Source organism: Dermacentor silvarum, chromosome 3 (genome assembly GCF_013339745.2).
Source record: "Dermacentor silvarum isolate Dsil-2018 chromosome 3, BIME_Dsil_1.4, whole genome shotgun sequence".
In the NCBI taxonomy this organism is placed as follows: Eukaryota; Metazoa; Arthropoda; class Arachnida; order Ixodida; family Ixodidae; genus Dermacentor; species Dermacentor silvarum.
In genome coordinates this window covers 22,438,035-22,718,097 of record NC_051156.1, presented here as the reverse complement: position 1 = coordinate 22,718,097, position 280,063 = coordinate 22,438,035, and the positions used below count along the sequence as shown (strand labels likewise).

Below are 280,063 nucleotides of genomic sequence, written 5' to 3'. Positions count from 1 at the left end.
GTGCGTCAAACACCACTGACGAAACACCGCATTATTACGGAGGAAACAGCAATACCGATCCGGCAGCATCCGTATCGCGTGGCTGAGAAAGAGCGTGAAGCAATACAGCAGCAAGTCAAGAAAATGCTAGAAGATGATGTCATCCAGCCGTCAAAAAGTCCTTGGGCGTCACCCGTGGTACTCGTTAAGAAGAAGGATGGTAGCCTGCGGTTTTGTATCGATTATCGCAAGCTCAATCGGATTACGAAAAAAGACGTGTATCCCTTAACACGCATCGACGATTCCCTCGACAGGCTACGGCATGCTCGGTACTTCTCGTCAATGGACTTAAAGAGTGGGTACTGGCAAATAGAGGTCGATGAACGGGATCGCGAAAAGACTGCTTTTGTGATGCCTGATGGGCTCTATGAATTCAAAGTTCTCCCTTTTGGTTTGTGCTCCGCCCCAGCCACGTTCCAAAGGCTAATGGATACCGTTCTCTCTGACCTTAAGTGGAAGACTTGCTTAGTGTACCTAGACGATGTGATTGTTTATTCTGCCACATTTGATGAACATCTCAGACGGCTACGGTTAGTTCTTCAAGCCATACGGTCCGCTGGGCTTACTTTAAAACCTGAAAAGTGTCACTTTGGCTATGAAGAACTGCAGTTTTCGGGCCACGTTGTAAGCCACACAGGTGTCAGACCTGATCCTGAGAAAATCGCAGCTGTCGCAAAGTTTTCAAGGCCTACGGACAAGAAGGCAGTCAGACGCTTTCTGGGCCTATGCGCATATTACCGGCGATTTATTGCGGGTTTTGCACGCATCGCCTCACTGCTGACTTGCCTAACCAGAGAAGATGTCGCGTTTGTGTGGGGCGAGGAGCAGGAGGCGGCATTTAACGAGTTGCAGCACCGTCTACAAACTCCACCTGTTCTTGCCCACTTTGACGTCACCTGTTCTTGCCCACTTTGACGTGGATGCGCCCACAATGATCCACACCGACGCCAGCAACGTGGGTCTAGGTGCCGTCCTTGTTCAGCGGCAAGACGGCGCTGAGCGAGTCATCGCTTACGCGAGTAGAACACTGTCACGTGCCGAATCGAACTACTCCACCACAGAGAAGGAATGCTTGGCTGTAGTATGGGCAGTTACCAAGTTCTGCCCGTACATATACGGCCGCCAATTTCAAGTCATAAGTGACCACCATTCTCTCTGTTGGTTGACCAACATGAAAGATCCATCTGCACGTTTGGCACGCTGGGCCCTACGGCTTCAAGAGTACGACATGACAGTGGTCTATAAATCGGGAAGGCAGCACTTAGATGCTGACTGCCTTTCCAGATCGCCGATCGAGTCGTCAGGCGGAAATGATGACGACTCCACAGGCTTTTAGGAGTTGTTGATGCGGCCACCATCTCTCAACAACAAGAAGAGGACCAGGAGCTCGCTTCTGTAATTGATTTCTTAGAAGGCCGCACCACAAACAAGCCTGGATTGTTCTCAAGGGACCTGTCATCATTCTGCATATGCAACAGTGTTCTTTTTAGAAAGAACTTTTCTTCAACAGGGAACAGATATCTACTAGTCGTCCCTAAAACTCTCCGCAATGAAATATTGCAGGCCTGTCACGATGAAGCTACCTCAGGCCACCTAGGGTGCACAAGAACATTAGCGCGGATCAAGGAGAAGTACTACTGGCTACGGCTTGCAGCACAGGTGAAGCACTACGTTCGAACGTGCCTTGACTGCCAGCGACGAAAAGTACCACCTGCGAAACCTGCCGGACTATTACATCCTGTTCCAGTGCCAGAAACGCCGTTTGCACAAATTGGGATGGACCTTTTGGGCCCATTCCCAATATCTGCCGCCGGAAATAAGTGGATCATAGTTGCGACAGACTACCTTACGCGATATGCAGAAACCAAGGCACTTCCGAGCAGCACAGCAGCCGAGGCCACACAGTTCTTCATTGAAAACGTCGTCCTGAGGCACGGTGCTCCAGCGGTCATCGTAACCGACTGGGGAACCACGTTCACGGCTGAACTTTTGCGAACTGTACTAACGCTCAGTGGCACGGCACATAGAAGGACGACAGCCTATCACCCGCAAAGCAATGGACATGCGGAGCGCCTCAACAAGACTCTCGCAGACATGCTGTGCATGTATGTCAATGTGGACCACAAGAACTGGGACCAAATATTACCCTACGTCACGTTTGCTTATAATACAGCTCGGCAAGAAACAACAAAAATGACACCATTCAGTCTCCTCCACGGTCGAGAAGTGACTACAATGCTGGATGCTATGCTGCCTCATGATTCCAGCGGTTCCGAGACTGACGCCGCAGATTTTACAGCGCGCGCCGAAGAAGCAAGACAGCTCGCACGCGTTCGCATAACTGGCCAGCAAGAGCGAGATGCCCGACGTTACAATCAACACCATCGATGCGTCGTCTACCATCCCGGCCAAAGAGTCTGGGTTTGGACTCCAGTACGCTGCCGGGGCCTCGCGGAGAAACTTCTACGCCGATACTTCGGACCATACAAGGTTCTACAATGCCTTAGCGACGTCAACTATGAAGTTGTTCCTGACAGCCCATCCTGCTCGAGGCGCCGTATGAACCTGCCTGAGACTGTGCACGTGGTGCGCATGAAACCTTATTTTTCTGAATGACATGGGTACTCTCTGGTTTGCTGATCACCGGGTGCTACCCGCCGAGCATCGGGTCAATGCTCCTTATGGATTGGGCAAATGCTGCGACGCTATCTGTGCCCAACCACGCTGACGACAAAGACGACGACCTCGAGCTTGCAAGCGAGGTGCTAGAGAAGAAGAAGTTTCAACTGAGCGCTTTGTCCTCATTGCCTCAATTAAATACCGCTCTTCGCTTTTGTCTCCAGTGAGCTGTGACAATATACATTAGGTTATATTGACTGTGTACTGCTGGCGCTGGCCGACCTTGCATATACAGAATCTTGCCGCGTCCCCTTGTTGGGCTCCGTGGTGGGCGGCTTGCACAGTTGTCGAAATTTATATGCTTTTATGGCTTTAAGCTCATTCCCAAAACTGCCTGATCGCCCTCCTTTGAAAAGAGGGCACAACGATGAATCTTTCACCTTTTTCACCAAGAGCAAGGAAATGTTTCCACGGTTCCATGTGATCCATACTGAAATCCCCTAAAAGGCTGTAAGAACGCTATCTCCTTTTATTGTCGCGAAGTGCCTCACCGACACTCTGGGCCCCAGATACGAAATCACGAAAATGGCCAGTGGCGACCTTGTCCTTGAAGTTCGTGACAAAGTACATATGAGAAGCTGACAAATCTCGTTTCATTTGGTGACATCCAAATTTCAGTAACCCCACATTGTTCCCCCAACAGCATACGAGGTGTAGTTTCAGAACAAGACCTCCTTGAATTGACTGAGACCTAGAGGGCTGGAAGGAACAACATGTCACGAATGTGCAGCGAATTAAGATCCAACGAGACGACAAAGAAATTCTGACGAAACCCCTCATTCTCACTTTTTGCACCAGCACACTCCCCGAACAGATCGAAACGGGCGACATGAAAATCAATGTCAGACCGTACATACCAAACCCACGACGCTGTTTTAAGTGCCAAAGATTCGGTCACGGCTCTCAGAGCTGTTGAGGCTGTACCACCTGTGCCCGTCGCATGACCACCCCGCAGACAACTGCAACGACCCACTCCACTGCGCAAACTGCTCTGGTGAACATCCTACTTATTCTCGCTCCTGTCCTTCATGGAAAAAGGAAAAAGAAATCATCACTCTAAATATCAAAGCAACCATTTCGTTCAAAGAAGCCCACAAACGCCTATCTGTTGTACAGGGACCGACATTCTCCTAAGTGGCACGGCAGGGGGCAGTGCCACAACGGTTCTCGGCAGCTATTGGGACCATGCAAAGTTGACCGGCGGTAGCGCCACCCGCCTCCACTGCAGGGTTAGCTAGTGCTGTTCCGCCACCCAGCAAGAAGAGTCAGCAGCCCTCCGGGCCTGCGGCATCTAGGACTTCTAGGGCCTCTGCTCGTGCAGAGAAGCCCGAATCACCCGCGAGCGTACACCGCGAGCGGGCATCCATCGCCGAGGCGCTGGATTGGCGTCTCAGACGCTGAAGGATCGGTGCAGCTCTCAGGAGCGCGCCAAAAAAAGACAAACCCCGCATCACGGGGCCCCGAAAGGGCCCTGTGGGCTAACATGGCTTTCCTCTCTTAATCACACAGCACAAAACACTTTCATTATGGATACACAAATACTACAGTGGAATGTTAGAGGACTTCTTCATAACCTCGACGATATTTATTTATTTATTTATTTATTTAGTACATACTGTAGACCTTTCGGTCCAAGCAGAGGGGCAAAGAATACATACAAAAAAGAGAACAAATTAGGAACGAGCAAGTACACAATTATACAATATTTAGTCACGCTGTGTCTGTAAACTGTCGTTCCAGTCTGATATTGTTCTGGGAAAAAAAGAAAATTTTAATGTATCAGTTCGAGCATAATAGGGTGTTAGTGAGTCCGGATGATGCTGTCTAGTGTGCCGTGTTATTGCAGGCGTTATGCAAGTCGATGGTTTCATTTGAAGCCTGTTGTTAAGAAGGAGGGAAAGGAATTGAAACCTTAGCTGCTTTCGGCGTGATTCAAGAGTGGGTATGGAATTTTCTATCATAATTTTAGAGGGAGAGTCCAGTCTTACGAATTTATGAAATATAAACCTAACTGCCTTTCTTTGTATTTTTTCAAGACGCGCAATGTTTGACTTAGTGTAAGGATCCCATGCTATACATGCATACTCTAACTTTGGTCTAATAAATGAAAAATAACACAGTACCGTAAAAACCGGACTATAGGTCGAACCGGAATATAGGTCGACCCCCCAACTAACCAATTCTAAAAATGAAAAAAATATTTTTTTTTTCAAAAAAAAAAGTACCGAAAAGCAAAAGTACCGAAAGACACCCTTAACTTTAAACAAATGCGACTCAGCCAGTTGCACAATGGTGACATTATTTATTTAAATGCTGCTCCGTGCCATGATGATAAGGTACCTGACAAACACGCGGGTCGATGGTAGCATGATACGAAGCACACGGCAACCTGGCGGGTTGCAGTGGGCTTCCGCGTACTCAATCACCTTTTTCTTGAAGGCGACGGTGAATTGCCGTCGGCTTCCGCTCATTTTGAAACAAAATGTGAAAAATCAGCCTGAATGCGATGGCGAAGGCGGCTGTTTACTTCACCTGCCCATTGTTGCAAGACTTCCGTAATTTTTCCGTCAATGTCCGGTATATAAGACGAGGGTCGACTTTTCGCAATGGTTTTTAAAAAAAAAGTTCGACCTATATTCCGGTTTTTATGGTAATTTTACATTAGGAGGGGAATTTTTCAGCTTGTGTCTTAGGAAACAGAGTTTGCGGAAAGCAGAAGAACAAATATCATTAATGTGCACGTTCCACGACAATGTGGAAGTCAAAGTAACACCTAAGTATTTGTAGTTGTTAGTCTCGTGCAGAGCTGAGGAACCTAGCGTATAAGAAAAAGTTAGTGGCTTTTTTTTACGAGTAATACAAAGAAATACGGATTTATCAGCGTTAATAAACATACCCCATTCATTACACCACTTCAATATGTTTTCTAAATTCTTTTTGAGGACAATCTGATCATTCTGACAAGTTATATCACTGTACAAAATACAATCATCGGCATACAGTCTAATTTGCACACCGGAAGTTATGGTTTTAACGATATCGTTTATATACACTAGGAACAGTAAGGGCCCCAAGACACTCCCTTGGGGCACCCCTGATGTGACTGGAAGAGTGGCCGAGCTATGTTCACCAATTTTAACGTACTGGGTGCGTTTTGTCAGGTAAGAAATAATCCAGTTTATGAAAATGCCAGGTATGCCAATAATTCTAAGTTTGAAGATTAATTTGTTGTGCGGAACCTTATCGAAGGCTTTTGTGAAATCTAAAAATATTGCATCCCTTTGACCATTATTGTAGAGTGATAAAGCAAACGAGTGAATCACTGATACCAATTGGGTTACAGTCGAATAACCCTTCCTGAAGCCGTGCTGAAACTCCGTGAGCACATTGTTTTCAGCTAAGAATTCCTTTACATATATAGTTTGCCACAATGTGCTCCAAGAGCTTGCAACATGTGAAATCAGAGAAATGGGACGATAATTTTGTAATCTTAATCGATCCCCCTTTTTAAATATTGGAACAACTCTGGCCACCCTCCATTCATCGGGAAGTTGTCCCGACAGCAGAGAAGCAGAAAAAGTTTTGACAAGAAAGCCGGCATTAAGTTCAGGATAGCGTTTTAAAAAGATGTTTGGGATTTTGTCAGGGCCACAAGAAGCTTTGGTTTTCAAGTTTACCAACATGTTGACAATTCCAGCATAAGAAATAGAATACACATCAAATCCCTGTTTCACTGGAAGCATAGTAATGCACACATCTGACAATGCAAAGACACTTTGAAAGTACTCATTAAAATGCTGTGCTATGTCTTCATTATTAGTTATTGATGTGCCCTCAATTATTATCTGTGAAATCGGTTTCTTTTTTTCCTTCATATGGTTCCAGAATTTAGTGGGATCATTTTTAATAAAGTTAGGCAGAGAGGTGTTATAATAGTAATTCTTTGCAGCAGTTACCTTCTGTTCGAGAGAGTTTTGCGCCTCTTCTATTTTAACTGGATTCCCATCTTTTTTCTTTAACCTTTTTACCTTGCGTTTAATGCGAATAACATCGCGTGTCATCCAAGGTTTGCGAACTTTCTTATTTTTAATAGGGATGAATCTGTTTATGCAGTAGTGGCATATAACATTGAAGCGATTCCACAGGGAGCAGGCATCAGTGATGGTAAAATCAACAAGACAGTTTTCCATGTGCTCTATGATGGACACATCATCGGAATGAGAATAATCTTTGTAGCTAAGCACTGAGGAATAGTTTTGTGCCATCTGGTAAGCTAATGCTCACCAGGCGGTGGTCGGAAAGTCCTTCTTCAAAACAAACATTCCCAAAAATCCTGGCTAAGAAATACCAAGTCGAGAATTGAACTGCAAGTGCCCTGCACGCGTGTCGGCTCGCCTTAGGTTATAAGATATTAGAGAGCTCCTACGTAAACATAATCCAAAGTTGCTGTGTGTTCAAGAGACACATCTGAAGCCCACACACACAAACTTTCTTTGTCAATACACCATCTACCGTAAAGACCGTGGCGTGGCAAACGCCTCTTCTGGCGGTGTAGCAATAGTTGCTGACGAGTCTGTAGCTTGTCAATATGTCGCCCTTCAGACGCCCCTTGAGGCAGTGTCAGTTCGGGCAATTCTTTTCAGTAAGTTGGTAACTGTATGCTCCCTTTATATACCTCCGTATCATCATCTCGAGAAAACAGACTTCTATAACCTCATTGATCAGCTTCCCAAGCCCTACATATTCGTGGGAGATTTTAACGCTCATAACACGATGTGGGAAGATTCACGAAGCGACGCGAGAGGTAGATTCATAGAAAACTTCCTCGTAAACTCCAGTGCATGCCTCTTCAATAAAAAGGAGCCAACCTATTATAATCTTCATCATAATTCATATTCATCAATAGACTTGGTGATTGGCTCTGCTTCCCTTTTTTCCGACTTAGAATGGAGTGTAGTCAAAAACCCATTCGGAAGTGACCACTTTGCAGTAGCACTAAACCTAGTAACCCAACATAACTCCCCTCCGCATGTGCCTAGGTTAGGTGGAAACTAGCCTCCGCTGATTGGAAACGTTTTAAAGAATCGACATTTATATCACAAGATTTTATCAGTGAATTTAGTATAGATGGCACAGTAGCGTATTTTACCGCTTTTATTACTGACGCAGCAGAGAAATTCATTCCACAAACAAGTGGCAGCTCATTCAAAAGACGAGTGCCTTGGTGGAATGAAGACTGCAAGCAGGCACGCAAAAAACAAAATAAAGTATGGGGCATACTTCGTCGATCGCCAACAGCTGAAAACCTGATCAAGTTCAAACACTATAAATCACAGGGAAGGCGTACGTGACGGCAAGCTAAGAGGGTAAGCTGGGAAAGGTTCCTTTCAGGCATTCCTATAACCAAGAGGCAAAAGTATGGAACGGGATACGAAGTCTTAAGGGGCAACAAAGCCATCCATTACCCCTGGTAAATGACGAAGGGAACAGCCTAGAAGACTAAACTGATGCTCTTGGGGAATACTTGAAACGTGTGCATTATTCCCAATCATTCATCAATTACAAAGAAATAGAAGAACATAAGGCACTTGACCGCAGATACAGACAAAACGAACCATACAACAGTCTCTTGGACATCGCTGTACTGAAAGCAGCTTTGAACGCATGCAAAAGCTACGCGCCGGGAGCTGACAGGATCATGTACGACATGCTCAAGTACTTACACACTGACATGCAAATTACGCTCCTCGCACTTTTCAACACAATTTGGGCTGCCGGATACCTTCCAGCTAGGTGGAAGGAAGCTATCGTTGTCCCAATTTCAAAGCAGGGCAAAGACCCATCCTTGGTTACCGCCCAATAGCACTGACCAGCTGCCTATGTAAACTGTTTGAAAAGATGATCAATCGCCGTCTATTGCACTTTCTTGAATCCAAAAAGTTGCTCGATCCACATGGTTTCAGTGAAGGGTGGTCGACAACAGACCGCCTCGAGGCTAACATTCGTGACGCATTTTCCCAGTACCTTTTCTCGGTATTCCTTGACATGGAAAAAGCATACGTGGCGCTACGGGATCAGTCAGGAATGGGTATTCGGGGGAACACGTCATTGAAAGTTATTTAACCAATTCCGTGTAATGCTTTGTCCAGGCCATTTATCCTGGAAACTGGGGCGCCACAGGGTGTTGTAATCAGTTGTACCCTTTTTATTATAAATATGAACTCCTTGCGTTCATCATATGTCAATGATGTGCAAATAGGATTTAAGTTGTGTAACCTCACTGTCTGCGAACGACATGCTCAGCTTTGCCTAAACAAAGTGTCCAAATGGGCTAACGAAAATGAATTTAAGTTAAATCCCTAGAAAAGCTCCTGTGTGCTCTTTACAATAAAGAGAGGCCTCGTGCCAGAGCCCACTATCAAACTCCTTCGCCAACGCCTACCTCTAAACCCAGAGCACAAGTTTTTAGGTGTGATACTGGACACTAAACTATCCTTCCTTCCCCACACTAGGACCACAAAGTGAAATGCCTAAAAACAATCAACATTCTCAAAATACTGTCGCACACAACATGGGGCAGCGACAGAAAGTGCTTGTTGAACGAGAGCCTAGTACGGTCACGCTTAGATTACAGTGCCGTGGTGTATCACTCTGCTGTGCCAACCGCGTTAAGAATACTGGATCCGATCCATCATTTAGGCATCCGATTGGCCACGGGCGCCTTCAGGACAAGTCCTGTACAAAGTCTCTATGTGGAATTGAATGAATGGTCTCTTAATTTGCAGAGGTCATACTCTAGTTTCACTTATTTTCTGAAAGTGCATTCGAACCCTGAACACCTCTGTTACACGACCATAAACAATACCACATCTGCCACACTGTCTCGCGATCGACTTACAGCAAGAGAGCCCTTTTCACTGCGTGTCAAAAAGCTAAGTAGTGAAATGGGGGGCCCATTGCTCGAACATCGTCTAATGCCACCAGCAAAGCTGCTACCTCCGTGGCAGTGGCGGGTGGTAGAATGTGACACATCGTTTATCGAGGTCACAAAACATGCTCCACAGACACACATTCACGTGCACTTTTCTGTCAAAGTAGTGTTGCCCTGAATTTTACACGGATGTGTCAAAGTCAGATGCCGGCGTATCTTACGCAGCTTTGGGTCCTTCCTTCTCTGAGTCCGGTATTCTGCACCCTCAGAGAAGTATTTTTACAGCAGAAACCTATGCAGTATTAAGGAATCCAAACGACAAAGGACAGTAATGTTCACAGATTCCTTAAGTGTTGCAGTGATTCCACTCCTGCTCCAACTGCACCAAATGGGATTTACTGCGCCATCCTGATACAATATACGAAAATTGCGCCTAACTGCGCCAAACAGTCTCGGATTTGACGGCGCCTATCACCAATTGCACCACCGGGTAGTTAAAACGTTCAACCTTAGTTGCAAACAGGAGACGAAAAAGCACTAGCGCATGCATCACTGGAACCTGGAAAGTACCGCAGCCCTTTTCTCTTCGCCGCTGCACTGCCGATTGGTCAGTTGCCGTCAGGTGATCACTTTCCACCATAGATGGTGGATCCACGCTGCGCCAGAGCGGATACGCAGACAGACATCGCACGCTGCGCGTACGAGTCATCGACGAAGTCGGATTTTGCATTTGATGTAATTTAGGGTATATGTAACTTTCGTAGGCTTAAAACAAAACGAAAGGGCTGCACTTTCGGGTGCAGCAACCGCCAGGAGAAAGCGCTTTTCGCGATACCAATTAAGCGGAAAGAGCGACAGCAAGCGCCATGCTATCTGGCTGCACCGGATAAAGAGCGACAAGTTCACTCCCACTTCGTGAACTTGCTGATATCGCAAAGCTAAGAACCTCTTTGCGGTATATCATCGAACTCCCTAAATGCCATAATGTGATGGAAAAGCTTCTTCACGCGGTTTGCCTTGAGTAAACAAAGCTCAGAAATCCTGCATATGTGGCTTGAATGTGCACATGCAAAATGTGGCTCGAAGAGTGGCGGAATACGGGCAGCTGTGTCAAAAATAACAAAATGTAGTGAGAAAACCACTGCAATAAAGATCTATTGACCTGTCAATGTTGAAAATTAACATATAGATTTTCTCGTGTGTTGTTTATTACTGCTTAAAACAGCACGAACATGACCTGGATAATTCTGTTGATGATAATTCTACAAGTGCTTGCACAGAAACACCTTCGATATTCACGGTTATTTCGTTCGCAGGTAGAAATCGAGGCCTTGAAGTTGTCGACACGAGCGCAGTTCTTGCCTCCGGAACTGCGAGGGCTAGTTTTCCGCTTGGACTGGTGGGGGGCGATGAACCATTGGGGAAAGTGAACGGCGACGTGGTGAGAGCGACCGACGTGGGCCATAGTCACGTCGATTCGGTGAGCAGCTGTTCATCGTTGAGTGGGAGGAGATCGGGTGTGGTGGCTCAGAAGGAAAGGAGCCTTGATTTACTTCACCCGCACTAGTACGGATGTCACGACGACGACATAAACGTGCGACATGGCCAGATAGACAGCAGAAATAGCACATAGGCCTGTTGTCCTGGGTGCGCCAAGGATTAGTGGACGGCGGTGCGGGACGGCGAAAAGGAGGCGGGTTCGGGTGGACAGGCGCACGCGCAGCGTAGAAGGTATTTGCTGGTCGAACAGGATCCGTGCTGAGTGGCATTGCTGGTGACTGGCGGCGTGCGACCTCGGCATAGGTGAGAGGAGCGGAAACAGGCGGACGCTGGTAGGTGGTTGGGAGAGCCTCACAAATTTGCTCCTCTATGACCTGTCGTAGCATCGGACCAAGCGCCTGCGCAGAGCCTGGGACGCAGGAAACAAGGGACAATTGTCGCGCCACTTCTTCTCGGACAAACTGCTGTATCTGCCGCATGAGCATTGTGGTGTCAGTAGAAACGGAGCCTACAGTTAACGCTGACATGTTGGCTGTGTCAGAGCTCGGGGGGTGTGTAGCAATGCGCTGTTTCCGCAACTCGTCGTAGCTCTGACAGTACTGGACCACGTCCGTGACAGTTAGGGGATTTTTGGCAATGAGCATGTGGAAGGCGTCGTCCTCGATCCCCTTCATGATGTGTCTGATTTTATCGGCTTCGGACATCGCAGGGTTGATGCGACGGCAGAGGCCCACAATATCCTCGATGTAGGACCTGAAGTTCTCGCCGGATTGTTGGGCGCGACCGCGTAAGCGCTGTTCTGCGCGGAGCTTGCGAACAGCGGGTCGGCCGAAGACTTCCGCGAAGCTCGCTTTAAAGGCAGACCAGTTGGCAATATCAGCTTTGTGGTTGTGGAACCACAGCTGTGCTACGCCCGCCAGGTAGAAGTTGACGTTGCTGAGCTTGTCGCCGTCATTCCATTTATTGTGGGCGCTTACCCACTCATACAAAGTGAGCCAGTCCTCGACGTCGTGCTCGTCGGTGCCGTTGAAAATGACAGGGTCGCGCTGTCGTGGTACGCCGAAGCAGGCGACCGCCGGTGTTGCGGGAGCACCCTGCTGTGGCGCGTCGTCAGGCATTGCCGAGGCGGGGGGTAGAGTCCGGGTACGGAGTTCCAGGATGAAGAGGGAACCAGCACGCTCCACCAATTGATAGGACGCGTTCAAGGTTAGATGCGCTTGGCGTTTTTTTGTGAATGCCAGAAACAGGCAACGGCCAAGCGGAGTGAGTGCGAGCACCAACAACAAGAAACGTCTTCTTCTTCGTCTTCTGCTGGCGCCGGTATTTGTCACTACACTGTTTTATCATCTCTTTTCTTGTAGTGCAGTCAGGGACCATTTTCGTAAAAGTTGATCTGTATGAAACATTTCGTGTGCGGTTAAATCAGTAGCCACGTTAGAAAGCGATAATATTCACGCTTATAAAGATTCATGGCAGCGCTTGATAACTTGTCATCCTAAAAAAAAATCCTGTGTGACACACGAGCGTCGGGTTCGCTTTGCATTTAGAACGGGTGGCGCACAGTTAAATGGCTTCACTTTCCGAGTACTTGTACTTTATATCGTATCTAGCTAAGCGAAATACGGTTTTGTTTGTGGATTTCACAGGGCCCACTGCGGCAACCATTGTGCCGTTCTTCACTGTAGCAAGCCTAGAAAACCCGAGGAAGAGCTGCTCGATTGTGTTTTTTGCAACGCGTCGAATAGCGACGAGTTAGCTACGAGGGTAAAACAGTCAACAAAACAGGCCTGCGACGCATAAAGTGCTTAAAACACGAGAAATGTTGCTTAATTATGCACGTTGTTAAGCAATTTAGTATACTTCTTGGGTAGCTTTCCAACGAAACTTATTGGGAAGGAGAACAAACAAAAGAATCCCCTCTCGAGTGCCCGTCCTGTCGCTGGTCTTGCTTTGGCGCCTGTAATATGATCGTAATATTTTTATATTACGATCATACTTCCCTGTACTGCTTCGCACGCACAGTAGATGCACCATCTCATCTTTTAATTATTTATTTATTCATTTATTTATTAATACTGCGGTCTAGTTAGACCATAGCAGAGTGGTACATTTTATAGGAAACATACATTTGGGAAAAAAAAAGAACAGACAATAACAAGTCAGTATTAGAAGGACACGGCACATTTAAAATAAACGCTCTTCAAAGGACACCAAAGATTTTTGGGTTACAGCTTCGTTGGAGAGGTTATTCCAATCGTTTGTTGTACGAGGAAAAAAAGAATATTTGAAAGAATTTACTCTTTGTTTTAAAGGCATAATTGCTTGCGAATGTCGGTTTCTAGTTGTGTATCCTGTAGATGGAATCAGTATATGTGATGTGTTAATTCTGTAATAACTGTTTACCAATTGATAAAGGAACTTGAGTCTACAGGCCCTGTTTCTATCAGTCTCTGGTGGGAAAATATCCTTTTTTATTAATTCACTAATAGAGCTGCGACCATATGAGTTGTAAATGAATCTTAGAGCCTTTTTCTGTATTCTTTCTAATTTTTCAATGTTGGATTTAGTGAAAGGTTCCCAAATTACTACGGCATACTCTAAAATAGGACGGATAATGGATTTGTAGGCAAGAATGCGCACTTGAGGGGTAGCTAACTTGAGCGTACACCTTAAAAAGAACAATTTCCTTAAGGCATTGGCTGCAACATTATCTATGTGTGTATTCCAGGAAAGTTTGTTAGTAACCAGCAATCCTAAGTATTTATATTGCTCAACCTCAGAAAGTACTTGATCAAGTAGAATAAGTAAAGAGCAAGGGTCTCTTATTGTGAGTAATTCGCATGAAAACAGTTTTTTCAAAATTGATGGGCATTTGCCACTGCTCACACCACAAAATAATCTTCGCAAAATCGTCATTTAACTCCACCTGATCACGCACAGAACTTACTAATTTATACAGAACGCAATCATCAGCGTACAACCTAATATTCGTAGAAATGTCTTTAACAATGTCATTTATGAATACAAGAAAAAGCAAAGGCCCGAGAAAGGACCCAGAATTAATTGTCACCCCCTCGGAGGAAACCCTATTGAACGCCACATGTTGGCATTGATTTGAAAGATAAGCTCTGATTCAATTTGATATATCATTGTTTTTAATTATGTAGCTTAATTTGTACACTAATTTTTTGTGCGACACTTTATCAAAAGCTTTTTTTTAAATTCAGGAAGATTACGTCCACCTGCTTCCCTTTATTTAAAGCCTCTGCAAAGTCATGTATAATGCTAACTAATTGGGTAGTGGTAGAATATCCCCGCCGAAAACCATGTTGAGCGTTTGTCAATATGTTATGCTCATCAAAAAAATTGGCTATGTGTTTATGTACTATATGTTCTAGAATTTTGCAAGCTGTTGATGTTAAGGATATCGGACGGTAATTTGTAATACATTTTTTATCTCCAGATTTATGAATGGGCTTGATTCTGGCTGTTCTCCATTCGTCCGGTATGACACCCTCCCTCAATGGCCTCGTGAACAGTACATGAAGAAACTTAGAGCACCATTCCGCGTACTGCTTCAAAAAAGCGTTTGGTACTCCATCAGGTCCTGGGGACTTTTTAACATTCAAGTTTCCAATAAGTTAAGGATACCCTGTTCCGAAATTTGTATATCTGGCATCTGGGGTACTGTGTGGGGGAGCACACGCTGCCACCTTCTCCCGCGGGCGCTCGCCCGTCGCCGGCGCACGGAGCGCCCGCGACAGCAGCCGGGTGGACATCTCGTGCGCGCACACCGCGCGCTGCGGGAGCCGGGCGAACACGGGAGAAATGCACTTTGCCCTCTCCCGGTTCTCGCTCGCCTCTCGCGACGCGCGTGCCGCGCGGGAAGAGGGAAAGTATCCGGCGGGCGAGGAGGACACTCCCCTCGCGGAAAGGCAAAAAGGCATAAAAGAGCGCGACCGAGAGACCCCCGCTCTCTCTGACCTCGCTTGACCTACTGCCTGGACGGATTTTTACCTGCTGAAAGCCGTGAGTGACCTCGTTCGCGTGACTACCACACGCGACGAGGCAAGCCTATTTTATTAGTTGTTATACAGAGCGGACTTCCCTCTACAAGTGTGTTTTATTGCTGACAGCAATAAACGTTGTTGAGTTGACTCGCTGGTTGCCTTATTCGCCCGAACCCTACGTAGCTGCGATTACACGCGCTACGGGTTGGGGAAGACCCCCACATTTGGCGCTACCAACGTGGTTCGAATTCGGCAACACGGCGAGTTTTCTTTTCTGTTTTTTGGAGCTGGGACTACTGAAGTTGCAGTAAACAATGGCGACGGGCTTGTCTGACTTTCCAGATTTGTTCATGTTGTCGGAGGTCGCGGCAGATAATCAGAGGCCTAGTGCTAACGCGGCGGCAGCTTCCGAACAAACCGGTAGCTTTGATTTTGAGTGTTTCACGCGGAACAGTCGGGATCGCGGAAACGCCACGTTGGCAGGGTTTAGGCCTGAAAGTAGGCCTAACACGCCTAACACCTCGCCGCGTCATCCCGCGGACTCAGAGCCACCTATGCCTCTAAATAGTTCGACGCAAGCTGCGGATGCGTCCGAACCTTCGGGCGGTAGTATTCCGTCAAGCGAAATAATGCTGCAGAATGCGCTGCAAGTCATGCAGAGCTTAGCCGGCGCCCTGCAGAACACCATGCGGGCCCCGTCGCAGAGCGAGCGACCACGAATTAAGGTAGACATGCCTACCTATAGTGGGTACCACGATCGCACTAGTGCAAACGAGTACCTCGACCGTCTGCAGTATTATCAGCAAGCAACAGGGCTTTCAGACGCCGAACTTCTCGCGCGCGTGGTCCCTGCTTCACTGACTGAACAGGCGGCTCGTTGGTTCCGACTGGCCGGACACAGAGCCCGCACAGTAGAAGAGTTCCGCGCGAAATTCCGCGAGGAATTTCTTCCGGCCAACTACGAGTGGCGTTTGAGGAGAGAGTTGGAGTTGCGTACCCAGCATCCGGACGAGTCCCTGCTGGAGTATGTTCGAGCGATGGACGAACTTTATCGTCTCGCAAGCCCTCTCGCCACCGACGCCGATAAAGTCGAGCGCGTCACACGGCAAGCGCACCCGACTTTCGCGGCCTACTTCAGGGGATGTAGGTACCGAGACTTAGACGAGCTCGCCACCGAAGCAAAGCGCATCCAAGGGGACATCCTCGCGGCGCGAGCATACCGTCCGCCTCCACCCGCTGCGCTGTCACTCGAGCCTCGTTGCGCGTGGAACGGCGGCGGGATCGCTTCACATTCCCCGAGGGTCGACGCATCGGCATCGTTCGCCGACGAGCAGCAGGTCCAGCGTGGTTGGGAATTATCAGACCGCGCCTTGGACCCGTACGCCTACGCGCTGAAAACAGCACAGCATAACGCGGCACGCAGTGCGCCGCGGCAGGAACTGGCGACTAATGCGAGAACAGAGGAGCGGCACATGCCGACCGCCGAGCGTGGAAGCTACGGCCCGCCGGATTGGAGCGACGGGCGCCCACGCCACCGAGGCTTCGGTGGCCGTTGCTACCAATGCGGCGGACTGGGGCACATCGCCCGTGACTGCGCAAGCACGCCGGGCCAAGGTCGAGCACGTGGTTCGGGAAACGGGCGAGGCCGCCGGTGATCCACCTTGGGTCCCGGGCGGCGATCTCGAACACAACTGGCGATTTCGATTTACTTGCGCCTTTGGCTTGTCGCGTAGGAGATGTCGCGGACTCACAGGCGCCGTTCATCGAGCTAACGATAGCCCGAAAGAAGTTTGCCGCATTATTGGATACTGGGGCAAGCGCTTCTTTATTTGGTGACGAGGTGTTGCAGCATCTCCGCGAGAACAATATCCGCTTAAGAGATAGTGACATCACTTTCCGCCTTGCTTCCGGCACAGCACAATCGAGCGGTGCAGCTAGACTAGTTATTCGTTGGGAGAGACGCGTCAGGCGACAACGCCTCGTACATCTTCCCGGTCTGTCAGTGCCTGTTATTTTAGGTCGAGACTTTCTCGCCAAGTCGGGTATTTTGATAGACATCGCCAGCGGAGGTTACCGAGAGAACGGAACGGGTGTTTTGAAGCGTTTCGCAAAAGCGCCCGTGCCTGCGGCGACACGCCAGTCTCCGGGGGCGGCGCGAGCGGGCCACACCCAGCCGCAGCCGAGCGAGCAAACCGTAATCGGTAAAGACGATCAAAGCAACGGAGAGACGGTAGCACAACATTGTGCCGCGACGTTGCAAGGGGCAGCGCACCCACTTTTGTCAGAGGTCAACAGCCTGCCGGAGAGAGAACGGGAACGACTGTCATCGCTGTTGTACGAATACGACGCGATTTTCACGGACCGGCCGGGCCTCACTACGTTAGTCAGGCACAGGATAGACACGGGTGACGCTGCGCCGTGGAAATGTAATCCTCGGCCGATAAGCTTGACTAAACGGAAAGCACTTGACAGCGCCTTAGACGAACTCATCGACACAGGCGTTGTGGAAAGGTCGAACAGCCCATGGGGCTTCCCGGTAGTTCTAGTCCCGAAGAAGGACGATACTTATCGCCTTTGTGTAGACTACCGCAGGCTGAATGAGGTTACGAAGAAGGATGCGTACCCTCTACCCTCCATTTCCTCTTTAGTATCTAACCTAGGCGGGGCGAAGTACTTTACGACGCTCGATGCTAGTCGGGGATATTTTCAGGTCGAAATGGACGAGCGTGACAAAGAGAAAACCGCTTTCACTTGTCACCGCGGGCTCTTTCAGTTCAAAAGAATGTCTTTTGGCTTAGTCGGAGCTCCCGCTACTTATCAGAGGTTGATGGACCGAGTTCTAGGAGATGCGAAGTGGCAACATGCTCTCGCATATCTCGACGACATAGTGGTTTATTCGAAAACATTCGACGAGCACTTGCGCCACTTGAGAGACGTCCTAGACAGGCTGAGGTCCGCGGGTATCACGTTGAACCCGAGTAAAGCTCAGATAGCTGCGAACAGAATAACGCTGTTGGGATTCACGTTGGACAACGGCCGCATTCTGCCGAGTGAGGATAAGCTCGAGGCTATACTGAGCTACCCTTCGCCGAAAGACATCGGCGAACTGAGACGCTTTCTGGGATTGGTGAACTTTTATCGCCAATTCATTCCAGACTGCGCGGCAGTGCAAGCGCCTTTAACGAAGCTCTTGAGGAAAGACGAGCGTTGGACTTGGGGTCCAGAGCAGGAGGCGGCACTGCGCGGCCTCACAAAGGTGCTCGCTGACACGGCAGAGTTGCAGCTGCCCGACTTGAACAGGGAGTTTGTGATTCAAACAGACGCAAGCGACCTGGGTCTAGGTGCAATTTTGCTTCAGGAGCACGGAGGCATTCTCCGACCGGTTGCGTTCGCGAGCCGTTCGTTGACGCCGGCGGAAAGGAACTACTCGGTGACAGAGAAGGAGTGTCTCGCGATAGTTTTCGCTCTGCGAAAGTTTGACTATTATGTCGACGGAGTGGCTTTCACGATTGAGACTGACCACATGGCTCTCACTTGGTTGAGGCGCTTGAGTGAGCCGAGTGGTCGCCTGGCGCGTTGGGCACTGCTGCTGCAGCGTTACGACTTCACCGTGCGCTACCGCAAAGGAAAAAGCAATGCCGCAGCGGACGCACTTTCGCGAGCGCCCGTCCGAGGCGAGGGAGAAACCCTGGCCGTAGCCCGAGTAAGGGACGCGGAACAACCGTCGGTCCTGGGCGAGAGCGTGAACCACGTAGATGATGTCGGTTCCGCAGGAGTTGTCTTCAGCAGAAAGGAGCTGTTCGAGGCTCAGCAGAAGGATCCGTTTTGTCGAAAAGTGCTCGACGGGCTCCGAGAGCCGGGCGGCGCGGCCGCCGCGCACATGGAGGCAGCTGGTATTGCTGTCGGTGCGGAGCGCTCAGGAACAGCTGGTAATGCTGTGAGCGCACTGGATTCCTATCTGCTGAATTCCGACGGCGTCTTGCTGAGGTATATTCCCTCCGAGAACGACGCAAGTGAGGCGTTTAAGGTGGTGATACCGAGCGCGTTGAGAGGAGCACTGCTACGCTACTTTCATGACTCGTGCATTGCTGGGCACGCGAGCGGCCCCAAGACTTACGTTAAGTTGTGTCGCTTCGCTACCTGGCCAGGCATGAAACGGGACGTGATTCGCTACGCCCGATCGTGTCATGTGTGCCAAAGCGTGAAGCCCCGAGGCGGACGACCGCCCGGCTTCATGCAGCCTATCGACAGCCAGACTCCCTGGCAAATCGCGGCATGTGACATCATGGGACCGTATCCCACAACACCGAGCAGGAACAAATTCTTGCTGGTGGTCACGGATCACTTCAGTAAATGGGTAGAACTTTTCCCCCTACGAAAACTGACGGCACGGGTGATCATGGATAAGTTGATGGAGGTTTTTACCAGGTTTGGTTTTCCGGAACAGTTGATAACGGACAATGCGTCCTACTTCACTGCAAAGGTGTTCGTTGACTCATGCGCCGCACTTGGCATTAAGCATAAGAAAACGACAACCTACCATGCCCAGTCGAACCCCACTGAACGAGTCAATCGCAACATCAAGCACATGCTTGTCGCGTTCTCTGAAAGGCATAAGGACTGGGATACCTACCTTCCAGAGATCGGGTTTGCATTGCGATCGACAGTGAACCGCTCGACTGGGTATGCGCCTTCTTCTCTCAACCTGGGGAGAGAGCTGCCGAATCCGATGGATAGGGTTCTCGCGGATCGCAGCGGAATGCCAGTCGCGCCGTCAGCACGAGCTGAATACGCGACGCATCTACGTGCCAAGATGACGGAAGCTTTACATAAAGCACGCTGTAATCTTCGCACTGCAAGGGCACAGCAGAAGGCGCAGTACGACCGCTCGCATCGGAACGTCCACTACGAAGTGGGCGATCTGGTGCTTCGACGCCAGCATGTTCTCAGCGATGCTACCAAACAGTTCGCTGCCTCGCTGGCGCCGAAGTGGACCGGGCCGTATCTAGTGAGAGAGAAGGTTTCCTCGCTTGTTTACCGGCTCGAGAACAAGAAAGGAAAGCCGATCGGCGGACCGGTACACGTATGCGACCTGAAACGCTACGTGCCGCGTGATGAGCAGTGGGATGACGATCAGGCCCTCCCTCAACCGCGATCGGTGAGAGAGAGCAGTCAGAACAGAACGGCGAGCCCGCAGCCGCGCTACAATTTGCGTAGCAGGCGAAGGTAATCTGACTGCTAGTTGCGTAACCCGACGACTGCGAGGAACATTCGTAAGTCCGGGTGGCGTTGCGTACCGCGTGAGCATACAGCCGCGCCGGGCTGGCACCTTGGTAGTTCCTGCCGGGGAAGCGAACGTCTAGTGACCATGGAGCGCCGAGTATGGACGACGAGTCGTCAAGGCCACGACGGGAATGTGGCGTGAACGCTCGACGCGTGGGTGTGCGGTTTCACCAAAGACTGCTGTGAGGGCCAGTGCGGTGATTATCCTGTGCTGCGACTCGAATTGGTGATGATGCTTGCGAACATTCCCTTCGCAACAGACGTCGATGGTGTCCCCGGATACGGCCAACTATGCTGCTGCATGATCACAGTGCCGTTCCGTGCAGTTTGCTATGCAGTTGCTGATAATAATTTCCAGGAGCAGAGCAAGACGAGATACGGCCGTGCGAATTGCCTGCAGTACGCGCTGGAACAACTGACGCCCTTGCAGTACTGACGGCGCTACGCCGGCCTTGGAGCCGCACGAACCGCAAGCCGGCGGCCGGCAGACGACCACCCCTCCAGCGCAGCCGACACCTAGGGCGCAGCACTGAGAGCCACCTTCGAGCCCCGACAACGATCCCGCCTCGCAAGCCCGAGCAGTGCAGCTGACCAGCCGCCTCCGAGTCGGCATCAAGTGTCCGCCAGCTGAGGGCTACATCACCACAACGCTTCCTCGGTCGCCAACCTCGGCGGGTACTCAGGCAAACGGACGTCCCTAGGTGCCAGCCTCAACGTACGGGGGCCTTCTTAAGGGGGGGAGGATGTGGGGGAGCACACGCTGCCACCTTCTCCCGCGGGCGCTCGCCCGTCGCCGGCGCACGGAGCGCCCGCGACAGCAGCCGGGTGGACATCTCGTGCGCGCACACCGCGCGCTGCGGGAGCCGGGCGAACACGGGAGAAATGCACTTTGCCCTCTCCCGGTTCTCGCTCGCCTCTCGCGACGCGCGTGCCGCGCGGGAAGAGGGAAAGTATCCGGCGGGCGAGGAGGACACTCCCCTCGCGGAAAGGCAAAAAGGCATAAAAGAGCGCGACCGAGAGACCCCCGCTCTCTCTGACCTCGCTTGACCTACTGCCTGGACGGATTTTTACCTGCTGAAAGCCGTGAGTGACCTCGTTCGCGTGACTACCACACGCGACGAGGCAAGCCTATTTTATTAGTTGTTATACAGAGCGGACTTCCCTCTACAAGTGTGTTTTATTGCTGACAGCAATAAACGTTGTTGAGTTGACTCGCTGGTTGCCTTATTCGCCCGAACCCTACGTAGCTGCGATTACACGCGCTACGGGTTGGGGAAGACCCCCACAACTGATGCACTGAATTCTGGCAAACATCCGTTGTCCTTGGTGAAAACACTTTTGAAATATCCATTGAAAGCGGAAGCAATTACCTCTTCGTCGCTGTCACATGTTCCATCTATGATAAATGTCTCACTAGGATTTGAATGCAGGGTGTCTACCAACCGGGAAAACAGGGAAAACAGGGAATTCTCAGGGATTTTGAATATTCTGTAAATACTGCGGGAAAACGCAGGGAATTTGTGCCTCTATCAGGGAATAATTAATAGGGATGGGCGAATATACGGTATTGTCAAATATTCAATCGACTAATTCTATATTCGTTATTCGCTTCGATTTGAATTCAAGTATTTGATATGTTCGAATTATTCGGCGCTCCCGAATAGGCAGCCAAAAGCCACGAACGGCCGGTACACAACTCGGAGGCTATACCACGTCATGGCTGCCATACATCAATCATAAATCTCGAAGGCTATACGTTTTTGCATTAAAGAGCCTGAAATGTGCGACGCAGAAGAGCAGAAACGGCGCTAGCGCACAACCGAAACGAAGCGGCGCAGTCCGCATCGCCATAGTCAGCAGCGGAAATCGTACGCGAATGACAGCAACGACGGAACGCTTCGTGCGTATTTGTGCCTTTATTGCGTTCACCGCCGCGCATAACAACGCGTTGGCCGTGGTATTTCATAGCCGCCACCCATGGTCGCGTCGATAGCTGCCGCGGTTTCTTTCGCAGCGGTGGCAGCAAAAGGTAGTTTCGTTTTGACTTGCACGTTGGCCGCGTGCCTAAAAAGCTGCGTAGTGGCCATCCATGATCGCATAGATAGCGACCGTGATTTTGCCTGCAGTTGTTGCAGCGAACAATAGTTTTGTTCTGACTCGCTGCCTGCCTCGGCCAAGTACGGCCACGCTAGCGGCAAACACGCGCGCGTCATGCCACGAGCGGCAAGTTGCCGCGCGTCAGCGCCTTGTCACGAAGTTCACCGCGGCAATCGCGTCTCGCCGCGAGGCAGCGCGATATGATCCCGCGCGCTCTCGGAACGCGGAATCACCGTGAGCGAAAAGGGTGCGATCAGACAGTGTCCAGAAATCCCTCCATAGAACCGCGAGAGATGACGATCGTCGATCGCGGAGCGGCGGAGTTCCGGTTGCCATTGGCTCCGTGACGTCAGCCTCGTCGCTCTCGGCACCCTCGGCAAACCCCCGATTCCTGCCGCTTTTGCCGCGCGCGGCATGACGCGCGCGTTTTTGCCGCTAGCGTGGCCGTACCCGTCGACGCGTTCATAATCGCGTCGATAGCGGCCACGATTGCGACAAACAGTCCGGATACATCGCGATGGACGTGCGATCTGTTGGCGGTCAGCTTACTGGCGAAAATATAATCGGGATGTGCGTGCGGTAGTGCAAAGCGTGTCCCAAATGCATGGCAAGCGCCGCGGCCGTTCTGCGAAGGAAGTCGCGAGGCCTCGATCACCGCTGCGAGAGCCAATCAGTCACACGAGATGACGAGAATCGCAGCCTCCGCACTGCTTTTGTGCAAAATAGTGAAAGAATTTGCTCATCCATTACACTAATAAAATCATGCTGACGTAGTAAGCATTTGCTTATTGTTTTCTGGATACCCCGATAATTCGGACATTTTCTTTTTTTCTATCCCGTGAAATTCAAATTAACTAGGTTTTACTGTAATATGTGATATATACTATTCGAACTATTCGATTCGAAATTATTCTACCAAATCAATATTCGCTTCAAATTCGCTTTGAACCTCAAGTCCACTTATCGCCCATCCCTAAAAATTCGCTGTAATTTTATTGAAAAGGAACGAAAGTTGCGGTAATGAAGGGAGGGGAGGCGACGTTTAGCTGCGGCACCAAATGCGTATTTATATAAAAAATTTGTGAGGCGAGAAGGTGGTAAAGACTTCGGATGCTGCTCGACGAGTGTCCCGTTCTGATCTCGTCGAAAACCTCCGAGCCGACCCAGAGGCACCGGCAACAGTCACCAACGCCGTGCGCGTTCGGTGCGAACGCGGGCAAAACGCCGACAGCGTCGACAACCGTTCTGCACGTTGCTGGTGCTGCTGTATGTCCAAGTTTATACAGCTGATAAAACTACTATCCATACTCCGTATAGCTCTCTACTAATTTGCTATCGCAATTGATGCTTCGGCTTTCGGGTGAAACTGCGACATTTTTTTAACATGCTTACTGAAGAGTGACAACATCAGGCAACATGGTGTCGGGCTGTCTTGATGTAAAAGAAAGTTCCGTTTCACTCAGGGAATTTAGCAAAATCACTCGGGGAAAACCTGGAAAACTCAGGGAATCTGAAAATGTCAACTTAGTAGACACCCTGTGAATGGTGTGTAATCGCTCTCCAAAAATTTCCGGGAGAAGTTCTTATGTAACTGAGAACAGTTTCACCAAAATATTTTTCTTTATCTTTTGCAGTTTGTATGTTTAACTGTTCTGATACCTCGTCTATGGTACTTTTAATTTCATGACAGTTTGGTTTTAAGGACCTTCGCTTTTTTAATCTTTTAAGTTTGCGCTTCAAATGTATAGTGTCTCGAGTAACCCAACGATTTTTGTGCACATATTTCTTAGTTATATTAGGTATAAAGCGCTCTATACAGTCTTGCATAATTTGTTTAAAAAGAATCCAAAGATCGTTCACACTACATGTATTATTTTGAAAACTGCTATATAGAAAGCTCAACTCATCAATGACAGACTCATTGTCTGCGCGAGCAAAGTTTGGAAACGTTTTACTTTCATTATTGTGACGTAATAACGTACCTTTTAATGTTAATACAACAGCAAGGTGGTCCGAGATGCCATTCATTACTTCAACCATAATATTGACACGTCAATTCAGGAACATTTCCGTGTGTTGTGCAGCTGTAGTTTGCTTGCGCTTTATTTTGCGCGCCGCGAAGGATTCGGGCAGGAGATACGAAGACGGCGAAGAAGACGTTCTGCTCGATCAGAGCTGTTCTGCTGTGTGACCGGTTGTTGCTTGTGCTGTTATTACCGTGACAAATTGGTGGAGGTGCTGGGTATCATCCTATGTCCTAATTTGACCTCCCGACGCTTCAAGTCCCTACCACCATTCCCGCGATTCCGGAGGAAAACCGGGCACTTCGCCACAGCCGCCGCTTGCAAGGACTACCTCCTGAATACGGCCCATTGAGCCCAGTAAGAATGTCAGCCACAGGGGCAAGTACGAGTCAGACGTGTCACCTTTACTTGGGAGTGCGGAGAGTTGTGAGCATGCGCTACTCTCGATGGAGGAGAGACACGACCGGCGGCACAGCAAACGAGGATTTAATATGTACAGGGATGGTGAACGTACGCGACACACAACACTAAAACCTAAAGTCAAAACTAAAGGCACGCGAAACTAAAATTGATTCAACAGAAGTCTTCACTGGAACTCAAACAGCAAACTCACATTAACTACAAACTACTTAAACAAAACTATCTCAGTTTCGGAGCCTCCCTCCGCCTTAAAGTCTCTCGGTCAGTCTTAGCGCGGATTCATCAGAGTCTAGCCACCCTGCCTTCAGCCTAACTGCGTCGCAAACAAAAACATGGGCTCTTACGGACCGCTGACTTGAAGTTCCTTACGTCGGGTCCAAGTCGTATTCCTTCGGGTGTCGATGCTGCCGTAGATGCTCACGACTCGCGTTGTCTCTTTTTCGGCGGTGAGCTCGTCGGTTCGTCAGTGATGAGCTCGTCAGCTCGTCAGCGATGATGCTCGGCGTTGCTTAGGCCCACCTGCCTAGGCCTAGCGTCGGGATGCGTCGCAACTTCTTCAGGAGTGCCGACGTGTCATCCCGAGGAGATTCGAACGTGCCGGTCTGCCGCAGAAGGGGGATCCTCTCTGGGGTGCCTGGTCCTGCCGTGAGAAGCTGCAGCCCATCGAGGAGCCTCGCCCGAACTTGTCGAGGTCGACGGCCACACCTTGGATGGCCAGCGTCGCGGACTCAACCAGACCCCCAAGTCTCCCGTCGCCAGAACATAGCTGGAGATGCGACCTTCCTGACCCGGTGCCACGTTGAAACTCAACGGACAGCGCCGTTCATCCCTCGACTATGCCTCGGTTCGTGCGCCTCGCGTGCTCGTGCCGTTCGGAACGCCGGGCATCGCGTGCACCTCTTCTTTTTCGTGCCACAGGTGGCCTCTTACATGTGACAAGACGCAAGAGAGCGGCACGGTCCAATCCACTTCTACCCCGAGTGTCGTCTATCCAGCGCACGTTCCGAAGTCATTTCATGGTGACGTGTTCGAGGACGTGGAGGATTGGCTTGAGCACTTCGACCGAGTCGCTGCAGTCAATGAATGGGACGACTCTAAGAAACTGCGCTACGTTTACTTTGCCCTTGAAGACTACGCTCGCACATGGTTCGAGAATCATGAGCGCTCCATCACTAGCTGGCAAGATTTCCGACGACAGCTTCGCGAGACGTACAGCAGCCCCGAAAGGAAAGAAAAGGCCGAACAGGCTCTGCAGAGTCGGTTTCAGAAGCCAAATGAAAGCGTGCCCGTGTTTGTCGAGGACATGTCCCGCTTGTTCCGACGTGCTGATCCAGGTATGGCCGAGACAAAGAAAGTTCGCCTCTTAATGCGAGGGGTGAAAGAGCAACTCTTCGCTGGGCTCATGCGCAACCCTCCAGCTACCGTCGCCGAGTTCATAACTGAAGCGACGACAATGGAGCGAGCGCTGCAGCAACGATTCCAACAGTACGATCGCCAAAGCACCGTCGCCGCCGTGTCATGTTTCACCTGCGGACATGATTTAGCAGCACTCCGAGAGCTTGTGTGAAGCGTTGTGCGCGAAGAGCTTGAGGAAGTTCGCAAAACTGCTTGTCAGCCGACTGTTACTGCGCTTGGTGACATCATTCGTGACGAAATCAGGACCGTGACCCAACCATTGGCACCAACGCGAGCGGAAGCTCCAGTCCTGACATATGCCGAAGCCTTACGGGGCCCTCAACCATCTACAGTACGACGTTTGCCTTCCCCTGTTTCAGCTCTGCCGCCACGTCAATTTCCCGCTACAAATGTAAACTCGTATGAGTACGTAGGCACGCGAAATATCACACGGAAATCAAACGTGTGGCGCACCTCGGATAATCGGCCACTTTGCTACCACTGCGGCGAAGCGGACCATCTGTATCGTCAGTGCCCTTATCTGAGGATGGGCCTTCAGGGATTTCACCCTAACGCGCGTCGACCAAGTAATGGTGAGCGCCCACGCGAGATTGAGCAGTTCCTGGCCTCTCAACAGCAATGTTCTCCCGCACAAAGACGCCAATCAGGTTCACCATCTCCTCGGCGCATCATCTCGCCTAGGCGTTACTCTACGTTTTCTGATGTTCGCAGCAGGTCCCCAAGTCCACGCCCACGCCAGGAAAACTGAGAACAGCGACCTCCGGGGGTGGGGCCGCTGCTGATCGTCCTGACAAACACCCTCCGACACGAAAAGTTCACGACGACGATTTATCTGCCACGCCATGTTCTGATAACGACGCAGTACTTTCCGCCGATATTGCAGTAACCGTCGACAATTACCAGGTCACCGCCCTCGTTGATACCGGCGCCGACTACTCCGTTATGAGTGGTGAATTGGTGGCTACTCTCCGAAAGGTGACCACACCATGGAATGGTCCCCAACTCCGTACTGCGGGTGGTCATCTCATGACGCCGGTTGGAAGGTGCACTGCCCGAGTGCATATCTGCGGCTCTGCCTTCATTGTATCCTTCGTCATATTGCGGGAATGCTCCAGGCAGCTCATCTTAGGAATGGACTTTCTTAGAGAATATGGGGCCATTATAAATCTTCGAGAGCTGTTGGTAACATTTTCTCGTAACGCAATCTCGCACGAATGCAAATTGCACAACATAGCTTTGCGTGTCTCTGATGATTCCGTGACCATACCACCTCGTTCCAGTGTACTGGTTACCGTAGTGAGCGACAAGGACTGAAATGCCCTTGGAGTTGTTGAAACCAATGTGCCCATCCTCTTCTCTCGTCAAGTATGCGTCGCCCGCGGCCTCCTCGAACTGACCAAACAGCCTGCTTAAATCCTAATCACTAACTTCAGTCGCGAATACCAGCACTTCACGAGGCACGCTGTTGTCGCTTACTTCGAAGAAATCGGCGACGCGAGAACCAGCCTATCACTCGCAGAACTTTCCTCCCTCCAACACGATGAGAAGCAGTTTACAATTCAACTCGATGTGAATTCTAAACTATTGGCTCAACAACAAGATAGTCTTCGCTCTCTTTTGCTTTCATTTAGCGACTGTTTTGCCACGACGTCAAAAATCAAGCAGACACCCGTTGCGAAGCACAGAATTATAACCGAACCCGCCGAAAGACCCATCCGACAGCATGCCTACCATGTGTCTCGAAGAGAACAAGACGCCATTCGTGAACAAGTCAAGCAAATGCTTGCTGACGACATCATTCAGCCATCTACAAGTCCATGGGCGTCACCAGTGGTGCTAGTTAAAAAAGTTGCAGTGGCTTAGCTCGGCTATGCCAGGATATACGTAGCGTTAGCAAAGGTTCAGCTGATTATTCTTAGCTTTCCTGGTTGTCTAGATTGTCAAGGATTAGCTTGATTGTCATGCTTACTGCTGCTCCAATGACACACACGCGGTATACGTATTATGTGGCACATGTATTCATTCTTCCTACGCTCAACCGCTAATTGCCAGGCAACTACTTCGGGATCCGATGAGTCAAGCTTCTCCGTTCTTCTGCGCTGTTGAGCAGCATTTGCGCTCTCCTTCTCCATGGCTATATCACACTGGCAAATGCCAGTCAGAAGCGCAGCGGCTCCAGCGCAGTGTCAGACGGCGACTGCACAGCAAGCGCGCCGGCGCCAGTGCGTCTACCACGGCTACGACGTCACTCCTCTGGAATGCGCAGACCGGCGGCGGTGAGTCGCGCGCGGCGGCGGCGGAGTGCACGAGAGGTGCCGGCTCCGGTGGCTCCGGTGTGCAAGCCGTGTGACATCACTGATCCTTGCGCATGCGCAGCACGGCTCTTGATGTGCCGCGCGAAACGGGCTTGGCTAGGCCAGTGTAGCTAACGCTGCAAAAGAAAGACGGCACGCTGCGTTTCTGTGTTGATTATCGCAAACTCAACAACGTTACAAAGAAAGACATCTATCCGCTACCTCGCATCGACGACTCGCTGGACCGACTTCGACACTCCAGATATTTTTCATCCATGGATCTGCGTAGTGGTTATTGGCAAATAGAGGTCGATGACCGTGACCGGGAAAAGACCGCATTTATTGCTCCTGACGGACTCTTTGAATTCAAGGTTCTTCCTTTTGGTCTGTGCTCTGCTCCTGCGACTTTTCAAAGAATGATGGACACTGTTTTATCCGGTCTTAAGTGGCAAACATGTCTTGTTTATTTGGACGACGTCGTCGTTTTTTCGGAGACTTTCGAGCAGCATCTTCAGCGTCTTCGTGCAGTGCTTGATGCACTCCGCACTGCAGGCCTGTCACTCAAGCCCGAAAAATGCCACTTCGGTTGAAATTCCTTGGTCATGTCATAAGCTGCGATGGAATTCGCCCGGATCCTGAAAAAACGCAAGCTGTCGCAGCCTTCCCAACGCCTACGAACAAACGCGAGGTTCGCCGTTTTTTGGGACTTTGCGCGTATTACCGTCGCTTCGTACCAAATTTTTCGAAAATAGCTGAGCCCTTGCATTACGTAACAAGAGACAATGTCGCTTTCATTTGGAACCCCGAGCAACATCGCACTTTTTGTGATCTACAACAACGACTTCAAACTCCTCCAATCCTAGGTCACTTCGACGAAGACGCCGACACTGAAGTACACACAGACGCGAGCAATGTCGGCCTCGGCGCCGTCCTTGTGCAGCGGCAAGAAGGTATAGAAAGAGTGATCGCCTACGCTAGTCGTGCCTTGTCATCGGCCGAATTGAACTACTCGACTACAGAAAAAGAATGTTGTGTGGGCGATATCCAAGTTCCGACCATATTTGTACGGAAGACCTTTCAAAGTAGTCAGTGACCACCATTCGTTGTGTTGGCTTGCCGGTCTCAAAGACCCCTCAGGCCGCCTTGCTCGATGGAGTCTTCGCCTTCAGGAGTTCGACGTTACTGTTGTCTATAAGTCGGGACGCAAGCGCACAGATGCCGACTGTCTGTCCCGCGCTCCTGTAGAAACGACTTCGCCTGAACTAGCTGAAGACGACAGTTTCCTCTGCGTCGTCACAGCGTCTGACTTGGCTCAGCAACAGCATGATGACCTGGAGCTTCGCCCCCTCATCGACTACCTTGAGGGCCAACTTACACAGCCACCACGTCCATTCCGACGCATAATTTCGTCGTTCTTTCTCCGCAACAACGTCTTGTACAAGCAAAGCTTTGACTCCAGCTCTCAAGCCGATCTTCTGGTGGTACCATCTGCGATGCGAGAAGAGATCCTGCATGCTTGTCACGACGAACCATCCTCTGGCCATTTGGGGTTCACGCGTACTCTTGGGCGTATCCGCCACAAGTACTACTGGCCTAAACTGTCCCGTACCGTTAAGCAATACGTGAAGACTTGCCGAGACTGCCAGCGGTGCAAGACGCCGCCTATAAAACCAGCTGGCTTGTTACAACCTGTCGAACCACCTCGGGCACCCTTTCAACAAGTCGGAATGGACTTGCTTGGACCATTTCCTAAATCTTCGGCTGGCAACCGATGGATAATAGTTGCGACAGATTATCTCACTTGTTACTGTGAAACAAGACCACTTCAACGAGCTACTGCTAACGACGTCGCCAATTTCTTCATGCATGATATCGTCCTCCGCCATGGCGCACCAGCAGTGGTTATTAGCGACAGAGGGACCGCTTTCACAGCCCAACTCCTGAAAGAAGTGATGACCCTCAGCGACACTGTTCATCGTCGGACGACTGCTCATCATCCACAGACGGACGGCCTAACCGAACGGCTCAACAAGACCATCGCTGACATGCTTTCAATGTATGTCGACGTGGATCACAAGAACTGGGACAGCGTCCTTCCTTTCGTAACCTTCGCCTATAATACCGCCGTTCAAGAAACCACAGGATTTACTCCTTTCCGCTTGCTTCACGGCCGCGAGGTTACCACAATGTTAGACGTAATGCTCCTGCCCGACGCCTTCGCATCTACCACAGTGAATGCTGCCCAATATGCTCAGTGTGCCGAGGAAGCTCGTCAGCTAGCTCCCCTGCGCATTCGCTCTCAGCAACACTACGATGCTCACAGGTACAACCTCCGACACAGAGAAGTTACCTACCACCCCGGAGACAAAGTATGGATCTGGAGTCCCGTCCGCCAGCGCGGGAGGTCGGAGAAACTTCTCCGGCGTTATTTCGGGCCTTACCGGGTTCTTCAATGCCTCAACGACGTCAACTACACAGTTGTTCCCACCACGCGAAGCTCCCGCCGTACACCACATCCGGACATCGTCCACGTGGCTAGGATGAAGCCATATTACGCACGCTGACCACCTACCTTCCCTACTTCGAAGGCATCGAGACGATGCTTTTCCAGGGGGGGGAATAATGACACGTCAATTCAGGAACATTTCCGTGTGTTGTGCAGCTGTAGTTTGCTTGCGCTTTATTTTGCGCGCCGCGAAGGATTCGGGCGGGAGAGACGAAGATGACGAAGAAGACGTTCTGCTCGATCAGAGCTGTTCTGCTGTGTGACCGGTTGTTGCTTGTGCTGTTATTACCGTGACAAATAACTCGTGATATAACAAATATCATTTGTTATATTACCGCTTACAAAGAATAAATCCAGCACTGACTTAGAGTTATTGTGTTTTCTCGTAGGCTCACAGACAACCTGTAGGAGATCAAAATCATAGGCAATGTCAAGTGCTTCAGATTCAGGAGATTTGGAGCATTGGGTCGTGAAGTTAACCCAGTTAATGTTCGGCAAGTTAAAGTCACCAGCAAGGATAAGCCTATCATCACTTTTAACGTGACATTGCATATAAGACTTTAATTGTTCAAGACGATAAGCTGAAGAGCCAGGGGGTCGATAGAAGGCTCCAAGTACGTACCTTACTTTATTCACATACGCTTTGCAAAACAAGACTTCTGCATCTGGTACATCGGGCATTCTATAAAGCTGAATAGAAGCTTTATATAATATGGCAACTCCCCCACCTCTTCTGTTACGATCTTTGCGAAATATTTTGTAATCACTTGGAGTTATTTCACTGTCGAATATATCTTCACACAACCAAGTTTCCGTAAGCACTACAAGTTCGGGATCATGCAAAGCCAAAAGGGTTTCAAACTGCACTACTTTATTAACTATACTTCTACAATTTATATTTAAAATTATTTCCGTTACCTTTTCCTGCTGCCGTCATTTCCCCTTTCTAGTGATTTTGTGGCGCTTGTTAGTGACTTCATCCCAAGCATACATAGTGTCACCTATGGCCAGTTTATCAAAATCTAGCTTTGCCTTAGCACCATTATTTCTTTCTTCAGATGAGCTGAGCCATAGCTTTTTCCTAATTTCTCTTACCCTCATTGAAAAATTCTCAGTGACTGAAATCACGGAACCCTTCAATTTGGAGCATGATTTCAATATCAATACTTTTTCACGGTAATCCAGAAGTTTGATAATGGCTGGCCGTCCTTGGCCATTCCTCTTTTTCCCTAGCCTATGGCATCTTTCAATGCCATTTATTATAATAGAGAGTTTTTTCTGGAACAGATCATCTTTTATTATACCTAGAAGGCCGTCCTTAGTTTCACCACTGGGCTCATCAATGCCAAAGATGACTAGATTATTTCTTCTGCTTCTATTTTCCTGCTCATCATGTATTCGCGTTAATTCGGAATTCTTATTATGAAGCAATAGTACCTCTGACTTGAGCCCCTCGACTTCGTTTTTCAACGTGCTAATAATGGGCGAAAGAGACTCAATACCACTGATCCGTTTAGTCAAATCTGCTAAATCTGTTTCCACCCTTGCCTGTTTGGTGAGAACGTTATTGAGTGTCGCAGTCATATTCTGCTGCCCCTGAAGTAGTTGAAGCAGTATTTCATGATCGGAGGGACCAGGGTTAGCCTCAACATCACTGCACATCAGAAGACACTTTTTAAAAGAACAAATATCTGAAAGAACATTTGCTACAACCAGTGGGCACGGCAGCAGCACTAAAAAACGATTGTCGCTTCTGTAACAATACACTGGCAAATATGCACTAACCTGCATGGCAAAACAAAAGGGGTTGCTCAGCATCGTGCCCGATGTGCTGCTGCGAGGCCCACTGAACGGGATCCGATAGCCGATGGTTCTTATAGTCTCCGGAAGTCGACGTAGTCTGATGTCACAGTGGTCAGCGCAGACGCAGTTGTCCACACTGTCGGTGCAAAGTCATTGAAGAAAGGACACCGGTCGACACGTGGCGTTGATTCCCAGAAGCCAGCACTTTCTCGTCCAGCGATGCTGCGCATAGTCTGAGAACAGCCAAAAGTGTAGAAAGTGTCCGTTTGCGCCAGCATCAAGGCGGCCAAAACCTGCACGGCAAAGCAAAAGGGGTTGCTCAGCATCGTGCCCGATGTGCTGCTGCGAGGCCCACTGACAATGTAAAGGACGATGAAATGTGTCGATTTGCGATAATATAAACAGCTGAAAGCGAAGCTACATAGCTGAGCTGCTGCCACTCGAGAGACGTGTTGGACCAAATCTGGCAACAAGAGCGCAGTGTTGCCTGCGCTCGCTCCGGCGGTTGCGGTACTTTCCAGGTTCCAGTGACTTTAATCCCGATGAAGCCACAGCGCCACGCACGGCGCCGACGCGGCGTCTGCCTTGCAAGGCGGCTCGACGGCAAAATGTCGTTTCTGCCGAGGCTCGCGGCTTCAAGGTCAATTGGCGATTCATCGGCGGTTGTTATCTACTCCGTAAACGCAGCTAGTAGCTTGTTTGAAGCGCAGCATGACTTGTGATTATAATAACTGCATGCCGCCAATGTGTCCATCATTTCTGTTTCTGGATATTACCGATGACATCTGGGAAAACTAGCAATAAATGAAACGATATCAATTTGTGTGTGTGTGTCGCATGCACACAAGAGCATTTTTTTCTCCACGAGATCTGCAATAGATGGAAATGTTTACGAAGCTTCTCGTGAGAACATACGAATTATTCAAGTCATTGAATGTAAATTGCAACTTGCTTTTTCAAAATACTTCGGGATGTGAAAAATCAGCTGCTCCAAGCTGCTCCCAAATGCCAAATTGCCTGCTCCAAAGTGCTCCAAAATGAAATTTCTGATGCTCCAAAAATTGCTCCAAATCAGAAGTCCGCAGTAGCATCACTGCTGTTGTAAAAACTTTACTGTCTTTAAAAAAGCACAAGAATCCTGTTTTTATTGAGCTTTATTCAATATTGCGCACTATTTATTCATCTAATAAACATGTGATAGCATTGAATTTGAATTGAATTTGATTGACATCAAACAATTTACAAAAATGAAATTGCAATAATGCATCTGAATCCCTAGCCAGGGACTAGTTGGGATTCATTCAAGTATAATTATGAAAAAAGAGCATGTCACATAACGAAACATTAATGATAGAAACAAAAATATTTTACTAACATTATAACACTTAAAAAGACTAACATAACATGATTATCACGCTGCAATACAATTTAAAACGTTTCCTGCATTTATATAAGTAAGTTTCACAACATTAGCATACATATCGTTAAAATTGTACAATCAACAGTTTCACGGATATAGTAAGCATAACACATTGTAAGAGGGTTTATACACAAATACATAACATACAACACAAGTATACATGGTGGTCAATTGAAAATGGTTACTTGTTCTGAAAAATAAAATGGGGGGGGGGGGTTTAGCAGGTAATTTATTAAGTGGCTATATATTACTTAGAAAGTGTCTTTTCAATGCTAAGGAGCAATTTTTACTGTTTTATTTCTAGTGGAAGGTTATTCCACACGGCAACTCCGTTAGCTGTAAGTTTTCTCTTACCGTAAACATTTTTGTTTGCTGAGTAGGGTAGTTGCCTTTTACTTTGTTATGGCTTTCGTAGTGAGAACATAAAAATTGTCATGAGCAGGCTGGATAGTTGGTGCTAATACTAGCTTGGACCATTAGTGCAGTTCTATAATCAATTAGAATGGTGAACGGCATGATGGCTTCGGAAGAGTGGTAGCGTATGTGCAGTATAGTCTGAATTTGTAATAAAGCGTATTGGGGGGGCTCTTTTCGGGAGCAACTGGTTCTAGGTCTGTGTCGTATGTGTGACCCCAGGTAACTAAACAGTAATGTAAATGGCTATGAAATATACTAAAATAAATTATTCGTAATGTCGGTATGTCAAATATGTTTCGGCATTTGTGCAAGAGAAAACAAGCTTTACTAAGTTTCTTGCAAACTTCATCGATATGAGGTTCCCAGTTTAAAAAATTCATCAAGCTTAACGCCTAGGTATTTTATTGAATTCACTTGTTCTAGCGCTGAATTATTTAGTGTAAGTGTACGTGAGTGTTCTTGCAGTATTTTGCGCGGTGAATTAAAAACAATATGCTTGGTTTTCTGTGTATTTAGTTTGTTTGAAGAGAACCATTTGTGGATATCGTTAAGCTCGGAATTCGCACAAATAAAGGTATAGTCCGGAGAGTTTTGGGCATATATGAGAGCTGTATCATCAGCATACATAAATATTGAAAAGTTTTTACTACGCAAGAAAGGTCGTTAATGTACAGTGAAAAAAATATTGGCCCAAGAACTGAGCCTTGGGGTATGCCTACAGTTGTTTCAAAGAACTCGGACCTGGTATCAGCAACTTGCACTGCCTGTTTACGATTTTCTAGAGAAATTTTAAAGAATTCTAGGCACATTCCACGAAAGCCATAGCAGGAACCCAGTATGCTGGCTTCTGGGCCCTGGGCAAAGGGAAATAGAGGGTAATATGCTTGCCGCCGAAATGGCTACATCAGTTGCATCGGAAGCTGTTAATTCTACCATGACTGTCCCTACCAAAGATCTTGTAGCGCGTTAGCATGCGCCGCCCGTCAAGAAAGAAGAAGTTGGCATTCGACCAGTACCACTTGCCGCCGTCAGTGGCCGGTCGTCGCATTTCCCGACCAGGAGCACGGGCGAGTGCACTTGCGTGCAGAGGCCCCAAATCGGCGGTGGTACCAGCACATGGTCGAGGACGAGTCGTCCCGTGGCGCGTCGGTTGTCTGAAGTCCCGGAGAGCGTGGAGACGTCGAGAAGCGACTGTGGAACTGGAACCTGGATGCCGATCGGCGATGCGCAGGTACGCAGTCATCGAGACGTCTGACAATGGCGTCCAAACGGTTGTCGATGCTCGCGAGCGCGGGGTCTGCAGCGGTGGCTGGTGGCGACGTGGTCATGGCGTTGAGGCTATGTGCCCGCGAGTAGTCTGCCACTCGATCAGCCATTTCAGCGAGCGTGTCTACTGGGACATCTCCTGCAGCGACGAGGACCGGGACCATGCTCTGCGGTAAGCGCTGAAGGAACAACTCACGCAAAAGCTTCTCCTCTTGAGAGGCGGAGGTCCCGCCAATGAGCCGGCGCATGTGTCGCAGGAGCTGGGATGGGCGACGGTCACCGAGCTCTGTGGCCGTGATGAGCTGTTGGAGTCTGCTGTGTTCAGACTCGGACTTGCGGGAAATGATAGCTTCCTTCAACGTGTCGTAGGGATGGCTCGGGTGCGGCGAAGCTAAAATATCTGTGAAGTCTTCGGCTACGTCCGGAGGTAAGGAGGACACCAGATGCCAGTACCTGGTCTGTTGGCTGGTGATTTGCCGTAGACGGAAGTACGCCTCGACCTGCAGTAACCATGTGCAGGGGTTGTTTGGCCAAAATGGTGGCAGGTTGACGTGTTGGATCGCAGCCACCGCAGCACTGTTAGGTCTGGCGTCTTCTTGGGCGTCAGGACCGGTAGGCTGGGTGGAAGAGCCGGCGGGATCCATGCGGGATGGTTGGGGTTGCGTGTTCATTATCGGGTCACCATTAACTGTCGGAGCTAGCACGAGAATCTTAAACCTTTTGTACGCAAGAAACTAAAAAACCATCGGCAACGTTTGTGGGAGGCTGAAACTAATAATAAGCCATACATAATAAAACCACAGTTAGGCATGTGTACCTCCACAACGAAAACACGGCACATCGATGTCCTATTCTGTCGACTCAGAATAGGGCACACGTATGGCACCCAAAATTATCTGCTGACTAATGATGAGCCTCCAACCTGTGGCAGATGTGGCTCACCGTCCTTCATGTTTTGCTTGAATGCCAGTGAGCAGAACTTCTGCGTAGAAAGTATTTCCCTTCAGCTTACAGAGAGCATATTCCTCGCCATCTGGCAATGTTCCTTGGACCAGAGCAGTTTTTCGATAGCAAATCAGTTGTAAACTCTTTAAATGATTTTGCTCTATTGAAAGTGATAGGCACTAGACATTCGTAGCGCATGCTTTTTCAAGAGGCTGCTGCTGCGATGGATCGCTTTGCAACGCAGATGCTTCCAGGCCCTTGCATTTTGAGGGCCTTGGAAATGCAGTAGTGCTTAAAAAAAATCACAAAGGACATATTGTAGTTCATTTTATCCCGCTTCTCAATGTATTTCTTTTAGAGTACATTCATTGGTCATTTCTATAATTTTATTACATATGCATTTTACGGACTTTACAGCCACTGTTTTTAGGCCCCTCTACAGCCAACTACATAATTCATTACTTCATTGTTAACACATTAACTGTGGCCTGGCACTCTTTGGCCATACTTGGCCCTTGCACCACAAAACACCAAATGCATCATCATCATCATCAAGAATAAAAGAATAGTTTGACAAAGAGCACTGACTTTCCTTCAACCTGATCTGATCTCCTAAATGTGCTTGGAAGATAGCTTATGATTGGTTGATTGCAATCGTGAATGATGCAGAGGAGAAATGAAAGGTTTGTCACGAGAGTGTGTTCAGTGCCCCGTTAAGTGCAGCTTGGAAGCTTAGCTTAAACATGTGTGCATGCAGGATCGGGAGCGGCTGTTCTGCTGCCACGTTCGACGGAGGAGGTGTCCGCAGTTCTGTCGCATTGTCATGGCCGCCGCTTGGCCATCTGCCCACAGGGCGGCAACACGGGCCTTGTGGGTGGCAGCGTGCCGGTCTTTGACGAGTTGGTCCTCTCGACAGCACGCATGGCCAAAGTGAACACCATCGACCCCTTGTCCGGTGAGTAGTAGAAATTGCAGACAGCTATGCACCGCCAGTGGGAGATATCGCGGTGGGTTTGCCTTCTACATTTTGCCGTGAATATACCATGCTGCTGCAGCAAAGTCTATAAGAAGAGCAGAGGTCTATAATGTTTCTTTTTATGTCCAAGTTTGCTGTTGTAAGACGTAGTGAAAACTAGAAAACATTCGCGCGGCAATTTTGCAAGTATTCGCGGGCTTGGAAAAACACCTTTATGTAGCACGTATTAAGCAACAGAAAGCTGTATTGGGAGTTTTTCATGTTGCTCTACAATTTTCTCATCGACACTTTTCATCTGATTATAATATGACAAGTTGAATAATTAAGTAAGACTCATTATGTAATTAGGCAGAATGCAAAAAAATAATTTGAGTATCTCCAAGCGACGGCAAACAACATTACCTTGGTTCTGTCCAGCTACGTGGCCTTTGGATATCTTTAAACGTTGGTGCATGATAGTTGGAACACCCTGTATCGGCAATAGCCGTGAAAGTGATGTGGATTACATGTAAAAAATTATCACATATTCACGAGCAATAACTGAATGCAAAAATCTCTTTGTTTGGTAGACCAGGGCTTGACCTGTATTCTTTCTCGTGTTTCGTTTGTTTGTGCAAGAATGGATGGATAGTTAGAATTTTCTACATTCCAAGAATGGATAGTTATGCAATGCAGATCCAAGAACAACTACTCTCCAAGATGTGTGAAGTGAGACTTCTCTGAGCACACATAGCTTCTGCAGTGTTGCCTGCTAAGTACAACAGGCAGTGATAGCAATGCACCACAAAAATAATAAGGCCGACACAAAAAAAAAAGCAAAAACGAAATTCTGTACCAGAATTGCATGTGCCCCTTGACTTGCACAGGCAAAATATTCTCAAAACTTGCACCATGACAATGTGCAGCTTTGTGTGTAAAATAATGCATTCAGAATGTGTTGAACCAGGAACTGCTGCCAGCTACTTTGGCGATACCAGGAGCTGGCACGGCTTAGGGGGTCAAGATTAGTGGGCAATTTCCAGATTATATTGTCTTGTTTAGCAATGTTGGGAACAACAAAACCAGCACAACCTGAAGAATAATATACGAGAAATAATATGCGAGAGAAGAAGGGGCTCGATATTGTTAATCTTGACCACATTAAGCCAACAGACAATGAAGCCAAGGAAAGCATTGGGGAAGTGTGGTTGGAATGGGAATGTAGAAAATAATATGCGAAAGACTAAGGTAATGCCAAGGGAACAAGAGTTTCTGATTGATGTTAGAAAAAATGTACATGTGTAGACTGTGGGGTCTCACACGTGCTCTTGGGACAAAGGAACGACAACACAGTAGTGCAAACAATCAAAAGGGCATTTAATTTCACCTTTCATACGTTAATATACGCTAGCCGAATTACTACCAATAGAAAATTCACATGGGCGTGCGACAAATCAAGGAAGTCCGACTCACTGCGACCGGATAGCGAGCGAATATGTTCGCCCGATGCTATCACACCATCGCCTAGTCGTTCACAGGTACGGTCACGCGAACGGTGGCGCGTTCAAACGATCTGTGTTCGTCCATGTCCTGCTCTTAGCCTCGCGAGACGGTCCCGCGAAGCGGGCCGGCGCACGCGCAAAGCGTTCATGCATGTTGGTCGCCGATCCCAAGCCAAAGAGGAAGCGCCTTCGACCTTTTTCTCCCAAGTCACCCCAACGTTCGGTGCCGTTAGCATAGCGATACTCGCGGCATTTCTCGCAATGCGCCGCAACCACCACGGCCGGCGCTTAGCCACGCGGTGACGCTGGATTACAGGAGACGCGTGAGAGTCGCGCATCCCCACAAGACACAGGCACAAGAGAAGGGAAATGGATATAACACAAGCACCAGCTATCAAATGAAAAGTCACACTGAGAGACATATAACTTATCTGTGGATGCTCAGGAATGGCACCGCCACCCGCATGATTGACGGGTGGCGCTCCTGGGATTGCGCAGGTAAGTCTAACTTCTTCTCCGCCACTAGGCGACCTTTTAGTTGATATTTGTCCGTTTCCCTCTCTTCTTTTTAACATGAATCCATATCACCTAGCTCAACTCTGTGTCGTTCCAAGCTTACGATTGGTAGTCAGCCTTTATTAAAAGGTGTGCATGTTTACCAAAGTCAAGTATTCACAGGAGACCCAGGTTGTGAGAAGGAAATTTCCAGGTTAATAAAAATACTTGTGAGTGCATGTGGCAGACACCTGTGAACAGCAGCTTCATAACATACTTAAAAAGAAAAGTGTGTGCATTCTAACATTTGGGCAGAAACTTAGAGCATAGCAAAGTAGCTTGAGAAGCTTGTTACGGTAACACAGCCAAGACAAGGAAACTTGCAGAGGTCAGCTGGGCACAAGACGAGGCTGATTCTCTGCAATGTGTATGAGCAAACCAACCAAGATAGCGAGCGGCTGACACTACGTCGAGAGAATCATGTCGTATCGCAGGTGGCTGGTGCAACACCACGAGGCATTTTGCTGAGCTATTCTCAAGTTTATCACTCTGTCTGGTCATGACCAACTTTGTTTACTTATTCCAGTTACTGTGCGCTTATCTGTGACTGCCAAACGCTACAGCCATCATTTGTTTCCAATCCTTTGGTGCCTCTCTCTCTACATTGTGTTGGTGTAATAACCACGTGGCCCCGATTTTGTTGGCAGGTTCCAGAGATGTTGTGCAGGCGGTGGAAACAAGTTAGAGAGCTCGGGACTTTGGGGCATGGTCGAGAAGAGTAACCAGTGTGAACCTGCAGGTGCAGTGTCTTGTGAGGCCGGCTGCGTGCTGGAGGCACTGGACGCACGGGTGGGGGAGGAGGCAGCACTCACAGTTCCCCTCGACTTGGGCGCCAAGGGCTCCTGCCACATCGGAGGCAACGTGGCCACCAACGCAGGAGGCCTGCGGCTGCTCCGCTATGGCCCGCTGCATGGTTCCGTGCTCGGACTGGAAGCGGTACGTGTTGCGTTTTATACTCGTGCACATTCTCGCAGCATAGTGCAATTGGAGGCAGCCATGAGTGACAAGGATGAACCACAAATGGGATCATTTCTCGCCAGGGGCAATGGCAAAGCTCTGCCATTGGTGTTTATAGGAGGCCTATGAAAACTGGTGGCTACCGACCTTCGATGAAGACACCTCATAAGCTGTCACTCCCAGGTCAGGAAGCGGTGGTACAATTGATTACTTGTTCGCCAGAGATGAACGTTTCTCATTCCTTCTCGTGTTTTATCAATCCACGCACTGCTTGTCACCGTGGTGCCAAGTCAACAACACCACTAAGAATGAGAACAGACTCGAGAAGAAGATGCGGGGCACGAGTTCGATCAGTGCATCGGCTGTATTCATGATATGATGCCTGTGCAGTCATGTGAAATATGGCTTACATTGGCAATTATGAACACTGATATTCTGATTATGCTCAGTGTGAAGAATGGTGGTGGTAATATGCAGTGCAAAAGAACAACAGACACGTTTGCTGCATCTAATAAATTTAATCTGCGTTTGTGTCTCACTGAAATGGATTCCGAACCTACATCTTCAGAACCGCAGCTTGGGCTTGTTGGTTTTCCATCCTGGTGTTAACCTTAGACGGCAACACGAGTCGAGAAGATGACACCACGAGTGCTGACTTTCAACAACGTTTATTTGAAGGAAACACAGCTGCTTATAGGAATCACACGTGTCACAGACACGTCTTTGCACATCATGTGACACACGCACTTCTGTGCACTCGCTACAAATATTGCACGTGCAAGAGCTCAAGTTCATTATCTGTTAGCAACAAGGACGGCGTACTAACACATTGGTCACCAAGTCTAGCAATCTCGGCTGCATCAGTAATTTCCCGAACCAGCTGGTCATTGTGTTTTTCTAGCACTTGACAGCATTCGAATTCTGCGGCACAAGTGTTCTGTGGCACAAAAGACCTACATCGTAACATTTGCATCATTGTGCTGGGAAATTCCAATAATTCAAATTGATGGATAATTCAAACTGCTCTGTTGGTCCAGGTAAAGTCCTATGTATTTGAATAAAGAAAAACTCGCACGAATTCAAACTCCAAAAAATGGTTGTTTCGAACAAAATTTCTCGTCCCATTTTCGAATGACCGAGCCAAAGTGCGTTGCTAGCTACCGTAATGTTGTGCGCCGAGAGCGTACAACATCTGAGGCTGAGAAGCAAGTGGGTCACGTTACTCCCCTCCTAGAACATGCTGGATCGCACATCCATACTTCTTGGTTCGTCCTTGCACCATCAGCAAACACTTGGACTTTATACGGAACCTATGCTTTTTTTGACACGTGTCGTCACACACTGATCGAGGAAAGATAGTACTTTTTCAATGCGAACCCAGAAATGGTTTTGTGCACTGTACTACACAATTGATTGGGTGCTATATTTAAAAGGGCTCTCCTTATTTAGAACCACGGAGTAAGATAAGACAGGAGCGCCGACTCCGCTCGTCTGGAAGGGACACATCCTGAAACGCCTGTTCCTGTTTCACAGTGTGTTCGCCAGATGGCACTACGGATGGGGAAAAACTGTGGAGCGGTGAGGCGGGCCCAACAAACCGACGCAGCAGAGGCGCGGGCAGGTCAAGCCAAAACAAGAAAAGAAAAAAAGCTCGGGTTTTTCGGTGTCTTCGTCATTGCTACAGTTGCCATAGCAACGGCGCCTGCTTGCCTATCCATTTTGTCGTCTGCTCCACTCATGCCCTGACGCCTGTAGCGTGCATAGCTGGCATAGCTCTTGTGGTTGACAGAGTGACGTTAGCAGGAGAAACAAGGCATGTATAATTTTATTTCATTTATTTTGTACAAGCCAAATGCAGGGCATTTGTCAGGTGGGCCACATGGAACTATACAAGGCACTGGAACAGAAAATAAACGAATGACGGAAATTAAGATGGAAAGAAAAACTAGGCAAATGGTAAGGAGGTATAACGGCACTTCGTGCGGTCTCAAGCAACGACTGACGACAGCAAAAAGAAGCTTTTAATGCGAAGGTGACGTTTATCACTCTTTTTATCTGAGCACGCATCAAGTGCTAAGATGCTTCGCTTGCTTCTTTTTTTCTCACGATGCTTTTCGTGTCACCCGGTTCCCGTGTGAGCAAAATTGCGGGATTCTCATTAAAACATAATAATTGGGAATTCCTGCCAGTGTTTCCGGCTTATGGATTTCACAAGGAAAGCTCAAATTATGTGTCTCCATAACTGGGGGAATCTTCTCGAAGAAAAGGCTGAGAATTTACATTACAGCACGTCTCTGGACAAGGAAAGGAACCTGCACTGTGTGTAGTTGTAGACAAATTGAGCTCCTGCCGTCCTTCCGCATTGATATCTTCTGGTTCCTCCTGGTGTTCAGCATCATTGAGCTGCGCCAGGCTTCCCTCAAAAATTGAAAAAACGGCTCCACTTCGAAGTTAAGTCACTTTCTTTACATCTAGTAGGACATCGCCTTGGTGCTCGCTGAAGTACCTATAAAAACATGAGGTGCTTCTAGAAGTGTCGCGCACATATTTCGTTCATTGCTTTAAGCGCTCGCTTACTTTCAAGAATTTCTTGACGTCACTGCTGCAGTAGTTGAAGATCAGAAGGCGCCACGAAGAGTGAAAACTTCTCGCGACCGTTGCCATACCCATATTTATGCCCATGCCGGGAACAAAACACTGTCCTGTTGCTCAGTCTCTTCACGCACAAGTATTAAGATACCTTGTTCCGTCAGGTATGAACATACTGCTCACTTGGTAAACAAAGGAGGAAGGTGAAAATTTTGCACCTTCACTTCCCCGCAGACATTGAGGAGTGAAAAACAAGTACTCCTATTGTGTCTTTTTGTACAACATCATTTATTGTCCCTTTCCTCTAAAGACATGTAAAAATGTTTCGCATATGTGCATAAAAGCGGTACTGTGTGCTTATTTGCGCTTTTATTATTTGTGCGCATATATTTTTTTTGTGTTTGATTGCTGTTAAATTGAGACGGCGGAGGGCCCACGTTTCTAGCAAACGACGCGTGCCACCCTGCCCATTCCGCGCTGCTGCCGGTCTCCGCCACTCAGCACATGCGCACATGGAAGCAAGCTGTTAGTGGTTTCCACGTGCCTCGACAGATGGTGCTACGCGATGACATTAGTCGGCTGGCGCAGAAGGGAAGAAGAAAGCAGAGAGCAAAGGCATGAGCTGGACCCCCGGTGTCCGTGTTACACGGTTTGTCCCGAGCAAATGCGTTGCGCGGCAGCGGAGTCGGCGCTCCTGTTTATATTACTCCATGGTTAGAACTGCATTTTATTCAAATAAATATCTGGTCCCCTTCAAGTATTACATTTGCCTCACCACATTACATTTTTACAAACATTGCGATTGTGTAATTAGGGTTGCATTTGAATAATATTGGCGTAAACATAAACACTTACAGGGTTCGTAGCAGTCCTTGAAACCCTTGAAAACCCTTAATTATTTTGAAGTCCTTAAATATACATGAATTTCTTCAATACACTTTCGTTCAGCCGGTTTTTAGTGGATGCCTGTTGAACGCCTCATTCAGGATCGCCAGTCAGCCTCTAGACTCTGTAAAGGAGTACGTTTATCTAGGTCAATTACTCAAAGGGGACCCTGATCACGAGAAAAAAATTTACAGAAGAATAAAATTGGGTTGGAGTGCATACGGCAGGCATTGCCAAATCCTGACTGGGAGCTTACCACTGTCGTTGAAAAGAAAAGTGTACAGTCATTGCATTCTACCGGTGCTAACATATGGGGCAGAAACTTGGAGGTTAACAAAGAAGCTCGAGAACAAGTTAAGGACTGCACAAAGAACGATGGAACGAAAAATCTTAGGACTAACCTTAAGAGACAGGAAGAGAGCGGTGTGGATCAGAGAACAAACGGGTATAGCTGATATTCTAGTTGACATTAAGTGGAAGAAATGGAGCTGGGCAGGCCATGTAATGCATAGGATGTATAACCGGTGGACCATTAGGGTTACAGAATGGATACCAAGAGAAGGTAAGTGCAGTCGAGGTCGGCAGAAAACCAGATGGGGTGATGAAGTTTGGAAATTTTCAGGCGCAACTTGGAATACGCTAGCGCAAGACAGGGGTAATTGGAGATCGCAGGGAGAGGCCTTCGTCCTACAGTGGACCTAAATATAGGCTGATGATGATGATGTTGAATGCCTGGCAACTACATACTCAAGCCAATCAAAGCATCCAATCCAATCCATTTCTGTAGCCACAACGCAGTAGTGTGGTAGAGTGTACTAGAATACGGTCGAGTGGGACGAGCGGCTGGGGCAGGGCATGCTTTGCAGTGAAGCGCCCGACTTGGAAAATTACTGTGGCGGCGCCGCGATCGAAGTGGATTGGGCCACATCAAGGTCGCGCCGTTGGAAACTATTAGCGATACTGATCCGCATGGTCATTCGTACTACTTCGCACGCTGGTATTTGCGTTCAGACCTCTCAAATGGTGTTCATAATTGCATATGACATGTATTTATACCTTAAGCATAAATTCCTTTCTTTCTCTTCTTTATTTTATTTTTTAATGCCACTCGGTGATTACGCGTGCATTGCGGCCCCAGTGTCGGCTTTCATTCCACTGTGTTATTGCACGGTTCCCTTTGGAGAACAAATATTTTTCTCGTTCTTCAAGCTGCATGTATCTCTCGTGTGTATTGTTGCGCATATATGTAGTTTTCCATCAGTCGGTCTTGCGAAACGCAGACAAAGCAACATATGTAACCTTCCTGCTTGCCGCTTCAAACAAGTAAAGCATATCTGCCCCATCCGGCGCCTTGTACGCTGATTTACAGGAAGCATTGTTATAGATTAAAAAAAAAGAGTAAACCGCAGCGCAACATTCCATTCAAGTGTCTGCCTTCCTCGCGTAACAGAATGCGGCGTAATTGGTACAGGGTCATTTATTGCGGTTGTACTTTGAGCGCTGAAAACAGTTTGTTTGTCATTCTATATGCTAATCTTTGGCCGTAAGTCGTACGTGGAATTTTTTCCCAGTCGATACTTCAAAGAATAAAAAAAAAGAAAAGAAAAAAAGCCTGCACAGTAGCCTAATTAGTGGTCATATAGTGGATACAGCGTTACAATGCTAAACTGGAGCTCGCGGGTTCAATCCAGGTCGCGCAATTCGATGGGAACGAAATAGAAAAAGACTCGTGAAATTCTATTTAGGTGCACGTTAAGAACCCCAGGCGGTGAAAACTAAACCGGGTGCCTCAACAGAGACTTCCTCGGATAAGTGAAAGCAGCCGTTTATAACATACAAGCTGAGTTGAGAGGTCATACATTGCGGAACGTGGTTTTGCCACGTAAAAACGAAAAATTTGTTTAAATAATAAAAAATAAAAAAGAAGGTGGCTGCGTTCTTCGGCTGTTTTCTAGGTGTGTAAACAAAATAAATTATTCTCGAGTCTGATTTCCGAGAAAAACATGTTACGCTTATCCTATATATCATACATTAATGTAATGTAATGCCGTTCCGCAATGTATCACCTCTCAACTCAGCTTGTATGTTATAAACGGCTGCTTTCACTTATCCGAGTAAGTCTCTGTTGAGAAAGTCTCTTTCACAAACGAGAAAGTCTCTGTTGAGAAAAACACGGCTTGCTGCTCGAGCTGCAACGTCGGATGCACTTATCCGGTGCACTATCATAACGACCATAATGAAACAAAGGAACGGCATGTCTCACATTCACGTAGCGATATGTGTAGATCTTTTGCGATCGTTGGAGAAGATAAGTGTGGTACCACATGGGGCACCCAGTTTTAACGGGTTGCAAACATGGTGAGACTGTGGAACAAAGTTTTCCTTGTCTGAATCAAGTTAGCAGATTTACAGGCTGCCCCAAAACAGGGCGTTTATACTGAATGACAGCTAGGAACTTCTTAAGCAGGACTTATTAACAGCTGTGCGTTAATTCGAGCAGGAACTGCGCTTCTGCGCAACAGCCACGACTCCCCGGCAGCACAATCATTCGGAATAACAGTCCTCACTTGCATCGGTCACTCACCTTTGGGACTGTAATAGTGCTTTTAAGCATTACATCGGCATTACATTAGGCGTCGTACAGTATAACAATAACACTTCCACACATATATATATATATATATATATATATATATTGTTACACGGCTCTGCACAATATTGCTACTTGACGAGGAAGAGGAACGCGAGCTGGGGGCTGAAGAAGACGACGGTTCAGTGACTGACTGGTTGTGTCAATCATTGTCAATCGTGTAAATATTGTAAATATATTTTCCCGTCTTGCTTCTTCCCTCCGTCACATATTTGGTGGAAGTGCTGGGTACTACTGTGCACTACGGAGCTCCGCAGCGGACGTAGCCTGGCCACTAACAATATAACGAGCGCTGGAGCTGGTGCAGGGACAGCCACCATGCCGACAGGAGCAACCGCTACCCCAATGCCGACAGTCATCTTGTCCCAGCCCCGCGACCCAGGCACGTTTTCCGGGACCGACAACCTTGACGTCGATGAGTGGCTCTACATGTACGAGCTTGTCAGCGCCCATAACAAGTGGGATCCAACTGTTATGCTGGCAAACATAATTTTCTACCTGCAAGGCACGGCACGGGTCTGGTTTAGAAACCACGATGAAGAATTGACTAGCTGGGAGCAATGCAAGCAAAAGCTCCGCGAGTTATTCGGCAAGCCTGTTGGCCATCAGCTAGCTGCGCAAAAGGAGCTTGGGTCTCGCGTCCAGACGTCGACCGAATCATACCTGACATACATCCAGGATGTTCTCGCCCTTTGCCGCAAGGTTGACGAGCGGATGTCGGAAGAAGACAAAGTGAACCATGTACTGAAGGGCATAGCGGACGACGCTTTTCATCTGCTCGTATATAAGAATTTTTCCACCATCGACGACGTCATTAATGAATGTCGACGCTTCGAAGAAGCAAAAAGTCGTCGCATCGCGCACCAATTCACGCGTCTTCCAAGCACAGCTGCTACGTCGTCGTGCGAGGATCTTCACTCTCCGCTTCAGCCGCCAACGTCCGAGAGCCTCGTTCGTGTCGTTCGGCGAGAGATCGAAGCCGCGGCACCGGTTGGCTTCCAGACCTCTGCTACCGATTCTCGAGCGACAATTTCCCTTGTGCAGTCTGTCGTACGCGAAGAGTTGGCGAACCTTGGCATTCAGTCTGTCTGTTCCGTCAACCGATCGGATACGTACGCCTTCTCTACGATCCCTGCTTCGCGACGCCAGTACCCCTCTCGGCCTTTTCGCAACCCAGCTGAATGGCGAACATCCGATGACAGGCCGATTTGCTTCAACTGCCGACGCGTTGGCCACATTTCCCGTCACTGCCGCAATACCTGGACGTCATCGCAATATCGGTCTGCGTCTCCGCCTTACCGCCGCTCACCCGGTACTCGACCGCCACCGGAAGATTCCACAGAGCCATACTACTCTACTCAGGCGTCCGCATCTACACGACAGAGTCGTTCACCATCACCACGACGTCCCCTGTCTCGCTCACCCACTATTCGCTGTTCTCCGTCCCCCATGTACCGGCGCTCTACGGGAAACTGACGGGTGCAGCTCCGAGGGGTGACGCTGCTAGATCGACCCGGACTGCAATACCTCTACTGACCTTACCGACGGATAGGAATTTACTTGATGTGTATGTGGATGGTGTCCCTGTTACTGCTCTGCTTGATACCGGTGCGCACATCTCTGTGATGAGTGACCAGCTTCGTCGACGGCTCACTAAAGTCCTGACACCTGCGGCGTCCTGTGTTGTGCGAGTCGCTGATGGAAGAACACTGGCCACAATAGGAATGTGTGCCGCTCGTGTGGGCGTCGCTGGCCGCCAAACATCTGTATTATTTACTGTTATTTGAGAATGTCCCCATGACGTTATTCTAGGCCTTGATTTTCTATCCGCTCACTCCGCACTTATCGACTGCTCCGCTGGACTTGTTCAACTCGATTGGCCTTGCCCTGACCCACCCGAGGAAGTTCCTAGCAGACTGTGCTCAGCTGAGCACATTCGACTCCCCCCACAAGCCATGACCTGCGTCCTCCTCTCCCCCGATCCACCTGTGCCTGACGGTGACTATATTGTTTCTCCTCTCACGGACGTTCTCCTTGCCCATCACGTTGCTCGTCCGCACACCGTCGTCACTATCACCAACAACTCCACCTGCCTTCCTCTCGTAAACTTCGGAATTGGGGACCACGTCCTCCCGCAAGGCATAGCCTTGGGTACGCTGTCCTCCTCCCAAGATTCCCAGTTATCAGCCTTGACTGTTGATATTACGTCGTCTACCCTTGACTCTGCATCTTCTTTGCCGGCTGTCTATCCGGAGTTAACAAACATGATTGCTCCCGATCTTCCGCCACACCACGCCGACCAGCTACGCCATCTGCTTGCCTCGTTCAGCGACATTTTTGACCTGCATGGTCGCCCTTTAGGCCAGACCTCTCTGACGACACACCGTATTGACACCGGTGACGCACACCCTATTCACAGGCGACCATACCGCGTGTCTTTGCATGAACGCAAAGTCATTCACACGGAGGTCGAAAAGATGCTCTCTCGAGGTATCGTCGAACCGTCATCCAGTCCTTGGGCGTCCCCTGTCGTTCTAGTTAAAAAGAAGGACGACACCTGGCGCTTCCGCGTGGATTACCGGCACCTTAACAAGATCACAAAGAAAGACGTTTATCCTCTACCACGCATTGATGACGCCCTCGACTGCCTCCACGGTGCGAAGTACTTTTCTTCCATCGACCTTCGTTCCGGCTACTGGCAGATTGCCGTCGACGACTTGGACCGCGAGAAGACTGCCTTTATAACGCCCGACGGCTTATACCAGTTCAAAGTCATGCCGTTCGGCTTATGTAATGCTCCAGCTACATTTGAACGCATGATGGACACACTCCTGCATGGCCTGAAGTGGTCCATCTGTCTTTGCTACTTAGACGACGTCATCGTTTTTGCTCCTACATTTGCCTCGCACCTGGAGCGCCTCTCGCTCGTTCTTTCTGCTTTTCGCACTGCTGGCCTTCAACTTAACTCATCTAAATGCCACTTCGGCCGCCGCCAAATTGCTATCCTCGGTCATCTTGTTGACTCATCTGGTGTGCGCCCAGACCCGGACAAAGTTAGTGCCGTACAGAACTTTCCTGTTCCAACCTGTACTAAAGATGTCCGAATATGTGACGGAGGGAAGAAGCAAGACGGGAAAATATATTTACAATATTTACACGATTGACAATGATTGACACAACCAGTCAGTCACTGAAGCGTCGTCTTCTTCAGCCCCCAGCTCGCGTTCCTCTTCCTCGTCAAGTAGCAATATTGTGCAGAGCCGTGTAACAATATATATATATATATACACACACATGGTGGTTTTACCTGCTATGCATATTATTTCTGCAAATGAGAGTTTTCTATCCAGTATTTACTAATAAGTATGTTTGTTACTGCAAGCACGTGCGCTTGTTCTGGTCGGGAGTTCTCACTTTTCCAATTGGTGCATTTAGAATTTTTGTTATTTCTTCCTTTACATATATATTCTGAATAGAATATATACGTAAACAGTGTAGACCGCTTATGACGTAAGTTGCCGGAGTCGCGAATATCCGCGCTATAAGCTGTACCGCACTATAACCAAAGCAACAATTTTCAAGACCCGCACATATGCAAGACATGTGCACCGAGCCGCCACGCGTATGCAACAGTCGAGGAATGTGGCTAGAACGTTTGCATTCAATGTACAGTCAAATCTCATTAATTATGTTACGGGGATGTTGGGAGTATAGACTGGATGTATTTACAATATATACACAAGTAGGGTTAGTGTGGTCGAGATAGCTGACCAGCAACAACACGCAACAGCCAGTGTCTCTCGATCTTCTTCTTCTCTTCTTTCCTCCTATCTTTCCGTAACAGAACCCCCGGGTGCTGAAGCACCGTCTCGGTGCATGTCAGGCGAAGAACTGCGAGCGAAGTATGGCTTCAACCGCGAAACGTGCACGATGTCAACTGGCGTCGGACTTGAGGACAGAGCAAACTGTAACGGCGAGATCTCGTAATTGATGTCGTTAACTTGACGTAGGACTTCATAAGGCCCTGTGTAGCAAGAGAGAAGCTTCTGGGAGAGACCGACATGACGACATGGGTGACCAGAGGAGCGCCCAAGCACTTGGGCGAACTTAACGTCGCGATGGCGCCGATCGTACCGCTCTTTCTGTATATCCTGAGATGCCAATAGACGAGCTCGGGCGACTTGATGAGCCATGTGAGCGCGATCGATGACTTCACGAGCGTACTCAGTTGTAACACGTGGCACAGAAGGTAGGATGGTATGGTATGGTATGGTAAAACTTTATTATTGTCCCTCGGAACACGCGTCAGCACGTAGCGGGCCGCTCCCACGTCAGCACAGAAAGGCCGAGCCTCTCTGCTGCGTCGCGGGCCCAATGGAGGCAGCCAGTATGGCTTCGTTGCCATTTGACACCATCATCGGGCGCGATGGAGGCAGCTGCAACAGCCACACGATGGCTGTGCAAACTAATTCATTCAGAATATGGCAGTGGAACTGCAGGGGGTTTCTGCACAAAAGGGCCCCCTTGCAGTAATTTATTCGCTCGCACTCGGAAAAGCCTCACGTAGTACTCCTGCAGGAAACACTAACTAACAGCGTCGTGCTGCCCGGCTACCGGTCTGTCGCAAAACACGACGAAGGAAGAGGAGTGGGTGTACTGATCAGCAAAAAGCTTACCCACGTCGTTCATGACCTCAAGCTGGCGTCGAGCAAGGTCGAACACGTCATGATAGAAATCATTCCCGGCCCGGCGAACAGAGAGAGCATCTTTGTTTTGAATGTGTACAGCAGTCCCAGGGATCTGAGGCAACGCTTCAGAGCCCTTGTCTCCAAAGCTGCACATCTCGCCAGAGGCGCTCCCCTGGTCGTGGCGGGTGACTTCAACGCTCCGTATCATACGTGGGGCTACCCGTATGACACCCGTAAAGGGGAGGACCTATGGAGAGAGGCAATAAATCTGGACCTGATGTTGGTCACGGACCCTGCCTTCCCTACCAGGTGCGGTACGTCATCCAGCCGGGACACGACTCCGGACCTCACTTTCGTCAGGGGATTGCAGAGGTGAACTGGACAAACCTTAACATGGACTTTGGCAGCGGCCACTACGTCTTGGCCACTGTCCTTCGGATCGAGCAGAACAGACAACGCAAGTTCCGATTCACCGACTGGGACAAGTTCCGCAAGCTGAGAGAGGAGAGGACCGGGGAAGAGAGGCCCGACCTAGAGCGATGGATTGCAGAGATTCGTGAGGACATTGAGGGCGCGACCAAAGAGGTTAGCACAGACCTCGCGGTACAGAAGATGGACAGCAGGCTGGCGCACCTACTCGAGGCCAAGCAGTCCCTTCTGGCCAGATGGAAGGGTCAGCGGCTCAATCGAAGGCTCCGCAAGAAGATTGCCGAGGTCCTTTCCAGACAGCAATGGGATGAAGTTTGCAACTCGATTGACGGCCAGATGCGGAGCGGGGGGTCCTGGAACCTCCTAAAGCATCTGCTGGACGAGACCAACACCAAGTCGAACCAGCGGAGCACGCTGGGAAGAGCGCTGCATGGGGCCAGGCAAGAATCCTCGGACGAGGAGGTTATGGAAAGGTTGATCGAGAAGTACTTGCCGGTAGCCTCCGGTCCGGCGTCCCCCATCCCAGAATATGGGGGTGTCGCGAACCTGGAGCTGGATGCGGAGTTTAGTGTCGAGGAGATCCGAAGGGCCCTGCACGATTTAAACGGCAGGTCGGCCCCGGGTCCGGATAGAGTTACAAACAAGGCACTGAGGAACTTGGACGACAAGTCGGTGGAGTACCTGATAGACGTTATCAACAAGATTTGGAACGACGGAAAAGTACCGGAGATATGGAGGAGGGCTGCCACCATTCTCATGCCCAAACCGGGCAAGCCCCCTAGTCTCGATAACCTCCGATCGATTTCACTCACTTTGTGCGTTGGCAAGGTCGCCGAACATGCTATCTTAAACAGGGTCTCGCGATACTTGGAAGACCGGGATAATTACCCACACAATATGATAGGCTTCAGGGCAGGACTGTCAACACAGGATGCCATGAAGCTGATCAAATATCAAGTCATTGACCGTAACACGAGGGACACGAGAGCCATACTTGGATTAGACCTGGAGAAGGCCTTTGACAGCGTCTTGCATTCCTTTGTCTTGAGCCAGATATCTAGCCTCGGGTTGGGCAAACACTTCCACGACTATACACGATCATTCCTTGCGGACAGAGACGCCACGCTCAGTACGGGAGACCTCGTTTCGGACTCGGTTAGGCTGGGTTTGAGAAGGACGCCACAGGGGTCTGTCATATCCCCGACCCTGTTTAACCTAACCATGATCGGTCTGTCGAGGAGACTCTCCGAAGTCGAGGGTATCAACCACACAATATATGCAGACGACGTCACCATTTGGTGTACCGGATGCAGTGATGGACGGGTGGAGGCTGCGTTGCAGGAAGCCATCGAGATAACGGAGGAATATCTTAAGCCGACCGGCCTTCGGTGTTCCCCTCGGAAATCAGAACTGCTCATTTACAGGCCCAGGCGAAGGGGGCCCAAACCGAAGGGTTGGAAGCCTGTAGAGGACGTCGACATCACTCTACAGACAAGTGAGGACGGTGTCATCCCCAGGGTGGACTCCCTCCAGGTCCTAGGTGTGACGATCCAATCAAACGGCTCCAATAACCTGACGGTGTCTAAACTAGCCAAGAAAACGGATGCCATCAGACTCATACGGAGAGTTGCCAACCGGCAGCAGGGTCTTGGAGAGGACAATCTTGTGAGACTGGTGCACGCCTTTGTAATGTGTCATTTTACCTACGTGGCGGCCATGCACAATTGGCTAAGGTCGGAGAGGGACCAGCTCAACACGTTGATCAGGAAGACTATCCAGAGGGCCCTCGGCCTCCCCATGTACACAAGCTCGGAGAAACTGATGTGTCTCGGCATGCACAACACGCTGGAAGAGATCGCGGAAGCGCAGGAGAGGGCGCAGTACGCCAGGCTGTCCACCACCCAAGCGGGTAGGAGCATCCTGCGGGAGCTGGGGGTTCCTCCGGCGGAAATCGAGTCCCGCTTCTGCGGTCTCCCTCGAGAACAGCGGAAACGCATTGTCGTGGCTCCAATTCCACGCAACGTTCATCCCGAACACAACGTGGGTCGGAGACGAGCTAGGGCCAAGGCTCTCCTGGGAAAAGCTCGGGAAGAGGCTCCGGATTGCTGTTTTGTTGATGCTGCCCGGTACCCCGACGGGACGGCATTCGTAGCGGTGGGCATCGATCACGATGGGAAAATCACGAACTGTGCGACTGTTCGAACGAAGTCAGCCGAGGTGGCGGAGCAGGTGGCCATAGCCCTGACCCTGCTGGACGATAAAAGGACCACGATCTACAGCGACTCGCGGACGGCTGTACGAGCTTTCACCAAGGGCACCGTTTCGGAGCAGGTCGTGCGCATTCTATGGGACAAGGACATCAAGTCGCACACGATCATCTAGTTCCCTGCACACATGGGGCAGATCAAGGGCGCCCTGCCCAACCTCAACAAGTCGGCCCACAGAGCTGTGCGAGGAGTCGTTGACCAGCGGCTCGATGGAGGCAAATGGCATCATTGCCATAATGTAGGATGGTGTCAAATGGCAATGTAGGGTCGCGACCATACAAAAGATAAAAGGGTGAATATCCTGCGGTGTCATGTCTGGACGAGTTATACGCGAATGTGATGTAGGCCAGCGTGGCGTCCCAGTCGTGGTGATCATTGGAGACGTACATCAACATCATCTCTGTGAGTGTTCGGTTGAGACGTTCCGTAAGACCGTTAGTTTGTGGGTGGTAGGCGGTGGACAGCTTATGCTCTGTGGCACAAGAGCGGAGGAGGTCGTCAACAACTCGAGACAAGAACGAGCTGCCGTGGTCGTTAAGTAACTGTCAAGGTGCACCGTGATGGAGGATGACGTCATGGAGGAGAAAATGTGCGACGTCAGTTGCGCAACTAGTCGGCAACGCCTTGGTTATCGCGTAGCGTGTCGCGTAATCGGTAGCGACGGTGATCCACTTATTCCCTCTAGTCGTCGTCAAGGCCTACGCGATAGAAAGGTTCAGAGGGAACTTCAATTGGATGGAGTCATCCGACAGGTGGCAGGGGAGGTTTTTTTCGGCGCTGACACAATTCGCAAGTTGCGACATAACGACGCACAGAGCGGTAGAGTCCCGGCTAGAAGAACCGGCGTTGTACGCGGTCGTATGTGCGCAAAACTCCAAGGTGTCCTGCCGTTGGTGCATCGTGATGTTGTTCGAGAATGATGGATTGTACATGACGAGGAAGGACAAGGAGAAACTCAGGGCCCTCAGGGTTGATATTGCGGCGGTAGAGGATGCCGTCGTGCAGCACGAACATGCGGCACGGGCCGTCGGTGCTGCCAGATTGCACTCTGGCGATGATGGCCTGCAAGGACTCGTCGCGATGTTGTTCAGCGCGCATGTCGCACATGTCAGTGAAAGCCAACACGCAGGTCTCCGGATCATGTGCAACAGGATCAGGAGGATCCACGGGATGACGAGAGAAGCAGTCAGTGTCCTTGTGCAGACGTCCAGACTTGTAGATGACAATAAAAGAAAATTCCTGGAGCCGCAAAGCCCAGCGACCAAGCCGTCCTGTCGGGTCCCGTAGGGAAGACAGCCAGCAGAGGGCATGGTGGTCTGTAATGACCGAAAACGTGCGGCCGTACAAATATGGCCGGAACTTGGCGACAGCCCACACTAAAGCCAAGTACTAACGCTCGGTGGAGGAGTAATTCCTCTCAGAAGGTGACAGCAGGCGGCTGGCGTAAGCTATCACGCACTCGGTACCATTCTGCTGCTGGGCGAGAACAGCACGGATGCCGTGGCCACTGGCGTCAGCGCGGACTTCAGTCGGTGCAGATGGATCAAAGTGGGCAAGTATGGGAGGAGTGGTCAGAAAGCCGATGAGAGTGGCGAACCCGTGAGCCTGCTCTGGGCCCCATGAGAAAGGCGTGTTCTTCTTTTGAAGATCTGTCAAAGGGCGAGCAACGTCGGCGAAGTTTTTGACGAAACGGCGAAAGTAAGAACACAGGCCGACGAAGCAGCACAAGTCAGAAGCAGAACGGGGCGCAGGGAAACTGCGAACGGCGCGAACTTTATCCGGATCTGGTTGTACACCGGTTGCGTTAACGAGATGTCCCAACATGGTAATCTGACAGCGCCCGAATTGACATTTCGTAGAGTTCAGCTGAAAGCCGGCTTTTCGGAAGACTGAAAGAATTGCAGCGAGTCGCGTAAGGTGACTGCTGAACGTGGGAGAAAAAACAGTAACGTCAAGATAACAAAGACAGGTGGTCCATTTGTAGCCTCGCAGAAGAGAGTCCATCATTCGTTCAAATGTCGCAGGAGCATTGCATAGGCCAAAGGGCATTACTTTGAACTGATGTAAACCATCAGGTGTGATGAAGGCAGTCTTCTCGCGGTCCATTTCATCAACAGAAATCTGCCAGTAGCCGGATCTAAGATCAATGGACGAGAAGTATGTAGCTCCGTGCAAGCAGTCCAATGCGTCATCGATGCGTGGTAATTGGTAGACGTCCTTTCGCGTGATCTTGTTTAAATGGCGATAGTCGACGCAAAAACGCCAGGTACCATCCTTTTTCTTCATGAGGACGACTGGCGAAGCCCAAGGACTGGCTGATGGTTCGATGACCCCTTTGCGGAGCATTTTGTCCACTTCTGATTGGATTACTCGACGTTGTGGGGATTGAGGGTTGCGCCGGCAATTGGGCTTCACTGCTCTGCCATCCCTCGCCATCGTTCCCCGCTGGCCTCCTTCTCTGCCCGCGCCGCCTAACCGGTTCCCGCGGTGGCGCTGCGCACGCGGCGGTTGGCGGTGAGGGCGGGGCGCTGACGTCGCTACGCGGCCGGTTGTCGGACGCTAGCGGTATAGTGAACTAGATAGGGGTAGTGGGTCGAAGGAGAGCGGGTAGGGGCAGCGCCGGCGAGGCGAAACACACGGAAATATTTGCGCGCTGTGTGGTGGCGCCACTGCGCCTTTCACCTGAAGCCGCATCCCCGCCGCACGCGTTCGGACAGGCCCCGACGTGTGATTGTAGTTGCACGTGCGCGGTTTTGTTGGTGGCGTGTGCGCGTTGAGTTGGCTGAAATACTGAATTATGAGATAGGGATACCTCGGCGAAAGAACTATTCTTTGCGCCTGGTTGTAAGATTGGGTTCAGCAGAGTGAAAGATGCCCCGAAGTTGTCTCTGTTCAGTGTCCCCGAGGATGAAGAAATGCGCCTGACATGGAAGCGGAATCTACACCGCAAGAACAAGCCGCTGGATGCCACTGACGCCGTATGCGAGCTACATTTTTGAAGGAAAGTATGTACTGAGAGATTACGTACACGTGATCGAAGGCAAAGAGCTACGTACACCACGCGGAAAGCCCTCTCTCTCGACAGAAGCCGTGCCCACGATTCTGCCTAATCTCCCCATGTACCTTTCGAAAAATCCATCGCTCGAACGGCCCACAAGGAAAAGGGCTGCCTTACAACTCCATGGCGACCAGACAAAAAGGCGGTGCCTGCAAGAGGACGACCTGCAGACCAGTGAAACTGTGGACATAGGTGACGGCGGCGCTGAAAATCGCGCCTTTGTGCTGAGTGAAATTCCCAAACCCACTGAGCATTGGGCACTGCTCACGTTTCCGAACTATGATGGTGTTGGGTTTGTTTTTGCGAATTCGTTGGACAGTGAGAAAAAGACTGTCGGCGTTGAGAATGGCTGTGCTGATGAACTACGGCGAGAGCCCCAGTGCAGTAATTTGCCGCACGTACTGTACATACGAAAGACGTTCGTATGTGAGAGTGTGTCACGGACGATGGACGAGGCAAAGCAGGTGCTGGAGGTAGCACATGCATTGCAAGGGAGCAGGCAGGTTAGAACTCCACGGCGACAGGGCTGAGAGCCACTATTGCCAGTACATTGTCTCTCCTGAAGTACTTGACAGAGAATGTAGGGTTCAAGTACTTGATGACTGCTCGTCTCAGCACCGACTCCGTGGAGCACATGTTTGGCATTATCCACCAGTCCAGCGGCTGTAATGCCCACCCCTCGCCAGATCAGTTTCTTATCGCAGTGAACTGTTTGTCACTTTACAACATGGCAAGGAGTGCGGACGGTGAAAATGGCACCCCTGATATCATAAATACAATTCTCATTGTGGACGACAAAACTCCCAACATTTCTTCAAACAGTGTTGATGATCTGCTCGCCCAATTGAGGTTAGAAGAAGCTGAAGAGTCTCTAGCCATAGTAGAAGCTCCCGTGCTAGCCACTCATAATTAGTAATGGCGAGGAGTCAATCGCGGCTAATATATTACGTAGCAGGATACGTAGCAAGAAAGTGCGTCCTAAAACTTGACTGTTGTTTATGTGAGCACATCCTCCTCGTCAGGCGAACAGAAGCCACACCTGTTACCCTCGGAGTACACTGAGCAGTGTGACTGGGGAGGACTTTTGTATCCGTCGCAAGATTTGTACTCATTTATTGAAGCTCTTTGTTTCTTGGGAGAAACAAAGGACCTAATAAAGAAACGACAAAACATGAAAGTGTCCAACTCAAGAGATCAGATAGAATTCGCTGAACTGTCAAAACTGATCAACAAGAAGAAAGTAAGGGATATTCGAAATTATAACGTGGCAAAAATTGAGGAAGCCGTAAAATATGGACGCAGCATGAAATCAGTAAGAAGAAAACTAGGCATAGGACAAGGCAAGATGTATGCACTGAAAGATAAGCATGGTAATATCATCAGCAATTTCGATGACATAGTAAAAGCAGCAGAAGAATTCTATACTGACCTGTACAGTAGCCAAAACAGCCAAGCTTCTTCCATTCGAAATAGTGATGAACCGGATACAGAAGCTCCTTCTATAACTAGCGATGAAGTTAGAAGGGCCTTGAAAGACATGACCAGGGGAAAAGCGCCTGGAGAAGATGGAATAACAGTAGATTTAATCAAAGATGGAGGAGATATCATGCTTGAAAAGCTTGCGGCCCTTAATACGCAATGCCTCACAACTTCAAGTGTACCAGAGAGCTGGAAGAACGCCAACATTATACTTATCCATAAGAAGGGAGACGTTAAAGAATTGAAGAATTACAGACCCATTAGCTTGCTTTCAGTATTGTATAAAATATTCACCAAGATAATTTCTAATAGAATCAGGACAACACTTGACTTCAGTCAACCAAGAGAACAGGCTGGCTTCAGGAAGGGATATTCTACGATGGACCATATCCATGCCATCAATCAGGTAATCGAGAAATCTGCGGAGTACAATCAACCTCTCTATATGGCTTTCATAGATTATGAAAAGGCATTCGATTCAGTAGAGATATCAGCAGTCATAGAGGCATTGCGTAATCAAGGAGTGGAGGAGGCATACGTGAATATCTTGGCAAATATCTACAAGGATTCCACAGCTACCTTGGTTCTCCACAAGAAAAGTAGAAAGATACCTATCAAGAAAGGGGTCAGGCAAGGAGACACAATCTCTCCAATCCTATTCACTGCATGCTTAGAAGAAGTATTCAAGCTCTTAGACTGGGAAGGATTAGGAGTGAGGATCGATGGCGAATATCTCAGCAACCTTCGGTTTGCAGATGACATTGTCCTATTGAGCAACAATGGAGAGGAACTACAACAAATGATTGAGGACCTTCATCGAGAAAGTGCAAGAATTGGGCTGAAGATGAATATGCAGAAGACAAAGATAATGTTCAATAGCCTGGCAAGGGAACAAGAATTCAGGATCGCCAGTCAGCCTCTAGAATCTGTAAAGGAATATGTTTATCTAGGTCAAGTACTCACAGGGGACCCTGATCATGAGAAAGAAATTTACAGAAGAATAAAATTAGGTTGGAGTGCATACGGCAGGCATTGCCAAATCCTGACTGGGAGCTTACCACTGTCGTTGAAAAGAAAAGTATACAATCATTGCATTCTACCGGTGCTAACATACGGGGCAGAAACTTGGAGGTTAACAAAGAAGCTCGAGAACAAGTTAAGGACCGCACAAAGAGCAATGGAACGAAAAATCTTGGGAGTAACGTTAAGAGACAGGAAGAGAGCGGTGTGGATCAGAGAACAAACGGGGGTAGACGATATTCTAGTTGACATTAAGCGGAAGAAATGGAGCTGGGCAGGCCATGTAATGCGTAGGATGGATAACCGGTGGACCATTAGGGTTACAGAATGGATACCAAGAGAAGGGAAGCGCAGTCGAGGACGGCAGAAAGTCAGGTGGGATGATGAGGTTAGGAAATTCGCAGGCGCAAGTTGGAATACGCTAGCGCAAGACAGGGGTAATTGGAGATCGCAGGGAGAGGCCTTCGTCCTGCAGTGGACATAAATATAGGCTGATGATGATGATGATGATTGAAGCTCTTGAGAACATATTCACAGAATGCTTAAGCATTTTAGAGCTGCAGACGAACAGCATCTGCGATGTTGCGGCTCTTGTAAAGAGTAATTTCGTCTGCTCCAATGGTTGTTGGATGCGACGCTCACAAGGAATAAGCATGAGAATTGCTTCTTTCTATGTCCTCACGCGACTCAACTTCTTAGTCAAAGATATTGACAGCTCGAGAAGCGCAAAGCCACAGAGCTAAGCACCTTAAGCTGAGCAGGACGACCTAGGGGCCTGGCTTTGTTTTACTTGACGCCGCTTTTGTGATCTGAGCGTTTGCGCTGAATAAAATGGTTTCGTACCTTCCTTCAGAGCTTTCTCTCTCTCTCTCTTTCTATTCTTCTTTTTTTGCAATCACGGCCCGGTGGTCCCCTTTCGATGTACTGGTACACCCGTTCATTCCGAGTAGCCACGCGTAGTTCCGCGAGCTTTATCATAGGCGGATTTGTACCTAAAATCCCATGGCTGGGAACTTTTCAGACAAAAATTTTTATTTACACAAAGGTGGTTGCTTGGGCTAGTTGGTATCCATGGTAAAAAACGATATCCAGCGCGAAAGACAGGAACTGAGAGAGACGAAACGCACTGCGCTGTGTGTGTGTCGTCTCAGCCCTTGTCCTTCGCGCTGTACATCGTTTTTTACTGTTTATTCACTATAGACAACACTATAGAAATATATTTATTCTCCTCTTGCTGACATTGTGAGCAATGTAAGCATTCAGGAGTCAAGCATGAGCTTCAGATCTATCATACTCTTCCGATGAGTGCGCGGCGAATAAGCGCGCACTGAGGGGCGGTTCAGGTGAAAGGCGCAGTAGCGCCGCCTGCCGGTTTCCGTGCAAACGACCTCGGCTCCCGGGTCGCCCTGGTCCCACTACCCCTATCTAGATCACTATACTAGCGGCGAAGCGTGGACTTCTCTCCGGGACCAGCGCACGGTACGTTCATGCTTTCCTCTCGTCCGCCGACACCTTTGTGACTAGGACTGAGCTCGCGCACGGTGCCTTTGCCCGTGCGGGGAGCGCGTACTTTGTGCTGATCCTTTCCCGACGCTAAGCCGACGAGCGGTGCCATTAGTGCTCGCGCGAGGTCGTACCCCGCCGAGCCGCACTTGCCGAAAGCCTAAGCCGAAGGATATTGCCCGTGCTCTCGCGAGTTGACCCATTGGTTATCGCCAGAGCAAGTAGCATAGCCGCCGGGACTTTTCCTAGCGGCGTGTCCCAGCTTGAGCCTGTGCTCTCGCCGCGACGTGCTATAGGCGCCTGTTATTGTATTTTCGCCCTGGTGCGGGACCCCTTTGGCTCCCCTCCGTGCGGGCGTTTGTGCAGTGCTGGTGCCGACGGTTTCAGTAAACGGTTTCCGTCAACTCAGGGCTTTACTGTGTTTTTGCGTGCGTCGCTCGGTAGCCCCTTGCGGCCTCTGAGCTCGCGCGCGAGCGGTGCTGGAGGCGACGGCTGACGCGGCCCTGTGGCTCGCTAAGCTCGAACCCGCGGTGGTTGGTCTCCTGTGAGACACCAAGAACCCACAACGTTCAGCATGTGATACACGATAGGGACGCCGACGAATAGGATTCATGTCTCCATTGTTTATACGGTGGTGAACAACAGATGTTTGGCCAAAAGGGCGGTCGCCAAAATCAAAGATGTCACTGTACGATTCGAGCAGGATACGCAAGTCCTTGGCCTGAGCAGAGGTGAGGTCAGGTGCAATCATTTTGGCGAAGTCATCCATGAAAGAATCACAGCTGTGAGGTGCAATTGGTGCTAATAATCCTCTCTCGGCATCCGTACTCTCAATGTCAAAGTCGGACGTACTAGAAACGCTGGCCAAGAACATGCCGGCCGGAAGCACTTGAGGGCACAGGCTGAAGTTCAGAAGTGGGAGAACGACGTCATTATTCGTAACCGTGATCAGCCTATGCGGAACCGCAACGTGTCGGTTCAAAAGCACGTCGACGATGGGACGAAGCACATATTCACCGTCAGGAACCTGTGGCTGTGCGGTCAAAGCGACGTAAGTGACTGCCTCGGGTGACAGACGCACATCTTGAAGCGAGCACAGGCGCAGTGGCGGCACGGTGCTTGGAGTATCGGCGAGTTGAGGCAGTTCCAACTGAAGGACGCGGTTGCGCAGTCGATGAGAGCCGAATGGTTGGATAAAATGACCAACCAAGGATAACGTCCTGAGGGCAGTTGTCCATCACAGCTAAGAGAACAGAAGTACGGCGGCCAGCTATACTTAAACGCACAGGTCACATTCCGAGAACAACCAGCACGCCACCGTCGGCCACACGAAGCACTTGTGCAGCTGCTGGGGTGAGGACCTTCTTTAAACGTCTACGTAGGCTAGCACTCATCACAGATATGTGGGCTCCAGTGTCGACGAGTGCTTGGACAGGTATGCCGTCTACTTTGACGTCAATTATACTTCTCTTTGTGGGCACAGACAGAGGATTTGCTGCAGTAGTTGTCAATGCAGCACCACCTCCGAGGGCTGCAGTTCTTAGTTTTCCGAAGGAACGCGGTCGAAAGGCCACAGGGGACGAAAAGCGACGTGGCTGCGGCGAACGGGAAGATGGGCGACGTGTTTGTGGTGAACGAGACTGGTGTCCGCGAGGCGATGGTGAGCGACTGTACCACGTGTTCCTGGCAGAGTTGTCGGCACTGTTAGACTCGGCGGAGGGCGAAACACGGCAGGAATTTCCATCAAAACGGTTCAGGTTGGTCGGCGTGCGAGGTGTTGAGGGCCACGAGTTGCAACAGTATCGGGCGACATGACCAATACGGCGACAGGTGAAACATATCGGCTGGTCGTCCGCAGTTCTCCACTCAGTCGGGTTGCGATAACGCGAAGAGAAGCGTCGCGGTGGATCAAACAGAGTAGAAGGGCGTTCGTTGGCTCTGGCGTTGGCGACAGCACAGACAGAATGTAAACCAATGCTTTCAAGTTCCTGGCGAACGATGGCTTGAACGAGAGGAACTGAAAGAGGGTAGCGTCAGGGCGACGCGAACAGAAAGCTGCAGGCGCCATCGCTTCCAGTGCACGTTGAACGATTCGCACCACGTCCTCTGATGGCGACGCATGCTGCTGCGTGGGCTAATCTTCACAAGTCGACGTTGCGGCAGTATTGGGGAGTCTGGCGAATGGTTGGAGGACGCGGCGGCTTTTGGCCTGCTCGAATTGTCGGCACTCTTTGATGATAGCATCAACTGAAGAACAGCCTTTGCACTTGAGCAGATTAAAGGCGTCATCAGCGATTCCCTTCAGCACATGCCCGACCTTCTCAGCTTGAATCATGTCGTGATCGGCTTTACGACAAAGCGCCAGCACGTCCTGGATATATGAAACATAGGACTCTGTGGTCGATTGGGCACGGGAGGCGAGTTCCTGCTTTGCGGCAATCTTACGGCCAGCTGGTTGGCCAAACAACTCTTTTAGCTTCTCTTTGCATTGGTGCCAGCTGGTCAGCTCCTCTTCGTGGTTTTCGTACCAGGCCTTTGCCGTGCCTCTTAGGTACAACACGTTAGCGAGCATAAGCGTAGGGTCCCATCTGTTGACTCCACTCACACGTTCGAACATGGCCAGCCACTCTTCAACGTTGGCGCCATCGGTCCCACAGAAAGTTCCGGGATCCTTGGCTTGTACAACCACAACCGATGAGGGTGACGACGTAGCTGGCGACGGTGCCGTTGACGTTGGAGGCGGCAACGACGTTGATCCCGCGTGCTCATCGTCAGTCATGGTGGGGACAGTGATGCGACGTCCACTGCGGAGCTCCGTTTCCAGCCTTGGTACCTAGCACCTCTCACCAATATGTTACGGGGATGTTGGGAGTATAGACTGGATGTATTTACAATATATACACAAGTAGGGTTAGTGTGGTCAAGATAGCTGACCAGCAACAACACGCAGCAGCAAGTGTCTCTCGATCTTCTTCTTCTCTTCTTTCCTCCTATCCTTCCGTAACAATTCGAACCAAATCACGAGGCGGCACCTCCGACCCGCATTGCTCCGGCACCGCCATAGAGTAAAAGCTTAGGAGAGACCCCTCAATGTTGCGTGCGAACAAAACAAAAAAAAGGAAAAGGAAAAAGAAACGCCGCGGAAATTTCACCCTCTCTCAAATGGCAAGGTCGCCGATTCTGCGTTGTGCCGGAATGTGCGTGTACGTGCCGACGTCTCAGCCACGCTACCATAACCACGCGTCGAAAATGGCAGTGAACCCTTCTTTCTCCTTTATGCTTCCTCTACTTTCTAGTCACTTGTTGACCTTGCGCGCTGCGGCTACGGCGCAGAGGGAAGCAGCGGTGCATGTCCCAGGCCGGCCAACGAAACTGCCCTAGCCGGCAAACGCCCACTTCCCGATAACGGCAGAAAACGAAACTTCGGGGAGCGGGCGCCGGGCCGACTGGAGCAGCGGCGCCTGCACGGCGGCGGGCGCGCTCGGTGACAGTCGAATGTGAGAGAGCTACGACGGAGGGCGAGGGAGCCCCCAAAGCGTCGGAGTTGCCGAGGCGAAATCTGCTTCCCTGCCGCCCTCCTCCCTCACATTCCACGGTCTCAGCTTGCGCCCTTCGCCGTTCCATGCTGGCGCCGCCCGCTTCCTGAAGTTTCGTTTACTGCTGTTATCGTGAATCGAGCGTTGGCCGACGCTGGCAGTTTCATGGCCCTCGCTCGCTATGCGCGCCGTGATATTTCACGACTCGCACTCAAGATTCTGGTTTCAGCCTCACTGGCTGTTCGTTCGTACCACGTGCCCTTCTCCTCCACTTTGTCTCTCTTTCTTCCTCGAGCACTCCTTGGGGCGCCCGTTTGAGGGGAGCGTTCGCCGTCTCTGCTGGCTTCCGTACTCTCAGGCAGCCGCACTGTAACCGGTATTTCGTTTCCCGCAACTGCACTATAAGGGATACATGTATACATGGAGTGCTATGGGAAAATTAATGGGAGTCTGAAAAGACCGCACTATATCCGGTCCTGCACTATAAGCGGTTACGTCATAAGTGGTCTATACTGTATGTCTATGTACCCTTTGATTTAATTACCTAGAAATACATTGGTCATTCTTCGCGTCACGCAGTTAATGAACCTGGTTTATTTCACTCTAGTATTGTTTTCTTCGATCATTGTCCCTGATCAATATCCACCAACAAGAAGTGCACATAAAATGACACGCTATCAATAATAAAATTTTCTTAGAAACAGCAGTTCACCTGGCTAAAACTATATTTGGTACCGGCCGTCAAGAGTCATGAGCGCACCAAAGCAACTAAAACATAAAAAAAATGTACTGCACAGACGTTCTACGAGAAAAACTGGGTGTCCGCCAGCGTCCGCATAGTGAAGGCGCGCTCGCTAGCGGACGACGCGCTTGACGACAGCAAAATTTAAGACGTCACGCTGTATAATCCATGCCTCAAATATATATGTTTGGCAAAATGGTGTAAACATAAATTGGCAGTTGAAATGAAGCACTATTTTAAGAGCGTACTATGCGCAATCGGCCTCGGCGCCCGCAACGAAAGTACGTTGAATATGCCACGGAGCGCATCTCCACCCCAATCCAGTTCGCTCGCAGCGCCCTCCAAAAATTTTTCACACGCGGTGCCTCAGTGGGAGAGTGCCGTTCGGCCCACTCGACCATTGTCTAGTACACTCTATAGTGTGGTTACAGGGGCGGCAACGACCTTCGTTATGGGAAAGCATGGTGCACGAATAATCGCTGTCGCGTCTTTCGTAGCTGCAATATGCCGGGAAAGTGAAAATTTCCAGCAGTCGTGGTTAAACAGTGCTGCTTATAGGGATTGTATTTCTCCGGATACGTCAAACTCCCATCAGGCAAAGTGCAAGTCATGCGGGAAAACCTTCGATGTATCATAAATGGGTGAGTCGGCCCTCAAAAGTCATATGAAGAGCACAAAACACATTGCGAACACGAAAGCAACTACGGCGCAAAGTACTATGCGGAGCTACTTGACGGCAACTGTTCATGAGCAACACATCGAGCCAGCTCCATCAACGTCGTCGGATGTGAGCAGCCTGTGCAAAGCGCACGAGTGTGTGACCGACGCGGAGGTACTGTGGACCCTGAAAATGGTAACATCACACTATTCCTACAACTCGTCATCACACAGAGGGGAATTGTTCAAGAAAATGTTCCTGGATAGCGAAATTGTGAAAAACATGCCCAATTTTGCTTGTGTGCAGTAAAAGATGTGCTTCCTTGCTGTAAATCATGTTGTGGTCTTTTTCTATGATCTCAAAAAGTCTTGTTTCAAGTCCTTGAAAATTCTTTATGAGGGCCTTGAAAGTCCTTAAAAACCCTTGAATTTTTTCCTTCACGGTGGCTACGAACCCTGACTGATTCCCACAGAGAGATTGCTTCATCACAATGGCACGTAACTTGTTCTTTCTTTTTGTCTTCATTTGTTGTGAAACTTTTAAATATGCTACAATAGTAGGAAAGCTTTGGCGATTGGTGCAAGTTGGTATTTTAAAAGCAGCAGCACTAAAGAGACAAGGACACCACAAGCTGCTTTGATCTGGCTACCACGTCTCATGTTCAGTATTTTTCTTTTCTTTCCTTGTACCAGCATTGTGCAGTAAAACCCCGGTGATACGAACCCGGCTGGTACGAATTTCGGTGTGATACGAATTCGTAACATTCCCCGGCCGAAATACATTGCTCACAATACGAAAAAAATCGGCTGTTCCGAACGTGTTGCTGCGCCGCTACGGATCATACGAATGCGTGAGCAACAGCGGCGGCGGCCGAGCCGGCGGGGCCACCGGCACAGACAAGCCGGCACAGCGGGATCTGGGCGGGATCCATAGTCGCGAAGCAACCGACTACGTCACGCGGCTGCGCAATCTCATTGGTCCCCACGTCGAGCGGACCGGACCACATCACAGCCTAGCCGATGCTTAGCAAGAAATTAGACGAGGACCAATGCTGCAACGACGACCGCGGCGCAGCCTCGACGGTCAAAACGCTCCCTAGACTCGACTTGCTCAGGCGTTCAGTGGCGTGCGAGATCATTCTCAAGATCACGTGCGCGCACTTATACGCCTTTCAGAAGGCGATCGTTGACGGTTTGGACAAGAAGAAAACATCCCGTTGATACGTTTTTCAAGGGACCGCGAAAAAAAAAGAGAGAGAGAAAAAAAAAGCCGCAGTTTCGCCCGAAAGGTGAAGCAACGGTAACGCAGCAGCAGCAGCGAGCGAATTGACCTTTGCACCGTCTCGCTTCAACGCGAACTAAACGTCGAAGGCACAGCGCATACGAAGCTACTGGCGGTAGGCGCACTTTGTCAACATCGCAGATAATTTTGACGATAAGGTCCGCGCGGGCGCACACTATGCGCACGTCGCAGATCGCTTTATACGGCAGTAACGGCACCCGCACGGGTGCGTCGTATCTGCAACGTGCCGGTCGCTTGTTGCAACTTACACCGCGCACCGACAATGCTCTCAGTAGCGCGCCAAATCACGTGGCGGCACCTCCGACCGGCATTGCTCCGACACCGCCAGAGAGTAAAAGCTTAGGCGAGACCCTCAACGCCACGCGGAGGAAAAAAAAAAAAAAAGAAGGAACCGCGGCGTCACGCCAAGGTCGCCGTTTCTGCGTGGCGCTGGAACACGCGTGTACGTGCTGACGTCTCGGCCAACGCTGCGGCTGCAGCGCAGAGGTAAGCAACAGCGGAGGCCCAGTTCGGCCAACGCTCGCTTCAACGGCAGAAACCGAAACTTCAGGGAGCGGGCTAAGCGGCGCCGGGCCGGCGGGAGTGGCAGACGCACAGTCGAAGGGCGAGGGGAGCCACCGAAGCGACAGAGTTGCAGAGGCCAAATCCGCTTCCCAGCCGCCCTCCTTCGCCACCTGCGACGGTCCGCGCGCGCGCCCGTCGCCTCTTCACAACCACAATCTCGCTCTCTCGCCGTGCCTGCGCCGCCCGCTCCCTGAAGTTTCGTTTTCTGCCGTTATCGCGAAGCGAGCGCGAGCAGTTCCGTGGCCCTCGCTCGATATGTGCTTGTGCGCCGCGATATTTCACGAATCGCGCCATTCTTACGTCGTGCTATGGTGCACTAATATTTCAAAAATAAGTCCTTTTAATGCGAACAAATTTTTGGGCCCCTGCGAGTTCGAATTATCGAGATTCGACTATACATGGAAGTCAATGGTATTTAGGTCGGGACCGCGAAAACGCAACGTAGCAGCCGGGAAAACGCAGCAGCGAGGAAGGTATCAATGGGATCCCACTATTAGAAATCTTTTCTGGTAAAAATAAATTCATTTTTCTTGATATTGTGTATGTTTTGATGATACGAATTTCGGGTGATACGAATATTTCACGCGACCCCGCGAGATTCGTATCACCGAGGTTTTACTGTATAATTATCATTTATGCATGCCAAGCACTACCTTCTGCATTGACGCAGCCATCTTCTGCTGGCTGTACACAGCCCCCTTCTTTCTACAGTGCCTAAGGGCGCAGCAGCATCTCTGCAGCTTCTGTTGAGCACAATCGATTTTATGTTTCTGCAACACCAGCTGCCATTCCAGGGAGAGTTTGTGGTGGCACTTCAGATCATTCAAATTTGTTGACTCACAACATATTTATGGGGATTCCTGCAACTTGTACTAGCTAAGCACCTATGGTGAGATGCATTTGTCTTATGGGAGATTGTGAATGATGATTCACACCACAGTTTGGGCAAACATCGTGCTCTTATTTGGTGGCGTTGGAATTCTCCCATTGCAGACAATGCAATGGGAGAATTACAATACGACATCGGTCTTGTTAGAGTGGTGGTCAGTGGTCGTGAGTCGCGATATCACGTACATGACATCACTGAGACTTGCCAGAACAACAAAGGGGCCGGTGTAGCGGGCCAGGAACTTTTGGCACAAGCCACACTCGGGAAGTAGCATCGCCAGCCACGCCAAGTCGCCTTTTGTATTATTCCGTAGTCCCCCACTACGGCATGCCTCATAATCAGATCGTGGTTTTGGCATGTAAAACCCCATAATTAAATAATTTTTTAGTCAACAATACACACGTCATCTATACGGGCACGTATGTGCTATACCACGTATCTTCCAACAAAGACACTCCCTCACCAGAACAGGCCTCCCTGGTGCAGTATCTGGCCCTCGTGACTCTTGGCCCCCAGCGGCTGCGGAGCACCTGACCGGGGCGGCGGTCAGGCCTGCAACGCGGCAGGGGCGCCAAGAATCTCTGGATCCGAACAGGCCGCCACTCGAAACTGAACCTGGCAACACGTGTGAACCCTTTGGATGAGCAGGGCTCTTTAGTAGGGCTTTTTAAAGAATTATCAGGCAGGATATCATTGGACTTAGTGAGGTTAGAAGAACAGTAGTATGCCGTATAATGGTGCCAATAAAAAATTATCTGGTGAAGCTTATTCAGTGCTAACTAACGGCCGCGTCCTCTGCTACAGAGGTCTTCCAGATAAGAGAGAATACCGGGTAGCATTTCTAATTCATAAGGGCACAGCGGGCCACATTGCTGAATTCTACGTCATTAATGAGAGGGTAGCAGTCGTCGTGATAAAGCTGAATAGGAGGTGTAGATTAACAGTAGTACAAGCCTACGCACCAGCATCCAGTAATAATGATGGAGAAATATACCAGATTTATGAGGATGTTGAATCAGCAATGAGAAAGGTGCAAGCTTAATGAACTGTAGCCATGAGCGACTTCAATTCAAAAGTTGGAAAAAAGCAGGCTGGGAAATAAGCAATTGGCAACTATGGCATCAATTCTAGTGTAAAGGCGTTTATTAGGCACCAGCCTTTTGGACCGACCGTTGGTTCAAAGCCCGAGCTCTCAGCACGAGCGGCGTTTCTCGAGGAGAGCGCAAGAGGGATCGACCCACTAGAAAGGGCTGGAGAGCATGACCCACTATGGCGTTCGTATCCTTCGCTACAATCACCCCCGGGAGCAAAAAGGGAGCCGTCGGGCTGCCTAACAGCTGGTCACTATGAGTGGGTTGTAGTAGGTCTTGAGGCGCTCGACGTTGACAATGTCGTGTCCACGACGGCGCATGTCCGTAGAAGGTTCAACTGATTCGATCACGTAGTTGACGGGAGATGCGCGTTCGACGATACGGTAGGGGCCTTCGTACTTGGGCACTAGTTTGGATGAGAGACCAGGTGTAGCGGAACGAATCGAGAGCCACACAAGCACTCCAGGAAGGAAGGTGGGTGCAGAAGTGGTTTCACCGCGTGTGCTCTTTTGCCGCTCTTGGTCATTGGATGTAAAGACCCGTGCGAGATGCAGCACTCTTCAGCATGTCTTGCCATGTCAGAAATGGGCGCACATTCAGATGCATCCGGCCGGTATAGTAGAATTGTGTCGATGGTGTGCGATGGGTGCTGACCGTACAATAAGAAAAAAGGTGAAAAGTCAGTGGTGCTCCGAGTAGCAGTGTTATAGGCGTATGTGACGAAGGGCAGAATGGCATCCCAATTAGTATGGTCGGAGGCGACGTACATAGCAAGCATGTCCCCGAGGGTACGGTTGAAGCATTCTGTAAGGCCATTGGTTTGGGGGTGGTAGGCCACAGTAGTGCGATGAACAACGTGGCACTTCTTGAGAATGGCTTCAACTACTTAAGACAGGAAGACATGTCCATGATCACTGAACAGTTCCTGGGGTGGCCCATGTCGCAGGACGAATCGCCGAAGCTCCTGGTAGGGCGGCTGTTTCGGCGTATCGCATCAGGTGGTTGACTGCCACAATGGCCCAGCGATTTCCAGCCGACGTCTTGGGAAGGGGCCCATACAAATCGATGCCGACGCGTCCAAAGGGCCGGGTAGGGCAAGGTAAAGGTTGCAGACCGGCTGGCGAGAGGCGGGGCAAAGATTTTTTGCGCTGCCAATCGGGACAAGAGCGAACGAACTTGAGAACATAGCTGTACATCCCACGCCAGTAATACCGCTGTTGAAGACGCTGGTAAGTCTTGAAAACGCCGGAGTGCACACACTGTGGATCAGCGTGGAAAGCTGCACATACTTAGGAATGCGGACTGCGGGGTACCACTAACAACCACTGGCGTCCGTTGGGATGATAATTGCATCGGTGAAGCAGGTTGTCACGAATGGCAAAGTGACATGCTTGGCGACGCAACGTGCGAGTGCTTGGTTGTGCCGACGAACCAAAAAGCAAGTCTAGAAGGGAGGCAATCCAATGGTCCTTGTGCTGCTGAGAAGCGATGGTGTTAAGGTGGAGCGAAGAAACAATAATCTCAGATGGGGAGGAGCAGCTATTGTCAGGCAAGGGTGAGCGCAAGAGAGTGTCGGCGTCAGAATGCTGGCGTCCGTTGCGGTACAGCACGCGGATATCTTAGTCCTGCAAGCGAAGTGCCCATCGAGCAAGACGGCCAGAAGGGTCCTTCAAGGACGACAGCCAACATAGTGCATGGTGGTCCGTGACAACGTCAAATGGACGGCCATATAAATAAGGCCGGAACTTAGTCAGAGCCCAGATGATGGCTAAGCATTCTTTTTCTGTCACAGTGTAATTTGTCTCAGCTTTCGTGAGCGTGCGACTTGCATAGGCGATGACATATTCAGGAAACCCTTGTTTGCGTTGAGCAAGAACAGCGCCGAGGCCAATGCCGCTGGCATCTCTATGCACCTAAGTAGGAGCTGTCGGATCGTAGTGGCACGAAATTGGCGGAGACGTAAGCAGATGACAGAGCTTTGTGAAGGCCTCGTCGCACTGGGACGACCACGAAGTGAGGAGCCCATTGCTTGTAAGCAGTTTTGTCAGGTGTTCGCAGGTGTAAGCAGTTTCATCAGGCTGGATCGGGGAGTATCCCATCCTTGGATACGACGTAACCGAGGATTGTCAGCTGCCGAGCTGCAAATCAGCACTTCTTTAGGTTTAGTTGTAGGCCTGCATTTGTTAAGCACGTCAAAACACACCGTAGCCGTTGAAGCTGCGTTGTGAAGTCTGGCACAAAAACAACAACGTCGTCAAGATAGCACAAGCATGTGTGCCACTTCAAGCTGGGCAGAACGGTGTCCATCATGCGCTCAAAAGTTGCGGGCACATTACAAAGTCCAAAAGGCATTACGTTAAATTCGTACAAGCCGTCGGGTGTTACAAAAGCTGTCTTTGCCGATCGGCATCAGCCATGGGTACTTTCCAATGCCCTCAGTGCAGATCTAAAGATGAAAATAATTCTGCGCCTTGTAGACTGTCAATGGCGTCGTCTATGCACGGGAGAGGGTAGACGTCCTTGTGTGTGATCTTGTTGAGGCGCCAGTAGTCGACACAGAACCGCACAGAACCATCTTTATTCGTAACGAGCACCACAGGGGATCCCCATGAACTATTGGAAGGTCGTATCACCTTGCGGCGAAGCATGTCGTCGACTTGTTCGTTGATTACACAACGCTCTGCAGGAGATACATGATACGGACGTTGCCGCAATGGCGGTTGCGGGCCAGTGTCGATGCAGTGAGTAACAGTTGATGTCCGGCCTAGGGAAGATTGCCCGACATCAAAAGAAGAATGAAATTCTTCGAAGAGGCACACAAGTTGAGATCGTTGGACTGGCGTAAGGTCATCGGCAATAGAACAACCAAACACATCACTGGACGGTCCCTCGCAGGCAGAAAGAGCAGTGAGCGCACTAGAACTAGCGCAGTAATTTTCATCGGGCACGTCCATAACTTGCACGTCTTCAATCGCTTCGACATTGCCTAGACATTCCCCTCGGAGCAGCATGACAGGGTATGGGAACGGGTTGCAAACGAAAATGGTGCTGTAGCCCTGCTTGATGTCCACTGTCGCAAAAGGTAGCAGTAGGCCTGTCCGAGTAAGGAAGTGGTCAGATGGAGACAGCAGCGCAACAGCGTATGACATTCCGCTGCAGTACATGTGCACGACTGTTGGTTGACGCGCCGGGATGAACGTGGGTGTCGTCGTGGACAATTAGCGTCCTCGACAGGGAAGTATTGTCGGTGATCAGCAAATCTAACAGCGGCGAGAGTTTCATCTCGGCCCATGCGCAATGGATAACGGCATTGTGGCGCGAGAGGAAATCCCAGCCGAGGATAACGTTGTGAGTACACGAGGAGAGGGTGATGAATTCTATGGCATACAGAACGTCGTCTATAACAACACGAGCAGTGCAAGCCGCTAAGGCGTGGATATATGCTGAGCACTGGATGTGCGGAGGGATAGTCCAGAAAGGGGCGTCGTGAGTTTGCGAAGTAGGCGGCAAAGCTTAGCGTCCATAACACATACGGCGGCTCCTGTGTCCACGAGTGCAGATGCGCGAACACCGTCAAGAAACACTTCGATCGCATTTGAAGGACTGCGTTGAGGACTTTCACATTTCGACGGCGCCGCAACCCTTGCCTCTTGGACTGCGACGATTAATTTTCCTCGTCCCGAGTTACAGGACGGGGTCGCATCGGCGACACTGAGCGACGGCGTGGAGACGATGAACGGCAGGTAGTTGGCGTCGGGCGCAAAGTCGGTGACATAGCCGAATGAGGGTCGTAATATGGACAGTTGAACTGGCTTGTCACGGCTGATGTGGTGCTAGGCGGCTGAGCGCGATTACAATAACGAGCGACGTGACCGGCATAGCCGCACGCAAAACATATCAGCCGGTTGTCGGAAGTACGCCATCGGTTCGCTGGGGCAGGTTCCATCCATGTAAGAGGTCGCATTGTACAGGGCGGATGCTGGTATGACGGCATGGCGGGCTGCGGTCGGGGCCTCGCCGCAACGTCACCATAACGGAGAGGCACACTCGAAGAGAGTGGTTGGGTCCTCGTGACGACTTCAGCATAGCTGAGTGATGCAGCCGTCGGGATATGTTGGGGCGTCGCGACAACGTCAGCATAGCTTAGTGGAGCGGCCGCAGGACGATGTTGAAGCTAGTCTGGCAAGACCTCGGCGAATTCCTGCTCGATCACGCGACGGAGCGTGGGCATAACATTCTTTGCGGGCTGTTGCAGATGTGGTGGCTGAGCAAAGGTTAGCAAGGAGAGCTGGCATGTAACTTCCTCCCGAACGAACGCTTTCACTTCTGTCAGCAGTGCTGTCTGGTCGGAGATGGTGGCCAAACCAGCAATGTGTTCGTCACGTGATGAAGGGCGAACTGTCAAGGAGCGCTGACTTCGTAGCTCCTTGTAGCTTTGGCATAGAGTGACGATGTCTGTCACAGACTGAGGATTTTTCACAAGTAGCATGTTGAACGCATCGTCTTCAATCCCTTTCATGACATTTCTTATTTTGTCGGATTCCGAAATCGTCGCGTTGACTCGTTTGCACAAGTCCAGAACATCTTCAGTGTAGCTGGTAAATGATTCACCCGGCTGCTGTGCGCGTTTTCACAAACGCGATTCCGCTCGCAGCTTGCACACCGCAGGGCGACCAAACACCGCCACCAAAGAATTCTTGAACGAGGACCACGTCGGAAAATCGGTCTCATGGTTGCTGTACCAGAGATTGGTGACACCCTAAAGATAGAAGATAACATTGCTTAGCTTTGCAGGGTCGTCCCATTTGTTGTCAAAGCTTACCCTCTCATACGTTGTCAGCCAGTCCTCCACATCGGTTTCGTCCGCGCCGCTGAAGATGGCAGGGTCCCTGTGGCGAGGCACACCAGAGCACATGACAGACTGAGGAGGCGCTTGCTGAGATGGGGTAGGTGGCACTTGCTGGGATGTGTCTTCCGGCATGGTTGAGCGAAGGGTACGGATCAAAGCTCCAGGATTCACGCTGTAGGCAGAAGCACTCTCCACCACTTGTAAAGGCGTTTATTAGGCTCCAGCCTTTTGGACCGACGTTGGTTGAAAGCCCGAGCTCTCAGCACGAGCGGCGTTTCTCGAGGAGAGCGCAGGAGTGATCGACCCACTAGAAAGGGCTGGAGAGCATGACCCACTATGGCGTTCGTATCCTTCGCTACACTAGGAATACATAGTAGAGGAGAGATGTTGGTAGAATTCGCGGAAAGGAATAGGCTCTGAATAATGAATACCATCTTCAGGAAGCAAAGTTACAGAAAATGGACCTGGAAAAGCCCTAATGGCAAACCAAGATATGAAATGATGTTATATTTTGTGCCGACCTGAGCATAGTGCAGGATATAGAAGTGTTAAGTAGGATAGTCTCCTTTAGTCCCATCACATCTCGAGCGCCTCACAGGAGTGGGCTTGGGCCGTTACTGTCTCTTGTGTTTCGTCCCGCATTGAACTTCTCGCCGATGATCGTTTACTTTATCATAACATATCTTGCGATAACGATCATATAACTTTCCAAAAGGATTTAGACGCGATTAACACATGGTATAAGTCATCGTTATTGTCCCTAAATCTTACTAAAACTACAATAATATCTTTTACCAACCAAGTCACCCGAGTCTCCGCTTAGTATTATTGAGAACGCAGCAGTGTGGAACTCGTCCCAATCTATAAATATCTAGGCATTCATTTACATTGCGACTTAACGTGAGCCGTCACATTTACTCCACCTTTGCAGCTGCTAATCGCTCTCTTGGCATCATCAAACGCAACCCAAAGCATGCTCCTGTTAACATACGTGAACTTGCTTACCCCACAGTAATCTGCCCGAAGCTCATATACGCATCGGCAATATGGGATCTGGGTCAGGTATACATCATCAACGAGATTGAATCTGTGCAAAACCGGGCTGCTTGCTTCTTCCGACTACAGTGCAGTCCACTTATAACGATATCAAGAAATACGAAAAATCTCATCGTTATAACCGATCATCGCTATATTTGGACTGCCGTAAAAAAACGAAAACCAAATAGAAAGAAAAGAAAAAAAAATGACAAATATACCTTTGTAGTCCCAAAACCAAATTTGCCACTTGCGATAAGATATTAAGATATCGACGTTTCTAGTAGAAAGTAGGCTGTGAAGAATAAAACGTTTATTTATACCTCTAAATACCGCCTCAATCGTTCGGCGCACTGATAGAAATCTGCACTTGCTTTCACAGAAGTTTCAGATTAACAACGCCGTGTGCACATCCAGCTGCTGCACGAAAACTGGTGGCTATAATTTAGCCTGCATTAAATCAATGAGCGACTTGATTGACGACATTGCACTTTGGTTGAACATCGGGGTCAGTGTCAAAGACGGGTCATTGTCAATCTCGTCGTCACTGCTGCTGCTGTCGTCGCCTCTGTCCCACAACGCCGCCATCTGTCGCGACAACGATCGCCCCGTCGGAGATCTCTTCACAGAATGAGGCAGCACTATATGCACTCAGAAACTCCTCCATCGAAGCGCCACCTATTTCATCGTCGATAGCGACGTGCTCCCAGCATAGGTCGGCGCACTCACTCATGAGTGCACTCACTCACACTCACTCGCACTTATTTCAAAGGCGTGAGTGCGAGTGAGTGCCAGTGAGTGTGAGTGGAGGTGAGTGCAAGTGCGAGTGAGTGAGTGCAGGTGAATGGGAGTGAGTGCCTGTGAGTGGAGGTGAGTGTGAGTGGAGGTGAGTGTCGGTGAGTGTGAGGGGAGGTAAGTGTGAGTGAGTGCCAGTGAGTGTGAGTGGAGGTGAGAGGCAGTAAGTGTGAGTGGAGGTGAGAGGCAGTAAGTGTAAGTGGAAGTGAGTGGGAATGTGACTGAGTGCTGTGAGTGTGAACGTGGTGAGTGCTTGTGAGTGGAAGTTAGTATGAAAATGGTGAGTGCCTGAACAATAAGCAGAGGTGATATCGGTTCGAACACCTTGCTTGCGGAAAAATGGAGGCACGTTGAGTCTACAAGCTCACTCGCGGTGATGACTTATCGCGCTCGCCGATTGAATTGAATTGAGTTTATTTCCATATTGAATGGGGGAAAGTCCGATTGTGCACACCAAGATGGAAACCACTCATTAAGGTCGTACTAATCCAAGGTTCAGGCATGAGTGAGACTATGTATAGTGAAATGAGCGGATATATTATATTGCGATACCAGTTATGTGGACACTCCAAGCGCACTTCTGCTGTAGTCATGGACGTTGTTGTGAGGTTCCGTGTAAAGTCCAAACACGGTAAGATTGTCACCGCGTGCCGGCGGTACACTCTGTGTGCGAGTGAAAGCTTGCGAGGGTCAGCCGACGCTTGCTGCGCAATCTCGCGCGCGAGGGATAAGGGCGGAAGCACGCTGATTCTGTCGCGTGCCAGGCACGGGGGGATGGGGGGGGTTGGGTCATCTTACTCCGGTGGCGGCTGTGTGGGCGTCGTATCTCGAAAGCGATCTGCAACATGGAAGAAGTGCGCGCCCGCACGGGCCTCCTCTTCAAAGCGATTTGCGAAGTGAACAATGTTCAACTAGAGCCGCTAACTTCGTATGCACTGTGTTTTCGACGTTTAGTTTGCTTTGAAGCGAGAGGCGGCACGAAGGTCAATTCGCTCGCTGCTATAGCTGCGCCTCCTCACTCCAGCGTTCTGACAGCGAGTTTCCGCGGTCATCGTGCGAGATGCGTTCATGTTTACCTGTGTGCGCGTGACACTGTGCTTGTCAATTAAGTTAGTAGGCGAATGTTTACTAGTTTATACGGCCCATTAAACTACTGTCCTTGCTTCGTATAGCTCTCTACTAATTTGCTATCGCAATCGAGGCTTCGCCTTTCGGGCGAAACTGCGACATTTTCTTTAATACGCCTGGGAATATGTATGGGCTGGAGCGCTGATGGTAGGCATATCCAAATCATGACCGGCAAATTTTGCCATGACTTCCACTGAGTGAAGACGCTTAATACCGTGTGATTTCCTACAGCTTCGCTGGTCATCCGCCTTCAGAAGGTGGAATGGCTCATTTTCTTTATCCTTCCCTCTTAAACGTACACGTACAGGCTCCTTATATAAACAGGCAGAGCGGAAGAGGGACTAGCCAAATAAGCGCAGAGTAACAGACACGCACGCTTGCATACATGGAGAAAAAGCGAAGATGCAATGATTGATACCGCTTTGTTCTCCCTATTGTGTGTGTTTGTTTCAGCGTTAAGTGGTTGACTAAGTATACAGACAGTCAATCTCTCCCTCTATTTTCCACTCTCTTGGCTGAATCCGACCGAAGGGGAGCTTAGCGAGCGTGGGCGGCAAGCATGCACACGTCTAATGTCTATGACAGTGTCACAAAAGAGCGCGTAATCCAAGTGCACGCCGAGTGTCACGCAAGCCAGCGAAAGAACACGCCGGCCCCGCGGCAACTTCAACAGAGGGGGAGAGCGCATACGCTAAGCAACAACGCTAACAACGGCGCCGAAACGTCTGGAAGAGACTCGACGAAGCGACGTTAACCGGAGAGAGAGAGAGAGCACACGCGCGCGCCGAGACACCTTCTCACCCGGCGAGTCGACAGACATTACTACCGCGTGAGCATACACCAACAGGATGAGTCATCACCCCCCCCCTCGAGAATGCTCCGACAGCGGCGGCCGATGGAACGAGAAAAGCCTCGAAGGTTCCCAAGCTTTGGCCATGCTACGAGATCACGACACCGATAATAATGTTCAAGAACGCCTGTGGAAGCTATATAACCGCCGTGCGAGAATCGTTTAGTGGAATTCAGGAGTTCGAGAGTTCAGTCCGCACCGGAGAAGTGATGTAACGTGAAGACCGAGCTTCTGCGGAAGAAGGGGATTCCCCGGCAAGCTAGTCGACGAGTTCATCGAGCGTCTGCATTTCCGGAAGAAGTTCTTTCTTCGAGATTTGCCCGAGCTGCGCCGAGATCGTCTGACTCCAAGACCAACCAGCACGGTGAACACGATTGGACACTTAGTGTTCCTATTTATTTGGTACTTTACGTGTTGGACTCTTAGTGCTTGTCTTGAATTATTTTCTTGTGTTTGTTAATACCCATCTGATTTGTATTGTGTTGTGTCTAGCCTAAGTGTGCAAGTGTGTGTGTAACTGCCTTGTGTGAAGAATATATTTTGTTGTGTTTTGACAACTCTGGGCTCTGACTCGGTCTTTGGACAGCAACCGGCGCTCGCTGGCGCACCAGAGGGCCCACTCTTAATTGTCCTTGCTTTTGTGAGATTATTTTCGGAAGCTGATAAGTCGGCTTTAGAATTTGGTCCGGCGTCTGCGCCTCGTTCACGGGGTCTGTGACAATATTTCGGGCGTCCGCGACAGGACCTTTCTGGTGCAAATTGTGTGTCCATAGTAGGGAGAAAGAGCCTAGGGTCGTTTACATTGCTATTGTAAACGATTTTGAGTGTTGCACCATGTTTTGCTAACTTGTGTGCAGAGAGCAGTTCGATAGTTGAAATCTAGGCAGATATTTTTTGCACGCGGCTAGATTTTTGAAGGGCATTATGGATCTCGAGAAATTAGTTGCCATTGGTCAGAAGATGGGTCTTTCCGGAACGGAACTACAGAAGTGGGTTAGTCAGAAGGAAAAAGAAGCTGTAGAAAGAGAGAAGCTAGCGGCCGAACGGGCCAAAGAAGAAAGAGAGGCGATGGAGCGAAGAGAGGAAAGAGAAGCAAAGGAGCGACAGATAAGAGAAGAAAGAGAAGCAAAGCAGCGACAGATAAAAGAAGAAAGAGAGGCGATGGAGCAAAAAGAACAAAGAGAAGCTGAACTAGCTGAGAGAGAAAGGCAAAGACAGCACGAGTTAGAACTCGAACGACTTCGTTTGCAGCAGCGCACAGACGCTCCCGCCCAGGCAAGAGTCGATAGCACTGAAAGGGAAGAAATTAGCTTCTGTCTGAACCCAAGCAAACTGCTTGTGGCATTTGATGAAAGAAAAGATGACTTAGATGCTTACTTGCACAGATTTGAGACAGTTGCTAAAAGCCAGAATTGGCCAGAGGATCAATGGGCCACTGCGTTGAGCACGTGTTTGAGTGGCGAAGCACTTGTGTGTACGGTAGGCTGACGCCAACCGATGCCTCAGATTATGGAAGGGTGAAAGCTGCTTTACTGAAGAGATTTAGGTTCACCGTAGAAGGCTTCCGAGATAAGTTTAGGACTGGAAAGCCCGCCGATGGCGAGACTGCCACGCAATTTGTCGCGCGGCTCAGTCACTATTTTGATAGGTGGACCGAACTTTCAGAGACTGCACAGGAGTACGGTGCGCTTAGAGAGCTTTTGATCAAGGAGCAGTTCCTCATCAGTTGCCACCCGAGCCTGTCACTCTATCTGAAAGAAAGGAAAGGTAAATCGCTTCAAGATATGTTGGAATTGGCAGATCAATTTTTGGAAGCACAGGGAGGCACCAATCTCTCCAAGATCAAAAAAGAGGAGCCAGAGGACGCAAAGAAACAAGCATCCGATGAAAGGAGAAACCCTCCGAAGCCTGTTCCGTGGTGTTATCTCTGTAACCGACTGGGCCACCACGCTAGCAATTGTCGGACCAATTTTATGCACCCCAATGATGTCAAATGTTTTAAATGTGGGCGAACGGGGCACTAAAGCCGATACATGTCGCAACGGAGTGAAAGAAATTCGTCAAGCATCCTGTGTGTATGCCCCGCCAAAACAACAAGAAGACGTAAACACCGAAATTGTCGAACTCCGAGACGGAAAAAGAATTCTGGTCGTTAATGCGGTGATGACACAACGCCCAGAATTTCCTATTAAGGGAATGCCTGTCCTTGCCGGAAAAATGGCAAGAAAACAAATTACGGTGTTACGAGATACTGGCACCAGCACAGTGATCGTACGGAGGGACTTGGTCAAAGACAGTGAGCTCACGGGCGAGACCAGTTTAGTTTACTTGATCGATGGTACGACTAGGAAGCTTGCTGAAGCCAAGATTGAGGTTGAGACCCTCTACTACAGTGGGAGTATCACTGCTCTTTGTATGGACAGCCCACTGTACGACCTAATTCTAGGGAACATCGAGGGAGTTCGCGCCCCAGACGATCCGAAACTTTTGGAAGAAGAGTCGAAGATAGAACCCTCGACGATTGAAGAAGCTTGCGGAAAACCATCCACTGCTTACGAGAACAACGCGGCAGCTGTCTTCCAAATTCGAGTGAAGGCCCAGGCAAGACCTTTCCAGCCCCTTTCCAGGCCCAATTCCGAAAATAAACCGACCGGGACTCATAAGCACGCCAAACACCACGATCGAAAAACCAAGGACCGGAAATTTAAATTTAAGAACTGTTGACGGTTAGTGTGTGGTGCAAAGTGTTTTGATGAGTGTACGGTTTGTTTATTTATGCATCATGGACATAGTGTTTGTTTGAGTTCTGTAAACTACCCTGTCATAGTTTTGTGTATTTTTTGAGCATGTTATATTTCATAAGATTGTCTTGTTACGCGAGATATGTATTTTTGTATAGTGCAAGTGTAATTGTTACGTGAGAGATGTATTATTGTATAGTACAAGTGTACATGTTACGCGAGGGATGTATTGTGTAGTTCAAGTGTACCTGTGCGAATTGTGTGTGTATTCGATGTATCGTGAGTTATGTGTGAATTGTGTTGGACTGATTTATGGACTTAAGGACTCGTGTGTAGTGGACTTTTGTGCGCGCTTCTTTTGTGTTTTCTTGAATATTATTGCATAATATTCTTAAAGTGGGGGGCAGTGTCACAAAAGAGCGCGTAATCCAAGAGTGCGCCGAGTGTCACGCAAGCCATCGAAAGAACACGCCGGCCCCGCGGCAACTTCAACAGAGGGGGAGAGCGCATACGCTAAGCAACAACGCTAACAACGGCGCCGAAACGTCTGGAAGAGACTCGACGAAGCGACGTTAACCGGAGAGAGAGAGAGAGCACACGCGCGCGCCGAGACACCTTCTCACCCGGCGAGTCGACAGACATTACTACCGCGTGAGCATACACCAACAGGATGAGTCATCACCCCCCCCTCGAGAATGCACCAACAGCGGTGGCCGAAGGAACGAGAAAAGCCTCGAAGGTTCCCAAGCTTTGGCCATGCTACGAGATCACGACACCGATAAGAATGTTCGAGAACGCCTGTGGAAGCTATATAACCGCCGTGCGAGAATCGTTTAGTGGAATTCAGTAGTTCGAGAGTTCAGTCCGCACCAGAGAAGTGATGTAACGTGAAGACCGAGCGTCTGCGGAAGAAGGGGATTCCCCGGCATGGCTAGTCGACGAGTTCATCGAGCATCTGCATTTCCGGAAGAAGTTCTTTCTTCGAGATTTGCCCGAGCTACGCCGAGATCGTCTGACTCCAAGACCAACCAGCACGGTGAACACGATTGGACACTTAGTGTTCCTATTTATTTGGTACTTTACGTGTTGGACTCTTAGTGCTTGTCGTGAATTATTTTCTTGTGTTTGTTAATACCCATCTGATTTGTATTGTGTTGTGTCTAGCCTAAGTGTGCAAGTGTGTGTGTAACTGCCTTGTGTGAAGAATATATTTTGTTGTGTTTTGACAACTCTGGGCTCTGACTCGGTCTTTGGACCACAACCGGTGTTCGCTGGTGCACTAGAGGGCCCACTCTTAATTGTCCTTGCTTTCGTGGGATTATTTTCGGAAGCTGATAAGTCGGCTTTGGAATTTGGTCCGGCGTCTGCGCCTCGTTCACGGGGTCTGTGACAGACAGAGATGGGCAGAGAGAGGTTGAGCCTGTAACGGTATTTATTAAAAGCAGTGAAGTGACCAGCGTTGTACGTCGGCAAGTCAAGATTTGGGCCATCGTCTTTCTCACTTAAGTCGCGCAGCTGCAGCAGCAGCGCCACTATTGTTCTCTTCGTCATTACTATGGCCCCACAAGAAACAAAAACAAATAACCATCTTGACGACTTGGGCTGACGTGCACGCCGCTGGAACTCAACGAAGTACTTTGCCGGGGATCGTAGGCATAGCAAGAGAGGGGGCTGGCTGGGCGGGGTGGGGGGTAAGGGAGGAGGGGTTCAACTACCGACCCATCCCTAAAGTTTTGCACTACTTTGTATGCATATATATTCATGCACACATGCAGACACACACACATGTATAGGAGTGTGCTACATGACACGCTCATGAACTCTGACCAAGATATATCGGTGAGCTGGAGCTCACCGATATATCCGGGCGCTATCATGACGTTTTCCCAAACTCCGCACCACGGAGATGACATCCTTTGTCGTTGAAATGATGAACAGCTCACGCATGGCTCTTTCTGTGTATTTTTTACTAGAAGCGAGAGCTGTTCGCAAGTAACCATGTCTCTCACATTCCAACTGCCCATGGCTATGTTGCCACCCCGAGTACACGCTTCTGGGAAGCTGCGGCCAGGTCACATTATCGCCTAGGGACTGAGACAGCGTCATCAAAGTGACGGATATTCTACCTCTGGCAGTCCAGCCGACGAGAGATGCTGCTTGGGGGAAATTGGCTGCATTTTTTAATGGACCTGATGCCGAGTCGCGTATTAAAATAACCTAGTGTACCCTTCATAGATACCGCATTCCAACACATCCCCAACATTAACCTTTGGTAGTTTTGAAGGGCACCATTTTGAAAGCAGATCTGATGGCAGATGCAGCGAGATTTCGTACTTGTCAGAACACAGCGAATCGCAAGTCCCATGCGAGAGGCGAAATCACAAGCAAACACCTCTGGCGTCCAGGAAACATTCGCTGGAAGCCAGGAACAGCAGTGCTTGGTCTGTTCACCGCCCGTCTAGCGACTGAAACCGTGGTCTTCGCCACGCGGGGTGTAAGAAAGCGGCCTCATGGTACTAAGGACTCAAGCACGCTGATATATCTTCAACGGAGACTGCAAAGCTGTTGTCCCAAAAGCTGTTATTGCCCCAAAAGCTGTTACTAAATCTTTCCGGAAGTTGAAGGCAAGATAATTGCTTTTTGTTCCTGGAATGCCTGGTCGTGAGTTATGCTGCAGTGCAAGCGGACCCATAACGCCTAGTCTCGAAGCATACTCCACAAGAACACATTCGTATGCACTTTCTAGAACTGCAAGCGAAAAACTCCTGCATGGAATTTTACATGGATGCATCAGCGTCGCATGCAGGCGTGTCCTATGCAGCAGTTGGACCATCATTTTCGGAATCAGATGTTCTGCACCCATTAACGAGCATCTTTACGGCTGAGGCCTATGCATTATTGTCGGCTGTAAAGCATATCATGCATATAAATTTAGAGAAGGCAATTGTATTCAGATTCATTAAGTGTAGTTAAGGCTTTAATGTTGCTACAAAAGCACAGAAATCCTGTAGTAAATGAACTCTATTCACTTCTGTGCACTAGTTATGCTGCCGAACAATGTATCATAATATGCTGGATTCCTAGCCACAGACGCATTCAGGGGAATGTGCATGCTGATGAACTCGCTACATTTGCAGCAACGAAACCTCACAACGCTCCTATGGCTGTCACAGCTATAGATTTGAAACCTTTCCTGCGGAGAAAACTAAGAAGCTATTGGCAACACCTTTGGGATGCTGAAACATCTAATAAGCTTCACCTAATTAAACCTCAATTAGGGTTTTGGCCATCAACAATGAAATCATGGGCAGCCGATGTCCTCTTAACTAGGTTGAGAATCGGACATACGTACGGCACACACAACCACTTGTTGACCGGCGATGAACCTCCAATCTGTGGGAAATGTAGTGAGAGGTTGACCGTCATTCATGTACTACTATCATTTGATAGTACTATTTGATGTACTACTGGAGTGTCGGGAAGCAGACGCTGAAAGGAAAAAAACACTTTCCTCTTGCGTACAGACAATCTATTCCTCTTCACCCAGCAATGTTCTTCGGTAATGAACCGCTATTTAACATGAAATCAGTACTAGACTTTTTCAGTGAAGTCCACTTATTGCATGCCATCAGCCCCAAAAATTCGTAACGCGGCGTGTCTTGAGAAGTCGCTGTTGCGATGGTAGCGTTTTGTATAGCGCATGCCTCCAGGCCCTTAATCTCGAAGGGCCCTGATGAGGCAGTAGTGCTTCTGACAGTCACGTATTTTAGTATATCACTTCTTCGTAGCACACCTTTTATTTTCGCCCAACATGTCACTGTACATTATAAGTATCACTGTCATAATTTTATTTAAGTATACATTTTACGCGCTCTACAGCGAAAGGTTTTAGGCCTCTATACAGCCGTGTCGCACCTGAAATTAACCACAACATCGACTACATCATACCACTGTCCTCTTTGGCTTTCTGTGGCCCTTGCGCCATAAAACCCCATTAATCATCAAAGAACTAGCTGGGATGCCAGGCAGCTACATCCTTCTTTTTTCTTTTTGGCCTCCAGAAATGGTGTCCAAGATGGCCTCAAGAGTCAATGTCTTGCGTTTCTTCGTCGAAGCACTCATCCTTGGAATGTCACACCAGGTACTGGATGCGTGGACTCGTGTCGTTTTGCACAAGCGCGAGGTGTCGGAAATGAAGAGCGAGTGACACGGTGGCATCGTAGCGTCGTATAGTGTCACCTAGTGTCAGGTTAGTGAAGTGAAGCGCAGTAACCAAAGAGTGGCGCTGCCAGCGCGTTGAAAAAAAAAATTTTTTTTTTTTGTCCTTTGGCAAAATCAACTGGTAAAGGAGAGTGCCAGCTTGGCGGGCTAGGCCAGCTGCAGCAAGCGGCGGGATCAGATTTGAATGAAGGGAGGTAGAAAGGTCACGCCCGCGGCAGTAAGATCGCCGGGTCAAGGGATGCAGGCCCGCCTCGCACACGCACGCACACGTGCGCTCGCTGTCGCCTCGCAGTCGCCGTGAATTCGAGCACGCCAAGCGCGACGCCACCGCTTCGCATCCCATCGCAGTGGAGAAGGTGCTTCCGGTTGCTGCTCGCACAAAAATGACAAAATTTAGGTCGAAATCTCTAAGTTGTCGACGGGGAAAATTCGTTATTTCGAGGGGGTCTCCCGCTGCCACTTCGTTACGTAGAGGTCTGCGCTTCTATAGAGTAACGACAGGGAATAGAAAAACTTTGTTATATCCAGGAATTCGTTATATGCAGGTTCGTTATAAGCAGGTTTAACTGTATTTCAAATAACCAATTACACCATCACATCTTAGTCACAATTGTAAATACAGAATTCCCACCATAGTACAGCTTCGCTGGTCTTCCATCTCCACCCCAGTAAAAGGGCTGACACTTATTTTTGCCGCCAGCGACGCGAAACAGCTTGCGCCATCTTGTGCACACTGCGCCAACTTGCGATGCTCTCCATGGCTTTCGCAATCGGCGTGCGAGTGGGATGCACCACGCGGTAATGGTGGCAGATACGAACTCGCGTAGGCAAACTTTTCGCCTCGTATCAGTTAAGCGCAACTCAGGAACGCAAATTTCACGATTATTCTGCATGAAAAATGCCGCCCAGAAGCAAAATTTTGATCGTTATATCCGATATGTGGTGAATAACTGATCATTATATGTTTTTTTTTTCTCATAGCCCTAATGCATAAGTTGATACTTTTAAGTCGACTCATCGTTATATGTGGTGTCGTTATAAGTGGACTGCACTGTATTCATCATGAAAAGCAAGTGCCAATTTACAAGCGCTATCCCTCTGCCACAAGTTAACTGTTCTTTGCCCCCCTGCTTCACAAACATTACCATCTCTTCATGACAATTTCTTGCAGTCACCGCCTGTTGTCTTTCCATGACGGGATCACCATTTCGAAATCAAACGCATACCGTGTCACATGTTATAATGTGCAAGTTCCTTTATACCCCGCACCATCACTGAATGGAACAGTGATGGTGCGGTGATGGAGTGATATTGCCACTGAAACTGACCCTGTAAAATTTCATGACGTACTACGCTCTGTTGATTAGTTGCCTTTTTATAAGTATTTCGTTTGTTGTAAGTTACTAATAAGTACTTGTATTAATACTGTACACTATTTGAGCGTGCATATCTTTCACCCATATGGTTGTGCTCGGTGCACTACTTCTTTGTTGTAATTTTTTGTATTTTTTAAACTTTGTTTCTTGCTAGCTAAACTCTGATAGCATACTCTTGTTCTGTACTTCATACAATTGTTTCGTAATCACTTTTATGTTTGTACTTCCCCCACCCCACCCCTCCTTATGTAATACCCTGAACTGAGGGCCTTTAAGGGTACTGGGAATAAATAGTGATAAATAAATAAAGGGCATTGATCCTAGATTAGTGAGGATTGCTCTCAACTGGAAGAGAGGAAGAGCAAAATCAGTCGAGAAGAAACAGGCCAACCTAGATGCAGTCAGGTAAGAGCAAACTAATTCAGGCTGGTGCTCGCAAACAAATATGCAGCTTTAGAACAGAAAGATGAAGATAACATACAGGTATTAAATGAAACCTTAACTAGGCTGGTTTCAGAAGCAGCAATTGAAGCCGGAAGTAACGCACCAAGGCAACGAGTAGGTAAGCTCTCCCAAATAACAAAGGACCTAGTAAAGAAACGACAAAGCATAAAAGCATCTAACTCAAGAGATCAGATAGAAGATTGAGGAAGCATTAAAAAATGGGGGCAACAGGAAATCAGTGAAAAGTAAACTTTTCATAGGGCAGTGCAAGATGTATGCACTGAACGATAAGCAGGGTAATGTCATCAGAAATTTCAATGATATAGTAAAAGCAGCAGAATAATTTATACTGACCTGCACAGTACCTAGAGCAAGCACACAACCTTCATTGGAAGTAGTGAGGAACAGCATACAGGAAGCTTCATGTGAATGAAGTTACAAGGGCTTTGCAAGACATGTCCCGGGAGAAAGCAGCAGGAGAAGATAGAGTAATAGTCGATGGGAAGGAACGAGCTTTCATTCCTGTTTTAGAGGAACGAAAGGAACGAACCCTTGTCCTGCCGCCGTGACAGGACGAGGGGTTACCCCAGCAGCTTGTGAGGACAGAATAGGGATTGAGACTTAGTAGGAAAAAGGAGGTGCTGTTGTGCAGAGTTTTATAGGGAAATGGTTATCCACCCGACAGCACAGGTGTCTCTGAAAGAAAGTTGGCAAAAAATTTGTCCTGGGGCAGGAGCCTGAGAATTCCAGTGTGGCCTTTCCAGTGTGGCCACTCTATCACCTGCGCTAACCAGGCTCATGCCACTGCAAGGCCGGAGTAATTAACAACTCAAAGCATGAGTGTCGGGTGGATGACAGTTTTTCCCTTTCATGGAAATCCACCTGTGGATTTCCACTGAACTGGTTGGGCATATACTCTCCTAGAGTTGGGTATGGTGTAACCACACGAGGATGGCGACAAGTTAACAGCAGGGTGGTAATAGGTACGGTTTGCTATGTGTCATGGGCTCAGGGCCGTGGCTTCAGAGCCAGTGACCAGCTGAGGCTCTCAGAGACGACACGGACTGCGGGAGACAAGCAAAGAACAACCTTTACTGACGAAAGCCCCAGGCCAACTGCAGTCCAGGCTCCTGATCCCACTCCGCCCTAAAATTTGATGCACGTGGCACGGGCGGGTGAGCCAGCGCCGATGGTGATGGTTGCACACAGCGGTGCTGCCATGCGGTCGACATCCAAGTCGAGGGAGATGAGGTCCTCAAGGGGAGCCAGCGCTTCAGTACCCGGTGGATGTTCTTGGTGCTCATCATAGGCGGAAAGTTTTCATTTTCCCGGGGGGGGGGGGGGGGGGGCTGGGGCCCGACCAGCTTGCCTAAGCGGTCATATATATATATATATATAGTTCAATTTCATAACCTGAGTCCCCTCGTACCACAAAGAGACTCGCGTCTCTCGGATGAGCCATGCGAAAGCCGATTAAGTTATTCACGTTAGGGAGATATGTGTGTTTTGTGCTTATAAGTTGCAAAACTACACATAAATGGAAAACAGCCATGTAACAATTTGTGAAAGTTTTAATATACAAAGACACAGTCAAGAAATATTTTCCTGACTAAAGGTCAGTTGAAAAGAAAAGACATGACATATATAAAACATACACAATATATAACAATTTGTGTACACAACTTATGACTACAATTATTAGCATAAAACAACATGACTCCATGACGCAATACTTTATTTACTTGTCAAAGCATGCCTTATGCCACTGGTTTCATTTATTTCCCGGTGGCGGAATAAATGATTATAGAGTAATAAATTATCAGGCGCAGAAATACACAGTCGTATTAACAAATAAATAAATGAGACACAACGATATCTCAACAGTGGGAAAGGGCACGAGAGGAAGTAGTAAGAGCGTGGATTGCGTTTTTGAGCAGCTAATGCAGCATATGACAAATAAATATTAATAAGGAAAAAGCACAGCATAGACTGGGAAGCTTTAGAAATAGCGCAACGAAGCGTCTTTGCGTACCCAAAAGGCCTCACCCTACTTGCCCTGTCATGCACCCCGTTTTCGTTCCTGGAAATAACTTTTTTCTTTGTTTTCTTAGCCAAATGGTTAGCTTTAACTTGTGAGTTGGCAACTTTCTCTTTCCTATTAAAGACATCATTTCGTTGTCTGATGGGATGGTTTCACCTTGAGGGAAAATGTGTTCATTCGGGCACTTGTTCTAGCAATGAAGTCGTCGGCAATTTTATTTAAATTGATTTTGCGGGAGAGTTCTTTGTAAGTGTGCAAAATGGCCAGATGGTTCAAACGGGCTTGTCCAGTCGTCGACCGCAGGTACGTTTTCAGTCGCCGAAGACAAGAAAAGGACCTCTCGGATGTGCTTGACGAGACCGGTATGGTCAACGCAATTTTTGTTAGCTTGGCCATTTCCGGCAAAAGGTTTCGCAGGTGTTTGCCCTTCTCCCCCGAAAACATCTGCACGACGTCCTCGAATGTGTGCAATGGTGCCGACTTTTGTTGGCTTACGATGTCAATGAGCATGTCTCTGTGCAAAATCAGACGTCCTCGTTCAAGGTCGTCACCGTAGAACTTTGTTATGTATGCTTCGTCTTGCTTTCCTGTGGCAAACTGCTCAATGTGTGACATATGCTGCCACATCTCAGGTGGATATCTGTCGCTTAACGAGGACAGTACAGTGTCAAGTACTTCGTAGTACCTCTGGTGGTACATGTCCTCCGCTGATGTGAACACGTGAGCTGAGGAACCTTGTTGATAGTGGTGTGGAGTTTTCTTTCGCCTAGCAGCTGGAACACACGGGTCCTCAACTCCTACTTTTCCTGCCTCTGCCAACACCTCCTCCCAAACCAAGGGAAAACTTTGCCTCAGTTCAGCGACGCTTGCAGTGACGGATTTCACCATTTTCTCCACTTGGTCAAACCTGAGCGTTCTTTTTTGTAAGGCAGTATTCAGTGCTTCCATTCGTGAAAACACTTTTGTCAGAAGCGTCGACATGAAAAACGATTCAAACTTGAACAGCATCCTTGAAAATCCGCTGGCTTTCGCACCGGCCCCAGTTCGCTCTTCGGATGCTGTTTCAGAGAAAAACGTTATGAGACTGCTATAATTTGAAAGAACTAATCGCACTGATGAAGCCTTTAGCGTCCACCTTGTCGGTCAGAATTTTCGCAAGTTCACATCCTCTTCTACCTGAATATCTTGAAGAGAAGCAACGCGCTTTGGAGAGCAGGTCATGAAGGTTATCAGTTCAGTGACGGCGTAAAGAAAATCATGGCACATGTCTACTTTCTGGCCGACATCATGCAAAACCAAATTCAGGATGTGCGCTAGGCAGTGTACATATAGCGCGCGAGGTTCCTGTTCTTGCATGAGAGCTTGTACTCCTCGGTGCTTTCCTCTCATGTTTGCCGCACCATCATAGCACTGCCCGTGGCACTTTTCAATGGGCAGGTCCATAATGACAGCGTAGTGCTCTGCCGCACGAACTTCATCTGTGAGTGAACGAAGGATGTCATGTGCCATGAGTTCCACCATCTCGTTTAAAATCTGGTGAGAAATCCATTTGTATTTTGTTCTTAAAAGCCACGATCACAATGAAGGAATATCATTAGCCCGGAGTTCCAGCAGCTGCCTCAAATTACTTTCTGTGTCTTCGTGGCCACGTATTGCTAAGCCTTGGGTCGACAGGTACAGTAGTGACGACAGTGTTGCTAGGAGAGCCTGTCGGGCGTCGTCCATTTCTTTCGCCTTTCCCTTGGCGCAAGCATATGTCACATTCGCGCTGCCTTTTGCAGCTACGACGGCATTACATGCCTCCTTATGAAAATTAGGCCTCTCATGGGATTTAAATCTGTCAATTGCCTTTTTTCCAGTTTGAGAAACCATTTTTCAAAAATGCCAGGTAAGAATCCTTGTCTTGGGAAGTGTCAGGGAGCGGCAGTTTCATCTCTGATGCTGTGCAACAGGTCTCGCAAAACGCCTTGTCAGGTGGACATTGTAAGATAACCACTTGTAGGTACTTTTCCAGGTAGGCTGGAAGCGCCGCCCTTGTTTTTCTGTAGATGGTGCATCAGAAACCTCGCCGATGGGTCGAATTTTGGAAGGACCGGCTTCTGCAGTGCACATAGAGCTTGGTGTGCTAGTGTCATCAGCGCGCGGTGGAGCTTCAGCGACTGAACTGGAAATGCTGGATGAGGGACGGCTCTCCTCGCAGTCTTCACCGGGGGCTTTCCGTTTCCTGATCAGATATTTTTCCATTGCTTTTGAACAGTCTGCAAGGGATATGAATAACATTCTGAATAGACGCTCGCATAAACATACAAAGTTTGGTATAATATTGCCACACATTGCAACATGTGGGACATAATTAGAAAGCCGAAGACGCGCTCTAGTAAGGTACCGCCTGTGCCTAGTGGAGGGCAACGGGACTTCGCGGAGCTGATGCAGGGATGGAGCGGCTCAGTGTGTCTCCATACGTCTCACGCTGGAAATCGGTCGCCGCGAGTGGGGATGTTGCCGATGCGGGGAGACTGCGCCTCAACGCGTTATCATATGTCGTGCGCCGAAATTCACTCGCCTGGGGTGTTCTTTCGGGGCGAGGTTGAGGTACCCCGAGTGCATGCTGCACTTCGTCACGCACGATGTCAGCGATGCAGTTGACCGTAGGCTGCTGTGTCCGGTGCAGCTGTTGCAGCTCGTCACGGACTACCGATCGTATTAGCTCGCGGAGCACTTCAATGTCAGTCGCGAAAGCTCCCAGACCGATGGTTGTCGAAGCAGCATTCACTTGCCGGTCATACTGGTTCGACCGCTGCTGCAGCGCCTTTTCCATAGCAACGGCTTCTGCGAGGAACTCGGTAACCGTCCTCAGCGGGTTACGAACAAGCCCACCGAAGAGCTGTTCTTTGACACCCCGCATCATATGACGGAGCTTCTTGTCTTCGGGCATGCTAGGGTCGGCTCGCCTGAAGAGACATGTCATGTCTTCAACGTACATCGGAACACTTTCATTGGGCTTCTGAGCATGCGATTGGAGGGCCCGTTCTGCTCGCTCTCGGCGATCGGGGCTCGAGTAGGTGTCCAAGAGCGGCCGACGTAACTCACGCCATGATGTCAGGGCATCTTCGCGGTTCTGGAACCAGGTGCGAGCACCGTCCTCGGGGCTGAAATACGCATTCTTTAATTTCGCTCGGTCGTCCCAGTCGTTGCAATCTGCTACTCGTTCAAAGTCGTCCAGCCAGTCTTCCACGTCTTCATAAAGGTCACCGTGGAAGGAACCTGGCACTCGCGGGCTCTGCAACGTTAAATGAGTTGGTACTGTCGCCATACCTTCCACCGCAGCCATTGTGCTCCTGGTTGACGGCACAATCTCAGGGGCCAGTCCCCGAATTCTCCGGCTGGCACGGTGCACTGGTGTAAGCTCCGGTATGGCGCTGATGTTCTTGCTGCTAGGAGGGGTCTGTTGCATAGGTCGAGGGCTACCCAGCACCTCCACCAGAAATGTCACATTCTGGGAGAACAGACGACCTGAAGCGTTGAGGCGTTGAGCGTCGAGTCTCTGACCGCGAGCTGAACAAACGCAAATCTCAGGCACCCGCGCGTGGATCGGAGTAACTTCGTCTCACCTGAACCATAACGCTGGAACGAGGCGGTATAGTTACGCTGTCGTCGGAAACGCGAAGTCCGGCTCTATGGCGGCAGGCATCATCTTGTGCCATAGCGTTCCTCGCAGAGAAAGTGATGTAACGCTTCCTGAGGTCGATGATGGCACCATATTCCCGGAGAAAATCCATTCCAAGAATTAAATCACGGGAACATTCACGCAGGACAATGCAGCTAGCGAGAAACGTGCAATTTCGGATTCGTATCCTAGCGGTGCTCACACCAAGCGGTGCGATAACGTGTCCGCCAGCTGTACGAACTTGTGTCCCAGTCCAAGGCATAATAACTTTCTTGAGAAGGCTCACCAATTTTCCGCTAATAATTGAGTAATTGGCGCCGGTGTCGACTAGCGCACTGACATTTCTCCCGTCGACGAGCACAGGTATGTTCATCGCGAACTTGTCTGCAGGCTGAGGTACAGGCGTCGTTAAATCTTCGTCAGGTCGCGGTCGCGTCGCTTGGAGGTCCAAATCTCTGGGTACAGGCGTCGTCGAATCTCCGTCGGGTTGAGGTCGTGTCGCTGGGAGGTCTTCAGCACGTCGCGCATCAGCGGCCTCGGAAGGTCGCTGACGTCAGTTTTCCAGGCGAGGGCTCGGAGACCGTCCCTGCATCATTCTCGACGTACCTTCGCGACTTGGATAGGATCGCCGCGGTGATGGCGATCTCGACTGGCGTCTTGGTGACTGAGGCGCGCGCTGCTGGGCGATGAACGCTTCAATTTCGGGCGGCCTCTGTCCAAACCGGGGTCGAGGTGAATTGGCGGCGTAACCCTGCAGTCCAAGTTGGCGGTAGTGGCACTCGCGGTATACGTGACCCGCCTCACCACAATGATAACAAAGCGGTCAACAGTCGGGCGTGCGCCAAATGTCCGATTTACGTGTGACAGGGCGGTTGTCGGGAAAGTATTCATATTCATTATTCATATTCAGAGTTGGTCAAGCGCGTAGGAAACCTGCTCAATTTTTAAAAAGACAAAAGAATCTTGACCATTTCTGGAAGCATGAAGAATTATCCCGCGGTAAAAAACCCCAATTTTCACACAAAAAAATAGGATTTGCCAAGTCTGAATGACGGCGCCGCCTGTGGCAATGAGCTGTAAAAATTTTCGGCTACCCATAATATCATTTAGTGCGCGCTGCAATAAAGGTATGCGTCTTCTTGAAATTATAACTACATTTCTTCAGAATATGGGCCGACCAGCATGCGAACAATTTTATACCCTCACGTGGCAACGAATATGGGACGATCAACCTACATTTGTCTACAAGCTATACGCGAATACACATGGCATACGTACTATCACGATGAAAAGAAATGCGAACAGCGGAGCGCGTGGCCGAAGCATAACAAGCCTGAAGGTATAGGGCGCGCACGTCCGGTTTGATCGTCCTGTGTGATGATGCACCCCTTATACTGCGATATTTTTGTTTGCGCTGTCCAATTTGCGATGTCATCATTACTGCGCCATCAACTTTTCTCTTTTTGAAATAAAAGAGAAGCAGAACACAAACAAAAATATCACAGTATAATCATCGGTCACGAATAACCAGACACTTGTGATCTCAGCTGCTAGCATCCCATGCCATATGGTCAGTGGAATAAGCCATTAACATGGACCTCAGGTTTCTGATGACGCGTTTGGCTATGTTAGCCTGTGGATGGTATGGCGTATTTTTGTGTTTGATGCTGAAGGCAGAACACGCCTTCACAAATGTGCGACTCGTGAAGGAAGTGGCGTTGTCAGTTATCAGTTCTGGGGGGAAACCAAAACGCGAGAAGACATCGAGGAGGCAGCGCCAAATGTTCCTAGAAGTAAAAGCACGCAAGGGGTATAAGTCAACCCACTTTGTAAAGTGGTCAGTAACTACCTATAATAAGTAGCGGTTGCCCTGTGTAGTACGAGGAAAAGGACCCATTACGTCACACGCGACAATTTACCAGGGGCTTTGACTCAGAACTGGCTGCATCAAACTCGGTGGCAGACCACCACATGGTGTTACGCGTTGGCAAATCAAACAGCTGCGTGTATATCGTAAGACATGCCTGGTCAAGTAGCAGTCTGACATAGCTTATCATAAGCTTTCTTGCTGACAGAACTGTGACCAGCCAAAGCAGAGTCGTGGAAGTACCGAATAAAGGCTGTTCGGAGACTTTTCGGGATGACTACGCGAAAGGGGGAGTTACCGTCATCGTCGTCAGCTTGTGAATGTAGCGAAGCAGAAGGCCATCGTCAGTGATTACATAAGAGTCGAACTCACCGATGGTCGACGCTTGCGCACTAGAGCCACCTAGCTGGTCAAGGACATGGCGGCAGAGGCCGTCTTTGCATTGCGCCTCGAGCAGGCGCTTCCTGCTGACCAAGGTACCCCATCGCGGGTCGGGGACTGTGGCAACAGCAGCAACAAGTGAAGGTGGCTCCTGAGGGTAGGAAGGCTCTGGCAAAGGCACGCGTGAGAGTGCATCAGCAACTTTGTTTTGTGCACCAGTGTGATGTTGTATGGTGAAATGATAGAAGAGTCTGTTGCTGGGCCTGTTGGTACATACTTGTAGAAACGATGGAACCCAGCCTTCAGGATGCAAACACCAGGAGAGAAGTAGACCAGCGTTTGTCCCAGCGTGTGTCCGTCTACTTCTCTCCTGGTGTTTGCGTCCTGAAGGCTGGGTTCCATCGTTTCTACTGTGGGGTCTCACAAATGCTCTTGGGACAAAAGAACGACAACACAGTAGTGCAAACAATCAAAAGGGCATTTATTTCACCTTTCATACACTAATGCACACTAGCCGAATTACAACCAATAAAACATTCACATGGGCGCGCGACAAATCAAGTAAGTGAGACTCACCGCGACCCGATAGCGAGCGAATACGTTCGCCCCATGCAATGACACCATCGCCTAGTTGTTCACATGTACGGTCACGCGAACGGTGGGGCGTTCGAACGATCCGTGTTCGTCCATACCGGTGCCCCGCTCCGAGCCACGCGAGACGTCTCGCAAAGCGTGGATCGGCGCACGCGCGGGACGTCCGCGTCGCTCACCGATCCCAACCCCAAAGAGAGAGCGCCTTCGACCTTTTCCTCCCAAGTCACCCCGCCATTCGGTGGCGTTAGCATCGCGACACTCGCACCATCTCTCGCAACGCCCCGTAACCACTAAGACCGCCTCCAGCACCCAGCCGCGCGGTGAAGCCGGACCACAGGAGACGCGTGAGAGTCGCGCATCCCCACATCCCCCCAACCTTAAATCACTACACATACTCCGGCGAAACATTTCACAAGGTCTATCAACGCGCGCGTCGCGAACAAAAGTTAGTACATGCGACAGTAGCGCCGCCGAGGAAATGTCGACACCTTATCCACAACATGCGAGCCGACATTGTCTCTGTGGTTCACCGCTGGTGTCCGTTGGTCACAGCATCAGCTCTGCAGATTCGTTGGCACGACTCCAGCACAGGACTCCAGAAACGGCGACGCAGATGTCGGCACGAGCAAGCGTCGCTCGCGCCGACGCGCCCTGCCAGCGAGAGCCGCTGTAGCCGTTGGTGACTGCCGGCTCTTTTCCCAGCCGCCGAGGGCAACGAGCTGGACACAGGCGGCCACCGAAATCGCTGCGCCGAACTGGCCACAGGCATCTGCATCGCCTGGGTTAGCTCGTTCGTAGGCCGGGGCAGCAGCGCAGATGATGTGCAGGTGACATCAAACCAGGGGTGACTCCGCTCACGCTGCGTACACTCAACGCACTCGACAAACACTAAAGTAGTGCAAGGGAGAGGAATTCGGCACATCGCCCACGTGGTACGATGTTCAATTCGGCTAGCAAAAATTTCGGGTGGCATTTCAGATGCTAAGTTCACGTGAACAAAGCTTGCTTTCTTGAGTCGAACGAGTAATTTCAATTCGTGCGAGGCGAACTAATGAGGGAAGCAGTGTGCGACACCTCAACACCACGGTCCACCAGGTTGTGTCCCTCCACGTGCGATAGGCGGCTTCGTAAAGCCTTAGGCCTAATGCGTCGCTATCCTGACAACAACCGGCATCAAAAAAAAATTCATCACCCAAAATGGGCACAACAGGCAGCCGCGAGGAGATGTTAGCTCTGTGAGGTGGTCCTACCCCGCTCGGTGCACACAGCATCCGAGTTGACTGCGCCCACCGTCCCAGACAGTGTCGGAGCGCCCGGTGCCAGGCCGCAATACCAGTCAGCCCGTAGCGGCACCCGTGGCCCGCGGCCACCCGGCTCCCTGAGCCTCGACTTCCGAAGTCAAAGATATAGACATAAGCTATTTACATAAGAAATTCGGACCACCCACGAGGCTTCCGTACTCACTCGCTTCAGGCTTGCCAATGCTCCACGGGCGCTAGGCCTCGCTCTCCCAGGATGCAGACCACGTGGCTCTCGTACCGACGAGTGTACTTCAAAACACTTGCGAAAAGGCTTAGCATGTTCAAAAGTTCAAACACGCTACAGCAACCGTCGCCTCGCTCAAGAAAGCACACCGCCGACACTAGCGATCAAAATTCACGCTAGGACTACGCTTCTGTTGAAACATCTCGAACCGAGCAAAACTTAAAATTATCGTCCGATGCCCCAAGAGCCCCACGTTGGGCAGCCAGATGTGGGGTCTCACACATGCTCTTGGGACAAAGGAACGACAACACAGTAGTGCAAACAATCAAAAGGGCATTAATTGCACCTTTCATGCACTAATGTGCACTAGCCTTATTACAACCAATAGAACATTCACATGGGCGCGCGACAAATCAAGTAAGTCCGACTCACCGCGACCCGATAGCGAGCGAATACGTTCGCCCCATGCAATGACACCATCGCCCAGTTGTTCACATGTACGGTCACGCGAATGGTGGCGCGTTCGAACGATCCGTGTTTGTCCATACCGGTGCCCCGCTCCGAGCCACGCGGGACGTCCGCGTCGCTCACCGATCCCAACCCCAAAGAGAGAGTCTGCCTTCGACCTTTTCCTCCCAAGTCACCCCGCCGTTCGGTGGCGTTAGCATCGCGACACTCGCGCCATCTCTCGCAACGCGCCGCAACCACTACGACCGCCTCCGGCACCCAGCCACGCGGTGAAGCCGGACCACAGGAGATGCGTGAGAGTCGCGCATCCCCACACTACATGAAATGATACTTTTGCAATGTTAAAATTCAGCGAGGGAGGCGACCTGCTGGATTCTGTAAATGCTGTAGTCAAGTCAGCGCCATATGGTCAGTTTGGACAGTGAAGCGCCGTCCAAGTACATATCAAATTTTTTAAGCACAAAGACAATCGCAAGACATTCACGCTCAGTATAGTGCAATTCTTCTCAGGGGGAGTAAGAGTGTGACTAGCAAACGCAACTGGCCGCAACTCACCCTCAAATTCCTGTAGTAAAACAGCGCCGAGACCATAGTCGCTAGCGTCTGTTTGTAGCACAAATGGCTTGTTTAAGTCGGGGAGTTTGAGAGCTACGGTCTTAGCAATAGCACGGGTCAGTGTTTTGAATGCGTTTTGCTGAGATTCGCCCCAATTCCATTTTACGCGCTTGCGCACTAGTTGAGTAAGCGGAACCATCAGCTCGGCGCAGCATGGTATGAAAGAACGGTAGAACGCAATCATTCCCAAAAAACGCTGCAAGCTCTTGGTGTCGTGCGGGCAAGGGTATTCTGCAATGGCGCGAAGCATTGTGTCGATAGGACGAAGCTGACCATCATCCACAATGAAACCTAGCAAATTTACTTTTGAGCATGCTAATTGGACTTTTTTGGGGTTCACAGTAAGCCCCGCACGTTGCATTTTCTGAAGGACGATGGCAAGGTGTTCTAGATGTTCCTCAAAATTGCGCGAAAAGATGACATCATCCATATATGCCATTGCGAATTTGTACCGCACCTCATCAAGAACAATATCCATGAGGCATTGGAAAGAACTCGGCGAATTCTTCAAGCCAAATGGCATGCAGACAAATTCGAAGAGTCCTTTATAGAAAGTAAATGCTGTTTTGGGGATGTCAGCGGGTTCCATTTCAATTTGCAAAAATCGCCACGAACAATCAAGTGTAGTGAACACCCTTATATTACCCAGACTTGATAGAATAGGCTCGATTGAAGGAAAGGGATAAGCATCCCGAACAGTGGCATCGTTTAAGCATCGATAGTCTATGCATAAGCGAGCTGTGCCATCTTTTTTAGGTGCTAGAACGATAGGAGAAGCCCAAGGGCTCTGGGACGGTCTCACCACGCCGGTGTCAATCATCTCCTGCAAAGCAACATCTAGGAGCGCCTGCTTGTGTACGCTCAGTGGCTTTGGGTTGCAGCTCCAAGGTTGTGTGGTTCCTGTATCAATGCAGTGACGCCGTACAGGAGTGCAGCCAGGCTTTTCCGTGAACATGGCTGCGAACGGCTCCAGCGTGCGCACCAGCTGTCGTTTCTGCGTCTGCTCAAAAGTGCCCTTCTCAACTATATCCAGTATCTTAGGCAGCAAAGCAGAGTGACAGAGTAACGTGGCTGAGTCACATGCGTTATGCACAGAAACAGATGCTGGAGCGAACTGACACAAAACACCTGTGCAAGTAACTCGGAAGCCACCGTTTGCCAAGTCCAACACTATGTTTTCCCGACCAATAAAGTACCGGCCCAATAGCATGGGTACTGCCAACCCCAGGCAATAAATAAAACGCTGTCGGCATATCTTGCTCATGAGAGAGAGCTTGAGACGCACTGCAGCTCGTGCTGTCATTAATGTTCTGTTCGCAGCTCGCAAGCGCGTATTACACTGTGCGAGTTGCACTCTACGCGTCTGGCACAAATGAAAAACCTGATCACCAATGAGAGAGATGCTGCTTCCAGTATCGAGAAGCGCTGATATTTCCGTGCCTAAAACATGTACCTTGACATATGGTACAGGACAAGAGCTAGCAGAGCTAGTACGTTCTATCCGGTAGATGGGAAGAAGGTCAATTTAGAGCACTGCACGGGCTTGGGCTTACCCGAAAGCCCGGGCCCGGCCCAGCCCGTGGGTAGGGTCAGGCCGGGTAGGACAGTTTTTTCACGGGCTCGGGCCGGGCTCGGGCACGGCATGGGCTTTTTGACCCGGGCCCGGGCTGGGCTCGGGTATTTTGACGTGGGCCTGGGCCGAGCTTGGACTGGTGTTGTGCATGTAACGTGCAGCGAGTTAACCTCGCGCGTCTCGACTCTGAAAAACCTGTTGCCCTGGCGCAGCTGGAAGCTAGCAGTGCTTCTTCTGTGTACTTCCCTTTTCTTCTTCCATCGTATTTTGCACTGTTTGAACGGAATGTAAAAGTCCAAAAAGACCGAAATCGCCTCAAACCAAAGGATGCCATCGTATTCCTTATGTAAATCAATGTAATTAATGCTTTCAGCGTGGTGTAAGTGCGTTTGCGAATTGCTGATTCTTCAAAGGTGAATTGGTAAAATGATTACTAGTAAGATAAGATAATTTGTCATGAGGCTGAAACATGGCACTGCGTCCATCTATGATTGCACGCATGTTCTCAACCGGCCGCCTAGCAGCAGCGCATTACGCTGCACCGTGGAAGAACGAGAAGCTTTCTTTCTCCATTTACTCCATCCATGCACTGTGCTCACGACCGGTCGTGGCGTGGGGATCAGTGGTCGTGGCTGCGCTTCGGCTAGAGTGTACTAGAATACGGTTGAGTGGGACAAGCGGCTGGGGCTGCGCATGCTTTGCAGTGAGGCGCCCGACGTGGAAAAATACTGTGGGGGCGTTGCGATAGAAGTGGATTGGGCCGCATCAAAGACGCGCCGTTGGAAAGTGCTGGCGATACTGCTCGGCAGGGTCATTCGTACTACTTCGCGCGCTGGTATTTGCATTCACACCGCCCAAATAGTGTTCATAATTGCATATGACATGTATTTATGCCTTAAGAAATTCCTTTCATTCTCTTCTTTATTTTTAACGCCACTCAATGGTCTTTTTCGGTCTCGGGCCGGTTTCGAGCCGGGCTCGGGCCTAAGGTAAAGGGGTGGCGGGCCGGGCAGGTAACGTAGATTAAATCCGGGCCTGGGCCGGGCCCGGGTCTCGCCATAAATCTTTTGGTCTGGCTCGGGCGGGTAGCCCGACGTAAAATCGGGCCCGGGCTGAGAAAATCGGCCCGTGCAGTGCTCTAGGTCAATTTGCTCACCCTCGGTAACTTCGGCAGTGGGCGGTGTTGGGGAGCTCGTTACCACTGCTGGCCGGAGCCGTTTCCCAGGGTGAAATCACGGCGAGGGCGTCATTGCCAGTAGTGTCCATGTTGACCACAACCATAGCAGGAGCCAGCCTGGCGTGCATCTTCCCTGTACCCTCTCGGTGCCTGCGGCCTATAAGCGGCACGAGAGGGACCTCTGGTGTTCAGAGGATTTCGTTGCTGGTATGAGGGAGTGGACCGGGGTGGTGGCGAGGTGAAGTCATTGTGGGCATCCCTGGTCGTACAGGGCCCCCACCACTGCGGAGAGTTTCTGCTACTAGGGCCAAGAGAACCGAATTCTCTATCCGGGCCCGCCACGGAAGTTCGTGGCCGGGGACAGTACGATGGTACTGTCCCAGTATTTGTCTCCCTCCAGGCACAGGCTGGCTCGAGGGCAACATCGATAGATGGTGGCGGAGCGTAGTGTTGCTCCCAAAAGAGCGTCTCCTTTATTTGCTGGGCGAAGCCAGCAAGTTCCTCAAGGGAGGAAAATGAACGGCCAAAGAGATATGGCCTGAAGCGAGGGTGGCACCGTCGCAAAACATGTGAGACCTTAGAGGACTCGGCCGCGCTGGGATCAGCGCGTCGAAAGAGTTCTTGCATGGCCCGAACATATGCACGCAGACCCTCATCTGGATGTTGCGTTCAGGTGTCCAGCTCGCGTCGGATGCGGTAGTCGTAGTCTACCGGCAGGAACTCTGCTCGGAGCGCCGCGACGAATTGGTCCCACGACAGGAACGGAGGCTGCAGGCGCAGCCACTGTGCCGCGGTACCTCGAAGTGCAACGGCAGGACTCGTTCGAGCAAGTCAAGCTCCGAGACACCCGAAACCGTCCTGTAAAGGGCCAATTCATCAAGAAAATCAGTGAACGATTTCCCGGCATCGTGATCGCTAAACGTTGGAACGTCCAACGTCAACTTTGTCAGTGCCACGGGCTGCGCGCGCTCGTGACCCGTGCGCGCGGTGGTCATGTCCTCCAGCCAAGCCATTAAAGTGTGGCACAACGTAACGATCTGGCCGAACGGTGACGAGGCCATTGCGTCTTATCGCACACCCGCCTCACCGGCGCCAGCGCTAGCCACAATCGAGGCTCCGGGTCGCTGCTCTTCCGAGACTACTTTGCATGCCGAAGAGCGAGTCTCCATGGAAAACAGACAAAACAAACCAGGCAAACAAGGCGTAAAATATATGTGCACCACAAATAATGCTGCACAAGACGCGGTAACCCAACAACAAAAGACACCACAACCGTTACCGTCAAAAAGGCCGAAAACACTATCTCCGAGAACCACCAGTTGGCCCCACGTTACGGGCGCCAATGTGGACTCAAGGCCGTGGCTTCAAAGCCAGTGACCAGCTGAGGCTCTCAGAGACGACGCAGACTGCGGGAGACAAGCAAAGAACAACCTTTACTGACGAAAGCCCCAGGCCACCTGCCGTCCAGCCTCCTAATCCCGCTCCGCCCTAAGGTTTGATACGCATGGCACGGGCGGGTGAGCCAGCGCCGATGGTGATGATCGCGCACAGCGGTGCTGCCATGCGGTCGACATCCCCACAGTGTTCTGAACCGCACATTCTGTAGCTGTTGTTGCTCAATGAAACACATTGGCCACAGTTGCATGCATTCCACTGACACAGTCTGATTGGGCAATCGCTCCCGAATTTCAGGTTACTGCTTGGGAAAACGCTATGTTAAGTCATCAAGTACACACCTCCTCAGAAATGCCCAACTTACGTAAACATTCCCACAGAAAATTCTGGATGACAAGTGAGAGAATTGAGTGTGTCGCCAAGTTAAGAAAGCAAACCCTGAAGATGAGAAAGAGGCAATAGAAAATAGGACAAGAGTTGAACTCAACTGTGTTATGATACCTGAAAAAGACTTCCCCGAACGGTTCTTAGCATATGTTATTAAATTTTTTCAGCCGTCCTCTGGTAGTGGTGATTTGTTGTTTGGTTTTACACTGGTGGTATCTCTGCATGGCCGTCGTGTTCTGTTCCAGTTCTTTTTGCACCCATATTACAGAGTGCAAACCAGTGTGTGCACATGCATTGGTCCTCAAGTTGAGTGCTTTTTGCCCTAATCTCTCTCAATCTTCGATGCTTCGTTGTATTAAACGCTCTTTTTAAATTATGTATAATATCTGCAAGCTACTGACTGCTGCGTGTTGAAATTTAACAATATTTATATTTTTTATTAGATTTCATCCGACAGTCATCAAATTTGTCATGTACCAGTTAGAGATGTACGACATTACTATGTGTAATGTTGCCGCCATGCAGGTGCTGGCAGACGGCACCGTGCTGGACACCTTGCAGACATTACGCAAGGACAACACAGGCCTGGACCTGAAGCAGCTGTTTATTGGCTCCGAGGGCATCCTGGGCATAATCACGCGCATTGCCATCCAGTGCGTGCCTCGGCCGTTCTCTGTGTGCGTTGCTTTCCTCGGTGAGTCACTAGTGCCCAAACATTGTACATTGGCTGGAGCTAGAGTGTCTACAGAGTCTGCAGCCGCTAGACAGGGTCTGCTCACACTTTGGAACTTCTGCTGTCGGCACAACAGCGCCTGATGATGAGGACAGCTGGGCACAGGACGGCCCTGTGCACTTTTGCGCTGTGTCACTTTGAATTACCAACTCACCCAAACCCTGATGAGGCAATGGAAGACGTGTCTCAACCGCAAGCCTCGGTGACCGCTGCTGTTCATCCACCACTGCCCTCACTTTTCCAATGCATCTTGCCATAATTAAAAACATTGGTGTCCACCACTGTGCTTAGGTAAGCCAAATGTTAACCATGTGAGACATTTTAGCTGGGGTAATGAACGAGTCATGCACCTTCGCTCTAATATTTTACTCACAGGTAGGTCTTTAAGAGGAAGCTTTCGCACAGGGGCTCCTACTTAAATACGTGGGAAATGATAAATTGTTTTTCTCAGCAACCACTGCACCAAATTTGGTGAGGCTTGTTGCATTTAAAAGAAAAAGTTAAAATCTAGCGACAAATTTGATGGTTCTAGTGACCATTGCGAATTTATGATTTACGTTGTCAATTTTTTTTAATAAAAATTAGCAAGAATCACAAATTTTCAGAAAATGAAACTTAAGTTTACAATTGTGTAACTCGGCAATCATAAAAGATATTGCAATTCTGTAAATTGCTATTCTGTAAATTGCAATTCAGTAAATTGCAATTCTGTAAATTGCACTTTAAATGTAAATGTACTTTTTGTAAATGTACTTTAATGCGGACAAAATTCATATTATGAGAACTGCAGTGCAATAAAACACAGGGATGACATAAAGAAACGACGAGCGTTGTTTCTTTGTGTCGTCCTTGTGTTTTATTTCACTGCAGTTCTCGTAATAATGTACCAACACGCCCAACTCGCCACGTTAATAAAATTGATATATTATGCATGGCTTTCAAGTAAACCACTAATAAATGAGTAGAGCTTTTCGAAGCCCTTGTAAATAATGTAACAATTTCACCTAAGATATAAATCGACATATCAAATTTGTCCGCTTTCCTCATTTCTCCCATTATCATCCCCCATTGTGACCCTCTTTCTTCCCCTTCCCTTACGTAGGCCAGATGCTTAATTTTCTGGCCGACCTCTCTACATTTTCCAATCAATAAACTACTTCTTCTTCATGTCCACTTTAAATGTTCTCATGGATGCAGTTTGCATGACTGCAATATCTGTTCCTGGTGCAGAGCTACAAATTTGTAAACTTCGCACTTCTATTTTTTTATACTTACCAATTTTTTTAAATTCCTTTTAAAAATTTTGGGCCCTAAAGTAAAATTCCGGTTCCAACATTAACTATAATTCAACTTTCTCTCTCAAATGGCGCTACGAATGGGGAAAAACTGTGAAGGGGGAGAGGCGGGCCTAACAAACCGAAGCAGCAGAGGCGGGAGCAGGTCAAGAGAAAAATAAAGCTAGGGTCTGTTGGTCTCTTCGTCGTTGCTACAGCTGCTATAGCAACGGTGCCTGCTTGCCTATCCGTTTTGTCGTCTGCTCCACTCATACCCTGACGCCTGTAGCACGCATAGCTGGCATAGCTCTTGTGGTTCACTGAGTGACGTTAGCAGGAGAAACAAGGCATGTATAATTCTATTTCATTTATTTTGTACAAGCCAAATGCAGGGCATTTGTGAGGTGGGCCACATGGAACTATACAGGAACAGAAAATAAATGAATGACGGAAATTAAGACGGAAAGAAAAACTAGGCAAATGGTAAGGAGGTATAATGGCACTTCGTGCGGTCTCAAGCAATGACAGACGACAGCGAAAAGAAGCTTTCAATGCAAAGGTGACGTTTATCACTCTTTTTATCTGAGCATGCATCAAGTGCTAAGATGTTTCGCTTGCTTCTTTCTTTCGCGCAATGCTTTTCGTGTCGCCCAGTTCACGTGCGAGCAAAATTGCGGCGTTATCATTAAAACATAATAATCGGGAATTCCTGCCAGTGTTTCTGGCTTATGGATTTCACAAGGAAAGCTCAGATTATGTGTCTCCATAACTGGGGGAATCTTCTCGAAGAAAAGGCTGAGAATTTACATTACAGCACGTCTCTGGACAAGGAAAGGAACCTGCCCTGTGTGTAGTTGTAGACAAATTCAGCTCCTGCCGTCCTTCCGCATTGACGTCTTCCGGTTCCTCCTGGTGTTCAGCATCATTGAGCTGTGCCAGGTTTCCCTCAAAAATTGAAAAAATGGCTCCACTTCGAAGTTGAGGCACTTTCTTAACATTTAGTAGGACATCGCCTTTGTGCTCGCTGAAGTGCCTATAAAAAAATGAGATGCTTCTAGAAGTGTCGCGCACATATTTTGTCCATTGCTTTAAGCGCTTGCATACTTACAGGATTTTTTTGTCACCGCTGATGCAGTAGGTGAAGATCAGATGGCACCGCAAAAAGCGAAAACTTCTCGCGTCCTTTACCATACCCATATTTACAGCCGGGAACAAAACACTGGCCTGCTGCTCAGTCTCTTCACGCACAAGTATCAAGATACCTTGTTTCGTCAGGGATGATTAAACATACTGCAGACATGGTAAACAAAGCGTCGAACACGAAAATTCCGCACGTTCACGCGCTTGCATACATTCAGGCGTGAAAAACAAGTATTTCTGTTGTGTCTTTTTATACGGCATTATTTATCGTCTGTTTTCTTTAAAGACATGTAAAAATGTCAGAGGTGGTCATGGCGCTAGAAGACACGGACAAGACTTGTCCGTGTCTTCTAGCGCTATGACCACCTCTGATGTATCTAACCAACTAGCCCAAAAAGCCATACATGTAAAAATGTTTCGCACACGTGCAGAAAAAGCGCTACCATATGTTTGTTTGAGCTTTTATTATCTGTGTGCATATATTTTTTGTTTGATTGCTGTCACATAGAGACGGCTGAGGTGCCATAGCTGAGACCCCGCGTTTCTAGCAGACGACAGGCTCTACGCATGCTGCACCACCTGCTTCGCGCCACCATCGCCGCCGGCCTCCGCCACTCAGCGCATGCGCACATGGAAGCAAGCTGTTGAATGGTTTCCAGACACCTTGACAGATGGCGCTACGCGATGACAATAGTCAGCTGGCAGCAGAAGGGAAGGAGAAAGCATGTGAAGAAGAGCGGAGGGAGAGAGCAAAGGAATAAGCTAGACCCCCGGCACCTGCGTTGCATAGTTTGTCCCAAGCGCATGCGTTGTGCGGCGGCGGATTCGGCGCTCCTGTTTATTTTACTCCGTGGTTCCAACTGATTTTTATTTTTGAGAGGAGCAGGATATATACACATGCAGATGTCTAAGAAAACGAAGCCCTGTTAAAAACCCTGTTGAAAGATGAAATCGTGTTGAAAACAAAGGCAGGTAGGCTGGCTGAGCGCTCATAGGTGCCAAAATCGGAAGTAGTAGTGTCTACAGGAACATCCAACATCAAACTTTAACTGCGCTCCACGGTGACATTTAGTAGGCGGAGCGTTGTGGGCACAGTCCGCTCCGCAGTAGCCTTCGCAGTGCAAGTCATTGAAGAAGGAACGGGAGCACCGCTAACGGAATGTTTGATTACTAAGAACTCTGCTTCTGCTGAACACATTGAAGTACTTTTATTTTTATTTTTTTTTTGTTTACAAATAATGTTGTCTCAGTTTCTGAGACATAGCAGGAGTGAGTACAGAATGTTTAACACTATGAACAAATACAATTAAAAAATACATTCAGCAGAATAGAAAAAAAACCTTAACAAAATACATGATTATGCAATTCTTTTTCAAAATTCTCAGTACTGAGTCTGCGCTGAGACCCATCAAGTTCATTCCATAAATCCACCATCCGTGGAAAGAAGGAAAACTTAAAACAATCAAGATTCCACCTGAAGGGCACAATGTTCAGGGCGTCGAGTACAGCGTGCAGAAGCTGCAACAAAAGAAATGGGCGGCAGAACACTCAAGCCAGTGGAAACCATCTTATGCAGAAGGATCACAAGTGTGCCGATGTTTGAGAGACTGCAATGTTAAAACGAGCGCATGCGAAGTAGGCGAGAATTGACAGTCATAGCGACGAAAAATGAACCTGATTGCTTTTTTTTTTTTTTTTTTTCTACAGATTCTAACATAGCGATGTCGTGCTTGAGGTGAGGTGACCAAACAACCGATGCACCTGACCAAAGTTTTGTTCGCTGTCAATTTGTATTCTCTTGTTCAACTGCTGAAGCTGCGTTAGAGATACCAAAGTTTTGGAAGAGCCTTATTGTAGATTATTTCAACGTGCTGGCGCCATTTTAAATTTGATGTGAGAGTTACACTGAGGTACTTAAACTCCGTAACATGTACAGTTTAACCTGCTTATATTAACCTCCATATAACGAATTCCTGGATATAACGAAGTTTTTCTATTCCCCGCCGTTACTCCATAGAAGCACATGTATATTTGAGACCTCTACGTAACGAAGTGGCAGCGGGGGACCCCCTGGAAATAACAAATTTTCCCCGCCGACAACCTAGAGATCTCGCCCTAAATTTTGTCATTTTTGTGCCAGCAGCAACCGGAAGCACCTTCTCCGCCGCGATGGAATGCGAAGCGAGCGCACGTGTGCGTGCGTGCGAGCGTGTGCGAGGCGGGCCTGCATCCCTCGACCCGGTGATCTTGCCGCCATGGGTGTGACCTTACCCCTCCCTTCATTCAAACCTGATCCTGCCGCTTGCTGCAGCTCGCCTAGCCTGCCAAGCCGGTACTCTCCTTTTCCAGTTGATGTTGCCGACCCGCTGGCAGACGCTGTGACACATCACACTCGTTGAGCGCGGACACACGCTGTCAAACGCTGGCGGCGTGTGGAAGCGCCGCTGCAGAAGCGAGCGAAGTTACCTTCGTGCTGTTGTCTATCGCTTCAACGCAAACTGAGCGCCGAGAACACAGAGCACGCATAAAGCTATGAGCCGCCGACGCACCTACACTGCCTAGACTCTGCCCCAACGCAGATCACTTTCAAGATACCGCGCGCCACCGCGCAATACGCAGTTGATGCAAGAGTACAGTACAATGCCGCCCGCTATCCCTCCCCCTTTGCTCCCTCACCGGTGCCTCGACCGCAACGGAAGAAGGCGCGCTTCCTCCCTGCTTTTCTTTCTTGCGCGCGCGATATTTAGACACGGTCGTAGGCTCCCCTCGCATGTTACGGCGCGTGGCGACTGCGTTATCGCCCTTGGACTTTATACGGAACATCTATGAGCCAAAACTAATTTTAGGGCCACCACGCGTCATGGACACCATCTTTAGATAGCAAATACACATCTCAAAGGCCATACTTTTGCTGGCGGAAACTGAAAATACATCATAGTTGTCGCCCCCGTCACTTTGGGCGGCCAATGCCATCGTCAAGCTACCAAGCCAAGCGACATGAAAAGTCAGAATGGCCGCTCGGGCCGGCGCAGGGTGGCAGTTCGCAACGTATGATGTGGGAACAGTCCCACAGTTGCGACACAACAGCAGGGTTACCAATGCATTGGGTTCTATGGGAGCTGTGCCGGGACCGGCCGAAAACGACTTAACAGCCGGGAAAACGCAACACCCAGGAACGTAACAGCGGGGTTCTACTGTAACACTATACGACGCCATCGTGACGCTCGCTCTTCGCTTCCGATGCCTCGCGCTTGTGCATCCACACATCCAGTACCTGGTGTGACATTCCAACTATGAGTGCTTCGACGAAAACGGAAAACAGGTGCGCGTTACAATCGAGGACGCGTTAGAATCGAGTAAATACAGTAAGCGTTTCTTTTTCGAATTTTTGTGCCGAACCTGCATATAATGAAATCGTCTTTATAACGAAGTTTCTGGGGAATTTGTCAATTTCGTTATATCCAGGTTTAACTGTATTACACTGACACCGTCATTAGTATAAGTAAAAGAAGGGCTGTTTTTTGTTAGAAAAGGTCATCTACATTCTTTGTTTCACTCCAGTTACAAGGCAATGAAAACAATTTGCAGCAAAGTATTTCTGAAGTAGTCTAATTTAACTTGAAATGCATTTCTCGACTCGGATAAAGAAGTGGTTCAGGGCCGCTTTATTATCTCCGGTGTTTCTCTTGCGGCGGTGCTTTTGATCCTGCTCAGAATTTGCACATCCCTAAATTGCAGCTGGCACCCACAGCAAGTGTGCACCATCATTGGTATTCAATCTCTCATTCAAGCAGTGCCCACTCAGCTCGTACCCGCCATCCTCACCAATGCAAGGGCAAAGCTTTTCAAGGGGCAACAAGGCTTGGTGCTAATATTGTGCATCGCTTGCACCGTTCTTCATTTTACAGGAAGGTTTCAGCAACTGCCACTAATACAGAGCAAAGGAAGCCAGCCGACAATATTCAGCACACCTGGTCTTGACAACTAAGCGAAATCTCATCTTGGCAGGACTTGTACTTTGCAGAGTTGAGGTAGTTGGCAGTAATCCCAACTTCTCCCCAAGCAAGCCGTGCGGAAAAGATGATTGCGCACCTCTTATTCTGTCTAAACACACTGAACATGTAAGCTAAATTTTTGATAGCAGGTGTAGCCAGCGTTCTGCCACACAAGTTGATGTGTCCACATGCCTTCCATCTTGGCTTGCATTGGCAATGGCAGTGCTTCACAGCTGGTCCTGCTCAGTGGCAGCACCCAATATAGGACTGGTGGTGCGCCACTGCACTTCTTGGGCCTAACTAAAGAAACTCTACACACAATTGTGGGAAGGTGATGACTTTATGGACAGCACAAGAGCCACCGAAACATAAATACAGTCAAGCCCGCTTATAACCAACATGAGCATCACACGGTGTCCGTTCATTATATACCGAAGTTCGTAGTAAGTGGACCACAGCTAAAAAAATAACATGCTACACATTTGTTTTTGTATTTTTTTGCAGAAAAGTCCGTGATGCTCGTCTGTTTCTGCAGTGCACATCCGATGAGGGTGGTCGCCAATTTAATATTTAAAGCGGAAGCGTGCTCTTCGCCGAGGCCCTTGGCATAGACAAGTTGCCCGAGACCCTCTATGTAGTCCATTGCTACAGGCGCGCTTATGCGTGCCGACTCAGAAGTTTCATTGTCATCCAATTCCTCCTCATCGCTCTCGGCCCGCACCTCACGAACGATGCATCGTCCGTGCACGATTCCGCAATGTCAGCGTCTTCATCAGCAGAAATAAAATCATTCCAGTCAATGTCATGGCCCCCCAAGTTGCAGTCGACGACACAGTTCCACAAATCGCCGCTGGACTGAACCTCTTCAGAAGCGTCAGGCTCGCCATCAGATACTACGTCGACGAAACCGGCTTTGCGGAAACAATTCCGCACACAAGCGGCCGTCACCTCCGCCCAGGCCGCCTTCACCATCTCAACAGCTGAATACAGTTAAACTCGAAGCGGCAAGTTGGCATCCGGGCGGTCAACAGCGATGAGCAAGGCACTCCACAATGCAGTGCCGATACGATGCCTTAAAGGCATGTATTATGCCTAAATCAAGCAGCTGCACTTTCGAAGTTGTTTTGGGCGGCAGGAGAAGTCGAGTCACTGCCATCAGAGAAGTTAGAACGTGCTGCGCTGAGCAGTTAAGCACGAGCAGCACGTGCCTGCCTTGCCTCTGCATGTCGCAGTCAAACTCGCCCAGCCACTCTGCAAATAGATCGCGCGTCATCCACGCCTTCGCATTGTGCCTGTAGCGCAGGGGCACATAGTTCCGAAACCAACACCATAGCCAACACGGTTCCCCGGGAGCCTTGCTGCCCGGCGGGCGCAGTTGCCCGGGTGGCGCGGAGACTAAAGCCCCTCAATAGAGGGGCTTCTCAATAGAGGGGCTTAAGCGGAGACAGCGCGTGTCGGCTGGGAGAGGGTCTGCCTGCGGTGAGAGGGTAGCTCGCTTGAGAGGGGCACGAAATGGGTAGTTTGCCTGCGAGGAGGCTCAGAAAAACTGTCTGCGCGCGCAAAGGGATCGGAAGCCGTCGTTATATCTTGCATCGCTGCGCCGGGTTTACGCCGTCCGTTCTCTGTAACCAATCGGCAGGGCCCAAAGACGTTCGTTGTATGTGCGATATTGTGCCATTGAAATAATGTATATTATAAGACCGAGACCGACCGAGCTGTCAAGCGCTTTTTATTCCAAAAAGCAAACGCCCCAGCTCATGCACGAAGAAGTAGAAGAGCAGGGAAGGTGATGATGGCTATGTACAAATGAAAAGGACGAAGTACGTTAATAGTGCTTACACTAACTTCCCCCCGTCATGGAAGCGGCCAGCCTGGCCGCAGATTACAGATTATCTAAACGGGGAGTGAAGGGCTTCATCCACGAGACGTGAACAATTTCGGCATTCCGGCGGCCCCGGTCAGTGACGGAGTGTACTGGGCGCACGAGATAGTTCAATGCAGATGTTTGGTGCACAACGGTGTATGGGCCAATATAGCGTTGAAGGAACTTCTCACATAGGCCTGGAGTTCGGGCTGGAGTCCAAAGCAGGACTTGGTCTCCAGGGTGAAAACGGAGGTCACGGCGTTTGTTGTCGCAGCGACGTTTGCGCTCAGCTTGGGTAGCTTCCGTGCTTTGCCGGGCGATTTGACGGCAATGTGCAACTCTGGCAGCAAAATCTTCTGGAAGGGACGCGGTAGGCGAAGAAGGTGCTAAAAAGAATTCTCTGTCAAATATGGTGGAAGGAGATCTTCCATATACAAGGAAGAAAGGGCTGTAACCGGTAGTCCGTTGAATAGCAGTATTATAGGCGAATGTCACAAAAGGAAGAATTTTATCCCAGTTAGTGTGGTCAGGCCGGATGTACATGGAAATCATGTCAGACAGCGTACGGTGGAAGCGCTCAGTGAGGCCATTGGTCTGCGGATGATAGGTAGAAGTAGATTTGTGCACGGTATCAGTGGCCCGAAGAACTTCCTCGAGAACTTGGGAAATAAACGCCTTGCCACGGTCAGTCAGAAGAACGCGAGGAGCCCCGTGGCGCAAGACGATGGAGCGCAAGAAAAAGTCAGCAACCTCAGACGCGGTACCGGCTCGCAGAGGGGCAGTCTCGGCATATCTGGTTAAATGGTCGACCGAAGTGACAATCCAACGGTGACCAGAGGGTGTCAAAGGCAAGGGACCATATAAATCAATGCCAACAAATTCAAAAGGTGCATCCGGGCAAGGCAGAGGTTGTAGTAAACCGGCAGGAGGGGAAGTCGAGCGTTTTCGGTGCTGACATGACGCACAGGAGGCAATATATTTGGCCACCGTTGTGGATAGGCCAGGCCAGAAGCAGCGGGTCTTGATGCGGTCGTAAGTCTTGTGGAAGCCTAAGTGGCCAGCCGATGCGTCGTCGTGAAGTGCCTCTAATACGCGCCGACGAAGGCGGTTGCGGCGGGTTTCGTTCGTTTTAAGCGAAAGTTTGTCTTAAGTGGGGCCGTTATATGTGGGCTCGACTGTAATGGAATTGTATCAGTGTAGGAAATCATTGCACAATTCAGTGTAGCACCTCATGCATCATTATGAAGTGTGAAGAAGAAGTGAACTTGGGCGCTAGAAGAAAAGAAGACGAGGGAGCAGGAGTAAACAGGCATTCAGTCATAATGGATTATGAGTCAATTGTGAATGCTGCCGAGTGATGGTCAGATTATTTGCATAGCTTCTACCGCATTTACTACTGAATATAAGAGTAGAGAAAGAATTACTTAGGTCGCTGTGTGTGTGCTTTGAAAGGAGCCCATTTTTTTACCTTTGTGTACTAAAAGGTAGTAAGATATTGTTTACCAAAGGAACTTTGCTAAGATTTTTTTTATTTCTGTGTAGAATGACGTAGGCTTATTGGTGAGCATTCCCTGAGTGTATTGTTGATAAGTGGGCTGTTTTGCTTTATCTTGCTCTTGCAGTAGTATAACTGCTGTTGGTGTCGGCAGGTTTTGGACGGCAGGATATAGACGGCAGGTGTTGGAACAAAACTAGTTCAGAAATGTGTTAGAATTGAAAACTTGTTCTGCACTTCATTCTTAACCTTAGCACATGCTATTAATTACCATGGCAACAAGCAAAAGGCAACAAAAAGCCAACACACGAAATGGTATGTGCATCATCTCTTGCGAATAATTATATTGAAGCAAATGAACTAGTTTGGCTGCAAATTGGCTTTGTTTTTTAACATTTTGCTGGCCACATTCTATATCAGTGGGTTTTCTATGGCTATAATAAAGCCAAAAATCGAAGATCCAATGAAATTTCACTTACCGCAAAGTGAATACTTGTTCTCTCACGGCATAGTGTGTGTATTTTCATGGTAAAAATGTTGAATCATCACTAAGAACAACTTGCAGCAGAGTATTTCTGGTAGTTCTGCTAGTTGGTGAAACTAGCAGGCTAGTAGGCACCTCTCTGTCTTTTGTGCATAAATTCGTGCACCTCTTCTGATAACTTGCAATGGAAATTTCTTGACACGTTTTAATTATCTGATGCACAAAAGCGCACATTGTTGATGTGCATGCACAGCGGCATTGTTTGGCGTTGCGTAAGGCAGAGTCACCTGTCGCGGTGCTGGTCCAATGGCAGGTTGTCAATATATCAGTGCCTTCATCATTATGAGAGACAACCTACTGGTAAAGGCGATGAACCCAATGAGGACTTCCCCGTGGTGCAGGCTGCCCTAGCTTCGAGGCCACGCTGCAGACTTTCCGCATGGCACGCCAGCAGCTGCCCGAGTTCCTCTCATCCTTTGAGGTGATGGACGCGGAGTCAATGCGCTGCGTTCGAGACAACATGCGCCTTCGACTGCCCTTGGAAGGGGAACACCCATTCTATCTGCTCATCGAAGTGGCTGGTCAGTGCTTCGTGTATCCATGTCTGCTCCTTGGAGCTGTGCTAGTTCTTAACAGCGACTTTTCTTTATTTCCGGAAGTTGCAAGATATAATGCAGTGCACTCAGCTTGGTTGTTGGGGTTTAAATGGAAGCAAAGCAGGAGTTATCACTAACATGTTTTAAAATTTTTTTGTGATATTCTAATGGAGAACTCAAAAAGCTTGAGGGAAAAAGCAAAATGATGTGTGATTTTACCGGAAAGTACTCTGAGAAAAGGAATAAAACGTGCAAAGCATGTACAGTAAAAGCTCGTTAATGCAAATTCCGCAGGGATGCTACGAGAATAATGAAAGTCAAAGAAAAAATTGCTCGGTTAAGGCCCATATTTAAGGTCCGTTCGATTCGCCTGCACCACTGTGAACCAGTTCACGGCGGTGCACAAGAAGTTCAGAAATTGTGCAGCTCGATTTCTGCGGTGCAGGCACAGCGTGACACTCGAAACGAATGCCAAGGTGCAGACGCGGTGCAGGCGTTATGTCCGACTAATGTGCACGGAGTGCGTAAGTTTAAGAGGTCCTGAACTACAGGCATGAGCGGCTTCTGGGACGTAAATACACACCACACTTGTGTAGACACATCAGATGTGTGGAAGCGGTGTTTTAACGGCCCTCGCACCCACATGCTGCGTCTTCTGCGGTGCTGCTGCTTCGCACCTGTACGCCTGCACCAGTGTATATATGCATCCCTTCTTCCTGTCCTCATCATCATCTTTCATCACTCTTTCTTGTCCCCTTTCCTTTTTCCCCTGTGCAGAGTGGCAGGCCAGAGCATGCTCACTCAGGCTGACCTCTCTGCCTTTCTAATGAATGCTCTCTCTCTCTCTGCACCAAGTCGGCACCGACAGTGGAGTGAGTGCAGCAAAATCATGAACCAGGCCTGCACCTTTTGAAACGAACGGTGTGGCTCAGCAGGCGCCATTGCTGCACCGCTAAAACGGATGGCAGGGTGCAGTACCTCGTGAACTGGTTCAGGCGAATCGAACGTCCGACGTAGCGTGAGCGCGCGCACTCGCACACACTACATCACATTGGCGAGAGCAACGTCTGTAATTGAACGCACTGGTGCAGCGAACGCAGTCCGACGTGGTCAACGTCGTAATGGCTCTAGCTCCATCCACATGCTCTTCGCGCTGGCTGCACCGACCCACAATGGATTGCGCGAAGAAAAAGTGGTGACCTCGCCGCTTTGTCGACGATCACAGACAGCCCATAGAGAAAGAAATTCAACAAGAGCAGACACTCCCATTGAGCCCAGCAGCCGAATTGACTGTAGTGCACCAAGCAGCTGATGTGAAAACCGGAACCACACTTCTGGTCTCGGTTGCTGGTGCGCGCATTTTGAACGCTAGCTGGCACGCGGTACGCCCGCGGCACCCATCTTTCCTTTTTTTTTTTTTTTTGCTCTACCACTCCGGAATCGATTTATTGTTTGGTAATAATGATTGCAAATGTTCTCTGTAAGCCCCATCGAATCTGTGCCACGTGCAGTTTCTCGAAGTAGACGCAAGACACTTTGTGCAATGAGGATATGTTTATTTTGCTCTATATAAATGCTCGTTCCAAGCTTTTTATGCATTCATCTAATGTTGTGGGCCCAGGTAAGCAGTAGTTCCCGTACGAAGCTCTACCAGCCGGCATCAGCTGAAAAAAAGTAAATTACAAGCATTTGTCATTTTGGTATTTAGACGTAGGAATACTGCATGTAGAGGCGAAACGTGCGAAAGCGGTGAATGGCCAGCATTACAAACAGAAGCAATTCGTTTTTACATACATGGCGTAGAAAATGCCCGACTCATCCCAAACAATACCATAAAATATGAAAACATCTATTTCCAAGCATTCCCCCATTCTCTGGCATTATTTCCTGCACGTTAATAGCACAAAGACACAGGCAATTTCGCGTTTCCAAAACTTGCTCTGAGGCGACGCGATGGTACGCTACGTACACAGAGATGGACGTAACCAAGGCTCCCAGCCAGACCATGCTAGACGCGCAGAATGCCTTCTACTCACACTCAAGACGTGGGTGCAAAGCCCGTTTTCAGTCCTTTAGAAGACGGAATTTTCGAATAACAAGTTTCTCTTATGTTCCTCAGCGTTATATCTTGCGCGTTCTGCCGGCGCCAGCAACACACTCCTCACGCTTGGCAATCGCTCATTGCGTTTTCGACGAGCATGAGTACTGAAAGAAGGTACCGTAAAAACCCGCATATAATACGAGGTTTTTTTTCTAAATTTTACCATGTAAAATTTCTGCCTCGTATTATATGCGGATCCCAAAGTTTTCAGCGTAAAATTTGCAGTCTCGGGTTCGTTTTTGCTCACTGCTATCATCATCAAGACTCGTAGCGGAGTATGCGTCATCTTGCGGTGGCATCGGTAGGCTGCTGATGCTTTCAACGGGTGCCATTATGACCACGCTAAGAAAGGAGACAGACGGGTCGCCAAACAGGCGAGCGCTCACACACATAGCTGTCCTCGCACGCTTCGGCGGAGTGTCTGGCACATGACGCATGCAACTGGCATGCGTCATGCATGCCAAACTGGGCAAGCACAGGAGGCATTTGTAAACTGTTCCGCAAATCGTTAAATTCAGCTTGCTGTTCATCGCCCCATACAAAAGGAACGTCATCTCTCGTGAGGCGAGTTAACGGCGACGCAATGCAAGCAAAGTCTGCAATAATCCGCCGATAATAATGCACAGAGGCCCAGAAAGTGCCTGACAGCCTTTTTATCTGAAGGTACAGGGAACTGTGCGACAGCAGCAATTTTTTTAGGATCCGGGCGTACAACCGCGTGACTGACGACATGGCGAAGAAACTCTAGCTCCTCAAAGCAAAAGTGGCATTCCTCCGGCTTTAGGGTGAGGCCGGTGGACCGTATCAACTGCAGAACCGCTTCAAGCCGTTCAAGGTTGTGGTGTCGCGGCCTACGGCATACAAAAGGAACGTCATCTCTCGTGAGGCGAGTTAACGGCGACGCAATGCAAGCAAAATCTGCAATAATCCACCGATAATAATGCACAGAGGCCCAGAAAGCGCCTGACAGCCTTTTTATCTGAAGGTACAGGGAACTGTGTGACAGCAGTAATTTGTTTAGGATCCGGGCAGACAACCGCGTGACTGACGACATGGCGAAGAAACTCTAGCTCCTCAAAGCAAAAGTGGCATTCCTCCGGCTTTAGGGTGAGGCCGGTGGACCGTATCGACTGCAGAACCGCTTCAAGCCATTCAAGGTTGTGGTGTCGCGGCCTACGGCATACAAAAGGAACGTCATCTCTCGTGAGGCGAGTTAACGGCATCGCAATGCAAGCAAAATCTGCAATAATCCGCCGATAATAATGCACAGAGGCCCAGAAAGCGCCTGACAGCCTTTTTATCTGAAGGTACAGGGAACTGTGTGACAGCAGTAATTTGTTTAGGATCCGGGCAGACAACCGCTTGACTGACGACATGGCGAAGAAACTCTAGCTCCTCAAAGCAAAAGTGGCATTCCTCCGGCTTTAGGGTGAGGCCGGTGGACCGTATCGACTGCAGAACCGCTTCAAGCTGTTCGAGGTTGTGGTGTCGTGGCCTACGGGCCGACAAAGAAGAAATCAAACCAGCCATAACCCAACGAATGATGCCCGTTTATTTTCTGACACCCAAATATGTACATAGGAACAACGATTACAGGGTTTCCATAGACGTTTACAGGGTTTCCAGGCAGGATACCGAAACCAAAATTAACGACGCAACATATTCTCCCCCTTAACCTTTCGATGTTTTAATAAGCTGTTAGTGGGTTAGTACTGCACTGTGCTTTGTACATTAACTCGCTCTCATAAGAGAAACATAAGTCAATAAAGAGAAACTCACCAGTCAACCGCAGCAACTACAATTCTTTATGAAACACTTGAAAACTCCATTTCCTCCCCCAAAACTTATCTGTACAAAATGTTTACAACATAAGGCTATACGAGAAAAACAAAAATTAATAGAGTTGTCACACATAGTCGCTGTAACGTTTCAGAGGTTGTCTTGCCCGTGGCGGTTGGACACGAACAGGAGCTGGACCCGGACCGGTCTCGTCAACCACATCCGAGAGGTCCTTTTCTTGCCTTCGGCGACTGAAAATGTACTTGCGATCGACGACTGGACAACCCCGTTTGAACCATCTGGCAATTTTGCACGCCCACAAAGAATTCTCCCGCAAAATCACTTTCAATAAGATTGCCAGCGACTTCAGTTCCAGAACAAGTGCCCAAACAAACACTTCTACTTCATACTTCTACGGTGACGACCTTGAACCAGGACGCCTGATTTTGCACAGAGATATGCTGATTGACATTTTAGGCCAGCAAAGGTCGGCATCATTGCACACATTTGGAGACGTCGCGCACATGCTTACGGGGGGCAAGGGCGAACACCTGCGGAACCTTTTGCCGGAAATGGCCAAGCTTTGCGTTGGCCATACCGGTCTCGTCGACCACATCCGAGAGGCCCTCTTCTTGCCTTCGGCGACTGAATATGTACTTGAGGTCGACGACTGGACAAGCCCGTTTGAACCATCTGGCAATTTTGCACGCCCACAAAGAATTCTCCCGCAAAATCACTTTCAATAAGATTGCCAGCGACTTCAGTTCCAGAACAAGTGCCCAAACAAACACTTCTACTTCATACTTCTACGGTGACGACCTTGAACCAGGACGCCTGATTTTGCACAGAGATATGCTGATTGACATTTTAGGCCAGCAAAGGTCGGCATCATTGCACAAATTTGGAGACGTCGTGCACATGCTTACGGGGGGCAAGGGCGAACACCTGCGGAACCTTTTGCCGGAAATGGCCAAGCTTTGCGTTGGCCATACCGGTCTCGTCGACCACATCCGAGAGGCCCTCTTCTTGCCTTCGGCGACTGAATATGTACTTGTGGTCGACGACTGGACAAGCCCGTTTGAACCATCTGGCAATTTTGCACGCCCACAAGGAACTCTCCCGCAAAATCAATTTGAATAAGATTGCCGACGACTTCATTTCCAGATGAAGTGCCCGAACGAACACTTTTTCAATGATGGTGAAATCATCGCATCAGACAACAAACTGATGTCTTTAATAGGAGAGAGAAAGGCACCAACTTACAACTCAAAGCAAACCACCTGGCTTAGAAAACAACGCAAAAAGTTATGCAAAGGAACTAAAATGGGGTACATAACAGCGCAAGCAGAGTGAGGGCATTTGGGTAAGAAAAGATGCGTGGTTGCGCTATTTGTAAAACTCCGTAGTCTATCTGTGCATTTTCCTTATTAATTTTTATTCGTCGTATGCTACATTTGCTTCTCAATAACATAATCTACGTTGTTCCTATATTTGCTATCGAGTTCTTTCGCACTTTTGAGATATCACTGTCTTAATTATTTATTTGTTAACATGTTTATTTATTTGGGCACCTGATAATTTTTACTCTATAATCCTTTATTCTGCCTCTGGAAAATAAACGAAACGAGTTTCATAAGGCATGCTTTGACGAGTAATGAAACTATGGCGTTATCGAATCACATTAAACTTATGCTAATAATTCTAGTCATAAGTTGTGTTCAGAAATGGTTATATATTGTTTAATTTTTCTATATGTTATGTCTTCTCAATAACTGATCTGTCGTCAAGAAAATATTTCTGGATTGTATCTTTTGTATTAAAACTTTTACAAGGCATACACATTGCTTTTTTCATAGATGTGTACTTGTGCGAGTTAATACGCACAAAACACATAATAATTATATCTCCCTAGCATGTTTAACTGAATCCGCTTGTCGCATGGCTCAACCAAGAGACGCCAGTCTCTTGGCGGTGCGAGGGGAGTCGGGCTGTAAAATTAAATTGTCTCCTACTCTGAGGTTTTGCAAATACTCATATAAGCTCGTCACTTCAGTGAACAATCTTTTCGAGGTCACATGGTGTTGCCAGTGTCATCATCATCATCATCAGCCTATATTTTATGTCCACTGCAGGACGAAGGCCTCTCCCTGCGATCTCCAATTACCCCTGTCTTGCGCTAGCGTATTCCAATTGCGCCTGCAAATTTCCTAACTTCATCATCCCATCTGGTTTTCTGCTGACCTCGACTGCGCTTCCCTTCTCTTGGTATCCATTCTGTATCCCTAACGATCCACCGGTTATCCATCCTACGCATAACATGGCCTGCCCATGTCATTACATGCATTACATGTCATCTTTTCAGCGCCAAACAAGCTGTCCAACTTGTGCAAGGCCAGCTATTGTGGTTCTGGGAAACCCAGTTGCCAGACAAAGCACAAGGAAAGCCATGTTCAGTGTGAGAACAATATCGTGTACGAACTACCCTTGTCGTGTGGCAACAAATACATCGGCCAAACGAGAAGGTGTATAAGTGATAGGCTGCGTGAACACGCAAATAACGTGCGAACTGGAGGAGTGGGTCATCTGGCTTTCCACTGTAGAAAGCATGGGTGCAGTCCCATTTATAAGCAGTGCACTGCAATAGGAAGAAGCCCAATGCAAACAACACGTGAGATCATTGAAGCGGCGAAGATCGCTAGTTTGAGGAATGCTTGTGTTAGCGCGCCTTCAATTGATCTTTCAAAAAAAGAATTAGATTTTTTAAACAAGGTACAGAGGGTGGCGTGATGAAGATAGCATCCTAATCTGTCGCTACAACAAAAAGGTTTCAATTTTTTTTTTTCACCTTTTTCATCTTCGATCTCATCTTTTCCATTACACATGTCACGTTGCCGTCATGTGTTCAAAACCAGTAATTATGCGATTGCGTGAGCTGCTATTTGTTGACTATATATGTGTGAAGTGCTTCGTAGAATAAAAATTGTTGGAAGTTAGCGCTGTGTCCGCGTCGTTCATCCGTGCCTCGTCCCTTTTCATGCGCTATTAAGTATAAGACATGGAATACCAACTCGCCCAATCTTACGCTCTTTCACACTAAATCAAAGCACGCGCCGTGCATCACTCAAGCCAGCGACAGAGAACGCCAGCCCTGTGGCAACTTCGGCAGAGGGAGAGAGCGCATACGCCACAGACAGCAGACGTGATCAACGGAGTCTAGAAGCTTCGAGAAGATACGCGAAGGTTATGGCCACGGTGATAGAATAGGAGAGGTGGCCAATCGAGCGCCGCAAGTGCGTCGCCCCACCTCACGAGTTTCTACAGCGGTCACCAGGGGGCTACAGGGGTTTTATGGGCTCAAAGATGCGCATCGCAAGCTTTCGCTGTGCTGTAAAATGTCGCTTATTATTGCAAATTTTGTGGCTTTAAAATGTTGTTTGTGTTTTTAATAGCTTGTAGAGGCTGTCTGCCACCCTTGCCCCCAAAAATGAGGGTATCAGGCTCTGTGGAGCTTAAAAGTTTCTAATGGGTGCGGTTAATCTCGACAAGACTGATACAGAGTTCTCCTAGTGAGGGACGCTTGTGTAATTTTCTGGAAGTGTGACAAATTCTTACCGGCGAGTGCACAGCGTAAAAAAATATTTGGTTTTCACGTCACTGTGGGTAGTATTGGGTATGAGCGTAGTTGATTTATAATCGCCTGGCTATAACTAAATTTCACTGTTGCTTGGTCACCACTTGTTTAATTATTGTTCAGCTCCCTTCAGGCGCGGTTCAGGCGCCTGCACCAGTAGCGTCAAATGGTGAGTGCGAATGTGCACGCGCGTATGAAATGCTGCAGACGACGGGAGTAGACACCGTTCTGTCTTGACAGAGCAGCGTCACTGCGCCTTCGTGTTCGCAGCCGACTTTGGCCGGCCACTATGAGCAACAACTAACAGACACGGCGTCAAGCTCAGTAACTAAAGCCGCGGTGACCATTGTAGGCGCGGCGCACGTGGGATGCACACTGCAGACAGATTGCGCACGCTGAAGCTTCTACAAGAAATATCACGGTGGCACACAAAACGTCGATGAACTTTGATTTCTATAGCAGCCGGTCCTCTCAGTGATTTAATCTTGCAGTGACGTGCTTGGAAACTGATGATTTCTGGACCCAACGTTTTTCATTAGTACTAATATTAACAATAATATATATATATATATATGTTAACACACCAACAGTAGTTTTGTAAGGCCAGTAAATACTGTTTCGGCATAGTCGTATATGCTAATAAATTAGTGTTTATTAATATTGTAATGAGGAAGAAGAAACGAATGTACACTATCGTGAACATATAAAAGAATATATTTGTTTCAAGCGTGATTCATTTGGCAATGACACATTAGTCATCGTATAGGTGGTATTCACGTGACGTCACGGCAGAGCAGTCTGGCGGGCGCTGTAGCGGAAAGGGCACAAGCTGCGTTGGCCACTATGAAACCGCCATATTTTTGGGGAGCCGGTGTCAACAAAGCCTATCTCCGCTGTTGAAGCACTTCCGATGTATGTGCTTTTTTTACTTTAGGAAGAGTCACTAAAGTGCCTATCTCTTGCAACTTTGCAAGCATGAATGCTAGCCCCTCATTAATGCACTTAGGCACGTACGCGCAGAATTTAGAGGCCGGTGCGAAGGTGCGCTACGTCGAGAAAGTGGAACTTTGCGGTGGCGTCGATCCACTTATGCTTACTGGCAAAGAGGCATCATTTGATGTTGCGCTCGTACCCAAGGTAGAACTTTCTGATATTAAGGACTACAGTATTGACCACTTATAACGTAACCGCTTATAGTGCAGGACCGGATATAGTGCGGTCTTTTCAGACTCCCGTTAATTTTCCCATAGCACTCCATGTATACACCTATTCCTTATAGTGCAGTTGCGGGAAACGAAATACCGGTTACAGTGCAGCTGCCTGGGAGTACGGAAGTACTTCCAGGCAGCCGCACATTGTCTGCTCGCACATTGGTGCACTCCTCTTCTATTTAGAAGCAGCTTCAAACTTTCATGATGATCAGGCTTGCACTGATAACGAAAATGCATGGCTGCCTCCATACTCAAGTACTGTGCCTTGTGCGCCACTTGCACACATTTACTTTGCGTCAGCTACAACCAACAAAAGGTGGCTGGATGGGCATCAGTCATCATCCTCAAAGAAACCAGCCACCACCATTGAGAGGCCTTCACAGAACGAATGGAAGGCCTTTCTCGACAGAATTAAGAAGGCTGGCAAATATGTTGGCACTGAAAAAGGACTATTGTGAGGAGTTCGTCCCTGTACAAGTGAAGCACTCCACTGTTATTCTGGGACACTTGGCAAGAGACAATCAGTTGTCAAGGGATGCGATGCTGGAGGAGTGCGAATTGTTTGCCCAGGCATATGTTGTAGAGCCAAAGGTATTTATATTGTTACACACGAGGTGTTTTAATGTCGAACGCGATGAATCTGGTTGATCCGAGCGTTTCGAGCGCGGTCCCGAGGCAGCTTGGCTCACGTCCTTCTCCTCTTTCTTTCCCCTGGTTGTCTGCGCGGCAGCCGTGGTTCAAAGCAAGAGCTCGTGACATTTCCCCGCTGGCAGACGAAGCCCGCTGGGCGAGTCAGTCATCTTGTGGATTGTAACGCCTCAGACGCGCGACGTGTGTCACTTCAGCCTTGGCCGAGCGTCGCCCACTGCTCGTGAGACGCGCAATGCGATAGTTCATGTCGCTGAGGCGCTCCAGAATAATGTAGGGGCCGACATAATGGGCGAGAAACTTCTGGCACAAGCCACGCTTCCGCAACGGCGTCCAGAGCCGCAGAAGGTCACCAGGATCGAAGTAAACGTAGCGGTGATGCCCGTCATAGCGTATCTTGGACCGGTCCTGCGATGCCAGGGTGCGTAGCCTAGCGAGGCGTCGCGCTTCTTCTGCTCGACAGAGGATCTCATCGATTGACTCGTTGTCATGAGCGAAGTAGGGCAATATGGTGTCGAGGTTGTAGCGCGGCGGACGAGCATAAAGAAGAAAAAATGGTGAGTAACCAGTAGTCTCGTGTCTCGCGGTATTGAAGCCATAGCTAATGAAAGGCAAGATACTGTCCCAATTCTTGTGTGCCAAATCGACGTACATGGACAGCATGTTGGCAAGCGTTCTGTTTGTGCGCTCGACCAGACTATTAGTTTGTGGATGGTAGGGCATAGAATGGCGGAAGCTGCATGAACACAGACGAAGTGTTTCTTCAACTACGTCCGCAGTAAATTGTCGCCCACGATCGCTGATTACTATGCGAGGAGGTCCATGTCATAGTATAACGTGAGCCAGCAAGAAAATAGAAACTTCTGTAGCTGTGGCGGATGGCAACGCGGCGGTCTCACAATAGCAGGTAAGGTGATCTACGCAAACGATAACCCAACGATTGCCGTTGGAGGATCGCGAGAAAGGGCCCAGAAGATCTATACCAAGTTGCTCAAAGGGGACGCTAGAAGGGGAAACTGGTTGAAGCAGGCCGTGTGGTGCTTGTGGAGGACGCTTGTAGCGCTGGCATTGAGAGCAGCTGGCGACGTACCGTTCGATATCCTTCCGCATCTTAGGCCAGTAAAAACGTTCTTGAGCCCGGTAGAGCGTACGTGTGGAACCAAGATGACCGGAAGTTGGGTCATCGTGCATGGCGTATAATACTTGGCTGTGAAGGTTCTTGGGGACAACTAAAAGGTAGCGTGCACCGGTGGTCGAGTAGCTCTTCTTATACAACGCGCCAGCATCGCCTAGGCGAAAGCGACTTCCTGCAGGTGACTCCTGTGCCGCCGCGAAGAGCGGTTGTAAGCTCTCGGCCTTGTGCTGCTCAGATATGACGGTACGCATATCCGGAAATTCCGGGGACATAAAAGCGATGTATTCATCAAAGTTGTCCGCATCGCATTCAGTTGTTGGAAGTGGCATCCGAGAGAGACAATCAGCGTCAGCATGTCGCCGGCCACTTTTGTAGCAAATAACGAAGTCGTATTCCTGTAGGCGGAGGGCCCAACACACTAGTCGTCCTGAGGGATCCCGCAAATTCACAAGCCAGCATAGCGAATGATGGTCTGTTATCACAGTAAAGGGGTGCCCGTAGAGATACGAATGAAACCGCTGCACTGCGAAAATGACCGCCAGACACTCTTGTTCGGTCACTGTGTAGTTGCGCTCGGATCGGCTCAAGGAACGACTAGCGTACGAGATCACATGCCCACTGTCGCCAATATGCTGAACTAGCACAGCACCAATGCCTACGCCACTGGCATCGGTGTGAATCTCGGTTGGTGATGAAGGATCAAAGTGGCGAAGTATTGGTTGGGACGTCAACAGGAACTTCAGCTGGCAAAATGATGAGTCGCAATCTGCAGTCCACTAAAAGGGAACGCCCTTTTGGAGAAGGCGTGTAAGGGGATGAGCCATGTCAGCAAACCGGGGAATGAATCGGCGAAAGTAGGAGCACAAGCCCAAGAAACTTCTTAACTGCTTGACAGAGTCGGGTACCTTAAATGCTTCTACGGCCGCAGTCTTATGTGGATCTGGTCGGATGCCTTCTTTAGCGACGAGATGTCCTAGCACAAGAGTTTGTCTTTCCCCAAAACGACATTTTTTTTAATTGAGCACAAGACCCACTTTCTCCAAGCAGTTCAGGACCAAGCCCAAACGGTTGTTGTGCTCACTAAACGTTCGCCCGAAGATCACAACGTCGTCGTAAGTAGCACATGCAAACTTCCCATTTCAAGCCGCGTAATATCATGTCCATAAACCTTTCGAATGTTGCGGGCGCGTTACACAACCCGAAAGGCATCACGTTAAACTCAAATAGTCCGTCGGGCGTTACAAATGCTGTCTTTTCTCTGTCGTCCTTGTGCATAGGAATTTGCCAGTAACCTGACCGTAAATCAATGGAGGAAAAGTAAGATGCCGCAAAGAGGCAGTCGATGGCATCGTCAATTCGTGGGAGCGGATATACATCTTTCTTGGTAATGGCGTTTAGGCGACGATAATCAACGCAGAACCGCCACGTACCGTCTTTCTTCACCAATATCATGGGGGCTGCCCAAGGACTAGATGATTCTCGAATGACGCCTTTGCATAGCATTTCTTGGACTTGATCGCTGATTATCTTGCGTTCTGACAGGGACACACGATAGGGTTTTTGTCAGATTGGCTGGGCAGCTCCTGTGTTGATGCGGTGACGAGTTCTGGACGCAGGAATTGATGGCGGGCCATCGTGCTGCGCAAAGTCGAATACTGAGGTGTGTTTCATAAGTAGGGCCATCAACACTCGACGCTCGTGGTCACTGAGTGATCAATCAATCATGGAAAGTATCTTTGAGCTCCCGGGGCTCGAGACACTGGTTGCTCCTCCATCAGGTCGCTCTGTAAGTACTGCCACGGATATAGGCGAGTCTTCCTGAAACGTGGCAATCTTTAGGCCTTGAGGTAGCACTGCCGCTTCAGTGGAACAGTTTAGCGCCCACAGCCCCGCACAGCCATTGGTCACTGAGACCACGCAGTGCGGAACTAACACGTTTTTGTTGAGGCAGTTTCGATGTACAGGTTCCACTGCAGCATCGAACGAGATAGGAGTCCGCGATGAACAGGCGACGGCAATACGCATCGCTGATAAGGCGGGCACAACTGTATCATCAGACACGCAAAACACACTCTCCGGGCAAGCTGCATCTTCAAAGAGCACAGGCAAAACACCGGTGTCGACACTGAGTTCTCCCGTTCGACAGTCAACATTGGCACCACACAATTGTGTGGTGCCAATGTTGACTGCAAGAAGTCAATCCCCAGAATCACGTCATGCGAGGAGCGAGGAAGAACAGTAAACTCGGCATTAAAAACTCTCCCACCCAAAGACACGTCCACATTACACACACCAACCGGGTATAATGATTCACCACTGACTCCACGGAAACTTGTGCACTGGTCCCAACGAAACATAACCTTGCGTCCCAGAAGGCCTTTAAACCGCACACTCATGACCGAGACAGTTGCTCCCGTGTCGACTAAAGCCATTGTAGACACCCAATCAATCAGTACATGAACCTTATTTTTAAGCATGAAAATAGTTGGAGGCAGTTGAGTCGGCAGCGCACATTGTCCAGCGACCTCACCTCCATCGGCGGTAATATGCACATATGCACCTCCAATAAATCGCCGGTAATATGCACATAGTCCCAGAAAACGTCGCATGGCCTTTTTGTCTGATGGGGTCGGGAAATTAGCGACGGCAGCAATTTTATCCGGATCAGGTCGGACTCCTTGGTTACTGACGAAGTGACCCAGGAACTGGAGCTCTTGAAAACCAAAATGGCACTTTTTCAGGCTTCAACATGAGACTGGCAGATCGTATTGCTTCAAAAACAGTTTTCAGCCTGCGTAAGTGTTCGTCGAACGTTGCGGAAAAAACAGTCACATCATCCAGGTACGCCAGGCATGTTTGCCATTTGAGTCCAGAGAGCACAATGTCCATTAGACGCTGAAATGTTGCTGGCGCTGAACACAAACAGTAGGGAAGTACCTGAAATTCATAAAGTCCGTCAGGCGTCACAAAGGCGGTTTTCTCATGGTCTCTCTCATCCACTTCAATCTGCCAATAACCGCTTTTCAAGTCCATTGAGGAAAAGTAGCATGCATTTTGCAACCTGTCCAAGAAATGATCAATACGTGGCAGTGGATAAACGTCCTTCTTTGTGACCTGATTGAGCTTCCGATAGTCTACGCAGAAGCGCAGGCTACCGTCCTTCTTTTTCACTAAATCTATAGGTGACGCCCAAGGACTATTAGATTGTCGAATAACGCCATCTTCCAGCATCGTCTTCACTTGTCTTTGGATTGACTCGCGTTCCTTTGGGGCCACGCAATAAGGGTTTTGTCGAATAGGTCGGGCGTCGACATCAGTAATGATGCGATGTTTGGTAAGTGGCATTTTACCAACTGGTACTGGTTGATGAGCTCAAGAAGACGGTCTCGCTCAACGGCCGTTAACGTCGAACCAACGTCAACAATAGGCGTAGCTGTGGAGATCGTAGATGTCATCTCCTGCGCTAAGTGGCAGTCTTCTATCAGTATTACTTCGTCGAAATAAGTGACAGCAGTGCCTCTCACGATGTGTCGACGCTCCTTACTAAAATTCGTCACCAAGAGTTCGGCGCGTCCGTCGATTACATTGATAAGTGCTCTGGCAATGGAAATGCCAGCAATTCAGTGCTAGCGCATTGATGTGTTTAACGACTCCAGTCCCATTCTGCAGGCTGTCACAGTGCACGGGTACTGTAGAGCAACTCCACGGCAGAAGTATCACATCGTCTGCAGCTATACATAAGCGACGTTGTAGATGCTCCTCATGGGTGACATTATCCGAGTTCGTGGGAAACGTGACGCTTCTGTCACGGATGTTAATCACGGCACCGTACTCAAGCAGGAAATCCATCCCCAATATAAGTTCCTTGCAACACTCAGAAAGAATGACGAGGGTGGCGACAAAGGTTGAACCGGCGATTAAGGGTCGGGCTGTGCATTTCCTGACAGGTGTCATCAACTGACCTCCGGCGGTTCTTATGTTGGGTCCGTGCCATGGCATCTTCACCTTCCTTAGTTTGCCGGCGAGCTGTAAGCTTATGATTGAAAAATGGGAGCCAGTGTCAACAAGAGCGGCTACTTGGTGGCCGTCGATGCAAACGATGAGGTTGGCGCTGACGACGTCAGTTACGTCTTTCGTAGTTGAGTCCGTCATATTCGTCGTTGCATTCGCCGTATTCGTCTTTGCACTCGTCGGAGTCTTTACATCGTCGTACGTCGATAATGGGGGATATGGAGAACTTCGAGTACTGGCAACCTCACCCCCGGAGGTCGCTGCATCTAGTTTCCCCGTCGCAGGCTAGGGGACCTGCCCCTAGTGACGTCGGCAAAACTGCGACGAGTCGGTGAATTGTAGTGCGCTGGTGATGGCGAAGGAGAACGTGATCAGGGAGTGGTCGTATTTTGCGGCTGGACGTTCACAGGAGCGTCGTAAGCGCGTCGACCGTCATACTCAGAATAGGCGTAGTTGGCAGGAAAGCTCGGGTATTGGGCGGCGCGATAGTTCCATTTGTGGCAAACTCGATAGACGTGTCCAGCTTCACCACAATGGTAGCACACTGGTCGGCGGTCGACGGTGCGCCACAAATCGGTTTTCTGACACTGATAGCTCGGTGGCAACTCTCCATGTAGCAAAGGATTGGCGTGCGTGTGTCGAAGATACGGCATTGTTTGTGGTGGCGTGATCGGCGAGGTCAGTAGAGTCGACGGGGGTGACGATATCGACTGTTTGTAGCGTAGGTGATGGTCTAGTTGTGGGTGTCAACAGCGTCAAAGTTGCGTTGACTGGACGGCGAACGGCCTCCGCATAAGTAAGTCGCCGCGGCACGTTACCACAGTCTGGCGATGAAAAAGCTTGCCGGACTTCTTCCTGGACCACATCAGCTACAAAAGATACCGTTGGCGCCGGTTCTGTACCCGTACTCACAAATCTGAGCTGCTGAAGATCTTCTCGCACAACCTCTCGGATAACTTCACGCAGAGGCTTGTCATTACTTGCAGCCAGAACGGAAGTGTTCGCCGCCGAGTTACTCATGTCACGCTGGCGGTATCGTTGCTGTAGGGCCCGTTTAATGGCTGTGGCCTTTTTTGTGAACTCCGCCACTGTTGTCGGTGGATTTCTCACAAGGCCGGCAAACAGTTGTTCTTTCACTCCCCGTAAGAGATACCGCAGCTTTCGCTCCTCTGGCATGTCAGGGTCTGCTCTATGGAAAAGACTAGCCATATCTTCTGAGAACATAGCAACGCTCTCATTGGGTTTTTGAATGCGGAGTTCGAGGAGACGCTGCGCATTTTCCTTCCTGTCGGTGCTTGTAAAGGTATCCAGCAGCTGTGTGCAGAAGTCATCCCAGGTGGCAAAGCTTCTCTCCCGGTTGACGTACCACGTACGAGCATTGTCCTTCAGATAGAAATAGACGCTCGAAAGTTTGTCCGCCGAGCTGGTCATATGGTTGTACTTGGCGACGCGCTCGAACTGATCAAGCCAATCTTGGACGTCTTCAAAGGCATCACCATGAAAGCTCTCCGGAACCATAGGGTTCTGCAGGGTTACTTGCGTTGGAGCCGCAGTGGCCATGGTAGTTGCAGGAGGTGAACGATTTCTTGAGGTTTCTTGCAGGGGACCGGACTCGGGCGCTTGGCCTAGTAGGCGGCGACTGAACCGGTGGACCGGTGTTTCGATGCACAATGGCGATTCCGGGCTCTATCGTTGGCTCCGCGAAGGGGTGCCAAGCATGAAGGATGGAGACTACCCCGCACCTCCACCAGTGTAACGACGTGGGATCGACGAGGACGCAGAGCAGCACCAACAAAGATACCTTATCAGTCATCAACAAAACCAACAATGTCTTCTTCATCTCTACGCTTAACCTAAACACCCGCACTACTTCAACCTCCTTGTCCCCACTGGCTCATACCCGCGGCAATATAGTTGTTCGAACATAAAGTTACATGTTGCATGACAGACAAGGCACTTTTAGATGCTCGAAACTACCAGTTCCCAACCTGCATGGTTGCAGCTAGTTAAGTGCAGTTTTGTGATCATGTACATTGAATTAGTGTGAAGTCATTCTATTGAAAATACAGGTCTGTAAAGATGTGGAAGCGACAACGAGAGGTCAGCCGGCCTCAGCAACGTGGTTTGCCTTGAGAACAGGCCGGGTCACAGCATCAACAGCCCATGCAGCTTGCCGAACGACCTTGACTCAGCCATTTGTGAGCCTGGTGAAGAAATCTACAAAATTGCACTGTCTGTGCAGACTAACCAGACCAGGCCTGTCTGAGACGTGCATGTGCAAAAAAAAACACCAGGACCCGTTTGTTGAATGTGCGGGAGCAATTGTTTACAACCTTCCTTTTAAGTGTGGAAAAAAGCAGAAGGTGCATCAACGAGCGTTTAAAGGAACACCGGTATACTGTAGCAGAAAAGCAGGGTGAGTTCCTTGACGCTCACTGCAGGCATTGCAAGTGGGCTGATGCCGGAGCGGATGAAGGTGATCGCTCGACGTGTGCTCCAGCAAACAGAGACTGTTCCATCGTGGAAAGAGCACGAGGAAGATTAACTCGTGAAATTATTGAAGCAGAAATGATTGATAGTCTCGGGGATAACTGTATTTCACAACCATCAATTGCCCTTTCCCGCAAAGAGTTAGCTTACCTGCATAATGGTGTGTACAGTATTTTTGTAAACGGCGCATGTATGATGATGTATGTGAAAAAGTTGTATATATGTGTGGGTCCTTTTCTCGAAATAAATATTGTTGCAAGTTAGCGCCTGTGTGTGTCACCTCTTCCTTCGTCCATGTCTTTTCTCGTGTTATAAGCCTCACGATGCTTATTACACGCAAATACAAATGCAGCTTTTTGTTTGCCAGCACGGCTATTGCAACTTTTTTGTGTGGACACCAGCAGATAGGCATCTTGAAAGAATTTTCCTGGATGCCGACTTTTGTCAAGAGGTTGTGAACAGGAGTAGGGGTTTTTCCAAGATAGTCCTGTTGCCAGATCTGTTATTTAAGAGCTGGACAACATCTTCAGAGAACAAAAATGTGCCTGAAGACTCTTCTGATGACGGAGCACTGCATTACTGTTATTGCGGTGGTCCAGAGTCTGGAGACATGGTAAAATGCAGTGGCCCAGACTGTGAGGGTAAATGGTTCCACTTTCAGTGTGCCAACTTGAAACGTCCTCCAAAATCGAAGGCTTGGTTCTGCAAGGGTTGCAAACCCCTAAAGAGATAAATATGCATATTTGTAGTTCTGTTATAGGTATATGTAACTGCAGACGTGAAAGGACCTAGTGAACTTGTTCTGTGAAATCAGTTTAGCCTTACAAAATTTTGCTGCATACATGGGGACACTGAACAGAGTCCTCAAACTTATTCCTTATCACGGAATTTTACATAGCGAAGTACACTATGAGGGAGCAGTCTAATAAATGTGGAATCTTTGGATGACGGCAGATATTTTTCATTCGCGGCGGTTTTGTTTCAGTTGCAGTGTTTTCTTTAGCATGAGTGCTGCACATGTTGGGTCGCTGAGGAGGTTCTTACTTTGACATAATGGGCTCGGCATGTAATGCACATGACAAAGCATGGTTGATTAGGGTAGGAGCGGATTCGAAGGAACGGAAAGTGAACTTGTGAAAGACAAATTTAGGTGGAAAGATGAACTTTATTTCCAGCAGTTTTGTTTCCGTTGCAGTACATGGCAGATCCTTAGGTGTTGCAGGGCCCCTTCATTTAAGGAAAATTTAGATTTGGCACGTCCAGATCAGTCAATAGGCACAACCGATTTGCTCAGATTTGTCAGCACAGCACACATTGCAACAACTTTTTCAAGTTGTGTTAGAGTTTCCTCGCTTCGCACGGCTAGCAGATCAGTAGGAATGGTGCTTGAGAGAATTTTGTACTTTCACCTAGGCAAACCTATCACACGTTCCACATGGATGCGCACATTCGCAATTTTCCTAGTTTTTTCAACCTCCCAGGCTGATAGCTGAGGTTTGCCCCTTGTGAATGCAGGAACCTCAAGGCGTGCACGATGAATGCCTACAGCATCACCAATCATGAATCCTCTGTCTGCGAGCACTGTGTAACCTGGGAGAAGGTGGTTCAACATTCCACTCGACTCTGTTATAAGCTTGTCGCTAGTCCTGCCTCCCCACCCTTTGGAAATGAAAGTGATTGCTCCTTGGGGGGGGGGGGGGGGGGAGGTGCTATGCCTATCACATATTTTGCCGTGTTATGGTGTTTATACCGCGACCACTCTGTGACCTAGGGAGCATTGATGAAAGGCGCTCAATGAATATGTCGAAGCAGTCTATAATGACTGCCACACTCGTGCCAAATGCTTTTCTGAAGGCCATTGGCATGGTCTGCTGCAGTTGTTCGCGCCTGGGCCAGTCCACCAGCTGTTTCAGTCGTACATGCATGGCCGCGATCCACCGGTTGACTACCCGTGTTGCTGAGGCTGGGCTGACCTGAAAGATAAAGCCAGTCACATTTATAAAGCAAACAGGGCCATCTTGCCACCAAATGTTAGCCCACGAGAGTATTGTAACATAGACGTGATGCAACTGTAAATAAGTGCTCACAACAATACGAATGCCACCACTTACCTCAAATCCAGGTCCTGCAAGGGCAGTCGCAGCCTCACAAGTGTGAGCACAAGCTCTTGGAACTTTGTAAGCACATTGTTTGCGCTATTCAACACACCACTCTCGAGAAGCATGAACAGCGCGATCAAAACTGTGTAGCTTGGTAGGCCAGTGTAAAATTTTACACGGCTGTCGTCTTGCTCCAATGAAGCTTAAGACAACTCAAGTCTACACAAAGAGCCCTTCACTTTGTTTAGCTCTGCACGTAGGGCCTGGTTGTCGTCTTCGAAGCTGTTTAAAGTACTGCTTGTGATCTCTGTTTGGGTTTCAGCGTCCTTTAGCGCTGAAAGAAACATACAGACCATACTATGCGTGTGTCATTCAGGTGCAGGCTGCTATGAGATATGTGCCACTGTACTTACATGACGTGGTGTTCACTGAAGCTTCAGCCGTCGAAGTGGTGGCTTGAACACCAGCCTCGGAAAACTTCACATCTGATAAATAAATAATGCAAGAATGTAACACTTGGACTCAGCATGTTGCTCAACACCTCTGGTTTTGCTGCAATTGAATGAATGTAGTACTCACAGGATGTGCCATCCACTGCAGCTCCAGCAGTAGAACCAGTTTCAGCTGAGGCTGGGGCCCTGCCTACCTCAGGTGATGGCTTGGATGGTGGTGAGGTGTTGTCAGTCATTTAAATCGTGTTCTTAAGGTTCTCAGGCCCTTTGCAACTGTGCAAACAAAGATCACTCACGAAATATGTCACCTGCAGTATCATTAGCATCTTGTGGTACAGCTGATACATCTTGCAGCATGGATGGGCCTGCATTGAAGTGTTATCATTGGCATTTCACAACCATAAACCTTGTTTCTGCAACAGCTCGGGCGCGTCAAAACTGGACATATCCTGTGCACACACAATAAGGCACCTACAGCTCCAGAAAGAGAAGCACCCAATAGGTCATGCTGGGCGACCGTTGGATATGCGACACTGCTTACTGCAAGAGAAATGGGGTAGATTATGGGCCACCTGCAGTGAGGTTGTTCTTGACAGAAAGACCAATCATGCAACAATTAACTGTATGTAACTTAAACTGCCTGCAAACTCAAAGACAAACAATAATAATTCCATTACAAGCACGCTGTAATGTTATATCCAGTCTAAATGAACTGCTTACACAAGGCACTGACCTGAATCATTGATTGTGCAATGAGACATATGTGGCTCATTTGCTTGCTCATTTTGTACTGCAATGGGGCTTGTAAGTGGTGTGCCTGCATAAAAACAAAAATGTTAAGATGCTGAGTGTCATTAAAGGGAATGTTCCCCTTGTATGAATAAGCCATTTTACTTGTGACAGCACTGTTCACAGTGCTCTGCTGTGCATTCAACATTGTATTCAAGAGTTGCATCACTCTGCTATCGGCCTTTTGGACCTCCCTTGGAGTCGCAGCCCTCTTGCAACATCGCTGGTGCCTGAAATAAAATGTACCTCTCTGTAAAACTGTCTACGTTGTACTCATCAGTACTACTTGCATTGATGATTCTACCTCTGCAACTGCTTGCTATTTGCCAGAGTGCTGGCACCTGTTCTCACAATTTTGTATTCCCTTGGAAACTGAAACCAGCCTACTCTCTGCAGACACAACTAATCTCAAAACAATGCAAACAACTTGGAAGTATCTGATTGGAATGCATTACTTGATGACTATGTACTACGTAACTGTTCATATGTGTCACAATGTTGTTCTATTTTAAAGCAACCCAAGTAACAAACAGATAGATGACTTTTCATACATGGCATACAAGACCATGTGCCTGCCTCTTGATGGGGTTTCTGCAGTCGGGAGTGCAATATAAAGCATAGCTGCTGTATCAACACATCTTAGGTATTTTCCTTGTGCGCAATTGGCAGTTTCAAAGTCTGGGTTTGTTGTGCGCAACCAGAAAGAGCACATACATACCTTTCTTCAGATCGAGTTGTTGACTTTGTGTCATATCCTAGGCTTGGCGCCCAGTCCGGGTTCGTCAGATCCATTAAGTAGGATGGCCTGCCTGCAAGTATGAACAAGACTGCGTTTGCACAACAGAACAAATCCTAGAAAACTGACGCATTTCTAACAAGAAGCGCCACTGGTTGCAGTGGCAAGAAGTCTAACCATTACTTGGAGCCACAACTGCACGACAACCAGCTTTGACACAAATAAATGACACACTGTGCTAAGGGCTCTCAGGCAAAATAACTTGAAACAGCAGAATCATCAGTATGACAGGCTTCGCTCATTTCTGGAACAATTACACCAGAATCATAAACACGAACAGGCATAATGTCATAGCATTAGTTTATTTCTGGGGTTTTACATGCCAAGACCACTTTGAGGCACGTCGCAGTGCCTCCGGATTGATTCTGACCACCTGGGGTTCTTTAACGTGCACCCAATACACGGTACACGGGCGTTTTTGCGGTTCACCCCATCCCATCAAAATGCGGCCGCCGTGGCCGGGATTTCATACCGCGAACTCGCGCTTAGCTGCGCAACGCTCCAGCCGCTAAGCCACCACCGGCAGATGTCTTGGCATTTAGTGAAACTCAGTTTGAGTGAAAAGGGGAAAAAAAGTGAACAGGAGAAGGGGGCAAAGTAACAACCACCGTGTTGTTTTTTACTGCAGTTCACTACCTAAAGCAAGCCTTCAAACGTTATGCTAACTACATACGCTACAGCATTACTAGCGTCGACCACGTGCAAGCCCAACCCTTGAAATTCACGCTGCGTAATTTGTAGCAGAACGACAAATATGCACTCACCAGAATCCAAGTGCTCGCTGCACACTTTGTAGTGGGTAGCGTCTGTATTAATGTCACCCCGGTAGAGGCGACGAAACCATTCCGCTCGACGCTTTGTTGAGATCTCGAAGGTGTGACTGCACTGTCAACGAACAACATTCGGCACAGAAAAAAAGCTAAGCTTCTTCGTGTTCTCACCAGAGTCAGTTTTCCGCCGTGACTCGTTGTTGCATCCGAACACAGCGCAATTAACCATGTTTAAAATGATTGCCGAGGCCCTTGAGATTGCAATGCCTGCTGCTGCACTTCACAGCACCACGAAACAAAAGCATTCCCCCAAGGATATGGCAGCAGGAAGCGGAAGGCTCGCCACGCCGGCCTGAGCTCTTTCGGTGATGCTGCACGGGATCGCAGTGTTGTTTACACGTTCTCAGAACCATATCCGGCAAAATAAGTAAATAAAACAATGAAATAAACGAGGAATAAACGACGCGTATGAAGTCACACTGCATGCGTAAATCCGCGTGAAAAGTCCCTTTTAAGCGACGGTAACTATTCAGTGGTATTGAAGACCTCCCTGGTGTATGGCACTACGACGCGAAGCTCTATCGCAAAAGTAGGAGACGTAAAAATAGAGTTTGAAAGCTCGCGACGCCCGCCGGCTACGTGCTTTCAAGTACGGCTGAGCGGAGAAATGAGCCCAGACTAGCCCTGCTGCCACCACAAACCCCTTTTCCAGCATTTCTACCAGACCTACAGCCGCACGTTGCGATGCGAACGGGTCCCAATAACACTATCTCGTTTTTTCGGAAGCTGATAAGTCAGCTTTGGAATTTGGCGTAGTGTTGGTGCCTCGTCCATTGGGTGTGCGACACATAGCCACCCCACTGCCACATGTTGGCCTGTCTTTGCAGTTTGGCACTTTACTTGAAAGTCTTTCACATCCCTTCTTAGCCAAGTTTTGGTAAATAATGCTATGAAATCTGGATTAATGCTCAGAAGGAAGGATTCAAGCGAAGTTGACCTATGGCTACAAATGTTAATGTTGGCGAACGTTGCTGTTGCATGTGCTGGTGTATGGTGCGAAGTGCCCGAGGTCTGCTTCGTTCGTTTTTGACCCAAAAGCATCAAATTGAGCGAAAAGGCCAGCAGCGTCTGTAGCAGCGAAACGGCACCTCAATAGACCGATCCCACCAAACGATCTGCGCATGCGCTGGTTTTCCAGAAGTAGCACTGCCACCATCTTGGTCAACCTCACCACCGTAGTCTCCGCTCGTTGAGTACTGCGCACAAGCTTCCCAGACATCTCTGCGACTCCACCACCGAGAAAAATTCTTCATGTATTTTAGGAAATTACATCAGCTGTTCATTGCAGCATGCGAGACGAACGTTGAAAGGCGCCTGCTGCTCTTTCATTTCGGTTGTTACCTTCTGATTACGCATTGAGTATCGTATTTGTTCGAGCTTTCTATGTAGTACATGCTGATGTACGCGGTCATTTTGCGTTACTATTTTTGCACACGTGCATCTAGGTGACTGCAACGTTACGTTCGCTTAGCGACGGACATAATAGGACTTGGATACCTGTTGGAGACAGGTTTGAAATGTGGCTTCGGTAACGGCGATATCTAGAAGTTCTTAGGTAAGCTAGGCGGCATTTTTAACAGCGGAGCTGTTTAAGCCGGCCGTTAGCCCATCCGTCATGGACAAAAAATATTGGTCGATCCTGATTAAGCATGGTTGGGACTACTTAAGCTTAGTCAGTCATCGATAGCAGATCAATAGCTAATCAATAATCGATCAATAATCAATGAATTCCAGAAAATGCTGGGGATGACTTGGTAGTGCTTAGCCTAGCCCAAATACGTGGCCAATACCTTGCGATAGCTAATCGATCAATATACAATAAATTCCTGGAAATGCTGGAGATGACGTGGTAATGCTTAGCCTAGCCCAAATACGTGGCCAATATCTTGCGATAGCCAATAAATATCTAATCGATCAATAAATTCCAGGAAATGCTGGTGATAACATGGTAGTGCTTAGCCTAGCCCAATAGCCAGGACTAGCTAGGTGCCCATCAGCTCCGCTGTCTCTAGCATTGTCCCTCCAGTGCAAGCTACGCAAATTTTTTATTTGCATTCAAGCGAATGGTACGCTTGCTGCTTTGAAAACTCCGACTGCATGGTGCAAAGTGAGCATCCCATCTTTTGCGCACGTGAATACGCACCGTTCTCCATTATAAGCAGCCGCGATATACTTTCATCAGTACTGGTCGATTAAGCCGTTTAAGGCAGTATCATCGCTGTTCACTGCTAGCGATGGCAGAGACTTCTTGCTCATGCTCCCGGGAACTACAGACTGGCAGGTGAAAATAAATAAAGCCGTGTGTTTCAGCCTTATAACACTCTATTTATTTATTTATTTATTTATTTACAATACCCTCAGGGCCCAAGGGCATTACAGAAGGGAGTTGGTTTTGATTTTTTAAAAAATTAACATAAACAGCAGTAAATATATATATTATTCCAAATATAAAAGAGGCTTATAGATAAGAAAAGGTTAAATTAAAATTAAATTAGGGGGTTTGACGTGCCAGAACCACAATCTTAATTATGAGGCACGCCGTAGTGGGGGGCTCCGGAATAATTTGTACCACCTGGGGTTCTTTAACGTGCACCTAAATCTAAGTACACTGGTGTTCTTGCATTTCGCCCCTATCGAAATGCGGCCGCTATTCATCCCGGTGTTTCTTCTCGCGCTGTGTATTACCAGTACCACTTATTAATCTGTTGGACCAACGTCTCTCGAAGCTTTCACTCTTTAAGAAACACGAAGTATCGGAAGCCTTTGTCCCTTGTGCTGTTGTTGTAGAACCCAGGAACGGTGAATCCTCCTATCGCACGATGGCTCCATACAAACCACAAAAAATGCCAAAAATCGTTTAGAAACAGGACGCGCAGGCACTCCAGGCGGCTGGAGCGCCCGGATGACTACAAGTACCACCAAGCACCACAGCAGCGGTGGCGTCGTAGAACTGGTTGGTGGGATCGGCCTATTCCCACTGGTTGCAACGCTGGCTCGCACCTTGACGGAGCAAAGAGGGCACCACCTGCTGCCGCGGTAGCACGTCAGGTAGCACGCCAGGCAGATCCGGCGACGCGACACAGCGGGGCGTCGCATCGTTGGTTGCTGCTTTCTCAGTTGCGCAGGACGTCAAAAACATTACTCGCGGCACAAAACTCCAAGGACCGCTCAGCGGCGTTCAATTGGAGCTTTCTTTTGGATTCGCACCTCCTAAGAAGTGCTTAGGGGCGCGATCTTGTACGCATTCCAAAATGGAATGGAGGCGGTCCGTTCCATCGAGCCGCACACGATTGGTCAATTTGATCGTCACGGTTCAAATTGACCAATAGTGTGCGGCTCGATGAAACGGACAGCCTCCATTCCATTTTGGAACGCATACAAGATCGCGCCCTAGGTGTCCTCAGATTTTTATTTTTTTGCAATAGAGATGTGTGAATTGGATGGCGTAAGAACAATTGTATTTTTTTTTTCGCTGTCTCAAACATAGAAACTTCCATTGATGCACAATTTGTCAAAAATTAAAGCCTCCTCTTTCTTTGCTTTAGCCATTCATATATATTTTTTTTCTAATATCTCACACCTGGGCAAAGAAATCCTCGCTGATAAAGTAGTTCGTACCTTTAATTTGTGGCAGTTCCTTTGTCACGGGAGTCGACAAGTTTAAAAATTATCGGTCTGCTTTTATTATTTCTTGGCCTGCCTAGTCGATGAAGTTGTTATACTGCGACAGGTCCAATTTTGAGGGCATCCTTAAGAATTTTTTCACCAACTAATTGTTCAAGTGAATTGTTACTCGCCTCTGGAGCACCATGCATTTTCCAGTTTGACCTTGTCGAGCGGTGCAGTCACTCGTTGCTGGTGAGCTCAGGATAGCTCAACCACACTACAAGCAACGCCTCTTCATTTTAGTTCATGGCATGCTACAACTTTTTTTAGGTTTTTAATTTGGTCTACACAAGTTGCGATCCTATTATCGAGAAGAGTGAGTTGACGCAGCTTGCTGTCCATGGATTTCAGCCAATGTTCTTTTAATTTGTTGGAAGTCATCAGCAATTTGATGAATGTTTTTAGCAAACTGTGATAAGTGAGGGCTTTTGATGTGCAGCAATAGGTAGGTGACGGAGTGCTGTTGACCACACTCTGCTCGCAGGCACGAACGAAGACACCCTGGAAGAGAGCCTGCTGCGCTTTGTGGACAGCTGCATGGGCCACTCTCACGTCTCGGATGGAACAATGGCCAAGGATTCAGCACGTGTCAAGGTGGGCATAGCGACAGGAATGACTCGATCATCTGTTTTTCTTTGCATTGAAATGGAATGGGCATGCAGATGCACAGTCAGTTCTCGCATTCCCAATCCTAGATTCAAAGCAAAATTCGAGCTGATTGTGGGCTCCACTACACTGCATTTGGTATTTTTATTTATGTGCCTACACAACGCTTTGATAGGCATTTCAACCAAAAATTCAACATTACACATGTACATTACAACATGTCCATGGTTACGGACATGTTGACCAACTACGGACAGAGTACCAGCTTAATTACATTTATAGTGGCAGTTACAAATACAGTCGAACTCACTTATAACAATATTCAAGTTCTACCAAAATTTCATTGTTATAACCGATAATTGTTATAACCGGGTTGCATGAAAAAAATCTGATGTGAGCTGTTGTGAGAAAACTGTAAAGGCACAACCACACGGGATACGCGTCTCGTTAAGCATATATGTGAGCGTACATGTTTCCGAGTTCGTACGCGTGTGAAGAAGGGAAGGGCGAGCAGCCACACGATACGTGTACAAGTGAGCACTTCATTGCGCATAGCAAAGTGCTGCTAGAATCACATTCGCAGGAAACGTTTGTTGTTGGGTTTGAGGAACTTTTCTTACCTTGCGCAAAATAGACAATCGCTATCGAGAAATGCGATACCGATCGAACTCGATCGCAATTGAAAGTGCCTCGCGTATGACACGTACCCATATAAAAATTGAGCACTTGCATATAATGGCGGTGTTGGGCATCACATTTCTCGCCATCTCGGCCAACAAGCACCTCGTCACGTGTTTATTCTTATGGTGCTTGTGCTTCGCCGGCCAAAGTGCAGGCTGTGCCAGAACGCAGGTGACCAGCGGTTCATTCGGTTCCCTATTATGGTGCGACACGGGACCAGTGGTGACTCCCGGCGTCTCAGGACAATTCCGAGAGACCAACCCAAACCCGCGGCAGAAGTTTACATGCCGGCCACGTGACGACGGCGCACAGGCTGCCACTTCCGTCGTATACGCTCAAAATGACGCTCAAAAGCAAGCCCTGCCTGACGCACGCGCGGGCGGGCTGCGTGTCTCCCCTCTCTGACGCGTAAGCCCTGCCTGACGCGTAGGACGAGCGTGCACAGCCTCGCAGACGCGTGACGCGTAGCCAAGCACGTACAATTAGCCGCGTGTGGTTCGGCCTTAATGGCGGGGAGGCCAGTGTCCCTCCCCACCACCCTCCTCCATCAGGCTGCTGATTGTGTTGACTCGTTTAACTGTTTAAACTCTGCTTCCTGCACGCTCTGATCGCATGTAACAAGTTGCAGCTCTCCGAGTTAAAGAATGGCACTGCTATAGTAAAACCTCCCTAATTCGGTTTTCACGGGACGGAAAAAATATCCAAATTAACCGAATGTCGAATTATCGAGGGTATCAAGCAAAACAATGAACAAATGCTTTTTTAAAAAACGTCACCACAATTTTATTTATTGAATCAATCAGCAAAATTCTGTTTCTATTTTGCACAAAAGCAGTGCGGAAAATGCAATTCTCGTCATCTCGTGACTGATTAGCGCTCGCAGTTGCGAAAGCCTCGCGACTTCTTTCACAGCACTTCATCTGACACACGCTTCTCACTACCATGTGCACATTATTTTTTTCGCCAGTGTCGCCAGGTTGCCGCTCATCACGATGTTGACGGTGCTCTTCATCCTCGATAGCTTTGCACTGAGTAAAAAACGAAACTATTTTTTGCCGCAACCGCGGCCGATGTTGACGCAATCATGGACGACGACCTTGCGTCAAAACATCATAACGTTTGCTGCAACTACGGACGAAACTGCGGTCGCTATGGGTGTCTTGTGCTGGAGCTTGAGGTATAGTAGCGGCGCCTGGTGGCGGCAAGAAAAGTTATCTGGGTAGTACCAGCTTGGGCAGTATTGAGCCCTGGCTGTGGCGAAGCACGTTACTAGCCCGAGTTTTACTTCGATTCGCACTTTTTTTCTGCCCTGTTGCGAGTGCGAAAAGGCTCGTCACTTCTCAGAGACTACGCTGCGAGCTGGACGCAGCCTAGTTTAACGAAAATGGACTCTCCATGTGCCATGGGACCTTAATGCTGGAAGCAGAAGGAATCAACAACGCCAATCCGGAGAGACCTAGCTTGATCAGCCTCGAAAAAGTGTCACCGTCATTACTGCTGCGTCGTGAGCTGCCACAAGCAAGAAGGCCTGAATCCCAACATCAGATTCTACCGTTTTCTTTCAAGGCCTCACGAAGCGGAGCATCGGGCGTGCTGGATAACTTCGCTACCCCACTACGAGCAGCACAGGTTTGAGAGTTAATTGTGCTCATCCTTGAGCTCAAGCCAGTACGTTGAGGCAGCGCAGTAAGGCAGTATAATTGATTACAGCACATCGATGTTCGAGCGCTGTCATTAAAAGCTACATCAAGCGAGCAGCGCACGAGCTCGCGCTGCAACGCGGTTCGCACGTATGTTACTACGAGCTGTGGGGTCTCACACATGATCTTGGGACAAAGGAACGACAATACAGTATTGCGAACAATCAAAAGGGCATTTATTGCACCTTTCATACACTAATACACGCTAGCCGAATTACTACCAATAGAACATTCACATGGGCGCGCGACAAATCAAGGAAGTCCGACTCACCGCGACCGGATAGTGAGCGAATATGTTCGCCCCATGCTATGACACCATCGCCTAGTCATTCACGTGTACGGTCACGCGAACGGTGGCGCGTTCAAACGATCTGTGTTCGTCCATACCGGTGTCCTGCTCTTAGCCTCGCGAGACGGTCCCGTGAAGCGGGCCGGCGCACGCACGCGAAGCGTTCATGCGTGTTGGTCGCCGATCGCAATCCAAAGAGGAAGCGGCTTCGACCTTATTCTCCCAAGTCACCTCGTCGTTCGGTGGCGTTAGCATCGCGACACTCACGCCATCTCTCGCAATGCGCCGCAACCACTACAACCGCCTCCGGCGCTTAGTCACGCGGAGAAGCAGGACTACAGGAGATGTGAACTATGCGGAGAAAACAACATCAGGGGACGCGCGAAAGTCGCGCATTCCCACATCCCCCCAACCTTAAATCACTACACATACTCCGGCGAAACATGTCACACGGTCTATCAGCGCGCATGTCGCGAACAAAAGTTAGTACATGCGAGCCAACATTGTCTCTTGGGTTCACCGCTGGCGTCCGTTAGTCACAGCACCACCTCTGCAGATTCAATGGCACGACTCCAGCACAGGACTCCAGAAGCGGCGACGCAGAAGTCTGGACGAGCAAGCGTCACTCGCGCCGACGCGCCCTGCTGGCGAGAGCCACAGTAGCCCTTGGTGACTGCCGGCTCTTTTCCCAGCCGCCGAGGGTTGTGAGCCGGACACAGGCGGGCGCTGAACTCGCTGCGCCGAACTGGCCACAGGCATGTCCATCGCCTGTGGTGGCTCGGTCATAGTCTGGGGCAGCAGCACAGACGGTGTGCAGGTGACAGCAAACCAGGGGACTCCGCTCACGCTACGTACACTCAACGCACTCGACAAACACTGAAGTAGTGCAAGGGAGAGGAATTCTGTATGCGCATCGCCCACATGGTACGATGTTCAATTTGGCTAGCAAAATTTTGGGCGACATTTCAGATTCTAAGTTCACATGAACAAAGCTTACTTTCTTGAGTCGAACGAGAATTTCAATTCGTGCGAGGTAAACTAATGAGGGAAGCAATGTGCGACAACTCAACACCACGGTCCACCAGGTTGTGTCCCTCAACGTGCGACAGGCGGCTTTGTAAAGCCTTAGGCCTAATGCGTCGCTACTTTGACAACAACCGGCATCCAAAAAAAAAAAAAAACACCCAAAATTGGCACAAGAACAGGCAGCCGCGAGGAGACGTTAGCTCTGTGAGGTGGTCCTACCCCGTTCGGTGCACACAGCATCCAAGTTGACGGCGCTCAGCGTCCCAGACGGTGTCGGAGCGCCCGGTGCCAGGCTGCAATACCAGTCAGCCCGTAGCGGCACCCGTGGCCCGCGGCGACTCGGCTCCCTGAGCCGCGACTTCCGAAGTCAAAGATATAGAAGAAGCTATTTACATAAGAAATTCGGACCACCCACGAGGCTTCCGTACTCACTTGCTTCAGGCTTGCCAATGCTCCGCGGGCGCTAGGCCTCGCTCTCCCAGGAGGCAGACCACGTGGCTCTCGTACCAACGAGTGTACTTCAAAACACTCGCGAAAAGGCTTAGCATGTTGAAAAGTTCAAACACGCTACAGCAACCGTCGCCTTGCTCAAGAAAACACGCCGCCGACGCTAGCTATCAAAATCCACGCTAGGAATACGCTTCAGTTCAAACAAACGTTGTCTCGAACCGAGCAAAACTCAAGATTATCGTCCGATGTCCCAAGAGGTCCACGTTGGGCAGCCAGATTAGGGGTCTCACACGTGCTCTCGGGACAAAGGAACGACAACACAGTAGTGCAAACAGTCAAAAGGGCATTTATTGCACCTTTCATACACTAATGCATGCTAGCCGAGTTACAATTAGAAAATTCACATGGGCGCGCGACAAATCAAGGAAGTCCGACTCACTGCGACCCGATAGCGAGCGAATATGTTCGCCCCATGCTATGACACCATCGCCTAGTCGTTCACGTGTACGGTCACGCGAACGGTGGTGCGTTCGAACGATCCGTGTTCGTCCATACCGCTGCCCCACTCTTAGCCACGCGAGACGGTCTTGCAAAGCGTGGACCGGCGCACGCGCGGGACGTCCGCATCGCCCACCGATCCCAACCCGAAGAGGCACAGCCTTCTCCCTTTTCTGCCTGCGTAACCCCCCGCCGTCAGGTGGCGTTAGCAGCGCAACACTAGCGCCATCTCTCGTAATACACTTCAACTCCGCCGCCCTAAAGCTACGCGGTGAAGCCGGATTACAGGAGACGAGCTATGCGGGGAAAAAAACATCAGGGGACGCGTGAGAGTCACGCATCCCCACATCCCCCTAACCTTAAATCACTGCATACTCCGGCGAAACATGTCAGCACTGTCTAACATCAACATGTGCTTCGCGAACAAGAGGTAGTACATGCAGCAGTGGCCGCACCGAAGAAATGTCCACACGCTTTCCATAACATGCGAGCCGACATTGTCTCTGGGGTTCACCGCTGGCCTCAGTTGGTCACAGCACCAGCTCTGCAGAATCGACGGCACGACTCCAGCCCAGGACTCCGGAAACGGCGACGCAGAAGTCGGCACGAGCAAGCGTCGCTCACGCTGACGCGCCCTGCTAACGAGAGCCCCAGTAGCCGTTGGTGACTGCCCGCTCTTTTCCCAGCCGCCAAGCGTTGCGAGATGGACATAGGCGGCCGCTGAAGTCGCTGCGCCGAACTGGCCACAGGCATCTCCATTGCAAGGGGTGACTTGTTCGTAGGCCGGGGCAGCAGCGCAGACAATGTGCGTGTGACAGCAAACCAGGGGTGACTCCGCTCACGCTGCGTACACTCAACGCACTCGACAAACACTAAAGTATTGCAAGGGAGAGGAATTCTGCTTGCGCATCGCCCACGTGGTACGATGTTCAATTCGGCTAGCAAAATTTCAGGCGGCAGTTCAGATGCGAAGTTCACGTGAATAAATCTTACTTTCTTGAATCGAACGAGAATTTCAATTCGTGCGAGATGAACTAATGAGGGAAGCAATGTGCGACACCTCAACACCACGGTCATATGCATTGCATCAGTTATTTATCAGTTGCTAAAGGGACAGATGGCCGTTACTACAGCGCAGGCATAACTACTTGTCTAGCGGCATGCAGTCAACAATGATTGCAGGAGGCCCGCCGTTTCAGGGCATGCTGAAAGACCGCTGCAGTCGCGGGGCGTACCCCCGTCGTGCGCTCGTATAGTTCCATACACATGATGTCTGCTTAATGCTGCTGTGAATTCATTTATAGCAAGCATTTCCTCGCGTTTGTGCACCTGAATCTAGCAGCGTGAAAACCTTACCTCTAGTTCCACTTCGTACGCGACTCGCTTCAGTTGGAATTGACACCGCGCTAAAACTATTTGCCACTTATTTCTTGAACGGCCTACACGTATTCGGCATTGCATAATTTCTTGCCTTTACGCAGCGTGCCACTCCTGAAAAAATCTTCGGTGCCTGATATTCGCTGCAGGCCGTGGTACAACACAACCGAAAGTGGCGGCTCCATATTGTAAACATGCTTTCCGAAGCAGACTACCGAGCTTGGTACTATCCAAATCAGGACAGAGGGTGCTCTTTAGCACCATTTTCGCAGCGCCCCCTGGGGAAAGCAGGAGCCCCGTCGACGTGATCATGGATGACGACTACGCAGTCATGAAGGCACGTGGCTAACGCGGTGCTGTGCGTGGCGGTAAATGCACGAATAAAGGCTTTAAAGGCAGAAATAGGCACGAAGCATTGCTGTCACGTTGCTGTCATTCACCTACGATTTTCGCTGATGACTATGGTGATGCGAATTCCGTCGCTTCGTCACGGTGGACGCTAATGCCGTTTTGGCTCAAATTCTATACCAGCGCTATCGCAGTTTGTGCAGTCCGTTCTTGTTTCGGAGAGTGGCGTGGCGTAGAGCTATGGGCGCAGCCCATTCGTGTTGGGAGCGGGGGAAGGGTGACGGGGAGAGAGGCGCGCCTGGTGGCGATGCGGAGAAGGATGGAAAACAGCGCGAGGAGACGTGCAACAGCTCGAATTTCTTTCATAGAGTTTGCATTCTATTCTCTTTCGGCACACACACCTAGTAGCCATACGTCATCGTTATAACCGATAATGCGGCATTGTAGAAAGCGGGTTATTTCACCATAGAAAATGTACAAAAGTTGACGGTGCAGCAGCTTCTTTGTTATAACCGATAAATTGTTAAAACCAGTATCATTATAAGTGGGTTTGACTGTACATCGTTTGAAATTAAGTTCACAGCAGCACTTGGTAACCTATGAAGTAGTAGGGAAACAAAAAAAAAAGACTTGCCAAACAGTTGCGTTCACGTCACCCTGTCAACACACGTGGTCAGGCTCATGTACGGTGCATGATGTGCACAGTTTCATCAGCCTCTGCTTATTGCCGGGATCTGAAAGGCCTGCCCCCTTGCCTAGGTCGAGGGCCCCCATCTTTTTCATGCCAGCGCTCGTCTTGGTGGTCTTTGATGACTCTGCCCCTCGAAGAAGTCAGTGGCATAAGCACTGTGCCGACAAATGTCTGTAAGGATGCAACCTTATGACACCAGCCGTCTTCCATCAAATTACTAACATAATTACTGTGTCCCATTCAGGTCTCGTCTGTGACAGTCTCGAGCATAACCAGTCGCGGATTGAAATGGCTTGCATTGTTTTAGAGGAGCTTTGGAGCAGCTTCATAAAGTTTGATGTGAGTCAGATATGGAAGCATTAGGAGGACTTGGGCTTGTTTGCGTTATTACATTACAGGTGGCACAAGACGGACAATGAAAGGAACACAGTGCTAACTTCCAACAAATTAGTTATTCTGGAAAAAGTGCAAATGTATATTAGATCACACAAAAGTGATAAAATAGAAGGGCAAAATTGTAGGTTATAAAGAAGTACCTAGGCCATGAACTTTGATATATTATGCTTCCCTAAGGTGGCAAAATGGGCTTCTTGGTGATTCATAATGAGCAGTGGACACACTTGGCACAAAGTCTGTGCCAAGTGTGTTGTGTCACTACTTTTGTCCTTGCCTGCAATGCACTACATCGACAGCTCAAGTGACAGGGCAAATGATGCCACGCTAATGCAAGACATTCCCAACCGTCATATAGTATCTCTCGCATTAATTGGTCCCTATGCTTGATTTGAGTTTCTTTGATGACAAGCATTCCTGACGTATTCCCCTCATGCCCTTTGGCTGGTGCAATAACCCGCTGCACGTGGCTGTGGCATGGCGCTGCTCAGCAGCAGGTTCGATCCTGGCATTCTGATGGGGGCACCATGCTTTGGCCACACGTTAAATGTCTTCCCCATGACAATGCGATATGACATACTGAGCGTTGCTTGACACTTCCAGCTAAGCCGCTGGCTGATCTTCACTCAAATGTTGCACATCTTGCACTAGGTTTAGTTTAGTACCAAGTTTGCGTCTGTTAATTATTTATATACTGTTCATTTTAAGTGCGGAGCACTTTAGGGGCTCGGGCTGTCGGCGTCTGTCGCGTGATCATGCTCAAAAACAAGTGCTCAACACAGGGTCAAAACAAGTGTAGAATTGATCAAAACCGGTTCAGAATAAACTAACATGATTCAGAATAATTTAAAAGACAAGAATTATCAAGCATTAAGTGCATTAATTAACAAAAATTTGTTCAAATCGCTTCTATCATCAGCAAGGGCTTTGTCTCCATGTGTGTGGTGGTTTCCCACCAGTTGTGCCTTAGCACAGGTGTCAAAATGGATGACGGATTGGTAAACACAAGAAAAACACAAGGGAAACACCGGCGAATCACTGCTCTGCACTTCCCCAGCTTTCATGTTGAGTGGAACTGCATTACCGCCGAGTTTACCATTGCATTTATTTTATTTATTTATTTAACAGTGCTGCCAATTTCATGTGAGATCATAGCAGTGAGGACACATGACAGGCACTAAGTGCTGTTGTGGGCAACCGGACAAACGGAGGTGTACAGGTTCGGGCAAGAATTTTTTTTTTTTTTTTTTTTTCATGCACCTGCATGCAATATTTCTTGAGGGCAGTGCTCAAACAAAATAGTCTACATGTGTTTTTACTAGATGCGCGAGCAAGCATGAACGCTAAAACTGTGGTGGGTGCATAAAGCCCTTGTGGGATATTCCTTCCAAGTCCACTCATCTGTGTTTATCAGTGAAAAATGGTGACAGCAAGAACCTTGACAAAGCGCCATCCCCCCAAAGTGATGACTAGGCCACCAAGTCAATGCCAACTGATGAAAGTGAATGCACAGAGCTCTCTAATAAGAATAACGGCTTTCCGAGGGCACATCTAAAAGCAGGTCGAAAACAACACCTGAAATTATTTTGCTAGTTTAATAAACAAGTAGCTGGTTGCGTGTTCCTCCCTTGTGTACAACAGCGTATCGACAGCTGGCAACCCAAGTTTTCACCATAGCTTCTGGTCTGGCGTGTGTAAAGCATGGGGTAGTGCAAGATGTGAGGCAAAAACGTTGAGACCGCGCTGGGCGTTACGTTTAGCTTCTTTTAAAGTTGTCATTAATTTGGTTTACCTTCTTCGAAGAATATGTTCACAATGCGATAAAAGATGTTGGGCCAATAGTCAAAGCTAGTATAGGCTCGCATTTTTGCGTACATTTTGCAGTAGCAAAAACACAAAAGCACTGACGGCCGTGTTCATAAAACAAGTATATTAGTAAGTGACAAGAATTCCTAATGTTATGTAATAAAGACAATACTTTTGTCATATAAAGCAAACATAATGCAAATATTAAAGAAACAAAATAACTACTGTGCATAAAGACGATAAAGGTACAAAAGAAAGAAAAATGTTGGAGGACAAGCTCTTATCGTCTCATACAATGGCAGCTTACTCAATGTTTGAGAAATGAAACCTTTTTTTTGTGTGTGTGAATGCAAGGTTGTTTGCCATTTCTATTTCAAGTGGCACCGAATTCCATATTTGAACTCCATGGTACCATTAAAAATGGCTGTAAGTGTTTTGAATTATTGGTGAATTTGAAATTATATTGTTAGCATTTCTACTGCTACTTTTTGGAAAAATGAAAGTTTCTTGTAAACAATAGCGTTGTTCATGAAAGTTTATCGTAAAAATAATGTTCAGTAAGTTCACTGACAGCTGGGCTGGTTGCTACAAATTCATTGCTATGAACTGCACGACGATGAGACACTCAAAGCGAAAGGGCATAAACGAGCGCAGTCTAGTTGAAAACAATAAATGTCTTATATACTCATTGCCCGATGTTCCAAGTAATAATACCCGCTAAATGATACAAAAGGCAAGAAATCGCTAACACAAAACAACGGCGCTGTTCGCAACCTTTTAATTGCCTTGAAAGGGTCGTCTTCCTGCTTTCCTCAGTTTGTTCCTTGCTTTCTCTCAGGAATTGTGGCATCTGCGCGAGAGCATCAGTGAAGCACTGCGTCGCGACGGCTATGTGTACAAGTACGACATCTCGGTGCCACTGACCTCATACATGGATGCAGTGGCTCTGGTGGGCGATAAGGTGCGAGGCACCAGTGCTGTACGTGTGTGCGGCTTTGGGCACATGGGCGACTCCAACTTGCACCTGAACATCACCTCCGCTGGCTGGGATGAGGCACTGTTGGCGCGCATTGAACCGTTTGTGTACGAGTGGACAGCCTCCATGCGGGGAAGCATCAGCGCCGAGCATGGAATTGGTCTGCACAAGAAACGGCACCTGCACCTGTGCAAGACGCCTGCTGCCCTGGGGGCCATGCGCAGCCTCAAACAGGCTTTCGACCCACTCGGAATTCTTAACCCATACAAGATGCTGCCTACTTTGTGACTCTCAGAGTGGTATGCATGGCAGTGCTTGGAAATTTCTTAGAGAAGGCGGTACTACGTATGTCACAAATGTTTACCTGCACAATGAACAGTGCAAGAAAAGAAATGGACATGACAGACATTGCACGTTCGTTTTATACCCAATATCTTTACACAATATGCTCTTTTGTCGTATTATTATGCGAGAATCCTTCGTTTTTAAGCATCGGCGCAAGTATGTGCCGATATATTTAAACCTTGATATGACGAGGTTTAGTATAATGAAATTGTCAATATAAAGAAGCATTTAACTTTTTATAATTTCCTGTCCATAGGGTACCGTGTATTTTGAAACCCAATACTATAACAAAGTTTCAATATAACAAAATTTCACTGCTGATGCTAAGAAGTACTGAGGCAATCAATGGAAACTGCCACAGGTGCACATCATTTAATTACATGGTGTTGCTTACGAATGCACCTCTCGCCCCCCACACGACAGAGAGCAGCCGTCGAAGTGCGTCTGATAAACACTAAATGCAAGACCCTCTTGTCATCGTGTTCCTTATAAAGTGCATTAAGATCCAATAATCGGATTTTGCTTGATTTCTCGGACATGTCGTGCGCATACAATGTCACAAATTTACAACAAACATGGTGGCCGTGAACGATAGGCTGTCGTCTGTGGCCCCGCTTTCCTTTGCGGCGTCCACTAGGTACATTTGCGGCATCCACTAGGTACATTTGGGTGCTGCCTTGACCGGACTGTGTGGAGAGCGGTCTGCTGATAGCATCGTCCCGCTGCAGGCGACACTATCAGATGCAGTGCCAGAGTGGACGCGAAAGCTTCGCAGGCTTCGCTTTGTTCTCTAGATGTGAAGATATCGTTGGCGCGGCATGAAGTCGTTAATTTCGTCGCCAACTCTCAAATTCAGGGATATAGCATTTCTTTCTTAGTGTAATTCGTTGTTTTCTATTGCCCGATAATCCGGAAATTTTTACAGCTCTGTCCATATGAAAATAATTTGTACTTTTGCACTGTTTTGCTGAATTGTACTTTTGCATAAAAGGTCAAATTTCAATATAAAGAAGTGCTGATTTTTACCGACTTGGTTATATCGAGGTTTAGCTGTATGTATCACATACAGTGTTGTACACGTTCCTCTAAAACGGGAACGAAAGCTCGTTCCTCGTTCCTTCCCAATATTGGAACGAGTTCCCGTTACAAATTACTTTAATGCAAAAGGAATGCGTTCCAATTACACTTCTAACATTGGAACGTGTCGTTACATTAACGTTACATTTGATTTCTTTAAATTTAAATATCGTGTCAGATAATCCTGCGGCGAAATAAAGTGAGTAATTTAAAACTCACATCGAACTACATATTTGAACATTGCCGGCGGCAGATTATCTGGAGATGAAAAGAATCCAAAGAAACGCTCCTAGATGAATTTTTTTTTCAGGCAGCACCGGACACACTCCAGACATGTCTAACTGCAACTTTGGTGCTCATCCATTACAAGTGCAACACATATGGCACTTTCCACTTGCACTATTTTCCTCTGTCGCAGTGGTAATATTATTCTACTTTATAAGTCCACGTGAGCATGCCAAATTGAACATAATGGTCGGAATCCAATTTGGCAGGGGCTAAGCAAGTATTTGTTCTGTATAAATTTAATCATACGCATATATAGTATTTTTTCAATTCTCGGAACTCGACTCGGGGTGGGGTCACTTCCTGTTTCTGCAGCGCTTTTCTCCCTTCTCAGATGGCGTCGCCGTAGCAGTCCGGAGGGCGTTCGGGTCTGTCTCCACAATTGTGGGATCATGGGCAGTGCCGATCGCTGGTGGTTGAGCAGTGTTCCCGAAAGAGTGGCCTCCGACAACGTGGGGTTATCTCCTTGTATCCCAAATAAATGGGAGCCAGATCCCGTGTCGCCAAATATTCTGTGTTGTGTCTCAAAGTGTCGGGCTTGACGCGATCGCAGTGTCGTCGCAACTACCCTGTCAGGGCCTTTAATGAGCCATGATCTGTGCCCTAGCTTTTCCAAAACCGTTCCCTCCGTCCAGATCGGGTTCCTTCCGAAGCTTCGAAAGAAAACTGCTTGTCCGACAACGAGTGCTCTCAACACTGTGTCCCTGTTGCAGTTGGTATGGGTTTTGTTTGCTTTTGCCTGGGGCTGAATGCACGTGAGTACTGTGTCCAGCTTGCACCCGAACATAAGCGCAGCTGGCGTTTTGCCCGTTCATGTGGAGACAGTGGTGCGTTGCTTTAGCAAGAACCGAGCCAGCCTACATGCGAACGTTCCGTCCTCGTTTTGGCTAATGCTTATTTCGTTTCAAAAACCATCCTTTCTGCTGGACCATTCATTGCAGGATGATACTGTGCACTTGTTACTTGGGCCACCCCATTCTTCTTTAGGAAGGTCTTCTAATGAAATGAAGGATGGTCCATTATCAGTCACAAGCTTTTTGGTGAGCCCAAAGTTGCAAAAAGGTTCCAGAGTTCTCCAATCAATGTGGTAGACTGTGTATTGCACATGGATCGCACTTTCAACCATTTGCTGTATGCGTCCACGACAATTAACAGCATCATGCCTTCTACGGGGCCAGCTAAGTCTGCGTGAACTGTGTCCCAAGGTGTTCTTGCGCGTTCCCATTCGGGGACCGGTGCCATAGCTGGTGCCCTTTGGTGTTGACAACAAATTGCACAGCTTTTAGCGAGCCTTTCGATGTCTGCGTCAACACCTGGCCACCAAAAGTAACTTCATGCGCAATCCTTCAAGGCCACAATTCCACAATGATTCATATTTAAAACAGTGCTAAAAAACATGGACAAGAGAGTACACGGGCAGCGCTTGTCCCGTGTACTCTCTTGTCCGTGTTTTTTGGCACTGTTTTAAATATGAATGATCCGTACCAACTAGCTCACACCCAAACCCTTCTGAATTCCGCAATGGTTTGCATGTGCGAGTTCAAGAAGGTCATTTCTTGCCTTTGATGGTATTACCACCCGGGAGCCTCTAACAAGGCGCTGAAAGCTCTGTCCCAAGTTTCCTGTATGATGAAAACTGATCCTTTCGCAGCTTATGCACTTCTCCGTTTGAGACAGCCTCCAGCACTTGGGACAAAACTGAGTCCTCTTTAGTCATTGAGTTGAGTTTGGTTTGAGTTGACACGGTGAAAGCTGGGCGTGGTCGCCAAAATAAGTACGTCTCCTGGGGGATAAGGCTCATCAACTTGTGCCGGTAGCGGAAGTCTGCTGAAAGTGTCCGCGTTTTGGTGCAGTCGGCCAGGCCTGTACACCAGCTTGTATTCGTATTTTGCTAGTTTAAGGCACCATCGCGTCATCCTTGGTGAAAGGACCTGAAGTACTTGCTTTGTTTCACCCTTGATTCCAATCAACGGCTCGTGATCTGTTATTATGGTCACGTGCCGGCCAGTGATGTACTTATGAAAATGACTGATGCCGTAGATATCTGCTTCTTTGTCGAGCTGGGAGTAGTTCTTTTTGGCACTTCCCAGTGTTCGCGATGTGAATGGCGTCTCTCAGCCATAAGCGTCTTCCTGAGCGGCACCAACGCCGTATACAGACGCTGCGCATGTTCATTTGAACACTGGGAAGCGCCGAAAATAACTACTCCCAGCTCGACAAAGAAGCAGATATCTACGGCATCAGTCATTTTCATAAGTACATCGCTGGCCGGCACATGACCATAAAAACAGATCCACGGACAATAGAGAGGTCTCGTTGTAGTGAGCGAGTACTGTAAATGAGTGGATCATCTCTTTAAGCGCCTCGAAAGCAGCTTAATGCTTGCTCTGCCAATTCCAGGGCGTGTTATTCTCTGGGAGCCTATACAATTCCCTGGCGACCGTCACTCTGTTCTCTAAAAAGCGGTCGTAAAATGAAATAAGGCCCAGAAAAGCCCTTAGGGATGTTATTTCAGTTGGTTTGGGTGCTTCAAGTATAGCCTCAGCCTTTTTCTCGGTGGTGTGAATACCATTGGCATCAATTCGATGTCCCGGAAACTCAGCTGACGTGATCCCGAAGCGGCACTTTTTTTTCTTGAGGAGGCCTTTCTCACTTAGCCTCGACAGAACCTGATTCAGACACTGTGCATGTTCATTTGAGCATTTCCCACTGACGGTAGTGTCGTTAAGGTAAACACTCACCCCTGGAATTCCAGCCAACGTTGTCTCCATCATGCGTTGGAAGATAGCTGGAGCGGCAGAAATTCCGAATGGGAGGCGTTCCACCTTGAATAGTCCTTTTGTGGTTCACTGTGAGCAATGCTGCTGTTTCGTCGTCGACTTTCAGTTGTTGATATGCTTGATATAATCCCAATGTTGAGAAGAGGGTTCCACCACGTAGGTTTGCGAACACTTCATCCGTAGTTGGTAGTGGGTACGATGCCTTCTCCACTGCTGCGTTAACAGTACTCTTGTAGTTGCTGCAAACACGGAGTGTACCGTCGTTCTTCCGAACGAGGACCAATTCGGTATGCTGCGTTGGTTTTAGGATGCCCTGGCGCTGTAGACAGTCAAGCTCGTCTTCCATTGGCCCTTGGAGCGCCAGCAGAACGGAGCGAGCCTTGCAAAACTTCACAATAGCGCCGTCTTCGAGTTCCAGGTGAACTAAAGGGCCTGTATAGCTCCTGATATTTTCCTTGCATACATCTGGGTGTTGTCCAAGGACCTCTGTAATCTCCGGCGCTGGCTCTTCAACGTGGTTGATCCCTTTCACCTGAATTTGAAGTGCCGAAAACCATTCTCTCCTTAGAAGGTTGCACCCGGTGCCCTTCATAACCAGCAACGGCAGCACATAGTCCTTTAATTTGAACTTCACAAGAACTTTTGCGGAGCCCAGGACGTGTAGCTCTTCTCCTGACCATGTGCGCAAGTCGAGCGGCTCGCTTGAAAGCCGGGGAGCGTTTTCTTCCACGTTCTGTAGTACGTGTCCTCGCTTATCAGGGAGTAAGCCGCACCTGTGTACACCTCATACTGGAGCGGCTTCCCCTCCACCCTAAAGTCCACAACGAACTTCGGGTAGTGTGTTCATACACTCACTGCATGCAGCTCGTAGCAGGACTCACATAGTGGGTTGACACTGTGCGCCAGTTGCTGCTTGTTGTCGGGGCATGGTTCCTTGTTTTTCTTTTTCTTCGAGATGCAGGCACGCTCGATGTGACCTTTCTTGGAGCAGAAACGGCACTCGGCTGTCTTGAATTTGCATGTTTCAGGGTCGTGTGAACCTTCGCATCGATAGCAATGTCGTGCCGGCGAATGCTTGCTTCCTTGCTTGATTTGCGACGTCTTGTTAATTTCCCCTGAGTTTGCCACTCCCTTGATTCCTCGCTGATGCCTTGAGGCACTTTCAGCTGACACGGCTGAGTCCAGAGTGCGTTGGAATGTCAGGTATTTTTCCTCGAATAGTCTCTGCTGAAGATGTTCGTTCTGGATGGTGCAGACAAACCTGTCGCACAGAGCATCACATCTTGTGGCAGCATAGTTGGGTTCGCTACTGAAGCGGCTGTTAGGTGACGTCGTCGATGTTGCAACCGTTGGCAGCACTCCAAAGTTACAGTCGGCTATCAAGCTTCTGAGGGCTGCTGATCGACTCGTCCTGCCATTGGTCGCATCATTGAAACACGTACCGGCTGTAAAACTCGGATGGCCTGGGGTCGAAGTGCCGCCGGAGAAGTGTGACTAAATCATTGAGTTGACTTCTCCCGGGGTCTTCAGCATGACCAGCACGCACATAGTCTCGAAAGTGTCGGCACCACAAAGCGCAAGGAGAAGCGTCCGTTTCTTCACTTCGTCGCTTACGTCGTTCACCACCAAGTAAATGTCCAGACGCTGGATCCACGACGCCCATGATTTGCACGAGAAAGGCTCGATGGCACCGTGCATTCCTCCTGTAACCATGGCCTTGGAAAACTTATCCGTTTCATAACTCCTGCCTCGTCGCCAGTGTTACGTACGGGCTCTGGCCCCGTCCGTGAAAAGGAATGCGCATCGGTTGGTGTCAGAAGACCATTGGGGAGAGGACAGACTGAGTTTATTGTCTACAAAAGATGCAGGCAAGCGCCGCATGTGTTCGAGGGGGCAAAGTCTCACAGCCCTTGGTCCCTGTCCGGTGGCCGAGAGGCTGGGGGCGGCGGAGGATTCTCGGAACTCAACTCGGGGTGAGGTCACTTCCTGTTTCTGCCGCGCTAGTGCTTCATCCAGCAAGCAGCGGTATTGCGTTGCTTGTACACAACAGAAATGACTTCCCGGAGTGCCATTTCAGTGGCTCAGAGCTACACAGAAGCATTGTTCGGTTACAAAATTCTGAATTGATGGAAGTGACCACACACAAAGCACTTGAAATGTTTATTATACTCCGTTTCAGTAGTTCCTCGCAGCTGAGCCAAAGCTATGAGGCTTCCGAGCACAGATTCGTGTACAGCAAGATGTAGTGTCATAATTCAGAACCCTTTGTTTAGCTAAATGGCTTTGATAAGTAGTTTTGTCAGCAGGTGCTTACTTGGAAGGTTCACTGCAGGTCGCAGCTGCGCTTCTTGCACGATGTTGCTTTACATTTTAATAAAATATTTATTGAGGCTGTACGATTCTGAAAATAGAGTTCTCCACTTGTTCAAATGAAAATGTGCAAGGAAGAAGAGATAAAATCAGTGCAACACTGTCATATAGACATTAATATGCACTTAAACAGTGCAAACAAATAATTGCTTTGACCTGGCTAAATTCATATGTGTAGTTGGCACAGCCGTGGAGAGGTCCCTCCTAGGTAGTGCTTCGTCCTTCGCACATATGGCGTCCGCAAACTGGCCTGTGCAGTATCATTCCAAGATGCTCTTTTAAAAGGAATAAAGCAGCTGGTGATGAATATGCTTAGAGGTGCAGGCATGAACTCTGTAATTAAGATAATGGCTGCACATACGAAATGTCAGCGAGCGCACTCTGTACGACGGGATGTTGCAAGACAGATCGATCCTGTGCGATGTTAGACACTGGCCGAGTGCTCATTTTGAATCCTCTGCTTCCTTCGTTTCCACAACCCTCCTTCTTTGTATCTTAAAGTATCTCGATGCACATCTTTTTGGTGACGGAGCAAATTTTGTAGCGCTGCTATCACAACATCTAATCTCGTTTAAACAGCAGAAGTTGATAAACAAGACATCTCCCACTTGAACTAGTTCCGATTTCGGGACACAAGTCCTCAGTGTCAGTCGACAGTGTGGCATTAGTACAAAGCTTGTTGAATTGCGGCACTTGGGCGACGTTCATAGAGCTTTGTACACCAAATAGGTCCAAAGTCACGAGGCTTTTCAAAGCAACCTGTAGGAAATGGCCCGCCAACTTTTGCTACGAGCCACCTTCTGTCACAATGGCCCTAAAAGGAACCTGCAGCAAAAAAGACACAAAGAACACTGTGCCACACCTATATAGCCAAACCATCAAGGCTTCAGAAGCTTGATGCCTACTTCTGGCAGCCTGAAATTCTTCTCAATAGCTTGAAGGGCTTTTTCATGGTAAAGACTCTTGGCAAGGACAACGAGCCCCCTTTCCTCGTGGGACTGCACCAGGCTAAGCTGATTGCTCCTGAAGTGCCCTACAACGGGCTGCAATATTTTCTCCCTAGGTCCACACCTTCAGGCCTTTTCATTTGCGTGGGCCTTTCTCGCTGCCTCGAGCACAGTGGCAAGCATTTGAGGACCTTGGCATCAGAATGAATTTAGGGCCTTTGCTTAGCAGTCTGTCCATCTCTGGAAGCGCCTTGGAGGCAGATGAAACCCGCTTTCTGGGCTTTCATTTTATTTTGGCTGTGCCGGTCATGTTGGGAGGCCGTGCCAGCCATTGTGTTAAAGGAATGATGACACAAAAATGATAACTCGGAATAACATTGATGCGACCTCATCTGCAAAGTATCGATAGCAAATACAGCTTAGGACGCATTTTAATTTAATTTTGATGTTCATGCAAGCGAAGAATCAGAGAGTGCAGCACCTATCAATGTAGTCATCAGTGTAGGTCCTATTTGTGAACAATGTTACGTCACGAGTTTCGGCGATTGATTTCGGTGACGTGCAACATCATTGGCTTGTCTCACTGCTTGGACGACGTTCAGCACTGTTTGCATTGGGTGTCTTGCAATGACCACAAACAAAGCATACGTACGTGCACACACTAAGCGTATGTGCAAGCCCTTTTATGAATTGCCAAGTTGACAGTGCCGTGGCCGGCAGTAGCAAGGCTGATGGCAACATATTGGCAACAATTTGTCCAACTACAATGCATTTGAATCTTCTTTTTTTCTCGAGTCAGTGTTTTTGTCGAAGGGAATTATAATAGTGTGGTAGAGTGACGATTATGTGCTACAAATGCTTTACAGGCGGAATATGTAAGTTGCGGTATTAGTTTTGCATGCTCTCTGATTAGACACTGCATCGCCAGGTGTTGCTGCTAGGCGGTGTGGGCTGGGCAATATTATTTTTATTTCTTTTTTATGCCCACACTAACTTATTATCACCTCTCCAGTTACTCAGCAAACAGAAAGAAGTTTGCGGAGATGCTGAAACATGGCTAAACTTGTTATTCTGGGATCCTACCGCATAATGAACTTCTGTCCAATGAAGCATTACGATGGTGCCAGCAAGCACAGGTCTGCCTCAAAACTATCACCAAACTAGCATAGCAAACAGGAGTGCAGTTGGCATGGTAGACTAGTGCATGGTAGCGCAGGTAGCATGGTGCACTAGCATGTGTCACAGGTCTGTGCGCTCTGGTGATAATTGCTGTTCACAAGCATGCCTCCAAGGTCATGGGGCCACGAAGTGCTGTTGGAACTACTTGAACTAGGGAACAACGCGAAAGACGAGGACGCAGAAGAGGCACACACAACCACCAGATGTAGCGAACTAGCCGACACATGCACATTATTAGACTTCATGCTGTTTGAAATCAAAACCGCGAATGGTCATCAGATGCGAACGTATAACTAAAGAATTGTCGCTTGCTGGAGCAAACAAGCTTCTGTAACATGATTACTGCGTCAATAGCTACTGATGAAGTGCAAGAAACAGAGCCTAAATTTTGTGCCCGTACTGCTTTAATCATTTTCGTACCGTGAAAAATGATGAAAATTGCAGAGTTAACGAGAATTTTTTATTCACTCAGTTTGTAGAATTTTTTTTTCTTTTTCTGAACAAAACGGCGTTTTTTTTTTTTTTTTTTTATCAGTAAGGTTGCCTTATGGGCCAAATAAAAGCTCGAAGAAGGCTTCTATGCATGGCACTGAGGTCTTGTGGCGCAGTGCCCTGTGGGACTTGATACACTACAAAAAAAGAATACGAAAATAAAATAACCTAAACAGTGCAAAACATATGAATAGTAGCTACATTGTTGCAGCTCCCAAAAGCACAGTTAGTAGGTCATCTTCGTGTGGTAGGATTTGAAGAAAGTCGTGGCACTGAGGCTAACTCCGCACTGTTTGCTCTATTACTGCGTTTTCTTCATGTTCTTCTGTGAAGCATATTTGTTGCCAGAATGGTAGCACACTCTTAACATCTCCTCATCTTCTCCGTGGGGGGAATTCTTCTGGGGAAACGTGGCGGCGCTGCGTATGGATTTTCATTAATAAGCACCTTTTTATCTCTCCCATGAACTTCTTTGATGCCAATTTGGGCATGTGCCAGCAGGTGTGTGTGCCACTCTTCAATGAACGTCTTTAACAGCATCTTGAATAACTAGGTCTAAAGTGAAGGCGCGAAAACGACGACGGACAGAGAGAGAGGGCGCCGTGTGTGTTCTCTCTTCAGTTAAGATCATGCTTAACCAACATGCCCAACTATCCATCCTAACGTTGAATAACTACTACTAGTGCCACTAGAAATGTGTCGCTCTAATGACGAAAAAGTTGGCTTAAATTTCGCCGATGCCTAGCGAAATCGAACCTACTTCACAAGGACATGAGCATGCTGCGCCACAAATGCACTGGGTAAGGGCCGCTTTTCAAAGAACGCCTCCAACGCTTTAGCGAGACATGGTGCCGCTCTTCAGTGAAGCTCTCTTCAACTTGAGTCACTGTGTGTGCGGAAAGCAACGGAACAATTCTCAGTGTTCGCAGCACGCTTCTAGTCTCGGAGGCCATGTGCGGACTTCTCAGCAGTCCCACCCTCGTCGCCATGTGGGACAGAGACGCCGTGAGGTCAAGTATTTATTCGAACAGCAACACGAGCATAATAGACAGAAACGATTCAGTGGCTTCACCTTATAAAAGGAGACTGGGTGCAAGAGGCATGCCATTGGCTAGTGATACAATAGCACACGTGAACAGTGACCGCGAGCGTCAGATACGCGGTGCACAGTACAAACACACCACAACATATCCTAGACGAAGATGGAAACAAAAGAGCATGAACGAGAACCAAATGGAAAAGGAGCTGGTGCTGAGAAATTACTGCTGGAAGAAAGCCGAAGAGAAAATTCCTAAGCGCACAGCCACAGGTTAGATGAGGTTCCTGTTAGGCTGATTAATGAACTAGGACCCAGAAGTAAGGAAGCTCTGTTGAAAGCAGTAGAAAAAAAATCGCCAACGATTACGATACTCCCTGTTGTGTACCGATTCTGGACGCTGAGTTCCGCGGATGACGGATTTTCGTCAATCAACGGATGGATAGATGGATGGATGGATGAGGCTGAACCCTTTAAACCGGGCGGTGGCATACGCCACCTAGCCATGACTATTAACATATTTTGTACTTTGTGGTGGATGAAATTTCACCCCTGCCTTGATTTTATCCACCAATCAGATAACCTCTGTTTGGTTATTTCTACCCGCTTAAAGTCTATTTTGCCTTCACTGTCCCTAAACCCCAATGCTTTGAAAAAATCAGCCCCGTTGCCTTGCACTGTAGGGTTAAGCCCTTTACAGAAAAGTATGAGGTGTTCAGCCATTTCCTCTTCTCCACACGCACAGCACAACGTGTCTATACCTTGGTACTTGACTCGGTACATCTTAGTCCGCAATACTCCCGTCCTGACTTCAAACAACAAAGAGCTTCCCCTAGAATTATCGTAGATATTTTCTTTGGCAATTTCTTGCTTGAAAGTTCGGTATGTTCCCAGTGCTGATTTCGTCTGCATCCCTGTTTTCCACAGACCCCTCTGTTTCCTTAACCTTTTTCTTAACCGCTGTTTCCTGGTTTGCACCCCTCCTGCAGTCCAAATATTTGATTGACAGTTTTCTGGTCAGCTTCCTCCATTTTGTATCAACATTCCTCATGTACAAATAACTGAAAACTCTCCTCGCCCACCGCTTTTCTGCCATTTCTCTCAATCGCTCCTCAAATTCTATCTTGCTGCTGGCTTCCCTGCCCTCGAATGACGTCCATCCCATGTGTGATGAGGAAACAAGGACAACAAACTCGCCGGTTTCCAGTTGGGCCCAGGATCCTTTAATAACGACACGGCAGACGGGAGCTTGCTACACGAAACACAGACTTTAACAGACACGCTAGCACGATACAGACTATTTACATACAGACGATTTACATGTACGTGGACTAGAGTCCGCGAATCGTTTCTCCTATATAAACATGTGCCTAGCACTCATGCGTCACCACTCGCCCGTGTGCCTCGTCGTTGCGGTGCCCGTGACGGTGGTTGTGACGGTGGAGCGTCGTTGTGGCTACGTCGCTGCTGTCGCGCCGCACCTTGTCGCAACGTGGCAGCAGGAAGAAAACAGCAGGCCAGTAGAACACCAGGCCACTGCTGTAGCTGGCCAGTAACGCCTGGCCTGTAACGCCTCGGCCGCTATAACGTCCGGCTCGGTCAGTGGACAGGTAGCTCAGGCGCCCCAGTGGCCAGCAGGAAGCACTGCACCAGGCCGCTATCACAGCAGGCCGCTGGTACACAGGGAGCAGAGCCATGAGCGGGATCCATGACCAGGTCCGCACAGTAGCAGGACACCCAGTCGCCAGACCTCGGGCTCGCTCAGCAGGCAGGTAGCTCAGGCGCCCCGGTCCAAGCAGGAAGCACTGCACCAGGCCGCTATCACAGCAGGCCGCTGGCGCGCAGGAAAGCCCAGCCACTAGCTGGATCTCCGACCAGGTCCGCACGGTAGCTGGACACCCGGTCGCCGGTATCCGAGCCTGGAGCCGCCGTTTTGCGAGCTTACATTCGAGGCTGCCACTCGCTCTCACGCTCTGCGTGCTCTCGTCTCTTCTTCGTTCGTGGCACGTGTCGTCATCTTCCATTACCATCATCACCAATCCTCTTCTTGTAGCCACAACACAATCATCATTCGAAGCAGGTCTTCTCGCCACTGCACGCCACTATCCACATCATCACAAGGGCCCCCCACTTAAGATAGTTGCCCGCAACTATTCTAAACAACACAGAAGGAGGGGTGCATGAGTGCAGGCACGTGCGAATAGTTCAAGAAAAGTTCTTGGTTTTCAAACAATTCATGTGTTACACAATGATCAGAAAACACGTGGAGACTTTGGAACACAAGCCAAAGTTCTCACAAAAGAAATGGAAAGGTCTCACAATCCAAAGTTCTAATAAAAAACTGAAGTAGTGTGCGCGGCAATCACGATGGCACGAAATAATAGTGTCCAAGAAACACGAAAAACCATTCCCATCTTTGTCAGAGTCCAGAAAACAGCATGTCGGTGCAGGTACAGTGAGTTATGTTACCCGCTTCCAAATTAACCGAACCACGAATGTCTCAATCCTACTTATCGGTCTTTCATGTGGTAACCGCGCACGCCAAGCAACGCCAGATGTGCTGCGTCGTGTGAGGTCAGCCACTCCTATGTGCCTGACATATGCTTGCACAAAAGAATTGTCTGGTATCCCTAATCTTGTTGGGATCTTAGAATGCAAATGAGCTGTTGAATTCCCTGAGTTAACTTTCTCATGATTCAGTGGAATGTTCGGGACAATTGTCTGCTCGTCTTAGTTCACATTTGATGGTGAGTGAATAAGCGCTTCATTATGTCTTACAGGCGATTTATTGTTATGCCTTGGGTTTACCTGACATGTTGAAGTACTCACGCTTACGTCATGTACCGTTGGAGTCATTGCCTGGATAGTAGGCATTTTCTTTGACATCATAGGTGAGTCTACTCTCATAGATTGAGAAAGATTGGCTGGGTGAGATTGCTGGTAATCTCTATCGCTAGTTATACCAGAGTACAAGGCTGCGTCTTGTTTAGTGTCATTGAGGACGGGGTTCGCATGCACTCTCGTTTGCCCAGCAGCCTCTTCGGTTGAAGTGCATGAATCCAACAAGCAATCAAAACCTAAAGACTGCTTTGATAGTGAGTCCAAGTTCAACTCTTGTGGTGTATCTTTGTGGCTTAGGGCAGTTCTTACATTAGCTTTTTGAACATTGCGAGCCTCGTGATCATGGAAAACATATAATGTTTGCTCACGCGTCAAGCAACCTTGAGCCGCCTCATCGCCCATTGCCAAACCTAATAACTGGGTTGCGGGAGGCGGTGAAGACAAGGCAATCACCCCATTTACAGCTTCACCATCGGATGGAGTCATGCTGCCGAAATTCGTAGCGCTAGTGAGCGCTTCACGAGCTGCGATCTGCAATTTGAGGACGCATAGCTCTTCTTCATGACGCGCTCGCTCAGCTTGAAGCTGCACTGCATGGCGGGCTTTTTCCATTTCTCTTTCAGCAGCACGCCTCTTACACTCCAATGACTGCTTATGTTCCACCCAGTCTCTCAACTCCGCTTTCTCTAGTCCCATGCTCTCGCCTAGCTCGATTAGTTCTTTTATATGCATTGCCTTTCTATCCTTGGATGCAAGTTTACAACCTGCCTCGTCCTGTCCAGTGGCTACGCGTTCGAAACTCTGGAGATTCGCGTGGAGGTCGTCACGTCGTTCGTCGAACAGTGGCAGTAACTTCTGGGGGTTGAAGCAGGGTAGCTTTGGTGACGATACGGGCGCGGCTGGGGCGGATATCTCGCTCTGCGCTCCTTCTTGAAGCTTGAGCTTCAGCTGCAAGATTTGTCGCTGCCTTTCGTCGGCTAGCCGCTGACTTTCTGCTGCTGCTTTGGCTGCCTCTAGCTCAGCTGCTCGTTCGTCCCTCTGCCTAGCCTGTTCTTTTTCAACCCACTCGAGAAGTTCAGCGTAAGACAAGCCTAACTGTGCTGCAGTGTTCATGTATTTTTGCAGGAAAAGCATTGACTCATAGTGGAGGAAAAGAACTAGGGAGCTTGCCTATGCGACCAGTATAGTAAGCAAACATGCATGACAATAAAGAATGTCAAACGCAAAGTCAGAGAAGCTGAGACAGTCTCATTGGTGGTGGCATTGGAAAAGAAACCTGCTATGAGTAACTATACCAAAGAGGAAAAAACTAAATCAGTAAAGAAACAACTTATGATAACTCAAAGGGAAGCTCTTTACTTTTCGAAGCGAAATCACAATGCCTTACACGTCTTGTAAAGTGAACAAGTAACTCAGCGCGATATAAAAGACAGACACAAGAAAGGGAGAAACAAAGAAAAGCGCTACTCACAACTGTTAAATGCTATGGAAGGATTGTGCATACATATATATCCTCTTGTCACGCATGCGCAGACCAGACAATAAGAAAGGCACGTGTACAATAAAGACAGTTGCACAAGAAGTCAAATTCGGCATCAAGTAAAGACGGCTCACTTACTCACCGATCTCTGTTCTGCTTGATAAAGAAGGCCTCCAGTGCAAGACGAGAAGAGGCATTGCCACTCCTGCCCAAAACGGTAGTCTCATAAAATCGAGTGTCACACCCACATGCGGTAACATGGGCCACCAAATGCGTGCCCTTATCCTCCTTTTTGTTTATTTTTTGAGCATGTTCTCTTAAGCGGTCGTTCACGCAACGTTCAGTTTGGCCGATATACAACTGCCCACAAGGGTGCAAGGGGATGGCATAGACAACCCCTCTGGAGCACTTCACAAAGGGCTTCTCGTGCCTAGTACGGCAGCCCCGCCTGCTCTCACAGCAAACTCGAGAGCACAGCTTCGAAAGCTTATTGGGCACAGAAAAAAACAAGAGGTATAGCGTGACAGTTAGCAGCCTTTTTAAGGTTGTGTGACACTTTGTGCACATAGGGTATTACCTCCGGCCTCAACTTCGGTCGTTGGACCTCTGCTCTTGCCCTTCATGCTCCAAGCTTTACTTTTTGCAACAAAGACTCGGCTAAAGCGTTGACGACCGCGAAAGGGAAACCAGCTGCCAAAAGGCGGCCTACTTGGTTTGAGAAACTAGCCCGCATTTGGTGCCCGCATGATTTTCGCAGGGCTGATTCCAAGCACAGACTGCCTACTGCTCGCTTCACCACCATAGAATGGGCGGAACCAAAAGGCAGTAATTGCTTCACTGCATGCGGTTGATACGCCCAGCAGACGTGGCCAACACTAAAGGTCAACTTTAAATCCAAAAACTGCAGGCCTGTGGCGTCAGGTAGTTCATGCGTAAAAACGAGCCGTTGGCCTTCGTTGTCAAAAGCTTCTAAAATTAAAGCAGGGGATGTAAGGTCACCATTTTTGTTTAAAAGCACAAAAAAATCATCAACATACCTAAAAACCTTTAAAACTTGCCCCCATTAAAAACATGCTCCAAAGACCGGTCAACAAAAGACAAAAAAATGTTGCATAAGATAGGAGCGACTCATGAGCCGATACAGACTCCCTGGCATTGCAGATGTGGCTGCTCATTGAAAATAATAAAAGTCACACTGTAATAAAACTCAAGCAATGTTAAAAAGTTGTCCACTGACAGGCCCGCAGAGTTCTGAAATTCTACCACATCATTATACTCAATGCATTTCCTTAAGGAAACCAGAAGCTTATCCTGAGGGATTGAGTAGAAAAGGTCCTCTACATCAACAGAGAAACCGTACTTAATGCCGTCACTACACTTCACAAATTGCGCAACTTCCAAAGAACTTTTCACATGAAAAGGATCGTCCACATCAAGCTTCTTTAGCTTTTTCAAAAGGAAAAGGCTCACACAGTGCTGCCATGCCCCACGTTTGCTAACAATATTTATTTATTTATTTATTTATTTATTTATTTTACCCTCAAGCGCACAGAGCTTTACAGAGGGGAGTGGGGTACATAAATAGTAAACAAAATAGAAAATGCAATAATATGTACAATTCTATTGACATCTACAATACACAGGACGAGACAATGTTAGGCTAATACAACAAAAGCAGGAATGAAGATACAATGCGAAGAACCGCGTTAAGAAAAAAAAAAAAACATGCGTCATCAAATAAGTGACTGTAAATGGTTACACAAAATTTATCATGGTCCGAAATGGAAACAATATCTGAGGGAAGGTGGTTCCAGTCACTGGACGTGCGTGGGACGAAAGAATAAAAAAAAAGTGTTAGTGCGGCAAGTAGTAACGTGTACCTTATGGTGGTGATCTAAGCGTACTGAACGATAAGATGGGGGCGTAACGAGCTGGGTTTTGAGAACTGGATGATGGTATATTTTATGGAAAAGTGTAAGACGACATGCTTTGCGACGTGAAACAAGTGACGGCAAGGAAAGGGTGTGTTTCATCGACGTGATACTGCTAGTACGATTGTAGTTGGATAATATAAAACGTGATGCGTTATTCTGTACCATTTCAAGTGAATAAATTAAGTGCGATTGAAAGGGGTCCCAAATGGAGCATGCGTATTCAAGTTTCGAGCGCACTAGTGTTTTATACATTGTTAGTTTCACACTTACAGGAGCTCTACTAAAGTTACGTCGTAGGTACCCTAGCATACGGTTACCATTGTTAATAACGTAGTTAATGTGATGTTTCCAGCTTAGATCAGTTGTGATATGAATTCCCAAGTATTTATAAGAGCTAACAGATTCTAGAGTAGCGTTATTTAGGGTATAGGTAGCAGAGGGTCCGTTAGTGCGTGAAACACGTAAAACTTTGCATTTGTTAGTGTTAAGTTCCATGTGCCAAGTTCTGCACCAATGAGCAATGTTAGAGATATCGTTTTGCAGTGAACTAACGTCTAGGTTACTTGAAATTTCGCGGTAAACAACACAGTCATCTGCGAAGAGGTGAATTGAGGAGCTTATACAGTCGGGTAAGTCATTAATATAGATGAGGAAAAGTAAAGGCCCCAATACAGAGCCTTGGGGCACGCCAGAGGTAACAGGAGACGACGGTGAGGTGGAATTATTGGCAACAACGTACTGTGAGCGATTGCTTAAAAAAAAATTCAATCCAAGTAAGAATTCTGCTGTCAATGTTTAGGCTCCTAAGCTTGTAGAGTAATAGGTGGTGGTTAATCTTGTCAAAGGCTTTGGAAAAGTCCATGAAGATACAATCGACCCAGGAACCACGTTCTAGAATGAGGTGTAAGGAATGGGTAAAGCAGAGCAACTGTGTTTCACATGAGTACGATTTCCTAAATCCATGCTGTGACTTGCTAAAGAATGAGTTAGATTCTAGGAAGGTGACCAGATTAGAGAAGATTATGTGCTCCAGAATCTTACATGGTATAGAAGTGAGAGAAATAGGTCGGTAATTAATCACAGATTGTTTGCTACCAGATTTATGTAGGGGAACCACCTTTGCCTCTCTCCAAGCACGAGGTACCACACCTTGATCCAAAGATTGTTGAAATATTTTACACAAGAAAAGAGATGAGCACAGTTTTGTTTCTTTAAGAAATCTTGAATTAATATTGTCAACACCGCAAGCAGAGGACATTCGGAGGGATTCAATCATTTTCACAATGCCAGGCACTTCGATCTCTATTGGAGACATAGGTAAATAATTGCGCATTGACAAAGAAACAGACGTGCTAGTGACCGAAACTGAAAAATTGCGGGTAAAGTTTTCATTCAAAAGTGTTGCACACTTCCCAGGCGGTATGGGAAGGCCGTCAGTGTCAACAAGTACAATTTCACTGTTGTTAGTATTTGTTACAGTTTTCCAAAACTTCCTCGGGTTGTTGACAAGCATTGCAGGTAGGGTGTTTGACAGAAAGTTAGCTTTTGCGTCTGAAACTGCCAAAGAATATGTTTGTGTAGCAGATTCGTAGGCACGCCAGCGTTCATCAGTACCTTGCAATTTCGCCCCGCGAAACAAGCGTTTCTTTTTATTAGAGAGACGCTTCAAGTATGTGTTATACCAGGGTGCCGAGCTGCTTATAGGGATAAACTTCCGAGGAATAAAAATTCGAGTAAGTTCATAAATTTTGTTAACAAACAAATCCCAGTTTTCCTGTACGGTTCTGTGATCAAAATCATGTAAGTAAGTGTCAAAAAAGAGAGACAGTTTGTGATTAATTGCTTCGAAGTTTGCGGAATTGTAGTTGTAGATTACCTTGCGTTCCTTAGTAGCAGCAGGCGTGCTGCTGTTTATGTAAAAGTGTAACATGCAGTGATCACTAAGACCAGGAAAGGAAGATAGTGAATGAATAGTCTCAGGCATTGATGTCAAGATCAAGTCAAGAGTGTGCGATGAAGTACTGGTAACATGAGTTGGAGTAGTCACCATCTGCGTTAAATTAAAAAGGTTGCAGGTATCAAGGAAGCACTGGCTGTGAGAAGAAAATGGCACGACTTGTGGTAATGATGACGTCCACGCTATGGAAGGATAATTAAAATCGCCTAGAATAGTTATTGACGCTGATGGGTACCGCATTATAATTGCATTAATGTTATCGTGAAACTCATGAGCAAAGCTAATGTCCGTATCCGGGGGACGGTAACAGACACCAAAGACATGCGTCTTATTGTTAGCAACTACCCCACACCATATCACTTCCAACGTTGACGTCAGGTTAATGAGGAAAGAGTTGAAACGTTTTGAAATAGCAAGCAAAGTGCCACCGCCCTTGTCTTCCATCTCGATCGCAGCGATAAATTTGCAATGACTTGGAAATTGTAAAAATTTCACTGTCGCGAACATTAGAATTCAACCATGTCTCGGTTACAGCTATAACGTCGGCTTCACATGAATCGATAAGTCCTTCGAAAGCGTCACGCTTCTTCGTGATGCTACGAATGTTGGTATACAGCACAGAGATAGGACGCGATGCTTTTCCGTTGCCACTTCCCTTCACTGATTGTTAAGAAGTAGCATTAGAAGTCTGCGCATGTGACAGAGGTGCAAAATTAGAAGATGAATATGCTTGACGGTCGCGGTTCTGACCAGAGAAAAAGTGCGTCCTATCTCTGTTGCGAGCTCGGTTGCCATCGGTCCGAACATGCGCAGTAGTTTCGCAAACTTCTTCCTTGCTGGCGTCATAGGCAAACTTTTTGTGGTTAACAACAAGCTTGTCGTAACGGAGCTGAAAAGAAGGTCTACCGGGCAATGATTTGGCATAATTGAGTAGCATCTTGCGTGCAGTTCTTGTCGCCTGACAGTAGTCCTCCGATACCGAGACGTTATGGCTTCTTAACCTCGATCGCCCCGCCATAACAAGTTCTTTTATTTTAAATGTTGAAAATTTAACTATGACAGGGCGACATCTTTCATTTACGTATGGACCACCTAGACGATGGGCTGTTTCTATCGCATTCGCGTCAAGCTCCGAGTCAATAGTACTCGAGAGTAAATTAACGACTGCCTCTTCGGTCGCTTGCCAGGTCTCATTTTTATCGGGCATACCAAAAAACACCAAGTTGTTTCGCCGGGCTCTGTCCTCAAGTTCATTCAAACGCGACACCAACACGTCATTTGTTTCAGTGATAGCGCCAATTGCCTCATTCGTAATCTGCAATTCCCTTTCGAGGTCCTCAACCGCCTTAGTCCTAGTCTCAACCGACGCAAGTCGCTTTTCACTCTCAGACAGTTTGTTGGTCACAAGTTTTTGGTTCGCTTTGACCTCATCAATTGCCTTCATTAAGTTGGACTGCACTGTGGCAGACGAGTCGCAGCGTGCACTAATCTTAGAAAGCATTGACACAATTTCTTTGTGGCGCAAGTCATCAGGAACGGTACTATGCTCAGCGTCATCAGCTGGCCCAGGGACTTTCTTAGGGGGCCCCGGATTTGCTTCAACGTCACCGCAACATAAGAGTAACGAACAAAGGACGTCAGTGCACTCGCGAGACAAATTACACAACACTTGTGGGCGTGGAAGCAGCAGTAAAAAACGATTACTTGTCTTCTTAGTATATAAGGAAAAGGTTTGACCAACCTGTATAACATGAAAGCGGTGCTCATAAGCCATTGCCACAGTTGTACTGCCTCCACGCCCACTGAACCAGTGACGTTTTCTGTCACCGCTTAAATAGCTTGATAAGGTTGATGTCCCAGACGATGGCGATGTTGCGAATGGCTTGAGGGGTACCGATGTGCTGAAGAAGGCACTCGGATCCGCAGAAAGGCCGCGGTCTTGTGAGGGCTGTAGCTGCGTGGCGATGGGATCCACCGGCTCACAGGAACAGGCCACGATGGGCAACCAGACCAAGAAGACCTGTAGAACATGAAAGCGGTGCTCGTAAGCCATTGCCACAGTTGTACTGCCTCCACACCCACTGAACCAGTGACGTTTTCTGTCACCGCTTAAATAGCTTGATAAGGTTGATGTCCCAGACGATGGCGATGTTGCGAATGGCTTGAGGGGTACCGATGTGCTGAAGAAGGCACTCGGATCCGCAGAAAGGACGCGGTCTTGTGAGGGCTGTAGCTGCGTGGCGATGGGGTCCACCGGCTCACAGGAACAGGCCACGAAGGGCAACCAGAACAAGAAGACCTGTAGAACATGAAAGCGGTGCTCGTAAGCCATTGCCACAGTTGTACTGCCTCCACACCCACTGAACCAGTGACGTTTTCTGTCACCGCTTAAATAGCTTGATAAGGTTGATGTCCCAGACGATGGCGATGTTGCGAATGGCTTGAGGGGTACCGATGTGCTGAAGAAGGCACTCGGATCCGCAGAAAGGACGCGGTCTTGTGAGGGCTGTAGCTGCGTGGCGATGGGGTCCACCGGCTCACAGGAACAGGCCACGAAGGGCAACCAGACCAAGAAGACCTGTATAACATGAAAGCGGTGCTCGTAAGCCATTGCCACAGTTGTACTGCCTCCACACCCACTGAACCAGTGACGTTTTCTGTCACCGCTTAAATAGCTTGATAAGGTTGATGTCCCAGACGATGGCGATGTTGCGAATGGCTTGAGGGGTACCGATGTGCTGAAGAAGGCACTCGGATCCGCAGAAAGGACGCGGTCTTGTGAGGGCTGTAGCTGCGTGGCGATGGGGTCCACCGGCTCACAGGAACAGGCCACGAAGGGCAACCAGACCAAGAAGACCTGTAGAACATGAAAGCGGTGCTCGTAAGCCATTGCCACAGTTGTACTGCCTCCACACCCACTGAACCAGTGACGTTTTCTGTCACCGCTTAAATAGCTTGATAAGGTTGATGTCCCAGACGGTGGCGATGTTGCGAATGGCTTGAGGGGTACCGATGTGCTGAAGAAGGCACTCGGATCCGCAGAAAGGACGCGGTCTTGTGAGGGCTGTAGCTGCGTGGCGATGGGGTCCACCGGCTCACAGGAACAGGCCACGAAGAGCAACCAGACCAAGAAGACCTCTATAACATGAAAGCGGTACTCGTAAGCCATTGCCACAGTTGTACTGCCTCCACACCCACTGAACCAGTGACGTTTTCTGTCACCGCTTAAATAGCTTGATAAGGTTGATGTCCCAGACGATGGCGATGTTGCGAATGGCTTGAGGGGTACCGATGTGCTGAAGAAGGCACTCGGATCCGCAGAAAGGACGCGGTCTTGTGAGGGCTGTAGCTGCGTGGCGATGGGGTCCACCGGCTCACAGGAACAGGCCACGAAGGGCAACCAGACCAAGAAGACCTGTAGAACATGAAAGCGGTGCTCGTAAGCCATTGCCACAGTTGTACTGCCTCCACACCCACTGAACCAGTGACGTTTTCTGTCACCGCTTAAATAGCTTGATAAGGTTGATGTCCCAGACGGTGGCGATGTTGCGAATGGCTTGAGGGGTACCGATGTGCTGAAGAAGGCACTCGGATCCGCAGAAAGGACGCGGTCTTGTGAGGGCTGTAGCTGCGTGGCGATGGGGTCCACCGGCTCACAGGAACAGGCCACGAAGAGCAACCAGACCAAGAAGACCTCTATAACATGAAAGCGGTACTCGTAAGCCATTGCCACAGTTGTACTGCCTCCACACCCACTGAACCAGTGACGTTTTCTGTCACCGCTTAAATAGCTTGATAAGGTTGATGTCCCAGACGATGGCGATGTTGCGAATGGCTTGAGGGGTACCGATGTGCTGAAGAAGGCACTCGGATCCGCAGAAAGGACGCGGTCTTGTGAGGGCTGTAGCTGCGTGGCGATGGGGTCCACCGGCTCACAGGAACAGGCCACGAAGGGCAACCAGACCAAGAAGACCTGTATAACATGAAAGCGGTGCTCGTAAGCCATTGCCACAGTTGTACTGCCTCCACGCCCACTGAACCAGTGACGTTTTCTGTCACCGCTTAAATAGCTTGATAAGGTTGATGTCCCAGACGATGGTGATGTTGCGAATGGCTTGAGGGGTACCGATGTGCTGAAGAAGGCACTCGTGAAGAAGGCACAATAGTTCTGAAAGGAATCTCGGGATTATGCGTTTTTGCGGTAAAGAAAACCGTCAGACTGTTTTCTTTGCTATTCCTGATTTCTTTAGCAAGGGTAGTTAAATCCAAGCTTTTGCAGAACTCAATGAACTTGGACTCGACCCTGACATCTCTTTCTGATAGGGACAAAATTCTTATTCACCGCCGCCAACGCTTTATCATTGAACCGGCCTTTTGGCAGCACAACAAAACCACTATCCTTATCTGACTGCAAAAGCATAAGCTCGTTATGTTTGAAAAACTTCACCACACCTTCTAGCCTCTTTTTAGCACGAAAGTCAGTTACCTCGGTTGAACATTTTGAGATGCAGGTCATTCCCTCCTTCAGGCCTTGGTCATGGACGTCTTGGCCACACCTTGAAGATACGTCTCGGTTGAGCCCTACCAGGTCGTGGGGCCAGACGGGGGGAGGAACTGCATACTTAGGGCCTTTTTCGAGTAGACTCCAAATGCCCTCTGGAAGCGACACTTCGTCTAAAACGACCACAGGCTTCCCCTGAGCGGACCGATTGGTATTTGAAGACCTCAGAATAAAGTTGAGCATGGTCCTCCACCTGGTCTCCGTGAGCTGAGCCGCAAGTAGTCTGAACTCACGCAGCTTCCTGCTCGCTAGCCATTCCGGATTATCGTGGTGGCACATAACACGCAGCCAATCTTGCAAAAGTCAGACTTGGCGCCAGAGGGCAGCATTGCAGGCAAGTTGGTAGTCCATTACTAAGGTGTTATTGCGTAACAAAAGGACAAGGACGGCAGAGAAAAATACATACACCAAGCGCAAACTTTCAACTAAATTTATTGTGCCACTGAATCAGTTTATATGTGTCAGGCAGTATAGACTGCGCATGCACTTACATGAACTAAAAGGATTGCGTATTCGTGTAACATAGTTACGAGCCAGAGCCAGAGCTCTGGCTCGTAACTATGTTACATGTAACTATGTAACTAACTCTGGCTCGTAAACTCTTGAAGCCAGAGCCAGAGCTCAGGCTTCAAGAGTTTGCAAAGCCTCTTGAGGTGTCCCCAAGACGGCTTCACCGTACCAAACAGACCACAAACATCTTGAGGGTATAATCCTTTCCGGACACAGAAGGCATAAAACCTGGCCCTGCATGTGGCTTCGACGATGTGGGACAGAAGAACGTCGATGAATGAAGACTGCTGAGGATACACACAAAAAGAAGGGCCCAATGTGCGAGAAATGTATTCTAGAATAGTTAATTGTTGGGCTAGTTGGTTTTCCATAACTGAACAAGTAACTCAGCGCGATATAAAAGACAGACACAAGAAAGGGAGAAACAAAGACAAGCGCTACTCACAACTGTTTAATGCAATGGAAGGATTGTACATACATATATATCCTCTTGTCACGCATGTGCAGACCAGACAATAAGAAAGGCACGTGTACGTTAAAGACAGTTGCACAAGAAGGCATCAAGTAAAGATGGCTCACTTACTCACCGATCTCTGTTCTGCTTGATAAAGAAGGCCTCCAGTGGAAGACGAGAAGAGGCATTGCCACTCCTGCCCAAAATGGCAGTCTCATAAAATTGAGTGTCACACCCACATGCGGTAACATGGGCCACCAAATGCGTGCCCTTATCCTCCTTTTTGTTTATTTTTTGCACATGTTCCCTTAAGCGGTCGTTCACGCAACGTTCAGTTTGGCCGATGTACAACTGCCCACAAGGGTGCAAGGGGATGGCATAGACAACCCCTCTGGAGCACTTCACAAAGGGCTTCTCGTGCCTAGTACGGCAGCCCCGCCTGCTCTCACAGCAAACTCGAGAGCACAGCTTCGAAAGCTTATTGGGCACAGAAAAAAACAAGAGGTATAGCGTGACAGTTAGCAACCTTTTTAAGGTTGTGTGACACTTTGTGCACATAGGGTATTACCTCCGGCCTCAACTTTGGTCGTTGGACCTCTGCTCTTGCCCTTCATGCTCCAAGCTTTACTTTTTGCAACAAAGACTCGGCTAAAGCGTTGACGACCGCGAAAGGGAAACCAGCTGCCAAAAGGCGGCCTACTTGGTTTGAGAAACTAGCCCGCATTTCGTGCTCGCATGATTTTCGCAGGGCTGATTCCAAGCACAGACTGCCTACTGCTCGAATGGGTGGAATAAAAAGGCAGCAATTGCTTCACTGCACGCGGTTGATACGCCCAGCAGATGTGGCCAACACCAAATGTCAGCTTTAAATCCAAAAACTGCAGGCCTGTGGCGTCAGGTAGTTCATGCGTAAAAATGAGCCGTTGGCCTTCGTTGTTAAAAGCTTCTAAAATTAAAGCAGGGGATGTAAGGTCACCCTTTTTGTTTAAAAGCACTAAAAAAATCATCAACAAAAACCTTTAAAACTTGCCCCCCATTAAAAACATGCTCCAAAGACTGGTCAACAAAAGACAAAAAAATGTCGCATAAGATAGGAGCGACACATGAGCCGATACAGACTCCCCGGTCTCCTCAAGCCTCTTGTAAAGTGGATCTCTGAATTAAGGTGAATCACATTAAAAGCACTACGTGTTCTCCCTATAAAAGATGTCATCGAGAATGCTGCACGACGTGGTTGACTTCAGACTGTTACACGTCTTGTGAAGTGCATCTCCGAATTAAGGTTGATCACATTAAAAGCACTATGTGTTCTGCCTATAAAAGATGCCATCGAAAATGCTGCACGACGTGGTTGACTTCACAATGTTACACGTCTTGTGAAGTGCATCTCTGAATTAAGGTTGATCACATTAAAAGCACTATGTGTTCTGCCTATAAAAGATGCCATCGAGAATGCTGCACGACGTGGTTGACTTCACACTGTTACACGTCTTGTGAAGTGCATCTCCGAATTAAGGTTGATCACATTAAAAGTACTATGTGTTCTCCCTATAAAAGATGCCATCGAGAATGCTGCACGACGAGGTTGACTTCACACTGTTACACGTCTTGTGAAGTGCATCTCCGAATTAAGGTTGATCACATTAAAAGCACTATGTGTTCTGCCTATAAAAGATGCCATCGAGAATGCTGCACGACGTGGTTGACTTCACACTGCTACACGTCTTGTGAAGTGCATCTCCGAATTAAGGTTGATCACATTAAAAGCACTATGTGTTCTCCCTATAAAAGATGCCATCGAGAATGCTGCACGACGAGTTTGACTTCACACTGTTACACGTCTTGTGAAGTGCATCTCCGAATTAAGGTTGATCACATTAAAAGCACTATGTGTTCTGCCTATAAAAGATGCCATCGAGAATGCTGCACGGCGTGGTTGACTTCACACTGTTACACGTCTTGTGAAGTGCATCTCCGAATTAAGGTTGATCACATTAAAAGCACTATGTGTTCTGCCTATAAAAGATGCCATCGAGAATGCTGCACGACGTGGTTGACTTCACACTGTTACACGTCTTGTGAAGTGCATCTCCGAATTAAGGTTGATCACATTAAAAGCACTATGTGTTCTCCCTATAAAAGATGCCATCGAGAATGCTGCACGACGAGGTTGACTTCACACTGTTACACGTCTTGTGAAGTGCATCTCCGAATTAAGGTTGATCACATTAAAAGCACTATGTGTTCTGCCTATAAAAGATGCCATCGAGAATGCTGCACGACGTGGTTGACTTCACACTGTTACACGTCTTGTGAAGTGCATCTCCGAATTAAGGTTGATCACATTAAAAGCACTATGTGTTCTGCCTATAAAAGATGCCATTAAGAATGCTGCACGACGTGGTTGACTTCACACTGTTACACGTCTTGTGAAGTGCATCTCCGAATGAAGGTTGATCACAGTAAAAGCACTATGTGTTCTGCCTATAAAAGATGCCATCGAGAATGCTGCACGACGTCGTTGACTTCACACTGTTACACGTCTTGTGAAGTGCATCTCCGAATTAAGGTTGATCACAGTTGTTTCCTGCAACTAGGACTCAAAGTAAGCCTGATCATGTTTAAGTTTGGAATCTATTCTATCTAAAGTACCAAGAGAGAAAACCTATTCAATGAAACTTCGGGAAGGAATGCATAGTGCATGCAGGAAATATTTAATTTAGTTTTTTCTGTCACTACTTTAGAAACCCAGTTCCCACATTCATTTTTGTCTGAACCATAAGCAAGAAAAAATATTGCTTCATAAATGGTCTCCTCAAGCCCCTCCAATAAATTTGAGAGTTTTAAATGATTATAACTACTGCATGGTTTTTCTCGGGACGCAGGAGGTAATACTTGGTGTGTGATAGTGAGGTCCACTGGGAATAGCAATATTAGGTCTTGTATTCCTTTTCAATTCCTTTGTGTAATAAAGTTCAGTTTGAAGACAATGCTTGTCCTGTCTTTTCTTCTCAGGTGCACTCGTTTTTCACGCTGTGCAGCTAGAGCACGAAGTCATACAAGCTTCCGCATTTTGAAAGAAATAGCAAAGTAAAAGTTAGTTTAGAATGTTAGCAGAACAAGTTGATTTCTTATTTTTTTTCCCCCTAAGATGACATTTCCTACAAGAAGACATGTACCATTCATAGTAACCATAACATAAGCAATCGAGCTGGGTGATTTAACAGGGAAAGTAGAAATCGTGAGATTGTAAACTCGTATGCATTAGAAATTGGTGTCGGATTCAGTAGCGCACCCAGGATCTCTGCGAGGGGGGGCGAGCACTTTGCATAATATGCAATTTCCTTGCTGTAGCCACAGGAATCCAATAGCAAATAAAATGTAATAAATACACAATTTTACAATTTCCTTAATTTCTTCAACCAAAGTATTGACATCTGAACTTGCACTTAGCACTCTAAATTATTAAAAACTGTCAGCTAAAAGGTGAAGGATTGAGCTGCTCATCAGTGTGTTAAAAATTTAAAAAAAAATTTAATTTCAGAACCAAGTACCAAGCACAGCTTTATGGTCAGAGATGCTATCAATTACATCGCACTCGGGTCATTTGTCGACGAGATCTGTGCTTGTAAGAATGTATGTAAGAATGAATGTAGGACAATGTATATTGTCTAGTAACACCACAAACTTGTTGTGCGAGTCTGAAAGGTAAAGAATAAGTTGACAACCTAGCAAGCCACGAGGTGATAGTGATGGCGAATGTGTTAACGCTGGTGCGTTAACGTCTCCCATAAGGATCAAACTAGATGTATGAAAATTGTGTTGGTTCATACAGCAAGGGAGGAAAAAAATAAGTACCAAGAGACACGGAAGGGGAATGATAGGGAACCAAAACTGTCTTTATTTGCTAAGTATACAAAGAGATTAAATTTCTGCAGGAGGTAAAATAACCAAGAACAAGCAAGGGCAGCATTCCTCTGAAAGCCAAATGAAAGGTTCCTTTAAACGGATTCCCACAACACCTGCATAACTTTTTGCTACAGTTTCATGTTGCGTTGAAGCTATTTGAAAAATTCTTGCATTTGCTTGATCCAAGGATAGAAGGTTGCCTTTCCTTCAGGCAGGTTGCTTCATTAATGAAAAGCAATTTATTGACAACATTTGTTTTTAATTCCACAAACACTACACCGGCAGTAGCAGCATGCATTGCGCATATCTCTCGTGAGACGCATGTGTACTTTATTAATGCTTATTTACCTTTAGACACAGCATACAAACTTCCCATGGATGGTCCAAATTATTCCAGAGTCCCCCACTACGGCGTGCCTCATGACGAGATCGTGGCACGTAAAACCCCATAATGAAATTTTTTTTAAGCAGCAAACTTGAAATAGCACAAGCTTTAGGTCAATCCTGTTGCCAATTTCACCTGCTTCAGAAACTTGCTCGAAGCAGGTCCCTCTCTGCTGTCCTTTTCATTACATTTCACCTTTAAGGCCAGTACATAAGGGACCCGCTGTGCTTGCTCAGTGGCAATGGTGTGTTGGGCTGCTGAGCACGAAGTCGCGGGATCGAATCCCGGCCACGGTGGCCACATTTCCATGGGGGCGAAATGCGAAAACACCCGTGTACTTAGATTTAGGTGCACGGTAAAGAACCCCAGGTGGTCGAAATTTTTCCGGAGTCCCCCACTACGACGTGCCTCATAATCATATGGTGGTTTTAGCACGTAAACCCCATAATTTTTTAGTACATAAGGGGGGGGGGGGGGGGGAGGCATACAGCAGTACATAGGTATGATAATGGCTTGAAGCAATAAACACACATATATAAAAAGCAAAACTCAAGAGTGCAATTTTAACATTATAACAATTATAACATAACGTACGGAGAAATTATGGTAAATACACAAAATAATAATCAGAAGAAAACTCGCCACACCGGCCCTGCGAATCTGGTGAATACCACCACTACAACTGCTGAGGTGTGTAAGCAATGCTTTATGGCTTTAGGGTAATAGCAGTGCTAGTTTAGAGTAACGGTACTTTTGACAGCACGCCACCACCCATAGCAGTGCTGCAACAACATTGAAATCAGTTGCAAGGCTGGTTATTTTATAGTATACCAAAGGATAGAGACATCACTCCCCACGTCGCCGCAGCAGCTTGTGCAAGAGTAATCTTTACCAGGGAAGACATGCGGGAAGGGCTACGGGCTTCGCATTGCTATCACGAGCGCCTTATCATCAATTATGTGGTTTGGATTTGGATTTCTTCCCACGCAGCGGTGTAACCAGCATCCCCGAGGCAATCGTTCTGGCGAGTGGAGGCTTCATTAAACTGAACAATCCTCAGGCTACCCAGGAGGCTCTTCATGCTGCTACTCCATTGTACCAGACCATCTCGGACATAAGGCAGTTCGGCCGGGGAGGCATTCTTTGTAGGTCGCCAGACCAGACATGTGTTGCGGACTTACTCAAGTGCACATCTTTCGCTGCCATTCCGGTGAATGCATTTATCCCTACTCACCTCGCGTCCACCAAGGGAGTAGTACGAGGTGTCGACTCAAGTCTTACCCCGACAGATACATTAAAAAAGTTATCTGCAGCTGGGGTCATTGCTGTATATTGATGCAATCGAGTGTTGGACAATACCAGAGTACCAACAGAATCAGTGATAGCCACTTTTGCTGGCACTTCCTGCCCATCAGAGATCAAAATATGGCCCCTTATATTCAGAGTAGATCCACTTGCACCGCGTCCGCTTCAATGTCGCAATTGCTGGCGATTTGGCCATAGTATTGGTGCATGTAAATCAAGCCAACGTTGCTGCACATGTGGGGAAAGTCACGCTCCCAGTGATTGCACTTCCTAAAACGAGAGATGCTGCCTTTGTGAGGGAAACCATCTGGCCAATTACTCTGTTCCGTGCGGGCCCAAGAAGTGCAGATCCTCAAAGTTATGGATAAAAGACGTTGCTCCAGAAGAGAGGCTACAAATATTGTAAATGAAAGAACATTCGGCTATGCAGGAGTTACAGCTAAACAAAATACGGTACTTGACTCATCTCTCACTGCAACCATAGAAAATGCTGTTCAAAAGGCCGTGGCTGAGGCAATGGATCAGTTGTTGGTAAGTCTTGGTGAAAGCATCGCACAGGCTATTTCCTCGCAAATGAATACGTTAATGCAAGCTACTGGTCTATGCTCGGTAGCAAACCAACTTACAAATTCGGGGCAGCAATCTGTCGATGGAAAGAGGGAGACAACTGTCTCGGGAGATGGCACAGCGTGCAATAGTTCCCCTCCCACTCATTCTTCTTCCGCTAACCAGACCATTCAAGATTGCGAAATGAAAGACGCAGAACATAATGCTCGTGCTCAAAAAAGAACTATGTCAACAATCAGTGAGGATTCTTCCACACTTCCACATTCGAAGTCAAAGTGGGAGACGTCGAAGTTTACATTGGAGGATAGTGCATCAAAGAAGTCCCCTTCGACAGCAGCAACTTCTTCATCATAGGATTGTTAAAGGTTCTTCAGTGGAACTGCCGATCACTATTATCAGCTTCTGTAGATTTGTTTTCTATTACAAACCAACTTAATCCAGATATACTATTACAGGAAACTTGGTTGACAACGGAGAAAATTTTCCACTTAAAATTTTACAGATCTTTTCGACTAGACTGCCCTACAAGAGGTGGTGGACTAATTATATTTATTGACACGTATAGATGTTTATCTTTCACCGGTGGCCGCTTTCCACCGGCTAACAAATGTTAAACGTTATCGCTCGGCGCAGGACGCGCCTGTATCGGAAGTTTCTAGAACGTTATCGATGCTTCTTTCCATTGCCTGTTTTCACCGACGCTTATGTTATCTGATTGCATGACTGACGCGAATTGTCTAGAACTTTATGGAAGACACGCGGGCATCAGGGATTAATCTAGAACCTTCGATGACTCAGGTATAAAAGCCGACGCGTTTCGCCGCTGATCAGATTTTCGACGATCGCCGACTGTGTTCGCCGCTATCGTTGTGCTTTGAGTGTACCTTGCTTTTGTGGGCACAGGTTCGCCCAATAAACAACCAGTTTCGTTGTACACAGTTTTACGACTGCTTTCTTCAGCGTCACTACTACGTGACATCTGGTGGAGGTGCTTTTGTGTCCATGCAGCGGACGCCCCCGCAAAGCCGCGACCCAAGCCCGAAACCGGAGGACGAGACCAACGTCGCCAAGGACCAGCGAGCTAGCCGTAGGCAGCAAGGTCTTTTGCCAGAATACGGACTTCTTCCCGAGAAGACCACAGCGATCAAGGCCAAGTCAACGACCTCAATGGCAGCCCCAGCGTCCCCCATCCTGCTGCAGCAACCTCGGGAGCCACCGACCTTCCGTGGATCATCAGCTGAAGACCCTGAAACATGGCTGGAGACGTACGAGAGGACCGCGACATTCAACAAATGGAGCGACAATGACAAGCTGCGCCATGTCTATTTTTCGTTGGATGACGCTGCTCGGACATGGTTTGAGAACAGGGAGACCACCCTGGAGACTTGGGACCTATTTCGCGAGAACTTCGTCAGGACCTTCACGAGTGTCGTACGAAAAGAAAGGGCTGAAGTTCTCCTGGAAACCAGAGTTCAATTGCCGAACGAGAGCATCGCGATCTTCACGGAGGAGATGACTCGCCTCTTCCGCCACGCCGACCCCGACATGTCTGAAGAAAAGAAAGTTAGGTTCTTGATGCGGGGCGTCAAAGAGCATCTATTCACTGGATTGATGCGCAACCCGCCCAAGACTGTGGCAGAATTTGTTTCGGAGGCGACAACGATCGAGAAGACGCTTGAAATGCGAGCCAGACAATACAACCGCCGTGCGCTGACAAACTACGCCGAAGCTCAAGCTCTAGGCGCCGACGACCTGCACGAGACGATCAGAGCTGTTGTACGGGAAGAACTACAGAAATTATTCCCAAGGTCGCAGCCTCAGGTGGCTTCAATCGCCGACATAGTTAAAGAAAAGGTTCAGCGATCACTGGAAGTGCCAGAAGTTCCGGCATCGCCTCAACTACAGCCGCAAGCGATGACCTACGCCGCCGTCGCCCGTCGTCAAGGCCCCCCTCCGCGCTCGCGCCAGGGCCCCGTAACGCCGCAGTTCCGTCGTCCACCGCCGCCGCCGCCAGCACGCCCACCCGTCGCCCAGCGCAGCTACCAGCGGAAGACGGACATTTGGCGCGCCCCCGACCACCGCCCGCTCTGCTATCACTGCGGGGAAGTCGGCCATGTCTACCGCCGATGCCCATACCGCGAGATGGGCCTACGAGGGTTCGCCGTCAACGCGCCACGTCCACAGCTTGGCGAGCGACCACGCGACATCGCTGACTACCTCGCCGGAGCCCAATGGCAACCACGACGACCCTCACGCTCGCCGTCACCAGGACGTTACCTGTCGCCGCAGCGCCGACCATACACTGGCCCAGCGCGGGGCCGGTCCGTGAGCCCCAATCCGGGAAACTAAAGGCAGCAACCGATGGAGGTGCGGTTGCTGTACGACGCAATACCGAAGATCCTCCGCCGCCACCGACGACGACAACTCAGCAATCATCACAACGAGGTACCAGCACACCACCTAGCAAGAGCATTGACGACAACACTTCGCCGCCGAAAGAAGACCTACCGACGCGACGTAGCAGCAGCGAAGCAAGCCGACGTAGCCGTGATCCGACGCCACGACTTAACCGCAACGCCAGACGACGGTCTACCGACTTAGACGTGGTAATCGATGGTCATAGCGTCACCGCTCTCGTCGACACTGGAGCTGACTATTCCGTCTTCAGTGGCCCGTTCGCCGCCAAGTTGAAGAAAGTGAGGACGGCCTGGCAAGGACCTGATATCCGGACAGCGGGAGGCCACCTAATAACGCCGGCTGGAATCTGCACAGCGCGAGTCACGGTTAACAATCGCACTTACCCGGCGAGCTTCGTAATCATGCAGCACTGCTCCAGGGACGTCATCCTAGGCATGGACTTTCTAAACCAACATGGTGCAGTCATCGATTTAAGGTCCAAGTCAATAACGCTTTCAACGCACAACGCGATACCACCGGATACAGACATCAGTTACCATGCCTTGAATGTGCTAGAAGAACAAGTCACCCTTCCGCCTCGCTCCAGTGTAATGATTTCCGTCGGTGCCGAAGTGCCTGCAGATATGGAGGGCGTCATCGAGGGCGATCATCACTTACTGCTCGATCGTGAAATTTGCGTCGCTAGAGGCATAGCTAAGCTACGTGAAGGCAAAGCAAGAGTGATGCTCACGAACTTCAGCGACGAATACAAGCACATTAACAAAGGCACAACGGTCGCCTACATCGAGGAAATAGTACAAGCCGGCAGTGCTTTTGCCTTCACGGATTCTAGTGCACCTGCAACGAAGACTGTAGTACTTGAACCAACTTTCGACGTCAATCAGAACCTTCCTTGGCATAAGAAAGAACAGCTAAAAGCTCTGCTCCTGCAATACAAGGACTGCTTCTCGTCGTCGTCAAAAGTTCGACAAACCCCGGTCGCCAAGCACCGCATCATAACCGACGAATATGTCCGCCCACTCCGTCAGAGCCCGTACCGAGTTTCGGCGCGCGAACGCGAGGCCATAAGGCAACAAGTCGACGAAATGCTACGCGACGACATCGTCCAGCCGTCCAAGAGTCCGTGGGCGTCCCCCGTGGTGTTAGTGAAGAAGAAGGATGGAACCCTACGTTTCTGCGTCGATTATCGTCGCCTCAACAAAATCACGAAGAAGGACGTATACCCTCTCCCACGGATTGACGACGCCTTGGATCGACTCTACAAGGCAAAGTATTTTTCGTCGATGGACCTCAAAACCGGCTATTGGCAAATCGAAGTCGACGAGAGAGACCGGGAGAAGACTGCCTTTATAACACCAGACGGACTGTTCGAGTTCAAGGTCATGCCGTTTGGTCTTTGTTTGGCACCTGCGACTTTCCAACGGGTCATGGATACAGTACTGGCAGGCTTGAAGTGGCAGACTTGCCTCGTCTATTTGGACGACGTCGTTGTGTTTGCCTCAAGCTTCGAGGAACACCTCCGGCGCCTTGAAACAGTTCTTCAAGCTATCAAGACCTCCGGACTCACGTTGAAGCCAGAAAAGTGCCGCTTCGCATACGAGGAGCTCTTGTTTTTGGGCCATGTCATCAACAAGTCTAGAGTGTGCCCTGACCCACAGAAAACGGCGGCCATCACTGACTTTCCTCCGCCCGCCGACAAGAAGGCAGTGCGTAGATTTCTTGGCCTGTGCGCCTATTACAGGCGCTTCGTCAAGAATTTTTCACGGATCGCCGAGCCACTGACATACCTCACGAAGGCCGACGTCGAGTTCAAGTGGGAGACGCCGCAAATCGAAGCATTTGAAGAACTGAAGCGACGCCTGCAATCGCCGCCCATTCTTGCGCATTTCGACGAAAACGCCGATACCGAAGTCCACACCGACGCAAGCAGCGTAGGACTCGGCGCCGTGCTTGTGCAGCGGACTGACGGACTAGAAAGGGTTGTAAGTTACGCTAGCCGGTCGCTATCGAAGGCGGAATCAAATTATTCCACAACAGAAAAGGAGTGCCTCGCCATCATCTGGGCTACATCAAAGTTTCGCCCCTACCTCTATGGCAGGCCCTTCAAAGTTGTAAGCGACCACCACGCCTTGTGTTGGCTAGCTAACTTGAAGGATCCTTCAGGTCGCCTCGCACGATGGAGTCTGAGACTTCAAGCATTCGACATCACCGTCGTCTACAAGTCCGGCCGAAAGCACTCTGACGCCGACTGCTTGTCTCGCGCCCCCGTCGAACCGCCGCCACAGGACGACCAGGATGACGACACTTTCTTGGGACCCATCAGTGCCGACGAATTCGCTGAACAACAGCGAGCCGACCCGGAACTAAGGAGCCTTGTAGACTACCTAGAAGGCAAGAGCGTCACTGTGCCGAAGGTGTTCAGGCGAGGATTGGCGTCGTTTTTCTTGCAAAACGACATTCTCCTAAAGAAGAACTTTTCGCCTCTCCGAGCCAACTACCTCCTCGTGGTACCCTCAGCGTTGCGTCCAGAGGTTCTGCAAGCTCTTCATGACGACCCAACGGCTGGACATCTCGGTTTTTCCCGCACGCTCGCGAGGATACAAGAAAAATACTACTGGCCTCGCCTCTCTGCCGACGTCGCCCATTACGTAAGGACATGCCGAAACTGTCAGCGACGCAAAACACCGCCGACAAGGCCAGCCGGACTTCTACAGCCGATCGAACCACCTCGCCGACCATTCCAGCAGATCGGGATGGACTTACTTGGGCCTTTTCCGACGTCGACGTCCGGGAATAAATGGATCGTCGTAGCTACGGACTACCTCACCCGCTACGCCGAAACAAAAGCCTTGCCCAAAGGCAGTGCCGCCGAGGTAGCGCGATTCTTTGTTGAGAACATTCTCCTGCGTCACGGTGCTCCAGAAGTCCTCATCACCGACAGAGGCACGGCCTTTACGGCAGAACTAACTCAAGCCATCCTGCGATACAGCCAGACAAGCCATCGCCGGACCACCGCCTACCACCCGCAGACGAATGGCCTCACCGAGCGCCTAAATAAGACCATCGCCGACATGCTGGCAATGTACGTCGACGTCGAACACAAGACGTGGGATGCCATCCTTCCGTACGTGACCTTCGCATACAACACGGCCGTGCAAGAAACGACGCACATGGCGCCGTTCAACCTGGTCTACGGAAGGAACCCGGCAACGACGCTTGACGCCATGCTACTGGACGTCACCGATGAGGAAAACCTAGACGTTGCCACCTATTTGCAGCGGGCCGAAGAAGGTCGACAGCTCGCCCGCCTGCGCATAAAGAACCAGCAGAGGACCGACAGCCGACACTACAATCTTCGACGACGCTACGTCGAGTACCAGCCCGGAGACCGTGTTTGGGTCTGGACTCCGATACGCCGACGAGGACTTAGCGAAAAACTCTTACGTCGCTATTTCGGACCATATAAGATCATCCGACGTATTGGCGCACTGGACTATGAGGTCGTGCCAGACGGCATTTCGCAATCACAGCGGCGCCGCGCACGACCCGAAGTCGTCCATGTGGTGCGTCTTAAGCCTTTCTACGCCCGCTGACGAACTTAGGTACTTTGTTACTTTATTTTTTTTCTTTATTACGCGTGGTTTTGTTTTCGCTTTCACATTTGTTTGTAGCATCGGGACGATGCTTTTTAAGGGGAGGGTATTGACACGTATAGATGTTTATCTTTCACCGGTGGCCGCTTTCCACCGGCTAATAAATGTTAAACGTTATCGCTCGGCGCAGGACGCGCCTGTATCGGAAGTTTCTAGAACGTTATCGATGCTTCTTTCCATTGCCTGTTTTCACCGACGCTTATGTTATCTGATTGCATGACTGACGCGAATTGTCTAGAACTTTATGGAAGACACGCGGGCATCAGGGATTAATCTAGAACCTTCGATGACTCAGGTATAAAAGCCGACGCGTTTCGCCGCTGATCAGATTTTCGACGATCGCCGACTGTGTTCGCCGCTATCGTTGTGCTTTGAGTGTACCTTGCTTTTGTGGGCACAGGTTCGCCCAATAAACAACCAGTTTCGTTGTACACAGTTTTACGACTGCTTTCTTCAGCGTCACTACTACGTGACATTATTTTGACTAAAATATGTCATAAAGTCAAAATTTTATTCGAATTGATGGATTCTGAGTGCAAAATTCTGGCTATAGAACTGACTCTACCTTGATGTTTCCCTCTTTATATTGTAAATACTTATTTTCCTTCCGGTGTGCGGGACACTCGCTCTCTTGACAGTGTTCTAGCTAGCTGTGGGCGGGATGTTTTACTTACTGGGGATTTCAATTCACATCATGTTTCATGGGGTTTAAAGACAGATTCATGCGGTAAACGCTTGTGGAATTGGTCATTAGATAATAACCTTTCTTGTGTAAATTCTGGGGCAACAACATTCGTGCGTGGCCAAAATCAGTCTGCAATTGATCTCACATTCTCTAGCCGTAGTCTCTCTGTGTCTTCGTGGTCGACTGTTGATTGCGCCTCTAATAGTGATCACATCCCGCTGGTCTTTGAAATAGTCCGCTCTATTACAACAATGGATGAACAAGCTCGAACGTTTGTAAATTACAATACCTTTAAGCAGTCCTTGCGATCTGTGATTTCGTCACTTTCTGAGGCGTCCAATGAAGAAAAGGCAAAGATTATTTGTTCAGCCCTTGAAAAATCTAGCAAGCAGTCGAAATTCAGAATTCGATCTAATAATGGTTACTCCTACAAGCCTTGGTGGAATACCGACTGTTCACGCGATTATAAAAGAAGGAAAGCAGCCTGGAAAAAATTGTTATATAAACAGTGTCCAAAAAATTGGAGTGATTATAAATTACTAAGGTGTTATTGCGCAACAAAAGGACAAGGACGGCAGAGAAAAATACACACACCAAGCGCAAGTGTGTGTATTTTTCTCTGCCGTCCTTGTCCTAATTTCTTTTATTTTTCTCTGCCGTCCTTGTATTTTTTATTTTTTTCTCTGCCGTCCTTGTCCTTTTGTTGCGCAATAACACCTTAGTAATGGACTACCAACTTGCCCGCAATGCTGCCCTGATTATAAATTCTACAGAACTATATTTAAAATACAGTTTCTAAAGCAAAATACAACCATGATTGCAAACATTTCGAATATCTATCTAAATCTAAAAACAAGCGAGCGCTTTTCACTTTTCTTCGTGGCAGAAAGATTCTTCCGCGTCCGAGTAACATTGACTCGATGGTTTTCACTAGTGAAGAAATGACGCAAATGGTAGGAGAAATTGCAAAGGGTTTAGAAATCCGGTTAACGTCCTTGTTATCGCCATCTTCCAAGTTACGCATACGGTCCGATGATTTTACGGAGATCACTATATTAGAACTGGCCACAGCAGTGGAAAGTATGCCACATGCCACCCCTGGTGTTGACGAAATAACCTCAAAAATGATAAAAATTTTATTCAAGGAGTCCCCAGATGATCTTTTAGACGTAGTGAATTATTCTATTCAATTTTCGTGAATACCTTCCAGTTGGAAACTCGCTAAAATTATTCCGATTCTTAAAAATAATGATGACGGATACGCACTTGATAATATTCAACCAATTGCTCTAACCTCCAATTTAGTGAAATTAATAGAAAGAATTCTAAATTTTCGTCTTATAAAATTAGTAGAGGACAAAGAAGCGCTCAGCCCTTTCCAAATTGGCTTTAGATCTGGCTGTTCCATTTGGTACGCTCATGTGGACCTGGAAAGCCGTATAAAACTAGCACGTCGCCAGAGACAAATTGCAGCTCTAGTAACTTTACATACTTCAAAAGCTTACGATAGTGTAGAACACGAAGTTTTATTGAATCGATTAATTAACCTTGATTTCCCAAAATACATAACAAAATGGGTTAGCGAGTTTCTGACTGACCGAAAATGTTATTGTTCTTTGAAAGGATGTTCTTCAAATAGACGTCGACAATCTCGTGGAGTTCCACAAGGAGCTGTCACGTCCCCTTTATTATTTAATATACAGTATAGACCACTTATAACATAACCGCTTATAGTGCAGGACCGGATATAGTGCGGTCTTTTCAGACTCCCGTTAATTTTCCCATAGCACTCCATGTATAGACTTATCGCTTATAGTGCAGTTGCGGGAAACGAAATACCGGTTACAGTGCGGCTGCCTGGGAGTACGGAAGTCAGCGGAGACGGCGAACGCTCCCCTCAAACAGGCGCCCCAAGGAGTGCTCGAGGAAGAAAGAGGGACGAAGTGGAGGAGAAGGGCACGTGGTGCGAACGAACAGCCAGTGAGGCTGAAACTAGAATCTTGAGAGCGAGTCGTGAAATATCACGGCGCGCATAGCGAGCGAGCGCCACGAAACTGCTAACGCTGGCCAACGCTCACTTCACGATAACGGCAGTAAACGAAACTTCAGGGAGCGGGCGGCGCCGGCACGGCGAAGGGCGCACGCGGCGACAGTGGAATGTGAGGGAGCAGGGCGGCGGGGAAGCGGATTTCGCCTCGGCAGCTCCGCCGCTTCGGTGGCTCCCCTCGCCCTCCCTCGTAGGTCCCTCACTTGCACCGTGCACGCCCGCCGCAGTGCAGGCGCCGCCGCTTCAGCCGGCCCGGCGCCAGCTTTCCGAAGTTTCGTTTTCTGCCGTCATCGGGAAGCAGGCGTTTGCCGGCGTGGGCAGTTTCGTTGGCTGGCCTGGGACAGCGCCGCTGCTTCCCTCTGCGCCGTAGCCGCAGCGTGCAAGGTCAACACGTGACTAGAACGTAGAGGAAGCATAAAGGAGAAAGAAGGGTTCACTGCTATTTTCTACGCGTAGCTACGGTAGCGTGGCTGAGACATCGGCACGTACACGCATCTTCCGGCGCAATGCAGAATCGGCGACCTTGCCATTTGAGAGAGGGTAAAATTTCCGCCGCATTTTTTTTTTCTTTTGTTCGCGCGCGAGATTGAGGGGTCTCTCTTAAGCTTTTACTCTATGGCGGTGCCGGAGCAACGCCGGTCGGAGGCGCCGCCACGTGAATTATTTTGAATTAACGAGATTCCACTGTAAATTGAATGCAAACGTTCTAGCCGCATTCCTAGACTGTCGTATACGCGTGTTTTGCATATGTGCGGGCCTTGAAAATTGTTGCTTTGGTTATAGTGCGGTACCGCTTATAATGCGGATATTCGTGACTCCGGTGACTTATGTTATAAGCGGTCATCACTGTATTACTAAGCTCTATACTTTGTCATAACGACATATACACATATGTCTACGCACATGACATTGCTTTTTTTGCATCTGACATTGACATCCACTCTTTATATAATCGATTACAAACATACTTGCGCGCCATAGAAAACTGGTTACTGAATATTCGCCTCTCCCTAAATGTCAGTAAATGCGCAATAATAGTTTTTTCTTTAATAGATTCAATACATATAAACCTAACCTACCGCCTACAGAACATACCTCAGGTGTACTCGGTAAAATATCTGGGCATACTATACGATGACCGGCTAAATTGGCACACGCACATTGAATACATAAATAAAAAAGGGGTGCGTGCGATTGGAATGCTAAGAAGGCTTTGCAACAGTCGATCAGGAATGCGGAGAGACTCTCTTGTGATGATTACATACGGCCAATTTTAGAATTCCGATGTGTTCTATATTCAGGTGCGCCGGCATACAAATTACATTCCCTTGTTCTTCTGGAATGGGAAGCTTTACGCTTGTGCCTTGGATTGCCAAAGTTCGTTGCCAACAATGCATTATACCTAGAAACACATTTACCTTCTCTTTTGTGCAGATTTCGGTTATTAACGGTCCAAACAATCTTAAAAATGTATGAATTCCCTATAAAATTACAAATCATTTTCATTTCCCAGCCTGCAATATTTTTTCAATCTTCCTGGCCCCGGTTCCACACTCCTCAGGTCGTTTTCGTGCAGGCACTTGTTGGTCCCTTAGATGTACGATAATGTGAAATCCCTCCAATTTGCAGTGAGAGAGAGAATCTCCAAATTATTTTTGACGATATATATCCAAACAACGCAAAACTCCTTTTTTACAATATATTAAATGGGCTATTAGAAAATCACTTATTGGAGTTAAAAATAAAAGCCGTCATAGCGACAGATGCCTCACAGTCAGAAGAAAAATCTGGAATTGGAATTTTGTCTTCCGCTTTCGACTGGTCGTTCTCCTAAAGACTTCCAGACTGTATAGCAGTATTTCTAGCTGAGTTTCTGGCGGTTACATTGGCTCTACGAAAAGTGCGCTCATCAATCTCAGAAGTTGTAATCGTAACGGATTCGTTGTCATTATGTTCAGCTCTCACTGCAAATAGTGGCTCACAAGTTTCGCGTACATTCCAATGTCTTATTCCTTCTAACTTAAAACTAATTTGATTGGTATGGGTGCCTGGTCACAAAGGATTAGTTATCAATGAATTAGCTGACAGCTTAGCGAGAGCTGCCCTTAGTGGTCCAATCCGTCCAATTCTTCCTGTATCAGCTTACATAACCGCGGCTAGGTTCAGGAGACGGGCAGTCATGCAAGACTCCTGGAACCTGCCATTAACAAATCTAACTGATTATCGACACCTCCTATTTCCTTGGAACAGAAAATTCTGCCATAATAGAAAACTTGAAGTCCTCTTTACCAAATTCAGATGTCGCATGCCTACATTAAACTTTTATCTACATCGATCTGGTCTGGCGCCCTTCCTCCTGGTGGTGAAGATGAAACAATAGAACATTTCTTCCTGTCATGCAGCCGTTTTTCCTCATTAAGAAAACATGCTTTAGAAGAAAATTTTAACAGTGCTGGATTAAATATTACGATACCCAATATTCTATCTTTTGGTGCCTCTTCTCTCGGACATTGTCATAGGGATGTTGGTGCAGCTGTTGTGGGGTACATAATTGAATCAGGACGATTTCTATGCTAAATTCTTAAATTTTATATGAATAAATTCCTTTCATCATTCAAAATTTTCTAAAGTGATCCTTATTAAACTCCGATAATTGTTTTCCTTCAATCACCTGATTCTTGGCCAATCCCCCATAGTGGGTACGAGCCACTTTTGAAGGCAAGCAAGCAAGCAAGACCGACAGCCGAAACTTTTTCACCCCAAACACTTTTTTCGTAAAACTTAAAAAATATCCGACCTCTTGGAAAATTGCAAAAATTGTGCTTTTGCTTAAAAAAGAAAACCTCGAATATATCTTGGACAACATTCGGCCAATTGCACTTACATCGAATCTAGTCAAAATTGTAGAAAAAGTAATTCATGTCCGGCTCCTTGAATTTACTTCTCGTGGTATTCTGTGCTCGAGACAAATAGGATTTAGGCCTCATTGTTCCATTTGGTCAGCTCACGTTGATTTAGAAAGCCGCATTCGACTCGCAGGACAATCAGGAGATATATCGGCATTGGTAACTTTAGATATTGCAAAAGCATATGACAGTGTCGAACATGAAATTTTAATTTCTGGATTAGTTAGCTGTTCTGTTCCAGACTATTTAGTAGCCTGGATACAAGAGTTCCTTTTCGATAGAGAATTTTTTTGTTTCAAGGATGGGGTGACATCGGATACGTATAAACAGACGAGAGGCGTACCACAGGGATCAGTTCTTTCGCCACTTTTGTTCAATATTTTGTTATCTTCTGTGCCAATCCATCAGGATGTACAACTCTATCTCTATGCTGATGACATTGCATTTTTCTCATCAGCAAGGGATATTAATACGTTATACCAAATTTTGCAATCTTATTTGTCTGAATTCGAGTCCTGGCTGGACGGCCTGTCTTTTTCGCTTAACGTAAAGAAATGCGCTCTACTGGTGTTTCCATTGTCAAATCCTGTCTTTCTCTTCATTATCGTAATCAGCCGATTCCGCAAGTTCCAACTTTGAAGTACTTGGGATAACTTATGATGGTAAGCTAAACTGGCAGCAGCAAATAGAAGCAAATGCTAATAAAGGAGAACGTGCAATGGCATTGTTGCGCCGGTTCAGCAATAAAAACACAGGGATGCGTAGATCTACGTTGCTGATGATTTATAACCTTTACGTCCGCCCCATTCTAGAATTTGGTTGCGTTCTTTTTTCAGGATGTGCAGCATACAAGCTAAGACTTTTAATTCTACTGGAAAGGCAAGCGCTGCGTCTCTGCCTCGGTCTGCCAAGTTTTGTGGCTAATAATGTTCTTTATCTGGAGTCTGGAATTATTCCGCTTGATTCCAGATTTAAGCAACTTACTGTCCTGACTTTCCTGAAGCTTTATGATACACCCCTTTCCAATTTGCAACCCGTTTTCATCAATTCACCAGAATAATTTTTCAGAACAGGATGGCGGCGTTACCGACAGCCACAAGTTATTTTTGTTCAATCGCTGTTATCAAAACTTCGTTAGCCTACCGCGCATGATTTCTCCAAAATCTAATTCATTCAAAATAAAACTCACTATTGATGATATTTTTCCAAAACACGCAAAACTTGTTCCTGCGCGCATACTTGAAGGTCTCCTTCAAGACCATCTTAGTCAATTTCCGTCTCATTTGGTTATTTCTACGGACGCATCACAAAATTTAGAGAAGGCTGGTGTTGGCATCTTTTTGAATCAACTCAACTGGTCTTTTGCTCTCCATCTCGCTGATTACACTCCAATATTTCTTGCAGAATTTCTGGCAGTTATTCTTGCCATCCGAAAATTGGGTCCACAGAATTCTAAGGTAATAGTTGTTACAGATGCGCTTTCGGTCTGTACACATTTAACTTCCAATAATCAGTCACACCTACTGAGTATATTTTCGACTCTTGCCCCAGAAAATTTATCCGAAGTCCGCTTTGTCTGGGTCCCCGGACATAGTGGAATCTTTTTAAATGAATCAGCTGACTCGCTCGCTTCGACATCACTAAATGGTCCGGTCATAAATATTCTTCCTGATTTCTCTTTTATAACAGGAGCTAGATTTAAACGCCTTTTATTGCTGAGTTGCCATGACTCGTCCATACTTTCTTCAGACGATTTTCAACATTTAAAATTTCGGTGGAACGCGAGCAAGTGCCTTTCACGCCAATGTGAGGTGACGCTGTCAACTTTCCGCTGCAGAGTTCCCTGCCTAAATTTTTATCTTCATAGATCCGGTTTATCAACCACTGACCTCTGCTCGTTTTGTAATCAACCGGAGACTATTGACCATTTTATTTCTTGCCACCGCTTCTCCTCCCTCCGCAGAATGTTTCTGTTATTTTCAAGCAGTAATCTGGGTTTGGCACTTACAACGCCAAACATTTTGTCTTTTGGGGCCTGTCAATTAGGCACAAGTCAGGGTTATATGATCACTGCTGTTCACAAATTTATTGAAGCATCCGGAATGTTACGCTGCTAGGGCACCGACCGTGGGACATGTTATTTTATGTTTATTTTTGTATTTAGTTTTCTCTTAATTTTTATTTAGTTAATTTATGTATAGGACATCTTAAAATCTGTGTTAAGGAGTTGCCAAAATCTTAATTTTGATTATTCACCTTTACCATTTTGTTCGTTGTTAGGTGCATGTTTTATTTTATCCAGTGTGGCCAATCCCCCTCGTGGGTACGAGCCATGTTTTGAGGCAACAACAACAACAAAATGTTGTAGACTGAATCTGTAAACTTTATGGTACATACTGGAGACTTGAGTACACAGCCCCTTAAAGCTTCGCTCCTTTAACACAGCACTCTCTGGTGATGTGCTGTTCCTGTGCTTTATTACTCACTGCCAGATGCGATTACGTTTCTAATTGTTTACAAGCTCCACAGTTAACTGGGCCAAAACCTGAACATTGGCGCATGTATCAAATGATGTAAATAGGCTGCCTTTTCTGGCTCACGGACTCCACCCAATTTTCATAGCTTGGGTTATTTAGTAACAAGAAAATACTCAGCACTCGATTTGATTTCAAATGTCATTTTTCTTGAATATTCCAACTTGATTAGGAAATTTTGCTATTCAAACATTTCTAATGCAAATGGATACCCTGGTCAAATTGAATGGACTCCTTGAAATTCTGTAAAATTTCAAGAGGATGAGTGTCTGACAGAGGTCCCTGACCTCTCAGAATCAGACCTGTTTTGTTTTTTGAACGTCGTAAAGACACACTGCAGCGCCATGTCTGTGGACAAAGATTCGGCAGTTCCAGTACCCAACAATTGCGTGACAAAATGGTTTCTTGATGTTCTCATATGGTGCCAGAAAAGCCGTTGTGTTTGGCTTTGTAGTTAAAAATTTTAAGGGCAACTCAATGCAGAGTTCCCAGGTCAAACGTTGCCAAGAAATCTCTAAAGGTAGCCAAAAAAGTTTCCAACCTTGAGGGGGCTGAGTATGAAACTGCTCCTTTTGTAATTAATGTTACTAACCCCTCGAGCCGTTTAAAAAGTGTCTTATGACACTGCTCGTTGTATGCAACCGACAAAATCCATTTAACAGACACACCTTCCGCTTGACCATAGGAAGAGTCCTCGTAAAACTATAAATTGACATCACTTTCATTAAAGCACAAATATGTAAACTCTGCCCCCTGTGGTTCCCAATGGTATTGAGCACAGTGATGTGTGGCCAAGAAAGGGGAAGAATCTTTCCTCGAGGGATAAGAAACCATAAAGGCATATCCTCTAACAAAGCCAATGCACATGTAGGAATACACTGACAGAGTGCAAATTTGAAGTTTATTAGAATAAGTGTTTACATAAGCAATTATTTGAGGGATAGCAAATCATGAATCCTGAGCCCACAGTCCGAACTTGATCCTCAATATGCCCTCAGTAAGGAGGAGCTTGAATCGCCCCTTTCAAAAAAATACACGTGGTGACGAGAATGTGTGCGCCATAGTACAGTGAACAATACCGTTTGAGCATATAGCAGCTTGTTTGTAGTTTCCACAGAAGGTTGGCTTTGAAAGTAGCCAAAAAAGTAATTGGTAACTTTTTTCACTTGAAGTTTTTCATGCCACTAGCCATCAAGTCACCAAATTTGGCAACCCTGATGGGCAAGACAACAAATTTCAGTTAATGTCAAATGCAATTCAGGTTACTCTTGGTTATGGTGCTCCCAACTAAAATGCAGTAGTGCAGGTGTGAGAAGTTTAAGGAGTTGTAAACCTGACCCACGATGGCAGCACATATTGCAATTGTTTTTGATGTCACCTTTTCATCGGGCGACGAGGAAAGGGCGCAGAATGAGCCTTTCTTCCTCTCGGGCTAGCCGGCGCAGCTTGACGGGTTCTTACGAGGTTGTCGAACAACCACTGTGTAGCCTTTAGGTCGAGCAGTAGCTACAGTATCCGGAAATTTCTCTTGGATGTGCAAGAATGCGACGCGCATCACCAGCCACGGTGTGTGTATGTGTTGTGAACTATGTTGGATGTATCGGTTTTCACTCAACGAAGAGTTGTTGTAAAACATTTGCATCAGCCACCGGCATCGTTCTCACGCATTTTAAGCCTAGTAGACTTCAAATCACTATGTCTACGTTAGCCTCCTACAAGAGGCCGAAGGCTTTGCTCAACACAGCAAGCACTCTTGTTAGCAAACCAACATGATACACACAAGCATCGTGCTTCGATCGGCATTGCCATTTTGCTCTGTAAGGCACAATATACAATGAGGATCACATAAAGAGAATCCAACAGCTACTTGTAAGGACACAATTTCCGCAAGATGGGTGAATGCGTCATAGAGCACTGCACGGGCTTACCCGAAAGACCGGGCCCGTGGGCCGGGCCAGGTAGGGAAGTTTTTTCACGGGCCCGGGCACGTCATGTGCTTTTTGACCCGGGCCTGGGCCGGGCTCAGACTTTCTGGTGGTGTGATGTAACGTGCAACGAGTTATCCTCGTGTGTCTCGACTCTGAAAAACATGTCTTTTTTGGTCTCGGGCCGGGTTCGAGCCTAAGGTAAAGGGGTGGCGGGCCGGGCAACTTAGATTTTCCGGGCCCGGGCCGAGCCCGGGTTTTGCCACAAAGCTTTTGGTCGGGCGTGAAAACGGGCCCGGGTTGAAAAAATCGGCCCGTGCAGTACTCTAATGTGTCATATGTCCACCTTTTGCAGCAAAATAAACCAGAACAGGGGATAACGACACCATAAGACTTCGCATGGTCGTGCCGCATGCTTGGACCATGCGCGTCGAAAGCTCGCGCAGTGTAGCTGGTCGTTCGACCACTCAAAAAGTGTGACTCACACTGTATGGTATGCAGTTATTATTAACCAAACTTTTATTTGTGGGCAGAAACCTTGCCCAGCAAACAAGGCAGTCGCCCAATGTATCCACAGGTAACAACTTGAACGCTTGTCAAAGTAAACAGTACAACTTATTTGCCAGCAGAACGGTACCCACGCTGTTAGGATCGTCAAATGTTTCGTAGCTACTCATTGCAGCTAAACCAGAGCTTATAATTAGTGCTGAGAATGTTGCAGTATGGCAACATTGGTGAAACGAATTTGAGAAACTACCTAACTGATATCCGAGGCTGATTGTAAGCTCAAATAAACGCACACACCTCGCACTGGGTGCTCCGTCCGCCCTAACGCCAGCATAAACTCCAGCTGCTTAATTACTTCAGACTTAAATTCTTTCACTACGCCTCACCGGACCCTACCTCACGTAGAAGACGCCATTTCATGCTAAAGAGACCACGCGAGTGCGAAAAAATTTACCAGAAACTGCCGCCGAGCGTATACCATAGCACACAACATGGGCATTCACCCAAGCCAGCATGCCAACTGCCCATAGATGGCGCCACTGCCTATGCAATGGCAGCACCCATGAAAAAGCGGTCTATAGTAGTGTACGTTGTGTCCAGTACAGAAATACCTTATTTCAGTGACGCCATGCAACTCAAAGGCTCACTCTCGAAGACTAGTTCGCAAAAGCTGTAGTCTTAGTTTTGGCTCTGGAAATAATGTAGCTGGTTATTGGCAACATTACGGGAAAGTTGGTTACCTCTTAACTTCATGCGAGTACTGGGGCCGTATTCTCAGACGGTCACTTTTGGCGATACTGTCGCACGACGTTGCCTCTGGAATATGTATTCTTTCTCTCCTCAAGAACCCTGTTAATGGCAGGAAGTTAGAACACCATCACACCCCCATAATGTACTTCAACGGTACAGAAAATCGATTTTTTCTTCTAGAAATGTGAACCCACGAACTCGCCTAATAGCTTGAGGCCAACCGATCTGGTTTTGCTCAAACCGCCAATAAGCACACACTGAAAGCACCCGTCCCCCAATGTCACTGCCATAAAAAACACGCCATCCACATAAAAAGCACTGTTACAAATTATCAATATTGTTAGTGCAAAGCAGGAAAAAATTAGGCCTTAAGGTACACCGCATTGGATCATTTCTGAGCTTGATGCAACACTTTGACAAATTGATAGCAGATTTACAAATAGCAATTAGCCCCAATGGTTTGCCAAATTCCCTACTGATGGTTTGGAGAAAATGGCACCATTCTTTGAGTCGAACAGCATTTCCAAAATATTCAAATAGTAAAAAGCTTGTTTTGGTTGTAATCAGCTCTTCCTTGATATCAAAAGCTATCTCAGCACGTTTTGCCTCTGGAATATGTATTCTTTCTCTCCTCAAGAACCCTGTTAATGGCAGGAAGTTAGAACACCATCACACCCCCATAATGTACTTCAATGGTACAGAAAATCGATTTTTTCTTCTAGAAATGTGAACCCACGAACTCGCCTAATAGCTTGAGACATTATACAGTTAATCAGAAATTATATACTTTAACCATGCAGCAAAGCAGGGGAAAGCGCACTGGCAAGAAATCCATGAGCTGGTTGTTATTTGAGATCGGAGCCCATAGTTACGGCGACGTGACTGATCCGAGGCAGCTGGGCCGGTATTTTGTAGCGATGCCTTTAAAGTAATAATGCTTTTTCGCGCTTTGTCAGTGGTCAGAGCGACGGTCCGCTCACGGCCCTGGACCGCAAATGGCCGCGGAAGAGGGGTCACGGAGGTCGGAGCATCGCGCGCTATCAACGCGGCTCCGCCGAGGCAGACGTTTGGGGTGGCCCTGACGAGGGCCGTTTGTGTGTTGTGTGCGCGCGCACGTTTTACTTCTTGGCTGCCTTCTTGGGGGTGGCCGCCTTCTTGGCCGCTGGCTTCTTGGGTTTCTTGGGCAGCGACGCCTTCTTCTCGGCCTTGGGCTTCTTTGCTGGCTTGGCCTTCTTGGCCGCCACTTTCTTGGGAGACTTCTTGGGAGTCTTCTTGGCGCTCGCGGGCTTCTTGGCGGCCTTCTTGGGGGTCTTCTTGACACCTCCCGCCTTTTTCTTCTCGCCCGCGGCGGCGCCCGCAGCCAGCTTGAACGAGCCGCTGGCGCCCTTGCCCTTGGTCTGCACCAGCGCGCCCGAGGTGACGGCCGACTTGAGGTACTTGCGGATAAACGGCGACAGCTTCTCCACGTCCACCTTGTAGGTGGCCGCCATGTGCTTCTTGATGGCCTGCAGCGACGACCCTCCGCGCTCCTTGAGCTCGCCGATGGACGCGTTCACCATGGCCGACACTTTGGGGTGGCTGGCCGTGGGCTTGGCGCGCACCGCCTTCTTCTTGGGGCTCGGGGCTGCCGACGACGCGGCCGGCGCTGCTGCTGTCTCTTCGGCCATGGCGGGCAAACAAATCCGACGACGACTGAAAAACTGGTGTTAGCGCTACGAGAGCAACCGACCAAGTGAGCGACGGTCGGCCGGGTGCACGGCTTCCCGGCGGCAGCGGCGAAAAAAGCGCGCTCGCCGCTCATTGGCACAAATCGCGCTGCCGACCGGCCAATCGGCGGCCTCGCGCCGCGGGTCCCTACGATGCTGGAAAAGTCGAAATTTCGAATCTGCTCACCTTTCAAGATCAGAAATGTCGCACAATATAGCTTTACAACACCAACTGCTTAGTATAGTCTGATTTATCCAACTCCTGGCTATCTGGAGAACAAAAAATTAACACTGTGACTTGGCTCGTTACAATTTTGTACGCACGAAACTACAACCGTAGCATAGAAAGCGCTGTCGCTGCAGTGTTCACGTTTGTTCATCGATACATTGGTTTCGGTGTCTAATCGATGTATTGTGACACGATGACATAATAGGTCGTTGGCAAACAGGCGACTCGCAAATTCTGGCCTCAATAGAAGCCGTTAGACCTCAGATTGCCCGAGTAAGAGCGCAAACTCGTCCGTACTGCGATACCTGTCTTGTGTTTCTCGGGTCACAGTTCTGGGCTGCTTTGGACCCTAATTTCACGCCTTGTGCCGTATCGACTGTCCACAACGGCGGCCCACCATCTAGGGCCGCGTTCAGGCACTTTCACAGCTCGGATGGAAATTGCGGGAAAGCCCCAGGCGCCCTGAAAGCGCTGCTTGCGGCATGCAAACGCCTGCGCGGCAACATTCTGGGCGCCGCAGCAGACCAACCAAGCGTCGCGCAGGCTTCTTTAGAATACGTACACGCATGCCGGACCTTCTACATTAAAACAGTACGGCACCCCAATTCTGGACTGCAGCGCGAGTCCCTCTGTGGGCAGGAAAAGCCTCTTGCGGAAGCACACCGCGCTCAGCCGCCCGCGCGCTTTTCTCACTTGACGGCAATCTGCACCGACTTTGTGTCATTCCTCCGACGCCAGGGCTTTGCACGAAAATTAAAGAATCATCTGAACTGCTTTACGTAAAATAGTGAGTGCGTAAATCAACGCCTGTATGTTGTCTGAAACTCCATTCACTGTATGCTAACAAATACTAAAACTGAAACGCAAGTGGACCATATGTCCCCAACCCATGCGCAGTTATAAAACAAACGTACGTCCCAGCTAACGTTAACAATTCAAAGGAAGAAAAAAAAAAAAGGTATTTGGTAAACACGGTGTTCAGTCGTCAGAGGTCTGACAACAAAACATCGTAAGTGCATCTTGCACCATGTGTGTGATTATTGTTTTTATTTATTATTATTTTTCGTTGAACAGCTTGGCTAAAGTTAGCTGGCCGGGACACCTTATATACCCATGATGGCTGTCTTGAGATGTTATATCTTCGTGTTTAGCTTTTTTTTCTTTTTCCAATTAACCGCCACTCACCACACCGGCTTGTCGATTCGCGAGCTTAATCACTGTGGAAGGGCAGTGTGGCACGCCCGTTTGCACTTCAAAGTTCATTTTGGTTTATCAAAATTTAATTACATGACTAGAACATGCAGATAGAGGGGACCAAAGTCAGGCGACCGTACCGATAACCTCTATACAAAACCGATAGAAGCAAACTACAAAACCAGCAGAAAAATCGAAATATAAGCAAGATAATGAAAAAAACCGAACCAACTGCAGAAATAGGTTTTAAAAATGTTTTCAAAGGCAACATAATCAATGCAACCAATACATAGACAGCCAAAGTCACTGTGCAAGTATACCAAAAGTGTTTGATCAACATAGCCACTTTTTGTTCGTGCGCTAACCAGAGCAGGTTGTCCTTTCGCTCTCTTGCGCCCGCCCTTCTCCTTCTCCCACGTCCGCGCTCGTAGCGTAGCCCTTTTTAGGGCTCCCCAGGGAGTGGGATCTTAGCCTTCTTTTCTCTCGCTACATTACTATGTAGCTCTCACCTTCACTGTGCGCTCCACCATGGATGCCAGCGAGGACATCTCATCCTCCGACCCTTGCGCAAGCGGTATCCTCCGCTCCCGCAACACCACAGCCGCCTACACAGCGTGTGGAAGACTGCTTCGTTCACGACCAGCCCACACCCCCTCGGCCATAGTGAAGAGAGTCAGGAATGCCCGAACCACCACCTCTGGCCGTGGCCGCGCACCCCCGAGAAGACTTCTCACTCCCTCACCAGAGGAACACTCACCGGCAATACAGCAAGGCTCAACACAGCCCTCTGCCACTGAAAACGCCGTTCCTTCGCCACCATCGGAGACCATCTCTTCTGTCTCCCTCAGTGCCCCTGCCGTACAGGAAGAACCCCCAGTTGTGAGATTTTATTTTCTCTCGCCTGTTGCCGCGAGTCAACTCGCCACCACGACCCTGCCCGCCACTCCACAAGTTCCGCCCTCGGTTCCCGCCGACTGTGACGAAAACGAGGCGCCCAGTGACGAAGGCCATGAGACCAGCCCCGTTTGCTCATCAAGCAATTCAAGCTCTTCTCCTGGCTCTTCCTTTTATGAGCAAACGACCCCTCAACCGTCACCCTTAGCTGTCAGCACTGAGTCCTCATCTCAGACGGACAGTGACGAAACAACCTCGTCCAGCCACAGCGACGACACCGCATCACCGCCAGCCCCCTCAGCCTGCACCGGGTACACCCCCGCCCATGCAGTCGGCTCGCCCGACAACAGCCGCAGCGCACCGCCCGACACTGCCTCCTCTGCGGCAGAAGGTGCCGTTGCAATTGCATCAGCCGCCGAGACTGACGTCACCGCCCCGACGCAGCAGCAAGCGGCCGTTTCCTCCGACCCCCGTCCCTGCAACCAGGACTCATCGCCCCCGCGACTTGTGCGTGAATCACTACTACTAAGTGGTTCATTCGGAAAGGAAGGGGGTTGGCGCTATCTTCTGCAGCCCTTGAGGGAGCACGGCTCAGCGCCAACGGGGAGGGGAGGATGGGAGAAAAGGAGGGTGTAGAGGAAGGTGTTGGTGTCGCCATGGCAGGGGCGAAGCAGACCGGCGGGCAGGGACGGGGTCACGCCATCCGGAGGGTAGGGCCTTGACAGCTCGCGTCTGGCCTGGTGTGGTCAGTCAGTCCAAGGCTGCGTGGTGGGGCAGGGCCGGAGGGCCTGCAAAGAAAGGAGCCAGCACCCATGGATGGCCGCGAGGTCATCCATGTGTGCTGGCGGTGTTAGAGAGTGGTTGAGAGCCCTGACGAGTCCAGGTACTCAACTACGCTGAGCAGGGCCGGGAGGTGGTTTCGACGGGGGAAGAGGATGTCCTCCTGTCGTGTGGTGGGAAGTCCAAGGCGGCGAAACTCCTGCAGGAGCATTCCACGGGGTTGGTTGTGTGCAGGGCAGGCCAGCAGGAGGTGCTCCAGTGTCTCTGGCTCACCACAGGAGGCGCAGGCAGGTGAGGCGATGAGGCCAAGCCGATGGCGTCGTGCGGCTGTCCAGCAGCAGCCGATTCTCAGCCGGAGAAGCAGCGAACTCTCCCTCCGTGCAAGGCCGCGTTGCGGTAGCTGCCGTGGGGGGCGTCCCAAGGACACACGCTTGTCAGGATGGGACACCTGGAGGTGCCGCTGAAGCCGGAGCCTCGTGAAGTCCGCGGCTGTGACTGCTGCACTCAAGGGGACGTCACCGTGGTGGGCACTCTTGGCTAAGGCATCGGCCTCCTCGTTGCCCGGGATGCCTACATGAGCAGGGATCCAGTGCAGGGACACCGGGCAACCTGCATCTTGTAGTGCCGCCAGTCGCGTTGAGAGGAGAGCGACCCCCAGGCTCGCCCTCTCCGGCCTCTGCAGGCTCAGGAGGGCTGCCTTGGAGTCGCAGAAGATTGCTGCTGGAGTCTGTGGGGGTTCCTCTGTGAGCAGGTCGACAGCAAGGTGGAGGCCTGCTACCTCCGCTGCTGTGGAGCTTGCATGGGCTGGAAGGCGACACTGCCTACTCTTCTGCAGGGCAGGTATGATGCACGCCGCCGTCGACGAGCCTGTGTCGGGGACCACGGAGCCATCGACGAATACCTGCAGGTGGCCCTCAAGGTCCTCGTGGAGGAGTGAGGCCGCCGTCTGCTGCAATGCGCAGGTCGGTGATCGCCGCTTGGTGATGCCTGGTAGCTCCGTGGTGATGGCGATAGGAGGTCTCTGGGGTGGGGGCAGCTGCACTGTGTTGGGTGGGGGGTTCCCGATCACCTCCTCGTACAGGCAGCACAGCCGCCCCATCTGCGATGAAGGCCGTGAGCGCAAGCGGGTCAACAGGCCACCGCCGTCTGCAGCATGGTGGAGTCGGTCGATGTGCCGCAGGCCCTGCTGTAGGAGCAGCAGCGGCAAGGGCCACGCTCCAGCCTCGGCCAGGGTGGCAGCGACCTGCGAGTTGCGCGGAACACCTAGGCAGAGCCGAACAGCTGCCCGGTGTTGCAGCTCCAGCTTCTTCAGGCGGGGTGGTGGTAGCGCCACCAGTGGGAGGGCATACCGCAGGCGTGAGGTGGCTGCTGCATCGAAGAGTTGCAAGGCCCACCTGGTTGTGCAGCCTTGTCCGCGGGCGAGGAGCTGCGAGACGGCCTCCACGCGAGAGAGAGACTCCCCTCGCCACCCATGCCAAACTCTCGCCGCGTCGTCTGCCAACGGCTGCGCCGCCCCACCTGATAAGTGGTTCTTGAGGAAAGGGAAAGGTTGACGCTATCTTCTGCAGCCCTTGAGGGAGCACGGCTCAGCGCCAAACCGCCCCACCTGCAAACACACAAGAGAACAACGCCTCTCCCCCGGCGCGTGACTCACAGTGTACACCCTCCGTGCCCTCCACCCCTCCTCGTCTCTCTCTCTCCACCGCCGTACCGTCTGCCACCGACCGCGCCTCCCCTCCTGCGAGCAGCGAGGAGACCTTCGACCTCGCCCGTGTACGTGACTCAGAGTGCGCGCGCAAGGCAGGCTCCACCTCCCCTCGCCACAGTCAACAACACGGCGCGTCGTCTGCTAGCAGCCACGCTGCTCCAACACGGAGTGACGCCGTGATGACTGACTCTGCGCATGCGCGCGGCTCCCCTCAAGGGCGCGTCGAGAACTTCTCTCCTCCGCGCATCTCTCCTGCCGGGGCAAAACAAAACATTCCCAACGCCGGGCCCCTCCCGTCACAAAAAGCGCCCGCCTCCTCCCTTCACGAGTGCAACAAACCTCGTACACAGAGCTGCGCGCTCGGGCCAATTCGCCCCCTCATTGAGGACGCCTTCTCCCAAACGGACTACGCTCATGTTACCCCTTGGCAGTCTGCCAAAACAAGCCAAAGGGTATCCCCTCCTGCCCATGATACGACCACCTGTCCCCCTGCATCATCTCTGCCCACCGTAGACAGTAACCAAACCACTGTCAAGGAGGTTACTCCCCCCAACCAAGAACTCACACGAGCACCCAGACAACGGCGCCGCCGCTATCAGCCGCTCCAGCGCGAACAGCCTCGGCCACAGCACGTCGCTCATTCCAACCCGCCTGAAACTATTCTGTTCAGGCCCAAATCAAGAACAGCGAACTTCATGTCCGCCACAAAGGACGCCATCGCGGCCCAACTCTCCAAAGTGCCTGGTGCTAAGCGTGTCCGCATTAACTTACGAGGCAACGTTGTTGCCGTGGACTGTGAACCCAGTGCCGATTCTTCACCACTCCTGGCTGTTTCTACCATTTGCGGTGTTGAGGTGAAGGCCAAAGCTGCCAACAACAAAAACGTCTGCACCGGCGTCGTCTTCGGTGTCGACCCCACCTTCGATTGCGACACTCTCGCACAAAATATCGAAAGCTCGGCCCCTATTGTCGCCTGTGCGCGCAGCGGCCGCAACCTGGTAGTCAAATTCGCCGGCAGTACAGCCCCCTCGGAAGTTGCTCTCTTTAAACAGCAACGACCTGTGCGCCCACGACGCCCCCGCCCACTCCAATGCACCAACTGCGGGAGGTACGGCCACGTTGCACCCACCTGCACAGGGCAGTCTCGCTGCCTCCGCTGCGGCGGCTCGCACAGCATGGCGGAATGCACGGCCCCCCACCCCAAATGCATCAACTGCAACGGCCGCCACATAGCCACCGAACCTCGCTGCCCCCGCTGGCAACAAGAGCGGAAAGTTGCGGAAATTATGGCCGCAGCTCCACAGCCCATCTCCCGCCGTGAGGCCGTGAGTGCAGCAAAAAAACTGTCAAGTTACGCTGCATCCAAAACGCAGTCCGAAGCTCGTCCGAGTGCCCACGTTCAGCCCGGCCGCACTTTCAGTCAAGCCCTCACAGGCCAACCTGCCCTGACGCCGCCCCCTCAGCCACAGAACGACAACTCTGACTCGCAGAAGGATGTTGTTATCGCTGCTCTCGCGGCAGCCGTAAAGGCCCTCCTTGGAACCCTCCAACACGACTCCCCCGTCCACCAATTGTGCACAGCGGCGCTAGCCGCCCACGAGGCCCTGACTCATCATGGCTAACTCTTTCGCTCCACGGCCGCGGATACTGCAATGGAACGTCCGTTCCTTGCGCTGCCGCCATGCGGAACTCGCGGGTGAACTCCTGCAGAGTAAATACGATGTCCTGGCTCTGCAAGAGACTCATATTCGCGAGGGGGAACTCACACTTCCTGGGTTCATCGCCTACCACAGTGCCACAAATTGTGAACTCACCACATGTGCCGATCACCCCTGCGCCGACTCGTCACATCCTCCCGGCCGCTCACGCGCATCACTCTACATCCGTGCACAATTGCCACATGCCCTCGTGTCTGTGTCGGACATCCAGTGCACCGGAGTTGAGTGCGTTGTTGCCACTGTCCGCGTCGGTTCTGTTGACACCACCGTCGCCTCCATTTACGTACGGCCGGCTCGGAGGTGGGATTGCCACTTCCTCAATCGTCTAGTCGTCCGCGTCAACGGTGACCATGTTTTGTGCGGGGACTTTAACTCCCACAACACATCCTGGGGGAGCGGCCACACGGACCCTAACGGGCGTGACCTCTTTGATGCCATCCATGCAGCTGGTCTTCTCGTCATCAACACGGGCAAGCCCACCTTTGCTCGACGAGGAGTCAAGAGTCGCAGCGTCATCGACCTCTCACTGGTGTCGGAGCGCTGTCACTACGAGTGGCACCGAAAGCCCGACACACAGGGGTCCGATCACTATCCCATCGTCCTCGAGCCCCTCCACAATGCTCACCAACAAGTGCGCACATACTGTGTAGTGAACTGGCCTCGTTTCCGCGAACTGTGTGCTACTGTGCCAGTCGCGTCAGACCTCTTCACACACATCGCTGAGTGCGCCAGCAGTGCTTCTGTTTCCTGTGCTGTGCCCGCCAACACACCTGCTCCGGACATCAAACAGCTCAACCTTCGAGCCGCTCGCCGGAGAGCACAACGTGTAGCCATTCGCACCACCAAACCCGAACACTGGACCCTCTACAACCGTATTGATGCCGTGTGTCGTCGTCACGCGAGGCAACGCCGCAACGAGAGCTGGGCTGGGCTCTGTGCCACTCTGGATGACCCCCGAAACCAGTCCCGATGCTGGCGCATCCTCGGTGCCATGCTCCGTCCAAAAGTCCCCCGTTGCCCGGCCCTGTCAATCGCAGTCGCGCGTCACATCACTTCCGCCCAAGTCGCCGAACTGATTGCCGACAACTTCTGCGTCCTGCCTCATGAACCCGCCTCTGCTCACGCCGTTTCATTGGCCCCTCCCGACGAAAACAAATGCGAACTTTTTGCACCTCTCCGTTACTTCCCTACACAGGGCATTAGAGACGAGATCCGTGCATTGTGTAGTGATGACTTCACCATTTACGAGCTCACATTTGTGCTCCAAAGCCGCAAACGTCGGTCTGCACCGGGAAGCGATGGCATCACCTATCAAATGCTTCGCAACCTCGACCACTCTCAACTCCCTCACCTCCTCGAAGCCTACAACGTCGTTTGGCGCACCGGAGTCATTCCAGCCTCGTGGAAAGAAGCCACCGTTGTGCCCCTCCTGAAAAAGGGCAAACCAGCCTCCCACCTAACTTCCTACCGGCCCATTTCCCTCACCTCTGCCGCTGGGAAAGTTCTCGAGGCAATGGCGCTTCGTAGGCTCGACTGGATCGCCGCCGCACTGGACTTTATTCCGCCCGAAATGAGCGGCTTCCGACGGCATCGTGCGACCGCTGACTGCCTCGCTGACGTCATCGCTACACTAGAAGACGCCAAACAACAAGGGTATGTCGGCTACCTTGTCCTACTAGACGTTAAAAGCGCCTTTGACAACCTCCCACACGACACCATCATGGACGCACTGCGCGCCATCCGTGTTTGTGACCGGCTCTTGGCCTACGTGTCTGCCTTCCTTAGCGGCCGCTCCTTTCGTGTGCGCGTCGGGGGCTCGACAAGCTCACCTCGCTCCATCTCCGTTGGTGTCCCTCAGGGGAGCGTCCTCAGCCCCTTCCTATTTAATCTTGCACTGGCACGCCTTCCCGACTTCATCCCGCGCACCCTCCCTTCTGACGTCCGCCTAGCCATTTACGCTGACGATTTGGCTCTCTTCGCTGTTGGTCCCACGTCAAGCGGCACGCAGGTTCGTCGAAGCTTACAGGGTGCCATAAACGCCATCGACTCCTACCTCACCGGCATAGGACTCAACCTATCGCCTAACAAAACGGAGGCCCTGCTCGTACACCCCCAATTTCGCGGGCGCTACCAGACTCCTCGGCTCCATCTGCGCGGTGTGCTCCTCCCGTGGTCCCGCAGAGTTCGCTACCTGGGAGTGCTAATCGACCACAGGCTCAGCTGGAAACCAGCCGTAGCGGCACTCCGCAAGGGCTCAACCAAAGTTGCAAACGCCGCGCGCTCCCTCCTTGCTCGAGGCCGCGGGTGTTCCCCGCAACTAGCCCTCAGGATATACAACGCCGTTGCCACCTCAAGATGCCTTTACGGACTTCCTCTGGCATCTCTTAGACCCTCCCAATGGGAAACTCTGGACATGCAACACAGGCAAGTCATCCGACAACTATACGGCCTCCCACGCAACTCACCAATTGGTCCCACCCTCGCGGAAGCCAAAGACTTCCCCCTGTCCGTCAGAGCACAATGGCGCGCTCTCAATCACGTCGAACGGCTACAACGCACCCGCCAAGGACAATACCTTGTTCTGCGACTGCACTCCCTCACCCACACCTGCATGGGACGGCGAGCAGCAGAGTTTCACTCCCTGGTGCCCACCCCCTACTGTGGCTGGCTCCCCCCCACTCCCCATCGTCACCGCCCGCCCGTCATTCACACAACCATTCCGGGTGTAAGAAGCAAGCGGAACACCCCCACTTGCGCAATTCTCCAGGAAGTCGCCGCCACTTTCGATGAAAGACTTTTTGGCCGCGTAAAAGTGTTCACCGACGGCTCGGTTCTCAAGAACGGCTCCGCAGCAGCAGCCTGCACCATCCCAGAGCTGTCAACCCGCAAACCAGTAGCGCACCCAGGATCTCTGCCAGGGGGGGGTTGACAGTTTGCCAATACCATCTAAACAGCACTAATTTCGATTTCTTCACGAGACATTATTCAAAAATGCGCTTTTTGCGAGTGTGCAGACGATTGCGCGTCTTACATCTTAATTACAGTACTCAAATGCGTAAGGAAAGAAAAGGGGTTAAACAAAAGGGGGGGGGGGGGGTTAAGTCGGCCTCAGGGGGGGGTTCCAACCCCCGAATCCCCCCCCGTCGGTGCGCCACTGCCGCAAACAGTGTCGCCTTCGCGGCAGTTGCTCCTCAACTCTGGCTGAACTTGCAGCACTTGACTTGGCTGCCGACCTTGTTCTCGAACATCTCCCACCTGCTGTCGCCATACTCACCGACTCTCGCGCCGCCCTACAAACCCTTATTAAAGGGGAAAGAGGCCCGCTCATCGGCCAACGCCTTTCCATGAAGTTCGCATACGCTCAACAAAATGGTTGCGACCTTCTCCTTCAATGGGTCCCATCACACGCCGGCATCGAAGGAAATGAACTGGCGGACGACCTTGCCAAACATGCACACGACCAGGACATACCGTTTACTGACTTCGTTTGCCCCTTCGACTCTGCCCGCCACACAATCTCTAATGCCATCAGAGCCAAACACTCCGACGCGCGAGTCGCCTCCGGTGCTCCGCCTCGTCCCCTACCGAAGTTGGGGCTCTCTCGAGCCGATAGAACATTTCTTCTCCGACTTCGCGTTGGTTGTGCCAAAACGGCCCAGCGAGTTGCTCATCTATCCGGCACCGGCAGTTCTGTCTGCCTCAGCTGCAACGATGACACAGATGAAACCCTGAGCCACATTCTTCTTGAGTGCGCCGGCTATATCCACGCCCGCGACTCATTAACAGCCGCATATCGCCGCCTTGGACTCCCATCTGACAACGCGGACGTTTTGCTCTTCCCCCGTGGTCACCCTTCTATAATCAAGCGAGCTTTCACAGCTTTGCTTGATTTCTTTGAAACCACGACACTCTACACGCGGCTATAGGCCCCGTTTTCGCTACTTCTTCTTCCCCTCTTCAGGGTCATACCGCTCTCCTCTCTTCACTCCTCACTCTTTAACTCCCATTATCCCTTCCCCGTGCAGTGCTGTTGAGGTGACCTCATAACGAGAGACAGTTACGGCGCTGCACTTCTATCTTCACCCTCATTTTAAAAGTCACTTACTACTACTACTCAACATAGCCAGAAATTTACTCAAGAAATAGAAACTCCAACTAACAGTGAAAATACAAAAGTGAAGTTAAGTCGTTGTCACATAAAATTGTTTTTCTTCCTAGCGATGTTTGTAATCAAAAAAAAAAAATTGTCGCAGTTTCACCCGAAAGGCAAAGCATCAATTGCGATAGCAAATTAGTAGAGACCCACCCATACGGAGTAAGGATAGTAGTTTTATCAGCTGTATAAACTTGGACATGCAACAGCACCAGCAACGCGCAGAACTGTTGTCGACGCCGTCGGCATTTTGCCCGCGTTCGCACTGAAAGCGCGCAGCGTTTTTATATAAATATGCATTTGGTGCCGCAGCTAAACGTCGCCTCCCCTCCCTCCCGTCCCCTCACAGCCTTTCGCGTGACGGGAAAAGTCGCGCTTGCTCTATATATGGAAAGGGGAAAGACACGCTTAATTCTGCAGCCCTTCAGGGAGCACGGTGCAGAACGCGCATTTGCTCTCCGACGTGCGTTCGCTCCCCGTGAAAGCGCGCGTCCCTCGCTCCCTTTCACTCGCACATACAGCGTCCGGAGCGCGGCGACGATTTCATCGCCGTTGACGTCATACGGGACCTCACGGCGACGCCGACGGCAGAAATCCGCTTTGGGGTGTCTATATAATTGCTATCGCAATAGAAGTTCGCCCTGCGCAATGGCCAAGTAGTGCGTTTGCTGCGCCAAGTCCGCCCCATCGTTATAGGCGTTGGCGCGACGCCGACGAGATCTCTCCCGCGTTCGATATGTGGGTATGATCCGCCGAGATAGGCCATGACATCAATAACATCCCATGCGGGTATGAGCCATGAAAGAAGGTAAGAAAAAATCACATGTGGCTCATACCCGCCCGATTCTTGGCAGTGGATGCGAGCCATGATAAAGGATCATACCCGCGTTCCATATGTCGGTCATTCCAGCGACTATAGGCGGCGCGACGGTAGGTCAAAATGGCTGCCGAGACGGTGATAAGGCGATCTCAAAAGCGTGTGCATCTCGAGCAGCAAAGGAACGTCATGCTCTCTAGTTTCGCTGCAGACCATGCTTTCTCTCGCTAAATAGACACAAAGGTGTGTGAATGAAGGCGAAGCTACTTTCAACGCCGGTCACATCATATGCTGCGGCATCAAGTCCCTTACAGACACCGAGGTCAGCGTCAAATCGCTCTGCCTGCAGACGATTGCAATCAAGGGCCCGCTAGGGCACGGTTTGAGAACTGCGGCACGCTGCACCATTGGCTGCAAATGCGATTGCTATTAGCTTTTTTCATCTTCGGCGCGTCCATGAGTATACCGCGAGACCGAACCGCCGAACTGCTTCGCAGATTTCAATCACCGGGTGACTGCTTCGGAGGAGGGCCGCGTGGCGCCGCCTGCGTCGCTGGAATGACCGAGCCGAGAGCAGATCGAAGCGGGAGATCTCGCCGGCGTCACGCCAACGCCTATGGCGATCAACCAGTTCGTGCTTCTTCTTGTCGAGTGCTCATACCAAGTTTGGTTAGCACGCTGTGATGCGGTTTTCGAGGGAGGGGCGCCGGGTCTTCACGAAGTGCTTGGAAAAGCACGGAAGGAGGTTTGGTTCCATCTCACCCGGGAGCGGCATCACCTAGGCGAGAAGTTTCTCGAAGTGTGGGCTCGCCCTGCTGTGATTTTTGATGAGTCAGGTGGAAAGCTTTCCATTAAGTTATGATGCATGCTTCTAAGGTCACTCGACTGGACAGCATGCGCCAGTCGATCCACGTGTTTCCGTTCGCCTCAGTGGAACACAGAGTTGGAACCGGTGCTGGCGCAACAGAGTGCGCTGCGCCGCGGACGGCTTCTGTTGTCTCCATGGTTGTTTGCCTTAACACCTTTTCCGTCGAGGCAATCCAGGGATCTGATGGGCTTGTGTCCCTGACGACCGACATGGCTGTTCGTGTGCAGCGTGAAATAGCACGGTGTGCGCCGCCCCACAGCGCCCCCTTGTCCGGGAAGGACCGTTGGCCCAAACCAAAGCCCCCCACCCAGTCAGCCCGGGTAGGGGGGGGGGGGGTGCCGGGGTCAATGTACCGAATGATGCTGGGTTGTTGAGTACATGAACGCTCTGGGGCGCGGTACCTACGGGTGCCAAGTCCCCTTCCCATCTGACAACGGCACGATGGGGCGGACTTGGCGCAGCAAACGCACTACTTGGCCATTGCGCCGGGCGAACTTTTTCTTTTTGTTTTAGGGGCGAAGCTCCTTAGGGTGTGGGTCTGTCCTTCCTCCGATGTAGTATGTAGCCACCTGTAGTTTTATGAAGTGTTCACTAGATGGCGTTCCGGTTCCACTTTGCGCGCGTTCGGTGCGAACGCGGGCAAAACGCCGACGGCGTCGACAACAGCTCTGAGCGTTGCTGGTGCTGCTGCATGTCCAAGTTTATACAGCTGATAAAACTACCTTGAGTCGACCCCATGGCTGCTGCTTCGCATACTACTCGGGGTTCAGTAGCGCACCCAGGATCTCTGCCAGGGGGGTGGGGGGGTGACAGTTTGCCAATACTATCTAAACAGCACTAATTTCAATTTCTTGTTCTCCGGAAGCGGAACCGGAAGTGGACGCCGCACGGCGTAGGGAGGGAGTGACATAGCCCCCGAGCATAAGATGCTTCGCATCTAAAACAAGTACCGGACACCGGCTCTGCCACGGCGGCCTGCACGGCACCAGCCCTGCAGAAGAGCAGGCAGTGTCGACTGCCCAGACACGCCAGCTCGACTGCAGCGGAGGTGGCAGGCCTCCACCTGGCCGTCGACTTACTCTCCGAGGAGCTTCCTGAGGTACCGGCGGCTATCCTCTGCGACTCCAAGGCAGCCCTCCTCGGCCTGCAGAGGCCAGAAAGTGCCAGCCTTGGAGTCGCACTGCTGTCTACCCGGCTGACAGCGCTGCAGGCCACCCGGTGTCCCTGCACTGGATTCCCGCCCACGTAGGGATCCCGGGCAACGAGGCTGCCGACACCCTGGCGAAGGACGCCCACCACACCACTGTGCCCCTCAGCCGGGCCGTGACGGAGGGCGACTTCACAGGGCTGCGGCTGCGGCGACCTACCACCCAGACAAACGGGTGTCACTGGGACGCCCCCCACGTCCACTCCCCCAGCGAGGCCTGGCTCGCAGGGAGACCTCGCTCCTGCTGCGGCTTCGCATCGGCTGCAGCTGGACGGCAGCACGCAGCCACCGACTTGGACGAGCGACAAAAATTTCGGGTGGCATTTCAGATGCTAAGTTCACGTGAACAAAGCTTGCTTTCTTGAGTCGAACGAGTAATTTCAATTCGTGCGAGGCGAACTAATGAGGGAAGCAGTGTGCGACACCTCAACACCACGGTCCACCAGGTTGTGTCCCTCCACGTGCGATAGGCGGCTTCGTAAAGCCTTAGGCCTAATGCGTCGCTATCCTGACCACAACCGGCATCAAAAAAAAATTCATCACCCATAATGGGCACAACAGGCAGCCGCGAGGAGATGTTAGCTCTGTGAGGTGGTCCTACCCCGCTCGGTGCACACAGCATCCGAGTTGACTGCGCCCACCGTCCCAGACAGTGTCGGAGCGCCCGGTGCCAGGCCGCAATACCAGTCAGCCCGTAGTCAACGACACCCGTGGCCGGCTCCCTGAGCCTCGACTTCCGAAGTCAAAGATATAGACATAAGCTATTTACATAAGAAATTCGGACCACCCACGAGGCTTCCGTACTCACTCGCTTCAGGCTTGTCAATGCTCCACGGGCGCTAGGCCTCGCTCTCCCAGGATGCAGACCACGTGGCTCTCGTACCGACGAGTGTACTTCAAAACACTCGCGAAAAGGCTTAGCATGTTGAAAAGTTCAAACACGCTACAGCAATCGTCGCCTCGCTCAAGAAAGCACACCGCCGACACTAGCGATCAAAATCCACGCTAGGACTACGCTTCGGTTGAAACATCTCGAACCGAGCAAAGCTGTTAAAATTATCGTCCGATGCCCCAAGAGGTCCACGTTGGGCAGCCAGATGTGGCGTCTCACACATGTGCTCTTGGGACAAAGGAACAACACATAGTAGTGCAAACAATCAAAAGGGCATTTATTGCACCTTTCATACACTAATACATACTAGCCGAATTACAACCAATAGAACATTCACACGGGCGCGCGACAAATCAAGGAAGTCCGACTCACCGCGACCCGATAGCGAGCGAATACGTTCGCCCCCTGCTATGACACCATCGCCTAGTCGTTCGCGTGTACAGTCACGCGAACGGTAGCGCGCTCGAACGATCCGTGTTCGTCCATACCGGTGTCCTGCTCTTAGCCTCGCGCGACGGTCGCGCGAAGCGGGCCGGCGCACGCGCGAAGCGTCCGTGCGTGTTGGCCGCCGATCCCAAGCCAAAGAGAGAGCGCCTCCGACCTTTTTCTCCCAAGTGACCCCGCCGTTCGGTAGCGTTAGCATCGCGACACTAGCGCCGTCTCTCGCAACGCGCCGCAACCACCGCCGGGCTTAGCCACGCAGAGAAGCCGGACTACAGGAGACATGCGGGGAAAACAACATCAGGGGACGCGTGAGAGTCGCGCATCCCCACAGACTTCCATCTGCCAACCCGCCTACCTGCCTGCTGGAGCTGCATCCGGAGTGGGCGACCAGCCAGATCGCGGCCATCTGCCTGGACCCCCTGACTCTGCACGAGCTGCAGGCGGCCCTGAGGAGGGGCAAGCGTCGCAGCGCACCGGGAGCAGACGGAGTGACACTCCAGATGCTCCGCAACCTGGCCACCAGTGAGCATTGACACCTGCTCGACTGCTACAACAACATCTGGTGGTCAGGACAGGTGCCGGAGGCCTGGCGCACAGCCATCGTGGCCCCCATTCTGAAGGGCAAAAAGCCGGCCAACGAGCTGTCCTCCTACCGACCGGTCTCCCTCACCTCCGTTGCCTGCAAGGTGATGGAGGCCATCGCTCTGGCACGGCTCGAATGGGTGGCCCGCGCCTGCGGGTTCCTCGCGGACCAGCAGACAGGCTTCCGGCGCCGACGGTGCACTGCGGACTCTATCGCAGACGTCGTCTCCACCCTGGAGGACGCCAGGGCCAGCGGAGACCTCGCCATGCTCCTCCTCATCGACGTCAAGGGGGCGTTCGATGGATTCCCACATGCGGTCGTCCAGCAGGCTCTGGACCTCCTGGGCATTGGCGGCAACCTGCGGCGGTTCCTGTCATCGTTCCTGAACGACCGCACCCTCAGGGTCCGCGTGGGCCATGCAAGGAGCACTCCCCGTCCGGTCGCAGCAGGCGTACCACAAGGGTCAGTGGTGACCCCATTCCTCTTCAACCTCGCCCTGGCCCGGTTGCCTGCCGCCCTGCCGACGGACCCCCACTACAAGGTGGAGTGCTCCATCTACGCGGATGACATCGCCCTGTGGGTGCGGGGACCGCCGCAGTCAAGCCGCCACGTGCGCCTGGCCCTACAGAGAGCCCTGGACGCCACAGCCGCCTACCTGGGCAGCATTGGTCTCTCGGTGTCGACGGGGAAGACGGTGACCCTCCTCGTCCACCCGAGAGCAGCGGCACGGCGCTCAGCTCCCCGGCTGCAGCTGGAAGGCGTGCGCATCCCATGGAGTACGACTGTGTCGTACCTTGGGCTGCGCATCGACTACCGGCTAACCTGGCTACCGGCAGTCGCGGCCATGCAGTCCCAGACCATCAGGGTCCGCAAGGCCGTGTCGCAGCTCCTTGCCCGTGGAGAGGGCTGCTCGGTCAAGTGGGCCCTGCGGCTCTACGAGGCGGCGGCCACATCACGCCTGCGGTACGCCCTCCCGCTGGTGGCGCTGCCGCCACGCCGCCTCGAAAAGTTGGAGCTGCAGCACCGGGCGGCCATCCGACTCTGCCTGGGCGTCCCTCGGAGCTCCCAGATCGACGCCACCCTGGCAGAGGCTGGAGCATGGCCCCTGTCGCTCCTCTTCCTGCAGCAGGGGCTAAGGCACGTCGACCGCCTCCACCATGCTCCTGATGGCAGAGGCCTGCTGCATCGCCTCCAGTCCCGGCCTTCCTCAAGGATGGGTCAGCTGTGCCGCCTCTACGAGGAGGTGGTTGGCAACCCACCGCCGAACGCGGTACAGCTGCCCCCCCCCCCCCCCCCCACAGAGGCCTCCTGTCCCCATCGCCACGGAGCTTCCCGGGACTTCGAAGAGGCGCTCGCCCGCCTGCGCCCTGCAGCAGACGGCCGCCTGCCTCCTGGATGAGACCCTCGGAGACCACCTCCTGGTGTACGTCGACGGATCGGTGGTACCGGACACCGGCGCCCTGCAGAAGAGCAGGCAGTGTCGACTGCCCAGACACGCCAGCTCGACTGCAGCGGAGGTGGCAGGCCTCCACCTGGCCGTCGACTTACTCTCCGAGGAGCTTCCTGAGGACCGGCGGCCATCCTCTGCGACTCCAAGGCAGCCCTCCTCGGCCTGCAAAGGCCAGAAAGCGCCAGCCTTGGAGTCGCTCTGCTGTCTACCCGGTGTCCCAGCACTGGATCCCCGCCCACGTAGGGATCCCGGGCAACGAGGCCGCCGACACCCTGGCGAAGGACGCCCGCCACACCACTGTGCCCCTCAGCCGGGCCGTGACGGAGGGCGACTTCACAGGACTGCGGCGACACCTGGCGACCTACCACCCAGACAAACGGGTGTCACTGGGACGCCCCCCACGCTCACTCCCCCAGCGAGGCCTGGCTCGCAGGGAGACCTCGCTCCTGCTGCGGCTTCGCATCGGCTGCAGCTGGACGGCAGCACGCAGCTACCGACTTGGACGAGCGACGTCCCCGGCCTGCAGTTCCTGCGGGGAGCCGGAGACCATCGAACAGCGGGGCCCACTCCTGCAGGAGTTCCGCCGCCTGGGCCTCCCCTCTGGCAAGAAGGAAGATCTGCTCTTCCCCGGCCGACACCACCTTTCTGCACTTCGAGGCGTCGTGGAGTACGTTGACTCGTCAGGGCTCTCCGCACGCCTCTAAGGACATTTCTGCAAGCGGGAAGGCCTCGCGGCCTCCCATCCCATCCCGGGCCTGACAGGCTCGAAACAACACCCCTGCAGACTCTGCAGCACTCTATGGCCTACCACCTCGGCCCATACGTGCCGCCTCAGCCTGCCGGTTTGCCCCGTCCAGCCATGGTGACGACTCCACACTACCCCTCTTTTTCTCCCACTTACCCCTCCCTGTTGGCGCTGAGCCGTGCTCCCTCAAGGGCTGCAGAAGATAGTGTCAACCTTTCCCTTTCCTCACGAACCACTTACTACACTCATCACCGCTGCCCAAGTCGCGTGTGGGGGAGCTCCTCGAGCTCTTCGACAGCCTGGTGGTCGACTCCCCGACCTCCCCTGCAGCCTGGCCGCCACCAAACCAGCGTGAGCCGTTGCGCGTGTGCCTCGACCTCCGCGGAGCCTCCTCGCCCCTCTGCCAGGACTGCGGTGCTGTCGAGACACTGCAACATCTGATGTGCGAGTGCAGTGCTTCGTCGACGGCGCGCGCTACTCTTGCCCGCGTTTACCACGCGCAGAACCTCCCCTGCTTGACGGTGGAGGACGTCTTGCACCCCTCGGGCTGCACATCGAGCCACGGCAAACTCTTCCGCGCACTGCTGAACTTTGCCGACGACGTGGGTTTGGTCGACCGCCTGTAGGCCTCCCGTGTGGGCTCCCGGCGGCTCTTTCGGGGCTGCCCGGCGTTGGGGTCTGGCGGGTGTCTGTCAGCGGCTACGCCCTTCCTCTGTTTGTTTGCTTGTTGTTGTTGTTGGTGGTGGTGGTGTTTTTTTTTTTTTTCATGCGGCGTGTTCTCTCTCCGACAGTGTGCGACGTAGACCACATGCGCCTGTGGCGCCTTAGATGCTGCTGCTGCTTCCGCTCCTGCGCCTGCGACCTCTTTCCCTTCTCTTATCTTTCAGTCCCCATCCCCCTGTGCAGCGCGGTTGAGGTGTCCTCTATTGAGAGACAGTTATCGCGCTGCACTTTAACCCAATTTTTCACCACTTCCAACTATAATATCTCTCTCTCTCACCTCCTCTCCAGCTTGCACCCGATCCCCTTCCCTGTCGGATCGAGAAGCCTCCGAGCTGTCAGAGGAAGAGGAACCTGTCCAGCAAGTCCACCCCCCAGTGGGTGACGTGGCTCCCGAGGTGGCGGAAGTAGAGGAACCGGCTGCTCAACCACCCGCACATCACGAGGTCCCCAAGTTCCCGGAGGGAGACAAACCGGTTGAGAGTCAACAACTCTCAGAACACGTGGCTCCCAAGCTCCCGGCGAGAGAGAAATCTCCCCAGCAGAGAGAGATTATTGTTGGAAAGGGTGAAAGATTGGGTTAAAGTGCAGCGCGATAACTGTCTCTCAATAGAGGACACCTCAACCGCGCTGCACAGGGGGATGGGGAGTGAAAGGAAAGAGAAGGGAAAGAGGTCGCAGGCGCAGGAGCGGAAGCAGCAGCAGCATCATCTAAGGCGCCGCAGGCGCGCGGGGTTCACGTCGCACACCGTCGGAAATGAGAACAGGTCGTAAGAAAAATAAAAAATAAATAAAAAAGTAACAACGACAACAATAAAAACAATAACAACAACAACAAACAAACAGAGGAAGGGCGTAGCCGCCGAGAGACACCCGCCAGACCCCAACGCCAACACAGCACCCCGGGCGGCCCCGAAAGAGCCGCCGGGAGCCCACACGGGAGGCCTACAGGCGGTCGACCAAACCCACGTCGTCGGCAAAGTTCAGCAGTGCGCGGAGGAGTTTGCCGTGGCTCGATGTGCAGCCAGAGGGGTGCAAGACGTCCTCCACCGTCAAGCAGGGAAGGTTCTGCGCGCGGTAAACGCGGGCAAGAGTAGCGCGCGCCGTCGACGAAGCACTGCACTCGCACATCAGATGTTGCAGCGTCTCGACAGCACCGCAGTCCTGGCAGAAAGGCGAGGAGGCTCCGCGGAGGCGGTGCTTGCGCTCGGCGGGCGCAAGCACCGCCGAGCTGCATCGCTACACCCTCCTTTTCTCCCACTCTCCCCTCCCCGTTGGCGCTGAGCCGTGCTCCCTCAAGGGCTGCAGAAGATAGCGCCAACCCCTTCCCTTTCCAAATGAACCACTTAGTAGTAGCTCGGCGGGCCAGACGGAACCGGTCCGGAGTGCGAGGAGGAAGGCTCGCTCTCTCCTCGTGAAGCCGGATTCCGGAAGCAGGCGTGGCGGGCGACCGCGCGCGACGCGGCTGTCGGGGTGGCGCAGCGCAAGCTCCCGTTTGAAATGAAGCCGCGCCACGTCGAACGAGTTGACTCGCGTCGACAGCGGGGATAGAGGATCGTGGGCGCGCCTTGCCAGGTCATCAGCTGCCTCGTTCCCGGCGACACCGACGTGCGACGGTATCCACTGGAGGCACAGGTCGCACCCCTGTCGCTGTAGAGCATGCAGCCTGCAGGCAACGCGCTGTGCCAGTGGCGGCGCACGCTCGTCGAGCAGCAGCTGGCGCAAAGCGGACCTCGAGTCGCAAAGAATCGCCACTCGGTTCAGGAACGGCGACTCTTCGAGGATGTCGGCCGCCAGATGTAGTCCCACAAGCTCCGCTGTGGTGGAGGAAGCTCGGTAGGACAGGCGGCACTGTCTCGCGACATCGAGGTGCGGCACAACGCAGGCGGCGGCCGCGGAACCATCCTGGCGGACAGAACCGTCAGTGTACAGGTGTGCCCTCCCCACCAGGTCGTCGTGTATCCGTGCAGCAGCCTCCTGCACAACAGCGCAACGAGGCGTGCGGTGCTTGGAGCGGACGCCCGGCAGGTCGAGGCACACTCGCAACGGCACACGCTGGTTTGTGGCGGCCAGGCAGCAGGGGAGGCCGGGGCGTCGACCACCAGGCTGACGAAGAGCTCGAGGAGCATCCCCACACGAGACTTGGGCAGCTCACGCAGGTATGACAGCATGGGGCCGGCACCGGGGGCACGGGAGAGGCGCTCCAAGTGGCCAAGGGCGCGCAGATCGGCAGTGAGCCAACAACTTTCAGAGCACGTGGCGCACAAGCTCCCGGCGAGAGAGAAATTTCCCCAGCGACTTCCCCCCCCCCCCCCCCCGGCGGACCAAGTTGACACTGCTCTACTGGAGAGAGGGAAACCGGTCGGACAGCTGCCTTCCCCGGCGGAAACGGCGCGCCCCAGCTGTGTGCTTGGTACCCTCGCCCCCCTGGTTGAGGATGCGTTCCCCCCTCTACCCCCTCCAGGCAAGCCGCCCCTCCCCCACCCTGGCACAGAGGTAAGCCTGCCACAGGCAAGGAGGGAGACAGACAACCAGCTGAAGGAGTCAGCTGTGGCTCCAAGGAAGCAGCCCAGCGACCGGGCCGGCACACGTGCACTCAACGGTGCCCCGCCCCCTCCAGCGATGCGAAACCGCAAGCGCCGCCGCCGCGGAGGCCGTCGACAGCGTCCTCGCCGCGCCCCAGCCCTTCTGCCTTTGCGGGAACCCTGCGACACTGTGTTGTATCGCCCCCTCGCCGGGATGACAAACTTCCTCGCACACTCGCAGGAGGCGATTGCGGCACAGCTGTCGCGGGTGGCTGGCGCGCACCGGGTCAGAGTCAACTTCCGACTCAACATTGTCGCGGTTGATGCTGCCACCGACGCTCCACTGGACCCGCTCCTCGCAGTCACAGAAATATGTGGCGTCCCGGTTCGCGCGACGACGGCCCCGGCCGACTCCTGCACGGGATACGTCTTCGGCGTCGACCGCAACCTCAGCGATGACACCCTGCTGGCGAACATCCGAGTCGGGTGTTGCCGTGCTTGGGTGCTTCCGTGCGGGCAGAAACATTGTCCTCCGCTTCGCGGGCAGGAAGCTCCCTGCTGAGGTCGCACTGTTTAAGGAGAGAGATTATTGTTGGGAAGGGTGAAAGATTGGGTTAAAGTGCAGCGCGATAACTGTCTCTCAATAGAGGACACCTTAACCGCGCTGCACAGGGGGATGGGGAGTGAAAGGAAAGAGAAGGGAAAGAGGTCGCAGGCGCAGGAGCGGAAGCAGCAGCAGCATCATCTAAGGCGCCGCAGGCGCGTGGGGTTCACGTCGCACACTGTCGGAAATTTGAACAGGTCGTAAGGAAAAAAAGAAGGAAAAGGGAAAAAAAAGTAACAACAACAACAATAAAAAACAACAACAACCAAACAAACAAACAGAGGAAGGGCGTAGCCGCCGAGAGGCACCCGCCAGGTGCGCCGGTCCGTGCTCCCGAAGCGCCCGCTCTCTCTCCTCGTGAAGCGGATTCCGGAAGCAGGCGTGGCGGGCGACAGTGTCACCACTGTGGCGCCTACGGCCATGTGGCCGCGACCTGCACCTCGGAACAACGTTGCCTTCGTTGTGCTGGTGCCCACAAAACGTCCGGCTGCACGGCCAAACAAGCCACCTGCCTGAACTGCGGCGGTCCTCACGCGGCGACAGAGCCGCGCTGCCCCAGCTGGCAGCACGAAAGGAAGGTCGCCGAGACCCTCGCCTCGTCTGAACTGCCGATATCTCGCCGCCAAGCTACTGTCCTAGTCCGCACCACGGGACAACGCACCACACAGGGACCGCAACAACTCGCCGTCTCCCGTCCCGAGTGCAACCTGGCCGGAGCTTCTCCGACGCCGCGGGCGACCGCCCGGCGAGGTTGCCCGTCGAGGGCAACACGTCGACGCCTCCGCCCCGATCGCCCTCGGCGTCTCCCGACTCACGCGACGCCGTCATCGCGCTGTTGACTGCCGCGCTCGCGTTCGCGACAGAGTTTTTGCCGCAGGACTGCCCCGCACGCCCACTGTGCGCGGCCGCCCTTGCCGCTCAACGAACACTGGCCAGCCATGGCAGTTAGACCTCAGGGTGCCTCTCGGCCGCGCATATTGCAGTGGAACTGCAACTCCCTGCGCCGCCGACACGCTGAGCTCGCAGAGCACCTTCCTCTGCACGACTACGATGTCCTCGCTTTACAGGAAACGTACGCACGTGCAGAGGAGGTCTCGCTGCCGGGCTACATCGGCTACAGCAGTGCGTCGGACTGTGCCATGGCTGAGTGTGACGCTGCGCCGTGCTCCAATGACGCGCATCCGCCTGGCCGCCCCCGCGCCGCCGTCTACGTACGAGCCGCCCTTCCTCATGCGCGGGTCCCCACGGACCACCTGTGCTCCGCGATGATCGAGTGCGTGGCCGTCACTGTGCGCGTGCGCGGCACCAACACCTCGGTGGCCAGTGTTTACGTTCGCGCGGGTTCCCGTCGCGCCGACTACTCGTTCGTTGTGCGCCTCACCGCGCTGCTCTCGCCCGACACCGTCGTGTGCGGCGATTTCAACGCCCACCACGGTGACTGGGGCAGTGCCAGGAGCAATGCGCGGGGAGGGGACTTGTCGTCTGCCGTCGCGGCTGCGGGCCTCACCGTCCTCAACAGTGGGGAAGCGACGTTCGTGCGCCGGGACGGAGTCGCCACAGTGATCGATCTGGCGCTTGTCTCGGAGCGCTGCTCTTACTCCTGGCAGCGTGCTCCGGACACCGCCGGATCCGATCACTACCCCATCACCCTGTGCCCCACCAGGCCAAGTCGCGGAGCCACGCGCGTGTACGCTCTCGTGCGGTGGCCGCTTTTCCGCGAGATCTGTGCGAGACCGTCGCGCTCCAGTGATTACTTCGCGCACATCGCGGAGTGCGCGGGCCGTGCCACGACACGCGTGATCGTCCCCGCCGGCACGCCCTGCCCCGACATCAAGTTGCTGAACGTCCGCGCGGCTCGCCGACGTGCTCAGCGACGCGCGGTCCGCTCCGGTGCCGCCGCGGACTGGACTACGTACAACCATCTTGACGCGGTGTGCAGGCGACACGCGAGGCAGCTGCGCCGACGTAGCTGGGCGGGCCTCTGCTCGTCGCTCGCAAAACCCCGCAACCAACACCGCGGCTGGCGCGTCCTGAGTGCGCTGCTGAACCCCAGGACACCACGGTTCCCTGTGCTCGCCATCGCTGTGGCACACGGCATCAGTGAGCTAGCGCTCGCCGAACAGCTGGCAGACGCCTTTGCTGCTGTCGCCACCGCTCCCCTCGGTGTGCCTGCGGTCGCGCTGCGGGCGCTCTACGTGGCTGTGTTCGTGCGGGGTGGAGATCAGCCAACCCACCCGCAGGCTATCACAAGTCGGTGCGAGGAAGACTTCACCTTTCACGAGCTGCAGCGCGTGCTGTGCCGCGGACGGCGCCGCAGTGCGCCCGGGCAGGACGGAGTCACCCACCAAATGCTGCGCAACCTGGACGAAGATCAGCGACACCTCCTGCTCAACGCATTCAACGGTGTCCTGCGCAGCGGGTGCCTCCCGGAGTCCTGGCGCTCCGCGCTCGTGGTGCCAGTGCTGAAGAGTGGCAAGCCGCCTCGCAGCCTCGCCTCGTACAGGCCCGTCTCTCTAACGTCAGTCCCTGGCAATACGATGGAGGCGATGGCCTTGTCGAGGCTCCAATGGATTGCGGACATCCGCGGTGTTTTTCCGCCTGAACAGTGTGGGTTCCGCACGCATCGCTCCACGGCCGACTGCCTTGCCGCCGTTGTGGGCACGCTGGAGCAGGCGAGTCGCGACGGCCACGCAGCGTTCCTGCTGCTCTTGGACGTCCAGAGCGCGTTCGACTCCCTGCCCCACGACACCATCATCTCGGCTGTGCGCGCTCTTGGTGTAGAGGGCAGGCTTCTGGCGTACGTGCGGGCCTTCCTAACCGACAGGTCGTCCGTTGTTCGGGTTGGGCGGGCGACCAGCTCGCCCCGTTCAGTGACGTGCGGTGTGCCTCAGGGGAGTGTGTTGAGCCCCTTTCTGTTCAACCTCGCACTCGCGCCCATCAGCGAGTGCGTGCTCAGCAGTGGGCACCTCCCTGTGCGTGCCGTTGTCTACGCGGACGACGTGGCGCTCTTCGTCCGTGGCCCGCCGGCGGCGATGGCGCGGATGCGTGTGCAGCTGCAGGCGGCGGCGGATGCGGTCGGCGACTTCCTGCGGGCCATTAGCCTGCGCTTGTCGGCGGCAAAGTCGGAGGCCATCATGGTCCATCCGCGCGCTGCTGCCCGGCGCCACACTGGCTGCGTGGTCGTCGACGGTGTCCCCCTTCCCTGGCGGCTGACGGTGCGCTACCTCGGGCTCACCATCGACCATCGCCTGACATGGCTCCCCGCCGTGAAGCGGCTTCGTGCTGCCATGCGCCGAGGGCGCGGTGCGCGCGCTCCTCGCGCGTGGTGACGGCTGCCCCCCCTCGTTCGCGGTTGGCATGTACGGTGCAGTGGCGCTGTCCAGGGTCCTGTACGCGCTCCCACTGTGCAACCTGCGACCGCATCTGTGGCGACGCATCGACAGCGACCACCGACGAGTGCTTCGCATGTGCCACGGCCTGCCCAGTGCTTCTCGTGTCGCAGAAACGCTCGCGGAAACCGGCGCCTGGCCATAGCCTCCTCTATACTTTTCGTGCCCGCGCGTTGGCGCGGAATACACAGGCGCCGTCCGTCCCTCATAGTTCCGGTGCTTGCCGCTAGAAGCCGCCCCGATCCCACAATAACAGCAGACGACGTGGCCTATGTGCACGCTTGCATTGGTGATCGTCTAGAAACGTCTTCATGGCATTAGACTATGCGTATACGCTAAATAGGGTGCACACAAAATTTTTAACACAAACACTGTATGCGGAATGCAATGCGAACTTTTATATTTGATTTCGCGCTCATAGCTTGAGCACTTTTCGAGACAACGGTTTGGCGTGGAAATCTTTCGCAAAGTCGTGTTTGTCAGTCACGCTCGTCGCGAAGTTCACAAAAAGTGGACGGAGAAACTTCATAAACACAACGTCCAAGAGTTTTTCATGATGGCCTGGGGCTGAGCACTTGAGTTGTTCACGTTTCTGAAGTACTTTCGCGGCGTTGTCAACGGCAGCCTTTAGTGGCTGCTTCATCTTTCTCGCTTTTGCGAGGAAAACTTCCACGTACTTCTTTAGCGAATGCAGAACCATTACAAGCTCAGCAGACGGATAGAGGAGTCCACCTCTGTCCTGGTGCCTAATTAAGGCATCCGATGGCGTAGAAGTCTTTGGTTTCGTTACTAGAGTGACACATTCATCACAGGAAATGGTTTCGTGAATTTTTCGTGCGATATATCCACCAACCATTGCTAGTGCAGCAACATCTGGTATTGGGAGCAACGTCTTCCCCCTGTCGAGACGCTCCTCGAGGGTCGTGGTACGCTTCCTGAGGGCTACATCGCTTCTTTCGGTTTGCTTTCGAGGCTGCAAATATGATGGATACTCTTGGAAGACGCTGGGCACAACGCCTTTCTTCAGTCTTCGCGTCGTGCACCCTTCTTTAAAGTTGGACGGGACGAATTAAGTGTCGGCTACAAACAGTGGAATAAAAAGACGTGCTACTTGGGGTCCAGTTGTCTCTCGAGATTACCTTAAGCCACTTTTCGCGAAGTTCTTGGTCACTGGGGATTTCGTGGAATGATACTTCGGTTTCTTTCCGGCCGCTCCATGATTTGCAGTGAGGTACGCAGCAGTACGGCATTGTGCAGCATTCGGGGCGCTACCAAACTTCTGAGCTTGGACAGCCGCCTTTTCTCTTATCGGTAGTGCTGCAGACAACAAAAATACCACTTTTAGGCATGTTGCCTTGAAACAAGCGAATTTTCTTTACGATGTAACACATTTAACAAAGAACTTACCCGAGTCGACCAAAAGTTGGAAGAAAGCGCACACAGGCACGGCTGTCTCAGTGATTGCTGCAGTTAGCAAAGCACTTTGGGGACACGCACCGCACTAGAAAGAACATCAACGGGCAAGCACAGTTTTAGAACAAGCACGGTAAACTAATTTTGCACGCGGCGGGAAAACCGCAGCGTAGCGGTGTGCACCTGCTATTGCAGCGAACGCCGAGTGAGCTATTATGGGACGCGAGCGCCCCTAGGGGAACGCCGAGGCGTTCAGGGGACGGCGGTGAGGGACCGACCGCGCAGGCACAAAAGTTATAGAGGAGGCTATGGCCTGGCCCGTCTCCCTCACTGCCGATCTGCGCGCCCTTGGCCACTTGGAGCGCCTCTCCCGTGCCCCCGGTGCCGGCCCCATGCTGTCATACCTGCGCGAGCTGCCCAAGTCGCGTGTGGGGGAGCTCCTCGAGCTCTTCGACAGCCTGGTGGTCGACGCCCCGGCCTCCCCTGCAGCCTGGCCGTCACCAAACCAGCGTGTGCCGTTGCGCGTGTGCCTCGACCTGCCGGGCGTCCGCTCCAAGCACCGCACGCCTCGTTGCGCTGTGGTGCAGGAGGCTGCTGCTCGGATACACGACGACCTGGTGGGGAGGGCACACCTGTACACTGACGGTTCTGTCCGCCAGGATGGTTCCGCGGCCGTCGCCTGCGTTGTGCCGCACCTCGATGTCGCGAGACAGTGCCGCCTGTCCTACCGAGCTTCCTCCACCACAGCGGAGCTTGTGGGACTACATCTGGCGGCCGACATTCTCGAAGAGTCGCCGTTCCTGAACCGAGTGGCGATACTTTGCGACTCGAGGTCCGCTTTGCGCCAGCTGCTGCTCGACGAGCGTGCGCCGCCACTGGCACAGCGCGTTGCCTGCAGGCTGCATGCTCTACAGCGACAGGGGTGCGACCTGTGCCTCCAGTGGATACCGTCGCACGTCGGTGTCGCCGGGAACGAGGCAGCTGATGACCTGGCAAGGCGCGCCCACGATCCTCTATCCCCGCTGTCGACGCGAGTCAACTCGTTCGACGTGGCGCGGCTTCATTTCAAACTCGGCCGAGACAGCGAGGATGAGGAGGAACTTCCCAAGCAGTCAAAGGGCCTCGGGGCCCACTCCGACTCTAAGCGGAAGCCCCTGACACCATCATCCACCCCTGCTGCTACCGAACTAGTTCCGGCCGCGGCTACCAGTGCAGAGGGGCCTGCAGCCAGCGCCCCTACTGCAAAAAAAGACCTCTCCACCTGCTGCTCCTGGCAAGCCAGCTTCTACCACCCCGGGAGTTGCTGCTTCCCAGAAGACGGCAGAACCACAACAGCCTGAGCCGCGCCGAAAGGCGCCGCCACAGATCGCCGCCGACTTTTGTAGCGTTAGCTACACTGGCCTAGCCAAGCCCGTTTCGCGCGGCACATCAAGAGCCGTGCTGCGCATGCGCAAGGATCAGTGATGTCACACGGCTTGCGCACCGGAGCCACCGGAGCCGGCACCTCTCGCGCACTCCGCCGCCGCCGCGCGCGACTCACCGCCGCCGGTCTGCGCATTCCAGAGGAGTGACGTCGTAGCCGTGGTAGACGCACTGGCGCCGGCGCGCGCTCGCTGTGCAGTCGCCGTCTGACACTGCGCTGGAGCCGCTGCGCTTCTGACTGGCGTTTGCCAGTGTGGTATAGCCATGGAGAAGGAGAGCGCAAATGCTGCTCAACAGCGCAGAAGAACGGAGAAGCTTGACTCATCGGATCCCGAAGTAGTTGCCTGGCAATTAGCGGTTGAGCGTAGGAAGAATGAATACATGTGCCACATAATACGTATACCGCGTGTGTGTCATTGGAGCAGCAGTAAGCATGACAATCAAGCTAATCCTTGACAATCTAGACAACCAGGAAAGCTAAGAATAATCAGCTGAACCTTTGCTAACGCTACGTATATCCTGGCATAGCCGAGCTAAGCCACTGCAACTTTTCTGAAAAGGAACCAGCGGCCAGCCACTAATGCGGCTATAAGAAGAAGCTGAAGAAATCGGCCAAAGCCAAGCGCTCTCAACCGGCTGGCACCCATCAGGCCTGTTCCAGCCCGCCGCAGGATGCCTCAACAGCTACCCTAGCCACCCCCCCCCCCCCCACAGCAGGCTGACCCCAGACAGCCGATCCCTGAGGCCACGACCAACCTGGCGACAGCCAGGGATCCCGCAGGCAGAACCCCCGAGGTTCCAGACGACTTCCGCCTGGTGATGCCCCGCGCTGCTCGCCGCCGCACCAAAGCCACCGTGGCCCTGCCTGCAGATCCCGTCGTGGCAGGTACGGTCCTCTTCCGGCCCTCCGAGAAGGGCGGCTCCTTTGCGAAGCAATCGCGCCTTGCACTGGCCAGTGCACTAGCGACCATCGAGGGAGTGACGGCGGTGCGTGTGAACGCCAAACGAAACGTGGTCGCCGCAGATGCAGCAATGCAGAGCTGCCTCGATGTGCTGCTAGCCACCACCGAGCTCCGTGGCATCCCTGTGGCTGCCCGCCTGCCCGCGGACCGCACGAGGAGCACAGGGTTTGTCCACGGAGTTGATGGAAGCCACAGCGACGCAGAGCTACTGGAGGGAATCCAGGGGCGCGATCTTGTACGCGTTCCAAAATGGAACGGAGGCGTTCCGTTCTATCGAGCCGCACACGATTGGTCAATTTCAACCGCAACGTTCAAATTGACCAATCGTGTGCGGCTCGATGGAACGGAACGCCTCCGTTCCATTTTGGAACGCGTACAAGATCGCGCCCCAGAGTAGCATTCCCGTCCTGGCTGCCACTCGTCAGGAGAGCACAGTGGTTCTCCAGTTCGCCGGCCCTCTTCCTCCCGAGAGTGTCAGTATCTTCCGGCTTCGCTTCACCGTGTGGCCAGCCCGCCCTCGCCCACTCCAGTGCCAGCAGTGCGGACGCCTTGGCCACGTTGCAGCCACGTGCAGATGGCCCAACAGCTGCAAGAACTGCAGCCGCACACACCCGGCTACAGAACCCTGCAGCAGCCATGCCCGCTGCACTGACTGCGGAGGAAACCACCCTGCCTGTACTCCTGCCTGCCCCAGGCAGGAGGAACGCAAGGTGGCCACCATCCTGGCAACCTCCTCAGTGCCACTGTCCAGACACGCAGTCCGGACAATGGTACGAGAGGGCAACCCTGCGGCCAAACCAGTCAGCACTTACGCCCAAGTTGCTGCTGGCCACCGGAGACCAGCCCCCCAAGCACCCCAGTCTTCCACGGCCCCCGGCGGACAGCCAGCCACTCCTGCTACCCAACCAGCAGCCAAGGCGACCCGGCCCCCGGCGACTCCTGCCGCCGACCCGAGGGACGCCATCATTGCCTCCCTGCAGCTCACTCTCCGAGCGGTGGGCGAGCTCCTCCCAGCGGGCAGTCCGCTGAAATCCCTCTGCCTCCACGCTGGGGGACTGCAGGGAAACAAGGACAACCATGGCTAGAGACCGAGGAAGCAGCCGACGTCCACGGGTGCTGCAGTGGAACGCCAATTCACTGCGGCGGCGGCAGGCGGAGCTGTGCTTGCATCTCGTCCAGGAGGAGTACGACGTGCTCGCCCTGCAGGAGGTGTACGTGACGGCAGGAACCCTACGCTTGCCAGGCTACGTGGAACACCTGAGCACCACCTCCTGCACTCTCGACACATGCACTGAGGCACCCTGCCGGACGGCCGGCCACGACCAGGGAGCGGCCCGATGTGCCGTGTTCGTGCGTACGAGCATCCCCCACGCTGCGGTTCCTGTGGATGACCTGGCCGGGGGCGCGATGGAGTGCTGCGGGGTCACTGTTCGCATAGGCTCGTGCGACACGACTGTGGCCAGCATATACATCCGCCTCCGCTTCGCCTGGGATGCCACCAGCCTCCTGCAGCTGGCAAGCCGCCTGGGGAAAGATTCCCTCCTGTGTGGAGACGTCAATGCCCACCACACAGCCTGGGGAGGACGACGCTGCTGCACGCGTGGCCGTGCCATCGCGGACATCAGCCTTCGCGCAGGCCTCCTGATCCTCAACAACGGAGAGGCAACCTATGTTCGCCGAGGTGTGCGCACGGCTATAGACCTCAGTCTTGCGACTGAACGCTGTGCGTACACCTGGGCAGTCTGCCCTGACACATGGGGGTCCGACCACTTCCCTGTCATCCTCTGCCATGACGCTGGTCGGGCCCCCCGGAGCAGGGTCTGCTCCACGGTGAACTGGGCCCACTTCAGGAGACGCTGCACAGGCGATCCTGCGGATGGCGATTTCTTCAGCCACATAAAGAACAGTGCCACGGCCGCCACCGTAGTGTCACGAGTGCAGCCAGGACGTCCCGCACTGACCTCCGGCAGCTGAACCTCTGGGCCGCAAGGAGGAGGGCAGAACGCCGGGCCATTCGCACGGCTGACCAGGGAGACTGGACCACCTACCGGAGGCTGGATGCTGTATGCAGACGTCACGCCAACCAGCGCCGTCGGCAGAGCTGGGCGGGAGTCTGCATCTCCATCTCCTCCGCCACAAGCAGCTCAACGGCGTGGCGTCTGCTACGAGCACTCCAGCAGGGCCCAAGCATCCGACCAGGCGCGGATCCAGGGGGGATGTCCGGATGTCCTGACCCCCCCCCCCCCCTCAGATTTCTGCATCGCCCCCTCGCTGACAGGGAGGTGGCCCTGTCGCAAAAAAATATGGCCACCAGCATTCTTCAAAAGTATTTTTCGCGAGTACCAGTGGTATAAGCCATGTAGAAGTAAAGCTAACTCGCTCACAAGCTTAGTTGTATTCCGTAGGAGTGTGGTGTCGCGAATTTGCCGTAGTTAATTTTTCTCATGAACACCTTGGACCTCCTGGCGCCTGCCGTGCCTTACTCGTCCCGTCGGTGGCGTCGAATGAACGAGGGGACGTCCCTTTTGCCAAACACGCCTAGGTCCGCTCGAGCGCCTTCGCGCCTGATTAACTTAAGTTTCCCCTTGGGGTGTCAACGGTTGCCTCATTGGCTGTCATCGGTTCCGCGACCAACCTGCTTAATGAAAGAGATCTCTTGCTGAAGTGTTCATATATAAATAATAACAACTAACAGCTAAACTAAGAACTACGCATAGGCAACTTTCTTTAACTGTAGCACTCATTGTGATCACAGTTACACGTTGACAATATCCAGCACGAGCACAGTACCGTTCGTACGCTACAAGTTTTGTAGCGTTAGCTACACTGGCCTAGCCAAGCCCGTTTCGCGCGGCACACCAAGAGCCGTGCTGCGCATGCGCAAGGATCAGTGATGTCACACGGCTTGCGCACCGGAGCCGGCACCTCTCGCACACTCCGCCGCCGCCGCGGCGTAATTCATTTTCCAGGGCAGCTGGGCCCTCGACTGTGGCGCCGCCGCTCGGGAGAACTTGAAACACGGCGACGCCTCGGATCTGGGCACTTTTGCTCCCTAAGGATCGCCTTTGCCTAGGTACCACGCCGGATACGCCACTAGGTCCATTCGCCCCTAGCTACGCTGGCTGCACGGCTGCACAACTTGAAACACAGCCGCGATGTAGACGCGCCTGCTGCATTTGTTGCGCTGCCGTGTTCTACAGTCGTGAAACGTGTTTTCTCTGTCGCGATGGGGGCATATGAAAACTCTATAATCGCAAAGTGGTGAGTAAAACGGTTCAAATTAACGACGCAGTGTGTTGTCAGCATTCATGGTGCCAAAACGTCGCTTGTGATGCTCAGCCGAAGAGCCCCTTGTGAACGTGTACCGTCTCTAGCTCAGACCATTTCGCATACCGCAACATCATGCTCGCGATTAATGGGTTACCGTTTTGATGTATTGAAACGCATAATCTGAGTGTTAGGTGCTACGATTATGGTGGTGGGACAAGATAAGCCCCAATTAATGCACACGTTGTTAAGAGTGGTTAGTGCACATAGGTGAAATTCTGAACAAGTGTGCCCCCCCCCCCCTCCTGCCGCTGTCTTTACCTTGCATTCCTCATGTATTAAGTGCAGATGGTTGGTTGTGCTGGCACGTTCTCCCAGATCCGAGGCGTCGCCGTGTTTCAAGTTCTCCCGAGCGGCGGCGCCACAGTCGAGGGCCCAGCTGCCCTGGAAAATGAATTACGCGCCGCCGCGCGCGACTCACCGCCGCCGGTCTGCGCATTCCAGAGGAGTGACGTCGTAGCCGTGGTAGACGCACTGGCGCCGGCGCGCGCTCGCTGTGCAGTCGCCGTCTGACACTGCGCTGGAGCCGCTGCGCTTCTGACTGGCGTTTGCCAGTGTGGTATAGCCATGGAGAAGGAGAGCGCAAATGCTGCTCAACAGCGCAGAAGAACGGAGAAGCTTGACTCATCGGATCCCGAAGTAGTTGCCTGGCAATTAGCGGTTGAGCGTAGGAGGAATGAACGCTACGTATACCCTGGCATAGCCGAGCTAAGCCACTGCAACTTTTTTTCATTGTAACTTCGCAGTTTTATTGTCGTACATTAAGCATAGGAGGCTCAAGCCCACCAGATCCGTTTATCTGAGTGGGCGTTCTCGCGGAGCGGGGCGAAGCCTCGAGCCGCGGCTGCGAAGTGGGGGAGTGTGACGTCAGCGGCCAACGCCAGCGCGCGGGCCTAGGATGGCGTCGCGTGGTTAGAGAAACGGGAGCAGATGCGCGCCTTGTGTAAAAGGATGACGTCGCATGAGAAACAAAACATGAAGACGCTGGCTCGCGCTCTCGCCTACTACGCCACATCGGTATTTTTGTAGGTGGCGTCGTGAGTCTTCATATGCGGTGATTCGCATATCGTAAACAATAAGCGTAGTGGTTGCTGCGTTGGAGCGGAGCGTTACGCCCGTATTCAAGAACGTTCCTCTAGTCAACACACCACCACGACTCAAGAGAGAAGATGGCACCGCCATCCCTCCACAGAAGTGGTCACTGAGCTTCATGATCATTCACGGGAATTCATGAGAATTGTCGCGTCTTTATTCTCGATTATTCTGCGCAGTACGACAATTGAAATTTGGAGTCTGATATCTCGGAGCACGGACACGCTAGAATAATTCTTCCGACTGATACTGTGTGATACTCGACTGTCTCTAAGTTTTCAATACAAACATACCCACCTACTGTAGTCAACAAAAAATAATTGTTCAATTTTAGTTAATTGGGGTGCTCACAGCGATAATTATCATCCCACTTTGTGCCCCCTAGCCACATAACTTATTATTGCGATAGCAATTATATGGACACTCAAAAGCAGATTTCTGCCGTCGGCGTCGGCGTTGCCGTCGCCGTGAGGTTCCGTATGACGTCAATCGAGATGAAATCGTCGCTGCGCGCCGCCGAACGCTGTATGTGCGAGTGAAAGGGCGCGAGGGACGCGCTCTTTCACGGCGAGTGAACGCACGGCGGAGAACAAACGCGCGTTCTGTGCCGTGCTTCCTTAAGGGCTGCAGAAGTAGGCGTCTCTTTCCTCCTTTACAATCATCATATATGTAGAGCAAACGCGTCTTCTTTCGACGCGCGAGAGGCCGTGGGGGAGGGGGGGGAGGGGGAGGGAAGGGAGACGACGTTTAGCTGCGGCACCAAATGCCTATTTATATCAGAGGCTCCGGCAACAGTCACCAACGCCGCAGGCATTTTGAGCGAACGCGGGAAAAACGCCGACGGCGTCGACAACAGTTACCTCGCACTGCTGCTGCATGTCCAAATTTATACAGCTGATAAAGCTAATATCATTACTCCGTATAGCTCTCTACAAATTTGCTATCGCAATTGATGCTTCGCCTTTCAGGTGAAACTGCGTCAACTTTTTTGCACAGGTGGTCTTCGCGTGCCTCCCAGTGCCTAACTTTAAGGAAACCATAAAACTTAGTTTTGAGCACCCTGTATTATCAGGCGCAGCCGCCAAGAACATGGCTGTATTGGGTAACGTTCTTTTCCTATAAGCTCGGAGAAACCGATACCTGGCTTCGCTACAGGTCTTCTTCCTCTTTCTGGGGTTTTACGTGCCAAAACCAGTTCTGATTATGAGGCACGCCGTAGTGGAAGGCTCCGGATTAATTTTGACCACCTGGGGTTCTTTAACCTGCACTACAACGCAAGAACACGGGCGTTTTTGCATTTCGCCTCCATCGAAATGCGGCCGCCGCGGCCGGGATTTGATCCCTCGATCTCGTGCTCAGCGCCTGAGCTGACTGAGCCACCACAAAGGGCTACAGGTGTTGCTTTAGCCCTATAAAACGCGTGTTTATCGTGAGGAAAAACGGTAAATTTCGGTAAATAAGAAAGGCTACTATCATCATCATTATCATCATCATTGACAGAAGCTGACCCCCCCTCAGAAAAAACCTGGATCCACCCCTGCATCTGACAACCCATCCTGGCCGTTGCTGTATCTATGGGGCTGACGGAGACGGCTCTGGCTGACCTCCTGGCCAGCCACTTTGCCACCCGGCCACCAGTACCGACCCCTGATCCAGCCAGCATGGTGAGAGCCGCACCAATGCACATCACCCACCACCCGGACTGGACGATGGAGTGCGTGGCGGCCCTATGTAATGAGCTTCTCATTGCAGGTGCAAAATCTGAGGTCAAGCATCATTAGAGCACGCTGAATTTTCTGCGGGTGCATCATCAGCCTGTGTAAATGTCTAAGCCAGTTCCCTGAATTGTGAAGTGACCAATTTGTTATAACTGACAGCCACAATGCAAAACTCTAGGAGGTGCATTAGAAACATTTTGCTTATGTAGTGGCATGTTACTGATTTATTAAAAATTCTTTGAAACCTTTGACCACTTTAGCACTTCATTTGTGTGAACAATCTTGCTTTATGTTATGCCTACGTGGCTTTGACACGTGTTTATCGCTTTTGTGGCTTTGCCAATATTTCAGTGTTGCTATGGTGGGTTGTGAGAAATGGGCCATAGGGATTGGTACTGTAGCGCCGCAGCATGCGGCGCCCGTCAAGGAAGACGAAGTTGGCATTGGAACGCGCGGCAGGTGCAGAGCGAGAATAAAAAATATCAGTTCGAAAACTCAACGCTGTCAGGGCTGAATCTTTCTCGTGTTAGCTCCGACAGTTAATGGTGACCCGATAATGAACACGCAACCCCAACCATCCCGCATGGATCCCGCCGGCTCTTCCACCCAGCCTACCGGTCCTGACGCCCAAGAAGACGCCAGACCTAACAGTGCTGCGGTGGCTGCGATCCAACACGTCAACCTGCCACCATTTTGGCCAAACAACCCCTGCACATGGTTACTGCAGGTCGAGGCGTACTTCCGTCTACGGCAAATCACCAGCCAACAGACCAGGTACTGGCATCTGGTGTCCTCCTTACCTCCGGACGTAGCCGAAGACTTCACAGATATTTTAGCTTCGCCGCACCCGAGCCATCCCTACGACACGTTGAAGGAAGCTATCATTTCCCGCAAGTCCGAGTCTGAACACAGCAGACTCCAACAGCTCATCACGGCCACAGAGCTCGGTGACCGTCGCCCATCCCAGCTCCTGCGACACATGCGCCGGCTCATTGGCGGGACCTCCGCCTCTCAAGAGAGAAGCTTTTGCGTGAGTTGTTCCTTCAGCGCTTACCGCAGAGCATGGTCCCGGTCCTCGTCGCTGCAGGAGATGTCCCAGTAGACACGCTCGCTGAAATGGCTGATCGAGTGGCAGACTACTCGCGGGCACATAGCCTCAACGCCATGACCACGTCGCCACCGGCCACCGCTGCAGACCCCGCGCTCGCGAGCATCGACAACCGTTTGGACGCCATTGTCAGACGTCTCGATGACTGCGTACCTGCGCATCGCCGATCGGCATCCAGGTTCCAGTTCCACAGTAGCTTCTCGACGTCTCCACGCTCTCCGGGACTTCAGACAACCGACGCGCCACGGGACGACTCGTCCTCGACCATGTGCTGGTACCACCGCCGATTTGGGGCCTCTGCACGCAAGTGCACTCGCCCGTGCTCCTGGTCGGGAAATGCGACGACCGGCCACTGACGGCGGCGAGTGGTCCTGGTAGAACGTAATGCCGCCTTTTCTATGTTTCCGATAAGTTCACTGGCGCTTGCTTCCTCGTCGACACAGGAGCCCAGGTTAGCGTCATACCGGCCTCCTGTGCAGATCGCCGTCGCAACGAACAGACCTGCCCACTCCAAGCGATCAACAACTCCGCCATTCCCACATACGGCCAACGCTCTCTTACACTTGACTTTGGACTACGCCGTACGTTCCGCTGGATTTTCATCCTCGCTGACGTCTCGCAAGCTGTTCTTGGAGCTGACTTCCTCAGTTTTTTCAACCTTGCTGTGGACATGCATGCTCATCGCCTCATCGATCTCAACACGCGCCTATCCATCAACGGTATAGGGACCGGGCGCGGGATGAATTTGGACCGGTGGCGCCTTCATGCGGCGGCGCCGCGAAAGTAATGGCATGTGGCGGCCGGGCCGCATATTTAGAATATGCAGTAGGTACAACGCGTGGCAACCGCAGAGCCACGCTATTGGCTTACACGCCTGTGGGACGCTGTGATGTCACTCCTAGCAACGGCGCCAAGAGACTACTCTCGTTCTCAGTGCTTTATCGCCTGGCTCTTCTTCGCCAGCGCCACGGCTGTGCCGCGGCCGCTCGATCGAGAGGCCATGGCTGTTCCAACGTGTTGCGTTCCGACTGATCGCACTGTTTTCTCCAAGTGTGTTGTTTTTAACCGCTGTACGGACGTGTTCTGCTGCTAGTGTCACGCCTGACTTTTTTTTTCTTTCCTCCGGCTGTGCGCACGTGGATGTTCGGACTGTTTTTTTTTTTTTTTTTTTTTTTCTCGCTCGCTCCAAGTGTTTTGTTTTTAACGGCTGTACGCACGTGTTCTGCGGCTAGTGCTAGGCCTGACTTTTTTTTTCTCCGGCTGTGTTCACATGCGATATTCGGACTGTTTATGCTATTGGCTGCCGGCTGTGGGGACGCCGCCGCGGTGTCATGCATTGCAAAGTGCTCTCATCACCAGCGCCCTTCGCGTCTCTTGTGCGTCGTGGCTGGGCTTCGCGCTTCGACGCCCTCACGTTTTCTAGAGCGATACTTTCCGTCCCAACCACCAAAGTGCCCTCGTGCCCTGCCGACTGATATAATCGAGACCTATATACGCCGGTGCAGGAGCTTACGCTGCGAGGATCGATGCGTGAAATTCATCCCGACAAGATCGGAACCTGTGAGAATGAGATGTCGTATTCCACCACTACTACTAATGACAAGTAGCGCGACGCCCTCAAAGTGAAGCAAAGCACCCTTGCGATTATTCTGCAGCTTACGTCCTATCAATGCAATTCGACATCGACACGGCATCAAAGCACTGGATATTGTTTTAACCTCTAGGTGCATTTGCACAAAACGTAATAAACAGTCCTAGAAAGAGCCTATTTTGTTTGGATGTTACAAAGTTCTCTCAATAAATGTCGCAGGTATGTGCCAATTTCTTCACGTTGAAAAGAACTCTCGGGTTTTATTTTGTTTTTCTGGTTTTCTCCATGCCGCGATATCCTTTATGTAAGGTACTTTGGAGTTGTTCCAGATGCACAATTTCAGTTTTATGACGTAAGTGGTGTGCATGTTAAATACTGTTTAAAAAGTGCTTTGCAAAAAGCAATGCCCATTATTCTACAACGGGGCTAAAAATTTTTAAAGGCGAACTGCCATTAATAGCATTGGAAATGGTACAAGCTAAAAACTGTAATTTAAGAGCACTGCTTTATGTGAATTTCTAAAGCACAGCAATTCGAAATAGTGGACACTGACTGGGGACACTTTTTTTCAATATACTGGCTGAAACTGCATTATCGGAACACTTTAGTAGATAATAAGTGTCATGATCAATAAAGCACCCCTTCTAAATGATTTGGTCTCCATCCTTATTCATAACGTTCCATGTATAGCTTGCTTCTGGCCTGCGGATTGTTCAGAGGGTATATACTGTTGCAATTAGACAATGTTTTCTGCGACCACTAGATCACGTCAACACCAAGCAGGAGAGGGAAACATTTAATTTGTTGCGATACATACTATACAAACATCACCATATCTAAAAAACTGTGTGCAATTCACACCGCAATAAGGACACAACCATGGCATACAGTTTTCAATTTATACAGTTTTCGCTGTACACAATATACACACAAGGAGTTAGGAGCACCGAATTATTATGCATGAATTAGAGATAAATCTTGGAGAATAGAATCCATCGAGAAGCGTCATTGTCATTCGTGATGTTGGAACGAAGGACGCAATAAGGACACAACCATGGCATAGCTTTCAATTTATACAGTTTTCGCTTTACACAATATACACACAAGGAGTTAGGAGCACAGAATTATTGGGCATGAATTAGAGATAAATCTTGGAGAATATAATCCATCGAGAAGCGTCATCGTCATTCGTGATGTTGGAACGAAGGACTTCAACACCAGCGCATGAATTGACGTGGTCCTTCACGCATTCCATCGCGAAGTGCGTCGACGTCCGACAATCACTGTCCGCAGCGGCCATAGCCGCACAACCGCGTTGGCACAGCCGGTAGTGCAAAACACTCCGGAGAGAGAGAGAAAAAAGAAAGTCAGCCGGAACACTAGCCGCAAAACACTGGCGTATAGGCGTTAAAAAAAAAAAAACTGTCCAAATATCACGTGCGCACAGCCGCAAAATAAAAAAGAAAAGTCAGGCCTACCACTGGTCGCAGAGCACGTGCGTACAGCCGTTAAACACAACACTTGGAGAGAGCGAGGAAAAAAAAAAAAAAAACAGTCCGACCAACGTGCGCACAGCCGGAGGAAAAAAAAAAGTCAGGCGTGGCATTTGCCGCAGAACACGTGCGTACAGCTGTTAAAAACAAACCATTTGGAGAAAAACCGTCCGATCAGTCCGAACACAAGCCACGGACGGCCTCGATCGAGCGGCCGTTGGCACAGCCGTGTCGCTGGCGAAGAAGAGCCAGGCGATAAAGCACTGAGAACGAGAGTAGTCTCTTGGCGCCGTTGCTAGGAGTGACATCACAGCGTCCCACAGGCGTGTAAGCCAATAGCGTGGCTCTGCGGTTGCCACGCGTTGTACCTACTGCATATTCTAAATATGCGGCCGGGCCGCGCGCAGCTGGCGCTGCCGTGAAACCAAGTCTGATCAAACATCTTGCGTTTTTGGGTGCACCAACAGTTACTGAAACATGACTGAAGTTGGTTAGGCCATTCAATTCAATCGTTGCTCATCGCGACTTCCGTTTTCAGGCGGAAAGTCTGTATATGTGCGGTCTGTATATAGGCAGCACTGTTCAGTGCTCAGCAATTGAAACGCGATACTCGAATCGCATGGTCGCCAGCGCTTTTTGCACTGACTGATGCAAAGCACCAAACTGATGCATGGTGGTGTAGAGTGAAAGCGAGAACCTTCCTAACGCATTATGACTGCATTTGGTCCCACGGCGCGCACCTGATGGCGCGAAAAAAAAAAAAAAAAAACGGCGGCATCCGCGCGCTGCCAGCGCTTCAATCGCTGGGCACTGTACATTTCCGACGCTGATTTGCTATAGTCTAGTTGTTCTAACGTTAATAAAAGAGCCGTTCATACGCAAGAGCTTCGTGTCCCACTTGCATGTCTTCGCCTCCGCAGTGTAACGGCTCCGGAGTGTGGGAACGGAAGGCGAACACTCAGATTTGTCGTCATTTTGCCATCTTATCAGTGTATCAGTCTTCCTTTTAATGTACATTTTCCTTCGTAGCAATTCCCAACTCTGGTTGCGTCCGGCACATGACTGTGCTGTGCATCGACTGCCAACGCCAACGCAGAGGCGTGTTCACACTCGCTGCCCCCGACGGCTGCCGTCGCGCTAAGCTATATAAAATCGGCCGTACTGAAGATTGAACTAGTTTATGATTAATTAAGAATGGCGAAGCATTGCGAAGATGAACTACAACGGAGAGCGAACGAGAACTTACTGACACATGTGCGATCGGCGAAGCAGCTCAAGAAACAGAATAAGGAAGACGTATGTCTCCTTTTTTTTTTTGGGGCCATAATTTTTGTGTTCTTCGCCTATTTACATGATTAAATACGCGACAATGTTAACTCGCACAGCAAAATAACATCTGGAATATAACTGCTGGAGTTCCACGGCATGGCTTGCCGCTGTGAGCTCCGTTCGCGTGCATGGTGCATTTGCATCGCAATTTGCGCTTGTTTTCTGCTTTATATACTACCTGATGCCACGAATGTGATCTGCTTCGTACAAGGGACTACCTTTCTCAAAAGCAGACACACGAAAATGCGTTTTCCGGTGCGTCAGCCCCTAAAAACCGGAGTGCCAAATCACTGGAAGCACCGAGCGCCGTCATCCCGTCGTCTGCTTCACATGCCAGTGCTCTGACAGCTGCCGTTCGCGGCGCTGTTCGCCAGCATATCGTAGAGTCACTGGAAAAATTTTAGAGTATCGCATTTGTTTTCCGCGCGCCGCCTCCTGCCGCGGCCACCGGTGATTGGGGCGCTCGTGTCACGTGACCTTTTGCCGCCATATTTCTTCCAAGCCCTTTCAGTTGGCATGTCGAACCCGTAGCGCACGCACCGCGCACGGAGAGCACTTCGCCGTTTCGTTCAACGCTTGCGTTGCGCTTGCGAACACAGGCGTCAGAAATAACCCATCATCATGCCTGCTTGCTGCGGCGCCTTCGGGTGTAGCAACCGAACGGAGTCCGGGAAGGCATTTTTCTCTATTCCGTGCTGGAAGGACGACGGTGAACGACGTTCTGCGTGGCTCCACAGAATTGGCCGCAAAAACTTCGCGCCCTCGAAGAACACCCGCTTGTGCGAGGTAAGTTTCTTGAATAACTAGTTTGCTGGACAGTTATTGCTTTCAAGTGACTGTACTTGCGTGTGACCGCTAAACTTTACCTGTCCAGTTCACGCTCATCGCTCTGGGTTAACAAACTTACCTCGCACAAGCGGGTGTTCTTCGAGGGCGCGAAGTTTTTGCGGCCAATTCTGTGGAGCCACGCAGAACGTCGTTCACCGTCGTCCTTCCAGCACGGAATAGAGAAAAATGCCTTCCCGGACTCCGTTCGGTTGCTACACCCGAAGGCGCCGCAGCAAGCAGGCATGATGATGGGTTATTTCTGACGCCTGTGTTCGCAAGCGCAACGCAAGCGTTGAACGAAACGGCGAAGTGCTCTCCGTGCGCGGTGCGTGCGCTACGGGTTCGACATGCCAACTGAAAGGGCTTGGAAGAAATATGGCGGCAAAAGGTCACGTGACACGAGCGCCCCAATCACCGGTGGCCGCGGCAGGAGGCGGCGCGCGGAAAACAAATGCGATACTCTAAAATTTTTCCAGTGACTCTAGCATATCGCCGGCGCGCCGCTGGCGCCTTACGACGGCCGCCCGGTGCCTATACCCTGCACTTCCTCGTCAACGAGCCTTCGAGCTCTCACACCTGCTTCGCCGCATGCAAAAATTCTCGCTGACTTCCCCAACCTCACGAAGCCGCACACCAGAGAGTCACCGGTGAAGCATTCCGTCACTCACCACATTGTGACCACTGGACCTCCCGTTTTTACACGGCCTCGTCGACTTTCTGGAGAACGCCTCACCATCGCCCGCCGTGAGTTTGAGCACATGCTTGAACTTGGCATTGTGCGGCCTTCCTCCAGCAACTGGGCATCGCCACTCCACATGGTCCCGAAGAAAGATCCTGGCGACTGGAGACCATGTGGGGATTACCGCGCTCTCAATGCCCACACCTTACCAGACCGCTACCCACTTCCTCACATACAGGATTTCACATCCAATTTGGCTGGGTGCACGATCTTCTCTAAGATTGACTTAGTGAAGGCTTACCATCAGATTCCTGTAGAACCCGCTGACATTCCGAAGACGGCCATCATCACCCCATTTGGCTTGTTCGAATTTGTAAGGATGCCTTTTGGACTGCGCAACGCAGCACAGACTTTTCAGCGCACTATCAACGAGGTCACGCGAGGTCTCGATTTCGTATTTGCCTACCTTGATGACCTCCTGGTAGCAAGCTCATCGGGCCCTGAGCATGAATACCACCTGCGCACCCTGTTTCACCGTCTGGATGATTACGGCCTCGTCATAAATCCCAATAAGTGCGTCTTCGGCGTCGCTACAATCGAGTTCTTAGGCCACCTTGTCACTCCACAGGGTATACAACCGCTCGCCAGCAAAGTGAAGGCTATCCAAGACTTTCCACCCCCGACATCAATGAAACGACTCCGAGAATTCCTGGGCCTACTAAACTTCCATCGCCGCTTTCTTCCTAAGTGTGCCACTTTCCTAAAGCCCTTAACCGACCTATTAGCTATAAAAAAAGACCCGGCTGCGCCACTGGAATGGACCGACGACGCCGCATCTGCTTTCGCCACTGCCAAAAAGGCTCTGGCAGACGCCACCATGCTCATACATCCCGTTCCTGATGCCCCAATTCGTCTCATCACCGATGCATCGAGTGTAGCAGTTGGCGCTGTTCTCGAGCAGCACGCATCAGGTTGGCAGCCCCTTGGATTCTTCTCGCACAAACTCAAACCAACGGAAGTAAAATACAGTACATTTGCCCGAGAACTCCTTGCTGTATACCTCGCCATCAAGCATTTCCGCCATTTACTGGAGGGCCGGGACTTTTACGTCGTTACAGACCACAAGCCCCTGACGTTTGCCTTCCATCGCAATCACAGCAATTACACTGCAAGGGAGATCCGTCAACTATGCTTTATCTCCGAATTCACCGTGGATCTCAGACACGTACACGGGTCGGAAAATGCCGCCGCTGATGCACTCTCACGCATCGATGCCTTGTCGACCCAGCCACCACTAGACATGGAAGAGCTAGCAGCTGCCCAGAGCAACGATCCTGAGCTACATAGTCTTCGCTCTTCATCCACGTCTCTATCTTTCACGGAGTGCCTACTTCCATTTTCTACCTCATTAATAACGTGCGAAACGTCTACTGGTGTTCCTCGGCCCTTCGTGCCTAAAGCGTTTCGTCGTGCAATTTTTGATCAATTGCACAACATGAGCCATCCGGGTATTCGTGCGACCCAGAAGCTAGTCACATCTCGTTTCCTTTGGCCAAGTATCAATGCTGACGTCCGACGCTGGGCGCGAACCTGCCTTCAGTGCCAGCGTGTTAAAATTCACCGTCACACGGTCACTGCACCATCCCCCTTTCGGCCTCCCGACGCAAGGTTTTCCCACGTCCATCTCGACATCGTCGGCCCTCTTCCACCATCACAAGGGGCCTGTTACCTACTGACATGTGTGGATCGCTTCACCAGATGGCCGGAAGCGTTTCCCGTTTCCGACATTACAGCACCGACAGTGGCCAAGGCTTTCACAAACGGCTGGGTATCACGCTTTGGATGCCCTTCTGTCGTCACCACTGATCGCTGTCGTCAATTTCAATCGGCCCTTTTCACCGCACTTGCCAATTTCTTGGGCATTCGACACATCCACACGACTGCCTACCATCCTTCAGCCAATGGCATGGTCGAACGGCTTCATCGACAACTGAAAGCTGCCCTCACTGCTCACCAGCCAAGAGAACGTTGGCTTGATCACCTCCCCTTCGTACTTCTGGGCATCCGATCAGCATTGAAGACGGATCTCGGCTGCTCGTCAGCTGAACTAGTCTATGGCGTGTCTCTGCGTCTTCCAGGTGAATTCTTTGAGCCGTCGTCGCCCCCTTCCACTCATGATGCCGCTACGTACATTCGAGAGCTGCGCACCACGTTTCACGACCTTGCTCCTGTAATTCCTGCCGACCGACACCCCCAATCTGTCTTCGTCAGCCAGGATCTGCATGACTGCAGTCACGTTTTCGTTCGGCGTGACCAAATACGGCCACCACTCACACCGGCCTATGATGGCCCATTTCGCGTCCTCCATCGTACACCTAAAACGTTCACGCTGGACATCAACGGCCGTGAAGACGTCGTGGCTGCCGATCGACTGAAACCTGCATACATTGCCGCTCTCGCGTCCGCGGAGCTTCCATCTCAAGTCTGGACTTCCACATCCAAGCACGTTCACTGGGCGACTCCTATGGCTCACGCTCTACGGGGGGGGAGCCCTGTAGCGCCGCAGCATGCGGCGCCCGTCAAGGAAGACGAAGTTGGCATTGGAACGCGCGGCAGGTGCAGAGCGAGAATAAAAAATATCAGTTCGAAAACTCAACGCTGTCAGGGCTGAATCTTTCTCGTGTTAGCTCCGACAGTACTGTTGGTAAAGCCAACCTTTTTTCAATATTGCAAAGAATACGAACATCCTCATTGATTTCTCTATGTAGCAGATAACAGGGAGACACTAAATTCCTTTATAATTAATGCTATAATGGAAGGGTGTTTTGTGTATCTAAGTTCTTGTGCATGTCAAACATCCATGAAAGGAAAACTTATGTAATAGTGTTGCAGGAGTCTTTGATATTATTCCATCTGCAAATCTAGATCAGTGTTGACAAGGTAAGTAAAATGATATTGGGTCTTCCCGGACCATAATGGACAATGTATGCCGTTTCTAGCAAGATGACTGAAGCTAAGCAACATTCGTTGGATAGTTGACATCGGAAGGAGACAGACCATCTGAATTGTAATATGACGTAATTTCAGCTTTAGAGACTATTTAAAATGTGCTAGTGTTTCCCCTAGCTCACAATAGATTGGGTGTTGAACTAAAGTGTAGAGAGGTCAAGTCTGTTGTACTTTATATAGTATGTATATATTCACAGTCACCATGTTTATTGCTTATTTGTTTCTTCACTTTTTTTCCACAACGGGAAGACTTAGTAACTTTATGGAATACATTCTGTGTTTAAATAACCTACGTCGTGTTCAGATTTCACGTCCTCTGCACTTTAGACTAAGTAAATAGTGTAAAAAATTTAGGGCTTAATTAGCTAAATACGAACGGCTAGAAAAGGTGATGCCTTAGTTGGCCAGTAGATGTTTAAAGCATTTAAAAACGTTTTCAAGACATCCTCAGAACCTCCAGCAGAACGTTTTGTAGCCGTTTTCAAAACATTCCCAAGATATCTTGCAAGACGTCTGATATCCCATATTTGGCGGTGCATTAGACGGTCTTAGAGACGGCTACAAAACGTTTTACGACGTCCGACAAAATCTTGGTAAGACGTCTTCAAGAAGTTCTTAATATTGTGCCAAAACGTCTCCAAGACGACTTGTAAACGTTTAAAATGGTTTTCAAGACGTCTTGCTTATCCTGTCAAGACGTCTTGAAGAGGGCTTCTAGACCAATGTCTAGAAGTGGGAATTAGGTATTCCTTCTTGAGTTACGACTACTTCAGATATTGGTAAAGGGGGATCAGTTTCACTTTCTGTAATCGCAGGGGTACGTGTAAGAACGGACTGAAAGTATCTGTTAAATGTGTTGGCGACAGTGTGAGCTTCACCAGTTATAATACCATTTACGTCGATCTGAGTCACGTGGTTCTCGGGCCTGGATAGGTAGCGCCAAAACTTTTGTGGGTACTGCGTCATAAAATTTATTAGTGTCGTTGAAAATAAAACATCTCTTGCCTTCCTTAAAGCAGTTTTGAGCTCACCAGAAAGTCGGCGAATATCTTCAGGATTACGTTTTTTCTTCCGCATCCTTTGTAGTTTTCTTTTTAGGTGGATCAGACTACGCGTAATCCATGGGGTTTCTGCATTTTGTACGTTTCAGTCGCGTGGGAAGGAACGTTCCCTCACAATATGTTATGTCTTTTAGTTTAAGCCATAGATTATTCACAGTACCATAACTTTCAATGGAAAAGGTTTCTAATGCTACTTCAAGGTAGTTGATGATGCTGACATCGTCAGCTCCATTGTAGTTTTTAACAGCTACACGTTATTCAAGAATTGGTCCGCTAGAGCCGATAGTAACTGTTAGCAGCAGCAGTTTATGAACTGATATGCCCTCTTCGAGTGTGATGTCGGCTGTTAGATGATTAGAGACAAATGCAAGGTCTAGTATTGAATATGTTTGCCCTTGAATGCACGTTGGCTCTGTGACAAGCTGAGATAACGCAAAACTAAACGCTATGTTCAAAAGCAGTTCCTAACTACTAACATCTCTACTACCAGCTGTCATCGTGCTCCAATCAATAGTCGCGAGGTTAAAATCACCAGTAAGAATTAGCTTAGTGCGATCTTTCAACCTGCCACAAAGGAAGTCGTGGATTTTCATTATGTAGTCGTCAGACACGTTTGGTTTCCTATAAATACCACGAATCAGCACGAGTGACTCATGGACATTGTGATGATTTGGTCTTCCTAAGTCAACGAGGGGTTGTTTACCCGGGAGTGTATTTGCACTTGCACGGTTCGAATTATTGTGGCCACCACTGAGACTAATTCGCAGTGGGAAAAAAGGAACAACGAAGCCGATTGTTAACAAGACATGAACATACAATTAACACAAACTGTCACACACACAAACTAATTAACCAAGGCACTAAGACGTTCATGCACTTTTAACTGTTCTCTCACAATAAAGAATTATATAACAGTAAAGTTCGTGACCGGTCACAATTATTCGGTAACGTCGGTGCAGCGCTGTACGGGGCGGCGTTGCGACGGCCAGTCAGATGCAGTGCGTCGGTCGCGTGAGTATAAGACGACACTACTTGCGTCTTGACGATCGTCCGCAGCTCGGCCAAGAAGTCGCAGGAGGAAAGTAGGAAGGGCTTGCCTTCAATGTCATTGCAGGACCCACGGACACCAAAGGCTGGAGGTAGAACAGAGGCCGGATCGTCGCTGAACTCGGGCCCGCAGCCCGACAGCTTCGCTTCTCCGCCCGGCGAACCTGAAGTCTTTCACAGTCCGACAGCCTCCGACGGGTGCTCTTGAGGTTCGGACCCGGAGCCCGACAACCTTGCCTCCTCCGTTCACCGGCCTCGAACGCTGCCTTCCTTCTCCCTCTTCCAGCAATCGTGTGTCTTCGTGATTCGCTGTTGGCCGAGGTGCCGCGTCAGGCGAGCACGCGCCGAATCCCGCCATTCTTTTTCTTTTTTGGTCACTGATCGTCCGCCGCACCAGACACGCGCACATAAGTCTTTTGTACATGACAGACATATACAGTGCACCACACACTTTCATGATCCGGAATACCTTGCTCTTTGCGAAAAGGTAAGCCCTGCCGTACTGCTATGGCGACTCCGCCCCCGCGACTGTCGCGGTCGTAGCGAAGAAGAAAATAAGAGTAGATCGTTCACTACGCACCACTGTAGTGAATACCATCCTGTGCAAAAGGGTGGGAGCCAGACTCGTACATTCCCGGTTTACCTCCATTATTCCGTACCCAAGTGGTCGGCTCAGACCCCTAATGACCCGGTTAGCCTCAATCACACTCCGTTCCATCCCGCTAGCCTGGCCCCGGACCTGTGGGATTGTGCATATGGTCACATGCACATTCGCAGAGGTTTCTCTGAGTTTACGCAACCCAACCTCTAACTGTCTGTTTAGGTTCTGGCTCCTTTCCTTCAGCACATCGTTGAGACCAGCATGGATAACGACCAGATGTTCATGCTCCAGGTTGTCCGATACCACCTTCTGAGCTTTTGCCATTGCGTCAACCATGCACTTCCCTGACTGGGCCTCCACCCTCACCCGCCCGTCTGCCTTCACTGTTGTAAGGACGCCCTCCTCAACCCTAGCTACGTTGGAGTCCCCCACCACTAGGACCCTTCGCTCTACAGGTTTGCCTCCCGCCTGCAATTGTCGTCCTCCAGTTAGCGCTAGCTGGTTCTCCACCCGCCGTGCGCCACTGACACGTGACGATGTGCTCCCTGCCGTTCGTCCCTTCCCACCCGAAGCCAGCCGCACTCCCTCGCTGTAGAGTTGTGGAACCGCCGTGTTGCCGCCGGCTCTCGCCTGCTGTTCTACGGCCCCTAGGCGTCCCTCCCTGTTCTCATAGCATGCCTCTGCCTGAGTCTCCGCGCTGTCCCCGCCGCCCGCCTGACGCAGCTCTGACCCGGGATTACGCGCCGCCTGTGCCAAGAGCGCCTCCACCCGCTCTTCCAGCACGGCCCGCTTTTCCTGTTCTTCTTGTAGCTCGCCAGCTATTCGCTTTACCAGGATCGCCTCGGCCCCCTCCCTGTCAAGCAACTCGCCGATCCGAGTCTCGCTCCACCTTCAGCTCCCCTTTGAGCTCTTCCACACTGGCTGCCCATTCCCCTTCCATCCGCCGTACAGCCCCCTTAAATCTTTCACACGACCTGCACGCAAAGCTAGCCTCCCCAGCGCTAAACTGGCGAAGTGCGTCTCGTCCAAAAAACACCAACCTTTGCACTCCTTGCACTGCACCATCTCGCCATCACCCCTGTCCTTCCTAGCCTGCCGCACCATCGTCCGCCCGACCACCTAACGAGAAAGCCCACCAAAATACCTGATCAGCGGGTCGGGCGGCTACGCGCGTGCTCACAAAACGCCAAAAATAAAGCCATCGGCTCAAAAATGAGCTGTGACTACTTCTTTTCGGTATAATCCCACACGGACGATTCATTTTCAGCATTTTCGTACAATTTTCAGATTTCGTGTCCGTATCCCTTTAAGCTTATCAAAAAGAAGTGTTACCCTATCACCAGCATCACATTCTGCTTTGGATGAGTGCCAAAGTTTCCTGCGTATGTCACGTACCGAGGCCGAGAAGTCTTCCCATATAGATATCGAGCTATTTTTAAGCTTCTTGTAGTTACGAAGAACGGTCATTTTTTCGTTGTAAAACCTTATTACAGGCCTTGTGTGTGTTTTTTTTTTTTTCAATACGGTGTACACGCTCGACTAATCTCGATTCTACAGAGTTTGTCCTTAAATACACCGTTAAGTACCGCTTGGTCTAGATCCTTACTACTTTCATCGCTTTTTTCTTCCAACCCGTAAATAATAATGTTATTCCTACGGCTTCTGTCTTACATGTCTATTTTCTTGCTCAGGCTCTTAATATCTTTGCTCATTGCGGTGACCTGCTCCAGTTTTTCACGATCTTGTTTAGGCGATGCAAGAGTAACTTCAATTTCTGTCAATCTAGATTGAACACCATGCAATCCCTCTTCTAAAGTGCGCTGCGAAGTTTGAAAATATCTCGTCGAGCGTGTCTGGGCCTGGATTTTCCTCGATGTCACCACTAAGCCACAACAGGAAGGGGACAATGCGGAAGCACTCACAAACACAACACAAAATATACTCAGGGCCTGATAGCACCACGAAACAAATAGCATCATTTTTGTGACACTTAGATAATGGACATTTCTTTCTAACCTGTACCAGAAGAAAGTGGTTTTTTAAAAGATACCTCAGCACATTTTGCCTCTGGAATATGTATTCATTCTCTCCTCAAGAACCCTGTTAATGGCATGTTCAGGAAGTTAGAATACCAAGTTGCTCAACTTGTTCTTCACACCTCCATAATGTACTTCAACGGTACAGAAAATCTTTTTTTCTTCTAGAAATGTGAACCCACTAACTCTCCTAATAGCTTGAGACATTATACAGTTAATCAGAAATTATATACTTGAACCATGCAGCAAAGCAGGGGAAAACGCACTGGCAGGAAATCCATGAGCTGGTTGTTATTTGAGATCGACTGATCCGAGGCAGCTGGACCGCAAATGGCCTCGGAAGAGGGGTCACGGAGGTCGGAGCATCGCGCGCTATCAACGCGGCTCCGCCGAGGCAGACGTTTGGGGTGGCCCTGACGAGGGCCGTTTGTGTGTTGTGTGCGCGCGCACGTTTTACTTCTTGGCTGCCTTCTTGGGGGTGGCCGCCTTCTTGGCCGCTGGCTTCTTGGGTTTCTTGGGCAGCGACGCCTTCTTCTCGGCCTTGGGCTTCTTTGCTGGCTTGGCCTTCTTGGCCGCCACTTTCTTGGGAGACTTCTTGGGAGTCTTCTTGGCGCTCGCGGGCTTCTTGGCGGCCTTCTTGGGGGTCTTCTTGACACCTCCCGCCTTTTTCTTCTCGCCCGCGGCGGCGCCCGCAGCCAGCTTGAACGAGCCGCTGGCGCCCTTGCCCTTGGTCTGCACCAGCGCGCCCGAGGTGACGGCCGACTTGAGGTACTTGCGGATAAACGGCGACAGCTTCTCCACGTCCACCTTGTAGGTGGCCGCCATGTGCTTCTTGATGGCCTGCAGCGACGACCCTCCGCGCTCCTTGAGCTCGCCGATGGACGCGTTCACCATGGCCGACACTTTGGGGTGGCTGGCCGTGGGCTTGGCGCGCACCGCCTTCTTCTTGGGGCTCGGGGCTGCCGACGACGCGGCCGGCGCTGCTGCTGTCTCTTCGGCCATGGCGGGCAAACAAATCCGACGACGACTGAAAAACTGGTGTTAGCGCTACGAGAGCAACCGACCAAGTGAGCGACGGTCGGCCGGGTGCACGGCTTCCCGGCGGCAGCGGCGAAAAAAGCGCGCTCGCCGCTCATTGGCACAAATCGCGCTGCCGACCGGCCAATCGGCGGCCTCGCGCCGCGGGTCCCTACGATGCTGGAAAAGTCGAAATTTCGAATCTGCTCACCTTTCAAGATCAGAAATGTCGCACAATATAGCTTTACAACACCAACTGCTTAGTATAGTCTGATTTATCCAACTCCTGGCTATCTGGAGAACAAAAAATTAACACTGTGACTTGGCTCGTTACAATTTTGTACGCACGAAACTACAACCGTAGCATAGAAAGCGCTGTCGCTGCAGTGTTCACGTTTGTTCATCGATACATTGGTTTCGGTGTCTAATCGATGTATTGTGACACGATGACATAATAGGTCGTTGGCAAACAGGCGACTCGCAAATTCTGGCCTCAATAGAAGCCGTTAGACCTCAGATTGCCCGAGTAAGAGCGCAAACTCGTCCGTACTGCGATACCTGTCTTGTGTTTCTCGGGTCACAGTTCTGGGCTGCTTTGGACCCTAATTTCACGCCTTGTGCCGTATCGACTGTCCACAACGGCGGCCCACCATCTAGGGCCGCGTTCAGGCACTTTCACAGCTCGGATGGAAATTGCGGGAAAGCCCCAGGCGCCCTGAAAGCGCTGCTTGCGGCATGCAAACGCCTGCGCGGCAACATTCTGGGCGCCGCAGCAGACCAACCAAGCGTCGCGCAGGCTTCTTTAGAATACGTACACGCATGCCGGACCTTCTACATTAAAACAGTACGGCACCCCAATTCTGGACTGCAGCGCGAGTCCCTCTGTGGGCAGGAAAAGCCTCTTGCGGAAGCACACCGCGCTCAGCCGCCCGCGCGCTTTTCTCACTTGACGGCAATCTGCACCGACTTTGTGTCATTCCTCCGACGCCAGGGCTTTGCACGAAAATTAAAGAATCATCTGAACTGCTTTACGTAAAATAGTGAGTGCGTAAATCAACGCCTGTATGTTGTCTGAAACTCCATTCACTGTATGCTAACAAATACTAAAACTGAAACGCAAGTGGACCATATGTCCCCAACCCATGCGCAGTTATAAAACAAACGTACGTCCCAGCTAACGTTAACAATTCAAAGGAAGAAAAAAAAAAAAGGTATTTGGTAAACACGGTGTTCAGTCGTCAGAGGTCTGACAACAAAACATCGTAAGTGCATCTTGCACCATGTGTGTGATTATTGTTTTTATTTATTATTATTTTTCGTTGAACAGCTTGGCTAAAGTTAGCTGGCCGGGACACCTTATATACCCATGATGGCTGTCTTGAGATGTTATATCTTCGTGTTTAGCTTTTTTTTCTTTTTCCAATTAACCGCCACTCACCACACCGGCTTGTCGATTCGCGAGCTTAATCACTGTGGAAGGGCAGTGTGGCACGCCCGTTTGCACTTCAAAGTTCATTTTGGTTTATCAAAATTTAATTACATGACTAGAACATGCAGATAGAGGGGACCAAAGTCAGGCGACCGTACCGATAACCTCTATACAAAACCGATAGAAGCAAACTACAAAACCAGCAGAAAAATCGAAATATAAGCAAGATAATGAAAAAAACCGAACCAACTGCAGAAATAGGTTTTAAAAATGTTTTCAAAGGCAACATAATCAATGCAACCAATACATAGACAGCCAAAGTCACTGTGCAAGTATACCAAAAGTGTTTGATCAACATAGCCAGAAATTTACAGACGCTGACCTCGGTGTCTGTAAGGGACTTGATGCCGCAGCATATGATGTGACCGGCGTTGAAAGTAGCTTCGCCTTCATTCACACACCTTTGTGTCTATTTAGCGAGAGAAAGCATGGTCTGCAGCGAAACTAGAGAGCATGACGTTCCTTTGCTGCTCGAGATGCACACGCTTTTGAGATCGCCTTATCACCGTCTCGGCAGCCATTTTGACCTACCGTCGCGCCGCCTATAGTCGCTGGAATGACCGACATATGGAACGCGGGTATGATCCTTTATCATGGCTCGCATCCACTGCCAAGAATCGGGCGGGTATGAGCCACATGTGATTTTTTCTTACCTTCTTTCATGGCTCATACCCGCATGGGATGTTATTGATGTCATGGCCTATCTCGGCGGATCATACCCACATATCGAACGCGGGAGAGATCTCGTCGGCGTCGCGCCAACGCCTATAACGATGGGGCGGACTTGGCGCAGCAAACGCACTACTTGGCCATTGCGCAGGGCGAACTTCTATTGTGATAGCAATTATATAGACACCCCAAAGCGGATTTCTGCCGTCGGCGTCGCCGTGAGGTCCCGTATGACGTCAACGGCGATGAAATCGTCGCCGCGCTCCGGACGCTGTATGTGCGAGTGAAAGGGAGCGAGGGACGCGCGCTTTCACGGGGAGCGAACGCACGTCGGAGAGCAAATGCGCGTTCTGCACCGTGCTCCCTGAAGGGCTGCAGAATTAAGCGTGTCTTTCCCCTTTCCATATATAGAGCAAGCGCGACTTTTCCCGTCACGCGAAAGGCTGTGAGGGGACGGGAGGGAGGGGAGGCGACGTTTAGCTGCGGCACCAAATGCATATTTATATAAAAACGCTGCGCGCTTTCAGTGCGAACGCGGGCAAAATGCCGACGGCGTCGACAACAGTTCTGCGCGTTGCTGGTGCTGTTGCATGTCCAAGTTTATACAGCTGATAAAACTACTATCCTTACTCCGTATGGGTGGGTCTCTACTAATTTGCTATCGCAATTGATGCTTTGCCTTTCGGGTGAAACTGCGACAATTTTTTTTTTTGATTACAAACATCGCTAGGAAGAAAAACAATTTTATGTGACAACGACTTAACTTCACTTTTGTATTTTCACTGTTAGTTGGAGTTTCTATTTCTTGAGTAAATTTCTGGCTATGTTGATCAAACACTTTTGGTATACTTGCACAGTGACTTTGGCTGTCTATGTATTGGTTGCATTGATTATGTTGCCTTTGAAAACATTTTTAAAACCTATTTCTGCAGTTGGTTCGGTTTTTTTCATTATCTTGCTTATATTTCGATTTTTCTGCTCGTTTTGTAGTTTGCTTCTATCGGTTTTGTATAGAGGTTATCGGTACGGTCGCCTGACTTTGGTACCCTCTATCTGCATGTTCTAGTCATGTAATTAAATTTTGATAAACCAAAATGAACTTTGAAGTGCAAACGGGCGTGCCACACTGCCCTTCCACAGTGATTAAGCTCGCGAATCGACAAGCCGGTGTGGTGAGTGGCGGTTAATTGGAAAAATGTCACAGTTTCGCCCTAAGGGCGAAGCAATGAATGCGATAGCAACACAGCAATGTCATACGAAGTAAGGTGAGCGGCTTTGGTAGCAACAACACGCAGAACTGTTGTCGACGCCATCGGCGTTTTGCCCGCGTTAGCTCAAAATGCGTGCGGCGTTGGTGACTGTTGCTGGAGCCTCTGATATAAATAGGCACTTGGTGCCGCAGCTAAACGTCGCCTCCCTTCCCTCCCCCTCCCCCACGGCCTCTCGCGCGTCCGAAGAAGGCGCGTTTGCTCTACATATATGGTGATTGTAAAGGAGAAAAGAGACGCCTACTTCTGCAGCCCTTAAGCCCGGCCCACATTCAGCGTTTTCACCGGCGTTTCCTGCCGTTGCTTCTCTCGGCGTCGTTGCATCAACGGCGCCGGAGAGGTCACCCAGCCACATGAGACGCACGCAAACAGCGCCAGTCCAGCGTCGCACAATGTGACCAGACAGATTTAACCAGAAGCAGTGTGCAATGTCATTCAAGTGAACTATGAGTAATGTTCCCGATTAAGGTTTTTAAGCCCTGTTTATAGTTCTGCGGCACACACACACGCACACGCACACACATTCACGGCAGCGCGCTCGAAGGTACGAGCGGCTGCTTTCTCAGACGGCGCCGCGTCGCCGACGAGACACTGGCGCCGCATGGTGGCACGCACGCGAAATGGTTGCTGCGGAAGTCGCTTGCAAAAGTTGCCAGCAGCGCGGCTGCAGCCATGCGCTGATTGGTCGGCGCCAAGTCGGCGCTCATCGATCCGCTTCCGGCGGCGGTGCCGGCGCCGAGATTTCTGGTGTGCCTTGAGTACGACGTTTCGGCTTGGCGCCTCCCTCAGCGTCGACGCTGAGCGGCGCCGGGTCACGAAACGCCAGGAAACGCCGGGAAAACGCCGAATGTGGTCGGGCCTTTAAGCGAGCACGGCGCAGAACGCGCGTTTGTTCTCCGCCGTGCGTTCACTCCCCGTGAAAGACGCGCCCCTCGCGCCCTTTCACTCGCACATACAGCGTTCGGCGCGCGGCGACGATTTCATCTCCAAATGACGTCATACGGAACCTCACGGCGACGGCGACGGCGACGCCGACGGCAGAAATCTGCTTTTGAGTGTCCATATAATTGCTATCGCAATAAAAGAAAAAAAAGCTAAACACGAAGATATAACATCTCAAGACAGCCATCATGGGTATATAAGGTGTCCCGGCCAGCTAACTTTAGCCAAGCTGTTCAACGAAAAATAATAATAAATAAAAACAATAATCACACACATGGTGCAAGATGCACTTACGATGTTTTGTTGTCAGACCTCTGACGACTGAACACCGTGTTTACCAAATACCTTTTTTTTTTTTTCTTCCTTTGAATTGTTAACGTTAGCTGGGACGTACGTTTGTTTTATAACTGCGCATGGGTTGGGGACATATGGTCCACTTGCGTTTCAGTTTTAGTATTTGTTAGCATACAGTGAATGGAGTTTCAGACAACATACAGGCGTTGATTTACGCACTCACTATTTTACGTAAAGCAGTTCAGATGATTCTTTAATTTTCGTGCAAAGCCCTGGCGTCGGAGGAATGACACAAAGTCGGTGCAGATTGCCGTCAAGTGAGAAAAGCGCGCGGGCGGCTGAGCGCGGTGTGCTTCCGCAAGAGGCTTTTCCTGCCCACAGAGGGACTCGCGCTGCAGTCCAGAATTGGGGTGCCGTACTGTTTTAATGTAGAAGGTCCGGCATGCGTGTACGTATTCTAAAGAAGCCTGCGCGACGCTTGGTTGGTCTGCTGCGGCGCCCAGAATGTTGCCGCGCAGGCGTTTGCATGCCGCAAGCAGCGCTTTCAGGGCGCCTGGGGCTTTCCCGCAATTTCCATCCGAGCTGTGAAAGTGCCTGAACGCGGCCCTAGATGGTGGGCCGCCGTTGTGGACAGTCGATACGGCACAAGGCGTGAAATTAGGGTCCAAAGCAGCCCAGAACTGTGACCCGAGAAACACAAGACAGGTATCGCAGTACGGACGAGTTTGCGCTCTTACTCGGGCAATCTGAGGTCTAACGGCTTCTATTGAGGCCAGAATTTGCGAGTCGCCTGTTTGCCAACGACCTATTATGTCATCGTGTCACAATACATCGATTAGACACCGAAACCAATGTATCGATGAACAAACGTGAACACTGCAGCGACAGCGCTTTCTATGCTACGGTTGTAGTTTCGTGCGTACAAAATTGTAACGAGCCAAGTCACAGTGTTAATTTTTTGTTCTCCAGATAGCCAGGAGTTGGATAAATCAGACTATACTAAGCAGTTGGTGTTGTAAAGCTATATTGTGCGACATTTCTGATCTTGAAAGGTGAGCAGATTCGAAATTTCGACTTTTCCAGCATCGTAGGGACCCGCGGCGCGAGGCCGCCGATTGGCCGGTCGGCAGCGCGATTTGTGCCAATGAGCGGCGAGCGCGCTTTTTTCGCCGCTGCCGCCGGGAAGCCGTGCACCCGGCCGACCGTCGCTCACTTGGTCGGTTGCTCTCGTAGCGCTAACACCAGTTTTTCAGTCGTCGTCGGATTTGTTTGCCCGCCATGGCCGAAGAGACAGCAGCAGCGCCGGCCGCGTCGTCGGCAGCCCCGAGCCCCAAGAAGAAGGCGGTGCGCGCCAAGCCCACGGCCAGCCACCCCAAAGTGTCGGCCATGGTGAACGCGTCCATCGGCGAGCTCAAGGAGCGCGGAGGGTCGTCGCTGCAGGCCATCAAGAAGCACATGGCGGCCACCTACAAGGTGGACGTGGAGAAGCTGTCGCCGTTTATCCGCAAGTACCTCAAGTCGGCCGTCACCTCGGGCGCGCTGGTGCAGACCAAGGGCAAGGGCGCCAGCGGCTCGTTCAAGCTGGCTGCGGGCGCCGCCGCGGGCGAGAAGAAAAAGGCGGGAGGTGTCAAGAAGACCCCCAAGAAGGCCGCCAAGAAGCCCGCGAGCGCCAAGAAGACTCCCAAGAAGTCTCCCAAGAAAGTGGCGGCCAAGAAGGCCAAGCCAGCAAAGAAGCCCAAGGCCGAGAAGAAGGCGTCGCTGCCCAAGAAACCCAAGAAGCCAGCGGCCAAGAAGGCGGCCACCCCCAAGAAGGCAGCCAAGAAGTAAAACGTGCGCGCGCACACAACACACAAACGGCCCTCGTCAGGGCCACCCCAAACGTCTGCCTCGGCGGAGCCGCGTTGATAGCGCGCGATGCTCCGACCTCCGTGACCCCTCTTCCGCGGCCATTTGCGGTCCAGGGCCGTGAGCGGACCGTCGCTCTGACCACTGACAAAGCGCGAAAAAGCATTATTACTTTAAAGGCATCGCTACAAAATACCGGCCCAGCTGCCTCGGATCAGTCACGTCGCCGTAACTATGGGCTCCGATCTCAAATAACAACCAGCTCATGGATTTCTTGCCAGTGCGCTTTCCCCTGCTTTGCTGCATGGTTAAAGTATATAATTTCTGATTAACTGTATAATGTCTCAAGCTATTAGGCGAGTTCGTGGGTTCACATTTCTAGAAGAAAAAATCGATTTTCTGTACCATTGAAGTACATTATGGGGGTGTGATGGTGTTCTAACTTCCTGCCATTAACAGGGTTCTTGAGGAGAGAAAGAATACATATTCCAGAGGCAAAACGTGCTGAGATAGCTTTTGATATCAAGGAAGAGCTGATTACAACCAAAACAAGCTTTTTACTATTTGAATATTTTGGAAATGCTGTTCGACTCAAAGAATGGTGCCATTTTCTCCAAACCATCAGTAGGGAATTTGGCAAACCATTGGGGCTAATTGCTATTTGTAAATCTGCTATCAATTTGTCAAAGTGTTGCATCAAGCTCAGAAATGATCCAATGCGGTGTACCTTAAGGCCTAATTTTTTCCTGCTTTGCACTAACAATATTGATAATTTGTAACAGTGCTTTTTATGTGGATGGCGTGTTTTTTATGGCAGTGACATTGGGGGACGGGTGCTTTCAGTGTGTGCTTATTGGCGGTTTGAGCAAAACCAGATCGGTTGGCCTCAAGCTATTAGGCGAGTTCGTGGGTTCACATTTCTAGAAGAAAAAATCGATTTTCTGTACCGTTGAAGTACATTATGGGGGTGTGATGGTGTTCTAACTTCCTGCCATTAACAGGGTTCTTGAGGAGAGAAAGAATACATATTCCAGAGGCAACGTCGTGCGACAGTATCGCCAAAAGTGACCGTCTGAGAATACGGCCCCAGTACTCGCATGAAGTTAAGAGGTAACCAACTTTCCCGTAATGTTGCCAATAACCAGCTACATTATTTCCAGAGCCAAAACTAAGACTACAGCTTTTGCGAACTAGTCTTCGAGAGTGAGCCTTTGAGTTGCATGGCGTCACTGAAATAAGGTATTTCTGTACTGGACACAACGTACACTACTATAGACCGCTTTTTCATGGGTGCTGCCATTGCATAGGCAGTGGCGCCATCTATGGGCAGTTGGCATGCTGGCTTGGGTGAATGCCCATGTTGTGTGCTATGGTATACGCTCGGCGGCAGTTTCTGGTAAATTTTTTCGCACTCGCGTGGTCTCTTTAGCATGAAATGGCGTCTTCTACGTGAGGTAGGGTCCGGTGAGGCGTAGTGAAAGAATTTAAGTCTGAAGTAATTAAGCAGCTGGAGTTTATGCTGGCGTTAGGGCGGACGGAGCACCCAGTGCGAGGTGTGTGCGTTTATTTGAGCTTACAATCAGCCTCGGATATCAGTTAGGTAGTTTCTCAAATTCGTTTCACCAATGTTGCCATACTGCAACATTCTCAGCACTAATTATAAGCTCTGGTTTAGCTGCAATGAGTAGCTACGAAACATTTGACGATCCTAACAGCGTGGGTACCGTTCTGCTGGCAAATAAGTTGTACTGTTTACTTTGACAAGCGTTCAAGTTGTTACCTGTGGATACATTGGGCGACTGCCTTGTTTGCTGGGCAAGGTTTCTGCCCACAAATAAAAGTTTGGTTAATAATAACTGCATACCATACAGTGTGAGTCACACTTTTATTGCGATAGCAATTATATGGACACTCAAAAGCAGATTTCTGCCGTCGGCGTCGCCGTCGCCGTCGCCGTGAGGTTCCGTATGACGTCATTTGGAGAAGAAATCGTCGCCGCGCGCCGAACGCTGTATGTGCGAGTGAAAGGGCGCGAGGGGCGCGTCTTTCACGAGGAGTGAACGCACGGCGGAGAACAAACGCGCGTTCTGCGCCGTGCTCGCTTAAGGGCTGCAGAAGTAGGCGTCTCTTTTCTCCTTTACAATCACCATATATGTAGAGCAAACGCGCCTTCTTCAGACGCGTGAGAGGCCGTGGGGGAGGGGGAGGGAAGGGAGGCGACGTTTAGTTGCGGCACCAAGTGCCTATTTATATCAGAGGCTCCAGCAACAATCACCAACGCCGCACGCATTTTGAGCTAACGCGGGCAAAACGCCGATGGCGTCGACAACAGTTCTGCATGTTGTTGCTACCAAAGCCGCTCACCTTACTTCGTATGACATTGCTGTGTTGCTATCGCATTCATTGCTTCGCCCTTAGGGCGAAACTGTGACATTTTTTTGAGTGGTCGAACGACCAGCTACACTGCGCGAGCTTTCGACGCGCATGGTCCAAGCATGCGGCACGACCATGCGAAGTCTTATGGTGTCGTTATCCCCTGTTCTGGTTTATTTTGCTGCAAAAGGTGGACATATGACACATTAGAGTACTGCACGGGCCGATTTTTTCAACCCGGGCCCGTTTTCACGCCCGACCAAAAGCTTTGTGGCAAAACCCGGGCTCGGCCCGGGCCCGGAAAATCTAAGTTGCCCGGCCCGCCACCCCTTTACCTTAGGCTCGAACCCGGCCCGAGACCAAAAAAGACATGTTTTTCAGAGTCGAGACACGCGAGGATAACTCGTTGCACGTTACATCACACCACCAGAAAGTCTGAGCCCGGCCCAGGCCCGGGTCAAAAAGCACATGACGTGCCCGGGCCCGTGAAAAAACTTCCCAGGTGTCCAGCGGCTTGGTGAGAGACCATCGTGGCTTTTTACTTTCTTTTTTTTTTCTGTTTAGCTGAGGATTGTAGCATTGCAGCTAGCCTGTTTTTAGCTCAACTTCGGCTAGACGCGGCCGCCACGTGGTCTTGACCGCGATGGTGGCCCCTTCACGGCTTCGGCCGTTTACGTTTTTTGGTCGCGTGCCGAAAGGGGCGACCAATGTTGACGTTGTTAAAGCACTCGTTCAGCGCGAGTCTGTGTCGGAGCTGAAGTCTGTGCAGGACTTCGGCGCAGGCCGATTCGAGGTTACGTTCAAGACTAAGGCCGCGGTCGATCGCTTCTCAGCCGATCCCGCTTTGAAGGTTCGTGATGTTACGATTCAGTTTGAGTATCGAGGTGTGCGGACGAAGGTGGTCAGGGTTTTTGGCTACCCCTCGGACTTGCCAGACCAAGCCCTCTCAGAAGGGCTACAGGTTTTTGGAAAGGTCCTAGGGATCTCCGAAGAGTGCGTGCCAGGTTTTCCTAGCGTCGGTACAGGAAACCGGCGCATTCGGATGGAGATGGCGCGGCCCGTCCCTAACCTTCTCCGGGTTGGTGATAGAGTAATTCAGTGTGAGTACGAGGGTGTTGCACGGTTGTGTCGTAGGTGCAACTTAGAGGGGCACCACGCGGTCGCGTGTGAGACGCCGAAGTGCGTACGCTGCGAGCAGTTCGGTCACGAGAGCTGCGACGCGGCGTGCGTACGATGTGGCGGAGACCACGCGGTCTCGTCGTGCCCTGTCCGCACCTACTCGTCAGTGGCCTCGGGCTCTGAGCCGCAGCCATCTGCTTCAGAGCCGGCGACCACTTCGGTGTTAGGTAGCACCACAGTTGCGACGGAGAACGGAGACAGCCAGGGTTCCTTGAGCGAGGGAGACAGTGCCGGAGTCGATGCAGATTCCGCGGCCGCCGATGCGCTTCCTTCCCTATCCGCCGCGGCGACGAGCGGAGGGGGAAGCGGCGAGGAGGTGGTCGCGGCTCCCGTAGTTGCCCCCGCGGCAGCAACGGTGCCCGCCGAGGCGGCCGAACTCTCTGGTGAGCCGGAACCGCTTGCTAGCACGAGCACGGAGGCCCCTTTCATTGAGGTGTCCCGTAAGAAACGGAAGAAAAACCGTAGTAAGCGCTCTGGATCGGCGGCCAGGGAGGCGGCCTCACGGCGGTCGTCTTCGGACTCGGAAGGTAGTGGCTCCCATAGCTCGGAGCCTGGTCTTCCTACACCCAAACGCACGGCTGTGGTGCCCTCAGGGTCAGAGTCAGAAATGGAGGACTCTTCAGGAAACGAGGAGGACACTCCTTGTGAACACTGCAAGGGCTTCGATTGCGACTGTTCGATTGTTTCAGATAAGTCGTATGAATCAACAGCCGCGGGGTCTCCGCTCGAGGAGACCCTCGCTTAGGCAATTGTACCATCGATTTATTTGCGGCTAGTATTACCCAGTACTAGCCTTTTCCTTTTACTTTAGCTTTCTTGTTTTTCTCTAGCTCTCTTTTAGTCTTTTGCTAAATTTTTCTTCCACTCAATATGGCTTTTTCTCTCACTCTAGCTACATTTAACTGTAGAGGCTTGACTCGAAATTCAAAACGGTTCGCGATAGTCGACTTAGCTAGATCCGCAAATGTAGATATTCTTGTACTTCAGGAAACATATGTCCACAGGTTAGGTCAGATCAGCCACTTTGACAGGACTTTTGGCACGAGGTCTTTCTGGAGTTATGGCGGGTCAGGCTGCCGAGGCACGGCCATCATTTTGATGCCGCGCTTCACGGGCCTGGTTCTACGCCATGCCAGGGATGCCGAGGGCCGCATTCTGTCAGTGGATCTTGATTCTGGCATTCGAATTGTTAATGTTTATGCTCCAAATAGAGATAAAGGTCAAAAAGAGTTTTTCGCTACATTGGATCCCTACTTAGTGGGCCCTTCGAGGCTTATTCTTGTAGGTGACTTCAATTGTGTGTTAGAACAGGTAGATCGTGTAACTAAACGAGGTATTGCGAAATTCAGGGATAGGGCTGGAGATATTGTACTACGGGGGCTCGTTGATGAGCTGGGACTGGTTGATGCTTGGCGCACGCTTCGCCCTGCGAAGTCAGGAATGACTTGGACGGGGAGAGGGGTGAAGAGCCGCATCGATCGGTTTTATGTCTCGTCATCACTGGCTCCCAGTATGCATTCCTCCAAGGTAATTCATTCTGCTCTTAGCGACCACCGCTTCCTGACACTGCGGTTTGCCGACTCGAGTTTAGTGCCGCAGGGGAAGAGACCGTGGCGTCTAAACCCACGGCTCCTTAAAGACAGGCAGGCAACCGCAGAGGTATCGTCCATTCTGTTTCGCTCGCTGCACAACAGAGCGGATCTAGAAGGTAGAGAATGGGACGAAGTGAAGGCCAGTGTCCGCGAGTGCTTCAGGTCCTGGGGCAAGCGTCGGGCGCGGGAGGAGCGCGAGGAGATAAAAATCGTCTCCGACGCGATCCTTCTGCTCTCGAAGCCACTGTCTAGTGGGCCTGGGGTTGGTCCGGCGCTGGCCTCACTCCGAAAGGAACTTCGGATTCTCCTACAGCGACGCTGGGATAGCTTGAGAGCTATAACCCGAGCGGAGCGGTGGGAAATGGAAGCGTGGTGCAGCAGAAACATTCTCCGCAGGCATCTTTCAAGGAAGAGCACAACTCTCTCTTCCGTAGTAGATCCAAGTGATGGTAGCTTAGTCGACTCACCAGAAGGAGTACTTGCAGTGGCAAGGCAGTTCTACATGAACCTTTATGCTGAGCCAGCTGCCACTCCGGCTGTTTTTCCTTTCGTTCCACCAACCGAACCGCCGGTGGTTGGTGACACAGCCATAGTTGAAGACGAGCTCTTGGAAGCATTGAAGTCTATGAAGCACAATCGCAGTCCAGGATCCGATGGTTTGACAGTTGAATTTTATGTGAAGTTTTGGAGACTGTTAGGGAAGCCTTTCACATCATTGGTGAACAGGCTGCTCAGTGAAGGGACTTTGTCAGCGTCTCAAAGAGAGGGGCTAATCACTCTCCTGTGCAAGGATGAGTCGAGAAGCACTGATCTAAGAGCCTGGCGGCCCATCACACTTCTGAACTGCGATTACAAGCTCATAGCAAAGTGTCTGTGTATGCGACTCACTCCAGTTCTCAACACTGTTTTGGGCCCATACCAGGCATGCTGCGTTCAGGGACGCTCCACTCAGCTTCACGGTTTAGCAGTCAGAGACCTTCTCCTGTGGGCAAATGCCAGGAAAATTCCCGGTATTTTCTGCTCCTTTGATCAGGAGAAGGCTTTCGATATCATTAGCCACAGGTACCTTTTTCGGGTTTTGAAGGAGGCCGGCTTTAGCGTGGGTTTTCAGCGTATGGTCCAAGCTTTGTACTCTCGACCGACTTCTGCTGTTCTCATACAGGATCGCGTCTCGGAGGCTTTCGTTGTGGGTCGTGGTGTACGGCAGGGAGATCCGCTCTCACCTGCTCTCTACGTACTCGCATTCGAACCCCTTCTGCAGAGGCTATCCTGTGACAGTAGAATTGGCAAGTTCCTACTTCCACCAGGTTCCCCTCCAGTTGCACTTTTCGCCTATGCAGACGACTTGTCTATTGTCGTCCCGGACGAGGCATCAGCATGCACCGTGCTGGACGTCATGGACAGTTACTGCAGGGCGAGCGGTGCGAGGTTGAATAGGTCGAAAAGTGCAGCCATGTACTTGAACTCCACTCCGTCCGTCCCGCAGCCCGTTCATGGTCTACCCGTGAAAACGCGGTTGCGAATTCTCGGTTTCCAATTCGATCCAGACGGCCTGTCTTCTGAAAACTGGCAGCAAGCTAAAGAGAAGCTTGAAACCAGGATTCAGGAGTTCAGCGTGTTGTCGTGTCCATTGACAGCTAGAGCGAACATTCTTAGGTCTCTTCTTTTTTCTTTTCTCACGTATGTAGCATGTGTGTCCCCTGTTCCAACCCGAACCAAGCTTATCTTGGAGAGGGTTCTCTTTCGGTTTCTCTGGAAAGGGACAACTGGCTGTGTAGCTAGGCAGGTACTTAAGCTGCCCAAGGATAAGGGAGGACTCGGAATTCCCGACTTGGGCATCGTAGCTGCTGCACTGCACGTCAGGTGGACCCAGGTTGCCCTTAGCTCAGATATGCTCCTGACTCGAAGCTTTACTTCCTTCTTCCTTAGCACTAGACTCCGTTTGTTTTCCCAGAGCACATTTTCTCACTGTGTGCCTCGCTCAGGAACCCCGTCCCCATTCTATGCGATGGCTGCCAATTCGTTGGCACGCCTTCGCAAGGTCCACTCCGACATCGATGTAATTTCTACTCCGCTCCAAGAATTAGTTGACATCCTTACCCCCGGTCTTCCCCCGCATTGTCAAAGGTACGACCTGTCTTTTCACAGACCAAGTTGGAAGCTCATTACGGCGAGCTTCCTTGACGCCAGGCGAGCTACATTCATGTACCGCCTGGCGCGAGGCTGTTTGCCGATTAGCTTCCGACCCTTCACAGCCATCCCGGCTCGTGGAGTGTGCCCCTTTTGTCGCGGTCGAGAAGATACAGTTCACATCTTTTCGCAGTGTTTACTTTCTGCTGCTCTCCTCCAACGGATAGCTAGTTTGTTTAGTCTCCCAGGCGTTCCATTTCAGACAGTCCGTTTCTTGCACCCTTTGCCCAGCCATGCGATCAACCAGTTCGTGCTTCTTCTTGTCGAGTGCTCATACCAAGTTTGGTTAGCACGCTGTGATGCGGTTTTCGGGGGAGCGGCGCCGGGTCTTCACGAAGTGCTTGGAAAAGCACGGAAGGAAGTCTGGTTTCATCTCACCCGGAAGCGGCGTCACCTAGGCGAGAAGAAGTTTCTCGAAGTGTGGGCTCGCCCAGCTGTGATTTTTGAAGAGTCAGGTGGAAAGCTTTCCATTAAGTTATGATGCATGCTTCTAAGGTCACTCGACTGGACAGCATGCGCCAGTCGATCCACGTATTTCCGTTCGCCCCAGTGGAACACAGAGTTGGAACCGGTGCTGGCGCAACAGAGTGCGCTGCGCCGCGGACGGCTTCTGTTGTCTCCATGGTTGTTTGCCTTGACACCTTTTCCGTCGAGGCAATCCAGGGATCTGATGGGCTTGTGTCCCTGACGACCGACATGGCTGTTTGTGTGAAGCGTGAAATAGCACGGTGTGCGCCGCTCCACAGCGGCCCCCTTGTCCGGGAAGGACCGTTGGCCCGAATCAAAGCCCCCCACCCAGTGAGCCCGGGTAGGGGGGGGTGCCGGGGTCAATGTACCGAATGATGCTGGGTTGTTGAGTACATGAACGCTCTGGGGCGCGGTACCTACGGGTGCCAAGTCCTCTTCCCATCTGACAACGGCACAGCAGCAGCGCCGGCCGCGTCGTCGGCAGCCCCGAGCCCCAAGAAGAAGGCGGTGCGCGCCAAGCCCACGGCCAGCCACCCCAAAGTGTCGGCCATGGTGAACGCGTCCATCGGCGAGCTCAAGGAGCGCGGAGGGTCGTCGCTGCAGGCCATCAAGAAGCACATGGCGGCCACCTACAAGGTGGACGTGGAGAAGCTGTCGCCGTTTATCCGCAAGTACCTCAAGTCGGCCGTCACCTCGGGCGCGCTGGTGCAGACCAAGGGCAAGGGCGCCAGCGGCTCGTTCAAGCTGGCTGCGGGCGCCGCCGCGGGCGAGAAGAAAAAGGCGGGAGGTGTCAAGAAGACCCCCAAGAAGGCCGCCAAGAAGCCCGCGAGCGCCAAGAAGACTCCCAAGAAGTCTCCCAAGAAAGTGGCGGCCAAGAAGGCCAAGCCAGCAAAGAAGCCCAAGGCCGAGAAGAAGGCGTCGCTGCCCAAGAAACCCAAGAAGCCAGCGGCCAAGAAGGCGGCCACCCCCAAGAAGGCAGCCAAGAAGTAAAACGTGCGCGCGCACACAACACACCAACGGCCCTCGTCAGGGCCACCCCAAACGTCTGCCTCGGCGGAGCCGCGTTGATAGCGCGCGATGCTCCGACCTCCGTGACCCCTCTTCCGCGGCCATTTGCGGTCCAGCTGCCTCGGATCAGTCGATCTCAAATAACAACCAGCTCATGGATTTCTTGCCAGTGCGTTTTCCCCTGCTTTGCTGCATGGTTCAAGTATATAAGCCAAACAACTCTTTTAACTTCTCTTTGCATTGGTGCCAGCTGGTCAGCTCCTCTTCGTGGTTTTCGTACCACACCTTTGCCGTGCCTCTTAGGTACAACAACACGTTAGCTAGCATAAGCGTAGGATCCCATCTGTCGACTCCACTCACGCGTTCGTACATAGCCAGCCACTCTTCAACGTCGGCGCCATCGGTCTCACAGAAAGTTCCGGGATCCTTGGCTTGTACAACCACAACCGATGGAGACGACGACGTTGATCCTGCGTGCTCACCGTCAGTCATAGTGGGGACGGTGACGCGACGTCCACTGCGGAGCTCTGTTTCCAGCCTTGGTACCCAGCACCTCTCACCAATATGTTAAGGGGATGTTGGGAGTATAGGCTGGATGTATTTACACAAGTAGAGTTAGTGCGGTCAAGATAGCTGACCAGCAACAACAAGAAGCAGCCAGTGTCTCTCGATCTTCTTCTTTTCTTTCCGCCTATCCTTCCGTAACAATATATATATATATATATATATATACACCTTTAATAACAATTACACTGGAAACTTCGTGTGACCTCGAAAGATTGTTCACTGAAGTGACGAGCTTATGAGTATTTGGAAGACCTGAGTAGGAGACAATTCAGTTTAACAGCCTGACTCCCTTCGCACCGTCAAGAGACTGGCGTCTCTTGGTTGAGCCATGCGACAAGCGGATTCAGTTAAACATGCTAGGGAGATATATATAATTATTGTGTTTTGTGCGTATTAAGTCACACAAGTACACATCTATGAAAAAAGCAATGTGTACACCTTTAAAACATTTAATACATAAGATACAATCAAGAAATATTTTCCTGACGAAAGGTCAGTTATTGAGAAGCTAAGACATATTGTTACGAAGAGTTGTGAAGAAATGGCTTTATTTACAGGAGATGGACGATGATCATAGCGCAGTCCGGCCTCTCAAGCTCTTCGTCTTCTCTCTTTTTGTATCTTTTTGTATCGCCTTTCGTATCTGTTGTATTTCCCTGCAAGCAGACAAAGCTCGTGCGGCGAGTCGGGATGGACAAGCAGGGTAGAAAGGCTTCAAGCAAGCAATACGAGTCAGCGGAGTTCTGCTTGATCGCCGACCATTGCACCTTTTTCCAAGTCACCTTTTTTGAACGATACTTGTATGTGACGGTTGTCGTATTGCTCTTTCGAACGACTTTGTGAGGCCAGAGTACGAAGACGAGCTATTCGACAGGCTTCTTTGGCGAGACACAAAGTCTGATACAGAATCGTCATTGTGCAGAACGAAGGGTAAGAAAGTGTCCAGAGGGCTTTGCGGTAACCTTGTATACAGGAGATAAAGCGGGCTATATATAGTTCGTGGTTTCGTGTTTCGCCGCATTGTATGCGTAAGTGATGAAAGGTAACACGTCCCAGTTCTTATGATTAGAGGAGACTTGCATGGCACGCATGTTGGCTGCTTGTCGTTTCAACGAGGCCATTGGTTTGTGGATGATACAGCGTGGAATGGCGGAACTGTGAAGTGCACAAACGAAGTAACTCTTCAATGGCATCAGCAGTGAACTGGCGACCATGGTTGCTGATGATGACACGTGGTGGGCCATGGTGAAGGACCACAGAACGCAGCAGGAAGACCGCCACGCAAGCAGCGGTGGAAGAGGGTATGGCTGCAGTTTCTGCATATCGTGTAAAATGGGCTACGCAGACAATTATCCAACGGTTCTTGTTGTTGGATAACGGGTATGGAACCCGTTATCCAACAACAAGAACCGTTGGTTATTCGAGCAAGTAGGCCAATGCCACGTCTCTACGACAATGTCTGTCGTAGAGACGTGGCTGCTGTCAGGGCGCGAGTTCATAATCCTCAATGCCCCTTGCTGCAGGATACGGGGAGAAAGATGCCATGTTTGGTGCGAAATTTGGTGGTAGGCGGAAGCTGTGAGTGCCTGGGTGTGTCACTTGCGCATGCAGGCTGAGCTCTTCCTGGACTATTTGTCGGATCGTTGATGCAAGATCGAGGAGCTGGTTGCTATCTACGCTTGCACCTGCCGTCACATTGGCTAGCCTGCCAAACTTCGGCGTGATGCGCCTCGTCTTCAGTTGCTCGAAAGTGCGACAGTGCCGAATGATGTCGGCGACGGAAGCCGACATCATGCGGCTTTGCGATGAGGAAACTGTAAACATCCTCAGCAATTCCTTTTAGGATGTGCCCGACTTTGTCTTCCTCAGACATTCCAGAATCTACCATCCTACACAGTTTTATTACTGCCTCAATGTAGGTCGTGCAGGTTTTGCCTGGAACAGTACCGTCTGTTCTGCCCTTTTCTTTTTCGTCGCGGAGTCGCTCTTTGATTTCCGAAACAAATATGCCCCATGTTGTTAGCGTTTCCTCGTGATTGTCGAACCACACCAACGCAGTATCCGTTAGAAAGAACACAATGTTCGAAAGCTGAGAAGCACTGTTCCACTTGTTGGCGGCACTCACCCGGTGATAATGGATGAGCCATTCCTCGACGTCTTCGTCCGGTCTTCCGGCGAAGGGACGCGCATCTCTCAGTTGTTGAATGGAACTGGTCGGCGCAGCAGTTGGAATGGGCCGTTGTTCGTCTGCGTCGTAGGACATATTCAACTGTGGTGTATTCGGTGGGAGTCCAGCAAGGCGACGAAGAACTTGTGGTTGAGCCTCTGTCTTCGGGTGTCGATTACCCAGCACCTTCCAGCACAACTGTTACAAACAGTTGTGAAGAAATGGTTTTATTTACAGGAGATGGATGATGATCGGAGCGCAGTCCGGCCTCTCAAGCTCTTCGTCTTCTCTCTTTTTGTACCTGCCTTTTGTGTCCATTACAATATATAAAAATTAAACAATATACAACCATTTCCGAACACAACTTATGACGAATTATTAGCATATGTATTATGTGATTCCATAACACCATAGTTTCATTAGATGTCAAAGCATTCCTTATGCCACTGGTTTCATTTATTTTCCGGAGGCAGAACAAAGGTTTATAGAGTAAAATTATCAGGTGCCAAAATAAACAAACATATTAACAAATAAATAAATAAGACAGCGATATCTCAAAAGTGCGAAAGAACTCGATAGCAAATATAGGAACAACGTGGATTGTGTTATTGAGAAGCAAATGTAGCATACGATGAATAAAAATTAATAAGGAAAATGCACAGATAGACCAGGGAGTTTTACAAATAGCGCAACCACGCGTCTTTTCTTACCCAAATGCCCTCACTCTGCTTGCGCTGTAATGGACCCAATTTTCGTTCCTTTGCATAACTTTTTACGTTTTCTAAGCCAGGTGGTTTGCTTTGACTTGTAAGTTGGTGCCTTTCTCTCTCCTATTAAAGACATCAGTTCGTTGTCTGATGCGATGATTTCACTATCATTGAAAAAGTGTTTGTTCGGGCACTTGATCTGGAAATGAAGTCGGCAATCTTATTCAAATTGATTTTGCGGGAGAGTTCTTTGTGGGTGTGCAAAATTGCCAGATAGTTCAAACGGGCTTGTCCAGTTGTCGACCTCAAGTACATTTTCAGTCGCCGAAGGCAAGAAAAGGACCTCTCGGATGTGGTCGACGAGACCGGTATGGCCAATGCAAATTTTTTAGCTTGGCCATTTCCGGCAAAAGGTTTCGCAGGTGTTTGCCCTTGCCCCCCGTAAACACGTGCACGACATCCCAAATGTGTGCAATGATGCCGACCTTTGCTGGCTTAAAATGTCAATCAGCATATCTCTGTGCAAAATCAGGCGTCCTGGTTCAAGGTTGTCACCGTAGAACTATGGTATGGTATGGTATGGTATGGTATGGTATGGTATGGTATTCCTTATCTGATGGTGCATACCCACTGCGGGAGATTGGCCAAGATTGGGATGGAATTAGGCAACCTTTGTTAATATTAAAATTGGTAAAGCTAACTGGAGAAAATGCACAAAAATAAAATTTAAAAAAATTCAAGAAAATCTATTTGAAGCACTTATAAATTCCTCCACGGCTGAGCAAATATCCCTGTGGCACTTTCCAAGAGAGGAAGCTCCTAAAGAAAGGATACTTAGAATAGAAAAGCTTAAACCAAGCTGGGTAAATCTTGATTCTAGAATACTTTTCCTTAAAATGATCTATTGTTTCATCTCCACAGAATGGGCACAGAGGGGAGGGCACCAGACCAGCCCTGTGACGATAGAAGTTTAATATTGGTACTCGACAATGTAACCGGGTAAAGATAACTTCAGTTTTTCTGGTGTGAAAGGGATTTTTGGGCCAAGGGAATAGGCTACTGGATTCAAGAGATATTCAATTATTCGAGACTTTTTGAACCCAGCTATAGCTAATTTCTCAGAATATCGACACCGTAGAACTATGTTATATATGCTTCCTCTTCCTTCCCTATGCAAGCAGCTCAATGTGGGACTTGGGGGCCCATTCACACTTGCGAGTCGCAGAGGTCGCGCGACCGTTCTGGTCGCAAATGGTCGGAAAGCGACGGTTGCAGGCCAGTCGCACACTGCTCGATTTTCCAGCCTTGCGACTGTGCGTCGCAAACCGCTAAATTTTGGTTTTGCTTTTGTCCTATCGCTTGCAATGTCCCAAACTCGATACTTTTCGTCACAGGTGCACGCATTGTGACACCGGGCTTTAAGCAAGCATGCGCATTTAGCGTTATCTTCTCCGGCATGTTGCACCGAAAATGTAACGAAAAGAAACGTTTCTGGTGCTTCAAAGAAAAGGAAATCTCGCTGCACCATACACACCAGAAAAAGCAAGTTGCATGCACAGCTGTGTTTAGAATGATAGTTAATTTGTTGCGTGCACACATGCGTGATTTTATTTTTTTGTATCTTCCAGGGACTGAAGCTGAGAAAAAAATTTAAGAACATTAAAGATGTGTATATGCGGAAACGACAAGAAATTGGAGATAAACAGAAGAGCGGTGCTGGGGGGCTGCTGGCATCCCCACAATTGGCCCCACTTCCCAGCCATGGTGGAACTGATAGAGGTCTTGTCACCGCAGCCTTCACTGTGAGTTTAATGTGTTGGTATAGTGAAAAAGATGAGCAGTGAAATCAAGGATGCAATTGTATGCATGCATGCGGGAAAGAAAACAGAGTCAATCAGGCTAAATGTGGCTTAAGTTAAGCAATGTTGAACTGGAAAGTTTATTCAACCAACAGCAATAGCCCCATAATGATTCAGTGACAGATGAAACATTACAAGTAGTACCCAATACCGTAGATGCTGTCAAGGGAAGCCAGTTTCATGAAATGAAACCGTGCAATCAGTCCTTTCAAGTGTACGCTTATTGCTTAACTGCAATGCTAACAGCAGTTAGATACACACTATTTTGTTGCTATGGTAGTCTAGAATGTTCTGTGAGATTGCTTTCAGTGGCAATTGACCCTATTTAACTGTGCGGCATGGTGAAGTGAAAAGGTGTGGCCAAAGTTTGTGTACGATTGCACACCTAGACATGCTTTTATCATTTCATACTTCTACCTCGAGGCAGTTAACATAAGTAGGAAAAAGTGAGCGAACATGGGGCCGTATTCTGAAACGTTCGCCCTAGGCGAAATTTCTTTTTTCGCTTTCAGGCGTGCGCTGATTGGCTGTTTTAGCAAAATTGGATGAGCTGATTGGGTGGTTGAGCCCGACATCATTCAATTTTGCTCAACCAGCCAATCAGCGCGCACGCTGATTTCGCCTAGGCGAACGTTTCAGAATACGGCCCATGTTCTTTTCATTTATTCCAGTGTCCTCTGCAGCGCAGTAGACGCTGACATGAGGTAAGAAACTGAACACCACCACAGGAGCCTGTGACATTGTACAACCATTTTCACAAGTAGTGACAGTCATGCATTAAGGAAGATAATTATGCTATAGTCTGTTGTGAGAGATGACTTTATTTGGGCAGGTATGTGTAATACACAAATAAAAAAAAATATTTTTTAGCCTCACCTATGTGGTCGATGAGACTGGAGAAAGGTGAGTGAATTTCTAAGATACAACCTTAGGTCACCAAGTGAGCCCGCTAAACAGATGTACCCGCACATCCCTCCTCGAGAAAGTTAGATATTTACCACAAAACACCCTTGTACCACTACAAATGGTAGCCCAACGCCGTATGATCCCGGTGACAATTGAAGTGGCACCACTGCCAAGGCACAGGGAACACAATGCGTGTAGGAGGTAAGCTTGAGCTGAGGCGCATCATCTACTCGCAAGTGGCATGTCGGGCCTGGCCTACTACCGACACTCCTCCAGCAATGTTCAACAGCCACGCTTCCCCGCATTCAAACTGTCTGGACCACAAGAGCGTGCGCTCGCCTGAGACCTGACCAACAGGATGAAAGACTGGGATATGTGGATTTACAGACAGAGAAGAGAAAAAGTCAACACCACACCCATGCACACATCTTACATACACACTCATGCTTCATGACTACAGACGTCGCAGAGCAACACTACCATTACCGCAGATTCGTCAACAGAGCGGCCGCCATGTCAAAGCACCATGGCAAAAGCACCTCTTGTCAGCGGAAGACCCACCCTCTCCCACGCTTTATGGAAATGTGTTGCCCCATCGGCGCACAAAACACTCATCCCCTACCCCACTTCCTCCTCTTGGGAAGTTGCTCTGTCTAGTGCAGACCTGCAAGTCAGTAACAACTGATTGACCAGGCCCGCTACATTTTGACAACCATGTAACTGTTAACGACATTGTAGTGAAAGAATAGTTTGATGTTCATTTTGTGATGAAATGTAATGCCCTCACTGAGCTACAGTTAAATATAGTAATAGCTGTGATCAGTTTGACAAGAACACATTTTCTCAAAAATTTGTTATGTGAACATAACTATTGTCACCACCGTTTTTTTTTTGATGAACACTGCATTGGTTAAGACAGGAAAATACATGGGCAATACAGTGGTGTCATCTTTGGCATTGCAGTTGTATGGAAACGCAGCAGGAGCTCCATGAAGTGTACTCGTGTCACTCGAACGACAGCGATGCCGGGGGAAGCGCTTGCAGGCAAGAGTAACAAGCAATGTGAATATTGTGACAGAGGCCATTTCATGAACGTGTTACTTCAATGCGCAATGAAGCGCTAGATTTTTCTTCGCTGTACACAGTGCTTAAAGTCTGGCATAATTTAAGAAGGGCTTGTGTGATTTGAGCACAGTGGCAGGTGATGGCATCCAGTTCTACACATTAGATTGCGCAAAGAGAAACCATTTTGCAAGTGTTCTTATTCTTTTCTCAGTTCACGGCACTAACCTGAAACAAGCGATACCAACTCTATTACAGTGTGTTCAATGACATATGACGTCAAATCATCATCAGCCTATATTTATGTCCACTGCAGGACGAAGGCCTCTCCGTGTGATCTCCAATTGCCCTCTCTTGCGTTATCTGATTCCAACTTGCGCCTGCAAATTTTGTAACTTAATCACCCCACCTAGTTTTCTGCCGTCCTCGACTGATTGACCAGGCCCGCTACATTTTGACAACCATGTAACTGTTAACGACATTGTAGTGAAAGAATAGTTTGATGTTCGTTTTGTGATGAAATGTAATGCCCTCACTGAGCTACAGTTAAATATAGTAATAGGTGTGATCAGTTTGACAAGAACACATTTTCTCAAAAATTTGTTATGTGAACATAACTATTGTCACCCCACCTGGGATGCGTGAGCGGTGTGTGCGAGGACACGTGGGACACGTGGGGTGAAGCTGGGATACGTGAGCGGTGTGCGAGAACACGAGGGTTTGCTCGCACTGCGCACAGCCCCATGCTGCAGACTCCTGTGTAGCCATGGTGCTCAAATGCCCCTATTGCATTGGGTCCCATGATGCTACCTCAAAGGACTGCCCTAAAATGAGGAAAGAAAGAGCGGTCTTGAAGCAGATGGCAAGAGACGCTCCCGATGCCGTCAGACTTCAAAGAACAAAGATTTCTCTATGAAGAGCGCGGCACATCCGACAACTCCTCCTCCTCTGCCCCCTAGGCCTGGTGGAGTCGAGTCTAACTCTGACAAGGTCGTGCCGGAGAATACTAATACTGAAGCCTGGCCCGCGCTACCAAAGCTACAGCCGCCGCCACAGCAGAAGCTACAACCGAAGCCACAGCGAATACCCCAGCTGAAGCCATAACCGAAGCCACAGCTACAGTGTACTAGAAGGGGGCAGTGGGCTTACTCAGCTGCTCCTCTGACGCAGTCAGCATTGCATCCAAGAGGTGGCGCCACTGGCAACTTCAATGGAAGCTTTGCTTGCAGAAGCTTTGATTTTCCTTGCGTTTCTGTCGGTTCAGTTCGAAGCAGTTCACACTCTTATTTGTTTTTAATTTTGGCATACTTGACAGTCTTTACGTATCTTTAGCAAGCACTATATTTGTTTAGGCCACATGATATTTGCCATAATAGTACCTTATGGAAAGGAAGACGGCAACTCTTGGGCAATTTGCTGCCTATCCTAACTCTTAGACCTTTTGTGCAAAGAGCTCATCGCTGACGGATGTCGTTTATGTGGAAGGGGCCTTTGAATTTTCCAAATTATCGGGCAATCGTAAAAAAATTTGAAAACGGTTTCATGTCGTGTCGACCTAATGTAAAATTTTGTCAGACAGAAAACAGTGCGTGCATACTTCCCAGCTGGGCTCAAAAAAAAAAAAAAAGAAAAAAAATCAGGCATGCTAACCAGGTTTGTGCCTTTGCTTAGCCAAAATGAATATGTATATATGGCTTAAATATTTCATTGTTCCACTTCAGTTCCATGCTTCACAGTAGCCTTCTGCATTTATTATTAACCATCATTACGCCGGCACACATTTGTTAAATGAAATCAGGTTTGTTTTTTCCATAAAGAAATGGAGGGAGGCCTGAACAAAAAGAGAAAACTAGTTCACTTGACAAAGGCTCCGGCCTATGCTTATGTACAGTTATATAAGGGTAAGCAAAATGAAGTTAACAGGGCTGTTGCTGACACAAAGCTTTTATTTGCAAGAAGTACAGCAAGCCATTGTTTCATGCACTTCAACTCATGTGCAATGGCTCAACTTCAGCTGCTTGGCCCTCTGCCGCTTTCCTGCCTTGTCACAGTTAATTCCTTTCACATAAGAATGCAGACGTGTGACAATGTAAAAACTAATTATTTTAGCTCTGAGGTTAAGAGTGTGCACATTGCAGCCAACTTCGAGGGAAAGATTACTCTTAACAACTTACAGCATATCCATAACGCTGTCAGAGTGTAGCTCACTCTGAGAGAAGCATTCTGTGAAAAGATCCTCTAGAATTTTCACAAAGCCGTACAGCTGACTGGAAGGATAAAGGAGGCCTCCTCGGTCACAGAAGTTTGTTAGCCGGGCAAGTTGAAAACTTTCGCCTGGTGGCGTCATAGTGAGCAGCTTTATGCATTCTTGGCATTTTGTGCTGGAATTGACAATACACTTTCGCGCAACATAGCCCGCAATGTGGTAAGTGAGCCTCGAGTCGCTTCTGGCCACGTGCTGGTTATGGTCGTTTGAAACCCGCAGGCCCGTGCAATGCTGGGGTACCACGTTCGTGTGGCACCTCTGTGGCAGTAGCGCTAGCAGCAGTTTTACTGCACTCATTTCTGTCACCTGATGCTTCGAGAGAGTCAACTTCCAGTAAGGAGGCCAGTGTACCTTCCTCGCAGTTTCCTTCGCTAACTGACCTAACTAGACCATAAAAAGAAAAACAATTCACAGTGATCAGGAACTGCGGTGGAGTTGAGCACAAAACGTGGCTCGAAATGGAGCTCGCATACTGCGCTCGTGTCGTCCGGGGAAGGTTCTATGGAGGTTCTTTTCCCACTCTTTCCGCCTATTTTTATCCTTCAGGACGCCAAACAAGGACAACTTCGGCCCATCCTTCACATAAACATAGCCTGTTTGCCAAACAGGCGTGTAACAGTGGTTTTGTCGATGCCGCGGCATGCCTCAGTTACTGCAAGGCATACTAATCTCTTGCAGGCTATGTGTGAAAAAAACACTGAAGGAAAAAAAAAAACCCACGCGACGACGTCCACAGAAAAAACAACGCAGCTCAGCAATGCCAGCTAATATGATGGGGCACTGGGCAGCTGCGCTGTCGCACCCACGTTCCATTGAAACCGACGCCAGCGCCGCCGCTCGGGCTATCGGAGAAGCTCATATTTGCGACATTCGTGGAGCCGCCGCATCGCATAGCCTCCGCCAGAGAGTAAGCCCACTGCCCCCTTCTAGTACATTGTAGCCACAGCCATGGCCACAGCCGACGCCACAGCCAAGGCCACAGCCGGAGTCACAACCGATGCCACAACCGGCACCACAGTCACATCAAAGGATACAGTGCACCGCGGTAGAGTCCACAATGCCGACTCCCGATAAATTGCCCGAAGAAGACCGGCAAGTGGTTGTGATGCTTCGGTCCCTTGTAAATACCCTGCGTATACTCTTAAGCAAGCTGCATACTCCGTCAGCGCGAAGTGCAGTGCAAGTACTGGACGCATTACATGGCCTGCCCAGCTCCATTTTGTCCGCTTAATGTCAACTAGAATATCGGCTATCCTCATTTGTTCTCTGATCCACACCGTTTTCTTCCTGTCTCTTAAAGGCAGGCCTAACATTTTTCATTCCATCGCTCTTTGTGCGGTCCTTAACTTGTTCTCGAGCTTCTTTGTTAACCTCCAAGTTTCTGCCCCGTATGTTAGCGCCTAGTAGAATGCAATGATTCTACACTTTTCTTTTCAACGACAGTGGTAAGCTCCCAGTCAGGATTTGGCAATGCCTGCCGTATGCACTCCAACCCAATTTTATGCTTCTGTAAATTTATTTCTCATCGGCGTAAAATAGAGCACACTTAAAAAAACGACAGCACTTGTAACGTGAGACGTATTATTCACACGACCACTGTGTTACAGTACTTTTAATACACAGAACAGAGGTACTCTTTCTTGAACAGCCCCATCAGGTTGCTAAGCCGTGAATTGCTAAGGAAACTTTAAGAAAAATGCGGCGTTGCGGGGGAGAGTCTCAGAACCCTTGCAAATAACGGCGGCTAGGTATGCGATCTCCCCGGAACCCCGCACACCTTAAGCGTTGTCTGTGTGTTATACCTGTAGTAAAACTGCTGTTATGCTTTCGGAATGCAGAATTACTCCAGACCTGCTAGAAGCACATATGAGGGCAGTCCAATAAGTACTTAGCCTCACCGCGAGAGCGCGACGCTATCGCATGAGGCATATACTGACGTTGAGTACGCTCTCTTAGAGGGACACATGCAAAGGTCCAGTCGAATCGGGCTCGCGGTTTTGTTTTTGGCCGCTTGAGGAAGAGGAAGCAGGTGATTTTTCGTGTGTCCGTTAAAAAATGGAAAAAGAGTAATATTGGTCGGTGATTAGATTCTTGTTTTTGGAAGGGAAATGGCGCAGTGGAATCAAAGAGCGACTGAATGCCATCTACGGTGAGTCTTCTCCTTCGATGGCAACCGTCAAAAATTGGTTCGAGTTTAAATGTGGTTGCACGTCGGTTTTTGATGAGCCTCGCCCAGGGGCCCCGCAAACGGCTACCACGGCCAATAACGTGGCAAAAATCCACGACTTCGTATTGGCAGACTGCCGACTGAAGGTGCGCGAGATAGCTGAGACAGTAGGCATCTCAAAAGACCGCGTGGGTCATATCCTGCATGAAATTTTGGGCATGAGAAAGCTGTTGGCGCGATGGGTGCCGCGTTTGCTCACTCCGGACAACAAGCGCGTCCGTGAGACCACTTCAGAGCAGTGTTTGAAGCTGTTTATGCGTAATCCGAAGGAGTTCCTGGGTCGTTTTGAGACCGTCGACGAAACATGGATCCATCCACTGGTACACACCAGAGACCAAAGAACAGTCGAAACAGTGGACTGCACCAGGAGAACTTGCTCCGAAGAAGGCGAAGACTGTCGCATCGGCCGGAAAGGTGATGGCCACCACTTTCTGGGATTCTTAAGGTGTGATCTTCGTCGACTACCTTGAGAAGGGCAAAACGGTGACAGGACCCTACTACGCCAAATTACTGGGCCAATTCGATGCCGAATTGCGAAAAAAACAGCCACATTTGGTGAAGAAAAAGGTGCTCTTCCACCATGACAACGCGCCAGCTCACACCTGCGCCGTCGCCACGGCCAAGTTGGTCGAAATGGGCTACGAAGTGGTGCCCCATCCAGCGTATTCTCCAGATTTGGCCCCGAGTGATTTCTTCTTGTTTCCCAACTTGAAAAAGTCACTCCTCGCCGGAGAAAAATTTGAGTCGAATGAAGAAGTTATCGCCGCCACAGAAGCCTACTTTGCAGCTCAGGAGAAAACATATTTTTCTGACGGGATCAAGAAGTTGGAGGATCGCTGGGTCAAGTGTATAGAGTTGAAAGGGGACTATGTTGAGAAATAAATCGACACCATTCCAAAATTTTCGTTTTTCTTTTGAACGCACAAGACCAGCCAAGAAAAAAAGATGCGATGCGCGTAGACAGTGGTACCTTTTTGTTAGCATTGAGACGATTTTTTCACCAATAATACGCATTGGTAGTCTTTGCGGCGCATACTTATCAGACCGCCCTCGTATGTCTGAACACCACCTGCGAAACGGTATGTGTGCGGCATTGTAGATAATGTAGTTTAAAACGTGCAAAAAGAATTGTTTACTTAAATGCTTCAAACTATGCGCTTCATTATAGGGCGAAGACGATGCACAAGAAGAAAGCAGGCGAAAATTGTCGGTGAGTATTTGCATTGTCTGGTCAGTACTGTGATTTACACATTGTAGGGCATGCAGATG

At 50.1% G+C, this 280,063-nt stretch overlaps 6 protein-coding genes and 1 long non-coding RNA gene across 10 annotated transcripts; 4 read left to right on the top strand and 3 right to left on the bottom strand.

The window, feature by feature from the left end:
- The first annotated feature begins 37,758 nt into the window (after positions 1–37,758).
- LOC119444259 (D-2-hydroxyglutarate dehydrogenase, mitochondrial) lies at positions 37,759–153,693 on the top strand. Of its 3 annotated transcripts, XM_037708684.2 has the most exons (7): positions 37,764–38,005; positions 40,802–40,998; positions 103,984–104,152; positions 114,845–115,024; positions 141,162–141,271; positions 151,381–151,817; positions 153,560–153,693. In XM_037708684.2, the coding sequence occupies exons 1-6, from the start codon at positions 37,972–37,974 to the stop codon at positions 151,804–151,806; spliced, it is 1,116 nt and encodes a 371-aa protein (XP_037564612.2). In that variant the 5' UTR covers positions 37,764–37,971; the 3' UTR covers positions 151,807–151,817; positions 153,560–153,693. The 3 variants fall into 3 exon arrangements, with proteins under 3 accessions (XP_049520465.1, XP_037564612.2, XP_049520464.1); XM_049664507.1 differs by lacking the exon at positions 153,560–153,693 and having other exon boundaries at positions 37,765–38,005; positions 151,381–153,549; XM_049664508.1 differs by lacking the exons at positions 114,845–115,024; positions 153,560–153,693 and having other exon boundaries at positions 37,759–38,005; positions 151,381–153,551.
- A 23,377-nt stretch (positions 153,694–177,070) lies between these two features.
- LOC125944189 (uncharacterized) lies at positions 177,071–178,157 on the top strand. Of its 2 annotated transcripts, none has more exons than XR_007466186.1 (3): positions 177,071–177,282; positions 177,751–177,867; positions 177,985–178,157. It is a non-coding gene; the product is annotated as an uncharacterized LOC125944189 (long non-coding RNA). The 2 variants fall into 2 exon arrangements; XR_007466187.1 differs by lacking the exon at positions 177,751–177,867 and adding an exon at positions 177,400–177,467 and having other exon boundaries at positions 177,936–178,157.
- Positions 178,158–199,573: 21,416 nt separating this feature from the next.
- LOC119445372 (histone H1-III) lies at positions 199,574–251,913 on the bottom strand. The gene is made up of 2 exons (XM_037709677.2): positions 250,714–251,913; positions 199,574–199,948 (listed from the first exon to the last, which is right to left on the bottom strand). The coding sequence occupies exon 1, from the start codon at positions 251,699–251,701 to the stop codon at positions 251,153–251,155; it is 549 nt and encodes a 182-aa protein (XP_037565605.1). The 5' UTR covers positions 251,702–251,913; the 3' UTR covers positions 199,574–199,948; positions 250,714–251,152.
- On the bottom strand, positions 199,939–201,237 carry LOC119445374 (histone H1-III). Its single transcript, XM_037709679.2, has one exon. It carries the CDS (start codon positions 201,022–201,024, stop codon positions 200,476–200,478), a length of 549 nt encoding a protein of 182 aa, XP_037565607.1. The 5' UTR covers positions 201,025–201,237; the 3' UTR covers positions 199,939–200,475.
- LOC119444258 (uncharacterized) lies at positions 204,231–206,509 on the bottom strand. Its single transcript, XM_037708683.1, has 2 exons — positions 206,434–206,509; positions 204,231–205,528 (listed from the first exon to the last, which is right to left on the bottom strand). The coding sequence occupies exons 1-2, from the start codon at positions 206,507–206,509 to the stop codon at positions 204,231–204,233; spliced, it is 1,374 nt and encodes a 457-aa protein (XP_037564611.1).
- Positions 251,914–257,456: 5,543 nt separating the features above from the next.
- LOC119445371 (histone H1-III) lies at positions 257,457–259,101 on the top strand. Its single transcript, XM_037709675.2, has one exon. The coding sequence runs from the start codon at positions 257,657–257,659 to the stop codon at positions 258,203–258,205; it is 549 nt and encodes a 182-aa protein (XP_037565603.1). The 5' UTR covers positions 257,457–257,656; the 3' UTR covers positions 258,206–259,101.
- A 3,772-nt stretch (positions 259,102–262,873) lies between these two features.
- Positions 262,874–267,243, top strand: LOC119444257 (histone H1). The gene is made up of 3 exons (XM_037708682.2): positions 262,874–262,932; positions 263,470–263,618; positions 266,483–267,243. The coding sequence occupies exons 1-3, from the start codon at positions 262,874–262,876 to the stop codon at positions 267,013–267,015; spliced, it is 741 nt and encodes a 246-aa protein (XP_037564610.2). The 3' UTR covers positions 267,016–267,243.
- Positions 267,244–280,063: the final 12,820 nt, after the last annotated feature.

What these genes read in the sequence shown, in the direction of transcription:
- LOC119444259 (XM_037708684.2), top strand. Translation starts at nt 37,972, where the DNA reads ATGGCCAAAGTGAACACCATCGACCCCTTGTCCG. An exon ending in CCGTGCTCGGACTGGAAGCG is followed by an intron (nt 40,999 to 103,983) that starts GTACGTGTTGCG and finishes GCCGCCATGCAG; the next exon opens with GTGCTGGCAGACGGCACCGT. An exon ending in TGTGTGCGTTGCTTTCCTCG is followed by an intron (nt 104,153 to 114,844) that starts GTGAGTCACTAG and finishes CCCGTGGTGCAG; the next exon opens with GCTGCCCTAGCTTCGAGGCC.
- LOC119445374 (XM_037709679.2), bottom strand. Translation starts at nt 201,024, where the DNA reads ATGGCCGAAGAGACAGCAGCAGCGCCGGCCGCGTCGTCGGCAGCCCCG.
- LOC119444258 (XM_037708683.1), bottom strand. Translation starts at nt 206,509, where the DNA reads ATGAGCGACGTGCTGTGGCCGAGGCTGTTCGCGCTGGAGCGGCTGATA. An exon ending in GCCGTTGTCTGGGTGCTCGT is followed by an intron (nt 205,529 to 206,433) that starts GTGAGTTCTTGG and finishes TCTTCGATGCAG; the next exon opens with CAGCCACCTCACGCCTGCGG.
- LOC119445372 (XM_037709677.2), bottom strand. Translation starts at nt 251,701, where the DNA reads ATGGCCGAAGAGACAGCAGCAGCGCCGGCCGCGTCGTCGGCAGCCCCG.
- LOC119445371 (XM_037709675.2), top strand. Translation starts at nt 257,657, where the DNA reads ATGGCCGAAGAGACAGCAGCAGCGCCGGCCGCGTCGTCGGCAGCCCCG.
- LOC119444257 (XM_037708682.2), top strand. Translation starts at nt 262,874, where the DNA reads ATGCCGCGCTTCACGGGCCTGGTTCTACGCCATGCCAGGGATGCCGAG. An exon ending in GATGCCGAGGGCCGCATTCT is followed by an intron (nt 262,933 to 263,469) that starts GTCAGTGGATCT and finishes GCTGCACAACAG; the next exon opens with AGCGGATCTAGAAGGTAGAG. An exon ending in GCTCTCGAAGCCACTGTCTA is followed by an intron (nt 263,619 to 266,482) that starts GTGGGCCTGGGG and finishes ACAACGGCACAG; the next exon opens with CAGCAGCGCCGGCCGCGTCG.